At 57.0% G+C, this 257,899-nt stretch overlaps 8 protein-coding genes across 12 annotated transcripts; 5 read left to right on the plus strand and 3 right to left on the minus strand.

Annotated features, from left to right (window-relative positions):
* Positions 1 to 267: 267 nt before the first annotated feature.
* On the minus strand, positions 268 to 8,137 carry LOC133342822 (neuronal acetylcholine receptor subunit alpha-10-like). The gene is made up of 7 exons (XM_061552122.1): positions 7,987 to 8,137; positions 7,068 to 7,173; positions 6,068 to 6,213; positions 5,335 to 5,489; positions 3,380 to 3,482; positions 2,413 to 2,842; positions 268 to 1,833 (listed from the first exon to the last, which is right to left on the minus strand). Exons 2-7 carry the CDS (start codon positions 7,126 to 7,128, stop codon positions 1,055 to 1,057), a joined length of 1,674 nt encoding a protein of 557 aa, XP_061408106.1. The 5' UTR covers positions 7,129 to 7,173; positions 7,987 to 8,137; the 3' UTR covers positions 268 to 1,054.
* Positions 8,138 to 11,225: 3,088 nt separating this feature from the next.
* LOC133343062 (nuclear pore complex protein Nup98-Nup96-like) lies at positions 11,226 to 28,576 on the minus strand. Of its 4 annotated transcripts, none has more exons than XM_061552524.1 (19): positions 28,408 to 28,575; positions 26,646 to 26,768; positions 24,983 to 25,180; positions 24,182 to 24,330; positions 23,013 to 23,120; positions 21,778 to 21,964; positions 20,880 to 21,070; positions 20,400 to 20,531; positions 19,925 to 20,066; positions 19,724 to 19,810; positions 19,156 to 19,281; positions 17,906 to 18,021; positions 16,945 to 17,183; positions 16,405 to 16,560; positions 15,855 to 16,135; positions 15,095 to 15,208; positions 14,566 to 14,704; positions 13,910 to 14,087; positions 11,226 to 13,373 (listed from the first exon to the last, which is right to left on the minus strand). In XM_061552524.1, exons 2-19 carry the CDS (start codon positions 26,731 to 26,733, stop codon positions 13,245 to 13,247), a joined length of 2,760 nt encoding a protein of 919 aa, XP_061408508.1. In that variant the 5' UTR covers positions 26,734 to 26,768; positions 28,408 to 28,575; the 3' UTR covers positions 11,226 to 13,244. The 4 variants fall into 4 exon arrangements, with proteins under 4 accessions (XP_061408508.1, XP_061408509.1, XP_061408510.1 ...); XM_061552525.1 differs by having other exon boundaries at positions 28,454 to 28,569; XM_061552526.1 differs by lacking the exon at positions 28,408 to 28,575 and adding an exon at positions 27,141 to 27,281.
* A 1,162-nt stretch (positions 28,577 to 29,738) lies between these two features.
* Positions 29,739 to 36,570, minus strand: LOC133343063 (WD repeat-containing protein 55-like). Of its 2 annotated transcripts, none has more exons than XM_061552530.1 (9): positions 36,526 to 36,570; positions 35,906 to 36,083; positions 34,229 to 34,566; positions 33,947 to 34,047; positions 33,334 to 33,421; positions 32,497 to 32,676; positions 31,892 to 31,991; positions 31,425 to 31,594; positions 29,739 to 31,121 (listed from the first exon to the last, which is right to left on the minus strand). In XM_061552530.1, exons 2-9 carry the CDS (start codon positions 35,975 to 35,977, stop codon positions 30,758 to 30,760), a joined length of 1,413 nt encoding a protein of 470 aa, XP_061408514.1. In that variant the 5' UTR covers positions 35,978 to 36,083; positions 36,526 to 36,570; the 3' UTR covers positions 29,739 to 30,757. The 2 variants fall into 2 exon arrangements, with proteins under 2 accessions (XP_061408514.1, XP_061408512.1); XM_061552528.1 differs by having other exon boundaries at positions 34,229 to 34,593.
* A 26-nt stretch (positions 36,571 to 36,596) lies between these two features.
* RPS3 (ribosomal protein S3) lies at positions 36,597 to 47,941 on the plus strand. The gene is made up of 8 exons (XM_061552531.1): positions 36,597 to 36,739; positions 38,557 to 38,687; positions 39,239 to 39,332; positions 40,011 to 40,105; positions 41,044 to 41,231; positions 43,094 to 43,316; positions 43,846 to 43,876; positions 47,863 to 47,941. Exons 1-6 carry the CDS (start codon positions 36,710 to 36,712, stop codon positions 43,303 to 43,305), a joined length of 750 nt encoding a protein of 249 aa, XP_061408515.1. The 5' UTR covers positions 36,597 to 36,709; the 3' UTR covers positions 43,306 to 43,316; positions 43,846 to 43,876; positions 47,863 to 47,941.
* Positions 47,942 to 49,706: 1,765 nt separating this feature from the next.
* On the plus strand, positions 49,707 to 118,147 carry LOC133343114 (rho guanine nucleotide exchange factor 17-like). Its single transcript, XM_061552620.1, has 23 exons — positions 49,707 to 50,394; positions 50,629 to 51,387; positions 51,434 to 52,275; positions 83,770 to 83,847; positions 89,952 to 90,134; positions 95,637 to 95,753; positions 96,860 to 96,952; positions 97,392 to 97,568; positions 97,844 to 97,894; positions 98,478 to 98,587; positions 98,820 to 98,905; positions 99,417 to 99,544; positions 101,016 to 101,301; positions 101,809 to 101,882; positions 102,695 to 102,891; positions 103,383 to 103,816; positions 104,087 to 104,354; positions 105,910 to 105,996; positions 106,367 to 106,434; positions 107,456 to 107,604; positions 108,008 to 108,182; positions 108,646 to 109,068; positions 113,879 to 118,147. Exons 1-23 carry the CDS (start codon positions 49,707 to 49,709, stop codon positions 114,133 to 114,135), a joined length of 5,730 nt encoding a protein of 1,909 aa, XP_061408604.1. The 3' UTR covers positions 114,136 to 118,147.
* A 3,814-nt stretch (positions 118,148 to 121,961) lies between these two features.
* LOC133343065 (tumor necrosis factor receptor superfamily member 19L-like) lies at positions 121,962 to 146,568 on the plus strand. The gene is made up of 10 exons (XM_061552532.1): positions 121,962 to 122,449; positions 126,471 to 126,557; positions 126,958 to 127,077; positions 129,420 to 129,601; positions 130,500 to 130,591; positions 136,710 to 137,249; positions 139,235 to 139,324; positions 139,834 to 139,906; positions 140,264 to 140,554; positions 141,353 to 146,568. Exons 2-10 carry the CDS (start codon positions 126,498 to 126,500, stop codon positions 141,555 to 141,557), a joined length of 1,653 nt encoding a protein of 550 aa, XP_061408516.1. The 5' UTR covers positions 121,962 to 122,449; positions 126,471 to 126,497; the 3' UTR covers positions 141,558 to 146,568.
* A 5,322-nt stretch (positions 146,569 to 151,890) lies between these two features.
* Positions 151,891 to 217,572, plus strand: LOC133343066 (F-BAR and double SH3 domains protein 2-like). Its single transcript, XM_061552533.1, has 20 exons — positions 151,891 to 152,244; positions 155,067 to 155,164; positions 160,457 to 160,502; positions 183,323 to 183,396; positions 184,622 to 184,775; positions 185,134 to 185,270; positions 185,519 to 185,585; positions 185,708 to 185,836; positions 186,713 to 186,835; positions 187,380 to 187,472; positions 188,529 to 188,651; positions 189,607 to 189,732; positions 198,893 to 199,054; positions 203,151 to 203,282; positions 206,199 to 206,282; positions 206,883 to 207,090; positions 209,571 to 209,845; positions 209,999 to 210,116; positions 213,278 to 213,357; positions 213,521 to 217,572. Exons 1-20 carry the CDS (start codon positions 152,224 to 152,226, stop codon positions 213,596 to 213,598), a joined length of 2,328 nt encoding a protein of 775 aa, XP_061408517.1. The 5' UTR covers positions 151,891 to 152,223; the 3' UTR covers positions 213,599 to 217,572.
* Positions 217,573 to 222,576: 5,004 nt separating this feature from the next.
* Positions 222,577 to 238,106, plus strand: NWD2 (NACHT and WD repeat domain containing 2). Its single transcript, XM_061552622.1, has 8 exons — positions 222,577 to 223,375; positions 227,252 to 227,340; positions 228,992 to 229,108; positions 230,580 to 230,771; positions 231,296 to 231,443; positions 231,932 to 232,530; positions 233,159 to 237,250; positions 237,984 to 238,106. The coding sequence occupies exons 1-8, from the start codon at positions 223,258 to 223,260 to the stop codon at positions 238,104 to 238,106; spliced, it is 5,478 nt and encodes a 1,825-aa protein (XP_061408606.1). The 5' UTR covers positions 222,577 to 223,257.
* The last annotated feature ends 19,793 nt before the right edge of the window (positions 238,107 to 257,899 follow it).

Genomic DNA, 257,899 nt, shown 5'->3' on the forward strand with positions numbered 1-257,899 from the left:
GTCTCGGCTAACATCAGCTGGCGGGTGATGTAACAATCGTTCCGACTCGCGCTGACGCGAGGGAGACTCACTGAGCCGCTCACTTCCCGGGGACCGGAGTCCCGGGCTGGATGAAACCCACACGGAGTCGTCCTCGCCACAGACGCGAGATGAACGCGGCGGACTCGTGGCGTCCGTGCGCCCTCTCATTTATTGGATGAAGATCAAAAGCACAGGGAGATTAGCCCCCAGCCCCCACCTCTCATCCACCTCCCCCTCGCCCGCGGCACGAATGAGGTCGCCTTCCACGTCATTAGCGGTAACAGCGGCACGTGGTGAATTTCATATCCTTGAGACACCCTCTCCCCCATGTACTGACACAACAGATCGTGACGATATCGGGGACACGGATTCTCACGGAGTGGCACCTATGACATACCACGCGGGCCCCATTCGTATTTCACATGCAGATTAAGTCGTTACACGCGACACGCGCCTGATGATTGGTGGGCCCGAGAAAGTGAGGGCTGGAGCTTTAGAAGCCGTTAGGTCAAGGATAATGGGGGGTCTCCGGGTGTCTCTGCAAGCGTGCTTAACGATGATCGATTATTTATTATCGATGAGGATGGTAATTTGTGATGATGACTGATCATGGGTTCTCCGTGTCAGCAGCCGAGAAGATGGGACGTAGCCGAGCAAATGTTCCGTCAAGTAAAAACAAAGCAAAGCAAAGCGACCATGTTGACAGTTCTACGAATGTGCACCTCGAGCGTTACGATGGATTGCGGAGCACCCCGAGAATCCCGACTCCCTGTACCAACCATCATCGTTATCATCATCACCTCCCAAATTAATCACCAAAATCTTCAACACCACCACCGCCACCGCCACGCTGTGCACCGCTCCCCTCGGGCTCATCTCCACGCGACCCCCCACAGCCAGGACCAGCAGAGCCAGGCGAACGACAGCGTCACCGCTTCATGCGCAACAACAAAAACAAGAGCGACAACAACAACAACAGCGGCCGAAGCGGCGATGACCACGGCACGCGTACGACGCGCGCGGCTGCGCTCCCTCACGCGGCGTTGACCACGATCATGAGGCTCATGAGGAAGACCATGAGGAAGAAGAGCCACATCAAGCAGCGGTCCATGACGCGCGCTACGCGACGCCACTCCAAGACGCGCGCCTGGCCCGCGCGCTGCTCGCGGAAGCAGCGCGCGATCGCCTCCACGCCCTCGGCCACGCGGCGCCGCGTGCGCAGCTCCTCGCTCTCGTCCCCTCCATCCTCCTCCTGCCTATCCTCATCGCGATCTTCGCCAGCACCACCGCCGTCTTCGTCGGACGAGAAACCCATTACCACCTCCTCGTCCTCCTCGTCCTCGTCGCGTCCGCGCCATCCGTTGTTCTCGTCCGGCTGGGGCACCGCGCGCGTCGCGCACGGAGCCGCCCCGCCGGCCGCTCCGGCGCCCTCGAGCCGTACCACCACCGTGTGCCGCGGGGGGGCCGCGCCGCGCCGCTCCTCCACGCCACCGTTGGCCTCCCCCTTGCGCGCCGGCGCGGATGCGGCGCCGCCGCCGCCGCGTCTCCTCCGCCCGTGGCGGCGAGCGGCTCCCGTGTCGGGGGTGGCCCCGTCGGCTCCCCCGCCGCCGCGGATCCCCGGGGCGTCGCGGTCCCAGCAGCTCTCCCCCACGTCGTAGACGAGGAAGATGCGCGCCAAGTAGCCCAGCACCAGCGACTTGACCCAGGGCGGCACGGGACGCGCCTCCGGCCCGCAGTGATGGACGTTCATGACGAAGATGGTGAGCGCCGTGGAGGCGGTGATTAGCGTCATGGTGGCGATGTAGTACTTGCCTGTGCGGGGAGAGGGGGGGGAGCAACGGATCGGTGATGGGGTGGAGTAGAGGTGCAGGAGATGGGCGGGGGTGATGTAACAGAGATGGATCGGTGTGGTGAGAGGGGTTGGTGCAGGGATTGATGCGAATCCTCACTCCCAAAATCACGCCAGATCACCATACACACCACACGTCTCGCCGCCACCATGTCGACACCAATACACCATAACCAGAAAACCACACCACCAACACACATCACAAAGATCTTCTGTATAGCCTTAACAGACTGTAGGGGCAAGTGCTGTTAGCGAGCACCTAACGAAGGCCGGAACGGTACACGAGGGGGTGGGTGGCCAGCACCACGCCCGACCGCCTTTGTCTCCCCAGTGGCGATGTTTACACAACGCACCAGGTACTCATTTAAGGCTGAGTTGACCTACACACATCACACAACCACCATCACCACCACTACCACCACCACTCCCCACCACTAACCCCTCACCACCATTACCTCACCACCACCACTACCACCACCACGACCCCACCACCACCACCGCACCACCGTGACAACCCCCGTGACCCCGCGCGCAGCTCTCACCGATGAGCGGCACGTTCTCGGAGGGCGGCATGCTCTCGGCCACCATGAGCTGGAAGACGGTGAGCGACAGCAGCACCGTGACCCCCAGCGACACCTTCTCGCCCGACTCGGCGGGCAGGTAGAAGCCCAGCGGCGCCAGGAAGGAGAGCATCACGCACGGCAGCAGGAGGTTGAAGACGTAGAAGGAGGCGCGGCGCTTGAGCAGGATGGTGTAGGTGACGTCTGGGTAGGGGTCCGAGCAGCAGCCGTACTTGATGACGTTCTTGGCGGCGGGCATGCCCAGCACCTCCCACTCGACGTTGGCGATGAAGTCCGAGAGGTCCCCTCCGTCCATGCCGCTCAGCAGGTCGATCTGGTTGCCGTTGTAGGTCCACGAGCCGAAGGTGAGGCGGCACTGCTGGCGGTCGAACGGGAAGTAGGACACGTCCACCTGGGGTGCCCCACACACGTGGTGTGGGGCCAAGGGGGGGGGAGGGGGAGGAGGGGGGGGGAGGGGGACGAGGAGGAGAGGGAGGATGTGAGTGAAGCCAGGTCCGCGACTCAGTCGCGTGACCCAGCCCCTCGCGCGACTTCGTCTCCCCGCGCCTGCCACTGCTTTGTCCACATCCAGGGTGAGGGCAGTGGATCTCAACCCGTGGGTCGTGCCCCCCCCCCCGTCCCCTCCATCGCCCCCCCCCCCCGCCCACCCTTTCTCCCCGAAGGACGCGAAATCCTTTCATAGGGACCGTGCACTGATGGATACCGTGAAGGAGAAATTCCAAACATGTTGATAAAACTTTCGGGAGGAGGGTGATGGCTTTGGTGATTCCCGTGCACATGGTGATGATGGTGGTGCTGATGATGATGGTGGTGGCGAATGTGGTGATGATGGTAATTACAATGATGGTGGTGCTGATGATGGTGGTGGTGGTGAATGTGGTGATGATGGTAATCACGATGATGGTGCTGATGGGGGAGCTGATGGTACCCGGCACGAGCTCTTGGTGATGGAGGGCGAGTCCCACGTGATCTGCCCGTTGTTCTGGATCACCACGTTCGTCTCCATGGAGCCCGTGAAGCGGTCATCCGCACTACGGCAACATCAACAACATCAACAACATCAACAACATCAACAAACTCACCATCGACAACACCACCATCCACATCAGAACAGAGCGCGAAAACATCAACAAACTCACCATCGACAACACCACCATCCACATCAGAACAGAGCGCGAAAACATCAACAAACTCACCATCGACAACACCGCCATCCACATCAGAACAGAGCGCGACAACATCAGCAAACTCACCATCGACAACATCAACAACATCAACAAACTCACCATCGACAACACCGCCATCCACATCAGAACAGAGCGCGACAACATCAGCAAACTCACCATCGACAACACCACCATCCACATCAGAACAGAGCGCGACAACATCAGCAAACTCACCATCGACAACACCGCCATCCACATCAGAACAGAGCGCGACAACATCAACAAACTCACCATCGACAACACCACCATCCACATCAGAACAGAGCGCGAAAACATCAACAAACTCACCATCGACAACACCGCCATCCACATCAGAACAGAGCGCGAAAACATCAACAAACTCACCATCGACAACACCGCCATCCACATCAGAACAGAGCGCGACAACATCAACAAACTCTCCATCGACAACACCACCATCCACATCAGAACAGAGCGCGAAAACATCAACAAACTCACCATCGACAACACCACCATCCACATCAGAACAGAGCGCGACAACATCAACAAACTCACCATCGACAACACCGCCATCCACATCAGAACAGAGCGCGACAACATCAACAAACTCTCTATCGACAACACCACCATCCACATCAGAACAGAGCGCGAAAACATCAACAAACTCACCATCGACAACACCACCATCCACATCAGAACAGAGCGCGAAAACATCAACAAACTCACCATCGACAACACCGCCATCCACATCAGAACAGAGCGCGACAACATCAACAACATCAACAACATCAACATCGTACGGAGCCAAGCGCGCTGATCGGAAGTGGTGACATTGCGCCTGCCGGGCTCTGTGGGGGGGGGGGTCACGTGGGGGTCAGCCCCAGTAGACCGGTGCCGGGTGGCGGCGGTGCTGAAGGTTTGGGTCATGGATTTGGGGGATAATAATAATGATGATGGTGGTGGTGGTGGTGATGATGATGGTGGTGGTGATGATTATGATGGTGGTGGTGATTATGATTTGTACAGGAAGTCAGAATTCTCGGGGTGTTCCGCAATCCGTCGTCACTTTCGAGGTGCACATTCATAGAGCTGGCAAGGTCGCTTTTCTTTTTCGATTATGGCGCATTGCTCGGCTACGTCCCATCCTCTCGGCTGCTCACGCGGAGAAACCGGTTCACGCTTTGATTCCCTCACGCCACGACTATTGCAATGCATCGAAACACCATTAACAACATCACCATCATCACCAATATCATCAAAAGCATCGCTACCACAAACACACACAGGGACCCTGCCTCCCTCATGCTGCCCTCTAACCCCCCCTGCCCTCCTAGCCATGCCCAGCCACCTGCTCCCCTGCCCTCCCCTGCCCCCATCACGCTGCCCTGCCCTGCCCCCTGCCCTCCTAGCCATGCCCAGCCACCTGCTCCCCTGCCCTCCCCTGCCCCCATCACGCTGCCCTCTCACCCCCCCTGCCCTCCTAGCCATGCCCAGCCACCTGCTCCCCTGCCCTCCCCTGCCCCCATCACGCTGCCCTCTCCCCCCCCCTGCCCTCCTAGCCATGCCCAGCCACCTGCTCCCCTGCCCTCCCCTGCCCCCATCACGCTGCCCTCTCACCCCCCCTGCCCTCCTAGCCATGCCCAGCCACCTGCTCCCCTGCCCTCCCCTGCCCCCATCACGCTGCCCTGCCCCCTGCCTGTTGTAGAGCACGATGTCCGGCTTCCAGACGAGGCCGCTGGGGATGCGGATGGCGTCCAGGCCGTCGTACTCGTCCTTGTCCCAGCGCAGGTTCGCGTCCTGCCAGATCTGGCGAATCCACAGGTAGGCCGTGAGGATCTGGTTCCTCTCGTCCTGGGGGAGGGGGTCGCGAGTGGGGTGGTCAGTTCGGGAGGAATGGGAGTACGGCGGTTGAAGGGGGAGGAGGAAGGGTGCGGGTGGGAGAGTGGAAGAGGAAGAAGTAATAAAAGGTTCAGGTGGTGAGGGGTGAGTGGGAGGGGGGAATGGGGCGGTGTGAGGTGGCAGTGACGGAGGGGGCGAGGGAAGGGGTAGGCGGGAGGTGGCGGGTGAGTGGGGTGGGGGTCAGGGGGAAGGGGTGAGGGGTGAGTGAGCGAAGGGTCAGTGAGGAGTGGGGGAGTGATGGTGGCGAGGGGGGTGAGGAGGGAGGTGATGGTGGGGGAGAGGATGAGGTTTGGTGGTGGGGGGAGGAGGGAGTGGAAATGAGGAGTGACCGCTCCGTGTAAACGAGAAGGTAACCTCAGCTTGCGATTGATTTGAGATTCAGTGACCTCACCACCTCCATTACCGCTACCATACCAGTGGCCTCAACCCGTGTCGATATCCAGAGCGAAGGTCGTGACGCCCTACCACAGTCTCCTTGCCCTGCACACGTCGTGACCCTGCACATGTCATCACCGTGCCAGTGTCCTCACCATGTCGATGATCTGGGAGAGGGTGATGCGCAGGGTGATGTTCATCACTCGCTCCGTGTTCTCCACGGGTCGCAGGGAGGTCGTGTAATTACGCAGCAGGTCCTTGAGGAGTTTCCTCGCGAACCAGCCCTGGGCCGCCAGGCACCCTGTGGGGTCGGGGGCCCGAGAGGGCCGTGGGGGGGGGGGGCAAGAGGCGGGGGGGGGGATGTCCCGGGAGGCGGAGAGGCCGTAAAGGAGAGCATCATGAAGAGGGATTTGACGTTAATTGATTCGGAAGAGCCCTCATCAAACTACCCCCCCCCAACTTCGCTCTCTCCTCCCCCTCACTGCCACCCATCCCCAACCGACGTGGGGGCACGCGTGGGGTGATTTGGGTAGGGGGCACGCCGGTGATACAATTACAGCACAACGTGGATCCATATATAAACATGTCGCGTCTTCACCGTGACCGCCTCGCAAACAAAGACGAATATTCGCCCGCGTCGCCTCTCGCGGCCGATCAGGGCGAGCGCTGCCAGCGAGCGCGTCTGCACTCGCTCCCAGAAGGCTGTGGAGCTGATGGGATGTGTAAAGAAAAATACGTCCAGCGACAAACATGGTAAGGAGTCGCGCCGAGTTTGCCGAGTGATTTTTATTGCACGATTATCTCGGATTAACGTGGGGGGGGGGGGGGGAGTGGGGGTAACTATACCCGTGTACAAACCTAGCAGGGGGACAGCCCCAGGTGAGGAGCGACGTGGGGAGAGGGCGGAGTGGGACGAGGCGAGGTCGACTGCAGATGACTCTCAGGAGATGGACGGGTGAGGTGAAGGACAGGCGATGCTCAGAAGGGCGAGGAAGGCTGGGAGGAAGGGCAGGTGAGGTTCGGAAGCTGTGAGGAGGTGGTGAGGTCGAGGTGATGAAGAGGAGATGCGCAGGTAAAGAGGTGGAGGATGAGAAGGAGTGGGGAGGTAAGGTGGTGAGAGCGAGGTGAAGAGGAGGAGGAGGAGGAGGAGCGCACCTGGGTGAGAGAAGAGGCAGGGCACCTGGAGCAGCGCGATCTCCAGGAGCGCGAGCCTCATGGTGATAGAGGTCACCAGGGGGTCAATCCCGGGGACAGAGGTCACCTGACCACGTGCACGTGGCACACAGATAGACGAACACACGAAGAGAAAGACAATCAAACACAAGCCCATGGACTCGTCCTCCCCGCGTCTGACGAAATGCGTAGCCCTGCAGCTCCTTGCAGGCATCATCCCATAACGAAATTACATCCCAGATGTCCACTGCCGATCATAGCAACGCATCTCATCACATCTCTCAACCACATCATGCTATCACATGCATCCTCCACCAATCATTCCTTACCATCCATGCATCACATCTGTCACCTCATCATCCCAACGCATCCCTACCCATCCCATCAATCAATCCTTCCTATACGTCACGTTAATTCCAATCCCATCGGACTCCATCCAATACCATCCCATTACATCCCATCACAAATCTCATCACATCACATTCCACTCCTTCCCAGGATGTTACAGAGGATGACGATGATGGTGATGATGATGGTGGTGGGGTTTATCGAGATGTTAAATATGATTATATGGATGCAGGCTAGACAACTGATGGAGGAGGGATGATGATGATGCTTATGATGATTATTTTTCTGAACGTGATAACGATGCTGCTGATGGTGATGATGGTAGTAGTAGTAATATTGCTGCTTATAACGATTTTAATAATGACATGATTTGCAGTTAATAATTAATTATCGTAACTGATGATAATGATGATTGGTGACCACGATTATGATAATTGATTATCGATGATGATTATGATTTTGATAATTGTAGATGATTGATGATCATTATTGATGATCATGATGGTTATTTAAGATGATGATTCATGATGATGAGTGATTGCATCGTAGTTACCGCTGTTGCGTTCCGAGTTCTCTACCGAAGCGACCCAGCCGCAACTCCCGCTCCATATCGGAACGGGAGCCTCTCCCTCCTCCTCTTTTGCTCTGCTCCTTGCTCGCTCGCTCCCTCCTCTCCTGCCTCGCTCCCCCGCTCTGGGCTTGTGCTGGCGGAGCAGGTGTCAAGTGGCGAGCGATGATAGCGACTCGCGTGTTTTATATAGGGGGGAGGCTCAGTGGCACACACACATACACACCCACACACACCCACATACACACGTGCGCACACGCTCACGCATCGACACAGCCAGACACGCACCCACACATACAACAACAACCGCCATTCGCCACTAAGTGGCGGTAACGTCACCACGACGCTTGTGCCAGGCCATGTGCACCTTGAGGCCACGTGGAGTGTCGAACGCCCACTGACAGGAGGTCACGGGGCAGACCCAGGTGCCACGGGTCGACTGACTGAGATGACCGAGATGACTGGCTGATGCACCACCAGTGCCCCTTACTGTGCCAACCTGCTGTGCTTTAGCCACCCGGCGCTCCGCTCGTTGTTGTGAGCGTCGCTCCTCCGCCCTCCGTTGTTGTTGGAGGGCGACTGCCTCCAACTGCCCAGTAGCGTCCTTCACGAGCCTCCTCCACAGAGGCCGATCTTGACACCGCTGGTACCAGTCATCGGCAAGTCCACTCAGCTCCACGTCCTCCTGTACCACATCACTCCATCTCTTCTCTAGCCCGTGCCGCGCCCGTTTAGCCCCCTCAATCCCGTCGAACAAAAGCTGTTTTGGCATGTGGTGGCTGGGCATGCGGGTTACATGACCCAGCCACCGCAGCCTTGACTGCCGGAGCTCACACACACTGACACAGACACACGTGCGCACCAATATGCAAGCCGCCGTTCGACACTGAGCGGCAGTGACGTCACCACACCGCTTGTGCCAGGTTAGGTGTACTTTGAGGTCTTAAAGGCTCGCTGACAGGTCACGGGACAGACGCAGGTGCCATGGGTTGTGCTCCCCACTCTGCCATCTCGCTTGGGTTTGTCCGCCAGGTGGCTCCGCTCGTTGTTGTGAGCGTTTCACCTCCGCCCTCCGTTGTTGTTGGAGAGCGACTGCCTCCCACTGCCGAGTAGCGGCGCGTCCTTCATGAGCCTCCTCCATAGAAGTAGATTTTGACACCGCCGTCTGTGTTAATAGAGCCGATTCAAATTAACACCGAGATCTCAGTGTGCATGTGTGTGTACACGTGTTCCACGCGACGCAGACGACGTAACTTTCTTAGCGCGTCACGTGGGACGTGTTTAACAATCATCGGGCGCGTGCAGCGCGTAACGAAGTAATGTGAATGGGGGGTAAATTGGTAAATGCGGAAATCTGTAGTGTGGTTGGAGGTCGCGAGGACTGGCGTTTGGGAGATCCGATCATAGACCGACAGAGACCCATAGACTCGCACAGAGACCCACAGACTCACGTAGAGACCTTCATACTCGCAAAGAGGCCCATAGACTCGCAGAGACCCATAGACTCGCAGAGACCCACAGACACGCATAGAGATCCAGACTCACATAGAGACCTTCAGACTCGCAAAGAGACCCATAGACTCGCAGAGACCCATAGACTCGCATAGACGGCGTTGCGATGAAACCGAGTTCTCAAGTGTAGTGAATTGGTGGTCTCTGCCCGGTCTCCCAGCGATCAAACGCCTCGCCGTGAATGCCACATCACGTGGGCGTCTCTCTCAGGACGCTCGACGGACAAAGCACGGGAGAGAGCTGCCCCCTAGCGTATAAAATACACTACACCGCTTGCAGCGATCACTGTGACGTCTCTTGCCCATGGGTCGTTCTTCATCACGGGGAGAGGGTGGAGGGGGGGCTTGGAGATGCCCCCCGCCCATCTCTCGCTGAGCAATGGGCGAGGAGACCCACCAGAGCCAGCGTCACCACTTGGAGTTGGTTCCACCCGAGATGTTTACTGCATCGCCCGGTATACAGGAGGTCGTGGGTTCGACACGGACCCTGACGCCTGTATGTCTGCAGTTTGCGTGTCTCTCCTCCCTTGTTGATTTTTCTCCGGATCCCTCGGTTTCCCCCTCCACATTACTGAACACGCGCTTAGAGTATTTGGCTGTTATAGATTTCCAAGTGATCAGTCACCTCGTCGAGGCATAATTTGTGATGGCCAGGTCGCTTCTGAAAAAGAGCGACATAGCTCGGTGGGCATTACCTGCTGCAATAAACGTAGTTCGTAGTTCGTGTCTCCAATGCGCCAAGCGAAGCCGCGGCCCCGAGTTACCCACTTCCCCGTCTCCCTCTTCGTGCTCTGCTCAGCGACTCGGCACGCACGAGACGCCCTTACGGAGCCGGCCGGTGGCCGCGCAGGCCCCGTAAAGCGGTGAGGGTTGGGGGTTCACGCGCACACATCGCGCAACTCCCTTTCTGTGGAAGTCGAGGACGTGCCGCTGGCTTGCCAGGAGAAGGCGGTGCAACAAAGTGCGGACTAACATCACACGTCCCTTGTGAACGGGACAGAGCGGTGTTTCTCACTCATTTCCAGAGGGGGGAGCCACTTTCACCGTGAAGACATCAGTGCGAGGGCCGCCACACATTGTAAACAATGTAAAGCATTGGATTTGACAGCACGCTGATGGGGCGTCTTCACGTGCTGTATTGTCGCGGGCCGCGCGTCAAGTGGCCGCACTAAAGGCTAACAGGGGCCGCCAGTGGCCCTCAGGCCTTGCAATGAAGACCACGGGGAGAGTGAAGCCCCACATCCCACGAGTGGGCTTTTTTACAGGTACTGCGGCTTCTTCACACACGGATACTCATTGAATGGCTGAACATATCTGTATATAGAGGACTGCAGAGCTTGAGAAATTGACGCCCGTTCTGCGCTTGGCTGCCTCCCAAGCTTGTCTGTGTGACTTGTGGGCTGATGCGTCTCTTCGTCACTGTTGCAGAGACACGAATACAAACCCAGAGGCTTGCTTTTGATAAAGTGTTCCCGCTTCGTGCTGTTCAACCATCTCCACCAGCCGTGAGATACGGAAGGGGGCAACACAACTGAACATCAGTCGCTCCCGAATGTTTTTCTATGCGGTCTGCTCTCCCGCTATGACCACACCATCCACATGTACCCACCATCGCACCGCCACCACCATCAATAGACACCATCTCTCGCACCACACATGTTGCACCACCACTCCACAGCACTTCCATGAAAAACTACCACCACCATTGCCGCATCTCGCCACTTTATTGATGTGTAAGACACTTCACATTTATACGGGACCCCCCCCACCCCTTCCAAAATCCTCGATTTATACCTCACTCCCCGATAGGCGGAGAGCATAAAAATACTTAAACATGCGCGCGCATTGTTCAGCAACACGACGATGGCCGATGTATCGCGCATAAACAGCTGAAAGAGTTGCCACCTCTCCGGGTTTGCCCCCTCGGTACAAGTCTGAGAGTTGGCATCTGTGTCCGGGTGGCAGCAGGAACTGATTCGCACGCAGCTCTTGTACCGGTATTGTTTAACCTTTAAATATATCAGCGGGTTTGGTTTGTACTAAAGGTGGCAACCCTAAAGTTCACGGATGCAAGTGCAGCAGCTGGAGGGGTGGGAGGGGGCCAGAGGCACAACCACACGGCCCAGGAGCAACTGCATGCATGGAGCACGTGCCAGGTTCATCCACAGTCCGGTTCTCACGACACACGCCGTTCTGCCTTGCTACGATTACCAATCGACCGACTCCACGCTGCACACGTCCCGACGGTAGCAATGAACACGTTCGCGTCCACGTCTTGCCCAAGCGATTTAGACACTCGATTCTTGCTACGTCGCTTGGGGCTTGTCTACTCATCATCGGGCACGTGCAGCGCATCAACGGCTTCAACTTGTATGTTCGAACGGAGCCGATAAAGCGTGTAAAAGCAGACCGAAGTGGGTCGTGAGGAGTGATGTCTGCGAAACCTTGGGTTTCACGATACAGGCTGGATGCATGCTACACATCACTTGCTCCGGTCACACCTGGCGAGGGCAATTTACAAACTCCGGCCCGGATAGCTGCGATTCGTGACACCGGTGGCACCGCCAACCGCCGTGAACACAATTCCATTACGTGGTCTTAGAAAACATTCGCGCAAACGCCAACATTCGCTCCTCGCGTACGACCGTAAACTTTAACGTACCCAAGTTAGACGCCTTCAACAATACTTACAGAGTAGTGTGAGCTCAGTAGCAGTGCGAGGTTAGTGTGTTGTGAAATGAGTGGTGTTAGGGGAGTGGTTTAAGAAAAGTTGTAAAGGATTACTGGAGTGAGATGAGCGTGGAGTAAGATTATAGTGCTGGTGGGCTGCGGTTTGGTGAAGAGTGCTGAAGAAAAGTGAGCAGCAAGAGTGGTGTGAAGCACAAGCTGTGAGATGAGAGATGCGAGTTTAGAATTGTGCGATAGGAGTGGCGTAAGATGAGTGGTGTGGTGTGAGAGGTGCGAGACGGTGTGACGCGAGTAGTGTGACGTGATGTTATGACGTTTTCCCATGCTCCCCCGTGGCATTACAGGGAGATCTGAACACATGAGTGTATGGACCTGTGCCTGTCTGTGTGCACATCAGTCATTGAGCAAGGGCTGATCTAAGCGCAGTTGTTGACGATCGAGCGTGATGGTGCATCAACACTACCATGCGCCATGCAGGGAATTATTTCCCACTGAATATTTTCTGGGTCGCTAATATAACCGCAGTAGGCGTGCGACAGGTATCCACAGCAATAGCGAGAGGGACACTGGATGTGGCGTTCCAGGTCGGTGTGGACATATTTTACGGGTTGCCGATCCAGACGGATTCAGCTGAAATTACCCGGTGACACGCTGGCACAACCGGCACCCACACAGCCGCCCTCAAGCCAGGTCAGGCAGCTCTGCGGGTGCCACTCGCTGCCGACCACAAGCAGTCACGACCTCGCGTCCGAGTGAAACAGATTTTAACTTATTTATTAAGTCTATGTTCGTTTACTCCTAATAATCACTAGCATCTCCCTCAGCGGGGGCCACTTACCATGGACCAACCCCCCCTCACTTGAACATTCAGTGAATTTGTTTAGCTTAAACACTTAGGTGTACTGTTATCTTAACAGAGGTGGCGTCAAAAGCTACCTCTACAGTTTGTTCCAGTTAAGTTTTCTGAAGGGATCTTTACCTGCCGAAGCTAAGATTGCTTATCCCCTAAGGGCTGCGACTAATGGCCTATGCGGGAGACTGTTGCTATGTCTGCCCAGCGTGCCAAGCCCTCGTCAACCCCTCCGCCACTCCCACCACCAGCCGTCTCTCCTCTTCCTTCTGCTGCTCAATCTCGTCTTCTATGGCGAGACCGTAAGCAGAAAAGTGGTTCACCTGAACGCGCACACACACAGAAGCGCTCCCGTCAATCCACTGCTGGATGCGGACCTTCCTAGTTCGTGCAGGTCGTAGGGGGATCATGCGATGCAGACACACGTGAGCAATTACGTTGAGGTGTTTAATTCAGATATCAATTACAAACCACAATAGGAATGAAACTAATTATTTGTTAGTTTCATTTCTATTTTCAACAAAGCAAACGCAGAAAAACCGAACGAGGATACGTAGATTCGCTGTGCTTGGCAAGGGATCAAGAGAACAACATTGGAGTGGTCTCATGAAGCAGAGGAGAGAGATTAAAAGAAACAAGAATAGAGAGATTGACGGGGTAAGCCGATTAAGGAAGCAGCAGGTCAACAAAAGGGGACCCCCCCCGACCCCCCCCCCACCCCCCCATGCCTTCTAACAGACAGCCAGGGAACCCTGAGCGTCGGAGCCCCAAGATGTTCAATAACGTCCCTTAATTGGAATATGCGCGCAATTTAGATGCTGCCCATCTGCGCGGGTGGCGACGGCGATCGTGCCGATACCTCGAAGACCCAGGAGCCGCTCTCGGGCCGGTACTCGAGGAAGCGCGCGCCCTGGCGCAGCGCCGCCTTCTCCAGCCGCGCGCCGTACTCCATGCGCTGCAGCCGCTCGGGGCTGCGGATCGGCGTGCGGCTCGTCTTGTCCGTGGGCCACACCCCGTCCAGCGTCACCTCCGCTCGCCTGTGCACCGTGCGGGCAGAACCGTGCACAGTAGGGGGGGACGGGGTGGACAGATGGAGAGGAGGCAGGGCACAAGAGTGAGGCCCGGTCAATGCGATTGGCAGAAGCATTATAACAACACCAACGGCCATTCGCAACTAAGCGGTGGATGACGTCACCACGGCGCTTGTGCCAGGCTGTGTAAGCCTTAACGTGTACACATACACACACACACGTCTTACTGAAACAATTCGTGCACTGCAAGTTAGTCGTGAACGTGCCAAATATGTTCGCCTGCGCAGGTTGAAGGCGGGGAGCATGAAAGCGAGAGCGCAGAACCGCAGTAGAACATCGGATTTATTGAATTTGCTTCATAAAGGCCACAGTGTTGTCAACGAATGCGTCGAGTTGACCGTGTGAATGCGTTCAGCAAGACTGATCGTGTGGGTCGCCCGGTTGTGCTGTGCCGGCAACGCGAGTGCCGGCGATGCCCACCCACCTGTTGAGGCCCTGGCCCACGCGGGGTTTGCTGCCGTCGTCCGGGTAAACAATGACCTCCTTGCGGCGGATGTGCACGATGGCGTCCAGGTCGAGCCCGCTCACGTCCATACGGCCGGGGAAGAGGATCGAGCCGTAGCCTGGCACAAGCACCGCTCCACGTGAGTGCACGACCTGCTTCCGCAAGATCACCTCCCCACACTGAACTCCCCTCACGGATTCCTCCAACCATTGTGAGGATTAGGTCTACCGAACTGTTTCGTGTCATCCAAAGTGTTGAACCACCGTAACTCAAGTCAAAAACAACACGCTCACTCAACCACTCACACACCCAGCGACCTGCTCATATACTCACTCTCTCATCTACTCACCTTCTCACCCACTCCCTCTCTCATTCACTCACTGACCCACCGATGTACACATATTAATTTTAATGTTTGCAATTTTACCTTAATACAGCACCCCGAAGCAGCCTGCCTATTTTCACGGACGATGCAACGAAAGATTTAACATTTTCTTTAGTTCCTTACCAACGCGTCCGATGACGAAGTTAGTGACGGTGCAGACCCCATCCTCGTCCACCATCCTCCCCAGCTCCTCCAGTGAGGGGATGGTGAAGTACCCGGCCCGAGTCAGCACCATGCCTGCCCGGCACGACACACAAACACACGCTTTACGGCACAAGCCGGACTGCACTGCGCCAGTTTTGCGGTCATCTTCATCATCATATCGATAAAAGTCAACTTGTAACACGCCGTCGCATGGCGTTTGCTCGCTCTCGCAGAGAAAGACCGACTCTGAGGCGCGAAGACGAATCATAGTCGAGCGGAAGGGCAGCAGCAGCCAGGCAGTGAGGTGGTGCCACATTCCCCCTCCCCCTAAGCTCTGAGATCCGCTATATATTAAGATGCTATCGGCCAATTCATGAGTGTTTACACATGGGAGAAAATCGGAGCGCCCAGAGAAAAACCACGCGATGCAAACGGCAGCCGAAGCAGTAGCAAGCCAGTGGACATCCAGTGTGGTAATGGAACGATGAAATCAGCTCATGTGCAGGACAAAGATGAACCGTTGCATTACAAGACCACTAGAGGTAGTGATGGCTTGGGGAAGCCTACATCTGACATTGAATAGACCATGACCGCTCATGATAATGAAAGTGGTCAAATTAGTCTTGACCGGGTCTTGGTCAAAATTAAATCACAAATCCAATCCAACGAGCAACTTCACACACGACTTTTGCAATCTCTCTCACCCATTCGAAAGAGGACTTGCAGCATTATCTCGTACCTGCGGGGTGAGGCTGCTTCTGGGTGTCCCGCTCTCTGCTCTCTTGCTCGCTGCCCCACGCGTCCTTCGAGCTAAACTCTCCCACCGATCCATCGGGGGAGCTCAGACCGTTGCTGTGGCAGACAGCGGGACCGTTGGTCGGACCGGGAGAGTGCGGGGGCGAGTGCTGGGGGCCCGTTCGTGCCTCACGGAAATTTGTCCCACCACCATCGCAACCACCACCCAGCTTGCCATCCACCTCATCGTGGTGGTCTCCCTCCTGGTGTCTCTCCTGCGAGGGGCTGCTCGTGAACACAAGAGCGGAAACGGCGTGGCATGTTGATCTCCAAAATTCAACCACGGAAATTCCAAAAACAAGACGAAAGCTATTCAGCAGTCGGTCTGTATACATTATTTAAGCAAGAGATTAAATAAACATATGGAGACACGTGACATAATGCACTGTTTAAAAGGGCGACCTGGATTAATAATTTTTATGCGATGTACTCTGCAACGTCAATCTGGGCGACCAACGCATGACATTGAATTTGGCAGTGGTGGAGCTGTTTACCGCTCTGCCGGCTCGGGGTAAACGGACTGTGGGGCCAGGTCATCGGCTTCTTGATGGCGCTGCGTTGGCGAGGTGGCCAGCGGGGAGGACGGAGTTGGTGGAGAGGGAGGAGGAGGCGTCTTGGCCGCCACAATCACCAGCTTCTTCACACTCTTCCTGCGAGCGAAACACACAGCATACTCATCAACGCAAATAACCAAGGGTGTGGTTGTGTCTTCCTGTGTGTTGTAGCAGGGAGCGGTGGTGTAACGGTTAGCACGCTCCGCTACTAACCTGGCGACCCGAGTTTGAATCCCATTCACGGCCAACACCACTGATGATAATTTTAACTGGTCTTGGGCCTCCCCTGGGTCAACTCAGCCTGAAAATGAGTACCTGGTGTGGTGTGTAAACATCATCACCAGGGAGACAAAGGCAGCCGGGTGTAGCGCTGGCCACCCACCGCCTCTATGTGCCGTACCGGCCTTCAACAGTACTTGCTCCTACAACCTGTTAAGGCTATACGGGGGATCTTTGTCTTTTGTGTCTGCGCTGGCTCACCGTGGGGTGAATGTCTGCTGAGCCGCCCTGGCCTCGTCCTCCTCCTGCCCATCATCCCCGTTCAGGCCCTGCAGGTGGAGGGGTGCCATCTGCGTGCGTGGGGGCCCGGGGGTCGCCCTCGGGGCCCCTCCTGGCACCAGTGCCTTGGGCCGCACGCGCGCAGTGGCGCGGGGGGACAGGCGGTAGTGGCTCGGAGTGACCAGTGACTTCTGCGTCGTGGAACTCGTGGGCTTCAGCAGCTGCCGAGACACGGGACGGCGAGAGGGAACAACGCGCGAGGGTCACACCAGCCGTACCACCTTGTGGAACGTCAGCAGTGCTTGTTCTTTGAATAGACCCATGCCTGCCAAAGGAATGTGGAATTTCTACCCCTGGCTCAGGGCTGTAAACAGGAGATAAGCACTGCCCATGTTGGTTTTTGACATGACCCAACTCTTTACATATATCCCAGGTAAGGTGCAAATCATAATATCAAATTAAACAAATCTTGGTTGCATATCTGAACCTCCAAAATATGGGAGGTTGCCCCAGTGTTATATTGAAATGCTTTGAGTGGAACACAGTAATGGGGGTTTCATGAAATTGCATGTGACTGGGCAGATGTGAAGCAATGGTACATTAATCATTGTTGAAAATATACGATACATGGATAAAATTGTGCATAGAAGAATAAATCACACCATATGCACAGTATATGCCTATGTTACGATCGCAATACAACTAAGGCCAATCGTGCAAACGGGATAAACTCAACGAGAACCAGTACAAACGAGACGGTTAAAACAACACAAAGAGCAAAATCTGAATCCCGATCGCAAACTGTAATAACGTATCGAATCCCGTGGGGGTAAGGTGGTGGTGGCACCGAGCAAATATCATCACGGGTGCCACACACAGGCACCAAACCCTCAGCCAACACCAATAGCCCCTGCCCTGGGGCGTCGCGAGTGCCGACTCTGACCTGCTGCTTCTTGGCGAGGTCAGAAGTGGGGTTGCTGAAGAGTGGAGAGTCTCCGAAGGGCGACAGCGCCAACGCCTGCACCTGCTGTTGCACCTGCAGCTGCTGTGCATTAATGTCTGCACGCATTGACACAAAGGTGAAGATCCCTCGTATAGCCTTCAAGATACTGTTGGGCAAGTGCTGTTTGCGAGAACCTATTACGGCCAGCACAGTACACGAAGGGAAGGGTTGGCCAGCACCACGCCCGGCCACCTTAGTCTCCCCAAAACTGATGTTAACACATGACACAGGTATTCATTTCAGGCTAAGACAACCTAAGAGAGGCCCAGGATAGGTTCAATAATTCGCCACTGTTATTGATCGCGAGTGGGAATTGAACTTGGATCGCCGGGCGATGCAACGCAGTGAGTTAATCAGTCCACACACAAATATCTGATCATTACTCCAGCCCCACTCAACCGGAATGCCTGTTCAATAGCCCGTTGTCATAACAGCAGTTCTGGAAGGTGAGTTTTACACGACATTACCGTTGCATAGCTGCTGTGAGTGTGTGCCCTGTTAAATTCAATCAGGACTGCTGGAACGTTAACACAGAATATCAGAGCGGTCAGCTCCCGCGAGTGCTGAGGACTTGTTTAGATTAATTGCGTCTTTGGCCATATCAAATAAATTAATCTCACGTAACACAATCCCATCTGCAATATTTGCTGCCAGCCCAGTTGTTTCCCTCTCATTGCTCCAGAGGACCTGACCCAAAATGCCACTGCCAGTCTCCTCACCGGCACTCAAAAACGAAGCCACATCGGCCCGATACTCCGATCTCAAATCCCTTCACCGGCTCCCAATCGGAGTCCGGACCAATGTCATGATCACAAAGTCCTCTTAAGACTTGCCAGTATCTGCCTCTCCACTCTTACTATATCCCCTCCACGCACTCTCCTGCCTCTCGTCCCTTACTCTATTCCCTTGAACGCACTCTGCTACCTTTCCCCTCTCACCTCACGATATTCCCTTCTTCCATGCACTCTCCGCTCCGGCAACTCAGAATGGAACTCCCTTCCCCCATGCCATCTTTGCTGTCGATTCCCTGCACCTGTTCGAGTGCCGGCTCGATAATTTCAATTTTTTACACTATGGCTGACTGCCCCTCGATATATAAAATAAATATGTCCACTGTTTGTGCATAGCGCGGTGGAGGTGCGGTCGCAATTACAGTGCTATGTAACTCCACATCGTGTTGCGTTGCTCACCAAGGGGAACAGAACTGTTCCCAAGCACAAGAGTGGGGTTGGAGGTACTGAAAGGGTTGCTGCTGAAGAGGCCCGCCAGTTTGGGCTGAGGAACGCCAAACAGCATGTTCTGTCCCGAGTTCATACCTGCCGCCAGACATGCGTACACACACACACACGCTTGGCACGTTAGGATGAGAGCTGGCAAGATTGGTCAATTAAGTTGACCAAAATTGTAACCAACTACCACTCTTGCGGTGGACGAATCAGGCCCCCTTTAAAAGTGGCGACCGGCCAGACATCCTGCCTCCTGAAAGCAGGAAACCCCCTCCAAGCCAAGACCAAGCGGGGCACGACCAAGGATGCTGGCGATGTCACCAAGCGCCGCCCGCCCATCACCTCCCGTCCGGCGGTACACGTGAGAAGAAAGGATTTGAGACCATTTTTGTTCAACAAATTTTGTGTTATCTGATTAATCGAGTAACCGAACTGATACTCAATTACTTCAATAATCAGATATCGATAGATTCTCATGCCTGCGCAGTGCAAAATCACTAACACGAACGTGCGGTACGCCGACGCGACTCACCGAACATGCCGGCAAGGGTGCCAGGCTGCACCCCTGCGTTCGGTTTGTTCTGCAAAATTCCAGATCCGCCGTTGTTGCTGGGAAACCCTGCAAAATCAAAGCAGTCCCGTAGCGAGCGCGTTAGTACCCGCCTATCGTGCTATGCTCTTACGCCGCAGCGTGGTGTGGAGACACACTCGAGCCCGGTTACGTGCTACTCACCGAAAAGCTGGCCGGACGCAGTGTTGCCGAGGGTCAGGCCGCCGGGCTTGGCGCAAAACGATCCCGTGCCGAGCGGTCCGAAAGTCGGCACGTTTGCCGTGGGCATGGAGAAGCCCGCCGTAGGTTTGTTGTGAAACAAACCCTGCATCACACGCAAGTAGGGGATGCAAAATAACCATTGGCGTCATTGTGGAGGATATACGTAACAAAATAGTATGCAATGTTCCATTCACATTACTGTCCCTACACATACAATGTCAGGAGAAATGTTTTACATCAACATGGGCCACACGGCCAACTGAAAGTCCAGTTTTAGCAACATGGTTTTGACATGCAGTGTCTCATCGGCAGTCAGGCTTGCTTGAACCAATGCTAGTGGGGGAGCTAACCGAACAGCTACACCTTTTGTCCTCATCCCACAGCTGGCAGGTGGGGGAGGTGGGCATGAAGATCTGGCAGTCTTGCTGATGCTCACCGAAGAAGAGTTGTTAAACAGAGTATTGTTGCTCGGGAAGAGCCCTCCGTTGGATCCGAAGCCTGTGGCAGTATTGCTGCCAGCACCGAAAATGCAGCCTTGCTGCACCGGCACGCTGTTTCCAAATACACCCTGCGCAAAGAATACACACAAAGGCAGCATTCTGTCACTCAACAGAAACATTCAGCAAAAGCATTGGGGCAGGGTTGTGCAAGTACAGATTAAAAAACAAAACCTTATCACTCATTATAAACACAAATATGCAGCCCCCAGCCACTCTACACTGTTCCAAGTGGCTGAGTCTGGAAGCACTGACTGAAAATGATGACTAATTCACCCCCATTACAGAACGAGGTTTTTATGGACAAGGATGGAATTTTGTTTGACGATTAAATATATACACATTAACTGCACATGACAATCACTGAATCACGAGCGTGGCATGGCCGGCACGGTTGTGAGTGCCAGTGCGGTGAGTACCGTAGTGTTGGTGGCGCCCGGCCCGAATCCCGAGGCCTGGAAGGAGAAGCCTTGTGCCGTCCCGCCCTGCGTGATGCCGCCACCGTTCATGGGCGCCACGAGGCCAAACGGCTTGGGGCCAAACACGCTGGGTGCCTGCTGCTGCTGATGCTGAGGTTGCCCAAACATGCCTGTGCCACCAGTCGTGAAACCTGTGTCAACCGTGCACACACACACACACCGTTAATGACACCACCAGCCTCGTCAGACCTTTGTCAATCTAATAAACTTGCAACTTAATAGAATTCACACGAATTCTTGCATTGAAGAGTTAAGCGGCGTTACTGCTTCAGGCATGAGGTGACTGGTAGATGTTTAAAGCTTAATTCAGATTAAAAAAATATATGGCATAGGTAAAGCTGCAGCGCATAACTGCTTACTCACAAAACTGCTGGCGGAAGAGTCTCCACTAGAGGGAGGTCTAAAGAGGCCCTCTATATGATATTTTGGCATATTCCTCTATGCTGGCCAAAAGTTTTGGAGGAAGAGTTCAGAGCACCCACACTTTACCCCACCAAACGTGACCTGGCAATCGAATAAGAGTGTACCCATTCAGAATGCCGAGGACAGTTGGATGGGAGATTTCATAAACTTGCACCATCGCTTCAACTGCCACATAAGGAAATGAAATTGAACCGATGACCTCTGCATTCCAATGTGCTAACGATCACACTATGGAAGCATCTCAATTTAAATAAATGGGGTGCAATTCCCAGTTCCATGCAATCTTCTTCGATCTTAACGAGCCATTTTATCACTCAGAACATCCTCTTCTCCTTCACCACATTGTGGCCCGACAGCAGGAGGTTGGGAAACATTTCTACCCAAACGCCGTGTGTGCGGAGTCACGTTCTCTTACCGGTGCCAAACCCAGCTTTTTGTCCAAAGGTTAGGCCTGTGCTGCCAGCGATGTTGTTGTTGTTGGTGCCCGTGTTGCCAGTGCCAAAGAGCCCTGAGGCCGTGGTGGCGTTGTTGGCGGGCGACATGAAGAGACAGCCGGCTTGTGGGCCCTTGCGGTTGGCAGCGTAGTCCTCCAACCGCAACTCCTGCAAAGGTGCAAGGTTGACACAGTCCAATTAGGTCTGGGGAATTGCAGACGATTCGTCAATAAAAAGTTGACTATTATGCTTGAGATACGCGTGTCGAATTGTGGGGGTAAAGTATTTGTTATTTCAGGTTCATGATAAATTATGTGTATTATTAGTAACAGAAATTAGGTTTGCATTTATGAAAAATTACGAGTTAATAGATTGTCATAATTCGTGGTCACAATTCTAATAGGATTCCATTGGATTATTCTTATGTTGTCCCAAGAATCCAATTCAATTAAACGAAAACCCAGAAATAATTGAAATAATGAATGTCGATTCCTGGGTCTCCATTCAAATCAATGGTATTTTGGTATGAATTCCAAGGCTCGTTAGTAAATGGAGTGCTTTGGCAAATCCCAAGAGAAACTCTGGAAATGCCATGATACCAATGCTTAAATGCTCTCATCACCAATCATAATGGATTACAACTTGGGCTGATAATTTTGTTTTTGTTATCATCGATATTCGCATACAAACATTTAACAAGATTCATTCAGATTGAAATGTCTTTACGCTGGCTGATGACTGGTACAAACGGGGTCTATATTTGCCTCTATGTAGGAATCTCGTGGAGGATGCTACTGGCTGTGCGATATTTAATTACGTATATATTGATTTAGACATTTGGACTACGGTGTCATATTCATTATAGAAACGTATACAGCACCGTGAATAGATTTTAATGTTTGTATAAGTGTCATTAGATTTTTATTTTGTGCCAACTGATCCCCTAGACACCCTTGCAAATTAGACGATTCATAGCAAGAGATTATCCAGGTGAAAAATTTGGTATTAACCAGCACTGCCCATCTATTTGCGTGGGATACACGGCCGGGGTGGAGGGTGGGTGGAGGTGTCACGTCAGCGGGACGTACAAACCTAGCCCAACGCTGTTGGATGCCGGTGAGGTCATCACTGAGCACCTGCCTGACACGTACCACACGTACCAGCCAGAAAAAGTATTTTTTTTATATCAAGTATGACAAAAAACATCATGCATCACCTCAAGCGACTTGGCCTCGTACTCCTTCATGGCAGTGATGCACTGGTGCTGGGTGGAGATCTGCGTGTTGAGCCCGTTCTTGATCATGCTGTCAGTGCCACTAACGGGCTACGCACGCACACACGCGCGGACACACACCATTAGCACGAGCTGCACAGGGCCACCTCCACTCAACCTTTATAGAACATGCCTTCATGATTTATCCAGTTTCAAATTATAACTGTTATTACGCTTGTTAACCCAGGGAAGCCTAAGTCTAAAGACTATTTTTAAAGAGTGTCCTGGCAAGTTTTCACAGTTGGGGGTGACGTTGCTAGGTATAATCCCAAATTGAGTGATTTGCAGGTAATGTTTTTGTATTGGGATGTTTAGCCAATACAAGTTACATTTAGTTTTTTTTTACTTTGCTTTCTTCCTTAAAATAACTTCCTGTGAATGACACGCAAATATAAAGAATGTTACAATTAAAAAGCTGTCTTGCCTTCACCCCCTTCATATTTATTCCTGTTGTGCCATCGGCATCATGACACAACGTATCCGTTTAGATCTCTCTCACAGCAATTAAACTCTTCATGTCAGAGAACGACCCAAGGAAGCGGATATCAAAGCTACCTCGGACATGCCTTCAAGTGATGTCTGATGCACATCACAGGAGGTAGCATGTTCCAACTCATCCTGTTTGTTGCAAGACATTCAAATCGATATTTTTACGTCTCAAGAGATATATATTTTCGAGGGATGTGCGGACCCAAATTTAATGGGGTTTTTTGGGCAGCCGCTAGTGATCTGGCCAACACCATTAACTCGGCACATGTGAGAACCTGGTTTAATCACAGGAAATCTGGTTTCAAACCAAATTTAGCAGTGCCAGCACGGTGCTCTGACCTCTTGAGCCACCTGGCAACCATTTCCAAAGGGTTGAATTCTTATATCCAGGTCTTAATTATTAGCCGCGTCCGTCTAGCTTGGCGACCTGGAAAATATTTATGTACCTAGAAACCACACACCTCTATATGCCTGCGACTACTAGTCACGAACTTACTCAAGAAGTCTTCAAGCGACTCGGAAAATATTCAAAGAGAATATAAGCCCCGGTTAGAGCCACTACACACACACAAACACCGTAACAAAGTACACCCTCACACCCACTGCTGTTGTCAACGACTTACGGTGAACTTGATGGTGGTGCCAGTTGGCGTCGCCGCACCGAACGGTGCCCCGAATACGCTGCCCGCATTCGCCGTTGCCACGCCACCCCCAAACAGGTTCCCGCTGGTGCCCGTGCCACCAAAAAGGCTCCCTGTGTTTCCGCCAAACCCTGAGTCCCCGACCACACGTCCGAGGTAGCGTTTTGTTATGAGGGTGCAATGCAAATAGTGTTCGCTAGTTAATAACATCACTACCGGTGTCACCACCATGAACAATCGACAACATCCCTGAGCCAGTTAAACATACAATTGTCATGTTTTCGAAGTTATTGTGATTGCAATGAATGTGCACGACGCACCGAGTCACGTGTTTGTGCAACCAAAGGTTTTCCTGCATATACATAACACAAAAATGTGAACGTATTTACTATATGTACAGCACAATACCTTGCCTAATATTATACAATAAATCACTCGTTATTAAACATTTCTGAGATCTTCTTTCTTCTTTGAGACTAAATACTGAATATTTTTCATTTAAAAAAATTGCGATTAATCAACACATTTTAAACAGGGTATAAGTTAATAAGGAAGCAGAAAGTTTCTATCTTGTAGCTATAAATATTGGCCATCAGGGAATTTAAAAGCTTTTTTTTCCAGCCATGCTAACAGCAGTGTTGCTGCTCAGCATGGTAAAGTACAGTCAAACAACCCATATTACTGAGATGGTGTGGGGAGGCCTACATCCAGCAGTGGATCAGTACAAGGCTGCACAATTTACTTTTACATCTGTGACAATGACGTATGCTGCTGCACACACACCTGTGAATGTGTTTGGCTTGTTCTGCCCAAACACACCACCCGTGTTCTGCTGGGCGTTTGAGAAGAGTCCCCCTCCTCCACTGGGGACGTTGCCAAACAGCCCCCCATTCGGAGCTGCGCCAAAGCCGAACCCTCCTGTTGTGCCACCCGTCGAATTGGCGGGCTGTCCGAAAGCACCACCTGTTCCAAACATCCCACCTGGGCACGAAAACAGACGCAAAGATGTATACACATGCAACGGTGCAGTGCAGAATAATATACTGCTTGAGACAAATTAAAAACTAAAGCTAGGGTGAGGAACCTTTTTCTGAGGACCGAATACGACGTTTAAATTCCTTTGGCGTGCAGTCACACGTTAATATACATCGAGACACTCCTCTAACCTCAAAGGGCACTTGAGTGACAGAGCACGCTAAAATTATAGTCTTGCCCAGTCAAAAGTATTCCCTTCATTTAGCTGGTTAGTGTGGCAGTGATGCTTGCAGTGATGGATACATTTCAAATTAAATTGTATTTTGTTTGACCAGATGAGATCCCGAGTGACCTGGGCCACCAAAATAAAATAAAATATAGCAATGAAATAAAATAGCAATAAATGTATATTGTTTGTGGGTCATTCTTAAGTGGTAGGCCTCCTATGGCTATGGGTTGGATGAAATAAAGTAGTGGGTTATATCTGGCACACAATCCACAGCTTCCCCATGCCTGAACTAACGACTTAAATGCTGCTGCTTCTGCACCAACACCCAGAGTAATATGAGGCTTCCCTTCCACGAGCCTACAGATATGGGGGAATACCTTAGCATCCCATCTTGAAGTACGTTTATTATACCTCCATGGCCGTACCTGGCTTAGACTGGTCGTTGTTGCCAAACAGACCCCCAGATGAGGACGACCCAAAGCCTGTGCTGCCGAACAAGCCACCACCGAACCCAGTGTCTGCCATATATCACATATGCAGTGGTGATATAATATTAGGAAGCACACACAGATACTGCCTGGACATCACTACTAGCTAGTGCTGCGCTACGCAGCTATGCAAGCCCTCCACCCCCCCCCCCCCTTTTTTGTCGTATGTGTCTGTGGGATCCCACACACGCATTTACGGCTCACCATCCCCGGGGTTGTGCTCCAGTCACCACTGCTGAATTGTTGGCAGCACGTGAAATTATAATTAAGATATGAATTAAAAGCCCGAGTTTACTTCGGCTAAATGGCTACTGAATGAAATGCATAATAAATTAACCTTCGTAATGTAATCGTGAAGTTTTAAATAATGAACACTGTCCAATTGCTTTTTGATCAGCATAAACTGGTTATGGCATGACATTTTAGAGGCTACTTCTAAATCTCAAACGCAATATCCATTCGTCCAGATTTTTATATTTACCAGCCCACTGCATTCACATAATGTGTTGATCGCCAGATGTACATTATGTTTTCAGACTGAACAGTTTAACTAAATGTCTGGACTGGGACAAAATGAGGGATGGAGTTTGGTTGTGAAAAGTGGCACAATAATAATGGATGCCACATAACTACCCTACCAGGGACAAGGGACAGAGAAGACTCAGGGACCAAGGAAGGAAAGAGACACAAGAGATGTAGTCATGGAAAAGAAAGAAACATTGGTGACTCAGGGAATGGTCGCTATGTCACTTACTTGTGCCGAAGGGCCCCGAGGGAGCGGCTAAGACGCCACTGCCTGCGCTGGTGCCGAATCCACTTCCAAAGGGTTTTTGTGCAAACATGGTCGCTCAGCGAAGGGGTTGTTTGCCTGCGAGCACTGAAAGATTCACATGCATAAAACACACATACTGTTAGGATAAACGATCCACCTTCAGTATATCACTCGCTTTGTTTGTGCAGACTAGTCACGTATCTACGCTACCTGCAACCAGGAAAATGTTCAGCGAGAATCAGGTCTACTGAAAGGTTCCCCAAGAGATATTATAATTCCCTTTCAATAAAGCAAACAACAATGGGACAAATGTACAAAATACTACAGTTCTTGATCCTATGCTTGTTCAGGGGGTTCTGTTTTGGGGTTTTGTTTTAAGATTATTTTAGCCAGTTAATGAGTGTTTATATATTTGAAAGAAAAACGGAACACCCAGAGAAAACCAATGCACGCAAGGGGGCAAGACCACCTCCGTACCGATGAAAACAGATGGGTATTAATCCATTTGCTATATTGACTTCTCCTGGTGAGCCAGGGTATGGCAACTCAACGCCCATGGGAAGGGAATTTCACGTGTGCGCCATCCACCAAACTTCGCCTCTACAGTGCTGCATTACACAGCCGAGCCCTGAGTCACGTCTCCCCTGATCTAGTCCCCCCAAGCCAGTCGGTATGCGTTTCCCTGATCCAGTCTCCAAGGATTTCCATAATGTAGTTCTCCCTGATCCAGTCCCCCATGATTCAGTCCCCCCTGATCCAATGCCCCTTGTCCAGTCGCCACGAGTACAATCTCCCTGACCAAGTCACTCCTAATCTAGCTCCCACTGATCCAGTTCCCCAATAATCCAGTCCCTCTGATACACTCCCTGTTCTCGTTCCCACTGATGATCCAATCTCCCTGATCTAGTCACCAACTGATTAAATCTGCCTGATCCAGTCTCCCTGATCTAGTCACCGACTGATCCAATCTCCCCGATCCAGTTTCCACTGATCCAGTCAGTCTTGAATCCCCCCCCCCCCTCTCCCGATCCAATGCCCCCGAACCAGTCCATACTGGTTCTATCCTGTCGCGACCGGTCTAGACCCCGCCTGCGGAAGATTGCGCAACGCCGCAGATTAATGACGCCACCCTCAACCTCGACCTCCAATGGCCATTGCCATGGGCAACAGGGACCCGGAGTCAGCTCGGGTCAAGGTCAACGGGTCAGGTCAAGTGAGGTCAGGTCACCCGGGTCCCGCATTGCAGCACGCGTTACATTAAATACAGCGGATAGGCAACACGCGCTCACGTGACGCAGCATTGCGAGCCACCATTGGCCGGCGGTAACGGGCTAGACCAATCGATCGCGATCTGTGCTTATCAATGCTAAGAATTGTAAAATTATATTGGCCGCGCATTCGCTATTAATACGAATAAAACAAACACTCGACATTCGTCATTAACACTGCCCTCGTTATACAAACACACAATAGGCGGCGTGACGCTTTAACGGCCCTTCACAGCGACACATCCTCTCGTCATAATATCTCGTCATAATCTCTCGTCGTGATAAGGGCCACTTGCCCGAGACGTCGCATATTACACACCATCTCCTCTTCAGGAACGAATATGAACGAGAACGAACGTGTGAAGTTCGTATTATGTACGCCTGACAACCTCAACCAACCTGCGCAGTAACCCCGACCGCCCCACACGCGCCACGCCATGTAAACACGAAACTTGACTTGGCGGCTCGACGCTCACCTTCTCGCGTGCTTGCGACGACTCGGGGGGGGGGGGGCAGCTTCACCTCCTCAAGATGCCTTGTTCGTCGCGTAACGGTGAGCAGGAGCGAGCGATGAGAGACCAGACCGCTCGTGGCTTCTTCTCGTCGTCGTTGTTGTTGTTGTTACTGAGCGCCTCCAGACACACAGCGCCACAGACGCGCCACGTGACCTCACCAAGCCCCGCCCCCTTACCCCCCAAAACCCCGCCCCTTACCCCCCAAAACCCCGCCCCTTTCATTAGAACCCCACTCCTTACCCCCAAAACCCCCACCCCTTTCATTAGAACCCCACCCCTTACCCCCCAAACCCCCACCCCTTTCCCCCAAAACCCCGCCCCTTTTCCTACAAACCCCGCCCCCTGTGCCCCCCCCCACACTACCCCCTCTCGGCGGCCTCCTGGCCGAGCCCGCCAGGGGGTCGTGACGTCACCGCGCTTTATCACACGTGACGCGGCACGTGACGCAGCACGGTCGTTGACATTTGTCATTTAGAAGGCGTTGTCGCGCACGGCGCTTCCCGCAGTCAAGGCTCATTATAATAATTATTATCATTATAATAATTATTATATTATCATTATAATAATTATTATATTGATAATGATTATTTTCCAATGAGACGGAGGGAGTTTGCGATTTGTGGTCGCTTTTACGTCGATCGATGAAGGAGGGAATGGCGTCTGAATCGCACGCAGCCAGGGAGACCACAACAAGAGGCGTCACGGCGGGGGGGGGGGGGACGTCACGGCGGGGGGGGGGTGTGACGTCACGGCGGGGGGGGTCACGGCGGGGGGGGGGTGACGTCACGGCGGGGGGGGGGGGCCCGCGCCTTACGAGGAGTTTGATGGCGGGGTTCAGAGACAACGCTCACCACCCCGATTATCTGGTGGTGATGCCGCTGCTGCTGCTGTGTTGGCAGTGATACACAGGCACAATTAACAACTATTCAGCACACTCGTCAACAGAACTGTCGCCTTCAAATAAAATATCTAACCAGGCGACGTTTCGGGCAAGTGACCCTGTGTGATGACACGTCACATGAGTTTAATTTCAACCCAAGCTGTACTTTAGAATGCGGAGCGAGGTTCGGAGATTCGGGGGCGAGCGCGCTGGGCATGAGTGCGCGGTGCGGGAAGAAGATTGATGCCGAGTGAATCATCATCCTTGACGACGCAACTATACTGTGTAGGGGTGCTGGGTCGGAGGGGGGCCCAGGGACAATTTATAAATTGGTGGAGGGGGGGGTCAACGACTGACCGATTTTCAAGTGGATTATCAAGTGGATTCAACCAGTCAACTGTCAAGATTCATAAGACGATGGGACACGGATGTTTTATTAAACGGAAGACGTCTGCGACATCGCTCGCATTCGGTGATGTCGTTGAAGTCCGGGAGCTCGTCCACGAAACTGCTCGATGCACAACTGAAGAACACGACGCGCATCGTAACCGCGACGCTGAAACCGACGCCGACCTCCTGGGCCCGACTGTTCCAGCGAACGTTCCGCCACCAAATATTCGCAGGAACATACAAAGCTGAAAGGGAGTTGACACGTTTTCTTGCCAACGACAACCACCTGCCCATCATCAACCAAGACGTCAACAGTCTACCTCGCCACCGACTCAAGTGCCCATCTCCCCTGGGATATTGGGATCATGGGGCGATGACGCACCCTGCCTCAATCGGTTTGCCTCGTGTTGCAGAGGTTCACGAATGGAATTCAGCGGCCGCCCTGATTAATACTGCGGGTTGTATCAATTATACAAAACACTATGCGCCGTCTGCTTCACTGTCGACGTGAAGAATCCCGTGATGTTATTTGCAAGGGTCAGCCACTGTGTCAGCGTCGTGGTCTAAATTTGCCAAATGTTAAGTGTGCAGCACAATCACTCAATTGGCACTATACAAAGCACTCAATGCAAATATTTCGCAGGACCCTCCTGACAAAAATAAAGTCACGAGCCTCAATGAGGCTTTCCTGGGTAAATAAACGTAAATAATCACATAATAGAAATAACACGCGTGCCGACCCGTTCGCTGCGTGACGCTAGTACACAACTGCCTACACGCCGATCGCCTTGTTCGCAACGTCTCGTGCAGTGGAAAAACAATACCGGCGCCTCTCGAGGTGCGCAGCGCTGTCTCGGCATGGCCCTGGCGCGGCTCGGTTGTGCAGTTGAGAAAGAGGCAAACGGCACCAAACAAAAGCGGTCCTCTACGGCCAACCCTCGCATCATCTTCACGCATCTCGACTCGCTCACAGTGTGTGCGTGACATCACAAACGTGTGTCTGGAGCTCGCAGTCCCGATTTCCCCCCACCACCCCCACCTTCAGTCCGAGTCATCCGAGTCATCCGAGTCATCGCTGTCGGACTCGTGCCGGCGCTTGCCGCCCTGCGAACTTTGCGGTGGCGCTGTCGGATCCGGCGCCCCTTCCAGGAGCCCCGCGAAGAAATCTTCGGCCGTGTCGGCCTTGGCATTGAGTCCGAGGAGCGGGCGGTTCTTCTGCACACGGCGCCGGTAGTCGTTGACCTTGCGCCGGCGCAGCTCATCTGCCGGCCAGAACTTGACGAGCTGGTCGTGCCCGCAGCTCGTCAGGAAGCGTCCATCCCCTGTGAGCTCCAGCGCCTCTATGGGGTCATTCCCATGCTGCCCCACCACGCCGAGCACGCGGTTTGGCAGCAGGCTCACCGCCCTGCACATGGTGGTGAAACAAAGCGGGCAGGGTGGGGTGAGCAGCGCACAAGTGCACACCATTCAAGAGCCGAATGGCTCACAGTGCTATACCAAATAAATGAAACGGAAACCGAAACCAGCGGCACGGCGCCCATGATTAGATTGACCTGCAAATCACAAGTGGAACACGGAATATAATGATAGGAGACGAGATTGGTGATGTGAGACACGGGCCAAGAGACACAGAACACATGGGACAAAGTGGAACATATGTGAGGTGCGGTATAAATGATGATGACGATGGCGGTGGTGGGGCAGGAACCTGATAATGCCGTCCATGCTGGCCGTGCACACTAGGTTGTCTGAAACGCGTGCCAGGCAGTCGACCGATTCGGTGCGCGTGGAGAACCGGTCGCTGACCGCGCCGAAGCCGCCCCAGTTGAAGAGCAGCAGCCAGCCCTCGCTCGAGCCACACACCACCTTGGTCCCCTCCTGCTCACACGTGCCACCACCACCGCCGCCACCACGCAAGCAAAACCACAACTGTCACAACCGCCACCACCATCAGGCAAGACACCACTGGAATCATTGGACGTCGGTCTGCAATGTAGCCATCGCGTGTCGCTCCGTGTCGCCCCGTCTCCCTACAGCTTTGTCCGTTTCATTTTTGTAAAGACTGTTAATTCAAACTAAAATCTGATTTCACACAGCGCCATTCAACCCGGCCTCTCGAGTCTTCACCCGGACGAGAAGCAAAACCCCAACAACGCGGTGTCACGGCGCGCTCACCTTGACAATGGCGATGGAGGTGAGGTCGCAGTCCTGCACCTCGGACTTGACGTCCAACCTCCGGCGCCGCACGTTGAAGGCGCACAGCGTCCCGTCGCCGCTGCTCGCACACGGCGATCGTGACAGCGGCCGTCACGCAAAGCCTCACAACACGGCCTCGCCAGCGACACTTCAACACTTTCAAGTGATTTTAAGAATCACAGTTCCACCATAGCGCACAGTTCTGCATAAAGCAGAAGTGACATCTTGACTTAATTTTATTTTTTAACCTAAGTGACTTCACCGAAAGACGCAAAGAACAGAAGTGACATCATCGCAGTGATGAATTAAAACTGAAATGACATCACGCGAGCAGTTTGGTGCTTGTTTACTCAAATATGTGTAGTTCAGGTCGTTTTTCCCCGTTTACAGTTATCAATGCACGTGTCTTGTCAGTGTTTGTGTGTACAAGTGGATGTGTGGTACTGGCCAGGCGTGGGGGTTTTTGCCACTGTGTTGATCCGTGAGGTCGCATATTTAACATTATTTTGGCACAGATAAGCTATATGCTCTGCTTGACTGAAGCGGAAGCGCTAAGGATGCGGGCGGTGGCCGTCCCCGCTCACCTAGTGGTGAGCAACGTCCTCTTGTCATCTCCCACGACCATGCTGCTGACGAAGTCGGTGTGCTCCAGCTGCTCCATGACGTATGTCCCCTGGCGGAAGTCCCACACGCGCACGACGCCATCGTCGCCGCCTGTCGCCGTCAGGTTCTCGTCGATCACCGCAAGGCTGTAGATGGCCGAGCTGCGTGCAGCCGCAAAGGTGAGAGACGGAGGCACGAGGGGAGAGCGAGATTAGCGACGCCGGAGCGCGACCTGCTGAACGATGCCGAAGCCTGACCTACCATTGCGCAAATCGTCTCCTGCTGTGAAGTCTGTCAGGGCGTGCCGGGCGGACTGGTTTGCCTTGCACATGCTGGAGGAGAACGCCGTTACATGGCTCTGTGGCTATGTGAGCTGACGTCCACTCATACATAACATTCACGCATATATGTATGTGTTTAATTATTTTGTGTATCTGCTGCTCTGTGTAAAAGTATTCACTAAATACCATGAAGCACAGTTCTGCCATGAAACAAATTCCTGAATCCTCTACGCAAGCCCTATCCCTAACCAAGCACTAACTTCAACATTTCTTACCATAACGCAGTCTTAACTCCAACACAGTGCGAAATAATGTTTATTTAGTTTTATATAAAGCGTCATCGTTTGTTTAACCCAAAAAACCTCTATTATGTGTCATCATTTGTGGAAATCCTATCTCTCACGATCACTGAGAAACCGCAGACAGGAGCTGGTAGGCAGCAGCCAGGCGGTGAGCAGGTGCTACCAACATTTTTCAAAGCTCTGTGGTCCTACATATGTATGAATGGTTTCAGCCAATGATTGAAGGGCCACTCACTCGTGAGCCTTCTGAATCCTCTTCACCAGCTTGCCCTGCTCCACGTCGAACAGCAGCACAGACTTGTCCTTGGACACGGAGTAGAGCTCTGCGGGGAAAGGCGGCAGATGTGACGCACGGCTCACGAGGGCCAGGAAGGCACGACGCCCATCGATAAACGCCCTGGGTGCGCGTCACGCAACCAACACATTCGCGTGCGTAACACTTCCCGCCCGCACTGCTTGCCGCACGCACACATACTCTGCGCGTTCACGGAGCGGTGGCGCAGTGGTTAGCGCAATGCGCTATGAACCCGGCGACCCACATTCGATTCCCCACGCATGTGCCAACATCAGTGGGGAATATCTGAACCGGTTCAGGGCCTCCCGAGGTCAACTCGGTCTTACACGAATCACCGGTGCCGTGCGTAATTTAACATCAGCACTGGTGGGGAGACAAAGGCGGCCGGCTGGCGTGGTGCGAGCCACACCACCCCCTCGTAAGTATGCCGTGGCCAACCTTCAAAGGTGCCACTCGCCATCAGCACCTGCCCCACCTCGCCTACATGGGCTACGCGCGAGACATTTGTCTCTGCACGTGTGTGCGTGTGTGCGCTTGTGTGTGCGTGGCATACGGGCGCCGTCGTCGGAGAAGGCGAGGCCACGGCACGCCTTGCGGTGATGTCCCGAGGACCACAGCTCGCGCGTCTCTCCCTCCGTGCATGAGTACGAGTACCTACGCACGCAAACATGCACGACCACGCGCTGATGGAAATACATCGGCTCACAAGGGCGCAGATGCCAAAAGACCATGTAAAATTGCTTTAAAGTCTGGTGCATGGAGGGTGTAGGCAGGGAGTGGGGTATGGGGGGGGAGGTCACAGGTCAGAGGAAGAGTCAGCAGCAGCCTCACTCACAGGAAGATATCTCCGTCGAGGTCGCCCACGGCCATCACGTCGCGTGACGGGTGCATGCACATGGTGGTCGGGATTGCCTCCAGTTTGATGTCCTCTGGCGCCTCTCTCACACGTGGCTCTTTGGGAGGCTCCTCTTCCTCCTCCTCCTCTTCATCTTCCTCTTCCTCATCACTATCGTCTGTATCTTTATCCGGCTTCTCATGCTCCTCTCTGTAATCACCGCCATGAGTCGTAAGATCGGCTTCTAAGCTGGAGGCATCAGTCACGTGCTGCTGCTGTTCATTCACAGCCCCCAGCGTCTCGCTCGGCTCCGGGTCGCCCTTCTCCTCAGCGGGTTCCTTGAGTGGGAGACATGTGACTTCGTCCTGTTGGGACACCATGTATGGACAGCAGGAAATAAACAGAACCAGACTAAACGTCCAGAACTAGGCCAGTTTAAAGATATTAGTTTTCAAACCAGACTTAAATATAGCTCACGATTTTCATTATTAGCCAAGGCAAAGCGTTCCATAGCTTGGGAGATGCACTGGCAACCCCCCGATCAGCTCAGCAAATAATAATTGACCTTGGAGTACTGAGAAGGCCATCTGAAGATATCAGGGACCACGTTGGTCGATAAAGATGGATCAGTTCCTGTAAATATTGCAGATGTTAATCGTATCTGCAGTTCACCAGCTCTAGGGTCAAGCAAATGAGCGGCGTAATCACTCACAAGTTAATCTCTAATCTTATTCTTTGGGTCTTTCGGTAAAGTCACGTAGATAGATTTATAAGGGCACGGGGTGACCAATAATGTCTGAATTGGTCTGTAATAAGGCAGGCACTGATAAGGGGTTAACAGGTATGCAATTTCAGTAAAAGTGAGTCTGGAGAAAGGAGGGGGATCCAGTCATATCTTGCATACCACCCCTGTTGAAATAGGTCGTTGTTCCAATGTCCATACTTCACCACACTAGTCAGCTCGCGGTGAAGGGGTGCAATCAAGGAACGGTTAAGCTATCACTCGTCACTGAGGTGAGCCACGGCTCAGCGCGGTTGGCTACGTACGGTGCGAAATAAGTTCTACATACATAAAAATAGTTCAACACATTGGCCAATAACACTGGCCTTAACATTAGCGCTTCTCCACAGCACACAGGATGTGCCAAGGATCATTGCCCAAAACGTCGCCGATTATATATTTGATATTGACGAATGTGCTGAGTGTTTGTTAATTGTGGTTGTGCACCACTGCCAAAGCAGCACCAGCAACGCCAAATAATGTAATCACTGTAGTTCATGGCGCAGTGCGCTAACCACTGCGCCACCGCTCCAAGCATAAACAAATGCTGTAGTAAAACGCAGACTGACCCACGAGTCTGATTGTACGAGCCAACACGTTGGCTGCTGATGTTACTCAAATGTATCCATAAGACATGCGGTTAGGTGATTACACTACTCAACATCATCACAGCCGGGGGCCTGTGCCTGTACAATGGCCATCGCTGGTCTGAGCACGTCGGGTGCGATGGACACGAAAGGAATGAATGAAGAATGTTTTGCATATAGGAACGAAGACGTGAGACCACCACCATGACATCAGCTCTGCTCGGTCCCCGCACCTGGAGGAGCAGGGGGGCACTGCCCCCCCCCCTTCCCGCAACCCCCTAGATAAGAGACACCGCGCGCCAGCCTTACCATGGTGACCCCGGGGCACGAGGCAGCAGTAGTCGGGGTGACATCCAGGCTCAGGGAGGAGAGGTGCGGCATGACCTCGCAGGGGTGAGGAAGGGTGACGAACGCCGGCGCGGTAGAAGACGTCTTGAACGGAGCCGGCTCCACGTGGCGGTGCGCAACGCGAGGTGCCGGAGCAACGCTGCCCGAGTTAAAGAGCAACACGTGGGTCAGGTCAGGGGAGATACAAGTTGGAGTCAGGATACGGTCAGTTAAGTCAGGATTGGTGTAAAGCTAAGGGTTAGTGTTAAATACTGCATTCGAGGTTATGGTCAAAATGTTGTAGATAGGTTATATTAATGTTATCTTAGGGGTTAGTGTTCAGTTTGATTGAAGGTAGGCTAGTGTTAAGTTAGGGTTAAGTAAGGTAGGGAGGGTTAGCGTACGGGCGGCCGCTTTAGGTTAGGATGAGTGATTACGGATAGGCCGTTAGAGATACTGTTCTAGTTAGCCTAGGGTTAGAGTTAGGTTCGATGTAGAGTCAAGTTGTGAATTACGGCGAGGTTGAATACAAGTTAGTTAGTGTGAGTTAGCAGTTAAGCTGAGATTAGTGGTCGGGGGGGGGGGTAGCGTTAAGAGCTCACCTCGACGGCTTCGACTCCCACCCTTGCTGCGGTGTCCACTCCACGTGGTCCGCCGACACGATGAGGCCCCGCCCCCTTCCACCCGGGGGGGCGGGGCACTTCCGCGTCACGTGGGACGTCCCTCTCGAGCCCTCTTCACGCGACCCCCGCGCGCGTCACTTCCTTTCCCGCTCCAGCCGCCATCATGGCAACGCAGATGTCCAAGAAGAAGAAGGTGAGGCGGGCCTTCTTCGCCCTTCCTCGCGCCATCGCGTGCCGCTGCCTCCACGAAAAGCGACGCGGCGGCATCGGCGTCGTCTCGGGCAGCGATTGGCGTCGGGCTTTTGCGTGGATGGCGCTGCGCTAGGTGCGATTGAGGGTGGATTGCGCGCTCGCCCCGTGTAGCCGGGGTCGCGGTGCTTGAAGGTTCGGGTTGGATTGTGGAGAGACGGGGAGAGTTGTGTTGGCCGTGAGGCATTTACAGGGTATTTGGGAGTCCTCGTGCTGCTTGTGCAACACTTGTTCAGTCCACTGCTGGATCGAGGCCTCTCCACACCTCGTCGGGCATTCATTTTATTCGGCCGTACTTAGTCGGTTGGTGCGGCTTTATAGTGGAGGGCCCAGGCCAAGTCCCAGGCCAAGTTGAGCTTACACTGAGCCTCTGATGTTAGCCGAAGCGAGTTTAATAGTACACGGCTCGAATTCGGCGCTATTAAGTGTTATGCTGTGTTATTCCATCATGATGGAGTTTGTTCATGTACCGCTGTTCACGCAGCAGTACAGAATCGCCAAATACAGAACTTTAGAGCGCGGTGCGCCACCCGCGATACCACCGACCGCTCGAGCTCCTATGGCGGTGATTGTTCGTGCGAGGTTCTCTCCCGGGTGACGATGCTGCAGCTTCCCTCTGATGGTGCCGAGTATGGGGAGCGGTGGCGCAGTGCTTAGCACGCCGCTCTATGGAGCCGGCGCCCCGGGTTCAATTCCTGCTGAAATGTTCGCCCATCGGCGAATATTTTAACCGGTTCTAGAACTCCGCTCGTAGGTTTGCTCGGCATCATAAGTAGCTGGTGCGGTGCGTAAACATCGCCGCTTGGGAGACAAAGACGGCCGGGCGTTGTGCTGGCCACCGGCACTCCATCGTGTGCCGTGCAGGCCTTCATTGGGTGCTACTCGCTAACAGCACGTGCGACAAATGCTGTTGACGACACGGAGCATCTTTTGTGTGCCGGGGAGGTTTGGGACTGCAATGCAGTGCGTGTTGGAATGCATGTCGGGGTTGTATGGCCGCATGGAGTTTTTATTTTGGAGAGTTTGAGAGTGGATGTAGAGGTTTTAAGTGAGAATCGGTGTGCGTGCGAGAGTAGGGAGTATACACGTGCGTTCTAGGTAGGGGTTCGTCGTTGGGCTGTAATATCGCCGATATCTCTTCGGCTGCTGTTGCCACGTGTTCGCCACGTGCTCAGAGCGGGAGCTTCCTCGGCATGCCCGACTGAAGCTCCGTTGGCACGTGGTGCAAAACGTTGGACCATCTTTTATTTGTATGTACGTTGAACTTGTTTCGTACCGTACGTATCCAACCGTGCTAATAGGAGTTTGTGGGTGAGATGAGAAGGGAGTGTGCATGTAGGTCTGTAGAGAGGTGTGTAACCCCCCCCCCCCCTCGTGTTACACAGGTTGACTGGGCCAAAAATAGTCTTTCATGTGGTTAAGTAAAATGGCGCGTGTCGTGGACATAGCAGACTTTGAGATACAAAGGTGGCCGGGCGTTATTGGTCCAGCCAGCGAACACCATCCCCCATTCACACGTGTCTATTCCGCACCCATCTTAATAGGTGCTCGCTAACCACTATCCACGTGGATGTGTTGGCTTGATATGGATTCCAAGTGCACCTAGCCTGGCACCACCGCTGCGCTCACGTCAACGTCACTTATTGCCTAATGATGGCTGTTGCTGTTATGAGTAATAGGTGTTGACTAGCAACACTTGTTCCGACTTGGCTACATGGTTATTTACATTGTATCCCTCGTGCTTTGTGTGGTCGTGTGAAGTTTGTGGCCGATGGAGTCTTCAAGGCCGAGATGAACGAGTTCCTGACTCGGGAACTCGCCGAAGATGGCTACAGCGGCGTGGAGGTGCGCGTCACGCCGACCCGCACGGAGATCATCATCCTCGCCACCAGGTGATGCCCACATCTCCCCCAACCCCAGTCTTGCATTCCGCAGTTCACAAAATTCCCTCCCGGCGGGACTTAAATCTCCCTCCCATCGACCTTGCCCCTGTTCGTGCGTTCACGTATGACTCTGGTAAAGATTTTTAAATGACACAAACTCTGTCCTGAAGCCGTCCCCTCGTGGCAAGCAGACCTTGAAAGTGGTATTTAATTCCTGAACTCAACGTCATCCGCAAGAATGGGAATTGAGATATTAAGCACGTGTATGTATGAATGACTTGAATAAAATCGCCTGGAATGCATGCGATCGTGTCGAGATTATGGAAGCTCGGCACTCAGATAGTGCTGGAATAGGTGACCACCATGATTAAAATAGGACTGGGCTATATCCTGAGCAGTGCAGCAGAATACATTATTGAACTGAACTATACTCTCATGCATTCTTCACCAACCAGCCCCCTCCCCCCTTGCACTGCACACGTACGAACCTTACCCTGTGCCGTGTGTGACCATAGTGTGTTTGTGCGATTGTGTTGGTGGTTGTGACCGTCACCGTGAAGGACCCAGAACGTGCTGGGAGAGAAGGGACGTCGCATCCGCGAGCTCACGTCCGTCATCCAGAAGCGATTCAACTTCCCTGAGGGCAGCGTTGAGGTGTGGACACTAGTGGCACTTTATTGCTTTCATGCGATAGTAATTTGATCCCAGTATAATTCTGCTCCTGGATAGGGGGGGGTACAAATAGAATATATTTTTGTGATTAATTAGTAAAAAAATGTTTAGACTTTTGTGCGTAACCCTCCACCTAAGGTGATGAGCGTCGCAACGGCAGCGTTTGTGTGGTTTTGGTGATGATTTTGATGACGAGGCTGAAGGGGCAGTCGCTGCCCCGCTCTGCCCGGCCCTCTGCTCGCGTTTTGCGAGCGTGTGGTCACGGCGCGCGGGGTCGCCCTGCCCCGTGCTCTGATGCTAAAGTAACGAGGCATTTGTCTGAAAAACCACGACGTTACCATCTTTTAAGCCATAAACTAAAACTTTCACCCTTGAAAACCCTGCAGCTGCAATGCCCCCTACTGTGTAGATCAATACATTAGAATGGATTTAAGAGGTAGCTCTGTGATGGCCTCTTCTATGGGCTATCTTCTATAATAGAGGGCGATGTACTGCCTGCGCGAGAGTGGAGTCGCACGACTCGACCACCGATAGCACAACTCGGGATAAAAACCAGGGGTGGGGGGGGAGAGGACTAAATGATTGAAACATTTAACCAGATAATCCATGTGGTTTTTTCACGGTGCCTGTAAGCGCGTGTTGCTGTTGTCCCGTCTGCAGCTGTACGCGGAGAAGGTGGCGAACCGTGGCCTGTGCGCCATCGCTCAGTGCGAGTCACTGCGCTACAAGCTGCTGGGAGGGCTCGCCGTCCGCAGGTTGGGAATCCCTTTGCCCAGTCTCCTTCTCGCCACTGGGGCTGGGTTGATGGCTGCCAGCGGTTTACTCCATTGGAATTCACAGAGCGCCAACAACCCCGCAGCCTTAACTCCACTCCCCCCTCCCCCCATAAAAAAGAAATGAGACCGGGTGAGGTTTTCCTGGGTAAACCACGATTAATAAATTATGATAGTAAAATAAACGGTCTCTATTGACTTGTCCCATGAAAACAATCACTTTGTCCCCGATCTCATTATCGCTCTGAAAACTAAGCAGGTTAGAGCCGGGATAATGCTTGGATGGGCGACCGCCATGCACAAACAGGCAGTACTGCGCAGTGCAGCAAAATCCATGGTTATACTGTGCTGTGCTTCCATCAACCTACACTGACCAGCATACACCAATATGGTTATTTGACCCCCCCCTCGCAATGCACATGGCCTGCGTGGACAGTGTATGTATGTAGCCAACCGTGCTAATCGGAGTTGCACTGCTTCATGAGGACATGCCCTCATCCACCAGTGGATTGACAGAAGGACTGGTTAATACGCAACGGCTTGACAAGCAGTGAACACTTGTAACCCCCTCTTGATCTGGGCAAAGGGGCGGCCTTCTCTGTGGCTCAGCACCCTTAATCTCTGGAGGGGAGATCAAAAAGCCCTTTTTCATCCCAGTACCTCTGTAGTGAGCGTCGCTGGTTCATGCATTGGGCACATTGCGCTCAGAATATAAATGTTATCCCTGTGTCACCATTATGTTTATATATTTAACTAAATTGGTGACACTGCTTTGGCAGTGGTGCACGAGCACAAATAAAATGCTCCACACGTTCATCAATAAGACTGCGGCCTTTAAAATTAAATATCTAAAAAGTGATGTTTCCCGCAACGGTGTACGCGACTTGTGCTCACAACGTGGCTCGCGCTTTGTGCCGCAGGGCGTGCTACGGCGTGCTGCGCTTCATCATGGAGAGCGGTGCCAAGGGCTGCGAGGTGGTGGTGTCGGGGAAGCTGCGCGGCCAGCGCGCCAAGTCCATGAAGTTTGTGGACGGCCTCATGATCCACAGCGGTGACCCCGTCAACCACTACGTGGACACCGCCATCCGCCACGTGCTCCTGCGCCAGGGTGAGATTTCCAAACTGACATTCCGCCTCCATCAGGGGAATATACTTTCCTCCCGAATTAGTATTCCTCGAGGAACGAATATTCAGGAGTATTGACTTGCCGTCTGGAATAGTCTTTTACGAAAAAAAATGTCTCCAGGAATTAGTATTCGTTCTGCTGAGCAACCATAATTTGAGAATATATTGGTGCTCGTCGAATGGGCTTTTCCCCATGGAAATATTTTATTCGGTATCTGTTTGGGATGACAGTAGAAACTGAATATAAGCACACTTCATCAGTGCTTATATCAGAAGCGACCCTTTTCCTTCCTACTGGTGTAATGGGTTGCTTTGTGTGAAGCTGTTGGTCTCTATTGCTGCACCTTTGCAATAATTCTGCCTTATTTTGTTTATAACCAAGTCATCTTTATGTGCACGTGCAACTAACATTACATTTTAGGACGGTTCCCAACTTATTTTGTTGAAAGTTGCTCAACATTACAGCACCTTATTGGACCAAAACATAACCTGACTCAACTCTAATCTTCACTGAACTTTTTCTGAGTAACTATTACTGAGTAATAGTTCACTGGTGGCAAGAAATGTGTAGCCCACCCTGATGAGGCCACAATGGCACCAGTTGGGGGGGGGTCCATTTCTCAGCCACGCCCCGTTACAGTTTGTGGTTGCAACCCATTCGGCGGAGGGCGGCACCTCCCCCTAAGGTGACGACGTTCCCCCGGCAGTTTGTGTGGTTTTGGTGATGATTTTGATGACGAGGCTGAAGGGGCAGCGCCTGCCCCGTGCTCCCGGCCCCTTGCTCGCGTTTTGCGAGCGTGGGGTCACGGTGCGCGGGGTCACCCTGCCCCGTGCTCTGATGCCAAAGTAACGAGGCATTTGTCTGAGAAACCACCAGCTCTGGGGGAAAGAATTTCAAAGAGAACCGTGGTGGCCAATCCGTGGATCTCCGAACAAATTGGACGAATTGATACAAGGATACAATAATTTGTTCATGGCTGTGAAATAAAAACCCCCACTAAGAATTAGAAAAATAACTTTACCAATAGATGGCTCTTGGACTTTATGTTTTTCGTATATTACAGGCTTAAATCTGGGTAATTGTTCATAGCCATCTGGTGGATCATTGCGGAGCCCGGGGAGGTTCACCAGTCTGTGTCACAGTACTTGGTGTATTAGCCACCGCTGGATTAAAATAAAGGCACAAGATGTGGATTCAGGGGCACATTCCCAGAGGTGAAAGCTTGAAGGAATTTATAGGAGGAAAAACGTTGGCAAAAATGCCAAGAGGTAGAAACAGAAAGATGTCTTGCTTAACGAGGCAATGATGATATATGTACAGTAAAACCTTGGATTGCGAGTAACTTGGTCTGTGAGTGTTTTGCAAGACGAGCAAAATGTTTAAATAAATATTAATTTTATAAACGAGCGAGGTCATGCAATACGAGTAGTACGTGCATACGCTTTGTCTGCCGAGCGTCACGTGATCACAACTGATATACAAGTGCTTTGGATTGCCAACACGTTTCCGGAACGAATTATGCTCACAATCCAAGGATTTACTGTATCTCAATTGGTTTATTTAATCTACTTCATAAATGGTACCGTCTAAAGCATACTGCCTAGATACAAAAAATACCAACTGACTACGCACAATGGAATGCTGTGTTCGTATCACTGTTATATAAGAATTGGTTTTAATCTGCATCATTACATTGCATCCTGGCGAATCTCTACGGGCTCCCGCCTATTTGGCAGTTAGCAGGCCGCGAAGCACTCATCAGTGTTGATTGTCTTTTGAGGTAATTAACGACTCCTTAATGCCGGGGAACCACCACGACCCCCTACCTACCTCTCGCCCTGCAGGGGTGCTGGGCATCAAGGTGAAGATCATGCTGCCCTGGGACACGACGGGCAAGATGGGCCCCAAGAAGCCGCTCCCGGACAACGTGAGCATCGTGGAGCCCAAGGATGAGGTGCTGCCCACGGGCCCCGTCTCTGAGCAGAAGGGCAGCAAGCCCGAGCCCACCATGCCCGTGGCACAGCCGCCTCCCGCGCCAGCCGTGCCCACCGCCTAAGGCCATCTCCGGTAAGAGCGCGCGCGCACACACCAAGGCACTGCAGCCACAAAGATACGCACGGTGTAGTATTGAGGTTGGGTCATACCCAGCGCTCCACAAATGGGTTTTGGTTGTTCAGTTTGGTAGTTTTCTCAAGTTTCCATACTATGCGCGTAAAACATTTTAATAGCGTGAAATTGAACATTAACCATGGTTAATTTGGAGCGGTGGTAGCGGTGGTTTTGGTGATGATTTTGATGACGAGGCTGAAGGGGCAGCGGCTGCCCCGTGCTGCCCGGCCCCTGCTCGCGTTTTGCGAGTGGGGTCACGGCGCACGGGGTTACCCTGTCCCGTGCTCTGATGCCAAAGTAACGAGGCATTTGTCTGAGAAACCACGATGTGTTACCGTCTTAGTTCCATGATGGACTAAACTTTTCCCCAGTGTATCATGGCCTGTGGTTTTAATTTTCACCCCCTGGCCGTTGAGAGTAATGTCATTGACATAATTTGCATGTTCGCCCAAGCCGCATGTGTCTAATTGTTTCTATCTCTTTTCAGGGGAAGATATGGTGGAAGGTTGCTGACAAGGGTACGTCTGTGTGGAGAAGATGCACGCCTTGATTCCCAGCCCAGGGTTAAACTGAGAATTGGACAAGCGTGGGGTGATGGGGGGGATGCCAATGATGCTACACCACCGGTCTATGCAAGTTGATTGCTTTCTATTAGAGTCCATCTCCTTCAGAGTGTAATTACTGAGTGTAGGGGATGCTAACCACTACTCCACTGCAACCCCACAAAAGAAAATCTGGATGGCAGTCGCTAGATTGAAATAGATTGCTGCTCTCTCATTACTTCTCTGCATTGATTGTGTAGCTTGTTATTGTCGTGTGTGCTATGGCACTACGTGCAACACGAGGGCATAGAGAAATCGTTTGTGACCTCAATGACGGAAGAATCATATAAGAGATCCTTCTTCACGTTTCTACTTTGTGGAGTTGGAGCCTCTTATCAAATACAGGTGTTGTTGATCGCTCAAACGAATCGCATACGGTCCGAGAAGAAAGTTTGCCACTATCATCAGGGTGTTCACAATTGCAACGAGGTTAATGACAAGTTTAACTGGGGCCTTGGATGAAATGCATCAGGACATGACCCGATAACCTCCACATATGTGTGAACTTGCATTAGAGCAGGTCTCCTGGCCACATGCAAAACGTCAACATTACACGCAAGGGTGCATGTGTACATTTTTCACTATACAGTACACCGCTGTATGGAGGTAGAAATCCACAAGAGAACAAAAATGCATTGCCAGACCATGACATAGCGCGGTGGGTGGAGACCTGAAGCAGTGGATAGATGGCTGCTGATGATCGTTACAGGTCTCCGAATCCAGTTAAATCACAATCCCAACTCTAACCCAATGTCAGCCCTATATGTAAAGCCATCAGAGGTAATCTTGTCTGCGTCATCGCCAGTCGATATGAATGTGGCGGCCTTGCTCACAGTTGGTGAACTTCGTGGGCGAGCCACCCGGCGCTCGCGGCATGATCGATTGGACCGGTGCTGCGCCCGTGGTTTTGGTGATGATTTTGATGACGAGGCTGAAGGGGCAGTGGCTGCCCCGTGCTGCCCGGCCCCTGCTCGCGTTTTGCGAGCGTGTGGTCACGGTGCGCGGGGTCGCCCTGCCCCGTGCTCTGATGCCAAAGTAACGAGGCATTTGTCTGAGAAACCACGGTGCGCCGAGCCAGCGATCTGTACGCCCAACTACGGAGACTCTGGTTTCGAGCTCGGCTTTAACCGGGTCCGGCTGGGTCGCCAATCCAGAATATATTTTCCTGCACCACAACATTCGGCAAAACCTCTGGGTATGGCTCTGGGCTGCTAGTCACATGACCAAATGGAGTATTGTGGAAAATATGCAGTGGGAGATTAAATGCTCATCGAGTTTTGTGCGGCGAAAATAAGGGGGAATGCAGGATGAAGTTATCCTCGTGCCGGGACTCATGAGTGTTATTTGACGTACTTTATTGTGCTGATTAAGTTGGTGGGGAAGGGCCAAAAGAAATTTTAAACAGGTTTCAATATAAATCACAACCTGTTTCACCTATAGGCAGGAATTCAATAAACCATTTGTTAAAATTAACCAGAAAATTGTGCACAATATAACACGCAAATATATCGTGGTATTAGACTAAATCCTATGGATCAAACAAATGAGACGGGCTATGAACATCTCAAACGGTATGGAACAATGGCAAGATTCATCCCAACATGGAATCAAACGGAAACTCGGAATCGTGATAATCTTATCGAGTTGCTGCGGTATTGAGTGATTGCACTAAAAAGTATAGCAAATGGCTATTCCCCACAAACGTTGCTTTTGTGACCAGGACTTTATGTGAAGGAATGACACAAATGCACGTTTTCTCATTAAAATATGTACATTTCTAAATATCGATGTCCTGGTCACCAAAGCAAAGTTTCTGGGGAATAATAGCCGTATCCTGTACTTTTGAGGTAAAAGCAATTAGGAAATGACACTTCCCAGGAACAAAAAAATATGAATTTCTTAGTGTTAATTGGTTCTTTACCCTTCTATCTGGCAACAAAACTGACACCTGACTGTCAGTTTTGTTGCCAGATAGAAGGGTAAAGAACCAATTATCATATTTTTACTGGCAAATGAGGTCCCCATAGAGTTTCTTAGTGTTATTAATGGAGTGGATTATTAACTTTGCTTTTGTGTCCTGGTCACAAAAGCAAAGTTTGTGGGGAATAATAGCCATTGTCTGTACTTTAGAGGCTTTAGCAATTGGATAATAACACTACCCAGGACCAAAAAAAAACAATGTTTTTGTTACCCAGTGTTGTCACGCCTACCACGTGTTGAGAGGCGCTTCTCAGCAGTCCTCCAGACTTGGAGTAATTCGTGTCTGGGAGTCCCACGCAGCCAGTGTTGTGCGTTGGCTTAAAAAACGTGACTTGCTTTTAATGAAACATTAATGGTCTTGTGCAAGGTCATGCGAGAGCCTGTAACGCGTAACATCTGTAGCGAAGAGCCTTCGCCTCTTGGTCCCAGTTGGCCGTTGCATTACAGCAACTCGAGTACAATATTCCCTGCGCTCCGACTGACATTGCAGAAAGTGAGGCCGTATTGTTCGCACTCTGCTCTGATTTGGCCTCCAACACGGTTCAGCTCGGGATGAGAGGCACGGTTGCTTTCAAAGCCGGCCGCTCGTGCCAGAGTTCTGACAAAAAGTGTAGCCTCTCGACCCACACGAGATGGACCATGTAGTAAAGCACACTTGTCGGCTCTTCAGGAGAAATCGCAAATCTGCACGAATTATCTCCTGATGGGCCCCTCGTGGCTTGCATCTCGATATTGACATCTAGCTTCTGAACGTATTGGCATACGCGAGAGTAGAATTGGGGCCTTAGTTTATGCAACTCCCACCGGGCACCAGGGGGCGCTATGCCCTCATCACGCCCCCTCGGAGCGCTTCCCTGCTTGTGGCCTCTACTATGGGAACTGGGTTCCAGCAGCCGCCCTCCACGCGCTGCTGGCCGGTGTGGGCCGAGAGGCAGGTGTTTGCCCAGGTCTAGAAACGGACTAAGCGTGACTCGTAGCGGCGTTTACACAGCTGCGTTTCCATAAAATCGTTACAGCCAAACATTCGAAGGCCCTCGCGCCTTTCAGTAGTCTGATGGAAAATGTTCGTAAGCGAGGACGCGTGCTTACGAAGTGTGGGCAGGGGGGGGGGCTGAGCTTCCTGGCGCTCTCGTGGTGCCCCCTCTGGATTGGTGGCATGCGGTGCCGCTTCCAGCGACCCGAGGTGCCGGTACCGCCCTCGAGTCGTGCCACCGCGGTTCGGATTTGGCCACTGCACAGTTTTGTCGCGATTCGCCGAACGGTAGTTTGACGTCGCGTTCGTTTTGAATCTCGGCCAGTGTTTGTGCCATGAGCCTCGTACGTTCATGTATAATTTGCGTAGGTCGCAATTTTCGGACGATTCAATTGATGGTATGTCTCGTTACTTTCAGCTTGGGTTTATTGTTGCATTCCAAATCGGGATGCTGATGATCGACCCTATTTTCGTTTGAATTGTGACTGGTGTATGTTTAGTTATATACCATTACAACCCCACCAAATCCAAGCCCGTCTGTACACACTTGGTGCAACACGTGCCATTGGGTGTGTGTGGCGTGAGCATGGTGTAAATGGGTTATCTACAGCAGCAGCAGTGTGGACTAGCACGGCAGCGTCTCTCATTGCCGCCGGGTGGCACGGTGGCAGCAGCGCGCTCGTTCCCCTTGGTGCCACTTGATCATGCGGGCTGACTCGCTCTGCTCGGGAGAGAATCTGCATTTCCAAACCCGGGTCAGGGCAATGAGGAGCATCGTCCTGCTCTGAAGAAAAGGCCTTCGCATGAAACGGCGCCTATTATATCTTGTTTTGGCCCTATTGAGGCCACAGTGTTGACGCGCGTTTTTGTTACTTGTGCTGACAAACTGCTGTCAGCGCTGTCTTACAAGAAATGTGATTTTTATTAAATGCCGTGGCTCTCGTTTCAGGTGCTGGAGGACGACAGTGACCTGGGAAGAGCGCACACAGTCATCCGTGTAAAAAATAAAAACCGTCGAGTTAAATCCACTGTTGTCTCTTTGAGGTCTGTTGTGCATGGAACTGCAGGGGGATATGGGCTGGGTGGTGGATGTATTGTCTGAGATTGAGGGCAGGGATGGAGGAATGGTGGTGGGATGTTTTAACTACCTTGCCTGGTGTACAGGAGCGTGTGGGTTCGATCCCTACCCTGGCACCTGTGTATTTAGAGTTTGCATGTTCTCCCCGTGGTCGCGTGGATTTTTCTCCGGACCCTCGGTTTTTTTGACAATAAACATGCGCAAAGAGTATTCGGCTGCTATAATTTCCACGCGATAATCCACTTCGTTGAGCTATCATTTGTGGCCATTTCGCTTCTTAAAAAAGCTGCATATCTCGGTGGGCCTGAGCTGATAAAATAACATGTTTTATTCGTCCGGGTTTGAGTGCGGGAGTTGAGAGTTGTGCTGGAGAATCAGCCGGCTGCTGTGGTTGGGAGGTGGGTGCGGAGTCCGTGGCTGGGCGAGGCGGTGCGTGCGAGGGTTTCGTGAAGACACGTCGACACGTGTTTCCGTTCAGCGCGCGCGCTCCTGAAAAAGGGGGGCGGGGGGGGATCGTAACGAGGGTCTCCAGGTGGTGGGGCTGCAGGGTCCTGGGGGGCGGGGCTCGGCGGGTGAGCCGTACGGGCGTGACTCGCCAGAGAATGGCTCGCACATCTGTGGCTCATCACAGTCGGCGGCTCACGCGGCGCGTCACTTGCTCACCATCGAGCGTGGCTCGGTACACAGCGTGGCGTGTTGCGCAATACAGCGTGGCTTTTGGGATGCTTCGTACTGCGTGGCTCACGCGGTGGCTCGTGCACGGCGTCGCCATAGAGCGTGGCTCAGTACGTCGCGTGGCTCAGCCAGAGCGTGGCTCACAGTGTGGCACACAGCGTGACTCAACCACGCAGCGTGGTTCACGAACCCAGCGCGGCTCACACGCGCAGAGCGTGGCTTGCAGTCACACAGCGTGGCTCACACAGTGCGGCTCACACAGCGCGGCTCGCGCTATGAGCTGGGGGCCACGTCGCCCCCACCTCGGCCGCGTCATCGCCGCGTGGAGCCAAAATCCCGGAGCCCTCTCCGCTCGCCGCGCATTCCTCACGCGCCGTGGAGGCGACAGCCGCCGAGACGCGCGACCCGCACTGCGGCGCCCGTGCCCGGGCCCCGGGGCTATCCCCTCGCCGGGAACCAGGCTACCCCCTCGCCTCGCTGGGAGCAGCCGTGGGGTGGGGGGAGATCGGAGGAGACATCTGACGAGTTCGGGTCCCGCATGGCCAAAAGGAACCTCCCCCGTGGAGCGATAACTGGGGCCGTTCCGTTCCGTCGTGGAGGGGTGCGAGGTGGTTTGAGTTGAGCGGAGTTACGTCGTTGGGTGGTGGGGGGGCCCGAGGAGGTTTATCGGGAGGGGGGTGCGTCTCGCCGTTGTGGGGGGCCCCGGCGGGGCGATGTTCGAGCACTCGGCCGTGTCTGGATTCACGCTGCTGCCGTGGAGAGGGAGGCGAGAGAGAGCGGCGGCGGCGGCAGCTGCAGCCGCTGCCGCCGCCGCCGCTGCTACTGCGGCGAATGTGTCAACTTCGACTGCTGCTGGTGATGGTGGTGATGGCGGTGATGGCGGTGGTGGTGATGATCCCGTGGCGAGCGAGCGACAGCACGATTCTCAAGCAGAGCCACCACCACCACCATCAGAACGGGACCATCAGCAGCAGCAGCACCATAAAAGGCGAACGCGGGGCGACTGGGCCGAGCGCGGCGAGCACGGAGACGCGGAGGAGATGCTGCTGATGATGAAGTCTCGGGGGACGCGGCCGCTGGAAGCGCGGCTGGGAGAGGCGTTGCCGCCACGGGAGATCCTCGTGCGGAGGCGACCCGAGATCCCCGCCTCCATCATTCCCGGCGCCCCGCCGTGGACGGCGACGACCGAGTCGGCGGGTGCCGCCCCGCCGCTCCCTTACCCGGAGTCCAACTCGAACACTCAGGGCGACGTCGCCAAGGAGAAGAAGTCCACGTCCAACCCCGACCTCACGTCCGAGACCATGACCCTGCTCAACCTCCTCAAGACCGACTTCTCCAGCCTTCGCATCAAGCGCGGGGAGTTGAGGGACGCAGGGCACGGGGCCCAGGCCGGGCTCTCCCCGGGTCTCGAGGGCCGATCAGGGGGGTCGAGGTCGGGCCCCCCTTGCGGCGGCGGCGTCGTGAGCGAAGGGGCCCCGCGCACCCCGCGGAGACACCGGCTCAAGGACCTGACGGCCGCGCTGCGGAGAAGTCAGTCCTTCACCGTGGGCCGTGCGGCGGGGCCCGGGGACGATGCCCCCCCCCACCATCACCACCATCACCACCTCCTCGCGGCGCACTCCTTCCGCCGGGCGGCGAGGGCAGCGGGCGACGGGGTCGACCAGCAGGAAGGGGCATTCCCCGGGGGCTGTGCTGACGCGCCCATTCCCCGCGACCGGGAACGCAACGGTGCCCAACAGCAGCAGCAGCAGCAGCAGTATCATCATCAGCAGCATCATCATCATCAGCAGCAACATCAACATCATCAGCAGCAGCAGCATCATCAGCAGCACCAACAGTCGAGGGAGCCGCTCGGACAGGGATCCAGCAGAGACTACGCGGGCTCGGACTGCGCGAGGGGAGGTGAGGACAGGGCACGCCGAGGTGGGGGCTGCGGTTGGGCCCCTCTTGGACCACCGCAAGCGGTGGGCGCCGTCATCCAGAGCGGTGGCGGTGGTGGTGGCGGTGGTGCCACCTCGCCCGCGCTGGACGAGGGCGCGTGCACGCGACCAGCGCCAGGAGGAGCAGGAGGAGGAGGCCGCCTCTCCGAGTCGTGCGACGGGCCCGCCGAGTCGCACGCTCGCGCGTCCGCCTTCAAGCTCGTGCGGAGAGCGGGGACAGCGGCGGCCGAGGCGGCGGCGGCGGCGGCGGCGGCGCCCGCTTCCCGGGACGGGGCCGAAGGCGGCCAAGGGAGCGGCCGGGCGAGGAGGAGAGGGGCGGCCAAGGGGCAGCCTCTCCCCGACGCGGCGGCCACAGCGGCGACAGCGACGAACGGTCGCGGAGCGGACGATGGAGACCGCGACCGCGCGCGCTTCCACAGTGACCCCGCGCTTCTCCGCCGGTTGAGTTCGGTCACCGAGGAGGCAGAGTTCGCCCAGCTCCAGCTCCAGCTGCAGCAGCAGCAAGGGCAGCATCAGGGACGGGGCAGTCTCCCTGGGTCCATGTCGGAATCCCCCGTGCCCCGCGCGCTCAGCGAGTGCAGCTTCAGCACCAACAGCGACGCCTCCTCCATATGCAGCGAGGTGGGGCCCACCCCTCGCGGGCCCAGCCCCGAGGAGCGAGCAGCCAGCGAGCCGGGGCCGCAGCCGCACCACCAACAGCGTCCTCGCGCTGGGACCGCGGGGCCCGAGGATGGCACCAGGGCGCCAAAGAAGAAATCTCTGAGCGACCCGAGCCCCTACGGCGAGATGCGCACGGTGGGATTCCGCAGTCTGGTGGACTCCATCAGCGAGTTGGAGCAGAGCGGCGGCGGTGGTGGAGGAGGAGGAGGTGGGAGTGGTGGTGGCGGCCTCTCGAGCGCTCTTCAGCAGCGAGGAGAACAACGAGGTGAACGAGTTGGAGATGAGACGCATCCGTTCCGCGCGCGGTCCCAGTCCTGAGACGGTGCCACCTCGCGCCGCACGCCGGGCCCAGGCGCCGCTGTCCCCGGGGGAGCTCCTCTGCGCGCCCCCCACCACCCCGCACCTCGCCAGGGGCTTTGGCAGGAAGGCCAGGGATCAGGGCAAGGCGAGCGAGGGTTCCGCGGTGGCCGCGTCCGTCGGGGTCGGCGTGGGAGTCGGGGTGCCTCTCGGACAATGCAAGGCGGTCTCCAGGTCGCCCTTCAGGCCGGCGGCGCGCGCCCCAAGCGAAGCCGCGGCGGCGGCCTCCTCCGCGGCTCTCACGCCGAGCGCCAAGGCCCTTCACGAGGCCAAGTCGGCGTCGTTGCCCGGGAGGAACAAACCGAGCGTGGAGGCGCGCAGAGCGCACGGGTTCCTGTCGCAGGTCCCATCTCTGGAGGATGTGCGCAAGCAATTTCGTCTCAAAGTCGGGCGCGGCAGCAGCAGCAACACCACCACCACCAGTAGCAGCACCAGCAGCACCAGCAGCGCCACCACCACCGGCAGCAGCAGCCAAGCAGCAACCGCTCTCACCACCTTGGTGCCCGAGGCGCACATCGCTGGGCCCTCCGCGCCGCACGGGGCACCCCCCAGGACCGTGAGGTCCCTGCCCGTGGCGTTGCCCGAGCCGCGCCGGGTGGAGGCGGCGGGGGACGCGTGCGCCAGTCCCGGGCGCGAGCACGTGGTATACGAGGTGAGCACGCGGTATACGAGGTGAGCACGTGGTATACGAGGTGAGCGTGGTGAGCACGTGGTGTGCGTGGAGAGACGCATAGTGTACGGGGTGAGGACGTGTAGGAGATCAGCACGCTGTGTGCGTTATGAAGATATGGTGTGAGTGGTAAACTCTTGTATGGGGTGAGCACGTGGTCAGGACACGGTGTGTGCGTTATGAAGATGTGGTGTGAGTGGTAAACTGTTGTATGTGGTGAGCACGTGGTCAGGACACGGTGTGTGCGTTATGAAGATGTGGTGTGAGTGGTAAACTCTTGTATGGGGTGAGCACGCGGGGTGCGAGCTGAATTGTCCTCGACACTCGAGTGACCGATCGAAGTTTTCACGTTGACCTGAGCGAGCACGCTGAACTGTGGCCTATCGTTTACATTTGTACCAGGGCACGGCACGTGCCATCTGCGCATTTTCGGAGATGATTCCTCTTTGCATCAGCGTCAACGTCGGACAATAAACCCCTTACAGAGACAATGATCCCCCGGATAGCATGCACAGGCTGTCGGGGCAAGTGCTTTTAAAGCGAGCATCCATAGAAACGGAGATTGTGCCAGGTTCGGTGCACTTTGAGGCCTCGGTGGGCATAGAGCATATAGACACACACGCAGATAGATACACTGGGCACACAATCTCACGGCTCTTTAAACCTATTTACATACGATGACAAAGGTCCCCCGTGTCATTGTAGGCCGTCACCCCGCACAAGCGGTCGGTGTGATCATCAACAAGCCGGGCTTGCCTTTGTCTCCACGCTGCTAATGTGTCGGGACTTTTTCAATGTGCTCGTTTTAGGATGGCTCGATCTAGGTGAGGGCCAGGAGAGGTTTAGATACCAACGTGCCACAGATGTTAGCAGTGTCGGGGAATTGAACCCTGGTCACCGGTGGTTCGTAGCACAATGAGCTAACCGCTGCGCCACCGCTCCCCGCACAGACTCAGACACACACAGGCACACACACGGACACACACAGTGTACACACACGGACACACACAGTGTACACACACGGACACACACAGTGTACACACACGGACACACACAGTGCACACACACGGACACACACAGTGTACACACACGGACACACACAGTGCACACACACGGACACACACAGTGTACACACACGGACACACACAGTGCACACACACGGACACACACAGTGTACACACACGGACACACACAGTGCACACACACGGACACACACAGTGCACACACACGGACACACACAGTGCACACACACGGACACACACAGTGTACACACACGGACACACACAGTGCACACACACGGACACACACAGTGTACACACACGGACACACACAGTGCACACACACGGACACACACAGTGTACACACACGGACACACACAGTGTACACACACGGACACACACAGGCACACACACGGACACACACAGTGTACACACACGGACACACACAGTGTACACACACGGACACACACAGTGCACACACACGGACACACACAGTGCACACACACGGACACACACAGTGCACACACACGGACACACACAGTGCACACACATGAGGCACAAACAGAGATCCATTGTCTGCTCTTTAACAGACTTTGTGAGCAAGTGGTGTTACCCAGCACGAGGGGATGGTGTGGCCAGAACCACGCAAGGCCGCCTTTGTCTCCCCAGTGCTGATTGTTTACACACCACAATAGGCACTTAGTTGAGGCTGAGTCGACCTAGGGGGAGGCCCTAACTGGTTCACATACCAAGTGCCACTGATGTTAGCCGTGGCAGAGAAGTGAGCCCAACTCACTGGGTCATTACTTCTCGCTTCTGTGAATCACTGCAACTACCACACCCTCTTACATACACACACACTGTACACAGACAAAGATCCCCCGTATAGCCTGTTCAGGCAATTATGGCAAGAGTTGTTAGAGAAGACTTTTATGAAGGCCGGAACGGCGTACGAAGAAGAGGCTACGTGTGCCTAGGATCACGCCCGGCCGCCTTTGTCTCCCCAATAATTATGTTTCCACGCTGCACCAGGCGGAGACGCAAGGCAGGTTCAGATATTCGTCACTGATGTTAGCCGTGAGCGGCTATCGAACTCCGCTCGCCCCCGTTTGTAGCGCAGCGTGCTAACCACTGCGCCACCGCTCCTCTAACCCGCCCATTCGCCCTCGATGTCGTCCCTCGTGTGTGCGGGCCCCCGAGAGAGGGGTGGTGAGTGTGGGGTGAGAAGGAGCTGTGAGGTGAGCGATGGGGTGAACGCGAGGGCGAGTGTGCGCACGCTGTCTGCAGGGTGGCGGCGAGTGTTTAGATGAAGTATCCACGGAGAGCCGTTTATGCGGGGAGAGATCGCAGCGTTCTGGAATCATCATAATATTATTATTAATCCTCTTTGTTTATCCCAGGAAAGTCTCACACAGAGTCTCGTGACTTATTCTCAAGAGGGTCCTGTTGCTACGTCGGGATGTTTGGCCCAGTCCCGTGAGTGCGGGCGTGTGACTCGCGGCGTACTCGCCATTGTGTTTAACTCGCACAACAGGCAACTTTATTTAGAAATCATCCGAGAGTTTCTACTTTTACGCAGCCGTCATCACCACCACCACCACGTGGCTTTAGGCCATCTCTTCCCCTTGGGTCGCCGGCCTCTGGGTGGCACGCTTATGTCTGACTCGGTAACCTCCCGTCCACCACCACCACCACCACCCTGTACACGACTCCGATGATGATCTTAGTAATGATGACGATAATCCTGCTGCTTCTGCTGATGATAACGACGATGGCGATACTGCTGCTCATGATGGCTATAGACTCGGCGCCGAATCCGACTCGCACAGCGCGTCACGACAAGTCACTCCGTCTCCCACTCTGCGGCTCTAGCTCTCGACCCGCCTCTCTCTTCTCTACTATCGGAGTCGAAGTCAGATCCGCGGGGTTGATAGCCGCCGTGCGCTAACCACTGCGCCACCGCTCCGCCGCGTACGCATCTTAGAACGAGTACCACTTTGTTGTGCAATGTCCCTGCCATGGAAATGCGGGATACCCAGCACTGCCTCAGGACTGCAAACAAAAGTGAGCACCGCGCAACGCTCGTTTAAGCAAAGGGAACCTTTTACCTCTAAACAACAACAACAACAATCGTGATGATGATGATGATGTCATGAGGCGCACGGTCACCCACGGCTTGTGAGTGGCCGTGCGGAGCTCGCAGTGTCGCTCGAAAATCCGACGACAGCGGCGGGGCCTTAAAGAACGCGACGAGGCGTTCGGTGTCTCTGCAAAGTCGGCGTAGAGCGAAACGAAGCAGCGGGGCGATCGCGATGGTGGTGGCGGTGACCGCGTTCCAGACAGAGGCGGGGGCTGCCACGAGTGGCCACGCGCCCGCTCCTCGGTGGGGAGACGACGACGAGGATGAGGATGATGAAGAGGTTGTAAGTCGCTGCTGCTGCTGTTGCTGCTCCTGCCAGGACGACTCTCTCGCTCGCTCGTTATTTTGGCGACGATTCCTAAAACGCAGCCACGCGTGCCTCCTCACGTGAGCCCGGACGTTTCCAGTGCAAAAAAAAAAAACGAGCGAGAGAGAGAAACGCAAACCCGTTCGTAATCTGTGCAATTAAAGAATACAAATTAACGGACTGCGGTTGGCGGCGACTCACAAACGTCAACAAGACGGCCGCGTTGGTCATTAGCGGCGCCTCGCAATCGGCCCCCCAGTAAACACGCACTCTTCCACTGTAGCGGCACAACCTCGTCTTTTGCTTTCCAATCGCCACGTTCCCAGTCGAACGTCGCTTGTTCGTTCACCTCCTCGGGTTCAAATCGTCCACGGGCCACAGCAGAGATCGGCGCCACCCACCTAAGGTCGCCAAACTCTCTCGAGCCGCACGCGCATCGATCGATCGATCGACCGATACGGCCCACGAGGTGTGAATTGATAACGCCACCTCATTCGTACGGCTGCTGATGTAGGCGCAGAGCAGCAGCGACGATGTCACACCCAGGTGGTCAAGCCAGACAACCGCGTCAGGAGCAGCGCGGTGTGTCGCTGTCATGATGTCTCTTCGGAATTGGGTCGTTGCACATTGTGCGGTCTGTTCTGGACGACCACGGTCGTACATCACTGGAAATTTTTTTTTTATTCCGTTTGTGCATCGGGTATCCGCATCTGCCTCTCGTTCAAACGGAGCACAGCATCGGTCACTGCGATTGGCCACATCGCCGACTGTGGAAGCGCTACGCCAAGACGCCACCGCAGGTGCGAGCGACGGAAGTCGTGGCAACGTCTCCGACTCGGTGGGATGTGCGCGTTGCGGGCTGCGGCGCCTCGGCCTGGGACAACGCGGCAGTCAGGGCACACTCTCTCACCACGGGTGAAGCAATCGCAGAGGGGACTCAGAATAAAGTCGCGTTGCTGTTACGGAGCCGAAAACCCCGTTGTGGAAACCGGGGAAATTGATCAGAGGGGTTCCCCTTTGCGAGGACAAAGCGCGTGGTTGGAAACGAGAATCGGCGATGCGTGTGTATGGTTGTTATTCCTTGGCGGTATTTATTTACGGCGGAGCCGTGTCGAGCAGCAAGCACGGATATTTTGCCCAACCCTTCCACTTCTTTCGTGTGTTCTTCCGAAGGCCACGCAGTGTTGTTCACGGGTTCTCGGTCAACAAGTCTGACCGTTTCATCTCATCCACACCGCATGTCTCGCCACAACAACACACTCACATCCACTCAAGTCACTCAACCGCTCACTCACCCACTCATCCACTCGCTTAACCGCCCACTCACCTGCTCACCCACTCACCTACTCACCCACGCACTCACCAACCCACTCACCAACTCACCCACGCACTCACCCACCCACACTGTACGTCACAACATTTCTCTGTCTCGCTTATCCCCCTCGCACTGCTCCACGTTGGAATTGCCTCCATCCCGCCATCATCATCATCGGGTATTCCCCCCACAACCTCTAGTAACAATAATAACATTGCTCAAGTCAAGACACCTATATATATTACAAACTTTCTATATTACAACTTTGGCAGTGCGGATTGTTGCTGGCCCGTGCTCAGCGACTGCGTTTAACAAATGACGGAGCTCTGGGGGTTTCAGTCTCGGCGATTCGTGCGTTCCCGAGGTGTCGGGGTTGCCTTGTTCACGACTGTATGCCCATCTTGAGATCCTGCCCTCTCCTCCTCCTCCACTCCACTACCTCCAGCAGCCATTCCTCACCACCCCGGCCACGTCCTCGACCCCCCCCCCACCACCTCACCCCGGCCCCCACCACGAGCCGGTCTGCGCGCACTGTAAGTCAGCATCTGGAAGTCATTAGCGAAGTCGCCTTTGCTAGGATTGCCGCTGCCCGGGAGAGTGGGCAGCGAGGAAGAGGGAGGAGGGAGGGGGGTGGGGCTATGGGCACGAGGGCTTGTTGTGACGAACCCAAACAGACACACACAGACACATACACAAAGACAAAGATCTCCCGTATAGCCTCCACACGCTGATGGGGGGTGCGAATGCAAAGACATACACACGCGCACTCACGCACACACTGACACATACAGACACAACAACAACAACCGCCGTTCGCCACTAAGTGGCGGTGACGTCGCCACGGCGGTTGTGCCAGGCTAGGTGCGTGTTGAGGGCACGTGCAGTATCGAAGGCTCGCTGGCAGGAGGACACGGAACAGACCCAGGTGCGATGGGTTGACCGACTGAGATGAAAAACACACACACGGGGACTTGGGATTTGGGATTTGGGATTTGGGATTTGGGTTCGCACACTTACACAAAGAACGAGATCACCAGTATAGCCTCCACCGGCTGTTGGAGGAAAGTGCTTTTACCGAGGACCTATGATGAATATCCATGAACACTTACACACAGGCTATGACAAAGGCCCCCCGTATAGCCTTTACAGACGATTGGGACAAGTGCTGTTAGCGAGCACCTATGAAGGCTGGCAGGGTTCACGAGGTGGGGGGGGGGGCGATGGGGTGCAGCCAAAAGTGCGCTAACCACTGCGCCACCGCCCCCCCTAAAAAAACAAAGACACACACGCACGGGCACACATATACATACAAAGATCCATCTATAGCCTTTATAAACACGTACACATAAACACACAGAACCACGCACAGTCGCACGCACATAAGCGAAAAGACTCGCGTATAGCCAAGTAAACACACGTGGACATAGACAAAGACACAGGCATATTCAGTACGGTACGTACAAATAGCGTGCACACATTAGCACACACACACATATATACACATCTGCACGAACACACGTAGAGACATGAGCAGAGACACGAAGACACACGAACAGACACGCAAACAGACATCGGCCGTTCACCACTATGTGGAGGTGACGTCACCACGGCGCCTGTGCCAAGCTAGGTGCACTTTGAAGCTATCGCGTGAAGTGTGGAAGGCTCGCTGGCAGGAGGTCACGGGACAGACCCAAGTGCCGTGGGTTGACCGACTGAGATGACTGGCAGATGCACCACCAGCTGTATTCCGCACTGTGCCAACTCGCTGCGTTTTATACTCCCGGTGCTCCGCTCGTTGTTGTGAGCGTCGCTCCTCTGCCCTCCGCTGTTGTTGGAGGGTGACTGCCTCCAACTGCCCAGTTGCGTCCTTCACGAGCCTCCTCCTCCACAGCCATCTGCACAAAGACAAATAATCCTCTTTTAGCCTCAAAACACTTTTGGGGCAAGTGCTGTTAGCGACCAGCTATGAAGACCAGCACGGTACACGAGGGCGTGAGTGGCCAACACCACGCCCGACCGCCTTTGTCTCCCCAGTGGCGATGTTTACACACCGCACCAGCTATTTATTTAAGGCTGAATCGACCTAGGGGAGGCCCGGGGCCGGTTTAGATAATCGTCACTGGTGTTGGCCTGAGTGGGAATCGAACTTGGGTCGCCAGGACACAGATATGCTAAGTGGTGGTGACGTCACAACGGCGCCTGTGCCAGGCTGGGTGCACTTTGAGGCCACATGAAGTGTGAAAGGCTCGCTGGCAGGAAGTCACGGGACAGACCCCGGTGCCATGGGGTGACCGACTGAGATGACTGGCGACACATAGGCACACACTTTTACACACAGAGATAAACACAAACAAAGATCCCCCGTATAGCCTGCAGAGACTGTTGGGGCAAGTGCTGTGAGCGAGGGCCACACAGACACGCACACATACACAGATAACCCTCTGCATTCGCGTGCTTGCAGACGAGTAGCAGCACACCGCAAGTATGTCGCACAACGCCACCGACACACCCAGCTGCGCGTGTGTGGACATTACCACACACGCACACAAAGACAAAGACCCCCCGTACAGCCTCAACAGATTGTTGGGGCAAGTGCTGTTAGCGAGTAGCAGCACCTATGAAGGCCGGCACGGCGCACGAGGGTGGCTGGCCAGCGCTGCGCTCCACCGCCTTTGTCTCTCCATTGGTGGAGGTTTCAGAATGTGAATATTTTTGTGTGCTGGAGAAATCCGATGAGCTACGAAGCTCGTTTGCACAGATCTCCAGTCGTGGCGGATCAGAACGTTACAACCACAGTACCAAAACACGATAGGAATGCAACGTATGAAATGGTAAACAAATCACTGACAAATATACAATAAAACTAATCTTTACCAGGTAAAGCCCACTGAACTATTAACGTATTTTTCAGAAGCGACAACGTGGCGTATTGTGCTGAAATGTATAGCAGCAAAATAATCTCAATAATGTAAATGTACCAGGTACTGTACTCATTTGAGGCTGAGTCGACTTAGGGGAGGCCCACGACCGATTCAGATAATCGTCAATGATGTTGGCCGTGGGAGAGATTTTAACTCGAGTCGCCTGTTTTTTTTGTTAGCTAACCACTACACATCCTCTCCAGTTACCCATTACCACCCACAGATACAGAACCAATACCACACACACAGCATTGATCACACACACACACAACCAGATACATCAATACCACACACACAGCATTGATCACACACACACACAACCAGATGCACCAATACCACACACACAGCATTGATCACACACACAACCAGATGCACCAATACCACACACACATCATTGATCACACACAACCAGATGCATCAATACCACACACACAGCATTGATCACACACACAACCAGATGCACCAATACCACACACACAGCATTGATCACACACACAACCAGATGCATCAATACCACACACACAGTATTGATCACACACACAACCAGATGCATCAATACCACACACACAGCATTAAGCACACACACAACCAGATGCATCAATACCACACACACAGCATTGAACATACACATACACAACCAGATGCACCAATACCATACACAACATTGAACACACGCACACAACCAGATGCATCAATACCATACACGCAGCCGTTACTACACAAAGGCAGACTCCACGTACACCCAAAATCACAACCTCCACACCTCTGAAAACAAAAAAGCAAAAGTCCCCCGTGTAGCCTTATTAGACTGTGAGGGCAAGTGCCACCCACCCGCTCGTGTGCCAGAACGGCACACGAGGGGTAGGGTGGCCAGCACCACGCCCAGCCGCCTTTGTCTCCCTAGTGGGCATGTTTAGACTCCGCACGAGGTACTCATTTGAAGCTGAGTCGACTTAGAGGAGACCCAGAACCGATTCAGATAATCGTCACTGGTGTTTGCCGTGAGCGGGAATCGAACTCCGGTTGCCGGTTCGTAGCACAGCCCGCGAACTGCTGCACCATGAAGTATAGCCAATACATTCTCCACTCTACCACGCACACACACCACTCACTCTACCACACACACACACCACTCACCCTACCACACACACACACACCACTCACCCTACCACACACACACACGCCAAACACACGTGTACACCACCCGACCATACCCACACACCTTACGACAGACACACACCACTCACACCAGTCAACCACTCACACACAACCATACCACCCACAAACCACTCTATCCCACACACACACACACACCCTTGACCCTAACACACACACACCACGCACACACGTGTACACCACCCTACCATACCCACACACCTTACCACACACACACACCACACACCTTACCACACACACACAACCATACCACGTACACACCACTCTATCACACACACACACACCCTTGACCCTAACACACACACACCACGCACACACGTGTACACCACCCTACCATACCCACACACCTTACCACACACACACACACACCTTACCACACACACACACCACACACACACACACCACACACCACACACACACACCACACACACACACACCACACACACACCACACACACCACACACACACACACAAACCACACACCACACACACACACCTTACCACACACACACACACACACCACACACACACACCACACACACCACACACACCACTCACACCAGGGGGCTTGGCTAAGTGTGACCACTCCACTTGTGCCGACCCCGCACACGGGAGAACTCCCCCCCCCCCTCTACCCCCCCTCTCACCCTCCTCTCACCCTCCCACCCCCTCTACCCCCCCCTCTCACCCTCCTCTCCCCCCCCTCTCACCCCCCTCTCACCCTCCTCTTTCCCCCCCTCTCCCCCTCCCTCCTCTCCCCCCCTCTCACCCTCCTCTCACCCCCCCTCTCACCCTCCTCTCCCCCCCCTCTACCCCCTCTCCCCCCCCTCTCACCCTCCTCTCACCCCCCCCTCTCACCACCCTCTCACCCTCCCTCTCACCCTCCTCCCCCCCCTCTCCCCCCTCTACCCCCCCCCTCTCACCCTCTTCTCCCCCCCATCTCACCCTCCTCTCCCCCCCCTCTCACCCTCCTCTCCCCCCTCTCACCCTCCTCTCACCCCCTCTCCCCCTCCTCTCCCCCCCTCTCACCCTCCTCTCACCCCCCCTCTCACCCTCCTCTCACCCCCCCTCTCACCCTCCTCTCACCCTCCCTCTCACCCTCCTCTCCCCCCCCTCTCACCCTCCTCTCTCTCCCCCTCTCCCCCCCTCTCCCCCCCTCCCCCCCCTCTCACCCCCCTCTCGCCCCACTTTCACCCTCCTCTCTCCCCCCCTCTCCCCCTCCTCTCCCCCCCCCTCTCACCCTCCTCTCCCCCCCCCCCTCTCACCCTCCCTCTCAGCCCCCCTCTCATCCCTCCTCTCTCCCCCCCCCTCTCCCTCCCCCCCCTCTCCCCCCCTCTCCCCCCCCCCCTCTCCCCCCCGCTCCCCCCCCTCTCACCTCCTCTCGCCCCCTCTCAACCCTCCTCTCGCCCCCCTCTCCCCCCCCACTCTCCCCCCCTCTCCCCCCTCTCCCCCCGTCTCCCCCCCCCTCCCCCCCTCTCACCCCCCTCTCGCCCCCCTCTCACCCTCCTCTCTCCCCCCCTCTCCCCCTCCTCTCCCCCCTCTCCCCCTCCTCTCCCCCCCTCTCACCCCCCTCTCGCCCCCCTCTCACCCCTCCTCTCCCCCCACCTCTCACCCTCCCTCTCTCCCCCCCTCTCCCCCTCCTCTCCCCTCCTCCTCCTCCCCCCATCTCCCCCCTCTCCCCCTCCTCTCGCCCCCCTCTCACCTCCCCCTCCCTCCCCCTCTCTCCCCCCTCTACCCCACCTCTCCCCCCCTCTCCACCCCCCTCTCACCCCCCTCTCTCTCCCCCCCGTCCCCCCCTCTCCCCCCCTCCCCCCTCTCACCCCCTCCTCGCCCCCCTCTCACCCTCCTCTCTCCCCCCCTCTCCCCCTCCTCTCCCCCCCCTCTCACCCCCCTCTCCCCCTCCTCTCGCCCCCCTCTCACCCTCCTCTCTCCCCCCCTCTCCCCCTCCTCTCGCCCCCTCTCCCCCCCTTCTCCCCCCCTTCTCCCCCCCTCCCCATCCTCTCACCCTCCTCTCCCCCCTCTCCCCCTCCTCTCGCCCCCCTCTCACCCTCCTCTCTCCCCCCCCTCTCCCCCTCCTCTCCCCCCCTCTCCCCCCCTTCTCCCCCCCACTCCCCATCCTCTCACCCCCCCTCTCACCCTCCTCTCCCCCCCTCTCACCCTCCTCTCGCCCCCCTCTCACCCTCCTCTCTCCCCCCCCCTCTCCCCCCCCTCCCCCCCTCTCATCCCACCCTCTCACCCTCCTCTCCCCCCCCTCTCCCCCCTCTCCCCCCTCTCCCCCCCTCTCACCCTCTCACCCCCCCCCCTCTCACCCCCCTCTCACCCTCCCTCTCACCCTCTTCTCCCCCCCCCCTCTCCCCCCCTCTCCCCCCCCTCTCACCCTCCTCTCACCCCCCTCTCACCCTCCTCCCCCCCTCTCACCCCCCTCTCACCCTCCTCTCACCCCCCCTCTCACCCTCCTTTCCCACCCCCCCCTCTCACCCTCCTCTCCCCCCCCCCTCTCCCCCCGTCCTCTCTCCCCCCCCCTCTCCCCCCTCTCCCCCTCCTCTCCCTCCCCTCTCACCCCCTCACCCCCCTCTCTCTCACGCACGGCGAGTCGCCTGAGTCAGCTGGGCGACCTCCTCGCTCGCTCCGCCACCACCGCGTGGGTTCAAAACTAACTCCAATGTCGTAGTCACAACCACAACCCCCACACAGGACAACCACAACACTCACACAGCCACAACACTCACTCAGTCACAACCATAACCCCCACTCAGCACAACCACAACACTCACACAGCCACAACACTCACTCAGTCATAACCACAACCCCCACTCAGCACAACCACAACCACAACACTCACACAGCCACAACACTCACTCAGTCACAATCACAACCACAAAACTCACACAGCCACAACCACAACCCTAACACACCCACAACCACAACCCTCACTAAGCCACAACCACAACCACAACACTCACACAGCACAACCTTCACACAGCCACAACACTCACACAGCCACAACACACACACAACCACAACCCCCACACAGCACAACCCTCACTCAGCCACAACCCTCACATAACCACAACCCCCACAAAGCACAACCCTCAATCAGCCACAACACTCACACAACCACAACCCTCATACAGCACAACCTTCACACAACCACAACACTCACACAACCACAACCTTCACACAACCACAACACTCACACAACCACAACCTTCACACAACCACAACACTAACACAGCCACAACCCCCACACAACCACAACACTCACACAGCACAACCCCCACACAGCCACAACCCTCACACAAACACAACCCTCACACAGCCACAACAATCACACAGCCACAACCCTCACACAACCACAACCCTCACACAACCACAACCCTCACTCAGCCACAACACTCACTCAGCCACAACACTCACACAGCCACAACACTCACACAGCCACAACCCCTACACAGCCACAACCTTCACACAACCACAATCCTCACACAACCACAACCCCCACTCAGTCACAACCCTCACACAACCACAACACTCACACAACCACAACCCCCACACAACCACAACCCTCACACAGCCACAACACTCACACAGCCACAACACTCACACAACCACAACCCTCACGCAGCCACAACCCTCACACAGTCACAACACTCACACAACCACAACCCTCACACAACCACAACACTCACACAGCAACAACCCTCACACAACCACAACCCTCACACAACCACAACACTCACACAGCCACAACACTCACACAACCACAACACTCACACAGCCACAACCCTCACACAACCACAACACTCACACAGCCACAACACTCACACAGCCACAACCTTCACACAACCACAACACTCACACAACCACAACCTTCACACAACCACAACACTCACACAACCACAACCTTCACACAACCACAACACTAACACAGCCACAACCCTCACACAACCACAACACTCACACAGCACAACCCCCACACAGCCACAACCCTCACACAAACACAACCCTCACACAGCCACAACAATCACACAGCCACAACCCTCACACAACCACAACCCTCACACAACCACAACCCTCACTCAGCCACAACACTCACTCAGCCACAACACTCACACAGCCACAACACTCACACAGCCACAACCCCCACACAGCCACAACCTTCACACAACCACAATCCTCACACAACCACAACCCCCACTCAGTCACAACCCTCACACAACCACAACACTCACACAACCACAACCCCCACACAACCACAACCCTCACACAGCCACAACACTCACACAGCCACAACACTCACACAACCCTCACGCAGCCACAACCCTCACACAGTCACAACACTCACACAACCACAACCCTCACACAACCACAACACTCACACAGCAACAACCCTCACACAACCACAACCCTCACACAACCACAACACTCACACAACCACAACACTCACACAGCCACAACACTCACACAACCACAACACTCACACAACCACAACACTCACACAGCCACAACCCTCACACAACCACAACACTCACACAGCCACAACACTCACACAGCCACAACCTTCACACAGCCACAACCCTCACACAACCACAACGCTCACACAACCACAACACTCACTCAGCCACAACTCTCACACAACCACAACACTCACACAACCACAACCCCCACACAACCACAACACTCACACAACCACAACCCCCACACAACCACAACACTCACACAGCCACAACACTCACACTGCCACAACACTCACACAGCCACAACCCTCACACAGCACAACCTTCACACAACCACAACCCTCACACAGCCACAACACTCACACAACCACAACCCTCACACAACCACAACACTCACACAACCACAACACTCACACAACCACAACACTCACACAGCCACAACCCTCACACAACCACAACCCTCACACAGCCACAACACTCACACAACCACAACACTCACACAGCCACAACCCTCACACAACCACAACCCTCACACAGCCACAACACTCACACAACCACAACCCTCACACAGCCACAACCCTCACACAACCACAACACTCACACAGCCACAACCCTCACTCAGCCACAACCCTCACACAGCCACAACCCTCACACAACCACAACCCTCACACAGCCACAACCCTCACACAACCACAACACTCACACAGCCACAACCCTCACTCAGCCACAACCCTCACACAGCCACAACACTCACACAACCACAACACTCACACAGCCACAACCCTCACACAGCCACAACCCTCACACAACCACAACCCTCACACAGCCACAACCCTCACACAACCACAACACTCACACAGCCACAACCCTCACTCAGCCACAACCCTCACACAGCCACAACCCTCACACAACCACAACACTCACACAGCCACAACCATCACACAACCACAACACTCACACAGCCACAACCTTCACACAACTACAACCCTCACACAACCACAACCCTCACTCAGCCACAACCCTCACACAGCCACAACACTCACACAACCACAACCCTCACACAACCACAACCCTCACACAACCACAACGCTCACACAGCCACAACCCTCACACAACCACAACACTCACACAACCACAACCCCCACACAACCACAACCCTCACACAACCACAACGATCACACAGCCACAACACTCACACAGCCACAACCCTGACACAACCACAACCCTCACACAGCACAACCTTTACACAACCACAACCCTCACACAGCACAACCCCCACACAACCACAACCCTCACACAGCCACAACCCTCACACAGCACAACCTTCACACAACCACAACCCTCACTCAGCCACAACCCTCACACAGCCACAACACTCACACAGCCACAACACTCACACAGCCACAACACTCACACAACCACAACACTCACACAGCCACAACCATCACACAACCACAACCCCCACACAGCCACAACACTCACACAGCCACAACACTCACACAGCCACAACCTTCACACAACCACAACCCTCACACAACCACAACCCTCACTCAGCCACAACCCTCACACAGCCACAACACTCACACAGCCACAACCCGCGGCTTCTGCTGTCGCTGTTTGCGTTCAAGTTGTCGTCCCTCGGTGGCGGTGGCTCACACCCCCCTCTCACCCCCCCTCACTCCTCTCATCCCCCCTCACCCCCTCACCCCCTCACCCCCCTCACCCCCTCTCACCCCCTCGCCCCCTCTCACCCCCCCTTACCCCTCAACCCCCTCACCCCCTCTCACCCTCTCTCCCCCTCTCACTCCTCACCCTCCCCTCCTCCCCCTCCACTGCCCCTACGCTGCCCCCTCCCCCCTTTTTTGTGCCCGCCCCCCCACCCCGCGTCCTGTCACTTGGAAGTGGCCTGTTTCCTGTCAGCCCGGGACACGGGCAACACTCCCACAGCCACCACCACCACCACAACCACCACCACAACCACCACCACCACAACCACCACCACAGCCACCACCACCACAACCACCACCACAGCCACCACCACAACCGTTTTATCCGCCCCAGTGCGAGGAGGAGGGGGAGGGGAGGAGGGGGAAGAGGAGGAGGGGGAGGAGGGGGAGGAGGAGGGGGAGGAGGAGGGGGAAGAGGAGGGCGAAGAGGAGGAGGGGGAGGAGGGGGAGGAGGAGGAGGAGGAAGAGGAGGAGGGGGAGGAGGGGGAGGAGGAGGAGGCTTCTGCGAGAATCGCTCCTCGCCAATCTTCCCTGAACCTCAAAGGGGACAACCCGGGCCGGAGCGCGAACCGGGACGGCTTCTTCTGCTGCTGCTTCTGCTGCTGCTGCTTCTGCTGCTGCTGCTTCTGCTACTGCTGCTCCTGTTGCTGCTTCTGTCCGTTCCCTAGAGTCTCGTGCCAGTCCTCGCCTGCCTCTCGCCGCCGCTCTTGACACGGAAGAGTCTTCTCGCTCATGTCCTGGCGCGGGATGAGTTGTCGTTTTGCCTTCAGATATCTCCACGGAGCTCATGCATCGACCTCTCTCTCACGCCTCTTCATCAAGCTCACCTCGTCACAGTGACCACCACCAGCGGTTCCTTGTGACCCCCTCTTCGACCGCTCAACTCCTCTGCAGCAACAGTAGCAATAGGCATCCGTCGTATCAGCAGTAGGAGTCACAGTTGTGTCAGCACAAGTATGAGCAACAGCAGTAGTATCAGCAGTTGCAATAATTTATAGCAACAGCAACATTATCAGCGGCAATAGCATTAGCAGTGGTGGTAGTATCAGCATTAGCAGCAGCAAGAGCACCAGTAGGATCATCATCATCATCAGCAGCAGTCTCAGCAGCGTCAATAGTGTCAGAATCAGCAGTCCTGAGCAGCAGCAGTAGAAGCAGCAGTAGCATCAGCAGTAGTGTGATCAGCAATAGTAGTACCAGCAGTAGCAGTATCAAGCAATAGTGGTATCAGCCGTAGTGGTATCAGCAATAGTGGAACCAGCAGTAATAGTGATAACAGTAGTAGTAGTGATAACAGCAGTAGTAGTGGTAACCAGCAGTAGTAGTGGAACCAGCAGTAGTGCTACCATCAGTTCTGCTTGTGAGTCCGTCCGGTGTAAGGGCAGGTTCCCGTGGTTCCCGTGGGGGCGGAGGGGGGACATCACCCCCCGCAGACCCCCTCGACTCTTGCACTCTCGTGCTCTCATCGACTCCCAGACTCTGACCGGCTCACGTCGTCGAGTCGACACTTCTCGACTCTTCCACCGACGCTCGCCTCTCGCCCAGCACTCTCGACGGCCGTTGACCCACCTCGACATTCACACAATCGCAGACTGCCCTCGACTCGACCATTCCTCGACTCTGTCGAGCTCAGCGACTCTCCCGACACTCACCTCTCCTCAATCCACTTGGACTCGTGCATGCTGTTCTACAGAGCTCCACTCTTACCCGCTTACACATCTTATCGACACTGACTAACACCGACTCTCGCGCAGACTGACTGACTACCCTTGGCTCTCACCGACTCTCTCGACACTCCTCGACGTCGCCTCTTCGCTCCTCCGCTGTCATCGTCTCGCCGTGCCGAGACGATTAAAGCTCTCGCGGATTTATCCAGGACGGGTTTAGAGGGGGGGGAGGTTCCTGGGGTTTTTTTTGGGGGGGGGGGGGTGGGTGAGGAGGGGGGGTGAGGAGGAGCGAGCCGGGGACCAGCGAGGGGGATGAGCGATTCTGGACCCCAAGGCGAGGTCCCCCTGCCCCAGGGGGGGCCCATCGGGACCTGTGGCCACCGCCAGCGCAGCCGCTCCTTCACCGTGGCTCCGCGCATCACGGTAACGGTGCAGTAGAGCAAGCGGGCTCGTCTCTCTCTCTGTCTGTGTCTGTGCGTGAGTGTGTCTCTGTGTGTCTCTGTGTGTCTCTGTGTGTGTCTCTGTGTGTCTCTGTGTGTGTGAGTGTGTCTCTGTGTGTGTCTCTGTGTGTGTCTCCGTGTGTGTCCCTGTGTGTGTCTCTGTGTGTGTCTGTGTGTCTCTGTATGTCCCTGTGTGTGTCTCTGTGTGTGTCTCTGTGTGTGTCTCTGTGTGTCTCTGTGTGTGAGTGTGTCTCTGTGTGTGTGTGTCTCTGTGTGTGTCTCTGTGTGTGTGTGTCCCTGTGTGTGTCTCTGTGTGTGTGTCTCTGTGTGTGTCTCTGTGTGTCTCTGTGTGTCTCTGTGTGTGTGTCCCTGTGTGTGTCTCTGTCTCTCTGTGTCTCCGTGTGTGTGAGTGTGTCTCTGTGTGTGTCTCTGTGTGTGTCTCTGTGTGTTTGAGTGTGTCTCTGTGTGTCTCTGTGTGTGTCCCTGTGTGTGAGTGTGTGTGAGTGTAGCGTGTGGCGAGCGTTAGCGCAGTGGTTGGCTCATTGCGCTACGAACCCGGCGATCCGAGAGCGATTCGAGAACACGGCCAATATCAGTGACAAATATCTGAAACGATCCTAGGTTTCCCCCTAGGTCTACTCAGCCTTAAATGAGAACCCGGGCGTGGTTCTGGCCACACCACCCCCTCGTGCGCAGTTCTGGCCTTTATTTGTGCTACTCGCTGAATGTATGCAGAACTTCTTTTGCACCGTACGTAGCCAACCGTGATAATTGGAGGTTCGGGGGAAGGACAACAAACTGAACATAAAGATCAGAAATTAATATCGATGATTTTAAAGTGCATAAGCTCTAGTGGCTTCTAATATCGGAAGCAAGCGCTTTCCAGACGGGCTGCAGAAGCGCATTTGAATGAGCGTTAACAGCACTTGCCCCGACAGCCTGTTAAAGGCTACACGGGGCATATTTGTATTGCGCAACTCATTCTGCGCTGCTGTCATGGTGCGTTCTGTGCCTGTCCAGTGTAAGCAGAGACGGAACGGCCCCGCCGCACGAGTCTATCAAGTGACGAGCGGTGACATTCAGCCCGTCGGCCTAGCGCTCCGATGCGTTCCAGTGACATTTCTCCTCTTTTGTTGTTTTACACAAAACTCTTCACAGCCGTTAGTCTGGTTCTTACCTCGTGTCTATGTCGGGTGAGATCGCGTCGTGGAGTGTTCAACGAGCAGAAGCCTCCACGACCCGACCGAGCCAATCGATTCAAGTCGTCACGTGGACAAATGTCCCCATCGATATGGTTTCTTCAGCAACACCGGAGGAGGGCGGGGGGGGGGATGCTGAAAAGCGAGCAAAATTAGTTTGACAACTTTGTCCGACGTTTCGCTGGAGATTACATCCAGCATCATCAGGCGTTAACAACAGCGCCTTATTTAAGCGGCAAAACCCTCGAGCGGATTCGATTTCACTGGGACTCATCAGCAGGCCCAGGCCCTGTTGAAACGAACCCTGGGCCGATCAATGACGGGCCGACTGCGATGTTGAGCGGAACTTGCTCGTGATGCGCGTTGCGTGGACACGTGACGGGTTTCATTGTCGACGTACCGAGATTGTACTGCCGCTTAATTAGCGCGCTAATTATTCACCCACGTGCGGCCTCCACTCCAGGCGCGTCGTGCATGTGGATACAGCGGCTCCATGTCTCTCCACATGGTTCCGTGTGGCTCCACGTGGTACCGTGTCACTCCACGTGGTTCCGTGTGTCTCCACGTGGCTCTACGCGCAGGGGTTTTGCGCGTCACGAGCTCTATAGATGTAGTCAGTGGTTGTGTCACTCTGCACGTGAATTTTGAAATAGCTGAAATCTCATGGGATCGGGATTCTCTGAGTTCACAGCACGTGGCCCCGTGTTCAGCGTCAGCCGTGAAGCGCGGGCTGACCGGTAGGGATTGGGATCATTGGTCGATGAGACTATTTCGCGATAGATCGATGAGCTTATGTGACGATGTATGGATAGGTCGGTTAGATTACGGAGCGATGGACACAATGGAATGCTGTAGCAGCGATGGGATGATAGCCCAATGAGACGATGGCAAGACGGTGAATTTGGAATGAATCGGAATAACGGAGGCGGAGTGGCAAGAGACGAGGCTGGCAGCAGTGGGGACACGGCAGACGAATTGATGCCGGCGGGGAGGGAGGTGGTGGTGGTGGGGGGGGGGAACCCGAGACCAACCGAACCCGAACCGAACCGAACCCGAACCGAACCCGAACCGAACCGGGCACCCGTACACGAGATCAAAACACGGCGGCGCCTCGCGTGCCGGGCACAAACATTCGGCTTCCTCGCCCGCCTCCTGCCTCCCGCGAATGAATGAATGAGCTCCTTTGAGGACCTCCGGCTGCCTAAATTTGGTGGGGAATGCGGTCGGGTGCGCGGCGGAGGAGGCGCGCGTGGGACGCGGTGGCACGGCCACGTGTGGAGTCGGTGCCGCGGCGAGGTGGCGGGTGGATGGATGGGGGGTCGGCGGTGGGGAGAGAGCGAGGAGAGGGGAGAGAGGGGGGATGGGAAGGGAGAGTGCGAGCCAGGGCGGAGGGAGATGGAGAGAGAGGGGGGGACGAGAGAGATATATTCCCGGATTAAATGGAGGAGTGGAATCTCTCTAAACATCGCGGGGGTGAGATTCTCGACGCGCTCCCGAGTCGTCGGTGAGGCGCCCCCTCCCCCCGGGTTCATCACGGGGGGGGGGGGGGGGCGAGGCAGTCGGAGGCTGGTGCCGAGATTTTAAAACAAAAGCGCACGCTTAGCTCAACGCACACGATCGTAGTAATAATAATAAAAAATAGTGACGATGATGACGGTGATGGTGGCAACGGGAATGCACTAGCCGAACGAGGCTATAAACAGCCTTCAGCAGCAGCATCATAAGCAGCACAAATACCTCAACACATCCGTCAATAACACTGCCATAGCTATGAAGGGTCATTGCCAGAAACGTCGTCCATTATATATTTTTCTCAAGGGCACACACACAGTGTTGGTATTGACGAATGTCTTGAAGGTTGTTGTTCATTGTGTCCGTGCACCACTGGCAAGGCAGCATCATCAACAACAATGTCATTCATGAGCAGCAGGAGCATCATCAGCAGCGTCGTCGTCATCGTCATCAGCGATTAGCACGGTTGGCTACGTACGGTGCGAAAGAAGTTCAACATACACACATCACCAACAGCAAAGACAACAGCATCGTCATCATCAGAATCATCAGCAGCAGAATCAGAAGGAGCCATTGTCTATCCACTGCTTGATGAAGGCGACCCTACACTGGAGTGAGCGGGTTAGGGCTCGGGGTACGGCTGGTACGAGTGGCTGATTGGCTAATTGGTGACGGTTAAGTTCAGTGGTGAGTGATTGACTGGTAATTATTATCTGGTGGTGCTGCGTCGGCAGTGGTGCACAACCAACAACAGCAACAACTCAACACGTCCCGCGTCAATAACTACACCGCAGTGTGTGTGGCCTTCAAAGGCACATATACAATAGACGACGGTTCGGGTCATGGCCCTTCTTCACAGCACATAGAAAGGTCGGATAGGAGTCCTCCTCCGCCTGTCACGTGGTTGGTGTGCCAGCACGTGGCGGCGCGGACGCGGGGTCCGCGTGACCGAGCAGGACCGAGGCCGGGGGAGGGGGGAGCAGCGCCCCCCTCCCCCGGCCCTCCCCCTCCCCTTCCTCTCTCATTGTTCTGCCCTTCCTGGAGGCCCGCCGCGCCGTGGGCAGGCAGGCAGCGCCGTCGTGTCGTGGCTCTCACCGATGCTCCTGCGTTGCCGATTAAGGTACCGCGTCGGCCCATACCGGCCTCGACCGGACCGGACCGGTTTCCACAACCTATTTTTGTTTACACACTTGGCTGGGTACACAACGTCAGACGGCCAGCAACAAACGGCACCATCGATGTTACAGCGCTAGATACGAGCGTAACGCGTTTCTTGAATTGGGCGAGGTTGTTATAAGGCATTGGGGAAGAGACGACGGTGATGATGATGGGAGAGGGAATTCCGAAGTGGAGCAGTGCGGGGGAAGAAGCAGAGAGAGAAGTGAGTTGACCTGCAGTGTGGTGAGTGGGTGCTGGGTGAGTGGTGGGTGACTTAGTGAGTGGATGAATGAGTGAGTGGCTGGATCAGTGATTGTTTTTGTGACCTGCAGTGTGGTGAGTGGGTGATGGGTGAGTGGTTGGGTGACTTAGTGAGTGGATGAATGAGTGAGTGGCTGGGTCAGTGAATGTTTTTGTGACCTGCAGTGTGGTGAGTGGGTGATGGGTGAGTGGGTAGGTGACTTCGTGAGTGGATGAATGAGTAGAGTGGCTGGGTCAGTGATTGTTCTTGTGACCTGCAGTGTGGTGGTTGAACCAAGTTCACGGCAACAGTAGCTATGGCCGTAGCGATCGAAGACTGATCAGGGTGGCCGTCGGATGCGAATCGTGACCCGTGCGACAAGCGGCGAACGCGCTGCCACGAAGCCACGTGACAGCCCTGGTTGTCGGATGAGACGCCACTCCGAGTCCCTGCTGTGTGATCTCAGATTGTAATGCGAAGACTTACGTATTGACAAAGATCCCCCGTATACCATTGGAACCTCATTTGCCAGTAGAAAAATATGATAATTGGTTTTTTACCCTTTTAGCTGTCTCGGGTGTGGACCAATCAACTTCAAGGACAGTGCACACATTATCAGAGTTGTGTTTTTTGTTACATTACGACTGCAGGTATTGTGGTCTATGCAAACATGACTCCTTGTAAAAAAGGTGTCAGTTTTGTTGCCAGATAAAAGGGTAAAACCCCAATTATCATCCCCCGTATAGGCTTAACATGTTGTTTGGGGCAAGTAGCGTTCGCGAGTAGCACCTGTGAAGGTCGGGGTGGGTGGGTGGCCAGCGGCACGCCCGACCGCCATTGTCTCCCCAGTGGCGATGTTTACAGACAACGGCACCGGGCACTCATTCGAGGTTCGGTCGACTTAGGCCCAGGACTGTAGCGCAGAGCGCGAACCGCTCTCCACCATATAGACACCAAAGACAAAGATTCACCGTGTAGCCTTAACAGACAGCTGGGGCAAGTGCTGTGCGCGCATCTACGAAGGCCAGCACAGCACGCGAGGCGGTGGGCAGGAGCACGCCCGGCCGCATTCGTCTCGCGGCGCACGCGCGGCTCACAGGGGCTCGGTGCCGCGTGGCTCCGAGTCGCGAGGTGGAGTGCCTCTTCCCTCCTCCTCCTCGGGGCGCGCACCGCGACTCCGCTGCGTTGTTGGCATCGGCGCCCGAGCGCACAGAACAACAGCGCAACGCTTTCGTCCATTCAGTGGCTTCACAGTGAAAAAAAACGTATCGTAGGCGACGTTTCGGGCAATGGCCCTTCGCCTTCATCGCACATAGGCCAATGGAGGGGCAGAGTGGACGATAAGAGTTGGAGACTGCGCGTGTTTACACCGTGGGGCCTGGGGGTGAAAATTATGACATTTAAAAAAATGCTTTCTAATTTAACCAGTTTTTAAACTGGCACGTGAATAATTACGCTCACCGTATGCGTTTCATAACAAACCCTTCACTAATCACAAACCTATTACAGTACTCCTACTAAATGCGCTCATTTACATTCAAATCTAAATGTTCAGCAGCACACTGAACTTGCAAGGCATAAACTCGCCGGTTCAATTCCAATTGAAACGATGGAGCAGGCTTCTCAAATGCCCTCCTCCCCTCCACCGCCTTTGTCCACCCTGAGGTGTGGATGGGTCCACCGCAGTTCGGTCGATCGGCAAGGTCGCTTGTGGTAAAGTGTGGGCACCTCGCCTCTCACAACACGTCTGCTCAGCGTGGAAGTGTAGACCAAACACTACTCGACAGTTTGCTGTCGTGGATGCCCTTTCACCGGCGGGGGCGTCAGCGAGCAATTGCAGGGCTGCGCCTCTATCTCGTTGTAAAAGAGGAACACGTCTTCTTTAATGCGGCATAGCGAAGAGAACATCTCTGCTATGAAGAAGACTGTTTGCCGAAACGTCGCCTATTAAATATTGGTTTCCTCTTAGGGTATTCCGCTGTTTTCTACCCGCTCTAGACCCCCCCCCCGCCACCTTCCTCAGCCCCCTCCATGGACCCCACCCGCCCATTGTGACCGCGTCAACGTCGCATGCCTCCCTCTGACTCGATGAGCCTCGGGGCTTTCGGGAAGAATGGGGACCGGGAGATCGAGGCAGAGAGATGGCACGCGAACTCGTCTGCTGCGTCTCGTCGCCACTGGGACTTCACGCCAACACTGCACAGTCCAACCCGTGCGCGTGCGTCGTGGTGCGAGCTGCAGTGCACGTGTCTGCCTGTGTATGTGTGTACAGTATATCAGCACTTGCCCCAACGATATTTGAAGGCTATACTGGGGGATCTTTGTCTCTGTGTGGGGAGCGGTAGTGTAGCGGTTAGCGCGCTGCGCTATGAAGCCGGTTACCCGAGGTTCGATTCCGGTTCACGGCCAACACCAGTGGCGATTATCTGAACCGGTCCTGGGCCTCTCCTAGTGTCGACTCAGCCTCAAATGAGTACCTGGTGCTATTTGGAGGTATCAGCGCTGGGGAGACAAAAGCGGCCGGGCGTGGTGCTGGCCACCCACCCCCTCGTGTGCCGTGCTGGCCATCATAGGTGCTCGCTAACAGCACAGCCTGTTAAAAGGAGATATACGGGGGATCTTTGTGTATTTGTGTGAATATACGTGTGTGTGTTTGAGTCAGTGTGTTTGTGTACACTGTATTTGTGTGTTACCTAATGTAACTATTACGTAATCATCTCCGTGTATTCGTATATACAGAGCGATGGCGCTGTGGTTAGCGCAATGTGCAGACCACAGCAAACTCAGCCATTCCCCGAAGTGAACTCAACCTTCATCGAACACACAGTGCACGTGTACACCTCAGTGGGGAGACAAAGGTGGCAGACGGGCGCATTGTCCGGACAGTGTACAAGCAAACTTCCCATGCTTTTTCGATTTAAAGCTTTCGTGACTGCAGGGATTCATCTTCTTGGTTCTTTCGGTAAAGTTACGTAGAAGGGAAATAATAATAAAATAATAAAAATAAAACATAATAAAATACAATTCTCACGACGTTTCGGCCACAACGCAAGCAGCCGTCCTCAGGTGCAAGCAGCCGTCCTCAGGTGAATAACAGACCTGTTCTTCACCTGAGGACGGCTGCTTGCGTTGTGGCCGAAACGTCGTGAGAATTGTATTTTATTATGTTTTATTATTTATTATTTTATTATTTCCCTTCTACGTGACTTTACCGAAAGAACCAAGAAGATGAAACTTCCCATGCTTTGTCTTATGAGCAGAGAGTGGTGGCTCTCATGCGCTCTCTGGTGATTGTGTGTCGTGCATGATGAGGGTGAGGGCCTCCCCTTGGCACGGGACGAGGAGCAGTTGCCGTGGGGCGCACGCGGGGCCCTCGCTCCCAGCCGGGCCACGCGGGCAGCCCGCTGCTCGCTTGTCACGTGACATGCCCGCGGTCTACTGACGCTGCCGCCGCTGTTGTCGTCGTTGACGATTCGGCGTCATCATGCTGCAGCTCGTGGATATTCCACAATCCGATGCCAGGGCGAGTCTATCCATAGCAGAGCCATTGTTGGACTCCCCCCCCCCCCCACACAAAGTGGTACTGATTTTATCGACCCCAGGATTTGAACTCGCATTCTTCCGATTGCGGGACGCTCGCTCTACTGAGCTACCCGGCCTCCCGTTGCTTATTTCTACAATTGTATCTGCGAATGTTTTACCTGTGTGTCCCAATGTGGCCGACCATCGTGCATAGAACTGCTGCTCTATGTGCTAACGTGGGGCTCCAGTTAGCGGCAGAAGGCAGTGCAATGCGTTTGTTGTACTGCACTGTCTATGCTCCGACGTTTATACTCCCCACTTCCCACCGCCAGCGTGGTGAAGTATGGTCAAACAGCCCAGCCGCGTATCCCGCACTGCGTGAAAAGACTCTCATCCAGCAGTGGATAGAGAACGGACTTGTAAACCAATAACACTGTCGCGGAGAGGAATGCATCGAGCAATGGTCCTTTTTTTACAGCAGAACTCACGAAGGGCTATTGCCCGAAACGTCGGCTGTTATAGACACGGTGCTGTGATCTGTGCACCACTGCCCGGCAGCGCAATGTCAAAATGGGACCTTTTTTGCCAGTATCAAGGTATGAAAAAATAAGAGTAGGTTTTACCCTTTCCAGCAATACAAAATAGGAGGTGTTAAGACGTTCAAACACCAAACATAATATCCCTTTGCAAGGAATCGAGTCTGCATTAACCACGCTCACTTGTGGTGAACACGCAAACAAAGCCTGCTCTGATGATAATTCAATATGATGCATTGTCTTTGAAGCCGATTGATCTGCACCAGAGACAGCCTCTGCCGGGCTTCTTCTCGGCAGCGTCAGACCAGAGGACGACGCCAAAAGGCGACCAGTCGCCTACGAGTGGCGTCACCGGGGTGCTACATCGACGAGCTGAAACCGTGGCCCCCCGCCACGAGACCGTGGGCCCCCACCACCAACAGGGACGAGTTGAACTTCGCTTGAGCCTCGTGTGGCAGCAACAGCTGATGGAGTGGCGTCTCCCCATTGGTCAACGCGCTCCGAAATCTGGGTCGATGTTGTAGGCTGGGGCGGGGAGGTACGCACGGGTTCACGGTGGGGGGCTGAGCCCGGTGGGGTGGGTCCTGGAGGGGGTTGGGGGTTGGTCCGGGGGCTCGTTCCACCCAGCACAGCCACGCGTCACCGCCGCAGTCGTCGCGGGGAGCTCTCCTCGGTCTCGCGCGCGTGCCCAGTCACGCGCGCGGCGTGCCCGCTGAGGCGCGCGGGCACGATGGATGCACGGCGACACGAAGACACTGATGTCACGTGTGACGCTTTGAAGGCGCACGAGGGGGTGGATGGCCAGTGCCACGCCCGGTCGCCTCTGTCTCCCAAGCGGCGATGTTTACACACCGGACCAGGCACTTATTTGAGGCTGAGTCGACATAGGGGAGGCCCAGGTCGAACTCGGGCAGCCGGGTTCGTGGCGCAACGTGCTAACCGCTACGCTGCCGCTCCCCGCACGCCACGCAAAGACGCGCAGTCATCACAGCTGACTACAGTGCTCGTAACCTGACACTGCCTGGGCCTCGGGGCTGCTTCTGCTGCAGTAGCTGCGCAATCAGTGGCAGTGGCAGCGCCGGGGAGTGACAGCACCCTGGGGGGAATGCTACGACCTGTTCAGACTGGCCCCCTGCACCCAGCCCCTGCCACTGGTCCCCTGCACCCAGCCCCAGGTCCCCTGCACCCAGCCCCTGGTCCTCTGTACCCAGCCCCACCCACTGGTCCCCTGCACCCAGCCCCTACCACTGGTCCCCTGCACCCAGCCCCAGCCCCTGGTCCTCTACACCCAGCCCCACCCACTGGTCCCCTGCACCCAGCCCCAGCCACTGGCCCTCTGTTCTCTGTGCTCCAAACGCTTCAAGGGACCAAAGTTCGTTCGATTCCCGGCCACAGATAATATCAGAGGCGATTGCTATCCGAACCCGTCCTGGGCCTCCCCTGGATCGACTCAGCCTTAAATAATAAGACGTGCCTTGAGCGGCGTGTAAACATTCTGGTGACCCCCAGATCACTCTTGCAAATTACAACTCATCCTGGCCTCTTGAGTGCTCACCTGGTTAAACAAAATCAATTTGACAGTGGAAGAACGCCGGGTATGGTTCATGCCACACCACGCCCGCGGCTGTTGTATCGGCTTCAATAGGTGCTCGCTAACAACACTCGTGTCGGGAAAGCGTCCTACAGCTCGGAGTCCCCGTACTCAAGGCAACGACGGAGGCATTCAACAAAGTTCCCTTCCCGCGGGCCTCAAGGAGGAGCCGTACTCTGGCCCGCCAGGAAAAGCCGGTATCGCAAAGTGCGGACTGATATTACGCCTCTTGTATTATGTGGGTTGAGCGTTGCCCCCTTTCACGTGTGAGTTTTCTCCGGGTGTTCCGGTTTCCTACCGCTTGTATATATAAATACAAACGCAGTTGGCTAAACGCATCTTAATTTGTAGTGAACTGCAGAGCTTGGGCAATTGTTGGTAGCGCCGGCGCCTCGCCGCCTGGCTGCTTCTGCTGCCTTTCCACTCGTCTGCGGCTCCCTCTGCACGTGTGTGGAGCAATGGTTAACGACGATGATCGGGGTGAGATTGATGGAGGCACGAGTCCGCTAAACACCCCCCGAGCGGGCTACAACTCGACCCCCACGTGTCTGTTGTTGTTGTTGCTGCTCGAAGGGACGGCGATGACTCTGGTGAGAAGGAGGTGGTGGTGGTGGTGGGGGGGAAATGGGGCAGGAAGGGTAGAGAACTTCACGAGACGTCTCCCTCTCGGTGCTAGGGCAAACATTGACTCGCGTTTATTTTAGAGCGAGGCGTCTAGAAGCCCCGCGGTACGGCGAGAAGCAGCGGAAACTCGAGTCACTCAGAGAGAAAAAGTTACACCACTCCTCTGACTCTGCTGCGATGATGATATTCATTATCGCCATGTAGTTTATAATGATGATGATAATGTTCTTGATGATGATGTAGTTTATTATGATGATGTTGTGGGTAATGGTCGTGATGATCACAACGACGAGGTTGTTATTGACGATGACCGAGCTGAGGATGGATTTTACCACCCACGACGCACCGACTTGAACTCTCTCGCTCTCTCTCTCTCTCGGCGTCTCTCGCTGTCGGGAGGGACTCCCCCCACCCTCCACCCCGCCCCACCCGGGGCGTCGCGGCGCCAGGGGCTGAGTGATGCCCTCCGGGGGCCCCAAATAAACCCTCGGGGCCCCAAACGCGACCCCAAGGCGCGCATCCACTCCGAGGATGGGGGCTCTACACCAATGTTGTTAGTGGTGGTGGTAATGGATGGGGGCTCTACACCAGTGTTGTTAGTGGTGGTGGTAGTGGATGGGGCCTCTACACCAGTGTTGTTAGTGGTGGTGGTGGATGGGGGGGGGGGGGGCGAGCGGTGGGAGGGCCGGGGGGGGGGTCCTGAGACTCAGTGCGACTTTGCTGGATAAGTATAAGTTATTATTACTACGATGTTTTATTATTATGCAGTACTTTATTGCACGTCGGGCGCCACTGTGGCTAGGAGATGTTAACTACCTCGCCTGGTATACAGGAGGCCGTGGGTTCCATCCCGATCCAGACGCCTGCTGCTGTATATTTGGAGTTTGCGTGTCTATCTCACTCTCTCATCATCATCATCATCACCACGGTGGCTAGGAGATGTTAACTACCTCGCCTGGTATACAGGAGGCCGTGGGTTCCATCCCGATCCAGACGCCTGCTGCTGTATATTTGGAGTTTGCGTGTCTCTCTCACTCTCTCATCATCATCATCATCACCACGGTGGCTAGGAGATGTTAACTACCTCGCCTGGTATACAGGAGGCCGTGGGTTCCATCCCGACCCAGACGCCTGCTGCTGCTGTATATTTGGAGTTTGCGTGCCTCTCTCCCCGTGGTCGTGTGAATTTTTCTCCGGGCCCTCCGGTTTCTCCCTCCACATTTAGAAACAACATCACGCGTTCAGAGTATTTGGCTATTATAAATGTCCGTGTGATGAACCACTTCGTTGAGCGATCGTTTGTGATAGCCAGGTCGCTTCTGAGAAAGAGCTGCATCGCTCAGTGGGCCGTACCTGGCGAAATTAACATAGTGTTGCCTCCTTTTATTGACCGAAATTACCCGAAACGCGCCAACGTCTCGCTCGCTGCATCTCGGAAGCCAAGCCGGTTTGAGCCTGGATAGTGCTTGGATGGGTGTCTGCCACGCGCCACAGGTGGTATCGGCTGCGACGTGGCGTGCACAGCACGATGGCGGTGCAGTAAATCCCACTGTTGTGGAATTTGTGCTCCTGCGTATTACTTCGGCTTTGATCACCAGTTCGAGCGTGGGCTCGAGCGTGGGCTCGAGGCACAGGACTGCTGACTAGTCGAAGCAACGAGTCGCACGTGACGGTGAGGGCAATCGTCGTTTGACATTGGTCGCTCGTTTCCCACCGCTGTGTCCCACTGGGTAGATTGGCCTCACGCGGGCGCAACTTGCGGCCTCATCCTCCACGCGCTCTCCACGCGCTGCTCGCCCTCAATAGGCAGCGACGCGACACACGCCACACAATCACGAAATCCTGCACACACACACACACGCAATTCAATACAAGCACGCACAGACACATACTGCCAAACACACACACGCACGCACGCGGATATGAATGTCTGTACACAGATCACCCCACACGCACCAGACATGTGCACACATACAAATATAAACACGTAGGCAGACGTACATATACAGAGGTAAAAAGACGTGCACACTGACAAGAACAACACAGCGCACGCCACTGGCTACTAAGTGGCTGTGACGTCACCACGGCGCTCGTGCCAAGCTAGGTGCATGTTCAGCCCGTCACTTGAAATGTGAAAGGCTCGCTGCTGGCAGGAGGTCTCGGGACAGACCCATGTGCCATGGGTTGGCTGACTGAGATGACTGGTAGATGCACTGGTAGATGCACCAGCTTTACCCCCTACTGTGCCAACTTGCTTTCATTTTAATCGCCCGGCGCTGCGCTCGTTGTTGTGGGCGTCGCTCCTCTGCCCTCTGTTGTTGCTGGAGGGCGACAGCCTCCAACTGCCCAGTAGCAGCGTCCTTCACGAGCCTCCTGCATAGAGGCTGATCTTGACACCGCTGGTACCAGTCATCGGCAAGTCCACTCAGCTCCACATTCTCCAGTACCGCATCACTCCGTCTCTTCTCCAGCCCGTTTAGCCCCCTTTATGCGGCCAAACAGAAGCTGATTGGGCATGCGGTGGCTGGGCATGCGGGCTACATGACCCAGCCAATGCAGCCTTGCCTGCCGGAGGAGGTCACTGATGGGAATGTGTCCAGATCTTTCAAGGATTTGTGAACTCCTTCACACAATCCAGCCTGGTTAAACTCAGGATGGATCGTCGGCATGCCAGCCTGAATGTTTCTAACTGGAGCAGATGTTTTATTAGAGGAATCCACGTTTCACAAGCATAGAGAAGTGAGGGCATGACTGTGGCCGAGAAGACCCGAAGCTTCGTGCGGAGCGACAGACCAAGTAGCTTCCGCACAGATAATGCCGCCCGACTGATTCGGAGTGAGACCTTTGCTGTCAAACCGAAGCTGGTTACATGGACACACACACGGACACACACACACGGGGTCACTATCACGTGTGCCACTCCCCCACACACGAACACACACGGACACACACACACGGGGTCACTATCACGCGTGCCACTCCCCCCCACACACACACGGACACACACACACACGGACACACATACACACGGACACACACACACGGACACACACACACGAGGTCACTATCACGCGTGCCACTCCCCCCCCCACACACACGGACACACACACACGGACACACACACACACGTACACACACACACAAGGACACACACACACGGACACACACACACACGGGGTCACTATCACGCGTGCCATCTCGTGCCGCTCAGCTCCGCCGCGCGGGTCGCCCCGGGCCCCTCCCTGCGCGTGAGAGCCGGGCCTGGCCGGGCCGGCGACACGAGCGAGTGACTGAGCCCCCCCCCCCCCCCCCACTGTTTGTTGATGTTTGCGTGGAGAAGGACGGCCGGAGTTGGGGGGGGGGGTTCTCCAGGGTCGGGTAATTTCCTCTCCTTTTGCTTTAAGGGGGGGGGGGGGGGTTGAAATTCCGCTGTCGGGCGAGCAGCGGTTATAAATCACGGTCAACCCTGGTCGCCACGGAGAGCGCGGCGCGCGTTCACACGATGTTCGTGACGACGGTCATGATGCTGATGATGGTGGGTGATGGTGGTGATGGTGAGAGTAGCTGATGGTGGTGGTGCGTGATGGTGGTGATAGTGAGAGTAGCTGATGATGGTGGGTGATGGTGGTGATGGTGAGAGTGGCTGGTGGTGGTGAGTGATGGTAGTGATGGTGGTGGTGTGTGATGGTGGGTGATGGTGGTGGCTGCTTTGTGTAGATGAAGGTGGTGGTGTCACAGAACGAGCTGGCCCAACGCAGGTCACGGGGAAATTGCGGTGTGTGTGCAGGTCGATATGCGTGCGGTGTGTAAAACATCAGCACTGGGGAGATAAAGGCGGCCGGGTGTGGTACTGGCCACCCATCCCCTCGTGCGCCGTGCCGGCCCTCACAAGCGCTACTCCGCTTCGAGGCTTGACGGGGATCTCCTGTCTTTGTCTTCCTGCAGGACATGCGCAAGCACGTGATTCTCAACCTGCTGGACACGGAGCGATCCTACGTGGAGTCCCTCCAGCAGCTCGTGGAGGTTCGTACCCTGCACCCGCCATTCCACCTTCGCGTGCCACAGGAGAGGCTCTGTCAGTTACACGGGAGTGGCTTTTGCCCGACTCTGCTGATGAGCACGAAGAAGGTCGAAACCGGGTCAGAGCCTTTATTTGCTTAAACAAGACGCCGCTGCATAGTCTTGGGGTGCAAAGCCAAGGGGGCGATGACCTTTGACACCACGCGTGGTTGTGGATGGCGTGGAGACACGGGGCGCGGGCCTCACCGCGAGCCTGTGCAGCCTCACTCACTCACCTATTCACTCACTCACCCCTTCACTCACTCACTCACTCACCCACTTCACTCACTCACCCCCTTCACTCACTCACTCACTCACTCACTCGCCCACTTCACTCACTCACCCACTTCACTCACTCACCCCCTTCACTCACTCACTCACTTCACTCACTCACTCACCCACTTCACTCACTCAATCACTCACCCCCTTCACTCACTCACCCACTTCACTCACTCACCCCCTTCACTCACCCACTTCACTCACCCACTTCACTCACTCACTCACTCACCCACTTCACTCACTCACTTCACTCACTCACTCACTCACCCCCTTAACTAACTCACTCACTCACCCCCTTCACTCACCCACTTCACTCACTCACCCACTTCACTCACTCACTCACCCACTCACTCACTCACCCCCTTCACTCACTCACTCACCCACTCACCCACTTCACTCACTCACTCACCCACTTCACTCACCCACTTCACTCACTCACCCCCTTCACTCACTCACCCCCTTCACTCACTCACTCACTCACCCCCTTCACTCACTCACTAACCCACTCACCCACTTCACTCACTCACTCACTCACTCACCCACTTCACTCACCCACTTCACTCACTCACCCCCTTCACCCACTCACTCACTCACTCACCCCCTTCACTCACTCACTCACTCACTTCACTCACTCACTCACCCACTTCACTCACTCACCCCCTTCACTCACTCACTCACTCACTCACCCACTTTACTCACCCACTTCACTCACTAACCTACTTCACTCACTCACTCACTCACCCACTTCACTCACCCACTTCACTCACTAACCCACTTCACTCACTCACTCACACCCTTCACTCACTCACCCACTCACCCACTTCACTCACTCACTCACTCACCCCCTTCACTCACTCACTCACTCACCCACTTCACTCACTCACTCACTCACCCCCTTCACTCACTCACTCACTCACTCACCCCCTTCACTCACTCACTCACTCACCCACCTCACTCACTCACCCCCTTCACTCACTCACTCACTCACCCCCTTCACTCACTCACTCACTCACCCACTTCACTCACCCTCTTCACTCACTCACCCACTCACTCTCTCCCTCTCTCCTCCCCCCTCAACTCTTTCATTCCCTCCGCCTTCTCTCTCTCTCCCTGGCATCTCTCCCACACGCTCCTTCCTTCCCTTCCTCCCTCTCTCTTCCCCTTCCTCCAATTGCTCCCTCTCTCTCTCTCTCTATGTTTCCTGACACTGTCCCTCCTCTCCCTCCCTGCCCTCCCTCGCTCTCTACAATAGTTCCCATCTTTCTCATTTCCATCCCTCCCAACACCCTCTTCACCCTCCCTCCTTCCATCCATCCTCTTCTTCCTTCCATCTCGCTCCGTTCTTACTTCCCCTCTCTATCCCTCTATCTAATCATCCTTCCTTCAACCTCGTGCCCTCTCTCCCCTCCCACATCACCGAGTGTCGCGGGGACAGACAGAGATGAGAGACAGAGCAGGAGAGAGCGCGAGAGAGCGAGAGAGAGTCTCTCTCTCTCTCGCGCGAAATAGTTCTGAACCCACGTGCGCGAACAAAGCATTCCTGTGGCGGCGTTCCGATGAGGGAGGTGTTTTGGGTTTCCGGGCCAGAGGAGCGGCGCTCGGAACGGAGCAACGGGGCCGCGTTCCGAGCCGTCGTAGGTGGCGATGCTCCGCGCGCCCGCGCCGCGGCATTCCACGCGCGCCTTTGTATTCCCGCTAACAGGAAGTGTCCGGCTCGGCCGCGCTCAGGAATGTTGCCTCTTATGGAAGAAGAGAAAACGCCTGGGCCAAGGGGGCAGGGCGGGGGGGGCGCGATCCTGCGAATTAATGCGGCATTTTAATTGGCATCAAAGAATGTCCGCGCGTCCCTCTCTCCCCTCCTCCCTCTCGTCTCTCCCCTCCTCCCTCCCGTCTCGCTCTCCTCTCGCTCTCTCGCCGTGGTGGCGTTGAGGCCGCCAGACCCGATGTCTTGAGACCAATACCGAGTTGATGTTGTTGTAGTAGTAGTTGTTGTTGTTGTAGTTATTGTTGTTGTAGTAGTTGTTGTTGTCGTTGTTGTAATTATTGTTGTTGTAGTAGTTGTTGTATTAGTAGTTTGTAGTTGTAGTAGTTGTTTAGTTGTTGTTATTTTAGTAGTTGTAGGAGTTGTTGTTGTTGTTGCTTTCCCTTCCCGTATTCACACGGCGCTCAGAACGCTCCACGCACTTCCTCCTCGCGCCGTGCCCTCGTGAGCCATTGGTGTTCGTCTCCCGTTTACAGCTCTGAGCCAGTGGTGGATATTCCGCATTCCTATGACGGGGGCGAGTCTGGTCAAGTGGTACTAGTTTTAACGACCCCGGAGGGCGGGATGATGGGTTGAGTCAACCCCACCCTTACGATTGCGAGCCGCTCGCTCCGACGCTGAGCCACCTGGCTGGGATAGTTGACTGATGATGCTGCTGCTGATGAAGCTGCTGATGATGCTGCTGATGATGATGCTGCTGATGATGATGCTGCTGCTGATGAGGATGCTGCTGATGATCATGCTGCTGCTGATGATGATGATGACCATGCTGCTGAAGTATTCTACTTCCGCTGAGAGGTCATAGGCATCGTCAGTCTGACCACGTCCCCTGACCCCCGCCAATGGCTTCGGGGGGCACAGAGCCCAGCGAGGGACGGACGGCTGCACAGTGCAGTGGTAACACTCAGCACGGAGAGCCTGGGTTCGAATCCCGAACTTGGGCGTCTTTAAATGTCGAGTTTGCATGTTCTCCCCTGTTCTGCAGAGTGTGTGGGCAGGTTGTGGGGAGAGGTGGTGTAGTGGTTAGCGCATTGCCCTGCGAACCTGGTGACCCGAGTTCGATTCCCGCTCACGACCAAACAACAGTTACGATTATCTGAACCAGTCCCAGGCCTCCCCTAGGTCGACTCAGCCTCACATGAGTATCTGGTGCGATGTGTAAACAACATGACCACTAGGGAGACAAAGGCGGTCGGGCGTGGTGTTGACCACCCACCCTGGCCTTCATAGGGGCCCCCTAACAGCACTTGCCCCAACAATCTGTAAAAGGCTATACGAGACATATTTGTCTTTGTTAGCAGCCAGCCGATGCCTTGTATTGTTCCTCAAGGACAATGCCCTTGAGTTGTGGTTCATTTTAAGTGCGAACAATCATTCGTTTGTGTTAGACCCCCCCCTCCGCCCAGAACCCCCCTCGCCCCCACCCCCTAAAATGCCCCCCCCCCCAACTGTCGGCGAGCTCAAGGGAGAGGTGACAGTGGTGGTGGCTGGTAATGTAGCAGGGGAAGGGCAGTGTCAGCACCAGGGGCAGGGCAGTGTCAGCACCAGGGGCAGGGCAGTGTCAGCACCAGGGGCAGGGCAGTGTCAGCACCAGGGGCAGGGCAGTGTCAGTGCCAGGGGAAGGGCAGTGTCAGCACCAGGGGCAGGGCAGTGTCAGCACCAGGGGCAGAGCAGTGTCAGCACCAGGGGCAGGGCAGTGTCAGTGCCAGGGGAAGGGCAGTGTCAGCACCAGGGGCAGGGCAGTGTCAGCACCAGGGGCAGGGCAGTGTCAGCACCAGGGGCAGGGCAGTGTCAGCGCCAGGGGAAGGGCAGTGTCAGTGCCAGGGGAAGGGCAGTGTCAGCACCAGGGGCAGGGCAGTCTCAGCACCAGGGGAAGGGCAGTGTCAGCACCAGGGGCAGGGCAGTGTCAGCACCAGGGGCAGGGCAGTCTCAGCACCAGGGGAAGGGCAGTGTCAGCACCAGGGGAAGGGCAGTGTCAGCACCAGGGGAAGGGCAGTGTCAGCACCAGGGGCAGGGCAGTGTCAGCACCAGGGGAAGGGCAGTGTCAGCACCAGGGGCAGGGCAGTGTCAGCACCAGGGGCAGGGCAGTGTCAGCACCAGGGGCAGGGCAGTGTCAGCACCAGGGGCAGGGCAGTGTCAGCGCCAGGGGAAGGGCAGTGTCAGCACCAGGGGCAGGGCAGTGTCAGTGCCAGGGGAAGGGCAGTGTCAGCACCAGGGGCAGGGCAGTCTCAGCACCAGGGGAAGGGCAGTGTCAGTGCCAGGGGAAGGGCAGTGTCAGCACCAGGGGAAGGGCAGTGTCAGCACCAGGGGAAGGGCAGTCTCAGCACCAGGGGAAGGGCAGTCTCAGCACCAGGGGAAGGGCAGTGTCAGCACCAGGGGAAGGGCAGTGTCAGTGCCAGGGGAAGGGCAGTGTCAGCACCAGGGGAAGGGCAGTGTCAGTGCCAGGGGAAGGGCAGTGTCAGCACCAGGGGAAGGGCAGTGTCAGCACCAGGGGAAGGGCAGTGTCAGCACCAGGGGAAGGGCAGTCTCAGCACCAGGGGAAGGGCAGTGTCAGCACCAGGGGAAGGGCAGTGTCAGTGCCAGGGGAAGGGCAGTCTCAGCACCAGGGGAAGGGCAGTGTCAGCACCAGGGGAAGGGCAGTGTCAGCACCAGGGGCAGGGCAGTCTCAGCACCAGGAGAAGGGCAGTCTCAGCACCAGGGGAAGGGCAGTCTCAGCACCAGGGGAAGGGCAGTGTCAGCACCAGGGGCAGGGCAGTGTCAGTGCCAGGGGAAGGGCAGTGTCAGCACCAGGGGAAGGGCAGTGTCAGCACCAGGGGCAGGGCAGTGTCAGTGCCAGGGGAAGGGCAGTGTCAGTGCCAGGGGAAGGGCAGTGTCAGTGCCAGGGGAAGGGCAGTGTCAGTGCCAGGGGAAGGGCAGTGTCAGTGCCAGGGGAAGGGCAGTCTCCGCTCGGCGAGAACAAGGGCGGGCATTGTGCGCGCGCCCGTGAGTCACGTGTCCCGCGCTCTCAGGTGCGTCCTGGCCTAGGGGGCAGGGTTTGCGAGGGGGGTGGGGGAGGGGGACTTGGCGGGGGGGGGGCAGTTGTGAGGTGGAGGGGAGGAGGGGTGGAGGAGGAGATGAGTGGAGGATTAAATTCGCGGGCCTGGAGCGCGAGTGGGGGATGGAGTGGTTATTTCTGCACTTCCTAATTTCCAAGCCTTTTGACGATTCTGGTGGGGGGGGGGGGGGGGGGGGTGACGCAGTGGTTAGGGTACTGTGCTATGAAGCTGGCGACCTGAGTGCGATTCCCAGCCATGGTCAACATCAGGAGCGAGCTGGTCTTGGGCAGCCCCTTCTCCTTCCCAACCCCCCCCCCCCCCTGTGGACAGCACTCGCCGGCACGAGAGGGCTTCATCCAGCAGTTGATTCATTCCTAAATTAATCCCCTATTCTATCAATCTCCACCCGCACCAGCGATTCGATTCATCCAGCAGCGGATTGAGAATAGGCCACGTGTCCACGTGACTCGGCCCATCATCCCCACGGGGTGGGTAATAATTGGTATCGCTTTGTGGGGAAGTCAATTGTCACATTTCTTATGGCTGAACTCGCCCCCGCCATAATAATGTGGAGTTTTCACCACTGGCTTGTGGCTGTAAACCGGATGTGAATACCGATGTCACAATGCTCATTTGATGTAGGAAATTACGTAGACATTACCGCACCGCCATCGTCACCAATAACACCACTACCATCCTTATCATCTTCACCATCATCACCACCAACGTCAACACCACCAACATCACCACCCATACCATTGTTCTCACCAACACCAGCACCAGTAACACCATCAACACCACCACCATCTTCACCAGCACCCTTTAGATGTTTAGTTTGCTGTCCATCCCCCGCACCTCCGATTAGCGCGGTTGGTTACGCACGGTGCAAAATAAGTTCAACATGCATACAACATGCATATAACATGCGTACAACATGCATGCCATATACAGCCGGCGCACCATCTCCACGACTAACGCCGTCGCGTGTGCAGGGCTACATGCGACCGCTGAAGCAGGCGGAGAACGCGGGGCTGTGCGACCCTGCGCTGGTGGACGACATGTTCTACCAGGTGCCCGAGATCCTGGGCCACCACGAGCGCTTCCTGGCGCGCGTCACCGCCTGCGTCGAGTCGTGGCACGAGCGCCAGACCGTGGGGGACCTCCTCGTCGAGTCGGTGCGAGCCCCCCCCCCCAGACCCCCCCCAACCCCCTTCCACAGACCCCTAGAGCTGCAACAAACTTACCGGTGAGGGGGGGGCAGTCCCGACATGGCAAGATTTTTTTTTATTTTCATAACAAAATGTATCTTACACATTTTATTTGGTCGATATTAAAAATATATTGGGGGTCTCAAGGAGGAGGGGGGGGCAATTCCCCCATTGCCCTGCCCCCCCCCCCTCCCCCGTGTGCATTCCCCTTGGACGTGCGTGCACGTGTTGTGTTGGCACAGTGGGGAGCCCAGGTGGTGCATCTGCGAGTTAACCCACAACACCTGGGTCTGTCCCGTGACCCCCTGCCAACAGAGAGCCTGCCTCATTTCGCGTGACGACCTCAAAGCACACCTAGCCTGGCACGGGCGCCGTGGTGACGTCACCCCTATTGAGTGGCGGACAGCGGCTGTTGTTGTTGTTGTGTGTGCGTGTCTTTGTGTACGTGAGGTTGTACGCACGAGCGCGTGAGTGTGTGTGAACAGTGGGAGTGGTGGTGTAGCGGTTAGCGCGCTGCGCTACGAACCTGGCGACCCGAGTTAGATTCCCGCTCACGGCTGACATCAGTGACGATTATCTGAACCAGTCCTTGGCCTCCCCTAGATCGACTCAACCTCAAATGAGTACCTGGTACGGTGCGTAAAAAACGTCAACACTAGGGAGACAAAGGCGGCCGGGCGTGGTGCTGGCCACCCACCCCCTCGTGTGCCGTTCTGGCCTTCATAGGTGTTCGCCAACAATACTTGCCCCGACAGTCTGTTAGGCTACACGGGGGATCTTTGTCTTTGTGTGTGAACACGCTGCTGGAGCCCAGGCAGTGTGGCATCACTCCTTGGCGATGCGTGGCATCTGTAGCTGGCGTGGTCCACGCCTAGGTCAGCTCGACATGAAATAATGTGTCGGGCGCCATGCGTCAGCAACGCAGCACCGGCTGATTGAGATCAGAACGCCCATGGCCTGATAATAACGAGAATGCGTCAAGCCAAAGCAAGAGGGGAGCTCTGCGACTCCTCCTCACGCCACTCCAGGGAGGGAGGGGGGTGACTCAGGGGTTCCCGAATGGCCGAGTCGAAAGGAACGACACTTGGACCGCACTCCCCTCTCCCTCCCATTCCTCTCTCTCTCTCTCACCTCTCAATATTTCCATTTTCATCTCTCTCGCATCCCTCTCCCTCTCATCTCTTACCTCCCACTTCTCCCCCACCCAACCCCACTCCTCTCTCCATTTCCTCTCCTTCTCTCTCCTCCCTCCCACCTTCGCTCTCACTCTCTCCCCCTCTTTACCCCCCTCCTCCATCCCTTTCACCTCTCTCTCCCATTATTCTGTCATCTCTCCCGCCCTCTCTCTCCTCCCTCTCTCTTTCATCTCGCACCGAACCGTTTTATTTCCCCTCCATCTCCTTTCTCCTCTCGCGCTGCCCTTTGCGTCTCTCGAGTCTGGGAGCGGCGACTCCCCTCGGCGTGACAGAGAGAGGGGGGGGCATGAGGAGGTGGAGGAGAGGGGGAGGGGGGAGGGGCATGAGGAGGTGGAGGAGAGGGGAAGGGGGGGGGACGTTAGAGACGGGGATGAGGAGCTGTCGAGGAGGTGTGCAGGAGGGAGGAAGAGGCGAAAAGGAGCAGTCGAGTTTGAGCAGGGGGTGAGGAGGAGGAGGAGGGAGGGCGGGGAGGAGAGAGGAGTTGGATAAGGAGTAGGATGGATAGAGAAGGGGATGATGCGGATGAGGTGGAGGAGAGGGGACGCGGAGTCCGTGGTAGGAGCGAGAGGAGGCGGGGGGCATGAGGGGGAGGGGGGAGCCCCGCTCTGGGTTATTCCTGGCGTCTAAACCTCCCCGCGCCCTCCCCCCGCCGTGCCGAGCGGAACGCCAAGTCCCCTCGCTTTGTCCGCCTGGGTCATTGCAGCCTGCGGCATGGGTCACGCTTAGCACTCGCCATTGGTCACGCTTAGCACTCGCCAACTGAGAGGCTCTGCCGCTTGTGTCGTGACAAAGAGAGGGGCAGTGGGGGGGGAGTTGGGGGGGGGGGTCGTTCAGTCCAAGAGAGGGAGCACAGCACAACGAACTCGGCGACCAGAGTTCGATTTCGGCTCACGGCCAATTTTAGTGGCGAGTAATTGAACCGGTCCCGGGCTACCTTCTTAGTCGACTCGGCCTTAAATGAGTATTCGTTGCGTTGTGTAAACATCAGCACTGGGGAGACAAAGGCGGCCGGGCCTGGTACTGGCCACCCACCCCCTCGTGTGCCTTGCCACCCTTCATAGGTGCTCGTTAACATCACTCGTCCTAACAGTTTGGTAAAGACTACACGGGGAACCTTTGTCCTTGTTCAGTCAAATAAGCGACGCGATTGGGTGGGCAGGGAGGGAGACTGTGATGGGTGAGCAGGGAGGGGGGACTGTGGGGGATAGGGGAGGGGGGCCCACGTGTGAACCGTGGGCACCCATTGGCTGCTGCTCTGTGTCTTCGTTATCGCACGCACTAATTTTAAATCCCTATCAGCGGGGAGGATGAACGAGAGGGAGGCGGGGGGGTATGGCGAGGTCAAATGTCAGACGCAAGGCGCGTGGTACACGCGGTCAGGGGTTACGAGGCCACGGGTGGTGGGAGAGGGAGGCCCTGGGGGTGGGAGACAGAGACCCTGGGGGTGGGAGAGAGAGACCCTGGGGGTGGGAGAGAGAGACCCTGGGGGTGGGAGAGAGAGACCCTGGGGGTGGGAGAGAGAGACCCTGGGGGTGGAAGAGAAAGACCCTGGGGGTGGGAGACAGAGACCCTGGGGGTGGGAGACAGAGACCCGGGGGGTGGGAGACAGAGACCCTGGGGGTGGGAGAGAGAGACCCTGGGGGTGGGAGAGAGAGACCCTGGGGGTGGGAGACAGAGACCCTGGGGGTGGGAGAGAGAGACCCTGGGGGTGGGAGAGAGAGACCCTGGGGGTGGGAGAGAGAGACCATGGGGGTGGGAGACAGAGACCCTGGGGGTGGGAGAGAGAGACCCTGGGGGTGGGAGAGAGAGACCCTGGGGGTGGGAGAGAGACCCTGGGGGTGGGAGAGAGAGACCCTGGGGGTGGGAGAGAAAGACCCTGGGGGTGGGAGACAGAGACCCTGGGGGTGGGAGACAGAGACCCGGGGGGTGGGAGACAGAGACCCTGGGGGTGGGAGAGAGAGACCCTGGGGGTGGGAGACAGAGACCCTGGGGGTGGGAGAGAGAGACCCTGGGGTGGGAGAGAGAGACCCTGGGGGTGGGAGACAGAGACCCGGGGGTGGGAGACAGAGACCCTGGGGGTGGGAAACAGAGACTTTGGGGGTGGGAGAGAGAGACCCTGGGGTGGGAGAGAGAGACCCTGGGGGTGGGAGACAGAGACCCTGGGGGTGGGAGAGAGAGACCCTGGGGGTGGGAGACAGAGACCCGGGGGTGGGAGACAGAGACCCTGGGGGTGGGAGACAGAGACCCTGGGGGTGGGAGAGAGAGACCCTGGGGGTGGGAGACAGAGACCCTGGGGGTGGGAGACAGAGACCCTGGGGGTGGGAGAGAGAGACCCTGGGGGTGGGAGACAGAGACCCGGGGGTGGGAGACAGAGACCCGGGGGGTGGGAGAGAGAGACCCGGGGGTGGGAGACAGAGACCCTGGGGGTGGGAGAGAGAGACCCTGGGGGTGGGAGACAGAGACCCGGGGGTGGGAGACAGAGACCCTGGGGGTGGGAGAGAGAGACCCTGGGGGTGGGAGACAGAGACCCGGGGGTGGGAGACAGAGACCCGGGGGTGGGAGAGAGAGACCCGGGGGTGGGAGACAGAGACCCGGGGGTGGGAGTTAGTGGTATCTCCCTGCCAGTGGTATCATCTCCCTCCCCTTGTAGACTCGTAACTCACCGCGCGCCGCGTGTATGTGTCTTGGCGCGACTTGCAAGGGGTGCGGAATCGGGTTGCGCCCGTCCGTCTTTGTCTCCCTGCGAGGGCGCGGATCTCGGGCTTGGAGTCGAGGGCCCTGCCAGGACCGCGCCCCGCGGCACGACAAGTTTTCTGTTTTTGTTCCACGAGGCACCAGACGGAGGGGGGCTCCTACAATCTGGAGTGAATTCAAACGCAATGCACTCGCAGACCGATGGATATATAAATTGACTGGTCGATAGATGGATAGGTAGACAATTGGATAGAGTAATAGACATTTGGATAGATGGACAGATGGGCGGATGGATGGGCAAATAAATCGGCGGAGTCGATGGATAGGAAGGTTGCCGGGTTTGTAGCGCAGTGCACTTGCCACTGCACCAACGCTCCCCACGCACACACGCACGCACACACACACGCACACACACGCACACACGAACACACACACGCACACACACGCACGTACACACGCACACACACCCTCACGCACACACACTAACGCACCCACTCACGCACCCACTCACGCACACTCACACACACTCACGCACACACACACTCACGCACCCACTCACGTACCACTCACGCACACTCACGCACACACGCACACTCGCACACTCACACACACGCACGCACACACACAAACACACACACGAACACACACACACGCACACACGCACACACTCACACACACACGAACACACACACACGCACACACGCACGCACACACGCACACTCACACACTCACACACACGCACGTACATACGCACACACACTCACACACTCACACGCACACACGCACACACTCACACACACGCACACGCACACTCACACACGCACACTCTCACACACACACGCACACACACACACACGCACACACACACACGCACACACACACACGCACACTCTCACACACACACGCACACACACACACGCACACCGCCCGATGTAAACAGCGGCATTCCGACACGCGACGCAGGGGAGACGCTCCGACACGCGTGACACGGCACACTCGAGTCGCCCCGCGCTCGCTCCTGCCCCTCTCCATCGCTCCCGCCCCTCACCTCTCTCCCTGTTCACTACCTCGTCTGGGATACACGAGGTCTTGGGTACGACTCCGACCCTGACGCCTGCGTATTTGGAGGTTGCATGTTCTCCCCGCGATCGCGGGGATTTTTCTCCGAGTATCAACGTCACGCGTTTCGAGTATTCTGGCTGCTATAAATGTCCACATGCAAAGCGACTTCGTTGAGCTATCAGTTGTGGCCAGGTCGGTTCTGAAAATCAGCTATATAGCTGTGGGCCTTTCCTGGTAACATAAGAAAATGGTAATAAAAATATAATGGTCATCTATTCCTGTTCTTATCTCACTCTCTCCCTGTATCCATCTTCCTCCATCGGCTGATCTTCCGCTCTCTCTCTCTCTCTCTTTGCTTTATTCACCAACTCTTATTATCTCTCCCCTCTCTCATTATCTCTCTCTCCAACTCCCCCCTCCTCCATACCGATCCCTCTTTATCTCCCAAACCATCTCCCCGTCCCTCCCTCTCCCTATCTCCACTCTCCGGTCCCTCGGCCCCTCTGTGTCCCCGCAGTTCTCCAAGGAGCTGCTGGCCGACTCCTACTCGGCCTACATCGACAACTTCCCGCACGCCCAGGAGGCCGTGAAGGTGGCCAACAAGGCTAGGGCCTCGTTCAGTCGCTTCCTCGAGGTGAGGGGCGGGGGCTGGGGGGGTGAGAGAGGGGCTGGGGGGAGAGAGGGGCTGGGGGGGAGAGAGGGGCGGGGGGGGTGAGAGGGGGTGGGGGGTGAGAGAGGGGCTGGGGAGGTGAGAGAGGGGCTGGGGGGGGAAGAGAGGGGCTGGGCGGGAGAGAGGGGCTGGGGTGGAGTGAGGGGGGCGGGAGAGAGGATGTGAGAAGAGGAGATTCGTTAGGAGAGGTGCGAAGGAAGAGAGATGTAGAGAGAGATAGGGGAGGGAGGGATCGTGGAGGTGTAGTGGAGGTTAGAGGGATGAAGAGACGGCAGGAGGGGAGAGAGGAGCAAGGGGAGAGAGGTGCAGAAGGGACTGCGAGAGGAGGGGGGAAGGATGGAATGGGAGGAGAGAGGAGATGAGAGGTAAGGGGGAGGGTGGAGTACAGAGACGAATGAGAAGTGTGGAGGAGGAATATGTGCAGGGGTAGGAGAGAGGTACGGGTGGGAGGAGAGGGGGTTAACGGCGAGGCTTTAACGGTAAAACATAAAATAGAATAGGCGACGTTTCGAACAATGGCCCTTCCTCATAGCACAGTCGACCCCAACGCCGCTTGGTGAACCCGGCTCGCAGTGCTACGGCGCCCTCTCGTGGCCACGGTCAGTACGTGACCGTGGCCTGCACCCAGCACGTGGCTCGTCATGGACATCGGCACTGGAGAGACAAAGGCTGCCGGGCGCGGTGCTGACCACACCGACGCCTCGTCTGCCCTACCAGCCTTCATAGGTGGTGTTAAGGCTGTATGGATGGTCTTCGTGCTTGTTGATGTGCCCTGCATTGCTGGTGGTGGTAGTGATTGAACACAGCGGGGTGGTGGTGGGTGAGACGGCACAGAGAGCGAGTCCTCAACACGGGCGGAGGAGGAATCGACGAGTGGAGTCTAGGGGCAATAGTGACCGTGGTGGTAGCGATAGAAGAGTGATAAGAGTGAGACTGTGTTCGTAGCTTTCATAGGTGCTACTCGCACACAGCACTTGCCCCAACAGTCTGTCAAAGGCTACACGGGGGATCTTTGTCTTGTCTTTGCTCGTACGCAGCACCGCTGATGCCTTGCCCTGTCCCCTTCCCAGCAATGCATGCGGGAGAACCGGGAGAAGCAAGCCCTGGCTGACCTCATGATCAAACCGGTGCAGAGGATCCCACGATACGAGCTCCTCATCAAGGTCTGGGGGGGTTGGCGGGGGGGGGGGGTCGAGGGGCGGGGGTGGGTGGGGACATTGACGTAGCGTGGTTGGCATTGTCTCGAGGTGCTCTGTGCCAGGCCCGTCTGAGTCACGAGTGTGGGGTTCATCGTGGCTCCAGGTTGACGAGCTGCAAGTCCACCTTGGGGTTTCCAGTCCACGAAGGAGGATGATGATGATGGTGATGGGCTTGTGTTGTTGCTCTGGAGACCAGGAGGTTGATGGTCGATGTTCGGTCGCCGCGTTGCTGCGATTCGCCGTGATCTCCCACTTCACAGACTGGGCCGCGTGAAGGCTGCTGCCATCTTCCACTCCATGGCGATGATGATGAGCAGGAGGAGAGGGGGTGGTGGAGTGACGTGTGTGTGTGTGTGTCTGCGTGCGTGTGTGTGTGTGCGCTTGTGTCGATCCCCCACGGCAGGACCTGCTTAAGCACACCCCGGAGGAGCACCCTGACCGGCCGTGCCTCGTGGAGGCCCAGAGAGGCCTCCACGCCCTGGCCAGCCGCATCAACCAGGGCCGCCGCGAGGCCGAGGAGGCCACGCGTCACGCGTGCGCCCTGCAGCGGGTCGAGGCGGCCATCGAGGGCCTCAGTGAGGTGGGGCTTCCCTCCCACACCGGCCACAATTTTCTGAACCGCTCCTGGGCCTCGCCTAGGTCAACTCGCACCTCCAATTAGCACGGTCGGCTACGTACGGTGCGAAAGAAGTTCAACATACATATGGGAGACAAAGGCGGCCGGGCGTGGTTCTGGACACCCACCACCTCGTGTGCCGTTCCTTGCTTCACAGTTGCTCGCTAGCAGCACTTGCTCCTCCAGTCTGTTAAGGCTGTACGCGTGATCATTGCCTTTGTCTTGTCGCTGTGTTGCAGTTGGCTGTTCCGGGGAGGAGGTTCATCCGACAGGAGCTCGTGGTGGAGGTGGTGAGATTCCGCTGATGAGCGAATTTGCACCGATCGTCCCCACGCTGAGCAGCGCAGCACCGAACCAGTCCATCTCTCCGCCAGCCGCTTTGTCCATGTCTGAGCGACTATTTGCGCATAACAGGATCGTAATGGCCAATCGGGGCTCGCAAGCTTGTCGCATGGTCATGACATACTCCGCTACCAATGGCCCAGCATGGCTGTCCGTCTGTATGTCTGTGCGATTGTCTGTGTGTGCCTGTGTGCGAGAGGTCCCGGGTTCAAATTCTGGACGAACGCCCATGGGGAGCGGTAGTTGTAGCGGTTAACGCACTGCGCTACGAACCTGGCCACCGAGTTCGATTCCCGCTCACGACCAACACCGGTGGCGATTTTCTGAACCAGTCCTGGGCTCTCTGTAGGTCGACTCGGCCTCAAATAAGTACCCGGTGTGATGGGTAAACATCAGCACTTGGGAGACACTGATCACACTACTCACTTGTGCGTCGTGACGGGCATCATAGGCACTGGCTCACAGCACGCGTCCCAACAGGCTGTGAAAGGCCACACGGGGGATCTTTCTATGTATCTCTGTGAGGAGCAGAAGGCCGTGGGGGGCAAGAAGGAGCGATGCCTCTTTCTCTTCTCCGACCTCCTGCTCTGCACGACACTCAAGCGCAAGTCGGGCTCGCTGCGTCGCAGCTCCTTCAGCCTGTGAGTGCCTGCACGGAGAGAGAGCACTCGCAGTGAGCAGTGCACCACTTCGCGCAATACAGAATTGCTCCTCCGGCCTCTTCAGGCGCTGGGGAGACAAAGGCGGCCGGGCGTGTATCCGGCCACACCCAGCCCTTTGCGCGATGCCGACTTTCTTAGGGTGTTCACGAGCAGCGCTTGCCTCAATAGACTGTGGAGGCTACATGGGAGATCTTTGCCTGTGTGTGTGCAGGACAACTGCTGGCAGCTACATTGACCTGAGCAGTAAGTACAAGCTGCTGTGGCGCTCTCCACTCCACGAACTGGAGGTGGTGAAAGGTGAGATGGAATCACCACCACCGCCACTGTCACCACCACCAACCATGGTCATCACCACCACCACCACGGACAAGTCTTCCACCATCACCACTTTTTCTCATCCACATTCCACCACCCCTGACTCTACCACCACATCCTAACTGCCTCTCGCCGCACCGTACCACAACACCACCACCACCAGGGCAGCTACACTGTTCATCACAGTCACCAGCATCATAACCATCACCACCACCGTCAAGTTCAATCCACCACCCACCACCACTGTCTCATCCACCTCTTGCCACACCGTAAGTCATCATCTCATCAACCATCACCACCACTAGAACAGCTGTACCCAACACCACAACCATCACTACCACTACCACCACCATCGCAATCACCACTACTATCATCATAACTACCATCAGCAATACCACCATCAACACCACCACCACGGCTCCACAAACCGTCTCCTGACTCACGACCGTAACCCCTTGACCGTGACCCCGTGGTAACCCCGCGATGACCCCAGGCTCGTGCGAGCTGCTGGTGCCGGCGGCGAGGGAGGCGCTGCAGAGGAGCGTCACGGGGCTGGAGGAGGACACGGCGCGGCTCGCAGACATCCGCGGCCTCGTCGACTCGCTCACCGTGCCTCACCAGGTGAGCTCACCGTGCCTCACCAGGTGAGCTCCCCGTGCCTCACCAGGTGAGCTCACCGTGCCTCACCAGGTGAGCTCACCGTGCCTCACCAGGTGAGCTCACCGTGCCTCGTCGACTCGCTCCCCGTGCCTCACCAGGTGAGCTCGCCGTGCCTCACCAGGTGAGCTCGCCGTGCCTCACCAGGTGAGCTCACCGTGCCTCACCAGGTGAGCTCACCGTGCCTCACCAGGTGAGCTCGCCGTGCCTCACCAGGTGAGCTCACCGTGCCTCACCAGGTGAGCTCACGTGCCTCACCAGGTGAGCTCCCCGTGCCTCACCAGGTGAGCTCACCGTGCCTCACCAGGTGAGCTCACCGTGCCTCACCAGGTGAGCTCTCCGTGCCTCGTCGACTCACTCACCGTGCCTCACCAGGTGAGCTCACCGTGCCTCACCAGGTGAGCTCACCGTGCCTCACCAGGTGAGCTCACCGTGCCTCACCAGGTGAGCTCACCGTGCCTCACCAGGTGAGCTCACCGTGCCTCACCAGGTGAGCTCACCGTGCCTCACCAGGTGAGCTCACCGTGCCTCACCAGGTGAGCTCACCGTGCCTCACCAGGTGAGCTCCCCGTGCCTCACCAGGTGAGCTCCCCGTGCCTCACCAGGTGAGCTCACCGTGCCTCACCAGGTGAGCTCACCGTGCCTCACCAGGTGAGCTCTCCGTGCCTTGTCGACTCGCTCATCGTGCCTCACCAGGTGAGCTCACCGTGCCTCACCAGGTGAGCTCTCCGTGCCTCACCAGGTGAGCTCTCCGTGCCTCGTCGACTCGCTCACCGTGCCTCACCAGGTGAGCTCACCGTGCCTCACCAGGTGAGCTCACCGTGCCTCGTCAACTCGCTCACCGTGCCTCACCAGGTGAGCTCACCATGCCTCACCAGGTGAGCTCACCGTGCCTCACCAGGTGAGCTCACCGTGCCTCGTCGACTCGCTCACCGTGCCTCACCAGGTGAGCTCTCCGTGCCTCACCAGGTGAGCTCACCGTGCCTCACCAGGTGAGCTCACCGTGCCTCACCAGGTGAGCTCACCGTGCCTCGTCGACTCGCTCACCGTGCCTCACCAGGTGAGCTCACCGTGCCTCACCAGGTGAGCTCACCGTGCCTCGTCGACTCGCTCACCGTGCCTCACCAGGTGAGCTCACCGTGCCTCACCAGGTGAGCTCACCGTGCCTCGTCGACTCGCTCACCGTGCCTCACCAGGTGAGCTCACCGTGCCTCACCAGGTGAGCTCACCGTGCCTCACCAGGTGAGCTCTCCGTGCCTCACCAGTTGAGCTCACCGTGCCTCGTCGACTCGCTCACCGTGCCTCACCAGGTGAGCTCCTCGTGCCTCACCAGGTGAGCTCACCGTGCCTCACCAGGTGAGCTCACCGTGCCTTGCCAGTGAGCTCATATTTTCCTTCATGCCCCCCCCTCCCGCCCGTGCCCCCCACCCCGCAGGCCCTGGACGACGCCCTGCGGGACCTGCTGCTGTCTGTGCAGCGCGACCTCTCCGAGCGGCACGCCGCCGCCACCGCGGGGCCCCCCGTGCCCCCCCCGGCCCGGCTGGAGCTGCTCCTCTTGACCCCTGGAGCCCCCCAGTCGGCAGCGGGAGGGGCGGGGGGGGCGGGGGGGGCCGGGGCGTCGGGGGGGGCGGCTCCCCGCCACTCGCTGGTGTTCGAGTTTGGGAGCCCCGAGGGCCGTGCCGCGTTCCAGCAGACGCTGGAGGGGGCCTGCTCCCGCATCGGTGGGGCCTCCGTTACGTTCGCCGTCGCGTCACTGCGCGATCTTAAATAATTAGTCCTTCGCTGTCGTTTGTCCGGCCACAAAGTTTTTATTACTAACGGAATTATTTGACGCTGCCGTTTTGACTGTTTGAGTTATATGCCATGACGAAGGACCATTGCCCGAAACGTTGCCTATTCTGTATTTTCATCTTTGAGGTCACTCATGCACAGTGTGATTGACGAGCGTGTTGTGTTGATGGATGATGGTGGTGTAGCGATGGCGATGGACTTATCTTGATGGTTATATTTACTGGGGCCATTTTAATGATGGTGGTGGAATATTGCTAAAATTTAGAAAATGATGGAATGTTGACAATATTCATGATGGCAGTGATCGTAGTTTGATGATCATGATATCATGGTGATGGTATATTGATGATGGTGGTAATAGTTTTACGGTGATGGTACTATGATGATTGTATTCACGATGATGTTCGTGTGTGTGTGTGTGCGTGTGTTCGTGCCAGCGGAGACTCAGCCCCAGAGAGAACCCGAGTTCCTGAAGGCCATCTCCATCATGAAGACACGCAGCGGCATGCAGGTGCCGGCCCCCCCCATCCCACCCCCTCCAACACCCCTCTAACCCCACCCCGTGCAGTGATTCTCCGCGGGTTTGTGCGTGACGGGAACAGGAACCGCACAATTGCAGGAGTGGTCACTTGGGGTCCCCTTTCAACGGGATTCGGTGTCCCACGAGCAGTGTAGGGAGGGGGCGAGCGGGGGGGGGGGGGTCTCACGGGATTAAAGTTGGGGTTGGGGGGATGGGGGTGGGGGGTGGGGGGGGTGCTCACCTGACGCGAGTTGCCCCTCCAGGCCCCGTGGGGTGTGGCGTGGTTGGGGGGGGGGGGCGGTGTACCGGTGCGTGCCGTGTGACGCGCATGCTCAGCGGTTTGTAATGCGTCATGGTGTGGTGCGTGGTGCGTGGTGTATGGTGCGGCGTGGTGTGTGGTGTGTGGTGTGGTGCGTGGTGCGTTGTGTGTGGTGCGTGGTGTGTGGTGCGTGGTGCGTGGTGTGGTGTGTGAGGTATGGCGCGTTGTGTGGTGCGTGGTGTGTGGGGTGTGGTGCGTGGTGTGGTGCGTGGTGTGGTGCGTGGGGTGGTGCGTGGTTCATGGTGCGGCGTGGTGTGTGGTGTGTGGGGTATGGTGCGTGGTGTGTGGGGTGTGGTGCGTGGTGCGTTGTGCGTGGTGTGTGGTGCGTTGTGTGTGGTGTGTGGTGTGTGGGGCGTGGTGCGTGGTGTGTGGTGCGTTGTGTGTGGTCTGTGGTGTGTGGTGTCTGGTGTGTGGTGCGTTGTGCGTGGTGTGTGGTGTGTGGGGCGTGGTGCGTGGTGTGTGGCGTGCTACCCGGCGTGCACAGTTCTCGTGCGCCTCCCCGAGCGTGTGCGTGCCGCTGGGCGGCTGCGAGGTGTGGGTGTGCAACAGCGACGGCTACGTGGGCCAGGTGTGCCTGCTGAGCCTCACCCCGGAGCCCATCGTCGAGGCCTGCATCGCCGTGTGCTCCGCACGCATCCTCTGCATCGCGCCCGTGCCTGCACTGCAGAAGCCCCCCACCGGGTACCCCCCCCCAAACACCCTCCGCCACTCGTGTACCAGCCCCCCCACCACAGCCATCCCTCCTCCTCTCTCCTTCCCTCCCCTCTCACCTTTCCCACATCCATCCCTCCTTCCTCCTCAACCCCCTTCACCGTCCCCTGCCACTCCACGCAGAGACCTCCACAGTCGCTCCTCACCCATTTACCCCCCCCCCCATCCCGCCCGTGGCACCTCTCCACCATACACAAGTATGGAGAACTGATGATAGTGGCAGTGGTGATGATGGGGTATTTGATGATGATTGCATTTGATGAGATTGATGATGGTGGTTTTGATAGTCCGGATGATGATGATAATAGTTGTGGTGAAGATGTGAATGGTCCTCTTGTTACATGGCAACTGGGAGCACGATAATTATTCTTCTAATTTGACCCATGACGATGTACGCTCACTCCCTTGTGCTTCCTCCTTGCTCCTACCTCTCTACCTCGCCCCCCGCTCCCCCCAAGCAGCGTTGATAGTGGGGGGTCACGGGAGGGAGTGCCGCTCCCCGACTCCCCGCTGCGCCGTCTGCCGACAATCGCCTCCGAGGAGGACCTCGTCTCTCACCGGCACCGCAACGAGCACCGCGACGAGGAGAGCAGCTCCGCTCTCCACATCTGCATCGGCGACGCGGCGCCGGCTGAGCCGTTGCCCATTGCGGTGCGGCGCGAGCGCCACGCGAGCGCGCCGGGCGCCGGCAGGGCGCGCCACCGACGACTCGCCGGCCGCGGCGGCGCCAGCGGCGGCGTCGCCTGCAACCCCTTCGAGAGCGAGGACTCGGGAGAAGAGGAGGAGGAGGAGGAAGAGGAGGACGAGGATGAAGAAGAGGAGCTGGAGGAGCTGGAGGAGGACGAGGCCGGGTCCTGGGGTCCGCACATCGAGCCGTCGCTCGCGGCACTGAGGGGTGCGGCTGTGTGCCTGTGCGTGCGTGCGAGTCAGTCCTGGGCCTCCCCTAGGGTGACTCGGTCTCAAATGAATCCCTGCTGTGGTGTGTAGAACTCAGCAACAGGGAGTGGTGCTGGCCACACCACTCCGTCGTGTGCCGTCTCGGCCTTAATAGGTGCTCGCTAACAGCACTCGCCCCAGCAATTTGTTGATGTTATATGGGGGATCTTTGTCCTTATATCTATGTGTATGTCCGTATATGTCTCCCGCACACATGCCGCACGTGCAGTAGAGGAGCTGAGTGGGGGGGGGCACGTGACCCCCGAGGAGAGCAGCAGCTCGGACGACGACGAGGAGGAGGAAGAGGAGGAGGAGGAGGGGGGGGCAGGGAACCCCTTCCCCCCCACGCCGCCCCCCAACCCCTTCACGGCCGACCCGCCGGGCAGCGCCAGGAGCCCCCCGCTGGGGGGCTTCACGCGACCCAGCCCTGACGAGGCATCGTGCCCGAAGCCCGAACCGTTCCAGGGCTCCGTGTGGCTGGGCACGGAGGACGGCTGGTGCGTGGCGCGGAGTTCGCCCATCATCGGCGTCATCAGCATTGTCATCATCGTCTTCATCGTTGTCACCTTCATTATTGCCACCAGAATTCTCATTGTCATCATCATTACAATAATACATTCAGCATGGTATTTGTTTTAATCATTATTGACATCACCAATATACCCATTATCAGTGCAACTTCCAGTATACCATAATTCCTTCACCATCATCATCGTCATAATTATCATCACAATCACAACTATGAATATTACCTTCATATCATTATCAAAGGACCGCTATCCACGTCATTATGATCATCATTATTGTGACGATCAACCATCGCGACCATCCATATTATTGTCATCATCATCAGCTGGTGGTGGTGGTGACAGCATCCCTGTAATCTGGAGCGTGTTGAGATTGGGTTGGTGGATCACGTCGAGATCATCCCGTGTGTGACTTGGACTTCGCAGTGGCCAGCAGGTGGCAGCAGGGCAAGGGGCGCAAAAAACACCGAGGAATTGGCAGGGAAACCCGGGATGTCCTGAGACTCGGTGGAGCTTTCCCGCACAGACAAAGATAACTGCTTCAAATAAACGAACAAACTAACTGGCAATAACTTTTGTTAAGAATCATCACGTTCATCGACGAGGGAATATTCTGAACCGATGGCTCCCAGTAGCAGCTCTTTATAGGGCAATTGACAAAGCCCCAAAACACAAAGCGCTTATCTTGCCAATCACCTCCTGGGCTGGGTCCTGTGAGCCCCAATACAATAGATCGTGGCTTTGTTCGCCATAAAAATACTTAAAAGTTGCGTTTAAGTGGATCGTTATGAGACGCGAGTGATACTGCAAGATGAAAGCGACGAGGCCACCAGAGTACGCATACAGTGCATATGTGTGACCTATGACTTTTGACCTAAGTCAAGTAAAGCATGACTAAGGATTTTGCCCCTGATAATCTCACATAGTTTTAGACAATTCTAAACTCTCTACCTGTTTTACTTAAATGTTTTAAGTTGGGAACAGATTTGTCAAGAGTGGCCAGGTCATGGGGGGCACTGCCACCTGGGTCCATGAATATCCTGACCCGACCGGGATGGCCTCCGTGGTGTGGAGAAGAGCTGTTGAGGAACGAGTTCGATTGTTGTTGTTGGTTGTTGTGCACCACCACTGCCAACGCAGTGACAGCAGCATCACCACCACCACCACCAGATCGCGTGTCAGCGATTTGAGTCGAGCGTGGGGTTGACTTCCGTGACCTTCGTTCGCTGGGTCAATATTAAGAGGTCAATGTGAAGAGGTCATTGTTAAGATGTCATTTACCGAAAGAACCAAAGAGTAAAGATGTCATTGTTAATAGGTACATTTTAAGAGGTCAATGTTAAGAGGTCAAAGGTCACCCCAGGTGGTGGAGGCCATAGCCACAAAGCTGCATCTCCCGCGGCGGAGAGGGGCACTTTTGGTCAGGTGCGTACTCATTCAGTCCACGCCCCGCTCGTGATACCGGGCTGCGAGCTGCTGAGAGCAATCAACTAGTCACTCCATCCTCTGTGCGCCCTGCCCGCAGCATCCACATCTACCAGTCGTCCGACACGATCCGCCACCGCAAGAAGAGCCTCAAGCTGCAACACTCGGCCGCGGTCACCTGCATCGTGTGAGTCGGAGGGGGGAGCGGTGGCACAACGGTCAGCACACTGCGCAACGAACCCTGCGACCCGAGTTCGATTCCCGCTCACGACCAACACCGGTGGCGCGGATATTTGAACTGGCCTCAAGACTTAAATGAGTACCTACTGCATTGTGTAAAGCATCAGTACTGGGGAGACAAAGGTGGCAGGGCGTGGTGTTGGCCACCCACCCCCTCGTGTGCCGTGCCGGCCTTCATAGGTGCTACTCACTAACAGCACTTGCCCCTACAGTCTGTTCAGGGCTACACGGGGGCTGTTTGTCTTCATGGACTAAGCCGCGCGCATGTGTGTGTGTGCGCGCGTGTGTGTGTGGTTGTTGTGTTGACGTCTGTGTAGGTTCCTGGAGAACAAGGTGTTTGTGTCTCTGGCCAACGGGGACCTTGTGGTTTACCACCGCGACGAAGGTAAGGTGGTGGATCCCCCCTGCTGCTGCTGCTCGTCAAAACTTTCCAACTCAAGTTTTAATCTTCACGTATTGGCTGTGTTCGTCTGTAACGGGAGGGGGGGTGCAGGGTAATTATTGTAAAGTTGATCCGACATATTGAACGATGCGTGCTGCATCAGGTCGTGTTGCCAATAGCGACTCGCCCAAGTGAAATGTGGGCACGTTGAGATTCAACCCACATTGAAACCAGCGCTGATAGACCCCCCCCCCCCCCACTCGGCCTGCCAGCCCTGCCTGTCGAGGCGCGCCCTCCCGGGTAGGGCCGCTAAGCGAGACCCCCTTGGGGTCTCGGCGTGAGCTGCGGGCGTACCGTGGAACGCACTGCGCTACGAAGCCCGCTGGAGATGCGTTCGTTTCCCGGCCACGGCTAAAACGAGTGGCTCAGAGTGAAAATCTGAAAGCGGCCCTACCCCCCCCCCCACCACCAAGTATGGTCAAACAACACCCACCATCGACACGGCGTGGGAGGCATTAATCCAGTAGCGGATTGACAAAAAGGACAGGCAAACAATAATCGCGCCTCATTCTTAATTCCATTGCTTAACCGGGTAAAGTTTCTCGTACTGTGAACATCACGTCACTGCCATCTCAAATTCGCTTACCCGAGGAGACGGAATTTGCATTCGAGCGATCCCCTGAACGAGCAAGTCCAGCGGCGTCTCTCGCGACCCACAGCGGAGACGGTTGTTGGTGCTGTAGTGATCGCGATGTTATTTTTGTTGTTGCCTCGAGTTTCTGTCATGGTCGTTTCTGTGGTCGCTCTGATTTTGTTGTTGTGGCTGCGGTTGTCGGTGGATGTTTCAGTGATTAACGTTGGCATTGTTGTTGTTATTGCCGATATCAGAGTTGTTATTGTTGTTTACCAAGCGCTTTGGTGATTGCAACTATTGTATCTGTTGCTGACACCTCGCTCCCCCCCCCCCCGTCCCCTCCTGTGCCCCCCTTGTGCCCCCCCTCCTGTGCCCCCCGTGCCCCCCCAGGCTGCTTCTGGGCCGTGGGGGAGGCGCGCGTGCTGCCCCTGTCCACGGCGGCTGCCCCCGTGTGCCGCATGCTGGCCGTGAGCGGCCGCCTGTGGTGCGGCTGCCAGAGCAGCATCGTGGTGCTGCACCCCGACTCCCTCCTCGTCGAGGTAACCCCCCCCCCCCTGCCGGACATTCCTCTAACTCCAGTGATTGAGCGTACGGTCGGTCAGTCGGCTGACCGCTCGGTAAATGTACCGATAAGGAAGTGAATCGATCGGTCAGTCAGTCAATCAGTCGGTCAGTTAATACAACAGTTAATGGATAGATAGGTCGTTAAGCTGCACCGACTGACCGCTCGTAGAGACACCGAGGTCACGCAGTGACGCAACGGACAGAACGGTCTCTCCGCCAATCAGCCGGTCAATCGATCAGCCAGTTATCAAAATTAAAAGGGATGATTGAGTCAAACAGCCAGTGGATCGACGACTTCCCTCCCCACGCTCTGGCATGGCCCCCGTGTCACCAACACGACCCCCCTGCTGCGATCTCTCCCCCCCTCCCCCCCCCCAGGCGAGCTTCGTGGTGGACGGGGAGGGGGGCCGCGGCGTGGCGTGCATGGCCAGTGAGGGCTCCGGGGTGTGGGTGGCTCTCACCGCCAGCACCCAGGTGCGACTCTACCACCCCGCCACCTACGAGTGTCTCGCCGAGGTGGACGTCACCGCGGCCGTCTCCAGGATGCTGGCCGGTGAGTGCGGGGGTGGGTGGGGGCCCTTCGGATGGGGGCCCTTGGGGACCCCCGCGAAGAGACGGTGGAGGGAAGGGGGACGCGTTAGGAAATTGACGACGCGTCAGTTTATCGGTTAGTACGGGACGATTATGACTCTTACCTTTGATTAGCACGGTTGGCTACGTGCGGTGTGAAAAGAGTTCAACATACATACAGGTCGTCTCAGCCTTAAATGGGTACCTGGTGCGGTGTGTATCCAACTTCAGCACGAGGGAGACAAAGGCGGTCGGGCGTGGTGCTCGCCACACCGCCCCCTCGTACGATTGACTTCCCAGTCTCCGTATGTGCTCGCTAGCAGCACTTGCCTGAGCAGTGTGTGAAGGCTACCCGGGGGAACTCAACACGCGTACATGACCAACGACGATGACGACGACGACGGTTCTGACAAAGATGACGACGACGCCGTCCTGCCCGCCCGCAGGCTGCGACGCCATCATCCGGCAGCACAAGTCGGCGTGCCTGCGCGTCACCTCGCTCACCCCGGGCGCCGAGCTGCTGTGGGTGGGCACCAGCGCGGGGGTCCTCGTCACCCTGCCGCACCACCGCCTCGCCCGCCCCGCCCCCCGGCGGCACGACCGCAGCCCCCCGCCCCGCCGCCCCCACCCCGGCGGCGGCGGCGCGGGGGGGCCCCCCCAGAGCGCCGAATGGGGGGCCGACGCCCAGCAGCCGGACCCCGAGTGGGGGCAGCACGACTCTGCGGGGAGCCCTGGGCCGGGGGCCCCGTCGCCGCCGCCGCAGCGCTGGCCCGCCGCGGCCCCCGTGGGTTGCCTGCACGGCCATACGGGCCACGTGAGGTTCATCACCAGCGTGCGGCTGCCCGAGGGCTGCGTCTGGGCCCAGCAAGGTACGTCAGCCGAGCGGCCTCGCACTAGGTCCACTTAGCCCGAAATCGCAGGGTGGAGCCGTGCAGACTGCGGTTCGGGTTTTTCCGGTCTCGGATGATGATGCATGCAGGCGGATTCAGTGAGAGTCTGGGTTGTGCTGTCAGTGGCTTCCTGCGTACTTGCATAGAGACCTCGAGACTCACACAGAGACCCAGAGACTCACACAGAGACCCAGAGACTCACACAGAGACCCAGAGACTCACACAGAGACCCATAGACTCACACATAGACCCAGAGACTCACACAGAGACCCAGAGACTCACACATAGACCCATAGACTCACACATAGACCCATAGACTCATACAGAAACTCATACGACGTCTGGACGTCTGGCGCACCATCATCATCTTCATCATCAGGCGTGCACAGCCACTCACCTCTCCTGGCGTGGACGGGCTTCCTCATCCGTGTCCTTGAGTCCGTGCCATGCCGGCACAATTGTGCACAAGATCCAGTTTAATAATAGCGGTTGATTGCCGCTGATGATTGCCTGTGATTGGCAGGTTATGTTCGTGTAATAAGGTGGACTTACTTAGCGGTTGGCGAGACCAGGCAACATTGAATGATGTCGAGGCGTTGGCAGCTTTGTGAGTAATAAGGCTAATGGAGGGTGGCGTGAGACGAGGCGGAACGCCGCCGCCGCCGTGTGAGGCGTTGCAGGCGGTGGAGGAGAGGAGGGGGGTAGAGATCACCCGGGGCAAGTTTCCCCATGACGCCCAGAGACAAATGCGCTCGGGCAGAACGCCGCCACCGCCGCTGCCGCCGCCTCCTCAAGTGGCGCTTGCGAGCTCCGCGCTGCGCCCGCGTGTGCCGGGGAGGGGGAGGCCGAGCGCGGCGCAAACAAAACTCGGCTCGCTCGCCGAGTCGCCCCGTGGGGTTTTTGTGGACTGGAGACAAGTCTCAGGTCATCTCCGTCGCATCCGGCTCACGCCGATGATCACCCACCCCCCTCTGTGCACATAGGGGGAATGATCGCAGAGATAGAAACACAGAGACACGTGATGCAAAACGCGTGCAGGTGATGGTCCAGCCGGATTCACTGCGACCTGCGTCGGGGGGCAGCCCCCTCCGTGATGGTCAGCGGCGCGCTGGACTCGCCAAGCCGAGGTCGCTCGGTCCTGTTCCATCTCCCGGCGTGGCAGGCGGAACAAAGTGGGCCAGGTTTCTCAAACGCCCCCTGTCCACCCAGCGGTGTGAACGGGCTGCGCCCCAGTCGGTCGAGCGGCAGGTGGCGTGCGGTGGGATAAAGTGCGGGTACGCCCAGCTCTCCCAGCACATCGCACCAACGTGGAAGAGTCGACCAAAGGCCAACTCTATATAGAGTTCGCTCGAGGTCCTTCTGCCAGCAAACGAGACATTTCAGGGCTGCGCCTTTACTTCCCATCTTCCCGAAAGTCATGGGATTACTTGTCCATGTGTTTTGTGTTCATGTGGGCACTGAGCCACTGACCCACGATGAGTGAGGAGCAGCTCGTAATTGAACCGGCGCGGTTAATCCTAAGGATAATGGGTACAGGAAAGCCTCAACTGAGTCTCAATACGAGTATTCAAGAGGGTCCTGCATTGGGATGTTTGGATAACTCCTTAAGGAGTGAGTTTAAGCTTTGTGTAGCCTCCACTCAAGTGCCGTTAACGAGCACCAAAGAAGACCGGAATGCCACTCGACGAGGTGGTGTGGCCCCATACTAAATCACACACTCACACACACTCACACACACTCACACACACTCACGCACACACTCAAGCACACACTCACGCACACACTCACACACTCACGCACACTCACACACACTCACACACTCACGCACACTCACACACACTCACATACTCATGCACACTCACGCACACTCACACACACTCACGCACACACTCACACACTCACGCACACTCACGCACTCACTCACGCACTCCCTCACGCACCCACTCGCACACTCACGCACACACTCACACACTCACGCACACTCACACTCACGCACACTCACACACACTCACGCACACACTCACGCACACACTCACGCACACACTCACACACTCACTCACACACTCACGCACCCACTCACGCACTCCCTCACGCACCCACTCACGCACACTCACGCACACACTCACACACTCACGTACACTCACACACTCACGCACACTCACACACTCACACACACTCACGCACCCACTCACGCACCACTCACACATCCACACGAAGAGACCTCTCCCCCTTATAGCCTTAACAGGCTATGATCAGGCGAGTGCTATTCGCGAGCATCTATGAAGAGCGGCACAGCACACCAAGGAGTGGGTGGCCAGCAACACGCCCAGCCGCCTTTGTCTCCCTAGTGGCGATGTTTATGCAGCCCACCAGTTACTCGACCTAGCCGGGAGGCCCGGGACTGGTTCAAATATCGCTCCCTGCTTTTGGCCGCGAGCCGGAATTGAACTTGGGTCGCCGGGCTTGTAGCGCAGCGCGCTAACCACTGCGTCACCACTCACCCCCTCGCCCACGCACTCTGCAGGAATCTCTGCGTCTCGGAAAGAGACACACGAGCTGCCCCCCACGCCCCCCCCCCCCCCCCCGAATCTGGATCTCGGGTTCCAGCTCCCACTGCGGCCCCCTCAAGTATTAATGAGAAGTGCTGACTCGACGCTGGGGAGAGGTGGGTGGAGTCCTTGGATCTGGGGTCATTGTAGGCCCTGCGAGTTCTGAGATCTGAGATCGCGAACCGGCGGCGTTGGTACCACCGGAGGTGACATGCTACCAGTGTCCGCCATGGACAGTGTCCACCACGTGTAACGTCCATCATGGGAGGTTGACCCAGCCCATCATCCCTTCCATTCGGGAACGACAAAATAGGTTCTATGCTGTGGAGGAAGTCCACAGGGGGGTTGTGCTCTAGGCGGACTCGCCCCCTTCCCCACCCCCTCCCATAGAGACGTGGAATGTGGAATTTCCACTCCTGGCTCTGTCGGCCTGTAAACAGGAGAGGCGCTCCACTTGAGCAAGACTCCCCTCTCTCTCCCTCTGTGCCACCTCCTCTCTCGTAGACGGCGGCCACCACGGCCTCCCTTCCATTGAGCTCTGTCCGTATTGACGTGAACTCAACGACTCCGCATCGGGTCCCCCTGCCAGTGGCGCCCAATCGGTGTTTTCTCATCACGGGTCCAAGAAATCTAACTCGCCTTCTTCTCTAATAGCTCCTGGTCATTGTCTGAAGTAATAACATCACTCTCATTCGTGTCTTTACTGCTGGTGAATTTGTAAAATTGTATCACAGAGGAGGAGGCTTCTTAGCGGTTGGGCAACCTCACACGAAGGCGGCAGCTCGTGACGTATCGGCAGCTGGGGGGGGGGGGTGAGGAAGTGGGGGGGGGGTCACCTTCATTGTGAGCGAGCTCCGATTAATCTCAGTCGTTCACTGCCGCCGCGCGCCCGAGGGTAATTTGGCGAACGCGTGACTCACTCGGAGGCAGGTCTTTGTTTGCTGCGTTACGGGGTTCGGCCGAATCACATTAATAGCGCCAACGGCTGTTCTGTTGCTGCCGTCAATTTGGGGGAATTTGCGTATTTCTGTCTCGGCCTGCTGGGAAGGAAATGTCGTCACAATCACCGCCGTGACAGCGCGCGGCCAGGAGTCAGCCCTGGTAAGAGGAAGGCAGCGTTCGGTGGGGGGGTGGGGGCTTCATCCAGCAGTGGACGGATCATGGCTGCTGCTGCTGATGTTTGTTGATCACGGCTGATGATGAGCATGATGGTGATGCTCATGGTTATCGTCATAGGGTGGCCTTCATCCGGCAGTAGATTATTTAACTATCTAGTGTGTGTGGAGCATTTTAGACTTGGAGGGGGGAGGGGCCATGACGTGGACGCTGAATTCTTCCCCCCCCCAGCAATCATTTGATGATGGATGATGATGGTGGTGATGGTGGTGGTGATGATGGATGATGATGGTGGTGATGCTCACAATGATGAGTAAATCAGATACCGAAACCGGGTTGAGGTTTGTGGTGCAGAGTTGATGTCTGATGACGTCACAGTGGAAACTGGAGGAGACCCAAGTGTGTCACCAAGAGACGCATACTTGTAAAGGAAGGGCCTTCTAACAATGGAGAGAGCTTATGGCTCTGTTTACAGGATGCTGGTGGTGGTGGTGAATATATATGCGGAATTGTGTAATTGTCTATGTTCCCACAAACGCATGTCAATGTCTCTCTGTGAGCCACGTTCTCTCTCATAGAAGTCGCGATCGTGGCCGTCTTTCCACTGAGCTCTGTCCATGAGATTTACTCAACGACTCTGCATCGGATTCTCCTCCCAGTGGCATCCAATCCTTCTCATTGCTCGTGGAACTCAATTCGCTGTCTTCCCCGGTTTCTTGTACCCGTCAGAACCACTTTCATACTCGGCCTCTTGTTTGCTCATCGCAGGTCCAAGAAACCTCACCCTGCCCGTCTCTAATAATGATTCTCATTCATGTTCTTGTTGTGCACCCTGCTGCTGTCCATGACGCATTCGTGTTTCTGAATACGCATACTGCACTCCGCTGTTCCTACGGCGGTTGTCTGGATTGACCACCTGAATCTGAAAGTGTCGTTGTTGCTTTTCATCTATATCGGCCGTACGATAGAAGAAGAAGATGCATACGTTTAAGTGGTTCGCCCACTGCGCTACAAATGAACCAGGTTCGATTCCCACTCACGGCTAACATCAGTGGCTGTTATGCTCCTCCCTCCCTTTCCCTCTCCCCTCCTCTTCTCCCCCTACCCCCCTCCCCCCTGTGCAGGAGGCCCCGTGGGGGCCCCCGACCAAACCCCAAAGGCGCCGCGTCGCGACTCGGGGAAGCGGTTGCGCTCGAGCGGCTTGCCGGGGGTCCTGGGGGGCGCGGGGCCCGCGGGGGGCCACGCGGGGGGCCCCGGGGCACTGCTGGTCATCAGCGGCGGGGACGGCTACGAGGAGTTCACAGGGTCACCGAGCCCCGGCGGAGACGATGCCGCGGGGAGGGACGACAGCACCAACCACCTGCTGCTGTGGAGGGTCTGAGCCAGGCCCTGGGTCGACACCGGGTGGGCCCCTGGGACACGTGGCCTCCAGTGTGCAGGGTGGGCCCTTGGACGTGTGGTGGGTCCTGCGCACGTGGCCGCCACACTGAGTGGGCCCATGGGACACGTGGTGGTGGCGCCCCTGGGACACGTGGCCTCAGCACAGGGTGGGTGCTCGGACAAGAAATCTCCATGCAAGTGGCGGGCCTTAGGCAAGTGGCCTTTGCATTGAGTGAGCCTCGAGCATACAGGGTGGGCCCTCGGACACGTGTTTACTGAACAGGGTGGGGTGCTTTGTACGCAGTAGGTCCTGGGTACGCGTCCTCGTACTGAGTTTGCTCCTGGGGTGGGTGGCCTTCGTACAGGGTGGGCCCCTGCCACGTGGCTTCCACTACACATCGTGGGCCCCCGGGCTCGGTGTGGTCCACACAGGGTGGACCCTGAGCACGTGGTGGGGCCTCCAGGCCACAGGGTGGGCTCCTGGGCCATTTGACAGGCCCTGGACATGTGGCCTCCATGCAGGGAGGGCTGCTTGGGTGAGTAGCGTCTACACAGTGTGGCTCGTGGACATGTGGTGGGGCCCCTTAATGTGGCCTCCACTGCACAGGTGGGCCCCTGAACGCGTGGTCTAACGCAGGGTGGGCCCCCGGGTGGGTTTGGATCACAGGCAAGTGACTCCAGATTGCAGGAAACATCCCACGTGGTCCGCTGATTTGGCGAACCTGATGGCGATGCTCCTTGTGTGCCTGATGCCGGTGTTTGACCCAGGTGAGAGGCCAGTGAGGTCTGCCATCTGTCTATTGTCAGGGAGACCTGGGAGCCATAGGGAACACCCACCCACAGGCTCAGCGGCTCTCTGGGTCTGCTGCCTTCCTACCCCTCCACTCACTGCTGTCCCTCACTGCTGTCCACTGCTTCCTGGGCCCTGCCCCTCGGTCTCCACTGGGGTCCACCTGCATTTCCGCTGTAGACCAAACCCGTATTTAGTTCTCAGTCGGCACTTGGTCCGTTAAAGTTCTGCACAATTAGCACCGCACCTTGGGACAAATAAATTCCTGCCACCCGAAAACCGAGGCCGGTTCCCAGATAGGCGGCCACCCCAGTCTCTATCCTCCCCGAGGTTTCCACGCTCATCACCGTTCGTCTTCGGTTGTGGTTTTCCATTCTTCTTGCGACGATATATCCTGCCCGCCCCCCCCAAGCCGTCCGAGTCGACACGATGGGTACCGCTCTGGGCTAGACGAAGCCGCGGGTCACCGTCATCGCCGTCAGCCACGGTCAATCCACTGCTGGATGAAGGCCTCTGCACGCCGCCGTCACGCCTCTCACGGCCCCACGTCGTGAACGTGCTGCGTGACGATGCCAAATCTGAGGGCGCCTTGAAGCAGCGGCTTCCACCCCGAGCGAGGTTCACGTTTGGCGTCTAGAGGCATCGCTTCTCTTCGTCTAAATTTAGGGCGGAGGGGAAGAGGTCACCCCCTAAAGATAGACGCGGGGCTGTTTGGAGTGAGAAGTGTCCGGTCGCAGCCACAGCTACGCAAGATGGCGGCCGGTGATGCCACCGCAGCTCGCCAGGGCTTCACGGCCTCCGCAGGTAGAGCCGCCACACTGTCCCCTGCAGACTCAACCCTGACGGATTGCTCAGCCGCCTCGCGGTTGCGAGACGGTGCGGTGTACGGACGGTTCAGTTCAATGCAGTGACACCGGAACCGGATTTTGGTACAAACCGATCCCCACTGCCTTGCGAGCACGGACTCCGAGTCCCGGATGGGTGTGTGACCCGAGCCTCCTCCAGAAGATCTCCGCAGCTCCTGCTGCTCCTGCTGCTGCTGCTGTCACACAGTAGACACGCGACCCCTAGGGTCTGCCCTGTCAGTGTCCCTCCATCTTCCCTGAGGACTTCCCCTCGGTAGGAGAAGTCCATATATCCTGGTGGATGACTCCACGGTTGAAAAACAACGGAGCGAGGATACAGCTGCGAGTTTAGAGGGTTTGGAGAAGCCATCCGATGGAGTCCATTTGTGCCTCCCGCGAAAGTGCGCGGTGTTGGGCAACGATCGGTGACATCAGTGATGGATTGTGTTCCACCACAGTCATGCTGAAACGCACATCGACTCACATAGAGATCCATAGACTTGCATAGAGACCCATAGGCTTACATAGAGACCCATAGACTTACATAGAGACCCATAGACTCGCACGGAGACCCATAGACTCGAGACCCTGTGGGTGGGAGACTCCTTGTAGTTTGGGCCCCCGTGGGCTGGGTGACACGTGTCGAATGGAGGAGGGCCCCTCGGGACGAGAGATCCCGTGCGCTGAAAGGGGTAGGAGGAGGAGTGTAGGGGCGGGGGGTACCTTGCGCTGAAGGATGAAGGGTCCCCCGTTGGCTCGAGGCGGACCCCGTGCGTGGGGTCACGTCTCCCCCTTGGAGAGATGGAGGGAGAGTGGGGGGGGGGTGTGATGGGCCGCGGTGTGGTAACACCACCGCTGCTGCTGCTGCTGTATTGTCAATAGAGGACACATTGCGCCACCCGCAGAGGCTTTGCACAACGCGCCCGCGCTCAGGAGCGCCCAGGGTCTCGGTTGGACACCGCGACGGGGTCCGAGGCGAGCAGAGGCGCGGGCTTGGAGAGAGGGAGGGGGGTGTGGGGCAAAGGATGGGCGGTGGGGGCGAGGTGACGTGGGGTGATGTGGGTCGTGCTGCGGTGATGTTATCGGCTGTGATGTTGACAGCCCTTTGGGACGGGTTGGGAGTGCGTGATGGTCACGTGGTTCGTTTGTTGTGATCGCGCCGTTGGCGTGATTGGCGCTGTCATCGTTCAACTGCGAGCGCGATCGGCCCCTCCCCTCATCCCTCACATCCATAACAGCCCCCCCGCCCCGCCCCCCCCACCTCGGTTCACCCCCCACGGTCTCCACGATCATCATCCCCCTCTTCTCATGGTCATCATCAACAGCTTCACCATCAACAACTTCATCAACAATGTCATCATCAACAATAATTTCATCAGTCGCAGCGTCATTACCAATATCACGATCAGCGAAAGCGCCATCATCGTGAACGTAATCGTCTTTATCATTATCAGTGTCAGCATCATCATCGTCATCAACAGCACCATCATCTTCAACGTCAATAATCACGGTCATCATCAGCAGTATGAACATCGTCATCATCAGCATAGACGTCATCCTCATCAGATCTTCCTTTTTAGAGACGCCCTGGGCAGAGGCTCGTGGTTGTCCCTGAGTTCTCGAACCCCGACCACCATCTCCATCACTACCACCATCACTACCACCATCACTCTCACTACCACCACTACTACCATCACTAGCACCATCACTACCACCATCACTACCACCATAAATACCACCACCTCCATCACTACCACCATCACTACCACTATCACTACCACCATCACTCTCACTACCACCATCACTACCACCATCACTATCACTACCACCATCACTACCACCATAAATACCACCACCTCCATCACTACCGCCATCACTACCACTATCTCCACAACTACCACCGTCTCCATCACTACCGCCATCACTACCACAACCCTTGACACTTTCCTAATTTTTGCCACCAACAAATCGTCACCAGCACCGCAGCCATGGTCACAGTTATCGTCACCACCGCCTGCACCGCAACTATAATGGCAACCGTCATCATCGACACGTCATCACCACCACCACCAACCACCATCATCACCATTATCCCCCATCACCACCATCCACCATCATCACCATCATCCCCCATCACCACCATCCACCATCATCACTATCATCCCCCATCACCACCAACCACCACCATCACCCCCCACCACCACCAACCACCATCATCACCATTACCCCCCATCACCACCAACCACCATCATCACCATTACCCACCATCACCACCAACCACCATCATCACCATCATCCCCCATCACCTCTGACAACGGCTGCACCATCGCCACGTCGCCTGCAGCTTTGTGTAAATACGCGCCTGTACATTTTGTACATTCGACAATTAGCGAGACGTGTAAATGCCACCGTTCCCGACTCCGCTACCCTCCCACGCCGAGGGGGGTGGGGGTGAGGACAGGATTCACGGGGAGAAGATGCACCGACATTTGTACATAGAACGCACATAGCTAAAGACAAAGACCCCCCCCCCCCGTATAGCCTTACACGCTATTGGGGCAAGTGTTGTTAGCGAAGCACCGATGGAAGCCGGCACGGTACACGACGGATCGGTGTGGCTACAATAACGCGCCCGGCCGCATTTGTCTCCCCAGTGATGATGTTTACACACTGCATCAGGCACTCGATTAACGCTGAGTGGACCTAGGGGGAGGCCTGTTATAACAGACACGGTTTGTACGTACCGCTGATGTTACCCGGGAAGTGAAACCAGCTCGCTGGGTTCGTAGGCGCAGTGAGCGAAAAACTGCGCCATTGCGTTGCACGCACGGACACGCACACACACGCACGGACACGCACGCACAAACGGATACGCACACACGTACATATTCGCACATATCCAACAAAGATACAGACCCCCCGCTCGCATAGCCTGTAACAGACTGTCGGGGCAAGTGCTGTTAGCGAGCACCAATGAAGGCCGGGACGGCACACGATGGTGTGGGTGGCCAGCACCACGCTCGGCCGCCTTTGTCTCCCTTGTGATGATATTTACACCGCACCAGGTGACTGATTTAAGGCTGAGTCAACCTAGGGGAGGCCCGTGACCGGTTCGGATAATCGTCACTGATGTTAGTCGTGTGTGTAAATCGAACTCGGGTCGCCGGATTCTCACACAGACACACACACCGTTGTAGTACACACGCACAGACACACAGACACACACACCGTTGTAGTAAGCACGCACAGACACACGCACAGACACACACACCGTTGTAGTACACACGCACAGACACACACAGACACACACACCGTTGCAGTACACACGCACAGACACACACGCAGACACACACACACCGTTGCAATAAACACGCACAGACACACACGCAGACACACACACACTGTTGTAGTACACACGCACAGACACACACACTGTTGTAGTACACACGCTCCAGTGCGAACCCTCTTCACTATAATATCGAGGCTGCTCACGACGACCCGGACGAGTCGTCGAGTCGATGATGACGCCGAACCAATTATCATCCAATTAGCACCTCCGACGCACGTGACTGTCACGCGGACGCCATAGTACGTCGCAATGCTTGACACACTAAGACAAAGATTCCCGTATAGCCTTAACATATTTTTGGGGCAAGTGCCGTTAGCGAGCACCTATGAAGGCCGGTACGGCACACGAGGGGGTGGGTGGCCAGCACCGCACGCACCACGCACACGTGTATGTGTAAGTGGTATGTACTGTGTATGTGTAAGTGGTATGTACTGTGTATGTGTGTGTGTACAAGGGAGAGCGAGCGCAGGAGAGGCCCTTTAAGCTCACCGGCTCCCCCCCCCCCTTTCTTCCGAGTTGCCTGCGCGCAGCTCCCCACGTATTGCACTCAACGAGACGGAATATCGGATGAGAAGTGACGAATTAAAGGATGGTAATCGTCGTGAGAGTGTGCGTGGTTTGTTGGTGTCGTCGTTGCGTCAATTATCTCCTGCTGCTTAAATCAGCAATGGGGCATCGGTGCTCCTCTGACATGTACGGCCCTGCAGAGTCGGTGGGTGGAAATTACACATTCCTGTGGCGGGGGTGAGTATTCATAGGAATAGCCGCTGTTGCCTTTCCCAGCTGCTGATGCATCATCGGCGAAAGTGCCCCCCACTCCCCCTCTGAAAATGTGTCAAGAAAATTGCCGCAGAGGCTTCCCTGTGGTCGGAGGGGGGGGGGGTTAGGGGGCGATCGCCTCCAGCCCCCACCCCCTGGATCCCCCACTGGAGGGGAGCCAATTTGGGTGGCCACCTTCTCCGCTGCCGACACAAGCGAGACGATGTTCGCGGTCGGCTCTGGGTGTCGTGTCGACACAGCAAGGGCACCGCGTGCCAGGTCTCGGGACCAAATCTCTCGCTGCTGCCACCCGAACACGGATGACAATTCCCGAACTGTAGCGGGACAGGTGGACATCCCAAGCATATCCCACCGGGTCAAACCACCAAAGTGGTGCCAATCGTGTTGACCCCCCGGAGGGAGAGATGATGGGCGAGTCACTCGAGAAGTTTGGAGATGGTTGATGGAGTGGTGGTGGCGCGGAAGTTTTCGGGGCGATCGGAGTGACGGATGTTTTTAGTAGCGGACTCACTCCCAATTTCAGCGACTGAGGGACGGGAACGGACTGGAAGGAGGCAAAGGACGAGGTGAGGATACATGACGGCGAGTCCTCGTTCAACAAGCGGTGTCCACGCGATTACGCATTTTCGCTATGGGGCCGTCCATAAATGACGTCACGCACCTAAGGGGGGGGGGGGGTGAGAAATGTGACGTCACATCAAAATGCGCAACTTTAAATGAATATAGACAACACTTAATTAAATAGACTTTTTAATCAATGTTTTCTCCTACAACATCAGAGTGCAGCGCTACATTAAATACGCACTACAATGACAATAGTTTAAAGCGATTTGAAGCATGTTTTATTTTGGGGGGGGGGGCAGAGCTATGTGACGTCATATTTCAGGGGGGGGGGGTCTGACTTTTCGTGACGCTGTGTGACGAGGGTGGGGGGGGTCAAAAATTGTCCAAAATCGCGTGACGTCAATTATGGACGGCCCCTATAACGTGTTTCTTCCATTCAGGAACACTTGCCGCACAATACGGGACGTGCTCCGTTATAACGCGGTTTCTGAGCGGCTGACGACGAAGTACTTTTTGGAGCAGCGCGGCTGAGCGGTGCGACACAATCTGCGTTCCCTCAGTTACTTGTCCCGTCGTCTCGCTGTGTGTGCGTCGTACTTGTCGTAGTTGTCGCCAAACTTCACCACTACATTATTTTTGGGGAATTTTTTTCGCTTAAAGCGTTTTTCGCTGAACGCGGCACTTTTCAGGAACGCATCTACTGCGTTAAACGAGGACTTACTCGACTGCGAATTCCTCAGCGCAATTCGTGAGAGCGCGGGCTGCCAGGAGATCCAGGGGAGCGGGATTATTTTATTATTATTGTTATTGTATCGAGGAGTTGATGGTTGCGCTGGGGACCTCTCGTGGTTGCGAGAGGGAGGAAAGAGAAGCTTGGGGCGTTGGGCCACGAGGGCGACACGCAGGCAAGTGGCGCCAGCCTCACCCTGGGACGGGAATAAAAGGCGCGCGGTTGTGGTGGAATCCCCCCCCCCCCACCCCTGAGAGACGTCATCATGCGCCAGTGTGTACAATGTCGGTACTATGGGTGGGGAGCGGTGGTGCGGTGGTTAGCACGCTGTGCTTCCAACTCGGCAAACCGAGGTCCATTCCGCTCACGGCCATCACCGGTGACGATTATCTGAACCGGTCCTGGGCCTCCCGTAGGTCAACTCAGCCTCGAATGACGACCTCGTGCAGTGTGTGCCACTCACCTCCTCCTGTGCTGTATCGGCCCAGATAAGTGCTCGCATAGTAGCACTTGCCCCGTAAGCCTGTGTAGCCTATACGGGGAGTCTTTGTCTTTTTCACGTCACTGTGCAGACGCGCGCGCTCCGGCCAGTCACGCACGTCCGACGCGTTACGTCACTACGCCACAAAAAAACACGTCACTCCCCTTTCCCCCTCCCCCCTTTCCCCCCTCCCCCCCTTTCCACCCTACCCCCCTTTCCCCCCTCCCCCCTTTCCCCCCTCCCCCCTTTCCCCCCTTCCCCCCTCCCCCTCACGTCCGCTCTCCCGTCCCCTCCACCACGCTTCATCCAACACCCGGCACCCGGCACAAAGCGACAGACAGAGCGAGAGAGAGAGAGAAGAGAGCAGGCAGACGAAAGAGACCCGGGGAGAGAGCAGGGGAGAGATCTAAACGTAGAGAGAGAAGCGAGGAGACACGCAGGGAGAAACAGGGAGGGAGACGAGCAGAGAGAGAGAGAGACACGCGGGGAGAGACGCGCAGAGAGAGAGACCCGCGGAGTGACCGAGAGAGGCGGGGAGCGAGACACGCGGGGAGAGACGCGCAGAGAGAGACACGCGGGGAGACGAGCAGAGAGAGAGAGACACGCGTTTGAGAGACGAGCAGAGAGAGACACGCGGGGAGAGACGCGCAGAGAGAGAGAGAGAGGCGGGGAGCGAGGGAGAGACGGTGGAAGAGACGGAGAGACGGGGCCGGGGAGTCGGGAGAGTCGGAGGAGTCGCGCCGCGGAGCGAGGCTCTGCGGAGTCCGAGGAGCAGGGTGAGTGACGAGGAGGAGAGACGTGGTGATGGTGATGATAGTGTTGATGGTGATGATGGTAATGATGGTGATGGTGATGAGTTTGTGTTGATGATGAATGGCGGTGATTGAGGACCCCTGTGCACGTGGCGCAGTGGTCGCGGATGAGGTTCCGAGCTGGGAGTGAGACACGGAGACACTGGCACGCTACGCGGATACAGAGACACGGGGACGCGAGGAGAGACACGGAGACACTGGCACGCTACGCGGATACAGAGACACGGGGACGCGAGGAGAGACACGGAGACACTGGCACGCTACGCGGATACAGAGACACGGGGAGGCGAGGGGAGACACGGAGAACCAGGGACACGCGGACACTAAGATAGAGAGACACAGCGACACATAGACACGGAGAGACGGACAGACACACTGGGACGCAGACGCATGGGGGACACGGGCACAGAGAGACACAGCGAGACACTGAGACACACTGACACTGAGACACAGAGACACACTGAGACACAGTGACACAGTGAGACACAGATACACACTGAGACACAGAGACACACTGAGACACAGTGAGACACAGAGACACAGAGAGACACACAGAGACAGTGAGACACAGTGAGACACAGTGAGACACACTGAGACACAGAGACACACTGAGACACAGACACACAGAGACACAGTGACACAGTGACACTGAGACACAGTGAGACACACAGAGACACAGTGACACAGAGACACACTGAGACACAGTGAGACACAGAGACACACAGAGACAGAGAGAGACACGGCAACGGGGCCATGGGGAGACAGAGGCACGAGACACGTCTCTGGCTGGACGGACTCGGCGTGCCGCCACCGGCTGATGCAGCCGGGTGAGTCACGCGGTGCCCGGCAGTGGTTCTGGCTCGAGGCGTCAGTCCGAGCCGCGGCACGGCACGATGCGGCATTCAGCCACGCGCTGTGATTTGGAAGACCGCGGTGGAGATGAACGCATACACAAAGGCACGCGTACATGCACAGTTACACACGTGTACATGTATAGTGCACATACACAGGACACAAATAATACATGTAAACTTACATACAAAGGCAAAGATACCCCGTATAGCCTAAACAGACTGTTGGGGCATGTGCTGTTCGCGAGCACCTGTTTCGGTCGGGACGGTGTGGCCAGCACCGCTAGCGATCGCCAGCGCTGATGCTTACACATTGAACCAACACCACACTGGTATTCGTTTAAGGCTGAGTTGATCTAGAGGAGGCGCATAACCGTCGCCCGTGGTTGAGACTTGAGTCGAGGTTGATGGGTTCGTGGCGCAATGCGCTCACCACTGCGCCATGGATTCTCATTACCCACACACACAAAGACGAAGATCCCCCGTGTAGCCTTGAACAGACTGTTGGGGCAAGTGCTGTTAGCGAGCCCCTATGATAGGCGGCACGGCACACGCTGGAGTGGGTATTCAAGGCTACGCCCAGCCGTCTTTGTCTCCCCGACGTGCGGTGTGTAAATGTCAGTTTGAGGTTGAGCCGACCTAGGGGAAGCCCAGGACAGCTTCAACTATTCGTCAGTGTTGTTGGTCGCGAGCGGGAATTGCTCTCGGTTCACCGGGTTCATAGCGCAGTGCTGCAGCGCGAACCACTGCGCCACGGCTTGAACCCATTGCCACCAGCATCGCCCTTGTGCTCCAGCTCGGTGCTTGCGATGCAACAGCGCGGCTCTGCGATCGCCTCCAAATAAAAAGGACAACGGTTCGATCCCGGAGCCATCTGCCCCCACCCCCCACCCATGCTCCCCCCCCCCCCCCCCCCCCGCTGAGACAGAGAGCAGTTTAATTTGCATGAGTGGTGTAAAGTTTCCTAGAGTCTGGCACCGGAGAGCGTCAGGGCTCAGTGGCTGGCTTTGTGGGATGATTGCGGACACACTCCCATTGGCCATGTTCATGTGGAATTTCCAGCATTGGCTCAGGTATCACCTCCCTCTGGATGTACGAGCCCCTCTCGGTGAGCCTGAGTCTGGCACCGTGAGCCTCGGCAATTCAGCCCGGCGGATTTATACAACGTCGTCTCCAGACGCGGCACTCAGCCGCTCGGCATGTTTCTTATGTCGGGAAAGGCACACGGTCATAGGTCTCTATGCAAAACTTCGGGTTTCTGTGCGAGTCTGCGCCTCTGTGTGACTCTAAGGGTCTGGGTCTCTGCGCGAGTCTATGCATCAGGATACAATGTTGTGTATTTTGTAGAGCAAACAAGGGAAGTGTTCATTCTGCATGGAGTTGAGCAGGGGCATGGGGTCTGTGGGTCTCTGTGTGAGACTGTGGGTCTCTGTGTGAGTCTATGGGTCTCTGTGTGAGACTGTGGGTCTCTGTGTGAGTCTATGGGTCTCTGTGTGAGTTTGTGGGTCTCTGTGTGAGTCTATGGGTCTCTTTATGAGTCTGGACCTCTGTGAGTAGAGTCTGCTTCAGGTTCCGATCAGACGCGGACCACGTGCACAACAAAACAAACAAAGGTCCCCGTACAGCCCTAACAGACCGTTGGAGCAAATGCACCAACACACACCCACGTGGGTGGCCACCCCTATTCTCTCCCTCCCTGAGCTCTCATCGCTTTCTCTCTCTCTCTCTGCCCCCCCCCCTCTCTCTCCCCATCTGTCATACCCTCCCCCCACGCTTCCAACTCGCTCCTCCACCCAATCCCATCTCCACCTCCCCCCCCATCATCGCTTTGCCATGCCTTCCCCGCGTGACACCCCGCTCTGCCATCACGGAGTTCCGCGCTGTCGCCAGCAGTGCGATATCGTCTCACGTGACTCCCGTCGCTCATTGGTGATGGCGACATCGCGATCACCAACTCGCGGGGCTCACAGCTCCGACCTTTGCCTCTGACCCTTGCCCCTAGCCCCTGACCCTAACCATTGACCCTAGCCCCGACCCCTAGCCCCTGACCCTAGCCCCTGACCCTAGCCCCTGACCCTTGACCATAGCCCTTGACCCTAGTCCCTAACCCTAGCCCCTAACCCTAGCCCCTGACCATTGACCCTAGCCCTTGACCCTAGCCCGTGACCCTAGCCTCTAGCCTCTGACCCTTGACCCTAGCCCCCTAACCCTAGCCCCTAGCCTCTGACCCTTGACCCTAGCCCCTAACCCTAGCCCCTGTATCGAGCGAGTCGTCACCATAACCCGAGCTCGCCATTGCCCTCACGCGAGCCCTGACCGTGCCCCTAACTAGAATGCTGGTCCGAGCCCCCTGACCTCTCCAAAATAATTACCACGAACCAGAGAGTAGAGCCCGAACCCAAATCTAACCCTGACCCTAACGCCACCGTGAGACCTAACTCAGTCTTAACACTGACCCGAGCTCTTTCCCTAACTCGAGTGTTAAATGCCAACCCAACCCCTAGCCATAAGCCAATCCCTTAAACCGAATGCTAGCCCTAACATTAGCCCCAACACTATCCCTACCACAACACTCGTTCGAACCACAAACCTAGCCTGAACCTTAGCCCTATACCGCACCCCCGATTACCACGGTTGGTACGTATGGTGCGAAAGAGGTTCAACATAAATACAGCCAGATCTAGACCAAACTTTATTCCACAAACTTCTACCCTTGCCCTAACCGACCCTACCCGTAGTCACAACCTAGACATAACCCCAGACCCTCAGCATCACTCTACCCCGAACCTTGACTCGGACCGTTCAATATGCGTCAGGCTGAGCGGTGGCGCGTGGCAGCAGCCAGGACGTCCCAAGGAGAGATGGAACCACGCGAATTGGATTCGCTCCCTCTGTTTACCACCTCGCGTCGTGTCGAGTCCACGCAGCGAGGCCTGGGGGGAGGTCCCCGTTGAGCAACGGGGATGGCATCTGAGTGGTGTCGCAAGCCCGCGCTCCCATAGCGCACGCTCCTCCATCGCGGGATATCGCCACCATCGCTGTCGTCATCGCTGTCAACGCATCCGTAAACAAGCCCTGCCCCCGCTGCCCTTATCTACCCCCGCTGCCCTTATCTGGCCGTGCTGCCCTCATAGGTCGGATGTCAGGCGAGGGTCGTGAGGATGCGGACGAAGCCGAGCCACCTTTACCTCTACCTGCCCGCGGTGTCGTGTCTACTCGTGGTACGTGTCACCACCACCACCACAACCACCACCACAACCACCACAACAACAACAACCTCGAGTTCAGCATTGGTGTGGTGCTGCAGGGCTCACTGCGCTGTTTCCGACAAAGGCCAGACCGTCCCCTCGTGCAGGGTGTCTCTTCCTCCAGGGCAGTGGTCCCATCAGATGAAGCATGCACACTCTCGGAATCTTACTGTTCAGCCGCCACGTGTGCGCTCCATTCACCCGCAGTAAGGCATCAGTGAGTGATGTCGACAGGAGCGGTAACTACGTTAGTAGCGAGAGAAGAGTGACACGGGGGCGATTGACCGCCGGTGAGCGAGTGAGTGGGGTGAGCCGTGGCCTCCGGGCTTGGTGGCTGATTAATGAGATCCCCTGCACCCCCCCCCCCCCTAAGGTGATGGGGCTGCCCCCGGCACTGCCCCTCCCTGCCCCTTGTGCCAAGCACGAGTACCGGGACCCCCATGGGACCTGCGCCCCCTGCCCACGCTGCCCCCCCGGGCAGGAGCTTGACCAGGTGAGTGGCAGTACAGAAAGTGGGTTTCGCTAACCCACCTGTGTGACCCTCTGAGCGCTGTCACCTTGCGTAACAATAACGAAGTTGTAACGATGTTTCATTGTTAATCGGTGCCGTTCGTTCAACTTGCGGCCGATCAGAACCCCGCGGTAGAATCCGTGACGCGGCGCAGACGGGTGCTCGGGATGGCAGCCGCAGCTGGCGCTAGCAAAATGTCCCAAGCTCTGTGGTCCTGTATTGGGACGTTTGTTCAACTCCACCAGTGAGTGTCTTTGTGTGCGTGGCTGGGGGGTCATTCTGGCTCTGGGGTTTTTTTGCCACTCGAAGTGGAAGTCGCGTCACTTTCGCAAACGTGGATCCGTCCCCGTCTCTCGAGTTCTCACCTGGTCTACAACAAAATCAACTTGGCATCTGAACTCGCTCTCACGTCATCCAACTCTATTACTTACCCGCTCACCCACCATCTCACTCGCCCCATTGATTCACCCACTCACTCGTTCTCCCACACACTCATTCACTCACTCACTGTTGACAATAAGACCCCATCCTGGTCCCTTGCATCTTCACCCAATTCATCAAAACAAACGTGAACCTTGGACAATGCTTATTTTAAAATAATATAAGGAATTGGCCAAACATCCAAATGTAGCAGGACCCTCTTGCCAAAAGAGTCTTGGGACTCGGTGATGCTCTTCTGGGTTAACGAGCACGTGACATCGTCAGTGGTACGGCACACGCATGGCCAATAGAACGCATTCCACATGCGGCACTTTCCAGATAGATCGCGACGTCGCAGGAACCTCAAAGATGGCAACAGTTTGGGGGGGGGTGGTTGGGGATGGGACTTGATCCAGCAGCAGATACATCATAGCTGCTGTTGCTGATGATGGGGATGAGCCAGACCAAGCCAGCCATTGCGTGGCATGGGCAGGCGTCATGTGGATCCTCCTGCGGATGTCACATACCCGGTGGTACCACTGCTGGATCGTTACAGACATCACCATAAAATGATCATTCACAATCGTGCCCCCATTAGACCGGTTCTCTGTGGTGTTTCGCAGGGATCAGTGCTAGGTGCTTAACCTTTTAGCTTCTACATGGCACCATTGGGTATTCTGCTCCAACACCTTGCCTTATCCTACCATTGCTTTGCAGATGATACTCAAATTAATATCCAGTTAGACCGGACTATGCAACGGCTTCTGCGCTATCTGCATCACTAACAGTAGTGAATTCATACTTGCGCTAACACCTTTTGCGACTCAATTCCGACAAGACTGAAGCCATATTCATCGACTCCCCTTTGCATCTTTCTAAAGTTTGTTGGCCTCGTTTGTTGATTGATGGTCACTTTGTCAGTCCCAAAGAAAACCTTGGAGTTCAGTTTGACCAGTCAATGTCCATTGAGGCACATCTATCTAAGGTGCTTAAAATGTCCTTTTTACACCTGAGAAATATCGCCAGAATCCATCGCTTCCTGTCACCTGCTGACTTGGAGAGACTGGTCCATGCTTTTGTGTTGTCCCGACTCGACTACTGCAACCTCTCACTGGTTGGGGATTCCGAGCAAAGTCGTGGGCAGACTCCAGCTTGTTCAGAATGCAGCTGCGAGAGTGCTTACACCACGTACACCGTGAACGTGAGCACATTACGCCGGTACTCTTATCTCTTCATTGGCTGCCAGTCAAATTTCGAGTGAATTTTAGGATACTGCTATGAACCTATAAGGCTTTAAAAGGGCTCACCCCGCATTACTTGCAGGAGCTAACACATTTATAGCTTCCATCAAGGTGCTTAAGATATTCTGATCTCCAACTGCTCAGCACTCCCAGGTCGAGGTTGCGCTCTTTTCGTGATCGGGCTTTTGTAGCGTGGCACCCACAAGCTGTGGAACGCCTCGTCACTTGAATTCGGGCAATCACAGTCGGTAGATCGATTGAAGTCTGCTTTGAAACCCCATCGCTTTCAAGTGGCCTTCCCTCTCTCGCTTGGTCGGTTGCTCCTGGTTCTGTGTTTGCTTCCTGCTCTTCATGCATTGCGCATGGGGATCCTAGGATGGAATGCCGCATTAATAATTTGAATTATTATTTATCCGTGGTGAAGTATGCTCAATCAGCCTCCACGACCCACACGGGGTGGCAGGGGGGGAGGACCTCATCCAGCAGCGGAGTGACAATATAGACGCGTGCGCATTTACTCGTGGGGAAACCTCTCGCAGAGTCTCAAGACTCGAAGGCCGAATGAACCCTGTGAGCCCATCCTTATTGATGGCTTCCACACTCACGGACGTGCTGCTCCCTGCCCCTTGCCCCCGCCACGGCTGCCCCTCGTTGCCCGTGTAGGAGTGCGGCGCGGGACGTGGAGGACTGGGCCTCGGTTGCCGGCCATGCCCCCAGGGCACTTTCTCAGCGGCGGGCACGGCACCGTGCGTGCCCCACGCGGCCTGCGCGGGACGTCTCTCGCGGAGCGAGCGCAAGCGCGGGTCCATGACGGCCGACAGCGAGTGCGGCCCGTGCCTACCCGGGTACGCGCGCGTGTGTGTGTGTTTGTGCGTGCACCTAGCCTGGCACCAGGCACTGGTTGTTACGCTACTGACTGTGGTGCACATCTTACCTGGCCGGGGATGCACGTGTGCGTGTCTGCGTGTCTGCGCCACCAACACGAGTGACGATTATATGAATCGTTTCTGAGCCTCCACTAGGTCGACTCAGCCTCAAATGAGTACCTGGCGCTTTGTGTAAACATCGCCCCTGGGGAGACAAAGGCGTACAGACGTGGTGCTCGCCACTCGCCCGCTCATGTGCCGTGTCGGCCTTCATAGGCGCTCGCTTACAGCACTTGCCTCAATAGCCTGTTAAGGCTCCACGGGAGGTCTTAGTCTTGGTTGGGTGCCGTGTGCGTTCGAGCTGAAGTCGCTGTGCCCGTGCACGTCTCGTGGTGAGGAGCTGGGCTCATCCACGTGGAATGAGCGTCATCAGTGACGCCTCCACACAGCCCAGACGTGTCACGTGTGCACGATTATCACGGTGTCTGGGTCGGGGTGAGGGTAGGGTCGGGGTGAGGGTAGGGTCAGGGCGAGAACGTGGCCACGTGAGGAGGGAAATGGCCCCTTTTGAGTCCCACGTGTAAGCAATGTTACTCGCCACGGGAACAGAACCACGGGGTTCTGTTCTGGTGCGCGTTTCGCAAATACGGATGAGGAGGCATCATCACGACAGCGATGAGTCACCACAATTGTCTGGCTCATCGACCACCGCGATGTAAAGTCACAGTTGTTGCTCCACATCAGCCGTGCGAAGCAGAATTATTTTCTATTAAAGCGTCGAGTGGCGAGCACGTGGCACGGAGCGTGAGGCTGGCGCCCAGTTCATGGGGCCTGAGAGTTCAGCTGATGACCCCCCCCCCCAATTCACGTGGTGCAGGTTCTTCAGTCCTGGGGAGGCAGGAGACGCGAGCCCCCCAGTGCCGTGCTCGCCCTGCAGCGCCGCCCCCGCCGGAACGGCCGCGTGTGACGGTCAGTCCCGTGACCCCTGAACCCCCCCCCCCTCCGCACCACCCCGCACCCCAGCAAAGATCCCCCGTGTAGCCCACACGAGGCTGTCGGGGCAAGTGTTGTTGGCGAGCACCGATGAAAATTGGCACGGCGCACGAATGGGTGGTGTGGCCAGTACTGTACCACACCCGGCCGCCTTTGTCTCCCCAGTGCCGATGTTTACATACTGCACCAGCTACTTGAGGCTGAGTCGACTTCGCGGTGGCTCAGGACCGGTTCTAATATCACTTACGTGCATCTCAAGTTAGCCCTGGCCGGGAATGGAACTTGTGTGGCCGGGCTCGTAGTGCAGTGCGCTAACTGTGGCGCCACCGCTCCCCACAATTCTATCTCACGCACGGACGCGTGTGTTGGTGCGGGGAGGGGAGCGCAGCTGTGAATGTGGAGGGGGGAGGGAGGGGCAGGGGGAAAGGGCGATGCCCTCTGCTGCCCTGGGGGATTTAAGGTTTAGTGGGGAGAGGGGAGTGGGCAGGGGGTGGAGGTGGGGGGAGGGGAGGAGATGGGGTGGGAGGAGGTTGGGGAGAGGAGGAGGTGGGGGGAGGGGAGGAGGTGGAGGGTATGGGAGGAGGTGGTGGGGAGGAGGTGGGGAGAGGGGAGGAGGTGGGGGGGAGGTATGGGACCGCACGGGAAGTGGGGGTGGGAACTGTCGAGTACAGGGAGTGTGAGTCTGTTGGTGCGTCGTATAGCCTGTGTGAATGGTGAGTAGGTGGTGAGTGTGTGGGGCTGTGGTTGAGTGGTGAGTGTGGTCAGATGTGTATTGTACTGCATACACTGTTTGAATGGTCAGTGTGGTGTGTACGTGGTATGAGTGGGTGAGTGAGTTTGACTGCTGAGTGTGAATACATGCCTATACGGTGTGAGCGGTAGTGTGGTGAGTGTGTGTGGTGAGTGTACAGGTGAGTGTGGTGAGTGTGGGGATGTGTGTCTGGAGCTGATATCGCTGCCCGTGGTTTGTGGCTGAACGTGTCACGTGTTGGCAGCCAGAAGCCGTTCGTCCCACACACACACACACAAGTGCCTATTGGCTACTACTGAGTTTGAATTCTTGGGTTCAATCCCAGATTCCACCCAACCCGGCTGTGCCAACACAGCCCGACTGTGTGGACCAAGTCGCCGTGGAACGTGCAAGCTAAGCAGGTTCAAGCCTGTATGGTCGCTCGTCTGCTTCGACCACAGTGCATAACAGGTGCTATAGGCTGCTGCGGGGCTACGGCTGTGGTCAGCAAAGGGCAGTGCGCTACTTCTGTGCCCTTGACCAGCATGGTGAAGTATGGTCGAACAGAGTCGTCAGAGAAGTCACAGACCCTGAGCCGGCCCCACTCAGAGCCTGGGTTCGAATCCAGGTCTCATCCACTGCCCGTGGGTAAGCCGCCTTGTCAGGCAGAGTGAGCTGATGGTCTCAGTCCTGCGAGGAGTGGCTACCATGGAGGGGCACGGACATGCGTAGAGAGAGACCCGTGGGCTCGCATGGAGACGGCACGCACGTTCCATACAGATCCTCCTCAGACTTGCATAGACACGCGCAGTGACCCACAGACACGTGTAGGGACACATAGACACGCGCAGTGACCCACAGACACGTGTAGTGACCCATAGACACGTGTAGGGACACACAGACACGCGCAGTGACCCACAGACACGTGTAGGGACACATCGACACGCGCAGTGACCCACAGACACGCGCAGTGACCCACAGACACGTGTAGGGACACATCGACACGCGCAGTGACCCACAGACACGCGCAGTGACCCACAGACACGTGTAGGGACACATCGACACGCGCAGTGACCCACAGACACGCGCAGTGACCCACAGACACGTGTAGGGACACATCGACACGCGCAGTGACCCACAGACACGCGCAGTGACCCACAGACACGTGTAGGGACACATCGACACGCGCAGTGACCACAGACACGCGCACAATGACCCACAGACACGCGCAGTGACCCACAGACACGTGTAGGGACACATCGACACGCGCAGTGACCCACAGACACGCGCAGTGACCCATAGACACGTGTAGTGACCCACAGACACGTGTAGTGACCCACGGACACGTGTAGTGACCCACAGACACGTGCAGTGACCCACGGACACGTGTAGACCCACATAGACACGTGTAGGGACACATCGACACGTGTAGGGACACATCGACACGTGTAGTGACCCACAGACACGTGTAGTGACCCACAGACACGTGCAGTGACCCACGGACACATGTAGGGACACATCGACACGTGTATGGACACATCGACACGTGTCTACCGAGCTGTGGTGGAGCCGGGTTCTCGAGCATTGCGTCTCGATGGTCTCAGCCCTGACAATAAACCCCCCACCGTGCAGTTTCGTTCTGCACTTACATTTCCACGAAAACTCATCTCCGAGGCCTCAAAATATCGCCTTGATTCGTGTCACACAACGACCATTAAAGTGTCGTGAAACGTGGGGGAGGGGGGGGAGCTGCTCCCGTGCTGTGCGGAACGCGGGCGACTTAAAGGAAAAATCCCAGAGGCAGTTCTAGGATATCCGCTTACACGGCCCTTTTCAAACACGTGTTGCGGTGTTGCGTTGCCCTGTCACATGTGACACGGAGTGATACAATTGTGGACGGAGATTAAATATCTTTAAACAATCATAATGATGATCATCATAATCATCATTCCGAGTGAGTCGTCACCTCGCGGAGTTGAGGACACTGGGGGATGCGTCTGTCATGCGAGCTGTGGCCGCTCTGCGTGCGTGTTTACATGTCCACACGTGTGCGTGTATTGTCCACAAGGCCTCGGTGGAAAGTTGATGTGGTCATCCAAGGTCTCACAAAATCAAGCCAAAAATAAGATAATATATCTCTCTCTGTCTCAGCTGGAGACTCCCGTGAATCACGTGGCTTCTGCGTGGCCACCGCCACTCTAAACCCCTCCCCTCTCCCCCCGCCCCGCCCCCTGTGAAAACAGACGCTGCTCCTTCTTGCAGCAGCAGCGCCGAGACCCTGACGCAGCCTCTTCCCTCGCCCCTCGTCTCTCCTGACCCTTGGCTCCAGTTTCCCCGCTCCTTCCTCATCCCTTCCCCTCTCGCCTCACATTCTTGTCCTCCTCTCTTCCCTCTCCCGAGTTTGATTCCCCCTCATGGTCAAGATCGGTGGCGAATCTCTGATCAGGTCCAGGGCCTCCTCCGAGGTCGAGACAGCCTTCAATGAGCACCTCGTGCGATGGTCAAACATCGGCTGGCAAGAAGACAAAAAACGCGACCGGGAATGGTGCTGTCCACACCACTGCCTCGTGCGCTGTCCCAACCTTCCTAGGTGCTCGCGAACAGCACTTGCCCCAAACGCCTGTTGAAGGCTATGCGGGGGATCTTTGTCTTTGTTGTGTTCCGCGTGTGTTTGTTTACTCCGTGCGTGTGTCTGTGTGTGTCTGTGTGTTTACGGGCCACACGGACGCCCTGTGCCCACCCCTCCCCTCTGAGCTGGTTCCATCTGCACGGCGCTCGCCTCGTCGTTTCCACATGACCGCTCCCCCCGCAGGTCCCTTCTCAATCAACCCCTCTCTGCCCCAAACTCGCTCAGTCCGGCCCGACTTTGTCAACTCCCTCCTCCTCGTCCTCCTGCTCCTCAGATTCAAGTTGACGCGAGCGCGGTAGTTACCGGGTCCAAGGCCACGCAGGGCCCAAGCCTGGACAAGGGGCCCCGGCTTCGTGACACAAACATATGGGCGAAGCAAATATATCAGCTCGAATTCGAATCTGAACAAACATCACAACGTCCGCTTCCCTTGTCCCTCACCTCGCTACATCGCCATTTCTCTTGCCCGGATCTCCCCCGTCGCGCTACGTATCGATCCCCCGTCTCTACATCTCTTGCCATCTCACGGAGAGTTCATTCCACCGAATGGGGAGGGGACCACAAACAGTATCTCTGGGCCAAGCAACTCCACCCGCTCCCTCCCACCTCCCTGCCCCGACTGGTGACCACGTTCATTGTGAGGGGGGCTCTACCAAGTTGGGGAAAGGGGGAGGGCGGCCGTGCCGGCTGTGAACGAGACGAGCCACGACCTTCAACGTTTTGCTGCGTTCCGCAAAAACACACACACAGTGTCATCACATCGTGCCCACGACACACAGTGTGTGTGCCTGTGCGGTCGCGATTGAGGATGAGTCGAGATCCATTGTGGGGGAGGTGGATGAAGGGACGCGGCAGGGTGCCGGGGCAAGTGCTGTGAGCGAGCACCTATTGAGGTCGGAGAGTGCGCAAATGAACCCGCACCCCTCGCGCGGTGCGGGGAGATCCTCATCCAGCAGTGGATTGGGATTGACAAATAGCCGCACACGCTGATTATAATGATGACCGAAGAATCATGATGATGATAGACTAATTGATAATGCTAATGATGATGGATCATGATAGTGGTTTTGGGCTCCTCGGATGTATGTATGTTGAACTTCTTTTGCACAGTACGTAGCCAATCGAAGGTGCGGGGATAATGTTGATGATGAGTTCCTAAAACGACGATGACGACGATGATGAGGGCTCGCTAAGTCACGTGAGCAGGCAGCGTCAAGCCGCCCGCTCCGAGTCCGCGCGCCGCTCAATAATTCACAACCCCCCCTCCCTGCCCGCCCTCCCCGTCGCGCCAGGCGAATGCGTCACGAGCAGAGCACAACCACCTCGAGAACGCCCCCTCATCACACAGCCATCATCGTCGTCGTGGTCGCTTCATCATCTCATCGTCACCTCGTCATCACGCCGCCGTCACATCACCTTCATAATTACACCATCACCACCATCGTGACTTCATCGTCACATCATCATCATCAGTTAGTCAGGCTTCATGATGTTTAATACGTCGTGGTCGTCATCATCATCAAGACCACCGCAATTATAATCATCCATCGCCCATCCACTGCTGCATGAAGGCCACCTGCCCCTCCCCGCTCCACCTCCTCCCCTCCCCACCACCAAGGTCCTGCGATGTCTCATTCCACATCCTGGACACAATACACGGCACCTCCAAATGCCGCAAGCGTAGGAAATGGAATGTGACAATGATTCACTCGTCAATCAAAAGAAGCATCACGTCACGTACACATGTAAGCCCGGTCTCTCCGCATGAGCTAAATAAAAGTCTTTCCTACGCAACCCATCAGCCCCACGGCCTTCTGGGAGTGCGCACTTTCAGCTACGTTGATTCAGCACAAGCAAAAGTGTGGACCGGCCTCGACACCCAGTGTCCCATCAGCAGAGTCAGGCAACGCTTAAAGCAGTGCCGGTGAGCCGCCGAGCGTGCGAGAACTCCGCGTGCCCAACCCAGTGCAGGGTGCGGTGCAATGTGCCGGCTGCTGGGAGCTGCGTCATCACTTAATGCCATCGACGTGCCCGCGACAGCCTGAATGGGGGTTGCTGCTGCTGCTGTCAGCGCGAACGTCCGCGGGTTGGTCATCGTCATCATTATTAGGAGTACGAGTATTGTTGTCGCCACTGTTGTTGTTTTTGTGGCCACTGTTGTTGTTTTTGTTGCTATTATTTCCTCGTCGGCTCCGGCTGCCGTGCGAGCGCTCAGCACGACGGCCGTGGCGCGCCCCACGGGGAGCGCCGCCGCTTGACACGCACGGGAGATGAGGGGCGGGCTGGGGGTAATTACTACCCTGAGAGCCACGTGGCGTGAGCCGGAGTTAATTGTGGTCCACAGAGAGAAAGGGCTTCACCCACACACAATGGGGACTGTGACACGCACAGGTGCTGGGGGAAGTACAGCTCGTGACAGGGTGTCCCGTGGGCCAAAGGGATCAGGAAGGCCAAGAGGTGTTGATGGAAAACAACAGTTGCCATTTCACATCGAGTTCGTTGACCCGGACGACTGCGTTAGGAGGAGTAGTGGAGTGGTGCATCGCTGAGATGCTGAACTGCTGAGATCCTGAGACCGAATCTGGGTTCTGAGTTCGAATCTGGGTTCCAGCCCCTGCCTGCCATTCAACGGGGTTCTCACGTGCGAGTTTATGGTATTTTTATGGTCTGTTGCACTGCCCTCATCTGACTGCCTTGCCTTGCCCTGCCCTTCCCTGCCCTTCCCTGCCACGCAGGAGGGACCACGACATCACCAACAATAATCACTGCCCCGTCGACAGAGGCGGTCGCACGGACGGGGACTCGCGGGGGGAAGCTGCCAGGGCTACAGGACGACCCCGTGGAAGCACCAGGCAGGGCCAGTGGGGAACGGCAACAGCAGACCCATGGCGATGATCGTCATCATCATGATCATCATCATCAGCAGCAAGAGGAAGACGACACGAGCGGCGGGTCAGCCAGCACAGCGGGCACCGAATCCCCGGCCCCACGGGCCCCGGGCCCCGGCGTCCGCACGGCCACGGCGACCCCGCCGGCCTTCCCGACCCCCGAGACATCGGAGAGCGCCGCGGTGGTGGAGGGGAGCCCGCGACCCCTGCCCGACTTCGGCTTCTTCGTGCTGGTGCCGGTGTTTGGGCTCACGGGGCTGCTCGGGGTCCTCGTCTGCCACACGCTCAAGGCGCGCCGGGCCCGCGGCGCCACGGAGAGCGTCGGCGGCGGCGGAGGAGGAGGGGGCGGAGGGGGCTCGGGGCTCGCGGGCGCCGACTGCAAGGAAGGTGAGAGGCCCCCGCGTGGGGGACAGTGCAGTGTGGGCCGCCACCACGGAGGAACTAGCCGAGCCTCTGGAGAGACTCGTCCTCGGCACGGGAATGTGCAATGTAATGCAGTGAAGATGAGTGGGTGGGGGCGGGGAGTCTGTGTTGTGTGGGAAGGGCAGCGATGGGGACCGGCGGGAGAGGGGGGAGGATGGAGGATGGTGGGGGTGGGTGGGTGGGGGGGCCCCGTTCTGTGGACAGCTGTGGGAGGGCAGTGGGGGACTCGGGGGGTTCTTTGAGCAAAAGTTCAAAGGAACTAAACGCTGAGCGGCTGGCAACAAGCAGCACTCTCGGAGGTGGAGTAAATATGTGTTCACACGTTCATTGAAGTGTAGTAGGTGAGTGCGTGAGTGCATCCGGCGCACTCCGTGATGACGAACTGTCGAATGGTTAAATTGGCACCACTGCAACGCAGCAGCAGAAGCAGCAACACCACTTAATTACTGATCAACATCTATTCGGAATACAGGAACGATCAATAGTTATCAATTTTGCGGGGTCTCAAGAAGTGGGGGGGGGGGGGGGGGAGGTGGCGGACGATAGACCCCCCCCGCAGCCCCCCCCCTACCCCCCACCGCCTTTAATGAATTCCGCCGCTGCGCGTCGCGAGGGGACACGGTTCCGCTCCGGGTGTTTGAGACGACCCGACCCTGACCCCGCAGCTTGCTTCCTGCCCACACAGCATCGCGTGGCATCCACAGCCTCCGCACGTGGGCGGCCCTCGCGCGTCCGCTTCGTGTGCAGTCACAGAAAGAGGGACGCTGCTGATCGGCCGACGTAGGAACAACAACAGTAGCAGCAGCCATAGAGATTCCTCTGGGTTCGATTCCCGGCGAGGGTGAACACGCGTGGACCGGTCATGCTGCGCCTCCTCTACGTCGAATCCACCTTAAACGAGTGCCTGGTGCGCTGAGTATCCAACTTGAGCACGAGGGAGACAAAGGGGGTCGGGCGTGGCCCTGGCCACCCCGCCCCCTCGTGCGACTGACTTTGTGGTCATCACAGGTGCTGCTCGCTGCTAGCAGCACTTGCCCCAACAGTCTGTGAAGGCTACTCGGGGGAACTGCTGGTGGGATGTCAGCGGATTTATCAAACGTTCATTGTTGGGTCAAAGACCCCGAATGGGATGAAGCCACTGGGGGTCCCTCTCCACCAAGGCGACCTTCCCAGTGGTTCTGCTCGCATCGCTCATCACTCGTGTGTCGCGCGACCCCTCGCGGTCACAACGTGTAACACACCTTGGGGTGGTTCACGCCCCGCACGTAAAATACGGTACTAATTTTGATCTGACCTCGGGGAGGCCCAAGACATGTCCAGATGCTACAAAGACTGTAGCGGTAAGTGCTGTTGGCCAGCACCTATGATGTAGGCTGCCACAGATCATGAGGAGCTGGTGGCCATCACCTCTCCTGGGTTGCACCTTGATCATGTTTGTTCTGCGACTGCTATTGATGGTGAGATTGATGCTGCTGATGGTGTTGCTGCTGCTGCTGATAATAATCATATGATGATGCCACTGTTGCTGCCGATACTGACGATCAGTACGGTAAAGAGCTTGGAGGCAGGGGGTGCCTCGGCCCTCCCTGGTGGCCAAAGCTACGAGTTGGGCCCCCCTTGATAACCACCATGAGATTTGTTTACAACAACAGTGTAAGAGAACAACAACAACAGTGTAAGAAAACAACAATAACACTTATGTAACGATGTTATTAGGCAAGAGGAGCCGTGATACATCATAGCCGAGGCGCGACCGTGCGAGACGAATCAAATATTGGGGCCCCACCCACCCGGTCATTGCACCCCCTGAGCTGATAACGTCGTTACTACGTCATGGTTGATGTCGTTACTACGCCACGGCTGATGATGCTGGCACTGATGGTGCTGATGTCGTTACTACGCCACGGCTGATGATGCTGACACTGATGGTGCTGATGATGCTTTCCCAGGTGCGAGCTTGCTGCTGCCGACTGCCCAGTACTACGCCGGTAACGAAGACACGATTGGCCAGCTGGTGAAATACTTTCTGCACAAGAACGGTGAGAGACGGAGGTCGAACGCAGCGACGTGGTGTGTGCATTTGTTTGACACATCCCATCAGCTCACGCTGCCTCCTGGAAGTGCACTTTTGTCTCGGCAGCATCGGTTTAATACGAGCAAACTCCCCGCACCGGCGTTGATGTTCGGTGTCTCATAAGCAGGCCCGACTCTGCTGATGCGACACCGCGTGGCGAGAGTCTAGCTGGCATTGGCCAAACCTGGCATTGGCCAGTGGTGAACTTCAGCTGCTAACGACGCATTGCACCTTCGCAACATTGCGACCGTCAACTGCAAAACAAATTTGGCAGGACCCTCTTGATAAATAGTCTTGAGACTCGGCGAGGCTTTCCTGGGTGAACAATCGCAATAATAAAGAACACGTTAAGTCACGTGCCAGTACAGTAGGGGCTGGCACGGATTAATATTAACAATTTGTATTGCATTGTTATTATTGTACGGTATTGTTATAATTGTTATTATTTAGATTATTATTGTTGTTATTGTTTAGGAAACGTGGAGGCTCTGCAAGCCTTGGCCATGGAATGTGGGCGACTGGAGACTACGGACAGCATGGCGAGCGGGTAGGGACCTACAGCTGTCAATCATCTCACATTCACCTGTCAATCATCTCACATTCACCTGTCAATCATCTCACCCACGTGTCTCTCTCGTCTCACCCACGTGTCTCTCTCGTCTCACCCGTGCGTGTTGCACCCCACTAAATTGATTGCGTGCACACACACACACTAATCGTCGAAGCCGTGACTTTGTCCTGGCAAACCCACCTCTCTGTGCGCCGCTTGTTAAGCGATAAACGTCTCCGCGCCCTGATTGATCGACACAGCCACCACATCGTTAACCCATTGTTAGAACCACCACCTGCTTGTTTGATTGGCTAATAACATCGTTCCCCCGTATCCCCCCCCCCAACCACGCAGCTTCTGCTCACCGTCCGAGACTCCGCAGCACTGCCAGCTGTCCCCCCTGCACTCCCCCCCTCCGCATCACCACCACCACCAGCAGCAGCAGCACCAGCAGCAGCAGGCGCCCCCCCCGGGCTGGCTGCACGCGCACACGGTGCACGCCTCGCACTCGCGCTGCGCCTGCACGCGCTGCCGCCACACGCTCTGGACACAGCTGCCCTGGACCCCCTGCCCCCCAATCGGCGCGAGGACGACACCCAGCCGCCAGGGGCGCCCTGCGGACGCCGCGGGTCAGGCCATCGGCAGGTGGGGACGGGGACGGGGGACGGTGGGTGGGGGGGTTCGGGGGGACAGGGGGTGGGGGGGTTCGGGGGGACTGGGGGGGGGAAGGTGGGTGGGGGGGTCGCGGCAGAGAAAGAGTTAACGGGAATGGGGGGACGGAGACGGGTGGGAGAGGGAGGTGAGGGGCAGGAGGGGGGCGGGGGGGCAGGAGGGGGGAGGGGGGCAGTAGGGGGAGGGGGGGCTCCGTGTGTGGGGACTTGTTCAGGTATCATTTGCCAGGAGCTGAATCGAACGCAGGTGGTGGGGTTTTTAGTGTAGTGTATGCGATGACGTGTAATACTAGGGGCCGTGTGTTTGAATATACAGAGAGTGTGTGTGTCATTGTATGGGGTAGTATGTCTGCTGCTGCGTTATCAGAGCATGTGTGTGTGTGGCTAAACAATGTGATTGAGGCCGCTTCAAGTGTCTGTGCGGTCCTGTATAATTGTGTGCGAGTGGGGAGCGGCAGTGTAGTGGTCAGCGCACTGCTCTACGGCCAACGACAGTGACGGATATCTGAACCGGTTCTCAGCCTCCCCTAGGTCGGCTTGGCCTCAAATGAGTATCTGGTGCGATGTGTAATCAACATCAGCTGTGCCGGCCTCGATAGCGGCTTGCTAACAGCACTCGCCCCAACAGCGCGTTCACTTTGACTGGTGAATCTTTGTCTGCGTAGCGTGTGTGTGTGTTGTAGTGTGTGTTGCAGTGTGACTGCGTGTTTGTACGTAGACAGTGTGCATGCCACGCGTTCACCACTCCACGCTGCCCCCGCTCCCGCCGCAGGTTCCGCGTGAGCCAAATCCCCGAGCAGAGGGAGTGGGGGAGCGCGGCCGAGGAGAAGAATCTCCTGGAGATGAGCGACAGCGACGGGGACGACTCGGCGAGCGGCCACATGGCTCTCGACAATCCCGGGGGGCCCGGGGCCCCCCAATCCCACCACCCGCTCCCCCGGGCGCAGACCGACACTAAGCTTTGTTTGTTAGCGTGAGTTGTGGGGGGCTAGAGCCCCCCCCCTCCCCCAACCAACCACAGTTCACGAAACTCAGCTAACTATAACAACAGCCAATTCCTAACCGCATGAAGTATTATCGTGGTGCAGGAGGGAATCGCTGCTGCTACTGCGTCTGTCGCTACACCAGCCTCCCCCCCCCCACTGCCCCAGTATAAGAGTGGGCGAGCGTGTGCGTTAGACCTCTTGTTCATCCGCATCGGCTTTAATAACAGAGGGCACATTTCAGACTCGGGGACGAGTGGTTGGCGGTGCCCCCGCGGTTGAGCCGGCTCCTGCGGTGCGCCGAGTCGATGGCCCACCGCCCGGAGGCCGCCCGTGGGTGGGACGGCGCGGGGCCATGGCGGCACGCCGCACGACCACCGCGCACCGCGTGGCCGTGCGGAAGCTCTTCACAACGGTTCCTATTCCTCCGCCGCGAAGGGCACAACAGCAGCGAGCGTGAGTCTGTGCGCGAGCGAGCGAGCGTGAGTCTGTGCGCGAGCGAGCGAGCGTGAGTCTGTGCGCGAGCGAGCGAGCGTGAGTCTGTGCGCGAGCGAGCGAGCGTGAGTCTGTGCGCGAGCGAGCGAGCGTGAGTCTGTGCGCGAGCGAGCGAGCGTGAGTCTGTGCGCGAGCGAGCGAGCGTGAGTCTGTGCGCGAGCGAGCGAGCGTGAGTCTGTGCGCGAGCGAGCGAGCGTGAGTCTGTGCGCGAGCGAGCGAGCGAGTGGGAGCGTGCTCGGTGATTAGCGCACTGCGCAATGAACCCCGGCGGCCCGAGTTCAATTCCCACTCGCGGCCAATAATGGTGGCAGATATTTTTTAACCTCCTCCGAGGTCGACTCAGCTTTCACTGAGTAGCCTGGTGCAGTGTGTAAACCTTAGTACTGGGGAGACAAAGACGGCCGGGTGTGGTGCTGGCCACCCACTCGACCTCGTGTGCAGTGTCGGACTTGATAGGTGCTGGCTAACAGCGTTTGCCCCCAACGGTCTGTTAAAGGCTATACGGGGGATCTTGATCTTTGCGTGAGTGTGCGTGTGTGTGTGCGCGTGTGCGAGTGAGCGTGGGCTGCAGGACAGACAGGGTTTCACGGGGACATTTTTCCCGAAAAGCCACCGCGTGAACATTCGGAGCACACGTCTCCAGCTCTGAGCAATTCGCATTTCAGTTTGGGTCTCCGTGCGATGGTCACTGGCGCCACTGTCGTCAGTGAGAGGGGGCACCGCCGCCGAGTTTGTGGATCAGAGGCAGCCGAACGGGCCTCGGAAGCGGTTCCGTGATATCACCTTCCACGGGCCGCTCTCCGACCGTCACACAGCTCACAGCTAGAGGTCCAAATGAACATTTCTGTCTTCGCGATGGCGCTCGGCACAGTGAAGCTACCCATTGCGTTAAGTTGCGGTTGTGGTCGGCCGCGTCAGACAGCTGAAGTGAAAATATTAATTTGGTGGGGAACTCACTCCAGAAAGTTGGGGTTGATCTTCTCTTGAGTTGTCTTTGTGCAGCTGACCACCACACGCAGAGAGGGGCAGCCGATGCAGATGGACTCTCCACAAATCGTGGAGCCATCCCGAGGGCACGATCCTCCTCCGCCCCCCACTTAAGCTGACTGGTTTACACGCACGCAGGGCTTAATCTCATGGAATACAGCCAGGGCCCCCCAACTCCCGGATCCCACCCCGCCAACCCCCCCCCCGCCCCCCCTCGACAATTAATATCTTCTGAACTTCAGCCCTGGGCAGCTCCGACTGAGATTAATCTCTCTGCATGTGAATCTAGTGTAGGTAAGACAGCCTTATGCGTAGTATTTATAAACTAGCATTATTCCTCCTACTACAATGTTTATTTAATAGTTTTATTATCACTATGGTTGCGTGTTGATATTATATTTATTGCCGTCTTGGCCGCTCGTGACGTTCCTGGTTGGTTGGAGCCACTTCCCCGCCCCGGGTTCTGGCGTGAGCATGGCCAGTGGGCGACTCAATCCACCCCCTCTGACGGTACACGACTCACGTCCACACGACCCGCGTGCACACGGGGTGGGGGGGGGGGGCGACGAAACTCAGGAACCGTGGCCAATTGAGGACCATTCACAGGCGGGCCCTTTGTTAATCCACTGCTGGATGGCCATCCTTCACCGCATTGGACAGCAGCGGTGCGTGTTTTGGGTTAAGGTTGGAGAAGCGGAGCGCAAAACTGCGTCAGATCTCACCCGTTCGCCACTCGCCAATGTTGGCCGCAGTCCGGAGTCGAACCCGTGCTGCAGCTGGATGCGAAGTGCAGTGTGCTAACCGCCGCGCCACTGCTCTCGGCGTATATAATTTGGTTATTGAATATACGAGCGGATTTGTGCTGCGGAGATCAATGCAGACGCGTTGGGGGGGGGGAGATCATTCGAGCGCCCTGGGCGCAACGGGTCGAGCGAGACTCCAAAGCAAAGCGGTGCCACTTCAGCAGCGCCACTTCAGCAGCGCCATCACCGTCAGCCGTGATTCATCCACTGCTAGACGAGTGCCTCGCCAAGCAAGTCGCTCGTAGCTCGAGGAACTGCCGCAATCGACGGCACAGATGCAAACGTTTCCCGAGTTGTATCCGCACCCGGCACCAGAAGGTGGGCCATGACGCTCAATCAACGCCGAGCCGTGCTGTGGTGGCGCTTTGGATGGCAAGGGTTGGTGGATCACACGGAGATGTGTGAAGCTCCCATACTACGCTGGGCTGCGGGATTGTTGACCACAAGGTGGCAGCCACACCACGTGGGTTCATGAACCCATCTGTGCGGAGTGTTTTGGCTGTCGCATAGTCGCTACGTGCGTGGGCGGGCAGTCTCCGTGTTCTCCCCGTTTCATCTCCCACACTGAGAATGTAACTCTCGCCAATAACGGAATTGGCCAAACATCCCGACAAAGCACGACCCTCTTGAAAACAACAGAGTCACGGGACTCTCGTGGGTAAATAAAGGGCATTATAGTTCAGTAGATATAACACAAACATGGGCACAATACCGATCCGCAAAGCGACGAAAATTGGTGGGTGGCTGGTGTGAAGGGGAGTCGAGGCGGGGCGGGGGGCTCACTAACTCCTGCCCCCCACCCCCACTCTCCTCTCCATCATCTCCCGGCTCCCTGCCCCCCTCCCGTAATTTGATTTCCCCGTCGGCTTCAGTGCCTGCTTGACCTTTCATCTCGGCGGTGCAGCGGAATGTCGAGACATCCATCTCGGCATAAGAGGAGGTCACGCGCGCGCTCCTGGGCACACAGGGACGACGCGGGGACTCGTCTCTCCCGATAGCTGATCAACGGAAATGTCAACCGTGTGTCCGGACAGGATGCAGAGAATATTGCGAATGTAAGAGCAGCAGTATGATGAAGAGGTGGGGGAGCGGTGTGATATTGTTATCTAGGTGATGAGGGCCATGCCCCCCCCCCTCCTCCCTTCATCCCTTACACCCCCCACCCCCCATTGCTCCATTCGTACTGCACTTAGATGAATGGAGTCGTTACAAAATACCGGGGGGCTGCCCCCCCCCCCCGCCTCCTTCGCTAGAATTTAATTGCCTCAATCTCCATCTGTTTATTTATGCGCATGGGGTTCTGTGTATGCATGTGCCCATGCTTAAATCTGTGTGTGTCTGTCTTGTGTGAGTCTGTCTTATGTGTGTCTATGTGTGTCTGTCTTTTTGGTCTCTGTGTGCGTGTGTGTGTCGGTGTGCGTGTGTGTGTCGGTGTACGTTTGTGTGTGTGTACGTGTGTGTCAACCAACGTGTGTGTGTGTGTGTACCAGTCGGAGGATGTACCGATGTATGTGTGTGTGAGTGTATCAATGTACGACTATAGTACTTTAATAATCCACTGCTGGATGAAGGCCTCCCCACGCCATGTTGGTCACATGGGTTGTGTGATCATACCTCACCACGCTGGGAGATGCGGGTTGGTGAAGCGGGGAGTGGAGCGGGGCACGACCGGTTCGGATTATGACTCGCCACTCATGTCAGCCGTGGCCGGGATTCGAACTCAGGTGGCCGGATTAGTAATGCAGCGCGCAAGTGTGTGTGCCTCTTTACCGAGGTAATGATGTGTTGACCTGCATACGTTGTTAGTACCTGTCTGTGTAAGTATTATATCTGCGTGCTGACACCTATTGTGCACCAATATGTGTGTATGTACCCCTGTGCTGGGTCACGTAGCCCGCATGCCCAGCCACCGCATGCCCAAGAAGCTTAAGTTTGGCCGCATAGAGGGGGCTAAACGGGCTGGAGCAGAGATGGAGTGATGCGGTACGGGAGGATGTGGAGCTGAGTGGACTTGCCGATGACTGGTACCAGCGGTGTCAATATCGGCCTCGATGGAGGAGGCTCGTGAAGGACGCTACTGGTCAGTTGGAGGCAGTCGCCCTCCAGCAACAACGGAGGGCGGAGGAGCGACGCTCACAACAACGAGCGGAGCGCCCGGCGGCTAAAATATAGCAAGTTGGCACAGTAGGGGTAAAGCTGGTGCATCTACCAGTCATCTCAGACAGCCAACCTATGGCACCTGGGTCTGTCCCGAGACCACCTGCCAGCGAGCCTTCGACACTTCACGTGTCCTCTAAGGGGCACCTAGCCTGGCACAGGCGCCGTGGTGACGTCACTGTCACTCAGTGGCTAATGACGCGGGGTATTGGTACTGGTGTTTGTGTGCATCTAACAATGCAGTGCGCGCGCCAAGTCTGTGTCTATTCCCATGTTGATGAGTGTATCTACCCATGTCTGTATGTACCCATGTGTGTATGTACCCATGTCTCTGCGTGTACGTACAGCCGCGCGTGTGTGCGCGTGTATGTCACGTGTGTATAGCAATACGTATAGCGAAACTGTTACTTGAAAATGTTACGTCCCCCCCTTCCCCCGCGCAGGGGGGCTAAAGGGGGGCGGGACCCCCTAATTTAAACCTGTGGAGTGGAGAGAGAGCGGACAGGCGGTGTGAGATCGCTGAAGTGCAGAGTAATAAATACAGTTCTGTGTTTCTCTTTCGAGCCTCCCGTGTCCTGTCTCTCTCTGGACCGCGAGTACACGCGCGTCCGCACACCACGACTGCCCGACTGCCCAGATTCACAAGATTATCACGATTATCAGACGCTCCGTAAAGGAAGCCGCACCCTCCCCCACCACCCCAGAGTTGCTATACAAAGTAAACATTTGACTAATTTGGTATCATTTGCAACGCACGGACACCCCATATTATCAGACGCTACCCCGATCACATGGACAAGTGCGTCTTATAATCCAGAAAGTAAAGTAACCCTTCACCCCTAACCTTTAACGTAACTAACTCTAGACCAAGGGTCAGCAACCAAAACAGCAAGAATAATTGTATTTGTAATTCTGTAGAACAACCATTAATATTTCAAGAGCCGCAATGCGTTGTGAATGTGAGCCGGTCCTGAATAGAAACACCATCACGTGACAGTCTTCAAGAGCCGCCGGCTGCCGACCCCTGACCGAGACCCACCTCGACTCGAACCCTGAACCTCGAAACACGGTCCACCGACCCCTGCTCTCGACCCTAACAGCAGCCGTGCCGCGGTGGTTATGCGCTGGCTATGTGCGTGGCTATGCGGTGGCTATGCGCTGGCTATGTGTGTGGCTATGCGGTGGCTATGCGGTGGCTATGTACTGGCTATGTGCAGGCTATGCGGTGGCTATGCGGTGGCTATGTGCAGGCTATGTGCAGGCTATGCGCTGGCTATGCGCTGGCTATACGGTGGTTATGCGGTGGCTATGTGCAGGCTATGCGCTGGCTATGCGCTGGCTATGCGGTGGCTATACGGTGGCTATGTGCAGGATATGCGCTGGCTATGCGCTGGCTATACGGTGGCTATACGGTGGCTATGTGCAGGCTATGCGCTGGCTATGCGCTGGCTATGCGGTGGCTATACGGTGGCTATGTGCAGGCTATGCGCTGGCTATGCGCTGGCTATATGGTGGCTATGCGGTGGCTATGTGCAGGATATGCGCTGGCTATGCGCTGGCTATGCGGTGGCTATATGGTGGCTATGCGCTGGCTATGCGCTGGCTATGTGTGTGGCTATACGGTGGCTATGCGGTGGCTATGTGCAGGCTATGTGCAGGCTATGCGCTGGCTATGCGCTGGCTATGCGGTGGCTATGCGCTGGCTATGCGGTGGCTATGCGCTGGCTATGCGCGTGGCTATGCGCTGGCTATGCGCGTGGCTATGTGCTGGCTATGCGCTGGCTATGTGGTGGCTATGCGCTGGCTATGCGGTGGCTATGCGCTGGCTATGCGGTGGCTATGCGGTGGCTATGTGCTGGCTATGTGCGTGGCCCCAGCAGCAGCCCAGAGCTCTGGGCACAGCCACGGGTGGAGGGGAGCAGCCACCCGAGTTCGATTCCCGCTCGCGGCCACCAGCACCGGTGACGATTGTCTGAAACGCTCCTGGGCCTCCCCTAGGTCGACTCAGGCCTCAAATGAGCACCTGGCGTAATGTGTAAACATCGCCACTGGGGAGACGAAGGCGGCCCGGCGTGGTGGTGGCCACCCACCCCCTCGCGCGCCGCCCTTCCTCGGTGCTCCTCGCAAACAGCGCTTGCCCCAACAGTCCGAGGCAACACGCGAGGTCTTCGTCTTTAGTCGCTGTGATGGCAGTCGCAGTCGTGGTTATGGTTGTAGTAATGGTCATGGTGCGGAGGATGGCGGTGGCATTATTGTTCTGGTCGTGGTGGTAGTGGTAAGGACGGTGGTGGTGGTTGTGTTGGTTGTGGTTGTTGTGGTGAGTACAATTCGCGGTTGCCAGTGCACTACCGAGCCACGAAAGCAGAGGGCGGAAGAGCCGAGATCAGAACAATCTGAAAAATCACTTCGGTGCACTGCCCTCTGCCGAGTTCATAAACACGACCGCATCGCTGCACATTCGTCAACAACAATATAGGTGACGCTTCGGGTAATGGCTCGTCTTCATCAGATACAAATAGACAGGCCGGCACAAACGGCGCTCACTAAGATATACAGAGTCGATACGAGTCAATACGCGTATTCAACTGAGCAAGGATGTAAGGTACAAGTCGAACGGCAGATCGTTGTGAAGTCACCGATGTAAGGATCGTCACTTTGTGAAGTGACAAGGGGTGCCACGTCACTTGGGGTGCACTTTGTGAAGTGACAAGGCGTGCTCACGTCACTTGGGGTGCACTTTGTGAAGTGACAAGGGGTGATCATCGTCACTTGGGGTGCACTTTGAGAAGTGACAAGGGGTGATCATCGTCACTTGGGGTGCACTTTGAGAAGTGACAAGGGGTGCCACGTCACGTGGGGTGCACTTTGTGAAGTGACAAGGGGGGATCATCGTCACTTGGGGTGCACTTTGAGAAGTGACAAGGGGTGATCATCGTCACTTGGGGTGCACTTTGAGAAGTGACAAGGGGTGCTCTCGTCACGTGGGGTGCACTTTGAGAAGTGACAAGGGGTGCTCACGTCACTTGGGGTGCACTTTGAGAAGTGACAAGGGGTGCCACGTCACTTGGGGTGCACTTTGTGAAGTGACAAGGGGTGATCATCGTCACTTGGGGTGCACTTTGAGAAGTGACAAGGGGTGCTCATCGTCACTTGGGGTGCACTTTGAGAAGTGACAAGGGGTGCTCATCGTCACTTTGTGAAGTGACAAGGGGTGCCACGTCACTTGGGGTGCACTTTGTGAAGTGACAAGGGGTGCCACGTCACTTGGGGTGCACTTTGAGAAGTGACAAGGGGTGCTCATCGTCACTTGGGGTGCGCTTTGAGAAAGTGCCGCCGAGGTCCTCTTAACCCCAGGCGGGTTGTCAGCGTGTCCTTGCGTCAGCTCTACCTCTGTTGATGTGTTATGAATAAGAGGCATTGCCCGAAACGTCGCATATTACGCGAGCGCGCATTCTGCGTGTTGCCCTTGTGTGGGTTCACTTTCCCATATCCCCTCGCGTTACTGAAACCTTATCCCTCACCCAACCGAGCCCCGAACACCATCATCAGTATACCTACCACCAATACCAACCCTATCCCTAATACTCGCCATGACGGTAACCCAAACCAATCCCTAACCCCAGCTCCATCCTATACCGAACCATATCAACTCGCACTCACCCGATCCCTCACCCCAAACACGAATCATACGCCCTAACCCTAATCACATACCTTATCTAAACTCCTAAAGCTAACCCTATTCCGCACGCCAACCATATCGCTAACTCAAAGTCTAATCCTTTTTACTCACCCTGTCCTCATTCTGAACCACTTCGCCACCAGTTGTGAAGAATGTAGACAGACCCACGTGGTGCACGTGGGGGCGCTGTATGAGTCCATGGGTCTCTGTGTGAGTCTATGGGTCTCCGTGTCAGTATATGGGTCTCTGTGTCAGTCTATGGGTCTCTGTGTCAGTCTATGGGTCTCTGTGTGAGTCTATGGGTCTCCGTGTCAGTATATGGGTCTCTGTGTCAGTCTATGGGTCTCTGTGTCAGTCTATGGGTCTCTGTGTGAGTCTATGGGTCTCCGTGTCAGTATATGGGTCTACGTGTCAGTCTATGGGTCTCTGTGTCAGTCTATGGGTCTCTGTGTCAGTCTATGGGTCTCTGTGTCAGTCTATGGGTCTCTGTGTCAGTCTATGGGTCTCTGTGTCAGTCTATGGGTCTCTGTGTCAGTCTATGGGTCTCTGTGTCAGTCTATGGGTCTCTGTGTCAGTCTATGGGTCTCTGTGTCAGTATATGGGTCTCTGTGTCAGTATATGGGTCTACGTGTCAGTCTATGGGTCTCTGTGTCAGTCTATGGGTCTCTGTGTCAGTCTATGGGTCTCTGTGTCAGTCTATGGGTCTCTGTGTCAGTCTATGGGTCTCTGTGTCAGTCTATGGGTCTCTGTGTCAGTCTATGGGTCTCTGTGTCAGTCTATGGGTCTCTGTTCAGTATATGGGTGTCTGTGTCAGTCTATGGGTCTCTGTGTCAGTCTATGGGTCTCTGTGTCAGTATATGGGTGTCTGTGTCAGTCTATGGGTCTCTGTGTCAGTCTATGGGTCTCTGTGTCAGTCTATGGGTCTACGTGTCAGTCTATGGGTCTCTGTGTCAGTCTATGGGTGTCTTTGTAAGTTTGTGTATCTTTGTACGTCTCTGAGTCATGGGGTCTCTATGTAAGTACAGTAAATGTTGACGTAAGTCTTTGGGTTATTGCGAAATGTCATGGGGTCATTATGTAATTATGTGGTCTTTATGTAAGTCAATACGTCTACGGGTCTCTGTGTAAGGCTGTGGTAATCGGCGTCACGGCCGTAATCGACTTGTGTGGAGTTAGTGGCCACATCCTAACGACTGCAATAAAACAGCTGAGGCTTTCACTGCATGTAAACACCACCACCACCACCATCACCACCATCACCACCATCACCATCACCACCATCACCACCACCACCATCACCACCACCACCACCATCACCACCACCATCACCACCACCATCACCACCATCACCACCACCACCATCACCACCACCATCACCACCATCACCACCACCATCACCACCACCACCATCACCACCATCACCACCACCACCATCACCACCATCACCACCACCATCACCACCATCACCACCACCACCATCACCACCATCACCACCACCATCACCATCATCACCATCACCACCACCATCACCACCACCATCACCACCACCACCATCACCACCATCACCACCACCATCACCACCACCACCATCACCACCACCATCACCATCATCACCATCACCACCACCATCACCACCACCATCACCACCACCATCACCACCACCACCATCACCACCACCATCACCACCACCATCACCACCATCACCACCACCATCACCACCATCACCACCACCATCACCACCATCACCACGCTGACGCATCACGCCGGTGTCCCGCTGCGCCCTGTCACACACGCGCGCGTGTATTTGTGAGGAGCGGTGGCGCAGTGGTTAGCGCGCTGCGCTACGAACCCGGCCGCCCGAGTTCGATCCCCACTCACAGCAGAGGCGGACATCTGAATCGGTCAGAGGCCTCCTGGAGGACTCGGCCTCAAATGAGTGCCTGATGCGGGGAGACAAAGGCGGCCGGGAAGTGGTGTGAGCCACCTCCTCGATATGCCGTGCCAGCCCTCTTCGTACGTGCCGCTCACTCACAGCACTTGCCCCAGCGCTCTGGTGAAGGCTACGCGGGGCACCTTTGTCTTTGCAGCTCCGCGAGCTCAGGGCGGTGGCTTGGCACCACGTGCTCCGCCCGAGCCCCTCCCCCTTTCCACCCCTCCCCCCTCCTCCTCTCCGCCCCGCCCCCCTCCCCCGTCCCCGCCCGGGAAGCGCGCAGCGGCGATCGCTTCGCGGGTCCGTCTCGCGCTCAGCGCCCTTCTCCTCCTCCTCCTCCGTCTCCTCCTCCTTCTCCTCCTCCTCTCACTCCTCTGTCTCTCGCAGCAGCAGCACAAGGCGATTCAGCAGCAGCAGCAGCATCATCAGCATCATCATCAGCAGCAGCATCATCAGCAGCAGCAGCATCAGCAGCAGAAGGAGCAGCAGCAGCAGAAGGAACAACAAAGCTGATCGCCCCCGATGGAGGCTCGCCAGTGTGATGCTCTCTGAGCTGAGCCGAGTTCAGCCCGAGTCTGGGGCCCCCCACGATTCAGCATCAGCGTCATCATGCAGCCCCCCCCGCGGAAGGTAAGATGAGCCCAGCCGGGGGTCCCGGGGATGATGATGATGGTTATTGGGGGGGGGGGGGGGGTGCATGGAGTAAGAGTCAGCAGCAGCATCAGCTGTGTTGTGGTCCCGCAATGCACGAGACCACGTTTGTCTTTCGCGTTTATTTAAACAACAAACAACCACAACAACAAGGATACACATCTACATCCCGTCAGCCACACGACCCTTTTGGGAGGTCATCTTCGTCATCATCAACGTTGGTTAAACCCGGGGGGGAAGTCGTCTGGACCGGCCTTGCTGGAGCCAATGTGGGACGTATCAACTTGATAGACGCACATTGTGGGCCGGTTTCGACACTCGGTGTCTCATCAGCAGCGCCAGGCTTGCTCGAGCTGGCGAACGAGGCGATGTTCATGGGCAAGGAGCCCCCCCCCCCCGCCCTCTCTTTAAGATAGGGGGCCCCCCTCGCTCCACTGCTACTCTACTACATTACACAATGCTCGCTGGTGGTCGCTGTCACTTGTTTGGGATGAGGCCCAGAAAGGTCGAAACCAGGCCACAGCGTGCCTGCTGTTCCTGCGGCTGGATGCTCGTGGTCTGGAAGGCCAACACGGGCTGATGGACTGAGTCGTGTTTGTATGGGGGCGGTTTGACCATACTTCACCACGCTGGTCATGCCGTGATTATGCAGAATCCGTGCCCTTTAGCCGCTCGTAGAATCACCATCGATGCGAGTGTGGTGGAGCCGGGATGATGATGATGAGGTGCTGCTGCTGGGGGGGGGGGGAGAGTTGGCGTCTCACTCTGACGGCGTGGTTAGGGGAGCAGCAGCAGCTGTTGTTGTGGGAGTGGTGGTGAAGTTGTGGACATTTTGTGGAGGTTGTTGTTGTTGGTGGTGTTGTTTTTGTTGGAGTCACGGGGGTTGATGGGGAGAGTGAAGTGGTGGGTGACTGGGATGGGGGGGGTGGGCAATGTGAGGACACAGATGCAGAGATGATTGATGGGTCCCAAACGTTGGATTGTTATTAATCGTAATTCTCCATCCACTGCTGCTGATGTGCGGGCCAACTCCATACTTCACCACGCTGGTCGAGCATAGGAGTTCAGTACAGTAGCGGAGTTTTTTTTTGCCACGCTACCCTCTGCTGCCCACGTGGTAGCCACGCAAGCGCCTGCGACAGCCTCTGCGTGGTGATCGCATTCCAAGCGCTATCTATGCTTAGCTTCTGACGTTATCGCTCGCCACTGATGTTAGCCGTGTACGGGAATCTAACTCAGGTCTCCGGGTGCTAACCACTGCACTACCGCTGCCCCTTAATCTACGATCCCGTAATAATTATACTCAGCAGGTGATCTGCTTCTGCGTCCTCTTGAGGTGTGAACATGCGTGGCAGACAGGAAGTGGTGCTTGTGGTGGTGCTCCTGATGATGCTGGTGGTGGTTGTGGAGGTGGTGTTGATGATGATGCTGTTGGTGGTGGTGCTACTGATGATGCTGTTGGTGTTGATGATGATGATGCTGCTGGTGGTGATGATGCTGGTGGTGGTGCTGGTGGTGGTGGTGCTACTGATGATGCTGCTGATGATGCTGCTGGTGGTGGTGGTGCTACTGATGATGATGCTGGTGGTGCTGATGATGATGATGTTGGTGGTGGTGCTGATGATGATGTTGGTGGTGGTGGTGCTGATGATGATGATGCTGCTGGTGGTGGTGGTGCTGATCATGATGCTGGTGGTGCTGATGATGATGTTGGTGGTGGTGCTGATGATGATGATGCTGCTGCTGATGATGATGATGCTGGTGGTGGTGCTGCTGATGCTGGTGGTGGTGGTGCTGCTGATGCTGCGGCTGGTGGTGGTGATGCTGATGATGATGCTGGTGGTGGTGGTGCTGATGATGATGCTGGTGGTGGTGCTGATGATGATGATGTTGGTGCTGCTGATGATGCTGTTGGTGCTGAAGATGGTGCTGCCGCTGTAGCTGATGGTTGTTGTGTTGATGTTTACAATATCGACACGTGGGAGTAGTGACACTCACATTGTGTTGACGTCGCACACACTCGGCAGTGATGGTGATGATGCTGGTGGCAGCACTGCTACAGAGACCACGTTGAGTAATAATAATACATCGTGAGGTGTCGTAATGACAGCAGTGGTCCTCACACAGTCATGAAGCTAAGCGTGGTGACGTCCAGCAGTTGTCCAGGAAAGCTTCGTGGCGTCTGCGAACTCTTGACCACGAGGGATCCCGCTTCATTCCTTTAGAATTATAATGTAAATACAACTCACAACATTGGTGATTAACGCTGTGCGGTGTGCAAACATCAGCACTGGGGAGACAAAGGGCGTAGTGCTGGCCACGCCACCGGCTCGTATGCCATGCCGGCTTCAATAGGTGCTCGCTAACAGCACTTGCCCCAACAGCCTGTTGACGGCTATGCGGGGAATCTTTGGCTTTGTCTCATCCATTGTTTACATTCCTAAAACAAATAGAGGAACACGCGTGCGCTCGTGCGCTGCGTTTGGGATAGGGCCGATGCCATCGGTTTAACGGTTAAATAAGAAATTCAGTGCACACACGCACGCACGCACACACGGGTTTTATTTTCACCGTGTGGAGGCTGGCTATACAGGGGATATTCATCTTGTAGTGGTGGCAGCAGTGATGGTGGTGGTGTTGGTAGTGCCGCTCGCTCGTGGCGTTGATGGTGGTGGCGCTGATGGTGGTGGTGGCGCTGATGGTGGTGGCGGCGCTGATGGTGGTGGCGATGAGTGGTGGTGGCGCTGGTGGTGATGGTGCTATTGGTGGTGTTTGTGACACGCTCTGGTGTTGTGGTGCAGGCGAAGGTGACGCAGGAGGTGCGGTGCGCGCAGACAGAGCAGCTTGCGCGGCTCACGGCCAAACACCAGCAGGAGAGCGACCTCCTGGAGGACATCCGGTGAGACGTGCACGCGTGTCTGTTCGTACGTGCGTGTACGGATGTGTACGTGTGTGTGTACGAGTGTATGTGCGTGTGTGTACATGTGTGTGGGGAGCGCTGGTGCGGTCGTGAGCACACTGCTCTATGAACCTGGTGACCAGAGTTCGATTCCCGCTCGCAGCGTCGGTGAAGATGATCTGATTATCTGAACCTGTCCTGGGCCTCCGCTTGGTCGACCCAACCTTAATGACATTCGTACCTGATTGCGGTGTGTCTAAAACATCAGCACTGGGGATACAAAGGCAGGCGGGTGTGGTGCAAAGCAGGCCGCCGTGCCGTGCGCCGTGCCGTGCGCCGTGCCGGCCTTCGGAGGTGCTACTCGCTCATGGCACTTGTCCCAAAAGTCTCGCAAGTGGATCGGGGCAGCGATGATGTGTGTTATTGTTGTCGTGCGTGTGCGTGCGCATTCGGGCGTGCCAGCTGGTCACAAGGCTGGCTCTGTGTTGGCGCCGAGCGATATTTAATTCCTGTGAGAGCGCTGCTCTGTGTGCCCGTGCGCGTTCGGTTGACACGGCGCGTCGCTGCACAAGCTGGCACGGCCTCGAGACACAACGCAACACGAAGTGGAACCACGGCGCAGCACGGCCTGACACACAGCCTACACACACAGCCTACACACACAGCCTACACACACAGCCTACACACATAGCCTTTACACACACAGCCTACACACACAGCCTGACACATACAGCCTACACACACACAGCCTACACACACAGCCTATACACACAAAGCCACTACACACACACAGCCTACACACACAGCCTGACACACACAGCCTGACACACACAGCCTACACACACAGCCTATACACACAAAGCCTCTACACACACAGCCTCTACACACACAGCCTACACACACAGCCTACACACACAGCCTGACACACACAGCCTGACACACACAGCCTGACACACACAGCCTACACACGCAGCCTCTACACACACACAGCCTACACACACAGCCTACACACACAGCCTACACACACAGCCTGACACACACAGTCTATACACACAGCCTGACACACACAGCCTGACACACACAGCCTACACACACACAGCCTCTACACATACACAGCCTACACACACAGCCTACACACACAGCCGCTACACACACAGCCTCTACACACACAGCCTACACACACAGCCTGACACACACACAGCCTACACACACAGCCTACACACACAGCCTACACACACAGCATGACACACACAGCCTACACACACACAGCCTACACACACACAGCCTACACACACAGCCTACACACACAGCTTGACACACACAGCCTACACACACAGCCTACACACACAGCCTACACACACAGCCTACACACACACAGCCTACACACACACAGCCTACACACACAGCCTACACACACAGCCTACACACACAGCATGACACACACAGCCTACACACACACAGCCTACACACACACAGCCTACACACACAGCCTACACACACAGCCTGACACACACAGCCTACACACACAGCCTGACACACACAGCCTACACACACAGCCACTACACACACAGCCACTACACACAGCCACTACACACACAGCCACTACACATCACCTGACACACAGCCGATAAAATCACTACCACTTTGTGGGGAGATCAACTGTGGGTTGTCTTTTGAATAGCCCCCCCCCCCCACCTTAGGAACGGGGAATTTCCACCGCCGGCTCAGCGCCGCGAACGGGAGATAAGCGCCGTCTCGATGGCCGTCACCAGCCGGTGTGCGCTGATGCGCTCGACTTGGTGGAGCGCGCGGGTCGCTGGCTCTTTGGACGCTGCTGCGCCGGACGGGGAGGGGGGTCACGCTCTGCTTGGAGCTCGCCTCGTGTTTACCGGCGATGTCGTAGACCCCGGGGCTTGCGTCACGCGAACTGCGGGTTTGGGAAATTGCGACCACGTAGACGAAAGTGAGGTCATCCTTGCGCCACGAATCCGTGCGGATTCCAGCCGTGGGCTGGGGGCCGGGGGGCTCGGAGGGCTGGGTGGGTGGCGGCTCCCACCGGGACGGTGCATGGAATGTTCGTTCATTACAAACAGTCAGGGGCTGATCTCATCTGGGATTAAATCATTTCAGATCTTTCTCAAATCACACAATTGGGATTTGTAGCCAGTAAACCTGAGAATGTTGGTCCCAACGTCAAACCAACGTTGGCGTTTTGGATCTGTGACCTGTGCTGCTGCCACGGCCCACGCGGTGTGGGGTCGCCGTCATCCAGCAGTGGATTAACAAGAGGCGTTGTGCTGGGTGACGGGGCTTGATTGTGCTACGTGCCACCAGCAGCAGCGGCAGTAGTAGCGGCATCCCTCTCTAAACAGCCTCGCGATCGCTGCTGCTGGGAGTCGTCAAACGACCCACTGTCACTACGACCTAATGACCGAGTGAGTGACCCAGTGAGCGACTGGGCGAGTGGGCGGATGGGCGGATGGGCAGCAGAGCTGACTCGACAGCATGTTCTCGTTTTTTAAAGAATCTGAAAAATTCCTGGCAGGAAGCCACCAGCTGGAGGATGCGTGATCCATCGCCGCGTGTTTACTCTGCAGTGCAGTGTGACTCCGTCCACCAACCACCCACCAACCACCAACCAATCACTCATCAACCACCAATAACCACCAACCGAACACAATTCAAGCACCAACCAAACACCATTCAACCACCAACCAAACACCAACCAATCACTACCCAAACACCAATAACGACCAATAAAACGCTCACCATCCACAATCAAAACACTTCACAGTCCACCACGGGCTTGATGAGGGCACGGAGCGTTAACTCCGTCGCACTCCACTTGGCACGGCCGCCGTCGTGAGCTGGTGGCGGTGAGCGGACACCTGAGCGCACACCTGAGCGCGCGCTCGCCCGCGCGCTTCGCCTGCGCGTCGACGCGTGTGACTGGGCACGATGGTCACGCAGTCGGCGTGCTGTGAATAAGGCCTCGATACACTGTGCGTGTTTACACGTTCCACGGTGTAGGTGTACGTGAGTGTATACGTGTGTACACATTTACGTGAACGTGCGTGTGTGTATGTACGATATATCAACGTTACTTGACACCTTCAACACCTTGCAAACGATCCGTGTGCAAGGTGACCTGTTTGCAAGGGGCTTTCAAGGTGAAATATTTCCTTTAAATAAATAATAAAACTACCGCGTGGTGGTTTATGATGGTAGGGTGGTGGGGGGGAGGGGTCGGGGGGGGGGAGGAGTCGGTCCGGGCGGCCTGACCCCGAGGGCGGACAGCGTGGGCCACTGTTCGTGCCGAGTGTCGCGCTGGACTTTGGCCCAGGGCCAGGAGGAGACGAGGTGCAGGAGGATAGCGAGACATTGAGCGTCTGCGTGTGTGTGGTCGTGAGTCCTGGTGATGCGTCCCAGGGTTAAGGGTCGTGCCGTGCATGTCATCCGGCGCAAGGTCCGACGTTTGGCTTCCCCGCGTCGGCAGCTTCGTCGTGGTCGAGGAAGCCGCTGGCATGTGGAGCGACGCTTTGGACGTCGCGTCGAACAGCGGCAGCTCATCCCACGAGAAAACCTGCGCAGGAGCGCCCCCGAATCTGTTCACGCAGTGCCGAGCAAAGGTGGCACAGTCCCGATAGCCTGGGTTGGACTCTAGGCCACGGCTACCACGAGCTGGCGCTGGTCGCTGGCCCTGTCCTGGGTAGTGGCGCAACTCTCGAGTGTGAAGTTGGTGCAACTGCACCGGGGCCCATGCCAACCACGCTACACCCCGAGCCCTACTCCTCCCTTTGTCTGAGTGCGTAGAGTTCGCCAAATCCATGGCAGCCTTAAGAGGCGCTCGCTCGCAGCTCTTGCCAGTACAGGCTGCACCTGCAGGCGTTGCGGGTGGACTTGCGTCACCAGCCTTGGCGATACGGCGCCACCGCGTGGACCTTGAACGTCGATCGTGAACTCTCTCCCATGATAAGGGACCCCCGTCCACGTCTCCGCCCCCACCCCCCTCCCGCCCCCCTCTCCTTTTTTCCGCACTTCCCCCCCCCACCCCCATTCGCATTCCTCGGCGGGGTTGCCGCTGGCCCCGTCGTGACGATTGTGTTTATTTTGGGACGGTTAAGGCGGTGGCCACGTGCGACCACCGCCCGCGTTCCGAGTGCTGGGCTCGCGCTGGTGATGTCACGGCCAGGAGCTGTCTGCTCTCACCGCAGTGTTCGGGGCTCCCGGTGTCTGCGTTGGTGTCGATTTCTCGGTAAAAGTTTTATGGAACCGCACCGCCCCCGCTACTACACGGCGGATTAAATCGACACGCGTGGATTCTCACCGGACGGTGGGGGGGGGAGCCCAGGGTGGAACCAGTGATGGAGTGGCAGCCGCGGGGCTGGCCACACGGGGAGATGCTGGAGGGTTCCCAGGGTGTCTTTGACGTCTCGGCCTACTCGTGCCTTTGACACTTGCAGTCGCTGCCCTTGTGAATCTCGCTACCTCGTCAAATCTCCCCACTCGTCTGGGCCACCATTGAAAAGGAGCCCCTTGGCTCCACGAGCATGTGCGTCGCCCCACAGTGAGCTCACTGCCGAGCGAGAGAGAGAAAGATGTGTTGTCCCCATGGCGATGTTTCAAGTGGTCCGCAGGGCCCCGCACCGCTTCAGCCCGGCTGCCCCCGAGTCCTCCATCCTGCCAGATGAGCTGATATCGAGGATGGCCCAAAAGTCATGGCACACAGGGTTATTATATTCATTTTAACAAATGGTCAAACTAACTTCGATTGGCATTAATGCATGCATGTACGTACCATTTATCTTTTGAAATGAATTTAATATTTTTTTCGAATATTACAGCAGCTTTCTTTAGCGTGCATAACGAATTAAATTCGTTTTTAGGCAAACTAAGGGGGCAAGTTTCTTCAATGCCGCCCTCCCAGCCCCCCCCACCTCTCCCCCCCCAGCAGCACGGATGGGTGACAGCACAGTTGTTGTGTGATGGACGGGTTGTGTGTGGTGGGGCAAATTGTGGGTGACTCCCACCTCGTCCAGAACGTGGCAGGGTAGGGCCCAACACCATCTGGTGGGACCCCCAGAGCTTCATCTCGTGGGGGTCTCAGCAGGGGTGGGGGTCCCAGCAGTGGGTAGGTGGTGGGTAGGTGGTGGGTGGATGGTGCGTGTGTGGGTGGTGTGTGGGTGGTGCGTGGGTGGGTAGGTTGTGCGTGTGTAGGTGGGTGGTGCGCTGCGTGGGTGGTGCGCTGCCGTGGCAGTTTGTGGAGTTCAATTTGTTCCTCTCGGTCCGCAGGTCGTTCTGCAAGCAGCGGGCAGCCATCGAGAAGGATTATGGACAGGTAAGGCCACCTGTATGCACACACACACACATATCTGTATGCACACACACACATATCTGTATGCACACACACCTGTCAAAAAACAAAGACAAAGATCCCCCGTGTAACCTGTAACAGACTAATCTAGATTTGCCCCAACAGTCTGTTACAGACTGTCGGGGCAAGTGCTTTTAGCGAGCACCTATGAAGGCCGGGATGGCACACGAACGAGGGGGTGGGTGGCCAACACCACGCCCGGCCGCCTTTGTCTCCCCAGTGCCGATGTTTACACATCGCACCAGGTACTTATTTGAGGCCGAGTCGACCTAGGGGAGGCCCAGGACCGGTTCAGATAATCGTCACCGGTGTTGGCCGTGAGCGGGAATCAAACCCGTAGCGCAACGCGCTAACCGCTACACTACCGCTCTCCACACACACACAGACACACACCTCTACGCACACCAGGGTGTGCCACTCACTGCATATGAAAAGAAGTCTCAGTGTTGTAGGTTGTCTCCCTCCTCCCAGTTTGTTACACCTGAGAATCTCATTCGACTCTCTTCGTAGTCACAGAGCCCTCAGAGTCCCCCCTTCTCCTCCTCTTCTCTGCGTCTGTGCCTCTACACTGTGACTGTACGTATATTGAGTAGAACCCTACTACTCACCTACTCACTCACCTACTCGCTCACCTACTCGCTCACCTACTCACCTACTCACTCGCCCACTCACCTACCCAGAATCAGAATCTTTGTTTAGACGGGAGGAATCCGATGAGCTATGAAGCTCTTTTCCACAGATGCCCAGTGTGGGCGGCGGGTCACCTGAGAGGGCCGCCTGCTGCTCCTCTGCGTCTGTGCTGTCTATCGACTTTGATCTCCGCTCCATTGGGCGCCCCGTCAACATTGAGGGATCGTCTCGGTTTAACCGGCAAACAAATACAACCGGGAGGCATGGACCTTGAAAATAACAAACTTGACTTTTAAATGGCACCCTAATGTCCACACCTGCGTGTACGCACGCCTGTCTGAACACACGCCTGCGTGTACGCACGCCTGCGTGTACGCACGCCTGCGTGTACGCACGCCTGCGTGTACACACGCCTGCGTGTACGCACGCCTGCGTGTACGCACGCCTGCGTGTACGCACGCCTGCCCAACACCCTCCCTCCTCACTCCCTCCGATGTGGATCCGCGCTTGCCGTGCACCGCTTGCTGACCGCACGGACCACTTGTTGCACGCATGATGGTGGCTTGCGTCATAGTAACGTGGAATTTCTACCGCTGGATCGAGGCCTCTTTCTTCTTATTATTTTGTTCCCAAATGTGCGCTACAAGGACGGCCAGAACGGGGGCCCCTTGCAATGACACGATCGGCGTGAGCTGTGTGCGTGTGTCAATTTGTGTCTGACCGTCAAAGCTGGGGAGCGGTCAGCGTAGCGGTCAGCTCACCGCACTCCGAACCCAGTGACCCGAGTTCCATTCCCGCTCTACGCACAGAAGCTCCTCCCCTCTGGCAGACCCGCCGAGGTTCGGCGAGGCCCGGGACCGGGAGGCCCAAGAGGGCCGCCTTTGTTGTGGGGCCCTCTGTGGTGTAAGACACGGGGGTCAAATTGCCCCGGCCCCCACCTCTGGGTGGCCCTTCTCACACGTGTTCGTGTCTTAGCTCGTCTGTCTTAGGTTTTGTTGGCACCGTGGTTGCGAGTTTAAACTCGGACGTCACACTGAGATGGCACAGCCTCTGATGGCCGTCTTCTCGGCTCTAGCTGGGCCCTGGCTGGGCCCTGGCTCGGGTCAGGTTCGGCTGTGGTTGGGCTCGGGCTCGGCTCCTGGTAAAACCCACCGGCTCAAGTCTTGAGCTGAGCTGTGACTAAGAAGAAGGGGCCTTAGTGTCTCATCATCATCATCGTCATGGTCATCATTTGTGTGAGATGTTTATGTTTTGTGACAATGCTGTGTGTTCTGTGTAATGAGAAGTGGCCAAACAGTTGAGCACAGTCGTTTATTTGCCGAAGCTGAGGTTTTGGTGTAAATGTGTGGTGTGTGTACACAAAGGGTGTACTAAAGTGTGATTGCGTAGATACAATCGCTAAAATTCCACACACGTAAAACACACACACGTAAACACACCAGAACACACACACATTAACACACACATACAGACACACACAGACACACACATAAACCACAGACAACAACAACCGCCGTTCGCCAATAAGTGGCGGTGACGTCACCACAACGCTTGTGCCAGGCTATGTGCACCTTGAGGCACATGAAGTGTCGAACGCCCGTTGGCAGGTCACGGGACAGACCCAGGTGCCACGGGTCGACTGACTGAGATGACTGGCCGATGCACCACCTGTACCCCTACTGTGCCAACTTGCTGTGCTTTAGCCACCCGGTGCTCCACTCATTGTTGTCAGCGTCGCTCCTCCCCCCTCCGTTGTTGGAGGGCGACTGCCTCCAACCACCCAGTAGCGTCCTTTACGAGCCTCCTCCAGAGGCCGATCTTGACACTGCTGGTACCAGTCATCGGCCAGTCCACTCAGCTCCCCATCCTCCTGTACCTGTGCCGTGCTCGTTCAGCCCCCGCTATCCGGCTGAACAAAATCTGTTTAGGCATGCGGTGGCTGGGCATGCAGACTACATTACCCAGTCAACGCAGCCTTGCCTGCCGGAGGAGCTCACACAATCCAGCCTGGTTAAACCCACGATGGATCGTAGGCAGGCCAGCCTAAATGTTTCTAACCGGCGAAGATGTTCCATTAGGGGGTCCACGTTTCGCAAGCATGGAGAAGGGAGAGAATGACTGGCCGAGAAGACCTGGAGTTGCGTGCGAAGTGACAGACCAGGTAGCTTCCACACAGCGTTACGCAACCGATGAAAAGAAAATGCCGCTCGACTGATTCGGAGTGAGACCTCTGGTCACACACACTGCAGCACACACACACACTGCAGAACCCACACACACTGCAGCACACACACACACTGCAGCACACACACACACTGCACCACACACACTGCAGCACACACTGTACTCGGCGTGCCACAGTCTCCCCCCCCCCCCCCCCCGCGGGGCCAGGAACTGAGCAATGCGCCGTGGCTGCCAAGGAGCGAGGGCCCCGCGACTCGGGCGTGAGATGCTCTTCAACCGCCCCCCAGAATCACGTCAACATGCCATCTACTGCTTTAATGTGGAGATATTTTTATATTTCTGCGGTCAAAATACTATTGCATCAATGACTCACCCCGTGGAAATATTACTGTCCCCTTCGGGGGGTCAGAAAGAAGGGCCGGGGTGCAAACTCGATGGCAGCAATATGACCCCCCCCACCACCCCCCACCACCCCCCGCCCTCCACCTATCCCCCACCACCCCCCACCCTCCCACCTCCCCGCCCCCCTTGGGCAGATTCCTCTCCAGTGTACGGATGTCTACCCAAGGCTAATCACAACTTTGTTCCAATGGCCGTATAACTAAATGTGCAAATGCCAATAGGCCAACCCCACCACAGTCACGCTACCACACACAGAGGGGGGGGGGTCACGCTACCACACAGAGGGGGGGGGGTCACGCTACCACACGGGGGGGGGGGGTCACGCTACCACACAGAGGGGGGGGGGGTCACGCTACCACACAGAGGGGGGGGGTCACGCTACCACACAGGGGGGGGGGTCACGCTACCACACAGAGGGGGGGGGGGTCACGCTACCACACAGAGGGGGGGGGGGCACGCTACCACACAGAGGGGGGGGGGTAACACTACCACACAGAGGGGGGGTCACACAAGGACACCTACACCTGTCTCTCTACCTCCACCGGTCTCTCTCTCGGTCTCTACCCAACATGTTGGCTCGGCCGTGCGGTTTGAAATCTCCCTTAGCAAGCGGTCGGACGTGGGACAACATTGTGTGTACTGTGTGTGTGTACCGTGTGTGTGTACCGTGTGTGTGTACCGTGTGTGTGTACTCTGTGTGTGTGTACTGTGTGTCTACTGTGTGTGTATGTGTACTGTGTGTGTGCTGTGTGTATACTGTGTGTGTGTACTGTGTGCATTGTGTATGTGTACTGTGTGTGTGTACTGTGTGTGTGTACTGTGTGTGTGCTGTGTATGTACTGTCTGTACTGTGTGTGTGTACTGTGTACATTGTGTATGTGTACTGTGTGTGTGTACTGTGTGTGTACTGTGTGCACAGTATGTGTGCTGTGTGTGTACCGTCTGTAGTGTACGCGCTGCTTGGCAGCTTTCTCCTTGTGCAGTGCATTGTGGGTTGGATGACCGTGCGTTCCATGTTACGCGGTTTTGCTTTGCATGCCCTCTTGTTTGAAATGTATTTACCGTATAAAGTGAGGGAGACCTGCTTCCACTATAGTACTTTGACCCCCGGGTGAACATCTTGTACGTAAACTGTGCTATCTGGCACCCGCAGTGGCCCAGCAGTTTACCGCTTGCTGTAGAGGTTCAGGGTTCGAATCCAGCGGCCGCCCTGGTTAATACTATGGTGTGTGATTACAGCAATAACACTACGTGCCGTCCCCTTCACTCGCAGCGGGCGTTAAAGATCCTGTGACGTCACTCACAAGAGAGTAGGGCCATTGTGTGCGCTGGCGTCACGGTCCACGTTTGCCAAATTAGTAGAATAACGCCGCAAGTTACTTAACGTCGCGACCGTCACCCCCAACCATGAAACGGAGCCTCCTGAGTCCTGAGACTCGGTGAGGCATCCTGGCTGAACAAGCCCCGCAGGGCCCAGCTCCGTGGCATCGCGGGCCGTCGGTTGGCAGGCCGTGGGTCGCGGGTTGCTGGCGATCAACGTCACCGCTGCCGCTGCTGGTGTTTGTTTAGAGTCGGGGCGAGCGTCGTCGCCCGCCTACTTGCGGTTTCCTCTCCGGAGCGTTCACATCCTGCTGCCACTGCGAGGTGGCGGTGGTCGGGCGGTGTAAGGCAGGGGGCGGAGGGGTTCTTTTAGCAGACGACCGGGTGGTGGCGGCGGTGGTGTACCCCCCTGGTCACGCTGTGTGACGTGTTACCCCTCCTGACATCCCGTGACCTCTGGGCCAGGGGCGGGGTGGGGAGCGCTGCCCTGTGCCTCTCACCCTCGGCTCACCGGCAGCAGCAGCTCACCATCACCGCCCTCCATCTCCCCGCTTCCCTCCCCGTCTCGCCAAACTTTTGTCTTGAAGCGAAGTCCTCCATCGCATCACGCTCACCGCCCCCTTTGTAACAGTAGAGTCGCTGTGCCGAGGTTGGCACAGCCCTGCTCTCTCCCGCTCCCTCGGGCCAGGCTCTGCCAGCGGGGCTGGTGGCGGTTCGCACTTGCAGAGCGTCTCGCGGGTGGCACGGTGGGGCAGCGCGGGACTCACGCCTGCGCCTCGCAGCCAGATGGCCCTGGGTTTGATTCCCGACTCGTGTGGGTTCTTTTAGCTCTCTCTACATGGGTTTCCTCCGGGTTCTCCAATTTCTTCACAGCTATTAAAAAGATATAACTGGTATTGGCCAAAATATTACAATGCTGAAATATTACTCACAAATTAGTCAATTGTGATCACCCGCAACATCGCCTCCCTACTGCGGAAACTTGGCAGGACCATCCTGAAAATGAGTCTTGAGAGTCAGTGATACTTTCCAGGGGGAACAAGTGGAATTATAATAATAATAATAAACATTTCACCTGGGTTCACCCTTCCGTCCAATTTCGAATTTTATGCCAAGCCGTCGATTTTGTACGATAACTCTGGGATAGACTCGTCCCTGCCATAGTAACGTGGAATTTCTGCTCTTGGCTCTGCACGGCGGCTGTAAACGGAGGCCGAGCGCCAATTCCTGCAGCGCCCATTCGAGCCGCAGGAAGTCGCTTGGACCACCGCCTAAACGCTGACGACGATGTCGCCGCTCCATCTCGGCCACCGCCGGCCTCGTTGGAGGCCTGTGTGGTGGACGTGGATGCCACGCGGGATGTTGTTGTTGTCCTAGTTGAGAGGCGTTGACAGCGCGGGAAGCGCTGCGTGCGCCGATCGGTGTTTACCGCGGGGCTCGCCGCTATTACCCCCGAGTCAGCGAGCGGCAAAAAGGAACAACATCATCAGCAGCAGCGTCAGCGTCATACATCAGCAGCAGCATCAGCAGTAGTATTTATCCTCATCAGCAGCAGTATCATCATCAGCAGCAGAATCATCATGAGTGACACTGGGACAGTCGCATAGCCGAGTGCTGGGACTTTTCCGTTTGTTGTTGCAGAGGTTCGCAATTTGAATCCGGCAGGCCGACCCGGTTATTACTGCGGTTGTCATCATCATCATCACCAGGCATGGCATCATTACCCACACACGTGGAGCCTTCCCAGCAGAACTCTTTGCTACAGCTGTCCGATCGATGGATTTGCCAGTCATACCCTGTATTGTCCGGTTCGATGTCCGACGTTTCACCCCGCGTGCTGAGAGTTGCATTACTAGCAGAGGTCGCAACCGGGTACCCGATACCCGTACCCTAGCCGATACCCGGCTACCCGTACCCGGCCGGGTACGGGTATGGGTACCCGTTTGCGACCCTGGTGCGGCCGGGTACGGGTAGGCCGTGAGTCACTGGTGAGTAACTGTTTGTCACTCATTTCCCAACGTCTTGTCTCTTCTCACAATTCAAGTTCCTAGAATCAACCCACCCGTGCCTGCAACATGGCTTCATCCCAGAGGTCGCAATCAGGTACCCGATACACGTACCCTACCCGATACCCGGCCGGGTACGGGTAGGGTACGGGTACGGTCGGGTACAGGTACGGGTACCCGTTTGCGACCCTGGTGCGGCCGGGTACGGGTATGGGTAAGGAATCAAAACCCGTTTTCGACCTCTGATTACTAGAGAGGGGGTGGGGAAGGTTTTGGGATGGGGGGCGTCGGAACGATTGTTCTCCAGTGCGGCGTGGAGCGGGACTTCCCGTGCTGGACGTGTTGTTGCACCACCAGTCAGCTCGAGGGTGAAAGCTGCTGACGCTGCTGCTGCTGCTGATATCCCATACCTCCTTTTAGCACGGTTGGCTGACCTGTCCAGTGTGCCACAGAGAATGCCGGGCTCTGATTGGCCTGTTCAGCCATCTGCGCACTCATCAAAACCCAACAAAATGACAAACGTGCCATGGTGATCATCAACTATGATGGACGAACAAGAGAGAGAGAGAGACTACCGCTACTCCTGCTGTTCATGCTGCTCATTTTACTAATGCTGCTACAGCCGCTCATATCACTCCTAATGCTGCCACTCTTGCTGTTGCTATTGTTACTTTCTGCTCCTATTGTTGCTGCTGCTATTGTTACTGCTGCTATTGTTACTTCTGCTATTGTTGCTGCTGATGCTATTGTTACTGTTGCTATTGCTGCTGCTATTGTTACTGCTGCTGCTGTTGCTGCTGCTACTGCATTGCCCACTCCACGGGAGGGGCGCACTGGTAAACACAGCCACCTAGCACGCACTCCGACCTTCAGACGCCGTGGTGCGATGAGCCACGGTGTGGTTCGCAGCTCTACGATGAGCGTCGTAATTGGCGTTCGTGATTGCAATTAGCGACGGCGTTGCCAGGCGGTGTGGTGGCACGGTGAGATGGAGAGCTAACTTAGAAATGATGCGTTGAGGTAGGATTATGGCATGGCGAGGTTGTGTTGGGGTGGTGAGGTGACCGTGTGGTGAGGTTTGGCGGTGACTTTGTGATCTGTTGGTAAGAGATGGTGAGGTGGTGCAGTGGCGTTTGGGGTGGCAGCGACATGGTGAGTTGGCGTGGGCGGGCACAGCGGCGAGTTACGGTGCTGGCGAGGTGCGGTGGCGACTTGATGAGATTTGCGAACCGACGCGGTGGGGATAGCAGCGCCTCGGCGAGGCGACATGTCGGCGCTTTGGGGGCGGCGGGCGGCAAGGGGGGCAATGTTGGCAAGCCGCCGCCGGCGGCGGTGCGTGCGGTTGCGGCGTGGCGGCGGCGCGCGGTCCATCGGTGCCAGGCCACAATGCCCCGCGTGGAAGATTGATGTGCCGGGGCGTCTCTGCGACCACGCTCGGCCTGTTCGGGAAGGGCGGCGTGCGGAGGCTCGGCAAGCAAACGTGCGGTGCGGCCACAACGGGCTCGCGCGCTCACAAAGCCGCTCGTAAATAAGTAAACAAACGACCCCGCCGCTACCACCACCGCCGCCACCTCCAGCTCCAGAGCGGCACGCAAAACCAAGCGGAGGCCGCTCTGCCGATGGAACCGCGCTCCGCTGGGCCGCCCGGACGTGCGCGCTCCGCGCTGTTCCACGGTCGCCCTTGGGTCGACCTGCCCGGCGCTGCCAGTCGGAGAATCCGTTGAGGGCCCTGGCGGAGCGGCTCACTGCCCCGCCGGGCCCCCGCCCCCTGGTGAAAGTGGAGACGCCGGCGGAGCGAGCGGCGCGAGCGGACATCGCACGCCGTGCCGATTGTTGTGGCTGTCGCGACGCGTCGTGCCGTGCACCGCTTTGTCCCTCCGCGTTAAATATTTGATGACGGGAAGGGCGGCAGATCGCGTGCCCGGTGAGAGACGTGTGGGGAGGGGGGTGGGGTGGTAAGCAGTGGTGAGTATTGGTGGGGGGTGGGGGTGTCGGAGTGGAGACGTTCAATGGGTCCGCTCTCCTCCCAGGAGGCCAGGCAATTGCCCCCCCCCCCCCCCCCATTCTTGTGTATAATTATAGTAGCATGATGTGTCGTCTTGGCTACCTAACACGCGTCCCCTTGGCTCCGCCACCTACACGGGGACCATCTCGGCTACTCCGAATGGGCCCCCTTGGCTCCTCGACAGGGAGGCGGGACCCCCTTGCCTTCGGGGGTCCCGCGTTCGTAGGAGTATTCATATCTTATTTTTATTTCATTGATGTTTTTTTTCCACGAAGCAAACGCAGAAAGGGGATCTTCACCAGGCTACAGAGTGGGTGGAGGCGGGGGGGGGTCGCCTCTGTGGTCGAGACTGGACGGACCAAGAGAAGAACCTCGCTGCGAGCTAAGGCAGGGGCGAGAGGGGGAACTAAGAGAAAGGAGGGGGAAGCGGAGAGAAGTGAGAGAGAGAGAGAGAGAGTTTGTCGAGGAGGAGGTGACTCTAAGCCTGCCTGGTCCAACTGGGGAAGTCGCGCCCTCGTGTGAGACGATTTGTTAACGGAGCGTTGGGGAGATGGGTGGGGAAGGGGGGGGGGTACAGTTGATGACGAGGGCCGATAGGGCCACCGCACCGCCACGGCCGTGCGACGATGCTGAAGCATGGTGACTTCAGCGCGTGCGTGCGGTTGTGTGTGACCTTAAAAGGAAAACATAATTTTAAGACGACGTTTCGGGGCAATGACCCTTCTCTATGGCACGAATAGAAAAGATGATTTACCGCTCCGCTCCTCCTCCCGACCCAATCTCTGGCTCATCAGCCAATGTACAATCACAGCTGCTGCTCTGCATCAACATCACCCACGTGAGGAAGAAGATAACACGTATACGAAGAAGGGGTTGTGGGCTCCATAACACCTGGAGCACACAGCCTGGAGCACACAACCTGGAGCACACAACCTGGAGCACAAAACCTGGAGCACCAAACCTGGAGCACAAAGAATGGAGTGCACGGACTGGAGTGCAGGGACTAGACCACGTGTCCCCTCTAAGTCCATGGCCTCTAGGCGGTGCATGTTGTCGCACAGGCGATGCATGTTGGTGGGGAGGGTTCGTGGTGGCAGACAGAGGCAGACTGGGGAGGGGGGGTACAGAGGAGACGGACGAACAGGTGGGAGGGGGTGCGGTTCCCACGCGCCACAACACAGGCGCGGGTCACGTGATGAACCCCCCCACCCCACAGATCTCCCGTGGGGGCAGTCGGGGGGAGGTCGGGGGTCGTGGGGGGACGTGCGCGTACTGGTCATGACGGGAGCGCTGGGAAGGAGAGGAAGATGCAGTGGCAACAGAGACGGGAAGAGAGCATGAGGGGAGAGGAAGATGTGATGGGAGGGGACAGGAGGAGGAGGAGAGAGGTTGCTGGGGAGCACGATTATGATAATCGCTCCGCTCCGCGCTTTTGTCTGGCGCGAGCGGCAGATTGAAAGTGGAGTGCGTGGGGGGAGGGGTGGGAGCAGGGGAGATGCGCCTTGCCGGAGCGAGCGTGCCTCCTCCTCCGAATCGGCGGCGGTGGCCGCATCGGAACTTGGATGGGCCAACCGCTGGAGCTACGATTGGGCCCATGATTGGTCATGATCGCGTGAAGCCTCGTGGTGACGAGGTGATGCGCAGAGGGGCTCTGACGGCACCGCTTGCTCGTTACACCGTGAGCCCTTAATCCTTGCCTTCCTCTTTGCCCTTTGACCCCCGGATCTCCCAAGTCTGCGCCCCCCCTCTTTTGTGGGGTGGGTGATCTGACGGACAGGGGCCTGCCGATCGATATATACGTCGGCCAGTTCAGCGGCATCGCTACAAGCGATCTTACTGCCGATGAGACGCTGAATGTCGAAACTGGTCCCTGCGCTTTGCTTTCATTGAACCAATGTGGCTGAAATGCACTCTCAGGAGGCCGTACGGCTGATGGGATGTGACAGGAATACTGTTACACTTACTAACGTGGGGGACGAGATGTGGGAAGGAGGCGGCTGCCTCTCAGTGTTTGTGGTGTGTGTGTTAGGGGTGCAAGATGCTCAAGGTTCCCGCGGTCCTCACCATTGCCTCTCCACGTCATCGTTTTGATCCTGATCTGGGCGGCCCGGTGGCCCAGCAGTAACACTCACGCCGCGCAGCAAGAAGCGCCTGGGTTCGATTCCCGCCATAGGCGCATTTCTGGTGTGTTCTCCGCCTGTTCTGCAGAGTGAGATTGAGTGAGTGTGTTGTGGAGTTGGTGTGTTCTCCCCCTGTTCTGCATGTGTTTCTTCTGGGGTTCTTCCATAGCTATTAAAAAAAAACACCGTACATTATACAGTCTGACCGTGGCCAAAACATTTCTATAGAGAAACATTCACCTGCAAATAACTCAGTTGGGGTCACGGCAGCAACAGCAGCAGGAGTGACATCGTCACCCTACTGGGAAAAAAAACACTTGGGCAGCCCCCTCCTGTAGAAGAGCCCTTAGACTCGCTGTGGCTTTCCTGCGTTCGGAAGCCGAGAAGTAATTGTACAAGAGAATATCCCTGGGTATAAATATTCTGCTGTGTTTTCCATTTGTGCCCCTCCAACAATTGCTTTCTTTTGTTTAGCGGAACCTTCGGCCGTGACTTGTCTGTGTTTTTTGCTCGTGCTTATTTTTAGCCACGCTTTGCTGCCGTCCTTTGTTGAGTTCATTTCCTCTCGTTTGTTCGGAACGGTTTTGATGTATGTCTCTATGTATGTATGTTAAACTTATTTCTCACCGTACGTAGCCAACCGTGCTAATCGTTGGGCCAACCTTGGGCCCAACGATTGGCCCAGCGGTTTAAACCACAATGCCAACGCTGGCCCAACCGCTTGGTAGATGTCTGGGAGACGGAGCGTTCAGTAGCCAGGCTTGGCGATTGTGCCTCGCTGGAGTTTGGACGGCTGCATTCAACTTTGAATGTCGAGACCCATTCTCGACGATTTGCTTGTGTCCACGCAGTGCTGCTGAAAGTCGTCGCTGCCAGAAGGAAGGCCGCATGGCTGATGGGATTTGTTTGAGGGGAAAAAAATTGCAGTTCAGGGACAGAAGCTCGCGGGAAGGCGTATCTTTGTCTGCTCGGTCATTTTGTTGTTGCGGATTGTCACGGGCCACGTTGTCACGGGCAACGTTGTCACGGGCAACGTTGTCACTGGAGGCATTGTCACTGTAGGCATTGTCACGGGAGGCATTGTCACTGGAGGCATTGTCACTGGAGGCATTGTCACTGGAGGCATTGTCACTGAAGGCAGTGTCACTAGAGGCATTGTCACGGGAGGTATTGTCACGGGAGGTATTGTCACGGGAGGCATTGTCACTGGAGGCATTGTCACGGGAGGCATTGTCACTGGAGGCATTGTCACTGGAGGCATTGTCACGGGAGGCATTGTCACGGGAGGCATTGTCACTGAAGGCAGTGTCACTAGAGGCATTGTCACGGGAGGCATTGTCACGGGAGGTATTGTCACTGGAGGCATTGTCACGGGAGGCGTTGTCACTGGAGGCATTGTCACGGGAGGCATTGTCACTGGGGGTATTGTCACGGGAGGCATTGTCACGGGAGGCATTGTCACGGGAGGCATTGTCACTGGAGGCATTGTCACGGGAGGCATTGTCACGGGAGGCATTGTCACTGGAGGCATTGTCACGGGAGGCATTGTCACGGGAGGCATTGTCACTGAAGGCAGTGTCACTGGAGGCATTGTCACGGGAGGCATTGTCACGGGAGGTATTGTCACTGGAGGCATTGTCACGGGAGGCGTTGTCACTGGAGGCATTGTCACGGGAGGCATTGTCACTGGAGGTATTGTCACGGGAGACATTGTCACTGGAGGCATTGTCACGGGAGGCATTGTCACGGGAGGCATTGTCACGGGAGTCATTGTCACTGGAGGCATTGTCACGGGAGGCATTGTCACGGGAGGCATTGTCACGGGAGGCATTGTCACGGGAGGCATTGTCACTGGAGTCATTGTCACGGGAGGCATTGTCACGGGAGGCATTGTCACTGGAGTCATTGTCACTGGAGTCATTGTCACGGGAGGCATTGTCACTGGAGGCATTGTCACAAGAAGCATTGTCACAGGCAACGTTGCAGTGACAGCAGCAAGAGTGGCGAGGCAGCATTCCATCGGGGTGGGGGGGGGTCAGGAGCTGTGAATGATTGGAATGTGCGAGGTCGGTCTGAGTAACACCATCGGGGTGCACACACCCAGCAACCTGTCCATACTTCACCTTTCCTTTGTTAATGTTAACCATAAGGCGGCCCTCCCTTCCCTGGGGGGCGGGGGGTTGTGATGTTGATGGGGGGAATCTCCTTGTTTGGGGTGGAGAGGTGGCGCAGTGAATCACCCGCTGCTTCATGAACCACGGCGACCTGAGTTCAATTCCCAGCCACGGCTAACATCAGTGAGACCTGAATTGGTTCAGTCCCCACAACTCCCTCCGTGCCTCCCCCGCCCCATTCACTGACCCGTATCACCGACCGCGTGCTTCGCAGACATGCAGGTCTGCACTCACACAATGCTGCACGCACCTAGGACTTACACTGATACACAGACATTGACGCACGCATAATTACAGTCATATAGAGACTTAAAAAGTTCGCGCACCGCGCTATGAACCTGAAAATCCTGAGTTGAATTCCGGTCACGGCTGACATCAGTGCCGAGCGATATCTGAACCGGTCCCACCACGAGTCAACCACTTTCTCTAACCCACACTGACCAGCGTGGTGAAGTATGGTCAAACAAACCTCATGACCGGTTTAGGTTCGCCGCTGGCCCCGGTAACAGTGAAACTTTACGTGAAGCGGCCAGCCCGGGCGAGGGCCGCGAGGCGAGGCCTGGGTCCGCAACAACAGACCACGCCGCTCGCAGAGAAGAGTGCTTCACAGAGACACAAACCGGGAGAGCAGCAGAAGAATTCACGCGCAGGCGACGCGGCGGCGCGTTCGCTGTTTGTTGCAGAAGGTCACGGTTCGAATTCCAGCGGCCGCCCCAATTAATATTGCCGGCGTGAACGCCGTAATAATATCGCTAGCCGCCGGCTTCACTGGCGGTGGACGTTAAAGATCCCGTGGCGTCAATCGCGAGAGTCGCCCGTCATTGTGCGAGGCTGTTTACCAGCAGGGCGGGCGGGGAGTCGGCCTGGGGTGGCCTCCAGTAGCTACGAGGGTGATGTGAGCCCAGCTGCCGGGTGGAAGAGTTTGTTTTGGTTTGTGCACGGCATGACACCTGACCCGACAGTGCTTCCTACAATACACTCGCACGGACAGACAAAGATCCCAGGTATTGCCTTCAACAGGCTTTTAAGAGCAAGTGCTGTTGTCGGGCACCTATGAAGGCCGGCGCGGTACACGAGGGTGTGGATGGCCAGAACCGTGGCCGGCCGCCTTTGTCTCCCCCGTGCTGATGTTTACACACCGCACCAGGTACTCGTGTACGGTTGAGTCGACCTATGGGAAGCCCATGACCGGTTGACACATTTGTCACTGCTGTTTGTGGTCGTGAACGGGAATCAAATTCGGGTCGCCGGGTCCGTGGATCAATGCGCAAACCATTGCACTCCCACTCCAGCGCACACACACACACACTCCGCACGCACACACGCACGCACGCACACACACGCACACACACACACACTCCGCACGCACACACGCACACACATACAGACACCGCACGCACACGCACACACGCACACTCCAGCACAACACTCCACACACACACACGCACACATACAGACACCGCACGCACACGCACACTCGCACACTCCAGCACAACACTCCGCACACGCACACACACACACGCACACATACAGACACCGCACTCGCGTCTTCAGGTTGCTGGGTGTGGGTGACACTTGCGCACTGTAAAAGGGGCAAGATCTGAACTCTGGAGAATTTTTTCTGTGAAATTAAAACAAACAAACGCGGAGCAGCCGCGGAGGAAAGCTTCTCGTGAAGGTAATGAAGCCAAGCCCTGGGCACCGGGGTGGGTTCCACACCAAACACAAAGCTCCCCCGTATAGCCTCAACAGACTCTTGGGACAAGTGTTGCTAACAAGGGGGTGGGTGGCCGGGTAGCAACTACGCCCGGCTGCCTCTGACCCCAGTGTTGTTTCCACGGCGCACCAGGTACTCCTTTTAAGACTGCGTCGACCTCGGTGAGGCCCACGACTGGTTCAGTGTCAATGTCCGGGTGCCAGGCTAGGTGCCCATCTGCTTGTCATTCTAGGTGCTAGACTTGGTGCCCAATGGGTGCATTGTGCGAGGTTACTCAGTTGGGAATCTCGCTTGGCACCGAGCACATGACCCAGGTGCCAGGCTGGGTGCCCAACTAAGTTCCGTTCTGGGTGCTCAGCTGGGTGAAGGGATTCCTGAAACCCCGTGCCCTCGCTCCAGTGCGCTGCCCGCATCACAGAGGCAGGAGGCCACGCGGTGGATACACAGTCCTCTGCTATTTCTGTACGGCAGGGGCTGAGTGATCTCCCTCAGAGCGACCTTGATGACTCACGGCGAGACACAGGCACGGGGAGAGAGAATTCGTTGTTTCGGGGCCGGGGGGGAGGGTGCAGACGAATCCAAGTGGCGATTGTGGGGGGGGGGGGTCCCCCAGGAGTGTGCGGCGCCAGCGCCGAGTCTCCGGGAACCGGTTGGGTGACGTCTCGTGTTGACGGCGGGCGAGATCTGAGCGTGCCGTTCTATCGCACGTGTGCGCGCGTGCTTGTGTGTGTGGGCGTGCGTGTGGGCGTGCGTGCGCGTGCGCGCGTGTGCCGTTAATATTTGGTTCAGGTGACCCAGCCACTCGAGGCGCTACCATCCACCCATAGCTAGTGATAAACTCTGTAACTTGGCATTGGTCAAAACATCCCGCTGCTGAAAAATGACACCGCAACTATTTTTTATTTTACCAGCTAAGGCCCACTGAGATATGTTCCTCTAATTCAGCAGCGACCTGGCCACAAATGATAGCTCAAACAAAGTGGCTGATGATTTGGAAATGTATAGCAGCCAAACACTCTTAAACGCAACATCGGCCCCTTTCCTGCGAAAACCTGGCAGGACCCTCGTTGGTGAAGCAACGCGAGTGACAATGCCGACGACGCAATCCCTCAAGCGGCCTGGCATTGCCCCGCCGTCCCCAGGCAGCACCGTGGGTGACAATGCCCCGGCCACGCGTGGTGGAGCCGGGCGGGCTCTCGGCGCCACCGCAGGGCCCCACGCACTGGCAGCTCCAACCCAGCCCCGGTTTCATTTCCCCGTGCATTACCTCCCTCCGCCTTGCCTCGGCCTGCAGGTGATATGGCAGCGGTTACTGTGGCGATTGGGCTGCGCCAAGTTAGGGGTGAGGCTTCGTGTGGGGGGTGGGGGGCGTGGGATTTTGCTGTTGCGCGCAAACACGAAGATCTTTTTCACCTGCCACATGCCCTCGGCTGTGAGTGGGGTCCAGGCAGGACACGGCACGGCCGGGGAGGCACGGCGGGCGACCGTCAGGAACGACAGTGGAGAGAATCCGAGGAACGGAACCGCGTGCGTGCGCTCCGTGGATGAGTACGTTGCGAGGTGGTGGTGTCTTGGGGAGGCCTTCATCCAGCAGTGGATTGCCCGTGGCTTTTGCTGATGATTATAATAATTCACACACTCACTCTGTTCGTGATGACGGGGGGGCAGTGGGGGTTGAGGGGTAGCTTGTCCCGCCCCTCTGCCCCGCCCCCCTCCTGGCTCCGCCTTCTCCGTTGGATGTCTTCTCGGTTTGCCGCCGGAACGTTGCAGGTCAACAGCGCCACTACCACCACTGCGGTGGTGACGGCGGTGGTGGCGGCGGTGGTGGTGGTGGTTGTGGTTTTAATTAGGGGAGGAAGAAAGAAAAAGTTCTCTGTGGTTTCGGTTCTTGCGGCGCGCGGCGCCAGATGGGAGGAATTAGAGGCCACTCAGCTCGTGAGGGCTCCACTCTCCCCACTGTGGACCAAACACTCCTCCCCGCTCCGGGCCAAACAAACACTCCTCCCCACTCCGGGCCAAACACTCCTCCCCGCTCCGGGCCAAACACTCCTCCCCACTCTGGGCCAAACACTCCTCCCCGCTCCGGGCCAAACACTCCTCCCCGCTCCGGGCCAAACACTCCTCCCCGCGCCGGGCCAAACACTCCTCCCCACTCCGGGCCAAACACTCCTCCCCACTCCGGGCCAAACACTCCTCCCCACTCCGGGCCAAACACTCCTCCCCACTCCGGGCCAAACACTCCTCCCCACTCCGGGCCAAACACTCCTCCCCACTCCGGGCCAAACACTCCTCCCCACTCCGGGCCAAACACTCCTCCCCACTCCGGGCCAAACACTCCTCCTCGCTCCAGGCCAAACACTCCTCCCCACTCCGGGCCAAATACTCCTCCCCACTCCAGGCCAAACACTCCTCCCTGCTCCGGGCCAAACACTCCTCCCTACTCCGGGACAAACACTTGATCATTCGCTCACTCGCCCACTCCCTGATGCCAGAGAGAATTCCCTGTGATGTATCATGCATCCCTCCTTGTCACTCCAATGGTTCCTGTTTCCGTGAACTTCACTCATTGATTCTTCCACCCGTGTTGAGGACTCGGTCCTTAGTTGACCCCCTCACCGACCACGTGGCCCCCCACCGGAGTCGCCGCTAGTGAGTACACGTTTCGTGCACGTGAGCGTGCGGTTTTGAGTCGGATGCGTGATAGAGTACAGATGGGAGGAGCAGGCAGCCGCCCCCCCGCCCCCCCGCCCCCCCACCCCCCCGCCCCCCCGCCCCCAAAGGTTCCTGGAGGCCTGGGGTAAAATGCCACGTGGGTGCCTCCCCCTGGCCCCCTTTCCCCCTGTCGGTGGTGGTGGCCAATGTGCACACCGGCGAATGCACCAACCGGAGGGGAGCGAGGCGGTTGGTGGATCACATAAGTGTTGGAACTCCCTCCTCCGTGGGCGTAGAGGTGCTGAAACCTGGCTCGCCAAGAGAAGGCGGTACAGCAAGTGGATTCCTATCTATCTCTGTCAAATTCTTCTCGGTTACTGGACCAGCCGCCTGGAACGCTCTCCCACTGCACAAGCGCAGCATCCAAGCACCTCCACCCTTAAGGGACAGCTCAAGACTTTAACCCGTCCAGACTCTCACCTGGTTCAGTCTCTCACCTGGTTCAGTCTCTCACCTGGTTCAGTCTCTCACCTGGTTCAGTCTCTCACCTGGTTCAGTCTCTCACCTGGTTCAGTCTCTCACCTGGTTCAGTCTCTCACCTGGTTCAGTCTCTCACCTGGTTCAGTCTCTCACCTGGTTCAGTCTCTCACCTGGTTTAGTCTCTCACCTGGTTCAGTCTCTCACCTGGTTCAGTCTCTCACCTGGTTCAGTCTCTCACCTGGTTCAGTCTCTCACCTGGTTCAGTCTCTCACCTGGTTCAGTCTCTCACCTGGTTCAGTCTCTCACCTGGTTCAGTCTCTCACCTGGTTCAGTCTCTCACCTGGTTCAGTCTCTCACCTGGTTCAGTCTCTCACCTGGTTCAGTCTCTCACCTATCCAGTCTCTCACCTGGTTCAGTCTCTCACCTGGTTCAGTCTCTCACCTGGTTCAGTCTCTCACCTGGTTCAGTCTCTCACCTGGTTCAGTCTCTCACCTGGTTCAGTCTCTCACCTGGTTCAGTCTCTCACCTGGTTCAGTCTCTCACCTGGTTCAGTCTCTCACCTGGTTCAGTCTCTCACCTGGTTTAGTCTGTCACCTATCCAGTCTCTCACCTGGTTCAGTCTCTCACCTGGTTCAGTCTCTCACCTGGTTCAGTCTCTCACCTGGTTCAGTCTCTCACCTGGTTCAGTCTCTCACCTGGTTTAGTCTGTCACCTATCCAGTCTCTCACCTGGTTCAGTCTCTCACCTGGTTCAGTCTCTCACCTGGTTCAGTCTCTCACCTGGTTCAGTCTCTCACCTATCCAGTCTCTCACCTGGTTCAGTCTCTCACCTATCCAGACTCTCACCTGGTTCAGTCTCTCACCTGTTCAGTCTCTCACCTGTTCAGGCCCTCACCTGTTCAGGCTTGCGTACGGAGGACTTTGAGCTCTGGCTTCGGACCGCCGAGTTCTCGATCGAACATCACGTCCGATTCGCGAGATAACGCGTGCGTGATACATTGTTTATTGTTATTGTTATAATTGTATATATCAATTCCATTCGGGCTCTGTGGGCCATGTATCTGACCAGTGGTTCAGAGTTGTGTGTGCCATGCACCAGGGGGGTTGTGTGCCCGAGGATCGAGTGATGAGAGTGGCAGAAGTTGAAATGCTGTGTGGGCCGTGTGCCTGAACCCGTGTGTCAGGAATTTGGCAAAATAAGTCGCCACAAATAATTTGCTTAGATTCCATACAGCAATCATCGCCCCCTATGGCGGAACCTTGGCAGGACCCTTCTGAAAAGGAGTATTGAGACTCAGTGATGCTTTCCTGGGTAAACAAACATAATTATAATAGAATTTAAAACATTGTCACGTGTTACGGTCATATGATTCATTTGGCAGGCTCATGTGGTCATTGTGAGGCTCATGTGGTCATTGTGAGGCTCATGGGGTCATTGTGAGGTTCACGTGACCAGTGTGAGGTTCACGTGACCAGTGTGAGGATCACGTGGTCATTGTGAGGTTCATGTGGTCAGTGTGAGGTTCATGTGGTCAGTGTGCATATCACAGTCTCGTGGCTCATAGCGACTCATCCCTTGGGAAGTCCCACGTGTGTCCTAGCGTCTCCCCTAGCACCCCCCTTTCTCCCCACATCTCCCTATGCCCCCCCTCTCCCTGCATCTTCCCATCCCATCTTTTCCGTGCCCCCCCACGCGCCCCCCCCCACGCGTCTCCCCCTACGCGTCTCCCCCCACGCGTCTCCCCCCACGTGCCCCCCCCACGCGTCTCCCCCCACGCGTCTCCCCCCACGCGTCTCCCAGGTGAGGGTGGAGGTGTGAGAGACCGGAGTGCGCCACGTTCCCAGGCGCCGGCACCGCCGTCACGCACGGCGGTGCCCGCCAGGCCCGGGCGGTGAGCGCTGCCACCGCCGCCACCGCCCTAGTGGGGGCGGGGGGGGGGGGGGGGCGTCACCCTCCACTTCCTCCCGGGAATCCGCGTGGCCAGGAGCTCCCGCGGAGGTTTTGGCGCACAGCGCGCCGGCGGGCGGCAGAGCCAAATCGCGATTCGGTGCGGTGGTGGTGGTGGTGGTGCGGTGACATCACCGGCACCACCACCGCCGCCGCCGCCGCACCACCTCCCGCGTCCGCACAGTGGGCACGGGCAGGATGGCGCAGTTGGGGACGCGTGTGCCCAGCAGCAAGAAGAGCATGGGCTTCACTCCTGGCCCGTGTGTGTGAGTGTGTGCACACGTCAAGTCTCATGGATCGCTAGCCCTTAGATTCACTTACTATGGTGGGGGGGGGGGGGGGTTTCACTGGGGGGTAAACATTAGCCTCCTATTGCTGCTCGGCAAACTCAAAGGTTGTTGGTGGCTGTTGGGTGCCGCCGTTACTGTCCGCTTTTTCCAATTTCGAAAAAATGACTCCGCGCGTCGCTCCATGGGTTCCTGCACAGGACGCATGGCACCACCGCCCCCGCTGGGACGCAGCTGCAGCAGCAGCAGCAGCGCCTTCCGTAGCGGTGTCGCCGCACCGCACTATGAGAACGATCGCGCCACGAGCCAATGGACTCTGAGTGGAAGAGGGGTTTGGGGGGGTGGGGGGTAACGAGGGACTATGGAGAGGGCGGAATGTTGCCCACAGATGGGTTTCACTCTCCTGACCCCCCCCCCATCCTCCCGCCCCCCCCCCACTCCGTCCGCTAGAAACTAAGACCCGACAGGAAGCGGGGATGGTGCGGAGGAATGCTCGTGTTTGTGAGCGGGCGAGCGAGCATCTGCCAGATTCTTCTGAGCCAGAAGTCTCATTCTTGCGTTGGCGTCGGCTGTTTGAAACTATTCTCTCCATGTGCTTGATGTCTCTTCTGGAGTCACGTGCTCGGTGTTTACATAGCGAGTGACAGACTTGCACAGAGACCCGGAGACTCACTGAGACACCCGTAGACTTACATTTGCGTACATGATCCGTAGATTCACGTACAGACACTCACATGATGCTCTAGTTCTCTGTGGGAGTGTGGTTCTCTCCCAATGCCAGTTTGTGGGCCTCTAATCTCTTCTCGACACGAGCCCAAACCCTCCAAGTCTCTTCTCGCTGTCCTTCTTGGGGTTATCGGTCACAATTCAGACCAGCGACGCGTCACCGTGCCTTGGTCGCAACAGCGGCCACTGCGTTTGTGCGTGTGGGGGAACGGTAGCGTAGTGATAAGCCCACCGCAGTGCGTCAACATCAGCACCGGGAAGAGAAATCGGCGGGGTGTGGTACAGGCCACTGCACCCCCTCATCCGTGGATCGTTCCGGCCTTCATAGGCGCTCGCTCATGGCACTTTGCCCAACAACCTGTGCAGGCTCCCCGGGGTATCTTTGTGTTTGTGTGTGTATTGTACGCGTGTCTCTTGGGCCGTACAGTGCGCGCTTTACAGGGCTTGGCGGTGCACGCCCGCGGAGCTAATCGGGGGCTCCTTCAACACCTCCTTAATTGAGTTGTACTGGGGGGGGGGCTCGTGGAGAACGCAGTGTTAAAGGTTAATGGGGCCCCCCACCACACCCCTGCGTCCCTCCGCCTGTCCGTGTGAGCCCTCACCGATGGCCTCACGAGGGCTCGAGTGTGAGCTACTGCCCACTAGGACCGCTCCTCGTGACACGCGTGACCGGTGGTGGGCCATCGCGACCTCGACAACGGCCAGCCAGGCGTAGCGCTCGTCGCCACCGGGCCTTTCGATTCGAACCCTTCGGCGAACCCCGACGGGTCTCTGTGTTGCGTTTCGCGTGTGCGATGTGTGATGTGTGTGTGTGTTGAGGAGCGGTGGCACAGTGGTTAGCGCACTGCGCCATGAACCCCACGCCCCGAGGTCGATTTCCGCCAGTTCGTGGAGCCCTGGCGTGGGCCCTGCGCCAGCAGCAGCGGCAGCACCGGCGGCGGTCGCCTTGGCCAGTCGTTACGGAGGCCCCCCACACGGAAGCTCGACTGGCCCCCCCTTCCGAGAGGAGCCGGCAGGCTCCTCCCGCTCATGGCCAACATCGGTGACGAATATCTGAACCCCTCCTGGGCCTCCTCTAGGTCAACTCCACCTCAAATGAGACACCCGATGGCGCGTGTGTGTGGGTGTAAAACATCAGCATTGGGAAGACAAAAGTGGCTAGGCGTGGTTCTGGCCACCCACCTCTTCCTGTGCCGTGTCAACCTTCAAATTCGCTCACGAGTAACACTTGTCCCAAGAGTCTGTTCAAGGCTATACGGGTGATCTTTGTCTGTGTTTGATGTGGAACCCACCCAGCCTGCATAGGCTATGGAGGTGGGGGGGGGGTGATCTTTGTGTTTGGTGTGATGTGTGCAGCTGTCACACGGGGCGTGATGATGATGGCTGTAATCCGGTTGTTTAGGGCACGCAGGTGTCACTCAACTCTGGGGTTAATGGGGGGACCTGGAATGCCCTTCCCCCCACACAGCAATTCGTAGTTTGAACATTTATCCTGTTTCTATGTATTTACAATTGACATATTCCACCTGGATAAATCCCACGTGTTGGGCACATCTCGTTTGCAAGGGTGCCTATAATAATGTCCGCTTGTGACACCGCTCCACTGCCGCGTGGTCGTCGCCCTCTGCAAGAACGAGAGAGGGGCCGACTCAGAGGTGCCATGAGGACGAGGAACCACAGAGAAGCAGGAAGGCAGCAGCCAGATTTACCCGAGCTTTGCTGTCCTCTACGTATCAAAGTGTTAGTGGGCAATTAATGTGTGGGAAGGAACGGGTGCGACCGGGGAGATTCCATGGCGCCCACCGGGAAGGAGTTTCACAACAATTGTGTCATCCTCCAGGCTGTTCACAATGCTCAACACATTTTTTTAAATTATGAGCATATACTTTGCATATGCTTTGCATCGTCATAAATAATTGATTCGCTCACCCAAGATCCTGCAGGTGTGTTGTAAGCTTAAGGTCCGATTTGTATTTGAGGACTTGTTGCGCGCCTAATTCTTGACGTGTCTGTCGCACACATGCACTCGCACGCATACACACACACACACACGCATACATACACGCATACATACACGCATACACGCATACACACACGTACACACACGTACACACACGTACACACATGTGTGCAGGGCCTGCAGAAGCTGTCGTCACAGTTCCTTCGGAGAGAGTGGAGCGTGCAAGAACCGGAGGGAGGGAACAATAGGTACACGCACTCACACACGCACTCGCACACTCACGAGCACACTCACGCACACGCACTCACACACGCACACTCACACACGCACTCACACTCACACATGCGCACTCACACACGCACTCGCACACTCACGAGCACACTCACGCACACGCACTCACACACGCACTCGCACAATCACGCACACGCACTCACACACGCACTCACACACGCACTCACACACGCACTCGCACACTCACGAGCACACTCACGCACACGCACTCACACACGCGCACTCACACACGCACTCACACATGCGCACTCACACACGCGCACTCACGCACACGCACTCACACACGCGCACTCACACACGCACTCACACTCACACATGCGCACTCACACACGCGCACTCACACACGCACTCACTCACACACGAGCACACTCACCCGCACTCACACACACACTCACACGCACACTCACACACGCGCACAAGAACACTCGCAAACACTTGCGTGCATATACACCCATACGTACGTCCTGCCCTCGCACACACACACACACACACTATATGTACATGTGCCTACACACACACACACTATATGTACATGTGCCTACACACACACACTATATGTACATGTGCCTACACACACACACACACTATATGTACATGTGCCTACACACACACTATATGTACATGTGCCTACACACACACGCGCCTACAATAACAACAGCCGCCACTAAGTGCTGCTGATGTCACCACAGCACTTGTGGAAGGGGACAGACCCAGGTGGCATGGGTTGACTGATTGAGATGGGTGGCAGATGCACCACCTGTGCTTCCCACTGTGCCACGTGTGCACACACACACACACGTACACACACGGGTGTGCATGGTGTCGTGTGATGACGCTGGTGAGTGGGGATGGTGTGCCGGTGATGAGTGATTGCCCGTGATGGTGGCGGTGTGTCGTCGTCGTGTCAACCTGCCCGTGGTGGTGGTGGCGCATGGGTGGTGTGCCCTTGACGCGCAGTGTTAACCCCGTCCCTGTGCCGAGTCGCCGGGCACTCGGCGTGGGACTTCCGTCCCCGCACGCCCCCCTCTCTGTTTAGCGGCGCTCACGCGGTGCCATGCGACCGAACCCGGCGGTGCGTGGCGGCGTACAGCGCGGCGCGCGATGAATCGCGGCGCCGCGCGCGACGGCCCGTAACTCCGCGCGTGGCGACCATCGCCCCCCTCCCCCTCCGTGTCCCCCCAGCGGCAGCAGGAGCGCGTTCGCCGTGTGGCGCCTCGTGCTGCTCGGCACGCTGCAGGCCGCCAACAGCCGCCTCGTGGCGGCCGAGAGCTACCGGAGCCGCGTGGCCGAGCCGGCCAAGGCGGCGCGGGCGGCGCGCGACGCCCAGCTCAAGAAGGTGCGGCGAGACGCGGGACCCCCCCCTCCCCCTCTCCACGGGCACCCACACGGGGCACCCGCACTGCTCGCCCATTGCTCGTGTAGCCCAATGCTCGCCCACGGTCGCCGTACCTGACCAATGTGTGATTGTCCGTGTGTGTGTGTCCATGTGTCCGTGTCTGTCTGTACGTGTCCATGTATGTGTGTCCCATGTCAATGTACGTGTGTCCCACGTGTCCGTGTGTGCCTGTGTGGCCTGTGTGTTTGTTCGCGTCCGTGTGTCCACATGCATGTGTCTGTGCATTTGTGCCATTATGTGTCCCCGTTTGTGTCCCCGTGTCCCCCCCCCCGGTGTGTATCCCCGTGTGTCTCCGCAGTGCTCGGACCGTCTGGTGACTCTGCAGGCTGAGCTCGCCGACACGGTGAAGGAGCTGGAGAAAGCCAAGAAGAGATTCTCTGAGCTGGAGCGAATGGCCAATCAGACGCGAGGAAAGAGTGGGGACACCGAGAGCTGGTAGGACAGGGAGATGAGGACATGGGGACACGGGGAGATGGAGGACACGGGGACATGAGGACACGGGAAGATGGGGAGATGGGGACACGGGGAGATGGGGGACACGGAGAGATGTGGAGATTGGGAGATGGGGACACGGGGAGACAGGAACATGATTACACGGGCACAAGGAGACACACGAACACAGGGCACACGGGGACAAGGTGGCTGGAGCAGCGTGTGACACGCGTGTGCGTTGGGTTCTCCAGGCTCAAGCGGAGCGAGTTCAGCAGCCTCTTCCACTCCAAGGCGAGCCTGCAGAAAGCCAACGCCAGGGTGAGTCCGCCTGCACCGTCACTGGCGCCAGCGCCACGATCGCGGTGTTTGTGATGTGGTGTTGGTCGTCGCCCGGGTCGTGACGTTGACCGCGGCGTGGCGGTGTCGCGCTTGCCCGCCAGATGGCGGCGAGGCGGAAGGAGTGCCACGTGAAGCTGCGGCAGGCACGGAACGAGTACGTGATAAGCGTGGCGGGCGCCAACGCTCACCAGCAGCGCCACGCCAGCACCGACATCCCCGCGCTGCTCTCGGTATGTGCCCCAAATTCTCCCTCCCTCTCCTCTACACGGCCTCTCCCTCAACCCTCCACAGTCTCCCTAAACTCGCGATCAAACTCGCCACGAACTCTCCACGAACTCTCCACGGCCGCCACCCTCGGCGGCGTAGCCCGGTTGGTGCGGGGGGGCACCCTGTTGCCGTCGCCCCGCCTGGGCACTCGGGAGCCGCGCCACCCCGCGGGCTTCACCCGCCACGGCCGCCAGCGCCGCGGTCCGGGCGGCGTCGAGTTGACCCGCCACGGCCGTGCCCCGCCGCGGGCGGCGTCCGCCGGTGCGGTGTCGCCACCCAGTGGCCGGTCCGCGGTGGGCGTCGTGGCCAAGCCCACGCGGCCGCAGCCCGGATGGCGGCCCGGGGGGAGGACGGTCGAGAAAGGTGACGCGACGATGAAAATAACCGCCGAGTGTGGCTCTGTGCGGCGTCAGCGCTGGGGAGACAAAGGTGGCCGGGTGTAGGTGCTTGCACCACACTGGCCTCGTGCGCCTTGCCGGTCTTCTTGGGTACTCGAGCTATCTGGTGACGCTGACGCTGCTGTTGTGATGGCTGTGGTGCAAGCGCACAAATAACACGTTTGTCAATAATACAACCCTGTGGCCTTAAAGATATATAATAGATGACGATTTGGGCCACGGCCTTTCGTCATAGCATGTAGATAAGAGTGCGAGAACAGCACTCGCCCCAGCAGCACTGTTGGGGTGACACGGCCCCCCCTCTCGCTGTGAGCGCGAGGAGCGGATACCGCGCGGTAGCAGTGGCACAGCATCGCGAGTTGACGTCGTTACGATGATGATTGCTTGTGTGTGTGCACGTGTGTATGTGTGCACGTGTGTGCGTGCGTGTGGGCGCTGCAGGCTCTGGATGGCGACGTCTACGAGCGGCTGTGCGAGTATTTCTGCGTGCTGGGCCAGACGGAGCTCGAATCGTGCCAGAGCACGCAGGAGCCCTTCGTGGCCCTGCTGCAGGCCGCACACGGGGTACGCACACTGGCACGTGGGGAGCGCGAGTGCAGTGGTCAGTGCACCGTGCTACGAACCTGGCGACCCACGTTCGATTCCCGCTCGTGGCCACCATCGGTGACAATTATTTGAACCGGTCCGGGGCCTCCCTCAGTTAATTTCAGCCTTAAATGAGGACCTGTTGCGTTGTGTAAACATTTCCACTGGGGAGACAAAGGTGGCCGTTCTACACCTTTTCCTCTCCAGTGCTTTTTTAAGGCTGAGCTGACCTAGGGGAAGACCAGAAACCTGTTCAAATATTTGCCACTAATGTAAGCCATGAGCGAGAATCAAAATTGGTTCGATGGATTCATAGCGCAGTGCATTAACCACTGCACGCACACAGACGCACGCACGCGCAAGTGCGGTCACGTATGCACACGCACACACGCATGCGCACGGTCGTGCTGTACGTGTGTTGCACGAGTTCCGTATACGTACTGGGCGTGCCCTGCTCTGCGCGAGGCGGTGTGCTGTCTGTGTATTGAGCGCTGTCCTGAGCGTGCCGTGCGTGCCGCCGTAGGTGTCTCGCGAGCACGACCTGCAGCTCTTCCTGCGCGAGAACGCGGTGGTGATGGAGCTGCCGCCCTTCTGCGCGCACACCGGCGACGACGCCGTGAGTCCCTCTCCCGTGCTCCATCCGCTGCCGCGCGAAGGCCCACGCGGGCCGTCGCCGCGCGAAGGCCCACCCGGGCCGTCGCCGCCTCTCGCGGTCCTCGTGGCTTCCGCGCACGGGTCGATTCCGCCGCTCCGTCTCCGTGGCGGCGCCGCTTTCCCGCACGGCACCCGCTCGCGCGGTGGTCGGCCGCGCCGCTCTCCCTCTCGGCCGGTCTGGCCGCTCACCCCAACGCCCAAACGCGGGCCCGCCGTCCGGACGGCCCCCCTCCCTGACTCCGGCGGGGTGCGGGAGCCGTTTGGAGGTCGGGGGAAAGACCTCAATAAAGATGAACAAACGGAGATTTAATTTGAGAAGCCGCGTGGGCGTACGGGCGTGCGGGCGGGCACGCTCGGCCCGGATTGAATCGGCTCCTCTGTGCAAACATCCCCCACCCTCCCCTCCGCCGCCGAGTGGGCGTGACCTCCACCCAATGAGTTTCTTTGGCTGCAAAGTTCGACGCGCGTAGGGTGTGTGTGTTCTCGTGGGTGGGCGTGTGTGTTGTCGTGCGTGGGCGTGTGCATTGCGTATTGCCCTGTGTGTCCTGCGCGTGTGCTCCGTCACGCATGTGCTCCGTCACGCATGTGCTCCGTCACGCGTGTGCTCCGTCACGCATGTGCTCCGTCACACGTGTGCCGGTGGCGTGTACGCAACTGCATGTTCTATTTTCATCGCAAGTTTTGTTCCCAGCTCCGCCATTTATCACCAGGTCTCCCCAAATAGACTCGTATTGTTCTGTACTTCTGTGCTCCCACGTCTGTGTCCCCCGCCGGCACCACTCTGTACCAACCAACGTGGCGAAGTATGGTCACAGAAACCCCACAAAACCCGCGCTCTGTGGGGAACCCTAATCCAGCAGTCGCCCGAACTGTCCCTCCTCTGTGGTCTGTCCACCTGCCCCTATTCCCTGCCCCCTGTCTCCTCTCCCGTTTCCCCTGTCCCCTGTCCGCTATCCCCTAACCCTTGTGCCCTGTCCCCTGGTCCCTATCCCCTTTTCCATCTTTCTCCTGTCTCCAGGGTCCCGAGCTGCTGGGCCCTGAGGAGGGAGCGGAGGAGGTCGACCAGAGCCTGGACAAGGAGGCCCGCAAGTGGGCCTCGAAGGTGGCACGAGACCACAAGGTCTCCGTGCACGCCCAGTGGGTGAGTCTCCCACCCACCCACCCAGTGAGTGAGTCTTTCACCCACCCACCCAGTGGGTGAGTCTCCCACCCACCCACCCACCCAGTGGGTGAGTCTCCCACCCACCCAGTGGGTGAGTCTCCCACCCACCCACCCAGTGGGTGAGTCTCTCACCCACCCACCCAGTGGGTGAGTCTCTCACCCACCCAGTGGGTGAGTCTCCCACCCACCCACCCAGTGGGTGAGTCTCCCACCCACCCAGTGGGTGAGTCTCCCACCCACCCACCCAGTGGGTGAGTCTCTCACCCACCCACCCAGTGGGTGAGTCTCCCACCCACCCACCCAGTGGGTGAGTCTCCCACCCACCCAGTGGGTGAGTCTCCCACCCACCCACCCAGTGGGTGAGTCTCCCACCCACCCACCCAGTGGGTGAGTCTCCCACCCACCCACCCAGTGGGTGAGTCTCCCACCCACCCACCCAGTGGGTGAGTCTCCCACCCACCCAGTGAGTGAGTCTCCCACCCACCCAGTGGATGAGTCTCCCACCCACCCAGTGAGTAAGTCTCCCACCCACCCAGTGGGTGAGTCTCCCACCCACCCAGTGAGTGAGTCTCCCACCCACCCAGTGAGTGAGTCTCCCACCCACCCAGTGGGTGAGTCTCCCACCCACCCAGTGGGTGGGAGACTCTCGTCTATCGTGCACTCCACTCTCATCCGTGCTCTCAGCCGAGAGGCTGCGACGTCCATCCCTTCATGTCATCAGTTGCGTTGAATGCCAAATTTTTCACGAGCGGTGTTTTTGCTGCAACGATAATAATCTAACAGGGGGGCTAGGCCTTCCAAATTGCCCCCCGACACTACACGGCTGTGACGGGCGCTCGCCGACCACACCGGCTGATGTGGGTCCCTGTCTGTACTGCGGCTGATGATGATGGTGCTGATGATGATGGTGCTGATGATGATGGTGCTGCTCTAGGTACTCGAGGGGCTGGAGGGGCAGATGGCGGGTGCGGGGGGCCCGGGGGGAGTTCCGGATCCGGCCGCCAACCTTGACATGGAGGCAAAGATGGAGGAAGCACGGGAGAGCATCCGGAAAGCGGAGGTGAGACGCTCGCTCGCTCGCTTGCACGCGCGCACACACAAAGACAAGGATCCCCCGTATAGTTTTCAACATTCTGCTGGGGCAAGTGCTCTTAGCGAGCACCTGTTAAGGCCAGCATGGTGCACGAGGGGTGGGGGGGTGGCCAGCCCCATTCTCGACCCTCTTTGTCTCCCTCGCGTGTTGAGGCTTGTACATTTCACCGGCTACTAAGTTACTAAGTTGGCCGCCGTGAGCGGGAATCAAACTCGGGCTGGCCGGGTTCGGTGCCACGGTGCACTCATCACTGCGCGACCGCTCCCCATGCGCACACCCACACACGCAGTGACGCACATCTACAGCATCGACACCGTGTGTGGCCTTAAACGGAAAATATATCGTAGGCAACGTTTCTGGAAATGGCCCTTCTTCATAGCACCTTTATGTGCAGTGTTATTTTATGCATTATTATAATTGACAAATGTGTTGTTTGTGTGTTGAGCGTGCTCCCCGTCAGCGTGTGATGTCTACTTCTAAAAGTGTCTCCCTATCATCTCTCCGTGTCTCTCCCTCCGTGTCTCTCGTTGTCTCTGTCTGTGCCTCGTCTCTCCATGTCTTTCTCCCCGTGTCTCTCTGCACACGTCTCTCTCCCCGTGTCTCTCCTCATGTTCCTCTGCCCCCGTCTCTCTCCCCGTGTGTCTCTGCTAACCGCTCTCAAGCGCAGGACTTCTGAATCGTTCTCGTGCCGCGAAACAGCCGTGGGGATGAGTAGCGAGCGCTCGGGAACCATTGCGGAGGTTTCAAATGAGACGCGGCGATTCCCCGTGGCATAATAACCCCACTGGTGTTATAATAATTATAATAACCCCGCTGGTGTTATTATTATAATGATTACGCTGCCTGTCGGCAGCGTCAGGAGTGACGATGGTTGGGTTTGGGTGGTGGTGAGCGCCAGCGGGGGGCGGTGGGTTGACGTCGGTGATGTCGGCGTTGTCGCGATGGGCGGTCTCGTTGGGATGTTGACTTTGGTGGGTGAGGGACGATTGTGCGATGTTGCTGCAGGGCAAGTCCGCAGCGGTGACTTGATGCGTATGGGTAGGCGATGTTGCTGTGACGATGATGGTGAATGTAGGCGTCACGAGTGACTCTTCAGTTTGGGTGGGGGGGGGTGTTGATTGGCTTATCGTCAGAGGCGGGCAGCGGTTGGGGATGTGTCCGTGGGGGGGAGGGGTGGTGGGGGGGCGTGTAGGAGGCTGTGAACGAGACGAGGCTTGACACTTAATTAGTGGAGCGAGTGGTGGCCGTGTGGAGTGGCGCCGCCGATTGATTGACTCCGTTAATCCTTGCGCTGCACTCAGCCCCCCCCCCCATACACTCACATAGAGACCCACGTGGGTCTATGGGTCTCTATGTGAGTCTATGAGTCTCTATGTGAGTCATAGAGTCTCTATGTAAGTCTATGGGTCTCTATGTGAGTTTATGGGTCTCTGCATCAGTCTTTCGGTCCAAAGTGTGAGTAGGATGAAGATGTTCTGATAGGGGTCTCGATGGGGTTTACGGTAAGGGGGCAGTGGGGGGCAGGTTTCCTTGGAAGCTGGCAGGGCGGAGTGGGGTAGGGTGCACCAGTGGTATCTCACCATCATCAGCCATAGTAAATCCACTGCTGGATGAAGCCACTCCCCAAGACGAGGGCGGCAGGTCAACTGCACGACGATGATAACGATGATGACGATGATGACGATGATACTGATGACGATGATGATGATACTGCTGACGATGATGACGATGATACTGATGACGACGATGACGATGATGACGATGATACTAATGACGATGATACTGATAACGATGATGACGATGATGACGATGATACTGCTGACGATAATACTGATGACGGTGATGACGATGACGATGATGAAGATGATACTGATGACGGTGATGACGATGATGACGATGACGATGATGACGATGATACTGATGACGATGATACTGCTGATGATACTGATGACGATGATACTGATGACGATGATACTGATGACGATGATGACGATGATACTGATGACGATGATACTGATGACGATGACGATGATACTGATGACGATGATGACGATGACGACGATGACGGTGATGATGCACACTCGAGAAACATTAAAACAAAATCGAAGTTTCCACCTTCCTCCCAATTATCCTCCCGTTGTGCTGCAATCAGTGGCACGGTGGAAGGAGGGGGGAAGGGGGGGAGTGATCCACTCACACGCAGCCCCCCCCCCACGGCTTTGGGTAATGGCCTCTTGGGGGCCAAGGGGGGTTCTTTCATTGGCTCAAACACACGGCGCTCTGCCCCCCCCCCCTCTCACCGCCCCCCTCTCTCACCGCCCCCCCTCCACGGTTTTGGAGATCAAGACCGTTAATAAATGGCTGACTAACGAGCTGGGGAGAGACAGTGGGGGGGGGGGGGGGGGGAGTGGTGAGGCGAGCTGGTGAGGGGTAAGGTGCAGTGATTTAGTTGAGTCGTAAGGTGGAGCGGTGAGGTGGAGCGGTGGAGTGGTAGAGCGGAGTGGTGGAGCGGTGAGGTGGAGCGGTGAGGTGGAGCGGTGAGGTGGAGCGGTGGAGTGGTAGAGCGGAGTGATGGAGCGGTGAGGTGGAGCGGTGAGGTGGAGCGGTGGAGTGGTAGAGCGGAGTGGTGGAGCGGTGAGGTGGAGCGGTGAGGTGGAGCGGTGGAGTGGTAGAGCGGAGTGGTGGAGCGGTGAGGTGGAGCGGAGTGGTGGAGCGGAGTGGTGGAGCGGAGTGGTGGAGCGGAGTGGTGGAGCGGAGTGGTGGAGCGGTGAGGTGGAGCCGAGTGGTGGAGCGGAGTGGTGGAGCGGAGTGGTGGAGCGGAGTGGTGGAGCGGAGTGGTGGAGCGGTGAGGTGGAGCGGAGTGGTGGAGCGGAGTGGTGGAGTGGTGGAGCGGTGAGGTGGAGTGGTGGAGCGGTGAGGTGGAGTGGTGAGGTGGAGCGGTGAGGTGGAGCGGTGAGGTGGAGCGGAGTGGTGGAGCGGAGTGGTGGAGCGGAGTGGTGGAGCGGTGAGGTGGAGCGGTGAGGTGGAGTGGAGTGGTGGAGCGGTGAGGTGGAGCGGTGAGGTGGAGTGGAGTGGTGGAGCGGTGAGGTGGAGCGGTGAGGTGGAGTGGTGAGGTGGAGTGGTGAGGTGGAGTGGTGAGGTGGAGTGGAGTGGTGGAGTAGTGAGGTGGAGCGGTGAGGTGGAGTGGTGAGGTGGAGCGGAGTGGTGGAGCGGAGTGGTGGAGCAGTGAGGTGGGGTGGAGTGGTGGAGTAGTGAGGTGGAGCGGAGTGGTGGAGCGGTGAGGTGGAGTGGTGAGGTGGAGCAGAGTGGTGGAGCGGAGTGGTGGAGCAGTGAGGTGGAGTGGAGTGGTGGAGTAGTGAGGTGGAGCGGTGAGGTGGAGTGGTGAGGTGGAGCGGAGTGGTGGAGCGGAGTGGTGGAGCAGTGAGGTGGGGTGGAGTGGTGGAGTAGTGAGGTGGAGCGGAGTGGTGGAGCGGTGAGGTGGAGTGGTGAGGTGGAGCAGAGTGGTGGAGCGGAGTGGTGGAGCAGTGAGGTGGAGTGGAGTGGTGGAGTGGAGTGGTGGAGTAGTGAGGTGGAGCGGTGAGGTGGAGTGGTGAAGTGGAGCGGAGTGGTGGAGTGGTGAGGTGGAGTGGAGTGGTGGAGTAGTGAGGTGGAGCGGTGAGGTGGAGCGGTGAGGTGGAGCGGTGAGGTGGAGCGGTGAGGTGGAGCGGTGAGGTGGAGCGGTGAGGTGAACACCGGTTTACGCTGCCACCAATGGAATCCGCCGTGTTCTCTGAGCGCCCAATCAGGAGAATGTCGCCAAGTGAAATATAAATATATAATCGTCAGATGTTGGCTTAAATAAATAACGAAGACATTTAATTAGGTCCCTCGCTTTTCAAATCGTTACTCACTGATTGGTAAGCGCCGTGCTGGGAGGAGATGTGAGGAGGCGTGGGGGAGGGGAGTGATTGTGGGTAATCTGGAGCCACCTGTGACCCCCCCCCCCACACACAAAGACAAAGTTCCCCCTATAGCCTTTACAGACTCTTGGGACAAGTGCTGTTAGCGAGTAGCACCAAGAGGGGGTGGTGGAGCCGCACGCACGCACGGGGGGGACATTCACACAAGACTCCGCACTTGTATACCCGCGGACACCTCGGCAGCGCTTGTGCCAGGCTAGGTGCGCTCTGAGACCCTCAGCAGTGGATAGACCACGTGTCATGGGAGATTTTTTGTCTCGCAGTGCATAGCCCGTATCACATGATGATGTAGGGGAAGGTATCCAGCAGTCGACAGACGATGTCTCGTGACGACGACGACGATCACGACGGCGGTGACACGCGGAGCTGCGGCCGCGTACGAGAGGGACGCTCTGCGAGTCTCGTCACCCACACGGCGCCCCGCGCCGGTGACGATCGCCGCCTCGCCTCGCTCGCCTCGGAGGCGACGCGGGGAAGGGAACCTCCGCCTCGCCACCGTGACGGAGGCGGCGTGACACGGCAGGAATACCAACGTGGGAGGCCCCCCACCCCCAGCCCCCCCTGCCCCTCCCCGCACGTTACCCCCCCCCCCCCCCATGCTACCCGCGTTCTGAATTGGAATGCGGTCCCTGGCTCTGGCTTGGGTTGTCGCTGCTGCCCACCGCTCCCCTCGCCCTCCTCCCTTCCTCGCCAAGCACCACCACCTCCCTCTCCTCTGCAATCCTCCACCTCGACACCCAAACCACACCACCAACACGCATCTCCCCTCCTCATCTTGGACCATCACCATCCCCGTCCCACCTGACACCACCTCCGCCCCTCCTCCATCCGTCCACCCCTCGTCCCGGGGCTCAGATGCACACCGATCCCCAGTCCAGTGATTCATCTGCCCCCCCCCTCTTCCAACTCGCAGCGATTTTGTGATTGGTCACGACTCGGCGTAGCGATTGAATTTCTCAGAGCCGCTTGTCGATAACGCACAACTCCCCATTTGCATCGCTGCTCGCGAATGTGCAATGGGGCTCCTTCGTACGGTCGTCATCAGGCACTCGACTCGCTCGTACACACGCTCCCACTCGCACGTACACACGCTCCCACTCGCACGTACACACGCTCCCGCTCCCACTCGCACGTACACACACTCCCACTCGCACGTACACACGCTCCCATTCGCACGTACACACGCTCCCACTCGCACGTACACACACTCCCACTCGCACGTACACACGCTCCCACTCGCACGTACACACGCTCCCACTCGCACGTACACACGCTCCCACTCGCACGTACACACGCCCCCACTCGCACGTACACACGCTCCCACTCGCACGTCCACACGCTCCCACTCGCACGTACACACGCTCCCACTCGCACGTACACACGCTCCCACTCGCACGTACACACGCTCCCGCTCCCACTCGCACGTACACACGCTCCCACTCGCACGTACACACGCTCCCACTCGCACGTACACACGCTCCCACTCGCACGTACACACACTCCCACTCGCACGTACACATGCTCCCACTCGCACGTGCACACGCTCCCACTCGCACGTACACATGCTCCCACTCGCACGCATCGCCATCGCTTCGAGGCACGCGTCGCCATCGCAATGCGGCGGGGGGGGGGGCTGTCCAGTGGCCCCCCCAGGGAGACCGTGTGGGCCCCCCTCATAGGAGGGTGGTGGGGGTGTCGGAGGGGGACAGGTGCCTGTCAGGCGGTGCAGTCGGCCACCACCGGCACTTCTATGGCCGCCATCGTGAATATCTGATTTGGGGTCTCCCCGTTCTTGCGGTTGGTTGTGACGGTGTTGTTGTGTGCGTGCACTCGTCCGTGTCTACATGCACGCGTGTGTGTGCATGCGTGTGTGTGCACGCGTGTGTGTGCATGCGTGTGTGTGGCAAGACTGCCCGTACGCACGACACGCATGCGTGACTTCCGGCTCGGAGAAATCTCTCTTCACTGCCCCCTCCCCGTCCCCCCTCCTTGCCGCCGCCACATCTCTCCCCTCCCCGTCTCTCCGTGTCTCCCTCACTCCCCCTCACTCCCCCTCATTGCTCATTTATTTCCTTGCTGCCGCATAGCTCCATTCTGCGATTTCTCGTGCTTCCCTCGCTCCCTTCGGCTTTCCCAATACCGTGTCCCTTCCCTCCCTCCCTCATTTGATTCTCTCCCCCCTCTCTCTGCTCCCAGCAACGCTTGCCTTGCACTGCACATTCATGAAGGGCAACGTGATCTGATTTACGCTGGATGTGCAATATTTGCGTTTTTAATTTGCCCTAAATTACAGAATTGTGGCTGTAAATTGCTCTGGCTGAGAGTAATAATGAATAAAGTGTGCGGAGGGGAGGGGTGGTTTCGCCGTGTGGGGTGGGGGTATTGGGGAATGCAGGGGATTGTGGGAGAAGCGGAGGTTTGTGGGTAGAGATGAGTACAATATTAATTGTATGAGTGTCTGCTATACGAGTTAGAAGAATGGAGGTGTGTGTATATGTGTCATGACGTGTGCTATGTATGTGCGTAGTTGTGAGCAGTAGTGGTTGATACGCTGCACTACGAACCAGGTGACCCGAGTTTGATTCCCACTCAAGACCAATAGCAGTGGCATACCGGGCGACCTGCCAGGTTACACCTATGACCTCTACAGCAGGCTGTGAATGCCGCGGGGCCATATTATTGCGCCTATTGGGAATAATAATAATAATGTTTACTTTTATTCAGCAACGTTCACACAAATTGCATCTCACAGGAGCCGAGGAACCACAGACGAGTGAAGGATCAGGAGCCGGGCGGCGAGCTGGCGCTACCAGCCGTTGTGCAAGCTCTGCAGTGCTTTACATATGAAGATGTTTCCAGCCAATTAATGAGTGTCTACACATATTTGAGGAAACCGTAGCACCCCGAGAAAACCCCACGCACGTGAAAGGCGCGGCACGTCGGTGCCGTACAGATGGTACCGACGGAGATTAGTCCGCACTTTGCCGCACCGCCGCCTCCTGGCCAGCCAGGGCACTGCGTCGATGCCCACGGGAACGGAGTTTTGCGAAACCTAATCGACCTCCTCGGCCAATCGCCAAGGAGGTGGCAGAGCCCCCCACCGCCCCCCTTCATTGCGGCGTTCTGAGCTGTGTTCACACCGAGTCGCTGGTCCGACTGGAGCAGTCGGCACGTGGCTGGCGGTTTACCTAGCCAGGGAGGTCTCCAGTGTTTATTGCCTCTCTGTCACGGCCGCCCCCCCACTCCCGCCCTCGTGAGAAATGCAGCGTGCGGCTGGTTTGTGTGCATGGTGCGATGCGGGGTGTGCGAGCGTGCATGTGCATGCGAGCGTGCACAGATGAGTGCATGTCTTTGTGCACGTGCGGCGCATGTGTGTGCGCGTACATGTGTGAGCGTGTGCATACGTGCGTGCATATGTGCGCCTACGTGCATGAGCATACTTATACGCTAGCACACGCGTGCTTGCATCTGTGCGCGTGAGTGCATACGTGCCTTGCCGTTCAAGCGTACCACTGCCAATTACAGCTGCCAGACAGAGAGACATGGGGCCCCACCTCTTCCTCACCCACCCACCCACCCACCACTCAACCCACACCATTAGTGGGGGGGGGGAAGTGCGTTGTGTTCGTGGTGACGCTTCGAGTGGGAGTGAGTATGAATGGGAATGGTTGAGGTGGCACTATCGGGAACACGGGGACGTAGCAATGTGGGACACGGACACGGACACGGGAAGATGAGAACACGGGGACGTGGGAAGATAGGATGTGTGGATGTGATGACACACGATCGTGGGAACATAGGAGGAGGGAATATGGGAACATAGGAATGCAGGAAGATGAGAACACGAACCAGGGAACTAGGGAACACGGAATCATGGGAATCCAGGGAGACGAGGACACGGGGACACGGTGCCAAGTCGGCTGTGTGTCTCTGACGGAGTGAGACCCTGTCATCTCCGCTCCCCCGCTCAGCGTCCCCGTGACCCCCGCGACGCCGCGACCCGCACCGCGCTTCCCCGCACCGACGCCATCACCTGCGGAGTCGCGAGTGGCACCGACTCCCCGTGATGGCAGAGAGAGAGACGTTCACTCGGCTCCAGTCTGCACGAGCATCTGGTCTCAACAAATCAGCTTAATGACTGCAGCGTTCCTGCGTGCGTGTTGTGTGTGCATCGTCTGCCAGTGCGTGCAAGCACCTATGCGTGCATGCGCACGTACGTGTGCACGTGTGTGTCGTGTAGCGTGCAGTAGTGTAACGGTTAGCGCGCTGCGCTACGAACCCAGCGACCCGAGTTCAATTCCCTCTCGCGGTCAACACCGGTGATGATTATCTGAATCAGTCTAGGCCTCCTTTAGATCGACTGAGCCTCAAATGAGTACCTGGTGCGATGTGTAAACAGGGAGACAAAGGCGGTTGGGCTTGGTGTTGGCCACCTACCCCCTCGTGTACCGTGCCGGCCTTTATATGTGCTCGCGAACAACACTTGCCCCAACAGTGTGTTCAAGGCCATATGGGGGGTGTTTGTGTTGTGTAGTGGCTGCACACATGCGTTTATTCGTGTGAGCGTACTTGTGTTCGTCGCGTGTCCATTCCTTGGTGGACATCTGTGCTTTGCGTGTGTTTGTGTGTGTACGTGCCTGCTTTCACAAAAGCTTCTTTTCATGTGCAAGTGCTCTCACGCTTGCGTGTGTGCGAGCAGACCTTGATAGGTGTGCACGCTAACAGCACTTGTATCAGTGGTCTATGAAAGGCTCGACTGGCGGTCGTGGCTATGCACGTGGCCTGTAATCCAGCACTCTGGACACAGCGAAGGTTGGTGGAATGCGCAAATGTTGTGAAACCCCTTCCCGTGGGCGTCGAGGAGGTGTTAGACCTCGGCTCGCCAGGAGAAGCCGGTACGGCTCCCACACTGATAAGTACTCATTTAATTGGCTGAAAAAAATCTTGCTACATAGAGGACTGCAGAGCCTGGGCAATCGTTTGTAGTACCGGCTTACCGCCTGGCTGCTGCAGCTGCTGCGGCCGCCTTCCCCGCTCATCTGTGGTTCCCCGGCGGGTGTGAGGTTGAGCGATTTTACTGAAGGACAGCGCCGCGTGCGAACGCGATCGAACGCGATTGCGACCGCCATTGTTCACCACGCGGCCGCTGCGTGTGGTTGCGCCCGCAGACGGACCGGCTCAAGGCCGCCGCGTGCCTCTCGCTGCTGCGGCGCGTCGGCGTCGACGCCGACCTCTGGCTCGACGGCGCCATGACCAAAGCGACGGCCGAGCTGGAGAGCGAGCGGCGCGCGAGCGAGGCGCGGCGCAACAACGGGGAACTCTCGCCCACGGTGAGGACTGCGCTGTTCCTGTGTTCCCTCCTTCCTGCGTTCCCTCCTTACCGCATAACCTCCTTCCTGTGTTCTCGTGTTGTGATGAGCGATTGCGAGGGGGATTTGCGTGCCAGTCTACTCGACGTTAGCAGTCAAACTCTTGACTCCACTCTGTGTTTTTAAATGTCAATGTTAAAGGGGCGCGTTCGGTTCTCCCAAACCATCATTAAGAGGTCAGCCAATTAGCGAACTCCGCGATTCGTTTTCTTTGACGTCCGTAGCCAATTACCATGCCTGGTCTTGCTCGGAGCGCCACGGTCTCTGGTGACGTCACTGAACGATCCCAGCCTGCATCTTCAGACTCTGATCTCATCACAGTCAGCCAGGCTTTAGTCTCTGGTGGGTAGATGATGATGATGATGGTGGTGATGACGATTGTGGTGATAATTGTGGTGACGATGTGGCGACGATGTGGCGTGATGTTCACGCATACCAGCGATGGCACACAGCAGGAGGAGGAGGGAGAGAAGGAGGGAGATGCAGGGATGAGGAGGAGCAGGAGGGAGACATGGGGGGAGGAGCAGGAGGAGTGAGCGGGGTGCTGGATCCATTCTAATTACGTGGGGCCGCTCGCTGCTGCCCGGGGGGGGGATGCGGCCCAAATGCCGAATCTCGGCTGGAATATGAATGAGGGTGGGGGGCCGCGTGACCCCGGTACAGCTGGGCCGGTGGGTGGGGGGAGGGGGGGGGATCTGGGGACCGCACGGCGGTGAAGGTGAGCGTGCACGCAAGTGTGCAGGTGTGCTCCTGTGCGAGTGCTTGTCGCGACACGTTCACGGTGGTTCTCGCGCACTTAAGGCCGAGTCGACTCAGGGGGAGGCCCCAGACCGGTTCAGATATGATGCTAATGATGATGCTGATGATGATGTTGCTGCTGATGCTGCCGCCCACGACCGCCCTGGGCTTCGTGCCGCGGCTGGAGGGCCGGGAATCTCAACGCGGCGCACCGTGGGCTTACCCAGCGGCAGCAGGGATGCAGTCGCAGGTCTCCCCGAGTCGGAGGGACGCGAGTCCCCGTGCGAGTCTACGAGTCCCTGTGCGAGTCTACGAGTCCCCGTGCGAGTCTACGAGTCCCCGTGCGAGTCTACGAGTCCCTGTGTGGCCACGGGAAATGACCGTGAGCCTGGACTTGGGACGGGGAGGCAGGGGGGCGGGGAAGGGGGGGGCCGCAGGGAGTGGACGGGGGGGGGTGTGCGGGCGGGGGAGGAGGAGGAGCGGCGACCTCCCCCTCGTTGTGGGGAGCCTCGTTCGATGGCGCGGTGATGGTGACGGGAGGCTGAGGAGGAGGGGGGTGGTTGGAGTCATCCCACGGAGACCCATAGACACACAAACTACTGTCCCTGATGCCCTCAATCGGAAGCCGCCATTGCCATTTGGCTGCAAAGAGGAGCGTCGTGCGCCCGGTGAGAGTGTGCCCGGTGAGAGCATGCCCAGTGAGAGCGTGCCCGGTGAGAGCGTGCCCGGTGAGAGCGCGCCCGGTGAGAGCGCGCCCAATGAGAGCGTTGCCGGTGAGAGCGTGCCCGGTGAGAGCGTGCCCGGTGAGAGTGCGCCCGGTGAGAGCGTGCCCGGTGAGAGTGTGCCCGGACCGCGAGAGGGTTGAATCAGTCGGAGGCCTCCTCCTCCTCCCTAGCAGCGACTTCACAATCGCAGCCTGTCCTCCCCTTCAGCGCGCCGCCACTCATCCCACCCATCCCCACACTCGCGTGACACTGACTCGCCACCCCCACACACTACCCCCACCCCTCCCATCGGCTCTCGCCCACTGTCTGCTGACGTTAATTAATGGACGAGTGAGCGGCATAGCAAATGGCTTCTCGTGCTCAGCTTAACTTCCTGCGTGACACGGAGTGGCACGGAGTGGCTCGCCGTGGCAGTGGCATATGACAAAGCAGGCAACCCAGGATGGGTTCTGATGCCACTCGCCACTGATGTTTGCCGTCGTTGGGAATCAAACTCGGATGGCCAGTTCACAAGACAGTGCGCCAACCATTGCACCACCAACTTCTGCCTCCCCATGCTTTTATATATATATATAAAAAAGCCCCCCCCCCGGTTTCCGATCGGGGGGGGCACCGCCGACAACAAGTTCGGCTCGTGGCCTTCTTGCAGCAGTAGATTGATCACAGCTGATGGTTAAAAAAATATACACAACAATCATCACCCCCACCCTCCCCCAACTGCGAAAACTTGGCAGGACCCTCCTGCTGGACGAGTCGCGAGACTCGGTGAGGCCTTGCTGGGCAAACAGGCATTGCGATGATCATAACGACGACGATAACAAAGTGGGAGGATGGTGCCGAGCGAAGCCGCTTCCTGCGCGTTTCCCCCATTAACGGGAGCCGCACTGCAGGCCCTCGCGCTCGGCCACTCAATTATTGACGAGCGCTGCTGCTGCTGCCGCCGCTGCTCTGCCAGACGCTGTGGGGAGGGGGTGGGCAGGGGGGTGCAGGGGGCTCGGCGGGTTGGGGGGGTCAACAGAAAAACCGAGCGATGGGAAGATGTGCGGGGGGCACGGAGGGGGGCGGGTGTGCGGCGGTATGGGTAGTGCGTAGTGTGTGTGCGTGTGTTGCCCATGTGTTGTGCTGTTGTTGTGAGACAAAATTAGCAATTACTTTGAGCCATGTAATTTTTATGGCAATTACAAATGTAATGAAATTACTTATTTAAATTACGTGCAATTGAAATACCGGAAGGGTGGCGCAGTGGTTATGCCCAATTACTGACGGGGAGGGCGTCTCTCGGTGTGTCCCCCCCCCTACTCTGCCTGCGGTATTCTCCCGTTTCTCCGGTTTACTTCCACGGCGAGAAATAATAATGCAGTGTAGCTGGTATTTGCCGAACGTCCCAATGCTGTGAAATTACCTGGAAATGGGATTGCATATGGGAACAAAAGTACTCTCTGGATGAACTTTCTGAGCCGAGCTCAGGCTTCTTGCCGGTGGAGGCCACTCGGCCCGTCCAGCTGCCTGGTGGCCCTGGGAGGACCTGGGGCGGGGGAAGGAGGGAGAGTAAATCATTGATGTAAGCCGTGATGTCTTCCAGCCATCGATCGCTTGGCTGGGTTGGAAGGCGGGGGGGGAGAGAGGGTGGAGGTGATGGCAGTGGAGGAAGAGGCAGGAAGGGAGGGAAGCAGTGGGAGGAGGGGGATGACGAGTTGGGGTTTGTGACGTCGCTTGGTCGCCGTGACGGCTCGAGGTGGCTCAGCCCCGAGGAGATCCTCCCCTCCCTCCCCTCCCTCCCTCTCCTCCCTCCCCTCCACCCCCCACCTTCCTCCCCTCCCTCCCGCACTCCCTCGGCACGGGCAGTTTGTGCGCTGACCTGAATATAATCCCGCTTCCTGCAGTGATGCGTGCATAAGGGTGTGCGTGCGCATTTATGTGTCTGTGTGCGTCTGGGTGTGTCTGGGAGTGTCTGTGTGCGTCTGCGTGTGTCTGTGTGCGTCTGTGTGTGTTGGGAGCGGTGGCGTAGCGGTTATTACGCTGCGCTACGAACCCGGCGACCCAAGTTTGATTCCCGCTAACGGCCACCAACACCAGTGACGATTATCTGAACCGGTCCTGGGCCTCTCCTAGGTCGACTCGGCCTCAAATTCAGTACCCGGTGTGCTGTGTAAACATCGCCACTCGGGAGACAAAGGTGGCCGAGCGTGGTGCCAGTCTTCATAGGTCCTGCTTACTAACAGCACTTGCCCCATCAGTCTGTTAATGGATATACGGGGGGATCTTTGTCTTGTGTCCATCTCTTGAGTCTGTAAATGTGCAATTTTTTTAACACAGGTGCTAAACACAAGGACCCAAAGGACCAAAATCACAAACGGTTAGCAACAAGCAGCACTCGTCACAGTTGTAATGGATTCGAGTGTAACGCATTACGTGAATCGGGCAAGAGCTTGGGAAAAGCGACATTGGGAGGGAATTCCAAATCCCGAATGTCTCCCCTGCCTCTCTCCCCGTCTGCAGCGTCTCAAGACCGCGGTTTCCACCGATATGAAACGTCCATACTTCACCGTGCCCATGTACTGATACCCCCTGGCTCCCTGCCCCTCCCCCACCAGGAGGAGCTGTCGCTGGGAGGATACTACGACGGCGAGGAGTTTGAGTCGGACACTCTGGATGAGAGTGGCTCCTCGCCCTCGGGGACCTGGCGGCAGTACCCACAGACGTGCCGCGTCCTCTACTCCTATCAGGTGCGTCAAACATCTACGCACACACACATAGACACGCACACGCATAGACACGCACACTTATGCACATACACACATGAACATATACACAAGCACGCACACGTGTGCACACACACATACTCAAGCGCACACACACATACACGAGCATGCACTTACACATGCACACACATACGCGCACTCGGGCACACACGCACGTGCAGATGGAACAGGAGGAGTCCACGCTCTGTTGTACCGCTTTCTCCTGGCAACCCAGGGTATGGCACTTCCTCAACGCCCACAGCAGCAAGGGAGATTCGCAACATCTGTGCGGTGATCCACCAACCCTCGCTGCTTCGTCCACAGCGATGGACGATTACAGGCAGCCACGTGCAGCAGCGTAGCCACCGTCGCGTGTGTGTGTGCGCGCGTGTATGCGAGTGTGTGTCCGCGTGTATGCGCGTGTGTGTCCGCGTGTGTGCGCGCGTGTTATTTATTTCTGTGCCGACCCTCTGCTTGCTCGGGCAGCGCCGAGTCGTAAATCCGGGTGCCACAGCCGCTGGGCGCACATCGCTCGAGTGGCCGCACTCGGCCTGGCGAGCTACGGAGCGCTGGCACGGCGGCGCTAACACGGCGGCGCTAGCACGGCGGCGCTAGCACGGCGGCGCTAGCACGGTGGCGCTGGCACGGCGGTGCTGGCACGGCGGCGCTAGCACGGTGGCGCTAGCACGGTGGCGCTGGCACGGCGGCGCTGGCACGCTGCGCGACGGACGCCGAGACCCGAGTTCGATTCGACCTAGGGGGGCCTCCCCTAGGTCGACTCGTCCTCATGAGTAACTGGTGCGGTGTGTAAACATCAGCACCGGGGAGACAAAGGTGTGTGCTGTGCCGGCCTTCGTAGGCGCTCGCTAACAGCACTTGCCCAACAGTCTGTTAAAGGTTATACTGTGCATCTTTGTCTTTGTGTGTATTTGCGGAGTTGTATGTGTTCGTGTGTTTATTTGTCCTCGTGTGTACACATGTGTTTGCGTACGTGTGCATTTGTGTGTGCAGGACGTGCGTGCGTAAGTGCGTGCGTGCGACTGGAGGAGCATATACTGGAATGAAAGAAATGGGAGTGGCAATGAGAAATAGAGAGGCAAGAACAATAAGAGAGAGGAATACGGGGAGAGGGAGGAAGAGTTAAAGGCAAGCTCTGATAGTTGACAGTGGAGGAGCAGTGGTGCTGCCATATTTAACCTCTCTGTATCAACCCGATTGAAACATCAGGTGTGAAGTAAGCTGCAGATGTACCAAGACGGGGCGAGGGAGAGACAAGGAGAGCCAGAGAGCACGACAGGGCACAGGGCGAGAGAGAGAAAGAGGAGAAAACGAGAGTGGGAGGGAGAGAATGGGAGTTAGAGAATTAGGGTGCAAGAGGGAGAGAAAACCAGAGAGGGAAAGATTGAAGGAGCCAGAGAGCCAGAGAGAGGAAGAGAAGCAAGAGAAGCAGGAAGAGAAGCAAGAGAAGCAGGGAGAGAGAGCGAGAGAAGCAGGGAGAGAGAGCGAGAGAAGCAGGGAGATAGAGCGAGAGAAGCAGGGAGAGAGAAGCAGGGAGAGAGAGCGAGAGAAGCCGGGAGAGGGAGCGAGAGAAGCAGGGAGAGAGAAGCAGGGAGAGAGAGTGAGAGAAGCAGGGAGAGAGAGCGAAGCCCGGGTCCCGGCAGGGCGCTGTCTGCGTGGGGTAATAAATCCTGGGCCTGCGCCCGACGGGCCCGGGCGTCTGGCAGCGCGAGCTGCACTGCCAGGCCGGAGCTGGCGCCAGCGGCAGCCGTGCCGTGCCGCCCCGCTCCTCGTTATTTATGCCACATGGTGGGGTTATGTGCGGCGTGTGTGCGGTGCGTGTCTGTGTGGTGCGTGTGGTGTGTGTTGTGTGTGTGGTTTGGTGTGTGGTGTGTGTGTGTGCGGCGTGTGCGGCATGTGTGTGGTGTGTGTGTCTGTGGCGTGTGTGTGTGGTGTGTGTGTGGTGTGTGGTTTGGTGTGTGCGGCGTGTGTGTGGTGTGTGTGTGTGTGGTGTGTGTGGTGTGTGTGTGTGTGGTGTGTGTGGTGTGTGTGTGCGTGGTGTGTGGTGGGTGCCAGCGTGTGTTGCAGTCTGTGTTGTTTGTGATGGGTGTACGATGGGTGCGGTGTGCATGGGGGTAGAGAGGATACACGGCGCAGGTGTAGTATGTGGGGTGTGTGTGGTGTGGGTGTAGGGTGAGGGTGAGGGTGTTGTGGGTGGTATGTGCCTGGCAGTGTTTGTTGGGCCATAGAGTGGGTATGGTGAGCGTACGTTGTGGATGAGTGTGTTGTTTGTCGAGGTGGGAGGCTGTCAGGGTTAGGAAGGTATCAGGGTTAAGAGTGTGTCAGGGTTAGGAGTGTGTCAGAGTTAGGAGTGTGTCAGGGCTGGAGTGTGTCTGGGCGGGAGTGTGTCTGGGCGGGAGTGTGCCAGTCGCTCATTAGCTGGCGGTTGTCAGAAGGGATGAGCAACAGGGATGCGCATCCCCGTGCATCGTGGCACGCGCGCAGCCCACGGTGATGAAGAACAGAAGCCCCCGCACGCGTACACGCTCACACGCACGCAGCAGTAACGTCGGGCGTTCGCCACTTAGTAGCCGTGATTTCACCACGGCGCGAGTGCCAGGGTAGGTGCACCCTGAGGTCACTTGAAGTGTCGAAAGCTTGCTGACAGGAGATCACGGAACGGACCCGGGGTGCCGCGATGACCGGCAGATGCACGAGCGGCTGTGCTACTAACTGTGCCGCCTCGCTGCGTTTTAGCCGCCCGGCGCTCCGCTCGTTGTTGTGAGCGTCGCTCCCCTGCCCTCCGTTGTTGTTGCAGGGCGACTGTCTTCGTGCGTAGCGATTGCGTACGTGTGCGTCCGTGTAGGTAGGCAACACGGGGTGCTTTTGTCTTTGTCTGTGCAGGCGAACATGCCGGATGAGTTGACGATTGACAAGGATGAGATGCTGGAGATCATCGAGGACGGGGACATGGAGGACTGGGTCAAGGTGAGGACGTCCCACGATTCACGTGTCCCATGGCCCGGACGTTCTGCCATCCGTGCGAGCTGAATATCAAATCCTCCACACATTGTAGCTGGCATTGGCCAAACTGACAAATAACCTACAAATCACTCCACTAGGATTTCACACAGCAGCAGCAGCAGCGTCACCCCCCACCACCGCCCCGACTGCCAAAAGCTTGACAGGACCCTCCTGAAAAAGAGGCTTGAGGTTCACCGAGACTTTCTGAACATGTCACACGATCTACAAGTCTCATGAGCACCCATCCTTACATCACACCATCCCACATCACATCATCACAGGTGCCACCACCACCACCACCACCACACTTGAGCTCATTGCCATTTGTTCTGTGTCCATGCGTGTGTGGTGTGTGAATGTTACGTGCGGTGTTTATGTGGAGTTCTATGTGCGGTGTGTGTGTTGTGTGTGTGGAGTTCTATGTGTGGTGTGTGTGTGGTGTGTATGGTGTGCTATGTGTGTTGTGTGTGTGGATGTTATGTGCGGTGTGTGTGTGGTGCGCATGGTGTGCTATGTATGCTATGTGTGCTCTATATGGGGTGCGTGGTGTCTGTGTGAGCGCAGGGCCGGAACGCGGCAGGCAAAGTTGGCTACGTGCCGGAGAAATACCTCCAGCCGCTGGAGCCCGGCGGGGGGGGCGGGGGGCCCGGGGGGGGGTTCGGGGGTGGCGGCGGGGCCGGCGGTCTGCGTGGCAGCACGTCGGCGGACGTCATCTCCTACACGTCGGGCAACTCCATCGAGCCCGAGCTGCCCACCGAAGCCTCGCTCGGGGGTGAGCGACCGTACGGAGACGCCGGTCCCCCCCCCCACCCCCTCCACCCCGACTGCCCCCCCGCCCCTCGATAGCCTGAGCGTTGTAGAGAGCCAGGTCGATCGCTTGCGCTCGTCCTGGGACCCTCTTCACCGTCCAACCCGTCGACTTGTCGCCGGGCTTCAACCAAATGAACTTGCCAAATATGAAGCTTCACTCTTTCCTGAAGGTCGACGAGACGAAAGACGGCGATCCACCCCCGATAGCCTGAACACAACGCAGGTGCTGTTTGCGAGCACCTGTCCAGGCCAACACGGCACACTGGTAGCGTGGTGTGGTCAGCACCACGCCCGGCCGCCTTTGTCTCCCCAGTGCTGATGCCTCCTACGCACTGCATCAGGTACTAATTTCAAGGCTAAGTGGACGTCAGGCGTGAAGCCGGGGACCAGGTTCGGAGATATTCGTCACCGATGTCGGCCGTGAGCGGGAATCGAACTCGGCTCGCCGGGGTTGGTAGCGCAGCTCACCGAGCGCGACCCTGCCGCTTCCCTGTGCGTACAACACACGCACAGACATGCGCACACGCGCAGACATGCGCACACGCAAGACATTGGCTGGAGCGGGAGGGTGGACACTCCTGGACTTGGGAGAATTGCCGGAGCACGGAGATGTAGGGGTAGCTGGCAGAGGGAGCCAAGGGGAGGGAGGAATTTCTGGACGGCGAGGGGACAGATTGGCTACGTCCTGTGGGAGAGAAGTTCTACAGACATACATACAGAGGGACTGCAGGAGCGAGCAGTTGGCTGTGCTCAGCACCACGGAGAGCGCCCAGGCCCTGCTGCTGCTGCTGCTGCTGCTGCAGTGGCGGCTATTGATCTGTGGGCAGCCGTGGCGGAGATCGCAGCCACGGCCAGAGACGGCATTGACGCACTAAGTGGGGCGCGTGTACGTACGTGCGCATGCGTGCGCGTGTACGTGGCGACGCGTGATGTCGCTGCGCTAATGCAGCTCCCGAGCGCCGAGGCACATTCCCCGCAGAGAACCACGCTTCTCCGCTTCTCCGCTTCCCCCGCGCCACCCCGCCCTTACTCCCTCCACAGTGGTGCGCACTGATGCGTGTGTGAGAGTGCGTGCGAGCGCGTGCGTACGAGCGTGTACGTGTAGGAGTGTGGAGAGTGAGTGTGTGTGGAGGGTGTGTGTGTGTGTGGAGTATGAGTGTGTGTGGGGAACAGTAGTGTCGTGGACAGCGCGCTGCGCTACAAACCCAGCGAGTTCAATTCCCGCTCACGGCCAACACCGGTGACAATTATTTGAACCAGTCCTGGGCTTACCCGACGCAGCTTCAAATCAGTATCTGGAGCAATACGTAATCATCGCTACTCGGGAGACAAAAACAGCCGGGCGTGGTGCTGGCCACACTTCCCCCCCTGGAGTGCCGTGCCGGCCGTCATAGCCGCTCGCTAGCAGCACTTGGCCCAACAGCCTGTTCGAGGCTACACGGGGGACCTTTGTTATTGTCACGTGCGCGTACAGCCCCTCGGCTGCGATCGCTTGGCGCTGCTCCACTCGTCGCCTTCCCTTCCGCTCGGCGGTTTGGGGGGTGGGGGGCTGCGCTCTCCGTGTATTGCCGACTCGCTGTTTAATCCGCCGCCGGGCTGAGCCGCGTGCATTGTGCTGGGCGGCGTGGGGATTTGCACCCAATGAAGTATTTAGCGCTCTTTAAATATTTACGACGTCGCTTTGTTGCGAGGACTTTCCGAGTCTTACGGACGCAGAGAGACGCGGCGGGGGGGGAGGGCCGGTGCGGGGGTAATGGAGGGGTGGAGGGTGGGGGCCGTGCAGAGCAGAGTGGAGGAGTGGGGGCTGGGGGGAAACAGAAGAGGTCTCCTTGCCTGTCCCCCCCGCCCCCCACCGCATTGGGAGTTTGAATTTCGGTCAAAACTGAAAACGCCGTCGCCGGGCTCCGGTGGATGCCACCGCGTGGAGCCCGCCGTCGCGCCGCCTATTTTCTATTCTCAGCTAGCCGGGCACGGTGCTAACCGCACCGCTGCTCCACGCAGAGCTGTTGCGCTGACGGACGATCCCGCGATTCGACGCCAGTCGCTCTCTCGCCGTCGCCGTTCAGCCACCTCCTCGTAGCTCTCTGACAGTTACTGCCACGGTCGTTGTTCGTGTGCTTCTTCACACTTCGGTATCTTTTCCCCGAGTCGAATACGTCGTGTGTAGTGACGCCATCAAAGGGCGGCTGCCCTTTGACCCTGTCATCATGGGCACAGTTTAATTCGTATCGGGTTATCGTGACCCCCACGTTACGCACGGACGGACGAACACAGCTGCCGCGTCAACGCGGTCTAAACTCGCGGGCGCAAGCGCAACGGCGGCGCCACCGCTCCCCCTCCCACGTGCCTGCCCCTCCCCTTCCCGCCGCAGCCCCGTCGGCCGAACCCCCGAGCGCCGGGCCGTGACCCCCGTCCGTCTGCGCGCGATCCCCCTTCCCGCAGTGTGGCTGGCACGGGCGCTGTACGACTACGAGGCGCAGACGGAGGACGAGCTCTCTTTCCCCGAGGGCGCCATCATCCGCATCCTGCACCGCGGCGGAGCCGACGAAGAGGTGGAGGAGGGCGACGTGGACGACGGCTTCTGGAAGGGCGAGCTCAACGGCCGTGTCGGCCTCTTCCCCTCGCTCGTCGTCGAGGAGATGAGCTCCGGCGCCGGCGCCGAGGGCAGCAGCGGGGGCAGCAGGAGCCCCGACGAGGAGCGCCGGCCGTCCCCGCTGGTGCGTGCTGCCCCCCCCCCCCCCCGCCCCACCCCCTTACTGTGACTGCGGGACTAGCGCCGTCGTACTGGTCGGGTACCGGTCGGGTACCAGTGGGGAATTGTTGAACTGCCAATGACGACCACTGTGTGTGTGTGTGCGCGTGTCCCATAGTCGCCCGCCGCCGGCCTGTCCCGCTTGTTGAGGCCGGTTTCACTGGCGCACAGCGGCCCCCCGAGCCCCGAGGTGCCCCGGCCGGCCCGGCCCCCGCGGCCAGCCTCCGCCATCATCGGTGAGTGCCCCTGCCGCTGCAGCAGCAGCAGCAGCGCATGAATCGTGCGGTGCACCCAACACGCTGATCTTGCAGCAGGCCAATCGCACACCGTATGCGCCATCTGGGGTCTCCACGGATCCAAACATTTTATTCCCTGGATGTACTGGTCTCTGTCATATGAATGTCGAGTTTGCAAATCTGGCTCCGAGTCATAATGCATCTTTGTGGACTGAGACGCTATGACTTTGACCGGACGTTTGAAGAACACAGTGATGATGATGGTGGTGGTGGGTTTGTTCGTGACGAAGGCAGAGCTGACGACGACGATGACGACGACGATGGCTGTTGTTAGCGAACCCCGCCCCGACAGCTCTGAGTGCGTGGGGCTTGAGGCTCACTCGCTCTGAGCACCTCATCGTCGCTTTCATTGCCTCCGCGGAGCCCCCCCCCGCTCCTCATGAACCGCCACCCCCACCCCACCCCGTGCCAGCCTCTGAGATGTGTAGAGAGGACAGGGTACTGGGGGAGAGAGAGAGATGGGGGAGGGAGATGGGGGAGGGAGAGAGGGAGATGGGGATACAGAGATGGGGCTCATCTCCCTCCAAGGAGCTTGGAGGGAGATGAGGGGAGTGATGGCGATGGGTTGGCAGGGATGAAAACGAAGACTTCTCGGTGGCCCTGCAGGGGGGGGGGGGCGGGGGTCACCCGCAACGTCGTTTTGTCGTTTCCCCGACGTCGCTATCGGCGGCTCGTCGTGAGACCCCTCGCGCAACTCTCACAGAGCAGCGCAACGGCCCACGGAAGCGGATATTACAGAGCTGGCTCGGATGGAGGAGAGGCAAGGAGTTGAATGGAGAAAGGGAGAGAGGCGGGAAGGGGGGAGGAGGGGAAGGGTGGGAGGGGTAAGGAGGGGGGGGGGTTGTGGGGGCCCACGAGGCGAGCGTCGCTTGGGAGAGGGCGGAGGCGGTGACATTTGTCAGGATTTCATTTCCCGTTGCTCGCCGTGGCGATGAGCGCCGCGCCTGGCACGAGAGACGGTACGAGCAGGCGGCTCTCCCCCCGCGCTTGCGCTGGAGGAGAGTCGCGCGCCGCCCGGCTCAGATTTGTTTCAGCGGCGTTCTTCGTCACGATCGCCACGACTCGTCCCGGAGCAAATATAAAAATACACCTTCGCTCGTTGCTGAATAATGTGAACCAAGCACGAGACGGTGATTACGCGCTCGCTCAGACGCGAGTTTTCCGCTTGGATTAAATTTAACATGAAACCGAACGCGTTTTTTTACTTAAATATATTTATTGTTTGGCGATGCGATTGGTTTCGTAAAGTTGCCGGCGTGCTGCCTGCGACAACCGTCGGGCGATTGTCGATGTCACGGTCACTCCAGGGTAGACGATGCCCGGTAAACGCGCCCACCCACTATACCACCGACGTTGCTGCACATCGTACTTAGCGTCCATGTGGTGGGAACCGTTGGCTGAAGTTCAACGATTACTGGGCGCCTCTGCTCCGTTCGCCTTACGCTCTTACAATCCAGTTCGGGTGACGGCCTCGCGGAGACAAACGGCCCTGGTAGCATCCTGTCCTCACGTCTGCCACAGAGATGTGGAATTTCTCTCCACTGGCTCTGAGCCACGACTGGAGGTGATTCGCTCCCTCTGCTCATGAGAACAACGGAGACTGTGACTCGACCCTTGCCCCATTGAACCCCAGTTCGATTCCGGGCCACGGCTAACATCAGTGGCAAGTGATGTCCACAACGTGCTTCACCAACCCCCCCACCCGCACCGACCAGCATGACGAAGTAGAGTCAAACAACCCCCACGAGCGACACAGCATGGGGAGCCCTTCATCCAGCAGTGGATAAACTACAGAGCCGTACATGCAGGGGCGTGACCCGGGGCTCGAACGCCGACTCTTGGAGGATCTGGCGCAATATTCCGTGAGATGGGCAGACTCGGCAGACTCCGGCGTGCATCTCGTCCGTGTGTGTGGGCGGCTCTCCATGTCCACACGCCCCATCGTGCAGTTGCCTCGCCACCCACAGCTTCGCAAGATTTTTTAATTGACTCAAACTTATTATCGATTCCAGTTCCCCCCCTCCCCTTCCTCCTCCCCCCTCTTGTTGTTTGTTGTTGTTGTTATTGCTATTTGGTGCCTTCGTCATTGAGTGCAACTCTAATGAGATCTCGCCGGGGCTGGAGCCAGGCCGGCGCTATTGGAAGATCATTAACGAGATGCTGCCTGCTGATTAATCACGTCCCCTGGGCAACCCCCCACCCACAATCCACCGCCCCCTCCTCGGATGGTCTAAGACGCGACCGACGTTGCGTGCTCCGAGCGCGAGTCCCCTCCGCACGCAACACCTCCATGCCTGCCGTGCCGGGAGCAGGCTCAAGGAATCCGCGCCCGCATCCCCACACCCCTCCATGGAGCGGCCCCCCTACAGTCCACGGCTTCTCTCCTCCGCCATCCCCCCCAGCTACTCGGGTTAGCCGAGCAGAGGCGTTCGTGTTCAAGTTTCGAAGAAATATCAAAAACTCGGTGGTGATAACCTCCACGCCCCCCCCCTCCCACGTGGAGATGATCATGGGAAGGCCCTGCACCGGTTTAGATATTCATCCCTGGTGTTGGCCGTGAGGAATGGGATCGAACTCGGGTTTGTCCGAGTTCGTAGCGCATGGCACCTACGACAGCCCCACCGCTCGCTCCCCCACCCTAACCACAACCTCAACCACCACCACCGCTACCATCGAGATGGCTGCGCCAAACGCAGCGAGTGTTGATAGTGGAGTGCGATGACACTCACCACGTCGCTCACCGTGCCTTGTGCCGCGTTCTCCGCGTTGTATGACCACGCAAATTGCTATTTTCTGGATATTGACCGGAGAAACACATTTCAGTTGTTATCCATATAGGGGGCGCCCCCCCCCCCACTCCGAGGAAGTTTCCCCAAATCTAACCTCGCTATGAACTCGGACATCTGGGTTCAATTCCCGCTCGGGACCAATATCAGTGAGGAATATCTGAACCGGTCCTGGGCCCTGCCCTAAGTCGACGCAGTCTTAAATGTGTACCCATTGTTGCAGTGTGCACATTGCCACTGTGTAACGGTGATGTGAAATGTGAGCAGGTGTTGAAGCTACGCGGGGGATCTTTGTCTTTGTTGTGTGAATCTCAGCTGGATCTAGCGGATGCGCCAACGGAGACATAGGAGGCGCGTTCCGGCTCCCGCCCGTACAGAGACCCTCGCTGCGGCCGGTACGACGCACCTGCCGCTCCGCGTGAACCTGCACGCACGCACGCACGTACAAAGACGTACACACACGCACGTATGCATGCGCGGATGCACACATGGTGTTGACCACAATGATGATGACCATGGAGACCATGGTGACCTTGATGACCATATTTTGTTCCGCAGGTGAGGGCAGCTCCCCCGCCCCCAACAAAGAAGGCCGCCGCCCTGCAGGACGAAGGCTTAGAGGTCACGCTGGTGTGACCTCGCCGACCCCATTTCGGGGTCAAAGTGTCAATCGTCCCTGCTCTCCCCCCTCGCCCGCTGGCCGGGAGAAGTGTCCCACGCAGTGGTCTCGCTGGGGGGGCCCCAGAGCCCCCCTGCCCCGCCCCCCAATCTTCCTGTGGTTGCCCGGGTCGGTGGGGTGCGGGGGGGTCGGGGAGGGGGTTGCCCCCACACCCAGAGCCGTGTGGATGAACTCCCCACCGGTCGCACGCCTGAGCCGCCCGCGAGGCCCGGAGTCGCTGTCCGCCCCTCTGCGTGCCCTCTCGCTGAGGCTTTGTTGTCTGTGCTCTCATAGCAAGTGTAATATATTGTTATTATAATAATTATTGTTATATGATTACTGTTATCGGCGCGTCGGTGGCTCATACCTAGCCCCCCCCTCCACCCGCAAAATTCTGCCAACTGCCAAAGGGGGGGGGGGAGGGGGGCACCCAGGGGTAGCCCCCCCCCCCCGCCACAAGCCAAGCTGTGCTTCCCCCATCTCGCCCTCCACCTCCCCCCGACCCTCGGTTCCTCAGCCAGCCTCTGTCACCGTAAAAAATATACCGTGGCATTTGAGGCCGGTGGGAAGTGGCATTTAGAGCGAGCAGGTGGCACGGCAGATCTGAGTGGTGGCTCGAACTCGGCTCTCGCTGCCTTGGCCACTCGCCAGTGAGCAGCCCCCCCCCCCCGCCCAAGCAAGCCCCCCCCCCCCCCACCCAAGCAAGCCCCCCGCTTCCCTCTTCATCCTCTGTCCCCTACTAATTCCACATCCTCTTCCTCCCACCTCAATTCATAACCGAAGGAAGTTGGGACGATGGGGGGGGGATATGGGTAACCCCAACCCCAAACGAACAGACAAAGATCCCCTATATAGGCTTTAACAAACTGGCTGGGCATGTGCTGTTGGCGAACACCTTTTAAGGACGAAGAGGTTTTGGGGTAGGTTGCCAGCACCACGCCCGGCTGCCTTTATGTCCACCAGTGCCGATGTTTACACACCGCACCAGCTAATCATTTAAGGCTGAGTCGACTTGGGGGAGGCCCTGCATCGGTTTAGATATTCATCCCTGGTGTTGGCCGTGAGGAATGGGATCAAACTCGGGTTTTGCCGAGTTCGTAGCGCATGGCACCTACGACAGCCCCACCGCTCGCTCCCCCATCCTAACCACAACCTCAACCACCACCACCGCTACCATCGAGATGGCTGTGCCAAACGCAGCGGGTGTTGACAGTGGTGAGGAGGCACGGTGCGGCGACACCCACCACGTCGCTCACCATGCCTTGTGCCGCGTTCTCCGCATTGTATGACGCAACCTCGCCCCATCGTCTCTGGATTTTCAAGCAAACGTTGGGGGGGTCCCTCTTGTAACCCGGTGGGCGTGGGGCGTGTGTGTGGCGGTGCTCGCTTACAGCACTTACTCCAAAAGTCTATTGAGTCTATTAAGTATGTGTCTTTGTGTGTGGGTGTGGGGAGCGGTGGCACAGTGGTTGGCACACTCGCCCTACGAACCCGGCCACCACCGGTTTAATTTTGACGAATATCTCGAAAGGGTCCTGGGCACTCCCCTAGGTTGACTCCGTGTAAAAGATGTGTACCTGGAGCGGTGTTTAAAAAAAAAACATCAGCACTGGGAAGACAAAGGCTGCCGGGCATGTGTGGTGCTGGCCACCCCCACCCTGGAGGCTCTCCAAGGGAGCTCTCTAACAGCACTTGCCCCAACAGCCTGACAGAGATTATATGGGGAATCTTTGTCCGTGGCCAAATTTGTGTGACTGTTGACACCGGCACAGGTCCGGGATGCGCCTCGCTGGAGCGTCTTGCAATCCGGGGAGTACGGCAATAGGACAATAGTCACAACGAGTTCGAGTTTGCGTTAGTCCACTGCTGGATGGAGGCTTCCCCACGCCGTTCGGGTCAATCATCGGGGTTGTTTTACCATACTTCACCACGCTGGTCCGTGCGAGTTTGGTGAAAGGGGTCGGCCAAGCCTGAATCTATTTCCCAGCATCCGGCACACCACAGATTCCTGGGGAATCTTCAGTGAGACGATGTAGGCGATGTTCCTTCTTCAGGGCCATGAAGAGAAGGGTCCTCGTCCGAAACGTCGGTTTCGCTGCCGTCTATATTGTTAATTGTGTGGGACGATGGCCAGCGGTCAATGCGTGCGACTGGAGTGTGGCAGTGAAAAGAAGACGCCCCCCCCCCTTCCCGTGGAGACGGAGCGATGAGGTCGGCTCGCGTTGCCGGAGCCGGGTGGGGATCATTGCATCGCACGGCGAGTCGGAGCACGCCGACGGCTCGTGGGGGGCCTTTGTCCAGCAGTGGAGAGACCATGGCGGCGCGATGACGATGGAAGCCGCGGTGGTGAGCGCGGTACCATGAGGCCTTTCTGTTTGGTGCCTCCCCAGCCCTCCTTCGGCCACCCCCTGCGATTCAGCACCTCGTCGTCGATGTGCCATCACTTGTGCTGCCGTTGTAACGAACTCGATTCACAGACGCCCACGTGGATTGAAGCGAATCGATTGTTGCCGCCGACTCGATGCGCGAATCGTGCCCTCCGTAGACGATATTAATCGATGTTAATCGGCGTGTCCGTCCACCCCGCACTGCGTGATGCAGAAGTGGGGGGCGGGGGGGAACCCACGACCCCGTAACCCCGTGGACCCAACCCGACCCGCGACTTGGTTTCACACGCGCCGCGAGCACACGATGCCGCCTCGTACCGCTTCCAAAACGGCGGCTCGCATTCTACTATTTAGCCTTCGCTGCAAGTCTCCTAGCCGCACTCATTGGGTGCCGGGCGGGGAATATTCCCGACCTAGCGACAATTTAAGATGTGCAAGTGACCCGAGATGTGTGTGTGTGTCTGTGTGTGTGTCTGTGTGTGTGTGTGGTCTGTGTGTGTGTCTGGGTGTGTCTTGGTGTAGAGTGGCGGCGCAGTGGTTAGCGTGCTGCGCTACGAACCCGGCGATCCGAGTTCAATTCCCGTTCGTGGCCAACATCGGTGACGATGATCTGAACCGGTCCTGGGTCTTCTCTAGGTAGACTCACTCTGGTGAGGTGAACGTCAGCACCAGGGAGACAAATGCGGCCGGACGTGGTGCTGGCCACCCCCCTGGCCATCATGGGTGCTCGCTAACAGCACTTGTCCCAACAGTCTGTTAAGGCTATGGGGGTGGGGGGTCTTTGTATATCCGTGCGTTAAAGCATTTGGTGATGCTGCTGCTTCTGTCTTGGCAGTGGTGCACACAGCAAGTTAACAATGGACACGCTCATCAACGCTGTGCTTGGCCTTTAAAGAAAACATCCTCATAGGTGACGTTTCGTGCAGTGACCCGGAGTTGTATAAAAAACGGTCGTAAACTGAAACGTCGCCTGTTAGAGATATTGTTCCTTGTAATGCCGTGGTGTTATGAACGAATGTTGAGTGGTGGTGGTGGTGACCTGCCCAAGGTGTTGAGTGGTGGTGGTGGTGACCTGCCCAAAGTGTGTGATCATTGCCACTGGGCCTTCGATGCAGTCAACGTTCATCGCCGTTTCCGTGTTTGTGCTGTCCAGCAGCCCTCCGGCTGCGTTTGTGTGTTGTACTCGCGCGTTCTTCGGCATCAGTGTCCGACGTTTCGCTCCGGTTCCTGAAGAAGCTGCCACTACCACCGCCGTGGACCGAAACATCGGACAATCATACCAGACAACACGCGGGTTCAAGCAGAGAGGACACCGAAGCGTTATCAATACGGGAACCCTGCCCGCTGGTGACACGTGCTCGCGCACAGCTCCTGCGCTCCATATCCTCCTCCCTGGCTCCTGTGGGGTGATGGTGGTGGGGGGGTGTGGTTAATTTGAAGCTGACCCAGCAGCCAAGAGGACGAGTAACGGTTCGAGTCCCGTCCTTTCGATTTCTGATTCAATAAGCTCCGTGACGGTTGTGGTTGTTGCGCTAAAAGGCAAATAAATTGTACATTTCTCTTCGCAGCGTCGAACACGCGTCCACTCGCATCGCGTTCATGGGGAATCCGCCCATCATCCCTCCGAGGGTGATGCAAATGACTAGCACCTCGTGGGGAAGTCAACAGTGGTTGTGATAGTCAGAGACTCGTCATAGGAACGTGGAATTTCATCCACTGGCTGAGGCTTGTGATCCGAGAGATGAGCAAATCCGCGGCCCATGCTGCCCGCTTCCACTGTTCCACACCGCCGAAGCATGGTGAAATTCGGTCAAAGAGCCCTCGCGACAGGCACAGCAGGGGGCGGCCCTCATCCAGCAGTGGTGGGTTGACGGAAGGGCTGCTCCGTGCTGATGAGAGCCCCGGTGGGGAAGAGGAACACGGGTCGGAGAACGGACGCAGCAGGTTAATGACGCCATTGAAACTGTCACGAAGAGTGAGCGGGGCTTGGCCAGGGCGCGTCGTTGCCAGCCGGGAGGATGGGTGATGGTTGATGGTCGAGGCTGACGACAGAGTGGCAGCCAAAGTGGCGGGAGAAACGCGTCCGAGAGGTGATCCACCGATGAGACGGAGCGATGAAATTAGCTCGCGTGCGAGTGCTTGATGGATCCCTTGCATTGCGAGACTGTGAGAGATGGCGACGGCTTGGGGAGGCCTTCACCCAGCGGTGGATAGACCATGGCTGAAGATGATATAAAGAAAACCCGTTACAATTGTGCCAATTTCAATAAAATTCCTGTACACGTCGAATATCGTCAGCCGCGATCGATCCATTGCTGGGTGAAGGCCTGGATGATTGTTTTGACATGGATGACTGATGTCATTATTTGAATCGTTTATGAAGAGAGATGACATGGCAAGCGGTGGGAGCATCGATTACAGCAAAACTGTTGATCGATTATTGCAAAATTCACATTTGTAAGAACCCCTTCGGGAGAAAGTTGGTGTACATTTTAAAATATCACTCCCTTTGGCAGCCAAGTGAACTGTTAACCCACCAGCAGTGGGTTGACAAAGGGCCGAAAATCATCCTGTGTACCTAATAGATAACCCTGTATAACCATTAAACACGTGGCACACAGTGCGATTCAAAAGCACGTGCTCTCCTGTCCTGCCATGTCGGCGACTCTCCACGGCCACACTGACAGGGAGGGAATGCTTCTTCACGTCCAGAGGGATGTCCATTATGATCCACGTGCCCACAAGGAGCCGTCGCGGTTGGGGGGAAATAAATAAGTTTCCAACAAATCTCACCTTCGCTTTAGTTTCCTTGGCAGCTTACCCCACAGCACATACAAAATAAATAAGCAAGCAATGTCTCCTCCTCATACCCGCCTCTCCACATCTATATATATACTCTATATATAATTCACAAGTGTCGGTCCATCCATCCGTCACGCTCTGTATCTCCCAAACGGTGACGTCGGAGAAAGACGTGAATACAACCGAGGATGTTCCTATCGCCGTAGACATTCCCGGGAAAATGTCTCGATTTCCAACATTTTCTCGCCAAAAATGCGACCAACCTCGCTAGAACATCCAAATATCACGCCACGTGTCCATGACCACTGGAATGCGCCTGGCACTTCCCTGCTCAAACCGGATCCTGCAAAAGCCAAAGGCCTATACGTTACTTCAAATGGTACAGCCGTGTAGACAATAACGTCAAGACATTGCAGGGGTTCATGCGAACATCCAAATCGCTTACATTTCACTTTCGTCACGCGGAAATGCGCGGGGGCGGTGCGAGTGAAGCAGACGGACCCTTGATGACACAGACCACCAGCAGCAGCTGCACGGCCTTGTGGGAAGTGCGTCATTTCGGCGGAATTGATTCAAGACAAAGCAAGCATCTGCACCGGTTTCGACACGTCAGTGTCTCACCAGCAGAGCCAGGCTTGCTTCTTGAATCAATGCTGGCGAGCTGTCAGATCGCACCGGACTCCCCCCCCCCCCCCCACCAGCAATGTGGCTCCCAGTCACAACTCATGCAGCTCTCGGCTTGCAGCTGCACACGCGCGGGCTGAGTTACAAGCTACGCTCATCACAAGCCACCCCATCTATCCTCTGCTGAAGGCTCTCAAAAGCCGCCCCTCCCCCGTCGCCATTCCTCGCCGTCTTGCAGGAATCCGCATCTCGAGGCACCTGCACACGACGCTCAGTTCATTGCTCCATCTCCGCGGCGGGCGGGGGGGGGGGTCCCCCAGGGGCGCGTTTCCCTCCTTTGGCTGCCGCTCTGTCGTCCGTCTCGGCCACCGGCCGTGAATTCTTTGAGCGAAGCGTCGTTAATGACGTCACCGCACCGACGTCATAGGGCATGGGTGGAGCGTTACGGTTGACGTCACTGGAGTCCGCAAGAGGCGCCGGAACGTCAATTAATGTGTTAGTTGGAATTTCGGTGGCACTTCAAGTCGAGCAGCCCGGGACACATAGCCCGGGACGCATAGCCCAGGCGTGTAGCTACGAGATAAGAGCTGCTCATGAGAGAAGGGGGGGGGGGCGGACGTGCAGTTCTACCCCGTAGGGGGGGGGGCGAGGGGATTGGTGGATTGCAGGGAGGGGGGTTGCGGATTGGGGGTGGGGAGTGGAGGGGTGGGGGCAATGTCCCGAACGCTCAAAATTTTCCTTTTTGATTCGCACGGCGCGGCCGTTATCAGCGCGCGCAGCCGCGGCGGCATGAGACCCCCCCCCCCCGCAATCCCATCTCCCCACCCCCCATCTCCCCACCCCCCATCCCATCTCCCCACCCCCCATCCCATCCCCCACCTCCCCACCCTCCATCCCATCTCCCCACCACCCCGCCCCCCAGTTCCATCACCGCCCACCCCGGATCTCATCTCCCCACTCCCCATCACATCTCATCTCTTCCCATCTCGTCTCCCCACCCCCTCCATCCCAACTCCCCCCGCACCTCCCCCCGCACCCTCCAAACGCCCCTCCCCCACACAGACCCCCGCCCGCGGGATGTCCCCCTCCCCCTCTCCCTCCGATTGCTGCAGCGCGCGCCGCCCATCGATCTTCTCGGTCTGAAATCCCGGCTCTAATGCCCCGCTATTCATGAGCGGGATTGCGAGGTGAACGCGGCCCCGCGGGGGTCGGGGCCCCACGACAAGACCCCCCCACCCTTCCCCTCCGCCTTGAGAGGAGGGGTTCACGGTTGTGGTGGAGCGAGATTCTTGCGAGCGCTCGTGGGTGTACGTCTGTGTACGTCTGTGTACGTGTGTGTGTGTGCTCCGAGTTTGCTCGCTAACAGCACTTGCCCCAACAGTCTGTTAAGGCTGTACGGGGGATCTTTGTTTTTTTGCTCCGAGTTTGGGGAGCGGTCGTGTAACGGTTGTCTCGCTGCGCTATGAACCCGCTGGCTGACACCGGTGCGAGTGATACGGGACTGGTGCTGGCCACCCCACCCCCTCGTATACCGTTCCGGCCTTGATAAGTGCTCGCGAACAGCACTTGCCGCAGCAGTCCGTGAAGGCGATGCTGGAGAGATGTGTACACAAGTGGGGAGCGGTCGTGTCGCGGTTAGCGCGCTGCGCTCTGGACCCGGCGATCCGACACGCGTATCTCGTGTGGCCGTACGCGCGTATGCGTAATTCTGTTTAACACGTAGAATTGTTTTATATTTACGCGATCTGACCAAAAAACCCCGATATTATCGATGCGTAATCCTGTCAGAATATGTACTTTGTGTGCTTGTGTATCGGTACGGTACGTTTGCTTGTGTGCGTAGGCATGCGTGTCCGTGTATATGTGAACGTAAGTGTAAATGTGTACGTTTGCGCATGCACGTGTGTGTGCGCGCGCTTGCAACTGGACGTGTGCCCGTGCGTGCGCGTGATTCGGTCTGTAGGACTGCATGTGTGTGTGTATACACTACGCGTGGGTGTATTCGTGTCTCTGTGTACGTGCGTGAAAATAATATGCATGTGTATATAAAACAGATGGCCACGTGTATCTGTGTGCGTGCACACACGTGCGTACATGTGTGCATGTTGACGGCGTACGTGTGTTCCCGTGTGTGTGCGCACGCGTATATGAACGCGTGATTGCGTCTGTACGTGCATTGTGTGCGTGTCGGTATATATGCGCCTGCTCACCCGTGGGGTTACTGTCGTGCGTGTCTATTCAAACGTGTCTCCGTGCCTCATTGTCGTGTGTCTAGGTTTGTCCCATGCGCGTGCACTTATGCATTCGCGCGTGCGCGTGTGTGCGTGCGCGTGTGTGTACACGTGTGTGTACACGTGTGTGTACGCGTGTGCGTGCGTGCGGTAATAGCCGGGCTACGAACCCGGCGACACGAGTTCGAGTCCCGCTCATAGTCAACACCGGCCGGTGACGATAATTATCTGAACCGGTCATGGGCCTCCCCTAGGTTGGTTCAGCCTCGGTTGAGTACCCGGTGCGATGTGTGAACATCGCCACCGGGGAGACAAAAGCAGGCGGGCGTGGCGCTGACCACCCACTCCCTCGTGCGCCGTGTGCCTTCCTTCATAGGTGCGCGCTAACAGCACTTGCCCCAAAAGTCTGCTCAAGGCTACCCGGGGGATGTTTGTCTTTGCACGCGCTAAGGGCGGGGCCAGCCCCCGCGGCGAAGGGCCGCCCTGAGCGGGACGCCCACGCGTGCCGCCCCCTAGCGGCGGGCGGCGCGCGGGAACCAAACGGGACCGGGCCGGGGCGAGACGAGAGACGAGTGGAGGAGGAGGCGCGGCGCGAGCTCTCCTCTCGTTCACACGGTGCCCGCGACTCTCCCGCGGAGGGAATCTCAGCTCCGACATCCTCGCTACCGTCACCGTCCTTCATTGACTTCGCCGTCATCATAACAGTAATTCGAACAATATTTGCGGTACATCTTTGTGGGACGAATCTTCGGAGACGGGAGTCGCGGGGTGCTTGCAGCGGTTGCGCGTGCGTGCGTACGTGCGAGTGTGCGTGCGTGAGTGTGTGTTGTGCGTGCGTGTGCGAGTGTCTTTGTGTGTGTGTGTGTCCGTGGTAAAAGTGTGGTCTCCGCTGGATCGAGACTCGCCGAGGAGGGGGGGGGGTGGCGCTGCTCGCTGACAGCACGCGCTCCGTGGGCTTTTAGCGAAATTAAAGAGAGCGCGAGGGGGGAGAGGGGAGGGCGACAGGCGGGGGAGGGGGGGTGATGGCGAGCTGAAGACACCGCTAGAGAAGAAGGGACGCGAGACCTCTCCGCCTCGCCTCGCCATCCAGCGTGGACCCTGACGCAACCGCGTGAACCGCGCAGCGCTCTCTCGGCTCCCGCGAGCGAGCACGGGGAGCGAGGGAGTCGAGTGGCGACTCCGTCCGGGCTGGCGGGCGCGAGGTCCGTGGGCTCCTCCCGCGCGCTCCGCCGCCTCTGCCAGGGGGACGCAATGCGGCGCTCCGCGTCTCCCAGCCGCGCCGGCCACCGGGGAGTCTAGGAGCATGGCGGACGAAGCGCCGAGTTGGTGACATTAGCACCGCCACCGCCGCCGTTGCTGCTGCTGCTGCTGGTATATCGTGATCATTGTATTTGTGTCGTTATCAAGACACGAGGAGGAAGCTGCGTGGGGTCATCGGTCAATGGGAACCGCTGCGGCGGCGGCGGCGGCGCGCGCTGAAGGATTCTGAACGTCGGGGCAGAGGCGAGCGGGGAGGGGGCGCGCGACGAAGGGCAGGGCCCGGGCAGGGACGAAGGGCAGGGCCCGGGCAGGGCCCCGCGTGCAGGCGGAGTCATGTCGGGACTGCGCGACCCGGCGTCTCGACACGCCGTGCTCAGGGGCCACCTCGCCGCCATCCCTCCCGCGTCGGCGGCGCGATGCGTGCGCGTCTTCATCAGCGCCAATCCTGAAGGTGACGCCCCCCTCCCCTCCTATCCCCCCCCTTCCCCCGGGGCTCGACCTTACGCTCACCTTGCCCCTCACCCACCCACCTCACTCCACTCCCTCACCTGGGCCAGCGCGGGACCACGGGATAATGGATGAAGGCGCGCTGCTCATTGTCATCATCATCATCCCAGTCCCCGCGATGTCTCTGCGCGCGCCCCACGACATTGGTCGAGTGCTCTGAGCGCGCGCGCGCGATTGAGAGATCTCCCCGCGCGTGAACCCACCACACGGAACGGTTCACGCGCGGGGACGATGCGTTCGTGATCTCGCTGCAGAATCGTGCGTGGTATGCGACAGCTGTGCGAAAGCGCCCCGATCCAGCAGTGGATAAGACACGACGACGATTGATCTGATGAATGTCGAAGTGATGTAACGCGTTCCGTCGCGACAGGGGCGCGCTGTCGCGGCGCTAGAAACTCACCACGCCGAGCGCACGCGACCGCGCGCTCCGAGCTCCACCCGGGAGGGGGCGGGGAGGATTCCGCGCCGGGTTTCGCTGCGAACGCGAGCTGACATCGGCAGCAGCCGTTTAAACACCGCCTGCAGTACGCAAATCCCGGAATGGATCGCGCAGGAAAAAAATGCGTAAAACCGCGGCCTTCGCTACGCGTTAAAGACACTGGGCAGGAACGACGACCCCTGATCGCTAGCCCCGCCGATTCCCCCTTACAGAGAGAGGGAGACTCCCTTACACCTCTACCCGTCTGTGGGGTCTTTAAGCTCAATTAGCAAATCTGGTGAGACACGGAGACCCCCCCTGGTGAGGGTGCCGAGACACCTCGGAATAATGCGGGAAGAGGCGGCATGGCGCGCCCCACGTGAGACGCACGCCACGTCACGCCGATCCGTGTGTGTCACGTGTGTCACGTGTTGATCCACTGCTGGATGAGGGCCTCCCCACGCCGTGCGGGTCGTCGTGGAGGTTATTTGCGGGTTGGTGAGGAAATTTAACATCGACGAGGGGGGGGGGGGGCATAGAATCACTACCATACAACGTAGCCCCGCCACATATAACGCCTGCTGTGCATGGTGGTCTCCCATCCAAGCACTATCCAGGCTCGAGTTTGCTTAGATTCCGAGGTGGGGGGCGTTCCGGGTGATTGTCACAATAGCCTCGTGCCATCTACGAGTGGTGGCGCAGCACAGAGCGCTCGATACCCGGCAACCCGAGTCCTGGCTTCTTCGAGGCCGACTCGACCGTAAAGGGCTGATGAGTTCGAGCACGAGTGAAGCTGCGTGCGAACGTCGCCACTCGGGCACGGTGGTGAGTGGGCGTGGTGCTGGCATTAATAGGTGCTCGCGAACAACACGTGCCCCAACAGCCTCTGTAGGCTATACAAAGGATTTATCTTCTTGGTTCTCTCGGTAAGTCACGTAGAAGGGAAATAATAAAATAATAAAAATAAAATAATAAAAATAAAACATAATAAAATAAATATTTTAATTATTTTATTATGTTTTATTTTTATTATTTTATTATTTCCCTTCTACGTGACTTTACCGAAAGAACCAAGACGATGAATCCCTGCAGTCACGAAAGCTTTAAATCGAAATTTATACAAGGGATATTCGTGTATGTGCTGTATAGTATATACATGGTAGAGATATACTCAATTATCGCTATCTGTTGGCTATGTCTTCACATGTCTACGTAGGGGCTAATGACTTTTTGGTGTTTAGCACGGTGTTTAGCACGGTATTGTTGGTGTTTAGCACGGTGTTTAGCACGGTACTGTTGGTGTTTAGCACGGCATTGTAAGCAACGCAGAACTTTAGGCAGACCATGCCCTTTCAGTGACATTTAAACCTCTGGGCCGTGATTTCTGGTCTATCAAAATCGAACATTTCGGCAGTCGGATTGCTTCAGCGATGAGCGGAAATCCCAAAGTGTTTTGGTTGTCGGATCACACGGAGGTGTTGCGATCCTCCCTTCCCGTGGGCCGCGAGAAGGAGCCGTAGATCCTGGCTCGCCAGGGGAAGGCGGCAGAGCAAGAGATGTGGACACCATCAGTTCCACCTGCATGAGATAGACGATAGTGTCGACGCCTCGCGCGTGTGGGTATTCTCCGGGTGCTCCGCTTTCCTCCCACGTGTATAACTCTCATCCTTTGGCTGGACACATCCTTACATGTAGCGAACGGCAGAGATTGGGTAAACACTCGCTTGCTGCTGCCTTCCAGCTCGCGTCTGTGAGCGATTGCGAGAGACGACACTTGCATGAAATACCCCGCTATCTATACAACTAAAATAAGCACACTTTTTGATAGTGCCAAATTACAGTCTCTTTCCCCTTCTAGAGCACAACTAGAATTAGAATCAGTTACCATCGCCTTGTATTAGATTAATGGCAAGTGGTATCGGGATGTGTGGGGCTCGCGTAGGTCAACTCAGCCTTAAATGAGTGCCGGGCGTGGTGCTGACCACACCTATTTGCCGCGTGCGGGGAGAGCGGTGGCGCTGTGATTCGGGCACTGCGCTACGAACGCTGCTACATTACTTGTGTTTAGTACACCACCACCACGGATAACAATCGGTGGCAGGTAGAACCTCGACATTATCTGGGATTCCCTGTAGATCGACTCAGCCTTCAAAAAAACATAGCACTCGGATATCTTAATCAGCACGAGTAGTCGTGGTCTACGCACTGCTGGATGAAGGCTTCCACACGCCACGTCGTCAGCATCCCTCGAGAGCCACGGGGCTGGCTCCGATCCGTCTCACTCCTTGCACTCGACCCCGATCCCATCGCTCCATCTCCGCGGTGGTCGTACCCGTCCATGCCACCTCCACGTGCGCCGTGCCGGCTTCACCAGTGCTCGCTAAGCGCACTTGCGCCGCACATTTCACGAGGTTAAATGTGTAATCTTTGCGTCTGTGTCGCGTCCTTCACTCGTTGCGTCTCGTGACCAGCTCACTCCTCTGCTCGCCAATTAGCGATGGAGCTATGCGATCGATTCATATTGATGCTTAAGTTCACGGCACGTGCAGCGAATCGCGCTTGGATTAAGGATCGATGTCTTTCTGTTTGCCTACCTTTTGTACGTCGTTGGCTCACGTGACCTCTCCAGCCGCGAGAGGCCGTTACATTAATTCAACACAATGTTCTGGAATCGCGACAGTTACATGAATTGCAAGTGGGATTAATCGTACGACCATCCCCGTGATACCGGTTACCGTAACCGGTTATAGAACCACCACTCACCCCCTCCACGCGATGGTACACTCCGAGTCGCACACGGCCATGTGCAGCGTACACAGGGTGGCGCGAACCACGTGCGGTAGGTGGGGGAGAGCGGCGAGACACGAACACCGGACAATTATAACACCCTGTGGCTACCCGAGGAGGGGTTCAGCTCTCACTCACTAGCCACTGATGTTAGCCGTGGCTGTGGCAATCGCCGGATTCGTAGCACGGTCCGCTCACCGCCCCCCCCCCTTCATTCCTCCACGCGAAGCTTTAGCGAGTCTCAGGACTCGTTCCGCAGGAGGGCGCGACCAACGCTGGGATGGTTGGTCCATGATGAGAGTGTGGCTACCCCGTGGGCGACAACCCGATAACTCAGAGGAAACCCACCACGCATACGAATGGGGGTAAGCACTCACAAGTTCCGCACAGATGGATTCATATACAATCGCCGTGCCGCCTGCCGTTCCCACGCGGCACTGCAGAGAAGTCGGCAGCCTCCAGCATTGAGGGTGACGCGGGCGCAGATGGAGGAGAGGGGAGGGGAGGGGAGGGGACCAGGGTACCTGGCGGGGGTGGTCAGGACCCTGGGGGGGGGGGGTCAGGATCCCGGGGGGGGAGATGGTGGATGGGGTCTCATCGAGGCGTTCTTTGCAGACACGGAGGCGGAGAGGCAGGCGCTGCGGGAGCACGTCTTCCCCAAGCTGCGCGAGTTCTGCCGAGACAACTACGGCCTCGACTTCCAGGTGAGGCGACGACAGACGAATCCGCCCCCCGTGTGCGCCTCGAACAGACGCTGGGCGACAGTGCTTTGAGCGAGCCGGCACGGCGCACCACGCCCGGCCGCCTTTGTCTCCACAGTGGCGACGCTTTGCACACCGCGCCAGGTACTCGGTGGAGACCGTGTCGACCTCGGAAGGGCTCAGAACCCGGTCACAGACCCGCCTCTGCTGTTGATCGTGAGTGGGAATCGATCTCTGGTGGCCGGGCTCAAAGCGCAGTGCGCTATCCCAGGAGGTGACATCACACACACGCATGTGCCACACCAAACACCACACCACGCTACACCCACACCAAACACCATACCCCGCACCACACTACACACCACATGTAGAGTCCATACCAACGACGCCGCTACATCTACACCATCACACAAACCACAAACGCCACACTCCACATTGACAATACACCAACGCCCCTCAGACTCCACACATCCAGCCCACACCGCAACACACACACACGCTGCGAACATACATACATCCTGCTGTACATAGTACGGAGACTCAACACGCACCGCTATGCCACACACTCCGCATACATTACTCCCACATCACGCATACCACGCACACCACCCCGCCACCATACAAATACCACATCAGCGCCACCAGACCATCTCTTTACTCTCAATCAAAACCACCGCTGCACCATCTGACACCACACCCATCACTCCAGACATCACACCACACCATCACACCCCATGGGTTGGTTCTACACCCACCATGCGCCGAATAACCGAGCAGCACCGGTTCGGTTCGAGGCAATGACATCGACACAGAGACTCCTCAATCGCATGTCCTACCGAGACTCCCCCCTGCAAGTCGCAGTGCTGTGAGATGGTGTGACACAGGTGGTGGGGCTACAGAGGTGATGGCGCTGTATAGAGGTGATGGGGTTAACACGGGAGGAACAGGCGAGGCCAGGGCATTGGCATTGCACACACAACACACACGCTGCACCACAGCACGCGTAGCCTGCAACCGCACCCCGCTAAAGCGATTGACTCTCTGGGACGGATCATCCAGGCAGACGTCTTGAACCGCCAGACAGCGGCTACTACCGGAATGTCCAGGCATTCTGTGTCGAGACTGTGCAGGCAGTCCCACGAAATGTTTCGCAGATTATCCGGTGATGTTGCTGCTGCTGTGGATGCGTTGGCAGTGGTGCACAATCAACAGATGTAAACGTTTGTCAAGAAGGCTGTGTGTGAGGCCTAAAAAGGAAACATATGTAATAGGCAACGTTTTGGGCAATGGACCTTCTTCATAGCACGTCGCGAGGCAAGTAGAGATCGTGGATGATACGAGTCGATGACTGCACTTGTTTACACAATGGGACCTGATGAGAAGTATATTTTAAACGTTTTCTGATGCCCAGTTTTGAAATTGTCATTTGAATAGTTATCTTACATAAATTGGTTTTTTTAGTAGTCACTGTTTAGTCATTGTACTTTTTGAACATTGAAGGGGCATTCCTGTTCAACAACAGCAGGGACCAATCCCTGTGTGATCCACCAATCAGAATAATTATTGAAACTGGATTAAATCCGATGTGCGATAAAGGGTTGTATGACAAGCGCACGTGACCCCAACCTCTACCCCCCCCCCGCCGCCCCCCCAGGCGGTGGACGTGTTCTGGGGGATGGAGCCGGGCGAGTGGCACGAGCACGAGGTGCGGGAGCTGCGCACGCGCCTGCTGCTCGAGTGCATGCGCACCTCGGTGGGGCCCTGCTTCGTGGTGAGTCACCCCCCAACCGCTACACGCCCACTGGGGCACCAGCCCTGCCACTAGTGATGCTGATATCACCGCCCTGGAGTTAGCCCTGCTGATAGCAAAGCTGCTAGCACGAGCCCTGGAAATAGCCCTAATGATACCGCTTGCACCGCTGATAGCACTAGCCCTGGTAACACCAGCCCTGATACTAATGCTATAGGCCTGATACTAATACTAGCCCTGCTGGTAACACGCCAGCCCTGGCAGCAGACCCGATGCACACACGGCCCCAGTAACCCCCACTGTGTGCTCCTGGCGCATTCCCACTCCCCGCGTCACTGCTGCTGATGTTGCTGCTTCTGTTGCTGCTTCTGTTGGTGCTGATGCTACTGCTGCAGCTGATGCCTCTGTTGCTGATGCCACTGTGAATGCCACAGATGCGGTCTGCTGTTGAAGCTCTTGTTTCTGATGCTGTTGAGTGTTGCTGATGCAGCTTTTTAATATTGCTGATGATGATGCTTCAGCTGCTGCTGTTTTTGCTGATGCGGCTGATGCTGTTGTTGTTACTACTGCTGCTGATGCTGTTGTTGCTGCTGTTGTTGCTGCTGCTGTTGTTGCTACTACTGCTGTTGCTGTTGTTGCTGCTGTTGTTACTACTACTGCTACTGCTGCTGTTGTTGCTGCTGCTGCAACTTTCGACTCTTCAACTCGGGACAACTCACTCCGCAAAACCCCACCCGCCCAGGAGTGCTCTTTGTAGAATTCGGGGGGGAGGGGGGGCTGAAAGGATGGAGGGGGGCCCCTTGGCAAGAGTGAAACTGCCCCCCCCCCCCAGCTTCGTATCCTCCCCCCCACCCCCTCTGCTGCAAGGGTCATCGCACCGCCCAGGTTGTGCTGTCCATCTCTCCGGGGAAGGGGGCGTCTGTGATATGGGATGATCGCCCGATGGCCCTCCTCCTTCACAGCGCGTGAGCTTGGTCATGATTGGACCATGCCGCTATGCCGCTATGCATGCGGAGTGACTGACTCAGAGACACTAAGAGTAGGAGGCACTCTGTTGATTAACACGGCCTGACAGTAACACTTCGTAACTACAGTTCCCAGTCAGGACAGCTGGTAGACCGCCTGACTGGCGAGGCCGAGATGGTGAAGACTCCACACGACAGCCCCGAGCTCCCCTCCCGGGGCCACTTATACTGTCGGCGTGGTCTGGCTCCGCCCCCAGCCACGCCTCCTTCTGGAACCTATTAGCGGGTTCTCGATGTGCCCCTTCCGTGACCTTTCCCCTACATCCCTCTCTGGTCTATCACGTGGCCTGCTGTCAGTCAGGGCTGCTGCAAGCTGCAGATCCCCTTCCCTGCCAGCAGCCAGCGCTATGCTGCTACGTGACCGATTCTATGTCACTACACATGCACCATGATGAACTTGAGTCCCACCGTGTGGAGCCAACCGTGCTAACCTGAGATGCCCCCCCCCACCTACCACGACCCTGCAGGGGCTGCTTGGGGAGCGCTATGGGGACGCGTGCCTCCCAGGACAGATCGAGGCGGCGGAGTTCGAGCGGATCCTGGAGAGCGCCCTCGGCGCCGGCCTGAGCACTCGCGCCCTGGAGGAATGGTACCGGCGAGACGAGAACGCAGTGCCGCCCGCGTACTACCTCCTGCCCCGGGGGGCCCGGGGGGACGCGGTGAGGAGCCCCTCCCACCCCATACCAGTTACCATCATCAAGACTCCGATGTTGAATACGGGTTGTTTGTGCCGTGTATACATTTGGAACAATCTCTGACGTTTTCACTCCGTCATCTTGGCACCGTGGTGCCTCGGTGGTGAGACGTTAACTACCGTGCCTGGTATATAGGAGGTCGTGCGTTCGATCCCCACCCTAACACCTGTATATTTGCATGTTCTTATGGTGGTCGTGTGGATTTTTCTCCAGGTCTTCTGGTTTTTGCCTCCACGTTTAGAAACATGCGTTTAGAGTGTTTTGCTCTCAATTTCCACATGATAAGCCACTTCGCTGAGCTATCATTTGTGGCCAGTCGCTTCTGAAAACGAGCTATATAGCTCAGTGGGCCTTAACTGGTAAAATACAAAGAGTTACATTTTTTTCCTGAAGCCACAGGAATGTGGAGCGAAACGTCGGAACAGACGTTATGAGCAACCCCAAGATGCACGACTGTTCACTGACCTCGGCGGTGCGCGTGGCGGCAGCAGGGGGACGGGCAGAGCCGCGCCGAGGAGCGGGAGGCCTGGATGTCGCTCGCGGCCGAGATGCGCGCCGTGCTCAAGGCGGCGGTGACGCTGTGCCAGTCACGCGGCCTCATCACCAGTGGCCAGGCACAAAAGTACTTCACTTCAGGTACATCATCATCCTCATCATCATCCTCATCAGCATCCTCATCATCATCCTCATTGCCATCATTGTCGTTGTCGTCTCTGGCTCAGAAAAGCCGTCTCAGAGCCGTGCTTTTATCTTCAGCCAGCCAGAGGCGAGCCGTGGCTAAGAACACGGCCGCCCTCGAAGTGGATGGAGGACGCAGTTGACGCGAGGGAGCCTTGAGCGGCTTCACGCCTCTAACGAGCCGTGAGCCGGAGGGGTGCCGTGGGTGTGAAGCGGTGGGGGTGGAGAGCGGCAGTGTGAGCCCCGGGGATGAATGCAGGGGACTGGGAGCCGCCCCCTGAACAGAGGGTTCACGTGAGGTGCCTCTGGTCGCAAATGATGTCATCGCGCCATCACCACCACGCCCAGTTACGCAGCCTCCAAAACACGCGTGTACAGCGAAATGAATGAGCTGCGGCGCCGGTGACACAATTGCGACGCCCCCCCACCTCCCCTATTCCGCGCAGGCGTGGAGGAGGAGTTCATGTGCGCGCTGGACAAGCAGCCGCTGAGCCAGGTGCGCCGCTGCGTCTGCTACATCCGCAGCATCCAGGACGCGGAGCGCTTCGCCTGCGTGCCGCGCATGGCCCGCTACCTCGACCTCTCGTCGCCCGACGCGGCTGGCATGGCCAAGGTGGCGCGCGACCCCAGGGCCCTGCAGAAGCTGCAGCGGCTGCGCGACTCCTTCGTGCCGGCGTGCGTGAGCGACTCGAAGCTGCGCGTCTACTCCTCCGTGACGCTGTGCGACGCGCGGCTGGGCTACACGGAGCAGTTCGAGCGCCAGTACGTGGAGGGCCTCTGCCGCCAGTTCTACGAGGACATGATCGACATCATGGAGACGACGGTGCCGCGCGCGTGCGACGCAGAGACGGAGCGCGCCTACGAGGAGGTGCTGCAGCACGTGTCGCTGTGCACGACGTACCGCGCGCTGTACGCCTACGCGTGCGACGCACTCGCCGTGCTCGGGCAGTACGTAGCCGGCCGGCGCTCCCGCGTCTTCCCGCTCGTTGTCTTCGGCGGGCCCTGCAGTGGCAAGACGCTGCTCATGGCCGAGGCGGCCGCGCGGGTGAGAGCGGGCGGGGAGCGTGCGTCGTGCAGCGAGTTCGCCCCTCCCCAACCCCCCCTGATTACGCGCATCATCCGTGCTCAGACCTTGCGCACGGTCAACTTGCCGTGGGGTGTTGTGTTTGTGGTTCTTGTTCAAATTTCTGTTTGCTTTGTTGCTGCACAGCTCCCCTTAAAAGGGAAAATCTGTAACGGGCAACGTTTCGAGCAATGGCCCTTCTTCATGGCACGTGAAGTTTCACGTATGTATGTAGAACTTATTTCGCACCGTACCTAGCCAACCATACTAATCGGAGGTGTGGTAGACAGACAAACTAAGTTCTAAAGAAATTAATTATCAATCTAGATGGAAAAGTGCGTAGCCCCAGTGGTTTCCTAGCATGCCAGACAGCCACAGAAGCGCATCTGAAAGCGCGGAATGCGGTGACCATCTTTTTTTGATGGCCAGCCAAAAGTCACTGCTGCGAGGATGACCGGAGTTCACGTGATGGTTTATGCTCCTTGACGAAGTAATTGTGGTTAAATTGTGGCAAGCACTTTGCGTGTAATGAGTGCAACTTTATGCACATTTCAGACCGTGCCTCTAACCATTCGCCCCTTCTCTCCTCCGCCCCCCCCCCCCCCCCCAGGCCTACCAATGGCTCAAGGAGCGGAAGGGTCCCGAGTATTTCCCCACGGTGCTCGTGCGCTTCCTGGGCTCCACAGACGACAGCAGCACCCTCCGCGGCCTCCTGCGCAGCCTGTGCCAGCAGGTGGCCTGGGTCTACGGCAAGCCGCTGGGGCCCTTCCCAGAGGGGGTGCGCGAGCTGCAGGCGCTGTGGCTCTCGCTGCTCACGGCGTCGAGCAACGACCAGCCGCTCGTCATCATCCTGGACGCGCTGGATCAGCTGGCGGAGGACGACGACGCGCGCTCCGCGTGGTGGCTGCCCCCGACGTTGCCCTCGTCAGTGCGGGTCATCGTGTCCACGCTGCCCAACAAGTTTGGGGTCCTGCAGTCGCTGAAAAAGAAGATCCCGGACGAGCACAACTACGTGGAGATGGTGGCACGCGACAAGAAGACCTGCAACCAGATGCTGAAGGCGCGGCTGTTGCAGGCCAAGCGCAAGGTGACCTCGGGCCAGCAGATCTACATCAACGAGGCACTGCTGCGCTGCACGCTGCCCATGTACCTGAACCTGCTGCTGGTCGAGGTGTCACGCTGGCGCTCGCACAAGGACGTGGACGACTCCACGCTGTGCCGAACCGTGCACGAGAGCATCGAGAACCTCTTCGCCAACCTGGAGCTCAAGTGCGGCCCCCGCTTCGTGTCACGCGCCCTCGGATACATCACCCTGGCCAAGCACGGGCTGTGCGAGGCCGAGCTGGAGGACGTCCTCTCGCTCGACGACTACGTCGTGCAGGAGACGCTCGCCGCAGCGCACCGGAACGCAGCCGCCTCCGCGGCCTGCGGCGATGGCGCCGTGGCGGCGGCCGCCACGTTCGCGCGCGTGCCCTACTTCAAGGTGGCCACGCTGCGCTTGGAGCTGCAGGGCTACCTGGTGGAGCGCGACGTGCATGCTACCCACCTGCTCGTCTGGGCCAACCGCCACCTGGTGTTCGTGGCCAACAAGCTGTACCTGAGCGACGCGGACGCTGTGACGGAGATGCACGGCGTGCTGGCCGACTACTTTTCCGGCCAGTGGTCGGCCGGGAGGCCCAAACCCCTGCAGGGCCCGCACGAGACGCTCGCTCCGCGCAGGGGCAACGCCGCGGGGGGCGCCGCGGCGTCTTCCTCGTCGTCCTCGGCGGTGGCCGTGGGGGGACGTCACCCGAACCACGACAAGAAGAACCACCACCACGGCGCCGGCGAGTTCTACGACCGCCAGGCCGTGTCGCAGCCCTGGAACTTCCAGTGTCGCCTGCTGGAGATCAGCCAGCTGTTCGTGAACCTCCGGAAGCTCAAGGAGCTGCCATACCACCTGACCAAGAGCGGTCGCGTGGACGACCTCCTCTTCAACGTGATCCTCGACTTTGGCTACATGCACGCCATGGTGCAGTCGGGCCGCCTGCACGCGCTCGTGCTCGAGATGGAGGCGGCGCACGCGCTCACGCAGGACAAGGACGTGCGCTTTCTGGCGGACACGCTGCGCGGCGTCTCCCCGGCGCTCATGGAGGACCCCAACTCCCTCTCCACCGAGCTGCAGCAGCGCATGCTGCCCTTTGTGCGCGTCTACCCCAAGATCCGCCAAATCCTGCAGGTGTGCGACCGCGAGGGCCTGCGCTACTGCTCCATCGTCACGCTCCTCTCGCCCATGGACCGCCTGGGCGAGCCCAAGCGCGTGCCGCTCACGACCAACGCGGTGCGCATCACCGACGTGCTGCCCACGTCCAAGCCCGGCGTGATCGTAGCGGCGCTGGACAACGGCACGGTGAGCACGTGGGACCTGGCGCGCGGGCAGCCCGTCAAGCACATCACGACACACGGCGTGCCGCTGCTGAGTGCGCAGCTCAACGGCGACGAGAAGTACCTCGTCGCGTCCACGCTCAACAACACGCTGCTCGTGTTCGACCACTGCTCGTCAACGCTCCTCTACGAGGTGGAGGTGAAGGCGCCCAAGCTCGCCGCGCAGAACCACCACCAGCACCACCACCAGCAGCACCACCATCAGCACCACCAGCAGCAGCCTGCTGCACCGCCGCCTGAGCCGGTGCAGCAGGCGATGGGCGGCTTCCGGCTGTCGACGAACCACGCGCTCGCCTGGCTCGAGAGGAGCACGGAAGTGCACGTGATTGACCTCAACTACGGCTGGCCGCTGTGCGTGTGCCACTGCTGGTACGAGGTGACGTGCGCGCAGTGCTCGGAGGACGGCATGTACGCCTTCTGCGGCCAGCAGCTCAACACCACCTCCATCTTCCGCCTGGAGAGCGGCGAGCGCCTCGCCACCGTCACGTCCGAGTGCTCGGCGGGCTACGTGCACGCCATCCTGCTGGCGGCGCAGGCGCAGGAGCTGTACGCGGTGGACAACGGCGGCAGCCTCGCCGTGTGGGACCTGGAGGAGATCACCAACCCGCAGCTGGTGGAGGAGTTCGACTGTCGCGGCGGGGAAGCGGGCGACGTGGCGAGCGTGGAGCTCTCCAAGCAGCAGAACGCTCTGCTCATCTGCAAGCGCTTCAGCATGGAGGTGTGGGACACATTCTCCTGGGCCATGACCGACAAGTTCAAAGCTCGGCGCAATGAGAAGTTCCTGTGCGCTGTCCTGTCGCGCAACTGCGAGTCCATCGTGGCGGCCATCGAGATGATGGCGTCCATCTTCATCTGGAGGCGCGACACGGGCCAGTGCCTGGCCACGCTTCCCGGCAACTCGGGCATTGTGACGAAGCTCATCAAGTCGGCGGTGAACGACACGCTGCTGGCCGTCACCTCCAAGGGCGTGCTCTCCGTGTGGGACATGGAGGCAATCGACGCCATCTCGGCCGTCGACAAGACGGGCAAGGCCATCCGCTGTGTGCTGCTGCCATCGCGCGGTGAGTGCGTGTTCACGACGGACGGCACGGACACCATCTACAGGTGGAACATCCACTCGGGCTTCATCGAGTCGCTGTACAAGCACGAGGGCGTCGTGGAGCAGTGCGTGCTCACCTCGTCTGCCGAGGTGATGGTGTCTGCGGACGCGACGGGGAACCAGTTCGTGTGGATCACGGGCAGCGGCGAGTGCCTCTTCCGTATCACGGGCCAGCGCGCGTCGCAGCTGCTGGTCACGCACAACGACCTCTTCGTGGTGTCGCTGTGCGAGAAGAAGGCGTCACGCGTGTGGCGCCTGGCCACGGGCAACAAGGTGTGCAACATCCTCGTTGGCCTGGAGAACGCGGCCATCACGGCGGCCAACACCTTCCTCGTGGGCCTCAACCAAAACTCGCTGCTCGCCGTCAACCTGTGGACGGGCAGCGTCTCCAAGAAGTTCGCGTGCGAGGACGGCACGCGCATCCTCGCCTACCGCCTGCTGCCCGACTGCCCGGACTACGTGGCCATCGTCACCACGGCGGGCACCATCTTCACCTGGAGCCTGGCGGACGAGGCCGTGCGCCGACGCGTGCAGCTGCCCGCGCAGTTCCACAAGCGCCTCGAGGACTTCCAGATCTCGCCCAGCGGCAAGCTGGCCGTGCTGTCGACGGGCGACGAGAGCGTCAACGTGCTGGACCTGCACAACGGCAAGCTGCGCGTGCTGAACGCAGGCGGTGCCGTGTGGCAGCAGAAGCTGTCGACGGACGGCCGCTACGTCGTCTACGTGTGCTACAAGCGGCGGCGCGACGAGCTGTGCGCGCTGCTCGTCGAGGACCCGGCCAACGCGCAGGCCGTGACCGCGTGCCTCAAGGTGGTGCGCCTGGCCGACGGCAAGTGCATCGGCGCGTGCACGCTCTACAAGGCGCCGTCGTGCTTCGTCATCTCCAAGCGCCACCTCAACATCGTCATCGGCTTCGAGGACGGCAGCGTGGGTGCCTACACGGTGGTGGACAACGTGGACGCGGCCATGAAGATCAAGATCGCCTCGTCGCCCAGCCGCCGCATCAGCGCCATGTCCAGCCAGGTGGCGAGGCCGCGGCGCCTCGTGCACGCCCACAAGGCCGCCGTCGACGTCCTGTGGAGGGAGTCCAGCGAGGAGTTCACCAAGGGGGGCGCGTGCGGGGGAGGTGGGGGGGGCCTGGGGGGCGCCGGAGGGGCGCACCTGCTGGGACCCACCAACGTGAACATGGGAGGGGGGGGCGGAGGTGGTGGGGGCGGAGGAGGAGGGGGGGGAGATGTCACCTCCTCGCCCCTCTCTGGGGGGCCCAAGAGCGGCCACAACTGCTGCTCCCCCCACCCCCTGGAGCAAGTGGATGCACACAACTCGGCCAGATGACGAGCGCCGGTGATGATGATGATGATGTTCGAGTGGTGGTTGGGATTCAAGGAAATTGACATTCCTCTTGATACGTATTTGTTGATCATGCTGGTTATGATGCGATTGAGGGTGGCGACTATGTAATAATACCGTTGTGGTCATGTACCACGATGATGCTGAGGATTATTGAATCAAATCGAGGTTACTGATGGTGTTTGATAAAATCACATTAATTATTGATGATTGTTGCAATGAAAGGAGATTGTGGATGGGTGTGATAATGCTGTTCACAGGTGATAGAATCGTAGAGGATGTTGATGCTTGTGATAGAGAAAATACTTGCCCATGGCCGTGAAATGAGATTGAGGATGCTGCTCTTCGTGATAATGACTTTAACTATTATTGAAGATGCAATTGCACGCCGTTGCCGCGTGTGTGTGGACAATGTCCACTGTGACTGCAAACTTAGCAACGTGGCCGGATCTCTCCCTCCCCTTCTCTGCGTGGTGATGCAAGGACCCAGTCGACAGGGGGCACTAACGCACATTTCCAGACCCCCAGCCTAAGACTCCCCTTGGTGCCACGAGACGAGCAGACACGGAGGCCAGGTGGTGGTGCCTGGTGTGGTGGTGCCTCGTGCCACGACTCCCAAGTCGCCAAACTCTTGCAGAAGGACGCGATGGCGAGCGCCGCGTTGTGGCGACCTCGGCAGCATTGACCGTGATGAACTCTTGACTGAGTGCCCACCAGGGGACCCGACGCCGCTGCCTTGGAAAGAAAGAACCAAGCCCCCATCCCCTTCCAATGCCCTGCGCCCTGCCCCACACTTGGGCGAGTGCTTTGCTGGGTGGTTAACTGTTGCGTGTCCGTGTTTATCTTGGGCCAGAGTGAATCGTCCAAACCTAGGAACGACTGGGAATCCAATGAGCTGATTTGTTTACCTATGTGTGTTTATCTGTTAACGTTCATATGTTTTAATTTATTAATTTGGTTGGTTGTTTGAGCAAGTTGCTGGGTTGGTACGTGCAGCACGGAGCGCGTTTAGTGAACACTCCTCCTCCCGCGTGTGAAGTTGCGAGGCCGAAGCGTCCAGGTTTGCTCCCTGGCCAAGTGGCCATCATGAATTCTCACCCTCCCTGGGGGCCGAGCCGCTCCATTGGTGGTAATGGAGACATCGCCGAGTTTTTGCCACAAATCGGACGAAACACGCAGAGTGGCCCCCGCACGCTCCCTACAGCTCAGGCGCCACCTCCATTCCTCCACCGGACCCTCGCCACCCCGAGCTCCTGGTCGGCGTTCCACGTTCACATGGCTGCGACGCCTCCGTACAACGATGGACGCCCTTGGTTTTCGGAGTGCAGTGGTACTCGTTCTCTCAACAGTGACTGGACGACAAGCTTAAATTTACCCCACCACTAATCGAGCTGGATGGGCAGTGCGGAGCCCCACGCGGATGAATGGCGATGCGCAGGGCGAGTCACGGGGCAACCCCCCCACGCCGTCTCCCCGGAGCAGCAGCAGCTCGGCCAGACCAGGAGCCCGCTCCGGGCGCGACCTTGGGGCCCTGCAATGGTATTTTTCTAATGGCTCTCGCGCGTGCAATGACAGCGTCCCTCTGCTCCCCCTCCTCCCTGCCTCCCCCGCGCCGCGAGGCCGAGCTCCTGGTACCCGCAGCATTAAGCAATAAAACCGGCTGATGTTGGAGTTGACTCCCTCACCCTGCATTGTCAACGCGGCGAGTTTGTTGTGAGAATTTTCAAACGAGACGTGCACATGTGTGTGTACACATGACGCGGCCACGTGATTTATGTAAACATCCATTAGCAGTTCCATGAAAAACTGTTTTGTGGTGCCCTTTTAGGTCATCACCAATTACATTCTGCGCAGATGTGATACACAAGAGATAGACAGCCGTGGACCATTTCATCAATTAGGACTCATCAGCAGAGTAGTACTGTTGTCAAAACAGTTACTGTACTGACGAGTCCTAATTGAGGAAACCACTCCAGTTAGCCATCTTTGCATCACTGCTGCTGCCTCACAAGTCATGTTTATGGTGACCACAGACAAGAGGGACCACAATATAATTCTGGAACTGCCGATGTTTTTTTCCATGATACACAGGGCTGTGTGCTGTGTTTTTACACGGTGTGCGTGTCTTGGGTTGCACTGTTGCTGTTACGTCTCATAATTGACAGATTAAATGCTAGGTTTGCAAGAATTTTCGCGATTTTTGTTTTTCGCTCGCAATACAGTTTTGTCAGTGACGTACGAAGACGAACACAGGGGCAGTGGGGGGTGCGCTGGGGACACTCGTGCCTCAGCCATAAACGTCGACGTTCGATTCCCGACCCAGGCGCCTTTCCGTGTGGAGTATGGATGTTCTGTTTTGCATGGATTTCCACCAGGTGCTTCGATTTTAGCAACAAAATCACAAAATGTAACCGATATTGGCCAAACATCTCAATGCTGACAGAATCCCTGCATATATCCGCATTGGCATCACACACAGCAGCAGCACCAACATCGCTCCGTGTTGCGGAAAATTTGCATCAAGCCCCCCAGAAGAGAGTTGAGACTCGGACTTGTCCCGGGTGAACACGCACAACAATAATCATGACCACGGGGCGAGGGCATGATGCAGATTTAGCGGCCAATCCACGGCAAATCGTTACAAACTTTCCTCGAGTGGCCGGAAGCCTCGACACGCTTCGCCCTCAAATCCGGTCACCTTTGACCGCATAAAGTTAAATATCCAATGCATGGCAAAAACAAAGGTCACGTGCGGGGATCGTAACACGAACGGCGAGAAATCTGAGCAAATGCAGCAATCTTCGTCACCACCACGAGATGGCGCTTGTCGCCCCCTTTGAAATGGCACAGCCCAATTCTTCCTCTGGAAAGGCTCCATCAAGCAGCTGCGGAACCGCTGATAAACCCGAAATTTGTCCACCCCTTGCCGTGCCCTCGACAACAACAAAAACACAAAACCGCGACACGTCCCCATCCGTCAGGCCCCGTAACCACGCACCGAATTAAAGAGCAAACGCACAACCAACACCACAAACGCGCGACGGTTCCAACCGCTGCAACAATTCCGCAAGAGAATCAAAGTTAAGGAACGGTGACATCGGAAGCGTCAACCAAACCACAGAGATGGAGAAGCATCCCCCTCCCCCCAACCCTCCACATGCATCGTGCAGCCGGTGACAGCCTGCACCGCCAAGGCCGCTGCAGCGCGGCACATGCAGCGGTGCCAACGCTCGTTAGGAAGCACACAGCACCATGTCGCACCGTAGTATGCACGGCAGCACGAACAGCTGGAGCACGGGCGAGGCAGGGCAAGAGGCCGTGTGAGATGCAGCGGGGACGGAGGGAGGTCCCGCAGATTTATATTTTCACGAGCCACGGAAGCGGTGATGTGGCTCATGTTAACCAAGTTTTCGGCGCTGTTATTCAAATGTAGAAGTCGCGCAATTGGCCGTATCGAAGCGAGCAGGTGTTGTAAATGTAATCGGCGAGGAGGTAACGATAGATGGCACCGGTGGTCGAGGGCAGGCTACGGAGACCAGTGGCCGGAGATCCAGAGGGCAAACCTCCAGCCAGCGAGCGGGACTGTATCGTGCTTGGTAGAAGTGATATCGAGCTAGCGACTGCAGCGGAATCATATTGGGCCGGTTCCAGGGGGTGCGGTCAGATAACTGCAGCTCTGGGTTTGTTTACCCACAGACACGGCCCGGGGCTGTCGGGGCTGTTGGGGACACCACCGAGACCATCGCCGCTTCATCCCCCCGAGTGGAAGCGACTGCACCAAGAGCAGCAGCCCCTTCGGAGGTTGCGTCCATTGTACAGCGCGGTCCAGATATCTTGTGACCTCCGATTAATTTGCTCTTAACAGTTGTTTGCCCTTTACACGTTAATTTCTGTTTTAAATAAAAGTTACATTAAAACAAATATTGTTTTAGAGAATTAAATGGGGGGGGGGGGGGGGTCACAAGACATCTGGACCACTCAACAAGCAGACTTACTCAGACGTTGGTAGTGACGCGACCATTGTATGGGCACACCTTAACGGTGGAGGAGCCGAGTTGATGTTCAAGAGAAAGGGAGCCATGGGAACAAGGTGGCGCGGTGACCACCATGGCACGGGCCATCACCACTTCCAGGACGCGGTGGTGTTGCGGCTGTCCGAGGCGGCGAAACAGCTCCGCAAAACCACAGAAGCAGCAGCAGCTCATAGGGAGCGACTGCTACAGCGTCGAGAGAAGCACGTGGAGCAACAGCATCAGCAACCGCATGCAAGTCCGCAGCAAGAGCAGCTGCTGCTGCAGTGGCAACTGGGAGCTGCTTGGCAGCAGCTTCAGCCGTTCCATCGACACAAACTGCAGCTCCAGGAGAAGCAGCCGCTGCTGGAGCAAGAGCATCAGCCGCCGCAGCAGCAGAACGAGCACCGCCAACGACAGCTCCGGGAACAGACTCACACAGCTCCACTTAGAATGAGTTCAGGGTTGTATCGCGCAGGGCACCATGCAAAGTTCCTCCTCGATCACCCGTCAGAGCCAATGAAATGAAGTTGATTTGGCTTGTCAGCAAACCGAGGCGTAACAAGTAGCGCGACACCACTGGCGATGTCCCGTGACGTTCCGGGGGAGGAGGCACCGCCAGGGGTCCTAGCAGCGCCGCGCTCCCCGCGCTTCCTCATCCGGGTCCTTCAGTAGATGCTCTGACGTCACCACACCCATGCACGTGAAACAATTTACGAATTAACGCCGTATTGTTTGGGTCTTTCGGTAAAGTCACGGAGATAGGTTCACTTTACCGAAAGACCCAAAGAATATGAATTCCTGCAGTGACGAAAGCTTTAAGTCAAGATTTAATTAACGCTCATTGCGGGTTGATGATTGTCTGTGATTGGCGGGTCAGATTGGTTCAATGTGAATCTATTTAGCCGTTGGTGAGAATCGGCCGGCCTTGGTTATATTACGGCGTATTGTGATGCTAATGAAGCGGACGTTTTAATATCATAGTGATTCGAGTTAAGCGTTGATTTGTTAATGGGGTTAATTATTTACAATGGTGGAGATTAGCGCGATGAGGAATTAGTGAACCTGCTTGATGAAATATATTGCTGTTGTTACACAATTATAATAAACGATCAGTTGATTAAGTCTAAATGGCTAGAGTTGTCTGTTTCCATTAATGCAATAATCGATAATCGCTCTGAGTGAGTGCCTCTGATGTGACTTGCTTGGCGACCACCCCTGAGACCAGGGAGGGACAGAGCCCTTCCTGCCGGGTGGAGGTCGCTGGGTTTCAATTGGAGGAGGGTGACGTCCTCCCTCCTCGCCTGCACGTGCCACCCGCGAGTGGGCCACAGGGTGCCACAGGGTACTACAGGGTACTACAGCACCCTCGGAATCGTTCCTCATCCTGGAGGAGGAACCTTATGGAACTATGCAGCCCCTTCTTCACAGGGGCTGGGGTCAGCAAGTTCCATGAACACACAATACAATGAATGATATACGAGAGTAAGATAGAGACAAGTTAAACGAATCAAGATGAATAAATAGAAATGTAGCATGGAAATATAAATTGTACCAGTATATATACTGGTACACACACACTTGCAAATGTGTCAAGTTCAAATGTAAGCTTGTACCGTAATCTCATCAAAGACAAATATCTCCTGTATAGCCTTAACAGACTGTAGGGGTCAAGTTCTGTTAGCGAGCACCTATAAAGGCCGGCACGGCATACAAAGGGGTTGGTGTCCAACACCACACCAGGCCGCCTTTGTCTCCCTAGTAGCAATGTTTACACACCGCACCAGGTACTCATTTAAGGCTGAGTCGACATAGGGGAGGCCCAAGACCGGTTCAGATAATCGTCACTGGTGTTGGCCGTGAGAGGGAATCGAACCCGGGTCGCCGCTGCACCGCCGCTGCCCATTAATCTCATTCACACAGACGCACGAACATTCACATCGCCACTCAGAAAACAGTAAAAAAATGTAATTATCACCAGGCCCCGTTGTATGACTTGAAGTCCCCAACTCTGAGAATCCACTCGCTTCCGAGAAGGGGCCATTACCCAAAAACGTTGCCTCTTTAAATTGTATAAATTTTAAGGCCACTGTTGTTATTGATACATCTATTATTGATTTGAAGCTTTCGTGACTGCAGGAATCCATACTCTTTAGTTCTTTCGATAAAGTCACGTAGGTATACATTTTATTTTATTTTATACCTACGTGACTTTACCGAAAGAACCAAAGAGTATACATCTATTATATGTGCTATTTGTGCTTGTATACCACTGCAGCAGCAGCATCGTTAAACTATTTGTAAAAGTTTAGCCTGGAGTTTAAACTCGGCTCGCTTACTGCAAAAGCAGCCGTCTTTTCCACAACCCCACAAGGGGCTGGCGGACTGCAGCGATGTTCTCGTTATTAAATCTGTCGGTATATTGAAAATAAAAAAAAAACACGAAAAATTAACTTCCCCGAGTTTACGAATCTCCATTTATTACGATGAACTTAATAGTCATTTAAGGTGGATTTGAACTTCTAAACTCTACAACGTGTGACCCCTTGCACTCACCACTCAGCCATCACGTGGACCTGGAAACAGGCCGTGCCGCTATTGTGTTGATAATCATTCACGGACTGTGTCATGAGTATCATATTTACCCGAACAAAAATATAAAAAAGGTTTTATTTTAGGCGCCAAATAGACATCCTTATGGTAATACAGTAATTAACTATAGTACATTTTCAATCGACTGCTGGATGAAGGTAGCCCCATGCCCTGTCGGCCATCGGGCTTGTTTGGCCATCATACTTCCTACATCATACTTCACCACGGTCGGCAGCCAGCTGCCTTCTTCGCGTGCCACCTCGCACGCTGCCCGCGTTTAACAGTTACCACTCACTCACGTTTAACAGTTACCACTCACTCACGTTTAACAGTTACCACTCACTCACGTGTAACAGTTACCACTCACTCACGTTTAACAGTTACCACTCACTCACGTGTAACAGTTACCACTCACTCACGTGTAACAGTTACCACTCACTCACGTTTAACAGTTACCACTCACTCACGTGTAACAGTTACCACTCACTCACGTGTAACAGTTACCACTCACGTTAAACAGTTACCACTCACTCACGTTTAACAGTTACCACTCACTCACGTGTAACAGTTACCACTCACTCACGTGTAACAGTTACTACTCACTCACGTGTAACAGTTACCACTCAACGCCACGAGGCGTCGCCCTATCCGCTGTTGCAACAGCTCCATTGGGGGGCGCAATTGCCACAGTTCTCCGTATACTAACCACCCACGCAGCAACTCGCCTGAGTAATACCGTTCACCAGATATGTGTACATGACCTGTTACGAAATGGCTTGAGAAACATGCCCATTTATAAGGAAAAAGGAACTACATCTGAATACGAGTATTGTGCAAAGAGATGGTGAGAGACGGAGGAGCACTCGGGCTAGAAAATGCACCCAAGCGAGTGGACGTGGTCGAGACAAAGCACGGATCGGCAGTCAAAGGGCGACACGCGCACGCGAGGCCGACCACCGCGGAGACGGAGCAATACGTTCACGTGCGGGGGCGAGATGGATTTTTCGCATCCCAGGTTCGGTTGGGGTGGTCGACAGTGTAGAGAGGCCTTCATCCAACAGTGGGTAAACAACGGCTGATGATGGTGACGGAGAGAGCCGGCCTTCATGCAGCAGTGCATAGACCATGTCTCACGATGATGGAGAGAGCCGGCCTTCATGCAACAGTGCATAGACCATTGCTCACGATGATGGAGAGAGCCGGCCTTCATGCAACAGTGCATAGACCATTGCTCACGATGACGATGATGGAGAGAGCCGGCCTTCATCCAGCAGTGCATAGACCATGTCTCACGATGATGGAGAGAGCCGGCCTTCATGCAGCAGTGCATAGACCATTGCTCACGATGACGATGATGGAGAGAGCCGGCCTTCATGCAGCAGTGCATAGACCATTGCTCACGATGACGATGATGGAGAGAGCCGGCCTTCATGCAGCAGTGCATAGACCATGTCTCACGATGACGAGGCCTCGTCTCCCCGCGCCACGGCAGCTCTGCAGGCGCGGCCGCAGTCTCCGCTCGTCGCACCGCAAGCCGCACCTGGCACGGCGGTCACTCGCCCCCCCCCTCAGCCCCCACCACCTGCCCCCTCTGCAGGGCGCCCCGCAGTAGCGGCGCCCGGCCACGTGACACGTCGTGAGCCGTAAGCAGTGAGCCGTGACGCGTCGTGAGCCGTGACACGTGACACGTCGTGAGCCGTGACACGTGACGCGTGAGACGTGGAGCGTCGCCTTGGGCGGGGTGGTCGAGGCGCCCAGTTGCGGTGTCGCTATCGCGGCCCGGGGCGCCCTGGCCGGGCCCGGCTGCTTCTTGCGATTTGGTTCTCAGTCCTGACTCACCTCCTACTCCTGCTGCTCCTGCTGCTGCTCGTGCTGCTGCTCCTGCTGCTGCTCTCTGCCAGGAAGGGAAGCGAGATCAGGGGGCGGGCGGCGGGGGTCAGGGCCAGAGATTTTGAGTCGCAGACTTCATTCATGACTCGAGTAAACAAATGATGTAATGCTGCTGGTGCATTTGTAGTGCTGCACAAACAACAACAACAACCACAACAACTTAACACACTGGTCAACAACATCGCCTTAGAAGAAACACAAATGTAGTTGGCGACGTTTCGCACAATTGCCGTTCTTCATAACACGTAACATGACATTGTGTGTGCGGAGATTTAGGGGTGGAGTGGGTATTTGTTGAGGCAGGTTTGTGATGGAATGGGTATGGGGTAGTGGTGGGAGTTGGTGGGTGTTTAGGTGGAGTTTGTGGTGGTGGTGGTGACTGTTGGATGGTGGTGGTAGCTGAGGTGTGTAGCGGTTGTGGTGGTGAGCTGGGCGAGCGCTGTGGTGCTCTGTGAACTCGGCAGTGCGAGTGTTGACGCGGCAGCACGCATCACCACACGTGTCCCCTGTGGCCCCTCCACCAGTCCATCATCACCTCGCTACGTCTCCTCCCTTCATAGTCAATTTGCCCGGAGCTGCGCGATTGAGCCGAGTCAGCCCTTTGAGCCCCGAGGAGCCATCGCCTGATGAGGAGGAAGAGGAGGAGGAGGCACTTGCCGCGGAGGAGGAGTGCTCACATTAATCCGAGCATCTCGCTCCGATCCCTCTCACCCCCTAGCCCATTCCTCCCCACCCCCACCCCCCAACTCCCTCCCTATCCACCTCCCCCACGCTGTCTACACCCCGTGGTCCCTGCTATCCCAAACGCCCCTCTCATCCGCCAATTAGAGAATTATGGAGACGTGCGCGTTCACTCGGAGCAATTAAGATACATTTGGCAGAGTGCGGCGTCCCCGGGGTGATGGTGGGTGGCGTGGGGGTGGACTGGAGTTGCGAGGGATGGTTGGCGAGTGGGTGGATGGGCTGCCGGGTGGGTAAATTACTTCCTGAGTGGATGGGTGAGTGAACGGATGGGGTAGTGGGTGAGTGAGTTGGCGAGTGGGTGGGTTAGCGGGTGAGTGGATGAGTTGGTGGGTGAGTAACTGAGTGAGTGAGTTAATGGGTATAGGTTGGTGGATGGGTGCGTTGCTAGGTGTGTAAGCTATTGAGTCGGTGAGTGAGTGGATGGATTATCAGCTGGGGGTGGGTTGGTTCGTGAATGCATGAATCCCCGGGTGCATGGATTCGTGTGTGGGTGGGTTAGCCGGTGGGTGAGTTAGCGGGTCGGTGAGTAGGTCTACGTCGACTGGTTAGCCAACCCACGCACTAACCCATTCTTCCTCGTCTTTGGTCTCCACGTGTACCTCAGTGGTCACCGATACCCGATCGTCTCATCGGCTCTCCGTCGGTAGGGTTGTCCGTCTCTGCCCCCTACTCGCTACAATAACAATGCCAGCTTCCATCGCGCCGTCACACTGCGAGCTCGTGCCAGGCCGCTGTAGGGCTGTCTCTGTTCGCTTCAAGTTTCAGGTCGATTTTGTTTAACCAAGCGAGAACTCAAGAGACCAGGACGAGTGTCATTCGTCAGAGCGACCTGCTTGGCCACATTGGCGAGTGGCTCACCCATGCGGCACGTGTCCCGGCTTCGTCTCACGCGACTTCGCGGGACGGATCGAGGCGGCCGAGGGGATTTCATTCACCGCCGCGTCGCCACACACACGACAGGAGTCCCTTATATGGGCACGGAGCTCCTGGCTTCGTCTACTGGGAAAGCTTTTGATATTGAACTTTGCGTTTCGCGACGCGGTCACTGACTGCCGCGTTGCGTCACTCGCCCGGGAGTCTCAACCCTCTCTCTGCCTCCTCTCCCGCCAACTCGGCGCGTCGACGAGTCCAGAGTGACAGGTTGACACACGCGGCTTGACGAGTCCAGAGTGACAGGTTGACACACGCAGCTTGACGAGTCCAGAGTGACAGGTTGACACACGCGGCTTGACGAGTCCAGAGTGACAGGTTGACACACGCAGCTTGACGAGTCCAGAGTGACAGGTTGACACACGCGGCTTGACGAGTCCTGAGTGACAGGTTGACACACGCAGCTTGACGAGTCCAGAGTGACAGGTTGACACACGCAGCTGGACGAGTCCAGAGTGACAGGTTGACACACGCGGCTTGACGAGTCCAGAGTGACAGGTTGACACACGCGGCTTGACGAGTCCAGAGTGACAGGTTGACACACGCGGCTTGACGAGTCCAGAGTGACAGGTTGACACACGCGGCTTGACGAGTCCAGAGTGACAGGTTGACACACGCAGCTTGACGAGTCCAGAGTGACAGGTTGACACACGCGGCCTGACGAGTCCTGAGTGACAGGTCGACACGCGGCTTGACGAGCCCACCGGCTCTGCTGCTATCCCCTGGCCACGCTCAGAGTGTCACGGCGCGTGATGATATCTCGACGGCGTCATCCACCAACTCTCTTACCCCGCTGATCACAGGCAGCGCTGCCTCGCCTCTCCCGGTGCCCAGAGGCATGTGCGTGTGGTGAGTGCGTGTGGTGAGTGCGTGGTGAGTGCGTGTGGTGAGTGCGTGTGGTGAGTGCGTGGTGAGTACGTGTGGTAAGTGCGTGTGGTGAGTGCGTGTGGTGAGTGCGTGTGGTGAGTGCGTGGTAAGTGCGTGTGGTGAGTGCGTGTGGTGAGTGCGTGTGGTGAGTGCGTGTGGTGAGTGCGTGTGGTGAGTGCGTGGTGAGTGCGTGTGGTGAGTGCGTGTGGTAAGTGCGTGTGGTGAGTGTGTGTTGTGAGTGCGTGTGGTTAGTGCGTGTAGTGAGTGCGTGGTGAGTGCGTGTGGTAAGTGCGTGTGGTGAGTGCGTGTGGTGAGTGGGTGTGGTGAGTGCGTGGTGAGTGCGTGTGGTGAGTGCGTGGTGAGTGCGTGTGGTGAGTGCGTGTGGTGAGTGCGTGTGGTGAGTGCGTGGTGAGTGCGTGTGGTGAATGCGTGTGGTGAGTGCGTGTGGTGAGTGCGTGGTGAGTGGGTGTGGTGAGTACGTGGTGAGTGCGTGTGGTGAGTGCGTGTGGTGAGTGCGTGTGGTGAGTGCGTGTGGTGAGTGCGTGGTGAGTGCGTGTGGTGAGTGCGTGTGGTGAGTGCGTGTGGTGAGTGCGTGTGGTGAGTGCGTGTGGTGAGTGCGTGGTGAGTGCGTGGTGAGTGCGTGTGGTGAGTGCGTGGTGAGTGGGTGTGGTGAGTGGGTGTGGTGAGTGCGTGTGGTGAGTGCGTGGTGAGTGCGTGTGGTGAGTGCGTGTGGTGAGTGCGTGGTGAGTGCGTGGTGAGTGCGTGTGGTGAGTGCGTGTGGTGAGTGCGTGTGGTGAGTGCGTGTGGTGAGTGCGTGGTGAGTGGGTGTGGTGAGTGCGTGTGGTGAGTGCGTGTGGTGAGTGCGTGTGGTGAGTGCGTGTGGTGAGTGCGTGTGGTGAGTGCGTGTGGTGAGTGGGTGTGGTGAGTGCGTGTGGTGAGTGCGTGTGGTGAGTGCGTGTGGTGAGTGCGTGTGGTGAGTGCGTGGTGAGTGCGTGTGGTGAGTGCGTGTGGTGAGTGCGCGGTGAGTGGGTGTGGTGAGTGCGTGTGGTGAGTGCGTGTGGTGAGTGCGTGGTGAGTGCGTGTGGTGAGTGCGTGTGGTGAGTGCGCGGTGAGTGGGTGTGGTGAGTGCGTGTGGTGAGTACGTGGTGAGTGCGTGTGGTGAGTGCGTGTGGTGAGTGCGTGTGGTGAGTGCGTGTGGTGAGTGCGTGTGGTGAGTGCGTGTGGTTAGTGCGTGGTTAGTGCGTGGTGAGTGCGTGTGGTGAGTGCGTGGTGAGTGCGTGTGGTGAGTGCGTGTGGTTAGTGCGTGGTGAGTGCGTGTGGTGAGTGCGTGTGGTGAGTGCGTGGTGAGTGCGTGTGGTGAGTGCGTGTGGTGAGTGCGTGGTGAGTGCGTGTGGTGAGTGCGTGGTGAGTGCGTGTGGTGAGTGCGTGTGGTGAGTGCGTGTGGTGAGTGCGTGGTGAGTGCGTGTGGTGAGTGCGTGTGGTGAGTGCGTGTGGTGAGTGCGTGTGGTGAGTGCGTGTGGTGAGTGCGTGTGGTGAGTGCGTGTGGTTAGTGCGTGGTGAGTGCGTGTGGTGAGTGCGTGGTGAGTGCGTGTGGTGAGTGCGTGTGGTGAGTGCGTGTGGTGAGTGCGTGGTGAGTGCGTGTGGTGAGTGCGTGTGGTGAGTGCGTGGTGAGTGCGTGTGGTGAGTGCGTGTGGTGAGTGCGTGGTGAGTGCGTGTGGTGAGTGCGTGTGGTGAGTGCGTGGTGAGTGCGTGTGGTGAGTGCGTGTGGTTAGTGCGTGGTTAGTGCATGGTGAGTGCGTGTGGTGAGTGCGTGTGGTTAGTGCGTGTGGTGAGTGCGTGTGGTTAGTGCGTGTAGTGAGTGCGTGGTGAGTGCGTGTGGTGAGTGCGTGTGGTTAGTGCGTGTGGTGAGTGCGTGGTGAGTGCGTGTGGTGAGTGTGTGTTGTGAGTGCGTGTGGTGAGTGCGTGTGGTTAGTGCGTGTAGTGAGTGCGTGGTTAGTGCGTGTGGTGAGTGCGTGTGGTGAGTGCGTGTGGTGAGTGCGTGGTGAGTGCGTGTGGTGAGTGCGTGTGGTGAGTGCGTGTGGTGAGTGCGTGTGGTTAGTGCGTGGTTAGTGCGTGGTGAGTGCGTGTGGTGAGTGCGTGTGGTGAGTGCGTGTGGTGAGTGCGTGTGGTGAGTGCGTGGTGAGTGCGTGTGGTGAGTGCGTGTGGTTAGTGCGTGTGGTGAGTGCGTGTGGTGAGTGCGTGTGGTGAGTGCGTGTGGTGAGTGCGTGGTGAGTGCGTGTGGTGAGTGCGTGTGGTGAGTGCGTGTAGTGAGTGCGTGGTGAGTGCGTGGTGAGTGCGTGTGGTGAGTGCGTGTGGTGAGTGCGTGTGGTGAGTGCGTGGTGAGTGCGTGTGGTGAGTGCGTGGTAAGTGTGGTGAGTGCGTGTGGTGAATGCGTGTACATGGTCCTTGTACGTGGTGGTGAGGGCGTATGGGGTGGTGTGTGGGTATATGGTGTGTGTGCGTAACGTGCGTGTGGTGTGCCGTGTGATGATGTATCCGGTGCTGATGCGCGTGCATGCGGTTCTACTCTGGCACGTGATGGAAGCAGCACCTCCGATTCGCATGGTTGGCTGCGTGCGGTGCGAAAGAAGTTCAACATTCATACAGCAGGAACATGTTCAGCATTCATGCAGCAGGAACATGTTCAGCATTCATGCAGCAGGAACATGTTCAGCATTCATGCAGCAGGAACATGTTCAGCATTCATGCAGCAGGAACATGTTCAGCATTCATGCAGCAGGAACATGTTCAGCATTCATGCAGCAGGAACATGTTCAGGACTCATGCAGCAGGAACATGTTCAGCATTCATACAGCAGGAACATGTTCAGGACTCATACAGCAGGAACATGTTCAGGACTCATACAGCAGGAACATGTTCAGGACTCATACAGCAGGAACATGTTCAGCATTCATGCAGCAGGAACATGTTCAGCATTCATGCAGCAGGAACATGTTCAGGACTCATACAGCAGGAACATGTTCAGCATTCATACAGCAGGAACATGTTCAGGACTCATACAGCAGGAACATGTTCAGGACTCATACAGCAGGAACATGTTCAGGACTCATACAGCAGGAACATGGTTCAACATTCATACAGCAGGAACATGTTCAGGACTCATACAGCAGGAACATGTTCAGCATTCATACAGCAGGAACATGTTCAGGACTCATACAGCAGGAACATGTTCAGGACTCATACAGCAGGAACATGTTCAGGACTCATACAGCAGGAACATGGTTCAACATTCATACAGCAGGAACATGTTCAGGACTCATACAGCAGGAACATGGTTCAGCATTCATGCAGCAGGAACATGTTCAGGACTCATACAGCAGGAACATGGTTCAACATTCATACAGCAGGAACATGTTCAGGACTCATGCAGCAGGAACATGTTCAGGACTCATACAGCAGGAACATGTCCAGGAGCTCGATGCCCGTGTCGAGGTCTGCTGGTCACGACGAGAGGGCTTCAGGAGAGAGAAAGAGAGAGTTCGTGTCGTTTCCCTGTTCCTCTTCTTTTGCTGAAGGCGCGTAGACCACAGCGATCCACTGAATGGTCCGTAGTTTGGGTTGCACGGCCACACTCGCACTCGTGTGGCTTGTGTCTTTCACTTCCCATGCATGGAGGAGATGTGCACATCGGCCTGTCGATGTCGGCGGTCCCACGCGCGTCTTGGACGAGGAGGACTCTCAAGAGCCAGCAGCGCGATCACACAAGGGCCCGGAAGTTGAGCGCACGCGGCGCGGTCGGGGGGCACGCGCCAGGTCCGCGCGTGCCCACTGGGGAGACAAAGGCGGCCGGGCGTGGTGCTGGTCACCCACCACCTCGTGTGCCGTGCCGGCCTTCCGTTTGTTAAGGCTATACCGGGGTCTTTGTCTGTGCACGTGAGTGAGTGAGTGCGTGTGTGATTGTGTGTGTCGGTGAGTGTATGAGTGTGTGTATATGCGTGTATGTGCGCGCGTGTGTGCGTTTACGTGAGTGTGTGTGTGTGTTGATGTGACCCCCCTAATGGAGCATCTTCGCAGATTGGAAACATTTAGGCTGGCCTGCCTACGATCCATCCTGGGTTTAACCAGGCTGGATTGTGTGAGGAGCTCACAAATCCTTGAAGAATCTGGGCAATGTCTCATCGGTGAGCTCCTCCGGCAGGCAAGGCTGCGTTGGCTGGGTCATGTAGCCCGCATGCCCAGCCACCGCATGCCTAAACAGCTTTTGTTCGGCCGGATCGAGGGGGCTAAACGGGCGCGGCACGGGATAGAAAAGAGATGGAGTGATGTGGTACAGGAGGACGTGGAGCTGAGTGGACTTGCCGATGATTGGTACCAGCGGTGTCAAGATCGGCCTCTGTGGAGGAGGCTCGTGAAGGACGCTACTGGGCAGTTGGAGGCAGTCGCCCTCCAACAACAACGGAGGGCGGAGGAGCGACGCTCACAACAACGAGCGGAGCGCCGGGTTCCTAAAACACAGCAAGTTGGTACAGTAGGGGGCACAGGTGGTGCATCAGCCAGTCATCTCGGTCATCTCGGTCAGTCGACCCGTGGCACCTGGGTCTGCCCCGTGACCTCCTGCCAGCGGGCGTTCGACACTCCACGTGGCCTCAAGGTGCACTTGGCCTGGAACAAGCGTCGTGGTGACGTCACCGCCACTTAGTGGCGAATGGCGGTTGTTGTTGTTGTGTGTCGGTGTGTGTGAGTGTGTGGGTGAGTGTGTGTGTGTCGGTGTGAGTGTGTGAGTGTGTGTTGGAAACATTTAGGCTGGCCTGCCTACGATCCATCCTGGGTTTAACCAGGCTGGATTGTGTGAGGAGCTCACAAATCCTTGAGAGATCTGGGCAAAGTCCCATCGGTGAGCTCCTCCGGCAGGCAAGGCTGCGTTGGCTGGGTCATGTAGCCCGCATGCCCAGCCACCGCATGCCTAAACAGCTTTTGTTCGGCCGGATCGAGGGGGCTAAACGGGCGCGGCACAGGCTAGAGAAGAGATGGAATGATGTGGTACAGGAGGACGTGGAGTTGAGTGGACTTGCCGATGACTGGTACCAGCGGTGTCAAGATCGGCCTCAGTGGAGGAGGCTCGTGAAGGACGCTACTGGGCAGTTGGAGGCAGTCGCCCTCCAACAACAACGGAGGGCGGAGGAGCGACGCTCACAACAACGAGCGGAGCGCCGGGTGGCTAAAGCACAGCAAGTTGGTACAGTAGGGGGCACAGGTGGTGCATCAGCCAGTCATCTCGGTCATCTCGGTCAGTCGACCCGTGGCACCTGCTGGGTCTGCCCCGTGACCTCCTGTCAGCGGGCGTTCGACACTTCACGTGGCCTCAAGGTGCACTTGGCCTGGCACAAGCGTCGTGGTGACGTCACCGCCACTTAGTGGCGAATGGCGGTTGTTGTTGTGTGTCGGTGTGTGTGAGTGTGTGTGTGTCAGTGTGAGTGTGTGACAGTGTGAGTGTGTGTCGGTGTGAGTGTGTGAGTGTGTGTGTGTCGGTGTGTATGTCGGTGTGAGTGTGTGAGTGAGTGTGTGTGTCGGTGTGTGTGTGTGTCGGTGTGTATGTGTCGGTGTGAGTGTGTGAGTGAGTGTGTGAGTGTGTGTCGGTGTGTGTGTGTCGGTGTGAGTGTGTGTGTCGGTGTGTGTGTATCGGTGTGAGTGTGTGAAGGTGTGAGTGTGTCGGTGTGAGTGTGTGTCGGTGTGAGTGTGTGAGTGTGTCGGTGTGTGTGTGAGTGTGCGTGAGTGTGAGTGTGTGTCGGTGTGAGTGTGTGTGTGTCGGTGTGTGTGTGTCGGTGTGAGTGTGTGTGTGTCGGTGTGTGTGTGTCGGTGTGAGTGTGTGTGTGTGTGTCGGTGTGTGTGTGTCGGTGTGAGTGTGTCGGTGTGAGTGTGTGTGTGCACGCGCTGCGCGTCTTTAGGAGATGCCCGTCTGCGGGAGGAGTGCGCGCACTGATAACAGAGCGCTGGTCAGTGGGGCAGGAAAGCTCGCAGCTGCGACCACGACCGATACGACTCCCTCTGTGCTGCTGACTCAGTGTGTCCGGGCCCGGCACAGTCGTCTCCCCATTCTATGGATGTTGAACTTCTTTCGCACCGTACGTAGCCAACCGCGCTCATCGAAGGTGCGGGCGAATGATAACAAACACTGAGCCGCTCTCGGAGCGCCCGGCACACGGGACGAGCGACTGCTCACCAGCCCACTCACCATGACCCACCAGTCACGTGTTCTCACCACCCCACTCACCACCCCACTCACCACCCCACTCACCATGACCCACCAATCACGTGTACTCAGCACCCCACTCACCACCCCACTCACCATTACCCACCAGTCACGTGTACTCACCACCCCACTCACCACCCCACTCACCACCCCGCTCACCATGACTCACCAGTCACGTGTCCTCACCACCCCACTCACCATAACTAACCAGCCAAACAGCCACCAGTACCATTTCACATCTGAGCTTCAGAGCTCATCGGATTTCTCCAGGATAAATAAAGATACTCAGTCTGATTCACACACCATAACTAACCAGCCAACCGTTCAATAATACACACTCCTCCTATCTATCATAACCAGCATTTAGCTCGAGCCAACCAGCCATGATTACTCGGCCTGGCACGACTCTAACCTCAGCCCTCACCCTCCTAACCCCTGGCGCTCTGCCAGGCCCCCTCCATCTCTCCTCGTCCTCTCGGAGTCCGTGGCCTCGCGTGTTTTTTTCTCCCCGCGGGTCGGCAGCGTGAGAGCGGATCGCGCCGACGGTGAATCCATGACGTATCGATTTGCCCGAGTGGCCGTGGAGTGAGATCATTTTGAGCGGCAAATGCCGCTGGCTGACTGATGCCAACGAGACGTCCTCTTTGGCTTCCATGAAATTCGTGTGAATACAGTGGCAGCGACGGATGCCACTGCGAGGGGGTAAGGGGGTAGAGGGGGGTGGGAGGGGGGGTTGGCATCAATGAGACCATGGAAGGACATCCTTCCAATCCTGCGGAACCTGCAGACAGTTTGAATGATATCATATAAAATAGCCTGCACACACACACACATATACACACACATACACACACATACACACACACATATACACACATACATACACACACATACACACATACACACACATGCACACACACACACACTTGTCCCGCCTCCACTCAACAGTTCGCTTTTGAGGTCATCTCTGCCCGGGCGCTTTAACTCGGTCTCAGGCTCAGGATCGATCTCCGTACACCTCCTCGGCAGCCACGCAATCACAGGGGGTGGCTACTTTCTCCGGTACTCGAGGCTGTGCAGCCCTACCGGGGTGAACCCCACACTAAAATATAAAACACACACACACACATATACACACACATATACACACACATACACACATACACACATACCAACATACACACACATACACACACATACACACACATACACACATACACACACACACACACATACACACACACACATACACACACATACACACATACACACACACATACACACACATACACACACACATACACACATACACACACAACAACAACAACAACAACAACCGCCATTCGCCACTAAGTGGCGGTGACGTCACCACGATGCTTGTGCCAGGCCAAGTGCACCTTGAGGCCACGTGAAGTGTCGAAAGCCCGCTGGCAGGAGGTCACGGGGCAGACCCAGGTGCCACTGGTCGACTGACCGAGATGACCGAGATGACTGGCTGATGCACCACCTGTGCCCCCTACTGTGCCAACTTGCTGTGCTTTAGCCACCCGGCGCTCCGCTCGTTGTTGTGAGCGTCGCTCCTCCGCCCTCCGTTGTTGTTGGAGGGCGACTGCCTCCAACTGCCCAGTAGCGTCCTTCACGAGCCTCCTCCACTGAGGCCGATCTTGACACCGCTGGTACCAGTCATCGGCAAGTCCACTCAGCTCCACGTCCTCCTGTACCACATCACTCCATCTCTTCTCCAGCCCGTGCCGCGCCCGTCTAGCCCCCTCGATCCGGCCGAACAAAAGCTGTTTAGGCATGCGGTGGCTGGGCATGCGGGCTACATGACCCAGCCAACGCAGCCTTGCCTGCCGGAGGAGCTCATTGATGGGACTTTGCCCAGATCTTTCAAGGATTTGTGAGCTCCTCACACAATCCAGCCTGGTTAAACCCAGGATGGATCGTAGGCAGGCCAGCCTAAATGTTTCCAACCGGCGAAGATGCTCCACCAGGGGGGTCCACGTCTCGCAAGCGTAGAGAAGGGAGGGAATGACCGTGGCCGAGAAGACCTGAAGCTTCGTGCGGAGCGACAGACCAGGTAGCTTCCACACAGCGTTACGCAACCGATGAAAAGATATTGCCGCTCGACTGATTCGGAGTGAGACCTCTGCTGATAGACTGGAGCCGGTCATAAGCACACTGCCCAGGTATGGGAAACTCTCCACTCTCTCCACAACTGCCCCATCACCAATTGGGAGTTGTGGGGGTGGAGTGTCCGATGGTACAAAATACCCAGGCAGGTGCTTGGTTTTGGTGGGGCTGATGGTAAGGCCCCACCTCTTGGTGGCACGCTCCAGTCTCAGCAGCAGCGCCTCCAACTCCTCTTCTGAATGAGCAGCTATTACCAAATCATCGGCATACATAACGTGGTTGACCAATAGGGAGCCATCCCTTGATCGCACCCGGGCGTCGATCAGCCTCCCAATATATCTGTACCAAACGGAAATTCCCCCGGTACAGCTATTGAAGGCTTCACGAACTACGCGGTCAAAATAGATGTTAAATAATGTGGGAGCCAGAGGACATCCCTGTCGCACCCCAAGGTGTACAGGGAAAGGCTCCGACTCCCGGCCACGTAGTTTTACCCGGGCCCGCTCACCATCATGAAGGTCCTTAATGATCGTGAGCAGAGGGTCAGGGACTCCGAAAGCACGAAGAACAACCCAGAGTCCAGTCCTACTGATGGTATCATAGGCCTTGACCAGGTCAATAAAGCAGAGATGTAGGTCTTTTTGGAATTCCCTACACCTCTGCTGTAGCAGACGGACAGAAAATATGGCATCTGTGCAGGACCGCCCTTTCCTGAAACCGCATTGGGGCTCCGCAAGCCCCTCCTCAGCGTGCCTAGCAAGGCGATGTTGAATAATCCTTGCCAGGACCTTACCCGGCACACTGAGGAGTGAGATGCCCCTGTAGTTGTTACAGTCTGTGCGGTCCCCCTTCTTAAAGAGGGGGACCACCAGGGCATCCTTCCAGTCCTGCGGAACCCGTCCAGTGGTCCAGACTGTTGTTATGATGTCATATAGGGCAGTCTGTGCACAAACGCCACCCTCCCTCAGCATTTCGCTTGGGAGATCATCTCTGCCCGGTGCCTTCCCTGGTCTCAGACTCCGGATCGCCCTCAGTACTTCCTCAACAGCTGGAACCTCAGCC

Source organism: Lethenteron reissneri, chromosome 16 (assembly GCF_015708825.2).
Source record: "Lethenteron reissneri isolate LAM-NWPU_2019-01 chromosome 16, ASM1570882v1, whole genome shotgun sequence".
In the NCBI taxonomy this organism is placed as follows: Eukaryota; Metazoa; Chordata; class Hyperoartia; order Petromyzontiformes; family Petromyzontidae; genus Lethenteron; species Lethenteron reissneri.

What these genes read in the sequence shown, in the direction of transcription:
- LOC133342822 (XM_061552122.1), bottom strand. Translation starts at nt 7,128, where the DNA reads ATGAGGCTCGCGCTCCTGGAGATCGCGCTGCTCCAGGTGCCCTGCCTC. An exon ending in TCTCCCAGATCATCGACATG is followed by an intron (nt 5,490 to 6,067) that starts GTGAGGACACTG and finishes CCCCTCCCCCAG; the next exon opens with GACGAGAGGAACCAGATCCT. An exon ending in TCACCAAGAGCTCGTGCCGG is followed by an intron (nt 2,843 to 3,379) that starts GTACCATCAGCT and finishes GGGGCACCCCAG; the next exon opens with GTGGACGTGTCCTACTTCCC.
- LOC133343062 (XM_061552524.1), bottom strand. Translation starts at nt 26,733, where the DNA reads ATGTTTGCACAAAAACCCTTTGGAAGTGGATTCGGCACCAGCGCAGGC. An exon ending in CACCCTTGCCGGCATGTTCG is followed by an intron (nt 19,282 to 19,723) that starts GTGAGTCGCGTC and finishes GTCTGGCGGCAG; the next exon opens with GTATGAACTCGGGACAGAAC. An exon ending in GAACAGTTCTGTTCCCCTTG is followed by an intron (nt 18,022 to 19,155) that starts GTGAGCAACGCA and finishes CAATGCGTGCAG; the next exon opens with ACATTAATGCACAGCAGCTG.
- LOC133343063 (XM_061552528.1), bottom strand. Translation starts at nt 35,977, where the DNA reads ATGCCGCACCTCTCCTCCCTGAGCCTGGATGTCACCCCGACTACTGCT. An exon ending in CTTCTCCGACGACGGCGCCC is followed by an intron (nt 33,422 to 33,946) that starts GTATGCCACGCA and finishes CTTTCCCCGCAG; the next exon opens with AGCTCTACTCCGTGTCCAAG. An exon ending in AGGACGTTGCTCACCACTAG is followed by an intron (nt 31,992 to 32,496) that starts GTGAGCGGGGAC and finishes GTGTGCGAGCAG; the next exon opens with CGGCGACGGGACGCTGTGCG.
- RPS3 (XM_061552531.1), top strand. Translation starts at nt 36,710, where the DNA reads ATGGCAACGCAGATGTCCAAGAAGAAGAAG. An exon ending in AGATGTCCAAGAAGAAGAAG is followed by an intron (nt 36,740 to 38,556) that starts GTGAGGCGGGCC and finishes GGTCGTGTGAAG; the next exon opens with TTTGTGGCCGATGGAGTCTT. An exon ending in CCACGTGCTCCTGCGCCAGG is followed by an intron (nt 41,232 to 43,093) that starts GTGAGATTTCCA and finishes CTCGCCCTGCAG; the next exon opens with GGGTGCTGGGCATCAAGGTG.
- LOC133343114 (XM_061552620.1), top strand. Translation starts at nt 49,707, where the DNA reads ATGCTGCTGATGATGAAGTCTCGGGGGACGCGGCCGCTGGAAGCGCGG. An exon ending in GAGCGACCCGAGCCCCTACG is followed by an intron (nt 51,388 to 51,433) that starts GCGAGATGCGCA and finishes GGACTCCATCAG; the next exon opens with CGAGTTGGAGCAGAGCGGCG. An exon ending in GGTTTACCACCGCGACGAAG is followed by an intron (nt 106,435 to 107,455) that starts GTAAGGTGGTGG and finishes GTGCCCCCCCAG; the next exon opens with GCTGCTTCTGGGCCGTGGGG.
- LOC133343065 (XM_061552532.1), top strand. Translation starts at nt 126,498, where the DNA reads ATGCGGACGAAGCCGAGCCACCTTTACCTCTACCTGCCCGCGGTGTCG. An exon ending in CGGTGTCGTGTCTACTCGTG is followed by an intron (nt 126,558 to 126,957) that starts GTACGTGTCACC and finishes CCCCCCCCTAAG; the next exon opens with GTGATGGGGCTGCCCCCGGC. An exon ending in GGGCGCCGACTGCAAGGAAG is followed by an intron (nt 137,250 to 139,234) that starts GTGAGAGGCCCC and finishes ATGCTTTCCCAG; the next exon opens with GTGCGAGCTTGCTGCTGCCG.
- LOC133343066 (XM_061552533.1), top strand. Translation starts at nt 152,224, where the DNA reads ATGCAGCCCCCCCCGCGGAAG. An exon ending in GCGACGCCCAGCTCAAGAAG is followed by an intron (nt 184,776 to 185,133) that starts GTGCGGCGAGAC and finishes GTGTCTCCGCAG; the next exon opens with TGCTCGGACCGTCTGGTGAC. An exon ending in TGCAGAAAGCCAACGCCAGG is followed by an intron (nt 185,586 to 185,707) that starts GTGAGTCCGCCT and finishes CTTGCCCGCCAG; the next exon opens with ATGGCGGCGAGGCGGAAGGA.
- NWD2 (XM_061552622.1), top strand. Translation starts at nt 223,258, where the DNA reads ATGTCGGGACTGCGCGACCCGGCGTCTCGACACGCCGTGCTCAGGGGC. An exon ending in ACTACGGCCTCGACTTCCAG is followed by an intron (nt 227,341 to 228,991) that starts GTGAGGCGACGA and finishes CCGCCCCCCCAG; the next exon opens with GCGGTGGACGTGTTCTGGGG. An exon ending in CGGTGGGGCCCTGCTTCGTG is followed by an intron (nt 229,109 to 230,579) that starts GTGAGTCACCCC and finishes ACGACCCTGCAG; the next exon opens with GGGCTGCTTGGGGAGCGCTA.